Source organism: Pristiophorus japonicus, chromosome 22 (genome assembly GCF_044704955.1).
Source record: "Pristiophorus japonicus isolate sPriJap1 chromosome 22, sPriJap1.hap1, whole genome shotgun sequence".
Lineage (NCBI taxonomy): Eukaryota > Metazoa > Chordata > Chondrichthyes > Pristiophoridae > Pristiophorus > Pristiophorus japonicus.
In genome coordinates this window covers 55,181,111-55,469,468 of record NC_091998.1, presented here as the reverse complement: position 1 = coordinate 55,469,468, position 288,358 = coordinate 55,181,111, and the positions used below count along the sequence as shown (strand labels likewise).

Sequence of the window (288,358 nt, the reverse complement as noted above, 5' to 3'; positions counted from 1 at the left end):
TTCTTCACCCAGAGGGTGGTGGGGGTCTGGAACTCACTGCCTGAAAGGATGGTAGAGACAGAAACGCTCACCACATTTAGGGCCCAAGTTTCCACATGATTTGCGCCTGATTTTTAGGAGCAACTGGTGGAGAACGGACTATCTTAGAAATCGCAATTCTCCACATTTTTTTTTCTGCAGTTCTAGTCAGGTAGAACAGTTCTACTTTGGAACAGAATTGTTTCTTCAAAAGGGGGCGTGTCCGGCCACTGACGCCTGATTTCAAAGTTTCCACAGTGAAACCGTACTCCAAACTAACTTAGAATGGAGCAAGTGAAGATTTTTGTAGAACTGAAAAAACCTGTTCTACACATTAAAAAAATCAGGCGCAGGTTACAAATTAGGCGTCCAGAACGAGGTGGGGGGGGGGAGGGAAGGGAAGTCATTAAATTCTACAATAAATCCTTATTTATACTTCTACAAATATTATACAAATAAATCCAACCTGAATAAACATTTATAAGCCAAGAAAAGATTACCTGTGTGAAAGTGCTTCAGCCAGCCTCACAAGTTCGTTCGTTCCCAACGGCAGGGGGGGGAGGAGGAAGCCGTTCCCGATGGCGGGCGGGCGGGAGGGAGGGAGTGCGGGACCGACCGACCGCCCGAACGCAGCGGTGGGGGGAGGAAGACATTCCCGACGGCGGGCGGGAAGGAGACAGTGAGAAGGCTGCAGGAAGCCTCAGTGCTGATGTGCTGATGGCAATGTGCTTTTATTAAAAAATGTTCAAAAATTAAACAGCTGCAAAGAACTACAAAAATGGCCGAGTGCCAATGTTTCCTTCACACTGCGCGTGCGCGAACGCTCCGACGCGTACGTGCAGGGTTGCCGGCAGGAAATAAACTAATTTAAATAGTACCCGCCCCCTCCCACTTACAAAATCGGCGCGAGTGTCGGCTCCGCCAAACGGACAAGGAGCTGCAGGGCGCTCCAGAATCGCGGTTTTTTTTTCCGGCGCCGTTTTAGGCGCGAAAAACGGGCGCCCTTCCGATTTTTATCGTGTGGAAACGTGGGCCCTTAAAAAGTACTTGGATGTGCACTTGAAGTGCCGTAACCTACAGGGTTACGGGACCCAGTGCGGGAAGGTGGGATTAGGCTGGGTAGCTCTTTTTCGACCGGCACGGACACGATGAACCGAAATGGCCGCCTTCAATGTCGTAATTTTTCTATGATTCTGCCCCAACTCATCATCATAGGCAGTCACTCATTTCGAGGATGACTTGTTTCCACGCGAAAAAGGGATGAGTTCACAGGTGTTTCAATGAAGGACCTAATATTCCAGTTCCCGAACTACATCCCGAAGGGTGGAAGATGCCTGTGCATGGATTTTTTTAACGTGTGGTGGCCGTTGCACACCAGCCACCACACGGGCTTGACAGAGCTAGGTCTTGGTCCAGTGGCAAGGATGAACCGAGACCAACGGCAGGCGCATGGTAACACCACCACCTCCACGTTCCCCTCCAAGTCATTCACACCATCCCGACTTGGAAATATATCGGCCGTTCCTTCACCGTCGCTGGGCCACCATCCTGGAACTCCCTCCCTAACAGCACTGTGGGAGCACCTTCACCACACGGACTGCAGCGGTTCAAGAAGGCGGCTCACCACCACCTTCTCGAGGGGCAATTGGGGATGGGCAATAAATGCCGGCCTTGCCAGCAACGCCCACATCCTGTGAATGAATTTTTTTAAAAACAAAGGACCTCCCATTGGCCCCAGTGAGCTGCTTTCCATTCCTCGCCAGCAGACCCACCTCCCTGAGTGAGATTTGAAAGTTTAATGCTGAATGTAGGGGAGCTTTGTGCTGAGGATATACTCTCACCAGAAGACTCGTTTTAAGTAAGTCCCTTCCGGTCATATTCTGCAGCGAAAGTCACCCAAGGGCACCTTCCGTTGCAGCTTGCTCACTGTTCTTTTCTTTTCCTGTTTGATTGCTGAAGGATGGTTTGATTCAACAGTGTGGAGAGACCATGAAGGAGACAATCAGCTCAAAAACCGTCTGTGGCTTCTATGCAGCAGCTGGAACCTACGGACTGGACTCAGTAAATCAAAAGTAAGTGCGGGAATGAATCCTGTGGCCACACAGCGTGACTCACCCCTCCTCGACGCTCTGACTCTTTCGTTTATTGGTGTGCTCGTCAAGCCAGTGCCAGGGGGAAGGAAGTCTTCCCATTGCAGGCATCCCTCGATCTGCTCCGATCGTTCCATTGGAGCGGACCCCCAGAGCAAGGGGGGGGGGGGGGGAGGGGGAGGGAGTCTGGCTGATGGTCCAGATGTGGGGAGTGCTTATCGTATGGTAGGTGGGCTCCCCAGCTCTCTGCCGGAAAGTCCAGATGTAGTGGGGCGGGGGGGCAGAGTTTTGCTGAAGCCTCGGTTACCGTCTCGAGTACCCCTGGGTCAGTTCCAGCATAGATGGGCCCGGAACTGAGCTCCCATGATTCTGCCCCTCCAACCTATCGGAGCCCCAGCCTCAGAAGAGCACTCTTGCTGCACCAATGTGACATCCGTTTTATAAGAATTAGGAGCAGGAGTCGGCTATTCGGCCCCTCAAGCCTGCCCCGCCATTCAATGACATCATGGCTGATCTTCTACCTCATATCCCTTGATTTTCTTATATCCAAAAATCTTTCAATCTCTGTCATAAATATATTAGGTCCTTCATTGAAACACCTGTGAACTCATCCTTTTTTTGGCATGGAAGCAAGTCATCCTCGTTTTGAGGGACTGCCTATGATGATGAAATATACTCAACGACTAAGCCTCCACAGCCCTGTGGGGTAGAGAATTCAAAAGATTCACCACCTTCTGAGTGAAGAAGCTTCTCATCTTAGTCCTAAATGGCTGACCCCTTATTCTGAGACTGTTCTAGACTCCCCAGCCCGGGGAAACATCCTCCCTGCATCTACCCTGTGAATCCCTGTAAGAATTTTGTATGTTTCAATGAGTCGCCTCAACTCTAGAAAATATAGGCCTACTCTACTCAATCTCTCCTCATAGGTATTCCTCCCATCCCAGGAATCAGTCTGGTGAACCTTCGTTGCACTCCCTCTATGGCAAGTATATCCTTCCTTAGGTAAGGAGACCAAAACTGTACACAGTACTCCAGGTGTGGTCTCACCAGGGCTATATATAATCGCTGTACGATGTCTTCAATCTTATATTTAAATCCTCTTGTAATAAAGGCCAACATATCATTTGCTTTCTTAATTACTTGCTGTACCTGCATGTTAACTTTCAGTGATTGGTGTACAAGGACGCCCAGGTCCCCTGAACACCAACATTTCCCAATCTCACACCATTTAAAAAAATATTCTGCATTTCTACTTTTCCCACCAAAGTGGATAATTTCACTTTTCTCCACATTATATTGCATTTTCCATGCCCCTCATCCTGTGGTCTCTTAAATACCAATTGAATGCCAGGTTAGGGACAGTTTTATGTTGCAGGTCCATGTCCACTAGGAACTGTTCAAACACTTTGCACAGGATCCCTTACACCCAGCAGACAGCTGGGCACTTTCATCCCGTGAGACCTGGCAGGATTTGAGGCCAGTGTCTCACTCACTGAGCCACCCAATTCCTCCAGGACTACATCTTGGTCCAACCAGGCTAATCTGCACGCTACAGGAGGGTGTCCCTCACCCATCCAAGAGACGATCATTTTGGTGAGGGTTTTCATTCCAAAAACCCAAGTGGAAATCCTTGAAGGCTTCTCCTGTTGCCACGTTCTGACGTCGGGTGCATGAGGGCGGAGATTGACGTTTGCGATATGAGTTCCTGATCTTGGTTAGAACCTGAGACAGGATGGAAAGAAACTCGTGGAGTGAGTGTAGCCTGTCCTGTTCTCACAATCCCTTTACAGCCAGTAAACAGGTAGAAATCCTGATTACAAAACACAAAGGCACAGCAGTCCAAAGCCTAATATTTATTTAATATCGGGCCAAAAATCGCGGTCTCTAGGGGCGCGTACGATGTGCGCACGCACCTGTGGTGTGCGATGAGCATGCGCTGAAATCCAGCACTTGCGAACTGTCAAAATGTCCTTTGAAACGATCAAACGCAGCCCCAGGGAGAAGGGCCTTCGCGGGCGGAGCAATGGGTTACTTGCCCAACTCCTGCCCAGCGAATGTCCTTCAAACTCATATGCCTGGTAAAAGCTGGCATTAGGCCTGCTCTTACCAGTGTAAGAGTTTTAATTGATAGAAAAAATAAATGTTATTACCTATTTTAATATTATAAACGCTGTCTATGAATAAGTTTATTTTTAACACTATTAAAAAAAAAATTTTTTAATTTTCAATAAATTTTTCTCTAAAAACATTTCATTGAATGCAATTTCTATTCATTTAAAAATAGTGAGTGTTTTTTTTATTTTTGTGTGTGTTTTTGATTCCCCATTGATGGTAATGGGAGCTCGGAGCTCGGCGCTCCCATTACTATGAATGAGAATACTACATTGTGATTGTGGTCCAGGCCCACGTGATCCCAGGATACGCACACGCTCCCGGGATACGTGGGCCCCTACACTGGACTGTGCCTTGGAGTGCAGGTCTACGTTCCTCCGGGGCCAACAGGTATTTTTGCTAAAACCATTTTTGGTCGGAGGCATCCGCCCGCAGGAAGTCTCCGACCACAATTTTCGGCCATTGTTTATTATTGATTGTACTTTATAAATTGCAGGTGCCTTGAGTGGCTTTTAAACAACCTGATGACACACCAAAGTGTCGACCTCCTGAAAGAACTGAGGTAATTCATAATCATTTCAAACTTTCTTGTGCTCACTGTTTGGGAAAAATGAGCGAAATGCTGCTTGTTATTGCAGAGTTCAGTGCAGTAACAACCTCTTTAAAAAGCTCCGTAAAATATATTCACAATGAGGGAAGTTATTAATCCCATCCCGCTCATCCTACAGCGTGGAATGGTCTGTTAAATGACCCTTGCTTCCACTAGCTTAATAATTACTATTTGTGTAAAAACATGCTTCCTGGCAATCCTGAACTTGCTCGACACCAATTTAGAAAAGAAAAAAAAAGGCGTGCATTTAAATTGCACCTTGCAGCATTGTGTCAGCTGTGGTTCAGTGTGCAGCACAACTCGTCTCTGAGTCAGAAGGTCATGGGTTCAAGTACCACTCCAGGGACTTGAGCGCATAAAGCTAGGCTGACACTCCCGGTACAGTGCTGAGGGAGTGCTGCACTGTCAGAGGTGCCGTCTTTTGGATGAGACGTTAAACCGAGGCCCCGTCTTCTGTCTCAGGTGGACGCAAAAGATCCCATGGCACCATTTCGAAGAAGAGCAGGGGAGTTATTCCCCAGTGTCCTGGGGCCAATATTTATCCCTCAATCAACATGAAAACATTATCTGGTCATTGTCACGTTGCTGTTTGTGGGAGCTTGCTGTGCGCAAATTGGCTGCCGCATTTCCCACATTACAACAGTGACTACATTCTGAAAGTACTTCATTGGCTGTAAAGCGCTTTGCGATGTCCAGTGGTCGTGAAAGGTGCTATACAAATGCAAGTCTTTCTTTCATGACCTCAGGACGTCCCAATGTGCTTTACAGCCAATCAAGTACTTTTTGAAGTGTACCCACTGTAGCATATTTGGCCACTTTAGGAAGGATGTCAAGGCCTTGAAGAGGGTACGAGAATGGCACCAGGGATCAGGAACTTCAGTTGCATGGAGAGACTGGAAAAGTGGGATTCGGCTCCTTAGAGCTGAGAAGCTTAAGAGGAGATTTAACAGAAGTGTTTAAAATCATGAAGGGTTTTGATAGAGAAAATAAGGAGAAATTATCGCCACTGGCCGGAGGGTCGGTAACCAAGGGATACAGATTTAAGGAAATTGGGTAAAGAACCAGAGGGGAGATGAGGAGACATTTTGTTTACGCAGCGAGTTGTTATGATGTGGAATGCGCTGCCTGAAAGGCCGGTAGAAGCAGATTTAGTAATAACTTTCAAAAGGGAATTGAATAAATGTTTGAAAAGGAAAATTTTGCAGGGCTATGGGGAATGAGCAGGGGGAGTGGGACTGATTGGATCGCTCTGACAGAGAGCCGGCACAGGCTCGAAGGGCCGAATGGGCTGCTTTTGTGCGGAACAATTTACATTCAAAGTCTGATGTATAGTTCAGCATTATCGCCAGACGGACTAAAAAGTCCCCCCTGTGCCCGCCAGCAAATGCAACCGTGAAGCGCCCCCTGCAGACATTGCAATCGTGACATGCTGACTGCTGTTACCATAGTGCCAGGGTGCTCCTCAGTCCTGCCCATTAATACTAGCGGCTGCTGTTGAACCGGGGCTTCATGTCTTGCTGTGGGCTGTCACAGTTGCCACAAGAGCTAAATCCTCCTCCCGCTTGTACCTCCAGCTGCCCCCCGCCCCCCCGGGAGACCGTGTTCAGTCAGTACAGCCTTTTGTCCAATTGAGCACGCTGTCCGCATCGTGCTGCAGTTGCTGTGTGCCCGCGCAATACCAGGAGGCTCTGTTATTGATGATGACGTTGGTGTGCTCCTCAGCTCGGATAATGATGTCTTTGTTTTCTCCTTGCCCTCCCCCTACTCGTACAGCATAGGTCTGATGGAGAAGCTGATCAGCTCTCCAGACTTGTTTGTGATGCAGGTGGAGATGGACGTGTACACAGCACTGAAGAAGGTACTTGTACAACAACAACTTGCATTTATACAGTGCCTTCAACATAGTAAAAAGCCCCACGGCGCTTCACAGGAACGGTACCAATCAAAATTTGACACCAAGCGAGCCACATAAGGAGATATTAGGACAGGTGATCAAAAAATCTGGTCAAAGAGGTAGGTTTTAAGGAGCGTCTTAAAGGAGGAGAGAGAGGGTAGAGAGGTGGCGAGGTTTAGGGAGGGAGTTCCAGAGCTTGGGGCCCAAGCAGTTGTAGGCACGGCCACCAATGGTGGAGCGATTAAAATCGTGAATGAGCAAGATGTCAGAATTGGAGGAGTGCAGAGGTCGCGGTGAGTTCTCGGGCTGGAGGTTGTTTTGAGATCGGGAAACCCGGAATAACAGTTTCCCTCAGGTCCTGCCGAATTTAACGGCCGGACCTGATCAGTGTTTCTTTGTCTCCGTTTCCCAGCCAGCCAGATGGACAGGCTGTCGGGCAGGTGGTCCGTCGGCAGCAAGCTACCCTCGGGGAGCGGAGAGGGGGGAGGGAGGGATTGGACGCCTCGGGGGGGGGGGGATCAGAAGAGTTTTGGGGGGTTAAAATTTCCCCCATTAATTCTAGAAACGTCCTGAAATTATTAACAGGGCGCTAAGGCCCCACTCCCCCTTACAAGTATTGACACACACCCCGTGGATTGTGTGGAAGAGCACACACTGTTTCACCAGAGTGACTTGTTTCCATTCTCATGATTGGGCCGGGGGGCGGGTCCCATGAAGACTAAATGGGCATCGCAGAGAAAAGGGGGCGCCCATTTAAGACGGAGATGAGGAGAAATTATTTTCTCTCTGAGGGTTGTGAATCTGTGGAATTCTCTGCTCCGGAGATCATTGGAGGCTGGGTCATTGAATATATTTAAGGTGGAGATAGACAGATTTTTCAAGGATAAGGGAGTCGAGGGTTCTAGGGAATGGGCGGGGAAGTGGAGCTGAGACCATGATCAGATCAGCCATGATCTTTCTGAATGGCGGAGCAGGCTCGAGGGGCCGAATGGCCGACCCCTGCTCCTATTTCTTATGTTCTTATGTCGCCAGTCGCTGCAGTCGACAATGGGGCAGAATATTACACGTTTAATTGTGGAAGGAAATGCAGATATCTGTCAAGTTTCTCTTGTTTATTGTCTTGTGCTGCATCTCATTGCAGTAGTCATGTGAGCTTTTACTTGGCCATCCAGTGCTTTCAAACAGCTTTTGCCAAAGTGTAAACCATTTTCAGCATTCAGCATCAACTGTGCTGCACAATGCACATTTTGCCGTTGCAGAGACACAGTGTGGCTGGCAGAGTGAGTGTGCAGACACAGTCAGCGCGCGGAGCGAAGCTGCAGTGTTCGTCCCCCTGCTTCTCGGACTCCCGTCTGAATTGAATGCTTAATTTCTTTCAGTGGATGTTCCTTCAGCTGGTGCCCTCCTGGAACGGTTCCCTGAAGCAGTTGCTCACCGATGCGGACGCCTGGTTTTCCAAGAGCAGGAAAGGTGAGTGGAGTCTGGCGGGGTTGTTGCTCTGGATATCCGACGCCGATCACTGCCGATGTGTTCATGCAGTTCGCTGACCGTGGTGGAGTGTGAAATGCACGCTGATCCGAGAATGGATTTCTTGTATAGAGTGGATCGGAAGGACCTGTTTCACTTAGCAGAGAGGTCAATAACCAGGGGGCATAGATTTAAAGTAGTTGGTCGAAGGATTAGTGTGATATCTTTATACAGCTACTCAAGCACTCAGCTTACAAGATGGCTCCTTAACAGTGACCTCGCCACATGACTGTTTCTTATTGATACATCAACAGTTGCATTACATCAGTAGTCCACTAGGTGGAGCTCTATAACAATTAACGGGGAGATGAGGAAACATTTCTTAACCCAGAGGGTGGTGGGGGTCTGGAACTCACTGCCTGAAAGGGTGGTAGAGGCAGAAACCCTCATCATATTTAAAAAGTACTTGGATATGCACTTAAAGAGCCGAGACCTACAGGGCTACGGACCAAGAGTCAGAAGGTGGGATTAGGCTTGGTAGCTCTTTGTCGGCTGGCATGGACACAATGGGCCGAATGGCCTCCTTCTGTGCCGTAAATCTCTATGATTCGATGCAATGCACACATTTTGTTCAGGAAAATGAAGCCAAAACCATGTTGTCTGTAAAAGGTTATAATAGTGTCGGGCTCTCTATTTTGGGCCTGCCTGTCCCCATTGAGGATAAGCAGACACCTGAGGTTAACCAGCACACTGTAAAGTTTCCGCTGACTTGCCAGAATCTCAAATATCTCCTCGGGATATTTCTTTAAGAGGCCAGCACCAGCCATTACAATTACTTAATGCTGTGCGGAACCCCTTTAAACCTGACCTTCTGACAGCTGAAGCTCTCACTTACCCATCGTGTAATAAATAGAATATATCAAGCTGTAGGAGTCAGTATTGTGCAGTCAATTCACGTTGCCTGTCTTCACACACATGTAAATTGGTAATATCTGTGCCCCTGACTGCTCCATTTATTCGACTGTTTCCCTTCACCTAAAAGCCCACTAGGTTTGATTAGCTATCTTATTCCTTTTTCATCGCCTTCCAGCAAAGGCGCAGAGGGTTGTGTCAGAATATACCCATGGACGGAGGTTAAGGGCAGTTCAGCTTCATAAGAATCCAATTGAAACTTCACTTATTTGTCAGCTGTGGCTCAGTGGGCAGACTCTCTCTCTCACCTCTGAGTCAGAAGATTGTGGGTTCAAGTCCCACTCCAGAGACTTGAGCACAATAATCTAGGCTGACACTCCAGTGCAGTACTGAGGGAGCGCCACACTGTTGGGGGGGGGGGGGTAGTACTGAGGGAGCGCCGCACTGTCGGAGAGGCAGTACTGAGGGAGCGCGCACTATCGGACGGGCAGTACTGAGGGAGCGCCGCACTGTTGGGGGGGGGGGGGTAGTACTGAGGGGAGCGCTGCACTATCCGAGGGGCAGTACTGAGGGAGCACTGCACTGTCGGAGGGGCAGTACTGAAGGAGCACCTCATAGAAATACAAGTCTTTATTTTTTTATTTTAAAAATGTGTCACATAGCAGCATTAAGCAACAACCTTTTTATCCGTGGTAGACGGTCTTTGTGAATCCGTCGGTTTGTGTGGGTTAGAAGCAGCCCATCACAGTCTCGTCTGAGGGTCGAAGAGAACATAACATAAGAAATAGGAGCAGGAGTCGCCGATTTGGCCCCTCGAGCCTGCAATGCCATTCTATAAGATCATGGCTGATCTGTTCATGGACTCGGCTTCACTTCCCTGCTCCCCAGAACCCTTCACTCCCATATCTTTCAAAAATCTGTCTATCTCCGCCTTAAATATATTCAATGACCCAACCTCCACAGCTCTCCGGGGCAGGGAATTCCACAGATTTACGACCCTCTGAGAGAGGAAATTCCTCCTCATCTTAGTTCTAAATGAGTGACCCCCTTATTCTTAAACTATGTCCCCCTAGTTATGGGCTGGATTCAGTACCTGCTGTGATGTGCGGAGGATTCAGTGTGAGCCCGGACATATCAGAAGGTCGCTAGTTCTGGGCAGATCCTGCTTCGTGGTTTGTCTCTATAGTTGTCTTGTCAGCATCTTTTCTTCGCAGTTTTGCGGCATTCAGTGCCTTTCCCGCTCGTGGAAACTCAATTTGTTCAGTCTGATTAAAAGCAGGGACCTTCCCCAGCATTTATCTGGTTGCAGGAAGGGATGTCCGTTGCACCTTGCTATTGGATTGACGGGGTAGATGCTGAGAGGTTGTTTCCCCTGGCTGGAGAGTGAAGAACCAGGGGTCATAGTCTCAGGATAAGTGGTCGGCCATTTAAGACTGAGATGAGGAGGAATTTCTTCACCCAGGGGTCGTGAATCTTTGGAATTCTCTACTCCAAAGGGCTGTGGAGGCTCAGTCTTTGAGTATATTCAAGGCGGAAATGGATAGATTTTTAGGAACTAAGTGAATTAAAGGATATAGGGATCAGGTGGGAAAGTGGAGTTGAGGTCGAAGATCAACCATGATCTCATTGAGTGGTGGAGCAGGCTCAAGGGGTCGTAGGGCTGTTCCTGCTCCGATGTCATATGTTCTTATGATTGTTGTCTACGGTTATGAAGCTGTGTAGCAGCCGTTACCAATGCAATAATTTGCCTTTGTTCACAGCTGTTGCTGGATCGGATGCCCTGAGTAATTTGGTGGTGCATTTTGTCAATTCAGTAGCAATCACTTATAACCAAGTCACTTTTAAAGACTTGAGGTTATTATCATGCACAATCATCCTTGTGTTTCTACCAGGAAAAAAAACCGAATTGAAACATGTCAGGGTGAAATATCGCTCATAAACACCAATTGATATGCCCCTGGGCGCTTTCAAGGCCAATGTGATGAACATTGCGACTCTGACATGGTTGAAGAGACACTGGAGCCGCCCGTTTAAAGCGTGGCGAACTGTATCTGTTTAACCGAATGAATGATAACTGCCATGCTTTCGCCCCAGTGTGCACCTTGACATAGCCAGCATCTCGGTGAGTGCAGCGAGCCCAGGGGTTGGAACAGACAGCCTTGTCACGATGTTCAGGTCACTGGATATATTGCCTTCCCCCACTGGGTCCCTCGATTTCGGAAAGTAGCCAAACAACAGGTTTGACCATGGCCTAGGTTGTAAACTACCAAACCGCTTTATTGATAGTAAGCAGGAGCAAAGATCAAAGCAGATTTAAAGAACATTACTGTCACTCTTCAGAATATAAAAAATAAACAGTCACATCTCCTATGCTAACACTGGACGTGTAGCATGGTTCCTGACCCTTACACGGGATTTGCTGCTCATTGTCCAGAGTCCCTTCTTACTCTCTGCCTCTCTCTCTCTTACTGTCTGTCTGTCTCACTCTTTCTGTCTCTTTCTCTCACTCTGTCTTTATCTCAGTCTCTCCCTCGTTCTGTCAATCTCTCTCACTGTCTCTCTATCACTCTGTCTCTCTCGGTCTCTTCCTCTTTCTGTCTGTCTCTCTTTTTCTCTTACACTGCCTCTCTCTCTTGGTCTCTCCATCTTTCTGTCTGTCTATCTCTCTCACTCTGGGCTCAATTTTCCCCGGTCATTTGCGCCGTTTTTTTTAGCGTAAGTTTTTAAATTAAAGTTTCCCCAAGGAATCTGCGCCAGCGTAACTGAGTGAGTTACGATTTTATTAGGTTTGGTTTTTTTTTTACGTCATGAGCGCGTTATCTCATGTCTGCGCCAGTTTTTATCATTTTTCAAAGTTTGTCCCCAAAAGAGTTCTCCGAGGTCGGTGTATCTGGCCACTCCCGTAAAACCTTTCGGTGAGTTAAGAGAAAGCAATGCACATTGAGAAATCGGTGCTGAAAGACGCCATTGTTTTTCATCGAAAGTTTGGAGGGCGATAAGAACACTTTAAATATGTGTGATAAAGATTACTTTTTTTTACCTTATAACGGAGTAGATGGAAGTTTGATGGAATTCTGAACTTTGGATTTTTTTTGACTCACGCCACCACCGAACGTCTTCAAACAGGGCTGGAGGGTCGGAGCGTCGACCGGCAGAATCAGCCCCGCACCCGGACACAAGGGCTCGGGGATTCTGCAAAACAAGCCCGGGGTGGGGGGGGAGGTGATGATCGGAAGACTGCACGAGGCATCAAATGAGTTTGGGGGATCGGGGTGGAAGGTGTTGTTGAACGCGATCGGAAGAAATCACAAGACTGCAATGAACTTGGTTGGGGGGGAGGGGTTCCCAATCACTGCGATTGCTCAGACCTGAGTGTGGTCCATACAGACCTTAGGGAGAGAGAACAAAGTCCTGTCTTCCTGGCGTTTTGAGCTTCTTGCAAAAAGTAACATTTAAGCATTGGGGCAATACTAACTATGCAATACCTTGTGCGAGCCTTCTGCATCATGGTGCTGTGGAGGAGACAATTGATTCAACGCCATCGCTTGAGAAACCTCAGAGCCCGTAGGGTGCTGGGCAGGAGTCCTTACCCACCTCAAGGCAGGCATTCGTACCTGCAGCTGAGTGATGCAGACTGTGTCAGAAGGCTGTGTTACCGCAAAGAAGTTGTAACTGAGATCTGTGAGTTGGTGAAAGCAGACCTGTAACCTAGAAGCATCAGGAGGACTGCTTTGTCAGTTGAAGTGAAGGTTACAGCTGCACTTTCATTCTATGTATCCGGATCCTTCCAAGCTTCAACTGGGGATGTGTGCGGCATTTCTCAACATGCAACACATGTCTGCATTCGGCAGGTGACTGCTGCACTATATGCCCGGAGAAATGACTACCACTGCACTGACTACCAGGCAATGTGTGACAGGGCTGTGGGCTTCTCCAGGATTGCCAGCTTCCCAAAGGTACAGGGCTGCATTGATTGTACTCACATTGCCTTGCGAGCACCTTTGGAGGATTCCGAGATGTACAGGAACAGAAAAGGCTTCCACTCCATTAATGTACAGCTCATGTGTGACAACATGCATCGCATCATGTCATTTGATGCAAGATACCCTGGGAGCATCCTACGTGAGAGCGTTATATCTGACATGTTTCAGCAGCAGCCAGAAGGGCAGAGCTGGCTACTGGGAGACAAGGGATACGGCCTCACCACCTGGCTCATGACGCCCCTACGCGTAACCCGGACAGAGCTGACCGGGAATACAACATGTCGCACATTGCGACGTGCAGCATAATAGAGAGGATCATTGGCGTCTTGAAACAGCATTTCCGATGCCTGGACTATTCTGGAGGCTACTTGCTATACTCCTCTGAGATTGTCGGTCAGTTCACTGTTGTGTGCTGTATGCTGCATTACTTAGCCATCATGAGGCAGCAGCAGCTGGTAGTAGAAGACCCACTTGCTGTGAGAGTGGCTGATGGTAATGAGAGGAAGATGCAGATGACGAGCAGGAGGAGGACAAGGAAGCCATGCAAGTACCTGACCCCGGAGCAGACGGCGGAGGAGGGCAGGCCGTCGTGCCCCTTGAACGATTGCTCGAGCCTTGCGCCAGCAGATCATCCGTGAACGCTTTGCTGCCTGAAGGCTCAAGCGGCAACTATTCCACATGGACCATGTTTACTGTTTGGACCTGTTCTGTAATGTTGTGTTAAGTAATGGAACAAATGATGGAAATGATTCTTGTTTACTTCAAAAGTTGTGTTAATAATGGAACAAATAATGTAAATGATTCAGTTATAATTTAAAATATATTTAATTCAAAAGTTTTAACAAACATTTGTACTTAACTTAAATAAAAATATTCTTGTATCAAACTTTAAAGTTTTCAGTTATGATCACTTACAAACTGTAAACATAAATTTACATAACTTACAAAAAATGTTTAATTTGAGAACAACAGTAACAACAACAGCAACAAAGAAAGGCTGCACCCATCTCTCCTCCACATTATTCGAAGTCCGCCTGCCGTGCTTGGTCTTGGTGACTCCACCACCCCTGCCCGCAGGCGGTGGCCCAGTGTTTCTGGGGTTGGTACAAAGCTTATTCTTTCTAAGATTGCGGGTAGTGCGCACCTGTTGAGAGGTGGGGGGGCAGGCGGTAACGTGGAGGGCCCGGCTTGGGGCTCTTCAGAGGCTAGTCTGGGGATTGGAGTGGGAGAGTGGCAGTTGATTCTGTCAATGGGCGCGGGGTCTGGGCGTGTTCCCTTACTGCATCAGCTAACTCCAACATGCCGTCCCTCATGTGCCCTGACAGTGTCTCAATGACCTCGTAACATTCCCTCCCTCATGTTCACTGAGAGTGTTTGAACTATCTGTGAAATTCCCTCCGTCATGGTCACTGACATGGTTTCATCTGACTGAGATAGTCCGGACATCATTCCATTTCTCGTGAGAGTGTTGTTACTTCTCCCGACAATCCCAATACCTCATCACCCACCTCACTAATGGTGTCCAGGAGTGATAGCATAAGGTCAATGCTCTCCACACTCATTACCATCATGTGAACCACATCTGTTAGATCCTGCACCCCAGAGAGCATGGTCGAGCTCTCCTTCCCCTCCTCACCCTGGGTGTAGCTCGCTGCATCCCACTGGGACCCGCAGCCTCTGACGGTGGGGCCCTGGGTGTGCCTCGCTGCACCCCAGCACTGGGACCCACAGCCTGGGACGGTGGGAAACCATGGAATGTCCCACCAACACTCAAACCACTAGTCAGGGAAGGGGCGAGCAACTTAATGGGCGGCACCTGCTCCTCCTTCAAAGAGATGGGGCTTCATCCATCCTCTCCACCTCCCCCTCACCCCCATTCTCTTGGACTGGAAGGTAGGATTGGCAGATGTTCTCTTCAGGCTTGTCCTCATCTAAATATTCTTCTGCATCATCAGGGCTGGCCTCAAGTTTTGCAAAATATAACAGAACAGACAAATGGTTAGCAGCAGAGGAGTGGGCAGGGTGGGTGGCATGAGTAGGCTCACACAGCGCAGGCAGCAGGCTGGTTTGAAGGACCATGATGAATGATAGCACATTGCATCAACCGAAGTGTAGCTGATGGAGACATCCCCATGAACCGAAGCATGGCTAGCCCGCGCAGTACTTAGCATTTAGCAAAGTCAGACTGGAATTTGCAGGACTTGCCCTCTCTCTCAAGTATGGGTCCAGCTTGTGCAGTGGTGGTTGCTTTTCTCCAGGCAGGACCCATCAAAGCAGCGACCCTCTCTTCCAAGGGTGTCAGTGGGGGAAGATTTACCGGGCCTCCTCCTGTTCGAGTTCTTTCCCTTTTGTTATGTGCCACCTTCCTCTGCAAAGATGAAAATGCAACTTTTTAGAGAGAGTATCTTTCTGCTAGGTGGGACATATACAGCTGGTCACATTTACATTACAATTGCAATTGAATTAAATAAATGAAAATATAACTTACACCAACTACTTGACTAAGGTCCTGCCACTTCTTTTTGCACTGGCCTCCAGACTTGGGGTGATCACCATTGCACAGTAATCTTGTGCAAGTTGGTTCCAGCGTTTCTTCATTTCTTTGGGTGGAACTTTTATGTGACCTCTGCTGGTGTCCAGCTCCTGCCATCTGGCCTCAATTATAGTAACTAGTGCCTCCACTTCATTCTGTAAGAAATTCTTGGTCCTGGTGCTGCATTGCATCTTGTATTGCAGCTTCAAGTTTTCCAGTGTTCTCATACAGCACTCCAAGTTCTCACACACACAACTGGCTCTTTAAAAATGGTCGATTGCAGACTGGGAGCTATACTGCACATGCGCGCCCATAGGAATAATGCCAGTAGGAATAATATTTCCCCGTGCATGCGCAGAAGGTGCAGCATCGGTTTTTTCGGCACAGACAGGCTTCACCCACCGAGGCGACGACTGGACAGGCTGCACGGCGCCAATTTTGAAAAATACAGCGGGGAAACTTGGCACAAATATTTTTGGAGTATTTCTGGCCTCGAAAAATTGGTGTAACTCTGGCTATACGCCAAAAAATGGCTTTGGGCAAAATTGAGCCCTCTCGCTCTCTTTGTCTCTCTCACTCTGTCATTCTCTCTCTCTCTTTCTCTCACTCTGTCACTCTCCCCTTCTCGCTCACTCTAATGGTTTCAGAAGGACTGCGGATTGCAGAAAGCCTGTCTGAGACATACTTTTTATCTGAAGTTCAACTGATGCAACCGCCAAAGCCAAATCAATCTCACTGGCTGACTGGGTGACAGCCTGGTCCGTTCAGGGAAGTGATGGATTGTGCCTGAGCTTCCGAGAAACTGTCTCCAAAATGACAACTCGGGAGTCTGCTCAGTTCAGTGCAGCTAATGGGAAGTGTAAGCAAACACAGTTAATCAGGTCGGAGCACTGCTCTTCCCGTCATCGACTGTTTCCTGGGCTGTTCTGTGTCAAACAGGCTGCGTTCTTTGAGGGAACATGTTTTTTTAACCCTAAAGGTACCATATCGAAAGGACAGATCAAACAACACAACAACACTGCATGTTGTCGCACTCCAGATACAGGAGGGCAACAGCTATCAAATAATGAAAAATATCGTAAACCTGATTGAACAAAACTCGCACCTAAAATAACGGAGCCTGTACAGACTGCGACTTCAATAAAAGCCCTTTACACTGCGCCACGAAAAGATTTTATTTTTCTGCCGCCAATTTTTTTGCATGTCTCTCCTGGTTCCCCTAATACAGTCCATCATTCAGCAGCTGAAAGGCTTGCTTTGTATCTCTGACGATGAATGCACTTGGTAAAGTAGCTCCTGACACACAAGCAAACCAAACTGAAGCAGGCTTAGGTTACATTCATATTTGCCTCTGACATTCCCACTATTCTGTCTGGGCAGTGGAAACATTTCAAGGACACCCTCAAAGCCTCCCTGATAAAGTGCAACATCCCCGCTGACACCTGGGAGTCCCTGGCCAAAGACCGCCCTAAGTGGAGGAAGTGCATCCGGGAGGGCGCTGAGCACCTCGAATCTCGTCGCCGAGAGCGTGCAGAAAACGAGCGCAGGCAGCGGAAGGAGCGTGCGGCAAACCAGTCCCACCCACCCTTATCTTCAACCACTGTCTGTCCCACCTGCGACAGAGACTGTAATTCCTGTATTGGACTGTGCAGTCGCCTAAGAACTCACTTTTAGAGTGGAAGCAAGTCTCTGTGATGATGATCTGGCTGCCAGTGTTTTCCTGTGGCCCAGAGCAGCTTAATGCATTCATCTGAAAACTCTTTGAGGGAGAAATTCATTATAGCTCAGGAATGGGCAGTAACTTTAGAAAAGTTTGGAAAGGTGCTAATGAATCATGCTGCATGCAAAATTAAGTCTCAAAGAAAGGATTGTAGCGGTAAATCAAGCCCTAATGGTCTAGCTCAATGGCGTTACACACAGTGCTAAACAATAAAAGGTGCAATGTAATCGCAAGTCATCAGAGCCACAGGTTCTTTCCAGTTCTTAAAGGGGAGGTTCATTAATGCTGCAGAACCTCATTCTCGTGTAGCACTTTGATATGTTGTGAGACGAAAAATGGCACTATTTTTTAGGAGCCACAACACTCTGGAGACTAAAAAAACCTTTAAATGACTGTGCAACAGTTGAATTCAATGTCAATCTGACCAGGAAGCACTGAAACAGCACTAACCTGACAGCTGCGACTCAATCCTTGTGATCCCTTCAAGTAGCGCCCCTGGAGCTGGCATCCGCCTGCTTGACGCCTCCTCTCCCTCTCGCTGTCGGTCTGAGGCACTAAGGCAGGGGGCGACAATGCATTTTGCAGATCGGGCGCCCAGTGAGCGTTGAACGCTCATTGACGTCACGATCTGCCTAGCGCTGAATCCCCGCCGCTAACTCGTGGCGCAGATGCTACGGGGACGGCGGGGCGCGGATTTGGCGTGCATCACTGGATTGGCCTCGCCGCGGGGCTGCTGCCTCCACGCCTCGTGAGCACTCCCACCAGGTGCTAACTGGAGGCGCTAAGGTACCGAACATTTCCCCCCTAGTCTTCTTTTGCGGTCAGCTGTGGCTCAGTGGACAGCACTCTCAATTCTGAGTCAGAAGGTTGTGGGTTCAAGTCCCCACTCCAGAGACTCGAGCACAAAAATCTAGGCTGACACTCCCAGCGCAGTACTGAGGGAGTGCTGCACTGTCGGAGGAACAGTACTGAGGGCCTCCGCTGCACTGTCGGAAGTGCCGAATTTCGGATGAGACGTTAAACCGAGGCCCCATTTGCTCTCTCAGGTGGACATAACAGATCCCATGGCACTATGACGAGGAAGAGCAGAGGACTTATCCCCGGTGTCCTGGCCAATTTCACAAAATCAACATCACAAAAACAGATTATCAGCTTGCTGTGTGCTAATTGGCTGCCGCATTTCCCACGTTACAACAGCGACTACACTTCAAATGTACTTCATTGGCTGTAAAGCGCTTTGGGAGGTCTGGTGGTTGTGAAAGGCGCTATATAAATGCAAGCCTGTCTTTTAATGCAAGAAACGTCTTGTATGATAATATTGCATAGGGTAATCTCTGGGTTTACGTTCTGAAGTTATCTGTGTGCTGATCAAGGTGTAATGGCATTGGTTGAATCAGAAGCAGCAATGAAGACCAATACCATTGATAGATTTGTTGGTTCTTTCACACAGAGACCTGCAGTTGCAGCAACTTCCTCGATACAGAACAAGGGCAGAAGTTTGCTGTCGTCTTTGGTCACATCCGACTGCAGTACGTCATCAATGACCTGACATCAGCCAAGATCATTGAGCGGGACATGATTATCTCTTCAGGTGAGTGAGCTTTCAGTCCCTCTGGATTAGACAGCGCCTTCAGTCGGATTCTCTTTCAATTGTTGGCGACGTGCGGTGACACCACGAGTCCCGGCCAGAATGGAGATGATTGTGTAATTCCCCCGCCAATCACTCCTGCAGACCGCACTGCTGTCAGTGGCTGAGATCGATTTTATGCACATGATTTATATTGTGTAACTATCCTTCATTCACTGGAGAAATAATCCTGCTGCAGCAGGGAGACTTTACTGTACTTTCGGTCATGAGTTCTGTTTACTATCGTTACTGGAGACTCTTTTTTTTAAACAGATTCTGTTTGCAGATTAAACAGACTCTGTTTGCTGATTCCCTTAATATTCAAAAATCTATCGATCTCTGTCTCAAATATACTCAAAGACTGAGCCTCCACAGCCCTCTGGGACAGAGAATTCCAAAGACTCACCACGCTCTGAGTGAAGAAGCTTCTCCTCATCTCAGCCCTAAATGGCCGACCCCTTATTCTAAGACTGTGACCCCTGGTTCTAGATTTCCCAGCGCGGGGGAAACATCCTCCCTGCATCTACCCTGTCAATCCCTGTAAGAATTTTGTACGTTTCAATCTCCCATCAATTGATTTGAAGCCCGTCTGCAAGCTGTTCCAATAGTTTTATCCTTTTTTATAAAAAGTAATGATTGTTAGTGATCGGGGGGGTTTAGTGGAAGTAGCCGAGCTCATAATAACTTGGCACGATGCAGCGAGAGCAGCCAATGTTCCATTGTGTGGCTTGTGAGTAGCCATGGGGATTTTTTAATTTAAACTTAAGGAGGGCTGCGTGCTTCAGGAATTGTCGGCACTTGCCCGTTGGCCCAAGCAGTGTCTTTTGAAGGTCAGCGTGTCACCAGCCCTCGGGGAGCGAGCTTTCAGCTCAGGGAAAGTCGGATCCTTGCAGTACAGCGGGACCTGGGGGTACTTGTTAAATGTACGCCCCTATTTAACAAAGGAGGCAGACAAAAAGCAGGAAACTGTAGACCAGTTAGCCTAACATCTGTAGTTGAGAACATGTTGGAGTCCATTATTAAAGAAGCAGTAGCAGGCCAATTGGAAAAGCAAAATTTGGTCAGGCAGTGTCAGCATAGATTTTTGAAGGGGAAGTCATGTTTGACAAAAATGCTGGAGTTCTTCGAGGATGTAACGAACAGGGTGGATAAAGGGGAACCAGTGGATGTGGTGTATTTGGACTTCCAGAAGTCATTTGACAAGGTGCCACATAAAAGGTTACTGCACAAGATAAAAGTTCATGGGGTTGGGGGTAATATATTAGCATGGATAGAGGATTGGCTAACTAACAGAGAACAGAGAGTCGGGATAAATGGTTCATTCTCTGGTTGGCAACCAGTAACTAGTGGGGTGCCGCAGGGATCAGTGCTGGGACACCAACTATTTACAATCTATATTAACAACTTGGAAGAAGGGACTGAGTATAACGTAGCCAAGTTTGCTGACAATACAAAGATGGGAGGAAAAGCAATGTGTGAGGAGGACACAAAAAATCTGCAAAAGGACATAGACAGGCTAAGTGAATGGGCAAAAAAATTGGCAGATGGAATATAATGTTGGAAAGTGTGAGGTCATGCACTTGGGCAAAAAAAAATCACAAAGAGCAAGTTATTATTTAAATGGAGAAAGATTGCAAAGTGCTGCAGTACAGCGGGACCTGGGGGTATTTGTGCATGAAACGCAAAGGGATAGTATGCAGGTACAGCAAGTGATCAGGAAGGCTAATGCTATCTTGGCCTTTATTGCAAAGGGGATGGAGTATAAAAGCAGGGGAAGTCTTGCTACAGCTATATAAGGTATTGGTGAGGCCACACCTGGAGTACTGCGTGTAGTTTTGGTTTCCACATTTACGAAAGGATGTACTTGCTTTGGAGGCAGTTCAGAGAAGGTTCACAAGGTTGATTCTGGGGATGAGGGGGTTAACTTATGAGGAAAGGTTGAGTAGGTTGGACCTCTACTCATTGGAATTCAGAAGAATGAGAGATGATCTTATCGAAACGTATAAGATTATGAGGGGGCTTGACAAGGTGGATGCAGAGAGGATGTTTCCACTGATGGGGGAGACTAGAACTAGAGGGCATGATCTTAGAGTAAGGGGCCGCCCATTTAAAACAGATGAGGAGAAATTTCTTCTCTGAGGGTTGTAAATCTGGAATTCGCTGCCTCAGAGAGCTGTGGAAGCTGGGACATTGAATAAATTTAAGACAGAAATCGACAGTTTCTTAAACGAAATGGGATAAGGGGTTTTGGTGAGCGGGCGGGGAAGTGGAGCTGAGTCCATGATCAGATCAGCCATGATCTTATTGAATGGCGGAGCAGGCTCGAGGGGCCATATGGCCTACTCCTGTTCCTATTTCTTATGTTCTTATGTAAATCATCTGTGGGCTGAAATATTATCGGCAAACGGCTTAACGCCTTCGTACAAAATTCGCCTCTCTTTCATAAAAGCCTTTACCCCTCTAAAATAAACTACCGCCCTCGTTAAAATAGTGGACAAGGGGAATTTATTTGTTAGCAATGTCATACCTCGTGATTTCAGGTTTCTGGTAATTGATTCTACCTGTTATATTCTGAATAGCATCTGTATGAGTCTATAGGTTAATTCCTGAACAGCAACATATTGCCACATCAACTAACATTGATATAACGCCTTCAACATAAAAGAAAATAGCCCATAAATTTGCCAACATGGGACTGGTTTCAAATTGACAATCGATATAATTTCTAAGAAAGAAAGACGAGCATTTATAGAGTGCCTTTCACGACCACCAGACATCTCAAGGCGCTTTACAGCCAATTAAATATTTTTGGAGTGTAGTCACTGTTGTAATGTGGGAAATGTGGCAGCCAACTTGGGCACAGCAAGCTCCCACAAACAGCAATGTGTGATAATGACCAGATAATCTGTTTATACTGTTATGTTGACTGAGGGAGAAATATTGGCCAGGACACTGGGGAGAACTCTCCTGCTCTTGGAAATCGTGCATGGGATCTTTTACACCCACCTGAGAGGACAGATGGGGCCTCGGTTTAATGTCTCATCCGAAAGATGTCGCCTCCGACAGTGCAGCGCTCCTCAGTACTGCCCCTCCGACAGTGCAGCACTCCCTCAGTACTGCCCCTCCGACAGTGCAGCGCTCCCTCAGTACTGCCCCTCCGACAGTGCAGCGCTCCTCAGTACTGCCCCTCCCACAGTGCAGCACTCCCTCAGCACTGCCCCTCCGACAGTGCAGCGCTCCCTCAGTACTGCACAGGAGTGTCAGCCTAGATTTAGAAACATAGAAACATAGAAAATAGGAGCAGTAGTCGGCCATTCGGCCCTTCGAGTCTGCACAGCCATTCAATATGATCATGGCTGATCCTCTATCTCAACACCATATTCCCGCTTTTTCCCCATACCCCTTGATACCTTTTGTTTCTAGAAATCTATCTATCTCCCTCTTAAATATATTCAGTGACTTGGTCTCCACAGCCTTCTGTGGTAGAGAATTCCACAGGTTCACCACCCTCTGAGTGAAAACATTTCTCCTCATCTCGGTCCTAAATTTCCTACCCCGTATCCTGAGACTGTGACCCCTTGTTCTAGACTTCCCAGCCCCCGGGGAAACATCCTCCCCGCATCCAGTCTGTCCAACCCCGTCAGAATTTTATATGTTTCAATGAGACTCCCTCTCATTTTTCTAAACTCTAGTAAATACAGGCCTAGTCGATCCAATCTCTCCTCATACGACAGTCCTGCCATCCCAGGAATCAGTCTGGTGCACCTTCGCTACACTCCCTCTTTGGCAAGTATATCCTTTCTTAGGCAAGGAGATCAAAACTGCACACAATACTCCAGGTATGGTCTCACCAAAGCCCTGTAAACTGTAGATAGACATCCTTGTTCCTCTTGCAATGAAGGCCAACATATCATTTGCCTTCCTAACTGCTTGCTGCACCTCAGTGTTTGTTTTCAATGACTGGTGCACAAGGACACCCAGGTCCCTCTGTACATCGACTCTTCCCAAGCCTCTGTACATCCTTATGTTTTTCCTACTAAAGTGGATAACTTCACATTTATCCACGTTATACTTACACTGCATCTGCCATGTGTTTGCCCACTCACTCAACCTTTCTAAATCGCCTTGCAGCGTCTTTGCATCCTCCTCACTACTCACAATCTCACCTAGTTTTGTGTTGTCAGCAAACTTGGAAATATTACATTTGATTCCCTCATCCAAATCCTTTATGTATAGAAACATAGAAATTTATAGTGCAGAAGGAGGCCATTTCGGCCCATCGTTTCCACGCTGGCCGACAAAGAGCCGCACGGCCCTTGGTCAGCAGCCCTAAAGGTTACATATAAACCTATGAACAATGATAGAAAGGCAAAGAGCACCCAGCCCAACCAGCCTGCCTCACACAACTGCGACATCCCTTATACTGAAACATTCTACACTCCACCCCAACCGGAGCCATGTGATCTCCTGGGAGAGGCAAAAACCCAGGCCAATTTCGGGAGAAAAAAATCTGGGAAAACTCCTCTCCGACCCATCCAGGCGATCGAAACTAGTCCAGGAGATCACCCTGGCCATGTTCTATTCCCTGCAGTACTTATCATTATATCTGCGCCGTCCAACAAAAGATCATCCAGTCTAATCCCAATTACCAGCTCTAGGTCTGTAACTCTGCAGGTTACGGCACTTTAAGTGCCCATCCAACCATCTCTTAAAAGTGGTGAGGGTTTCTGCATCCACCACTCTTCCGGGCAGTGAGTTCCAGATCCCCACAACCCTCTGCGTAAAGAAGCCCCCCCTCAAATCCCCTCTCAACCTTCCACCAACCATCTTAAAACTATGTCCCTCGTAATAGACCCTTTCACCAATGGAAATAGACCCTTACTATCCACTATGTCCAGCCCCTTCAATATTTTGTACACCTCAATGAGGTCTCCTCTCAACCTCCTCTGTTCCAATGAGAACAAACCCAGCCAATCCAATCTGTCCTCATAACTAAGATTCTCCATTCCAGGCAGCATCCTAGTAAATCTCCTCTGCACCCTCTCTAGTGCAATCACGTCCTTCCTATTATACGGCGATCAGAACTGCATGCAGTACTCCAGCTGTGGCCCAACCAAAATATTTATACGATTTAAGCATAACCTCCCTGTTCTTGTATTCTATGCCTCAGCCAATAAAGGCAAGCATTCCGTATGCCTTCTTATCCACCTGGCCTGCTACTTTCAGGGATCTGTCCCTTTGTTCATCTACACTATTAAGTGGCCTACTGTTTAATGTGTATACCCTTTCCTTATTAGCCCTCCCAACATGCATCACCTCACACTTCTCTGAATTAAATTCCATTTGCCACTGCTCTGCCCACCTGACCAGTAGATTAATATCCTCCTGCGGCCCATGACTTTCCTCTTCATTATTAACCACACAGCCAATTTTAGTGTCGTCTGCAAACTTCTTAATCATACTCCCTAGATTCAAATCTAAATCGTTGATATATACCACAAAAAGCAAGGGACCCAGTACTGAGTCCTGCGGAACCCCACTGGAAACATCCTTCCAGTCACAAAAACATCCATCAATCATTACCCTTTGCTTCCTACCTCCAAGCTAATTTTGGATCCAACTTGCCACTTTGCCCTGGATCCCATGGGCTTTAACCTTCATGACCAGTCTACCATGTGGGACCTTATCAAAAGCCTTGCTTAAGTCCATATATACAACATCGTACGTACTACCCTCATCGACCCTCTTGGTTATCTCAAAAAATTCAATCAGGTTAATCAAACACGATCTTCCCTTAACAAATCCGTGCTGACTGTCCCTAATTAATCCTTGCCTTTCCAAATGTGGATTTATCCTGTCTTTCAGGATTTTTTTCCAATCATTTCCCCATCACTGAGGTTAGGCTAACAGGCCTGTAATTACTCGGCCTATCCCTTTCTCCCTTCTTAAACAAGGGTAATACATTAGCAGTCCTTCAGTCCTCCATTACCATGCCCAGATCCAAAGAAGACTGGAAAATGATGGTCAAGGCCTCTGCTATTTCCTCTTTTACTTCACTCAACAGCCTGGGCTGCATTTCATCCGGGCCTGGGAACTTACCTACTTTCAAAGCTGCTAAACCCCTTAATACTTCCTCTCTCACTATATTTATTTCATCCAGAATATCACACTCCTCCTCAATAGCAGTATCTGCATTGCCCCTTTCCTTTGTGAAAACAGATGCAAAGTATTCGTTAAGAACCCTACCAACATCTTCTGCCTCCACACAAAGATTACCCTCATGGTCTCGAATAGGCCCTACCCTTTCTTTAGTTACCCTTTATTCTTAATATATTTATAGAACATCTTAGGGTTTTCCTTAATTTTGCTGGCCAAGAATATCTCGTGCTCTCTCTTAGCATTCTTACTATCTTTTTAAATTTTGCCTCTTAACTTTCCTCTTTATATATAAATTGTGAATAGCTGGGGCGAGGCACTGATCTCTGTGGTACCCCACGAGTCACTGCCCACCACCCCGAAAAAGACCCGTTTATTCCTACACTCTGTTTCCTGTCAATTAAACAATTTCCAATCCTATGTGCTTTAATTTTGCACACTAAGCTCTTATGTGGGACTTTATCAAAGGTCTTCTCAAAATCCAAATACACTACATCCACTGGCTCTCCCTTATCTATTCTATCACAAAAAACTCCAGTAGGTTTGTCAAACATGATTTTCCTTTCATAAATCCATGTTGACTTTGTTTAATCCCATTGATATTATCTCAGTGTGCCATTATCACATCCTTTATAATAGACTCCAGCATTTTCCCTACTACTGATGTTGGGCTAATTCCCGTTTTCTCTCCCTCCTTTTTTAAATAGTGGGGTTACATTTGCCACCCTCCAATCTGCAGGAACTGTTCCATAATCTATAGAATTTTGGAAGATGACAACCAATGCATCTACTATATCCATGGCTATCTTTTTTAGTACTCTGGGATGCAGATCATCAGGCCCTGGGAATTTATCGGCTTTCTGTCCCGTTAGTTTCTCCAGCACTATTTTCTCACTAATAATCATTTCCTTTAATTCCTCTTGCTCACTAGACCCTTGGTTCCCTAGAATTTCTGGGACATTATTTGTGTCTTCTTCCATGAAGACAGAACCGAAGTATTTATTTAATTGTTCTGCCATTTCCTTGTTCCCCATTACAAATTCTCCCGTTTCAGTCTGTAAAGGACCTACATTTGTCTTCACTAATCTATTTCTTTTTACGTACTTGTAAAAAGTTTTGCAGTCGATTTTTATGTTCCTTGCAAGTTTACTCTCATACTCTATCTTTCCCCTCTTAATCGATCTCTTGGTCCTTTTTTGCTGAACTCTAAATTGCTCCCAATCCTCAGGCTTGTTACTTTTTCTGGCAACTTTGTATAACTCCTCTTTGGATCTAATACTATCCTTAATTTCTTTTGTTAGCCATGGTTGGGCCATTTTTCCTTTTGTGTTTTTGCGCCAGACAGGAATGTATAACTGTTGCAATTCATGCATTCGTTCCTTAAATATTAGCCATTGCCTATCCACCGTCATGCCTTTTAATGAATCTTCCCAATCTATCATAGCCAATTCATTCCTCATACCTTCGTAGTTTCCTTTGTTTAGATTTAGGACCCTAGTTTTGGATTGGCCTACTTCACTTTCCATCTTAATAAAGAATTCAATCATGTTATGGTCACTCTTCCCTAAAGGACCCCGCAAGACTATTAATTAACCCCTTCTCATTACACAATACCTAATTTAGGATAGCCTGTTCCCTAGTACGCTCCTCAACATACTGGTCTTAAAAAAGCATATCGTACACACTCCAGGAATTCAACTGCCACAGTATTGTTACTAATTTGGTTTGGCCAGTCTATATGTAGATTAAAGTCACCTACGATTACTGTAGTACCCTTGCTACATGCATCTCTAATTTCCTGTTTGATGCCATACCTTACACTATCACTACTGTTTGGAGGCCTGTAGACAACTCCCACCAATGTTTTCTGCCCCTTGGTGCTCCTTAGCTCCGCCCAGACTGATTCTACATCTTGATTTTCTGAGCCAATATTTGTTTTTGTGCTCAAGTCTCTGGAGTGGGCCTTGAACCCACAACCTTGTGACTCAGCGGTGAAAGTGGTGCTGCCCACTGAGCCACGACAGACACTGAAGTTTAATTCTGAACAGCAACGTACTGCCACATCAAATAGCATTTATATAACGCCTGTAACATAAAATAAAATGGCCCATAAAATAACATGGGACTGGTTTCAAATTGACAGTTGATATCATTTTGAAGGAGCCAAAAGTACACCCTGTACCAGGAGCCCTGGCTCCTGGCTGCGTGCGTTCGGCAGTGCCAGCAAAGCAGCCGCCCGTGACAGAAGGGAATTGTCGACGCAACATTTGTTTTTTGGCGTTTGAAAAAATTCCATTCTTGCCATTTTAGTAGCTGCTGCAGTGAGGCACATTCAGGTCCCACCCAAAACTCAGGCGTGTCCCCAGGGAAAGCAATAACATTCTGACTTTGCAGATTGTTCCAACTTCAACTGATTTTTTAAAATGTTGAAATTGATAATGCAACTTCACATGGCGTTAGACTGGCTGAGAGAGTAGCAGGAGTGACCTTCTGTGATGAGCTGTCGGTCGCACCACGCGTTGGCCGACTGCGCCGCGTTACCTCCGCAGAGCAAGAGTCGATTTTAACGGCTGCTAAAGATGTCTCGGGGAGTTGTGTGGGACACCCGTTGCCCCACGGTTCCATCTTTATCGCCCTCGGCGAGTTGGGAAGTCTGACCCTCAATCTAACGGCGAGCTCTGTTTCCCCAGGCTGTCTGGCCGCCGTGTACAAGCAGCAGTGGTTTGCGATGCTGAGGACTGAGCAGGATAACGATCTGGGGTAGGTGCCCTGACTTTTATTTCTTGGTGAGGGTTTTTTGTTTTCAAACCCTCTTACGATGGATACGATGACATGGATTTTTCACTTGCTTAGCCTGGCTTTAGCGAGGCGGTAACGCCCTCAGAACAGGGTGGGTAGTACTGTTTCCTGTGTTCTGTGCATCCTGTTTATTTTAATGCGCGGTCCCTTTAAATTTCTGCGCATGCGCGTTATTTACTGAGGGAGAGCTGCACTGTCGGAGGGGCAGTACTGAGGGAGAGCTGCACTGTCGGAGGGGCAGTACTTTCGGATGAGACGTTAAACCGAGGCCCCATCTGCTCTCTCAGGTGGACGTAAACTGGCAGCTGGGCTCCTAGTTACGCTGTAGGATGGCGATTTCCGTACTTAAAAGAGGCCAAATGCCTGAAACAGGCTGACGCTTGGCACGGCAGGCCTGCGCGGGAGCTTTCCCATTACTGCGCGGCCGCACCACACACCTTAGAGGGAACATCACCATTTCATCCGAACGACACTGCCACTGTCTCCATCTTGAAAGCCTGTCGGACCAAGCGTCAGCCTGCTTCAGGCACTTGGCCTCTTTTGAATACGGAAATCGCCATTCTACAGCGTAGCTAGGAGCCCGGCTGCCAGTTTATGTCCACCTGAGAGAGCAGCTGGGGCCTCGGTTTAACGTCTCATCCGAAAGAACTGCCCCTCCGACAGTGCAGCTCTCCCTCAGTACTGCCCCTCCGACAGTGCAGCTCTCCCTCACTGCTGCCCTTCCGACAGTACGGCACGCTCCCTCAGCATTGCCCCTCTAACAGTGCGGCGCTCCCTCAGTACTGCCCCTCCGACAGTGCGGCGCTCCCTCAGTACTGCCCCTCCGACAGTGCGGCGCTCCCTCAGTACTGCCCCTCCAACAGTGCGGCACTCCCTCATTATTGCCCCTCTGACAGTGTGGCACTCCCTCAGTACGCACTGGGAGTGTCAGCCTGGATTTTTGTGCTTAAATGTGCGGACTAATGTTCAGCAAGTTGAACTGGATTTAAATGGGATTTAATTCGGTCTTTCTAGGCCGAAGGAAATCAACAAGGAAGAGTTTGAACTACACAGCATGCGCTGTGGAAGAAAGCTGGCAAAGGATGGCGATGTAAGTAGGGTGGGGAAAGGAAAAGAGTAACTCTTTATAATGAGGCTTGTTTACAATTTACAGCTGATACCAACAAATATCTAAGTACATAAAATACACATTACAGAAACAGACCATTCAGCCCAACCAGTCCATTTATGCTCCACTCGAGCCTCCTCCCATCTTTCCTCATCTAAATCTATCAGCATAACCCTCTATTCCCTTCTCCCTCATGTGTTTATCGAGCCTCCCCTTAAGTGCATCGATACTATTCGCTTCAACCACTCCGTGTGGCAGCGAGTTCCACATTCTCACCACTCTCTGTGTAGAGAGGTTTCTTCTGAATTCCCTATTGGATTTCTTGTGGACTATCTTATACTGATGGCCTCTAGTTTTGCACAGGTTTTAAATCCCTTGCATTTATACATACCAGGGTGTTATATTTCTTTGAAGGGGGAAGGATGAGAATGAGCTGCAGAGAATTCATTTTTAAATGCAGTGTTAAAATCTTTGTGTAGTTGCAGCCCTGCCATTAAAGGCTGGTGCAGTGTTAGATCACCAAGCTTCGTTTGTGGTAAAACCTGGGACTGCAACTGGCAGATTATTGCGTTCTTTTTTTGATGATCTGATTGTTCTTCAACTGTGAGAAGCTGATCAAGTAGATCCATACTCCTAACCCGTTTTATGTAAGAACTATAGAATTTACTGTAATACACGGACTCTCGTGTCCGTAGCACTCACGGTAAACTCATAAATGACACAGCCAGCACGGATTTATTAAAGGCAAATCGTGTTTGACTGACTTGATCTTTGACGAAGTAACAGAGAGTACAGCTGATGTTGTTTGACACTCGATAAAGTACCACATAATACACTTGTTGGCAAAATTGAATCCCATGGTATTAAAAGGACAGAGGCTGCTTGGATACGGAATTGGCCGAGGGACAGAAAGCAGAGAGTATTGGTGAACAGTTGTTTTTCAGACGAGGGAAGTATACAGAGGTGATCGCCACAGGTCGGTATTAGGACCACTGCTGTTTTTGACATACTGTATGTTAATGACCTGAACTTGGGTGTACAGGGCATAATTTCAAAGATTGCAGATGACATGAAACTCAAAAATGTAGTAAACAGTGAGGGGGTTAGTGACAAACTTCAGGAGGACAAAGATAGACAGAGTGGTGAAATGGGTGGACACGTGGCAGATGAAATTTAACACAGAGGTGTGTGTGAAATGATTCATTTTGGTCGGAGGAATGAGGAGAGGCAGTAATAAACTAAAGGATACAATTGTATCTGCAGGGACAGAGAGACCTGGGGGTGTATGTACACAAGTCTTTGAAGGTGGCAGGACAGGTTGAGAAAACTGTTTTTTAAAAAAAAGCATATAGATCCTTGGCTTTATTACTAGAGGCATTGAGTACAAAAGCAATGAAGTTACATAGAAACATAGAAAATAGGTGCAGAAGTAGGCCATTCAGCCCTTTGAGCCTGCACCACCATTCAATATGATCATGGCTGATCATGCAACTTCAATACCCCATTCCTGCTTTCTCTCCATACCCTTTGATCCCTTTAGCCGTAAGGGCCACATCTAACTCCCTTTTCAATATATCTAACGAACTGGCCTCAACAACTTTCTGTGGTAGAGAATTCCACAGGTTCACAACTCTCTGAGTGAAGAAGTTTCTCCTCATCTCAGTCCTAAATGGCTTACCCCTTATCCTTCGACTGTGACCCCTGGTTCTGGACTTCCCCAACGTCAGGAACATTCTTCCTGCATCTAACCTGTCCAATCCCATCAGAATTTTATATGTTCCCTCTCATTCTTCTAAATCCCAGTGAATATAAGCCTAGTCGATCCAGTCTTTCTTCATATGTCAGTTCTGCCATCCCGGGAATCAGTCTGGTGAACCTTCGCCGCACTCCCTCAATAGCAAGAACGTCCTTCCTCAGATTAGGAGACCAAAGCTGTTACACAATATTCAAGGTGAGGCCTCACCAAGGCCCTGTACAACTGCAATAAGACCTCCCTGCTCCTATACTCAAATCCTCTCGCTATGAAGTCCAACATGCCATTTGCCTTCTTCACCGCCTGCTGTACCTGCATGTCAACTAAATCACCGGTTGGGCCCCAGCTGGAGTTTTGTGTCCAATTCTGGGCACCGCAGTATAGGAAGGATGTCAAGGCCTTGGAGAGGGTACAGAGGAGATTTACTAGAATGGTACTCGTGCTGAAAAACACCAGTTTTGTGGAGAAACTCGAGAAACTGGGGTTGTTCTGCTTGGAGCAAAGACGGTTAAGGGAGATTTGATAGAGGTGTTCAAATTCATGAACGTTTTTGAGAGAGTAAATGAAGGGAAACCCTTTGCAGTGACAGTGACAGGAGGGTCGGTAACCAAATGACACAGGTTGCGGAGAGCGGGGGAAGTACTTTATCAGGAATATTTTTTGTCACAATTTATTTCTTTGCCGGGAAGCTTCCCTTAGGGCGCTCCGAAGCCGGCTCTTTAGCAACGGATTTTCAGTTGTTCACCCGGCCGAGCGCCCTGAGAGAAGTGTGGAACACCTCCCTTCGCGCTCCGCCCCACCGTCAAATGTCTCGGATGCCGTCGCAAACCTTTTTCTGCCGTGGAATTAACCGCCGCACCGCCATTAGCGCCCTGAGAAGCCTCTAACCGAAAAATGCAGCCCTTTGGGTTTGAGCCAGCAATGCACTGATGTTATTTGTAAGCCGCTGAGGTCTTTATTTCATGTTTAAACCTCACCAAAGCTGGGAGGTGAACTCTCTCTATCCAACTGGCTGCCAGCTACACGTTTCCAACCCCAGCTCCCAGTTGGAAAGACGAGTTTGAATCCCAGCCCTGAATGCCACTCATTACCGGATTTTATTTCCCCGAAAACTATTTTTAACACGGCCCACTAATCAGTTTGGGAAAACTCCCGCCTGTATTATTTTCACACAGCCTCTTTGCTCAGTGGCAGACTTGGCCTGCGGGTGACCAATACAGAACTCGCCCTCGTATTTGAAGGGAAATGTTGCCCCAAACTGTGTGGTCTTTGTTTTTAATCAGTTCATAGCTAGCTGGGGGTCCCTCTGAATTGGCACTCTTAAATTCCCCTTGGTTAGAGCTGTCTGAGAATGTTCGTTTCTTGCAGTATTGAGAAGCAGTCGAACCGGGGAGGTTTGAACACCACTGACAGGACACTCGTTTCCTGAAACATAAGCCGTTGTTTGTTGTACAGGTACAACGCCTGAAATACGGCAACGTCGGGACCGACACCGTGCCAGTTTACGGATTTTGCCGCAGTTCGGACCTCGCTGCTGGCGCTCCTTGTCCCCCACCGATTCTCGCGCCATTTTTTTACCATTTTATACCGGTTTCCTCGTCCCTCGCCGCCTAATGTCGCCATCTTGGTGCCTCAAAAATGTCCAGTTTTCAGACAATTCCAATTCTCGACAGCCGATTTGGGACGTTGTGCCTGTAATAATGTATTTGTCAAAAGAAAAAAAGAAAGACTTTCATTTATATAGCGCCTTTCACGAACACCGGACGTCCCAAAGCACTTTACAGCCAATGATGTACTTTTTGAAGTGTAGTCACTGTTGTAATATGGCAGCCAAATTGCCCACAGCAAGCTCCCACAAATAGCAATGCGATAATGACCAAGTAATTTTCGTGATGTTGGTTGAGAGATAAATATTGGGCAGGACAACGGGGAGAACTCCCCTGTTCTTATTCGAAATAGTGCCATGGGATCTTTTACGTCCTCCTGAGAGGGAGCAGACGGGGCCTCGGTTTAACGTCTCATCTGAAAGACGGGCAGATTTATATAGGGTGATCTCCTGTATCAAAGGAAGAACATCCTTATATCCCAGAGAGCCTCCCGCAATCTTCACTCGTCTGTCCAGAATCTTGTCAATAATCAGCCAGACTAGTTTATGTAGTGTGCGAGTTTGGTTGTCGTAGTGTACTGCTCCTTTTAGTTCTGTGTGGTTTTTATTGCTATATAATTGAGCCTGCTCTCGGGTGGCCTAAGGATGTGTTATGTTATGGTCTCTGAAGTGACAGGGGAATAGGGCGGGTCGCCCAGGTGTTCTCTGGTAAGCGATTTATCACAATTCCGGGTTAATTATTAACACTGGACTCCGCTAACTCATGCACTGAGAATAAAGACACAGGTTGCGGTTCAGAATTGGAACTCACTGTACTCGGGGAAACTGTAGTCCAGCCACAAGCACGAGAGAGTGTTTCAAACTATCAGAACATACAAACATGAAAATGAGGGGCAGGAATTATGTTGAGCATCTTGACTAGAAATATAGAGCCCAAGTTTCCACATGATTCGCGCCTGATTTTTAGGAGCAACTGGTGGAGAACGGACTATTTTAGAAATCGCAATTCTCCACATTTTTTTTTCTGCAGTTCTAGTCAGGTAGAACAGTTCTAGTTTAGAACAGAATTTTTTCTTCAAAAGGGGGCGTGTCCGGCCACTGACGCCTGATTTGAAAGTTTCCACAGTGAAAATGTACTCCAAACTAAAGTAGAATGGCGCCAGTGAAGATTTTTGTGGAACTGAAAAAACCTGTTCTACACATTAAAAAATCAGGCGCAGGTTACAAATTAGGCGTCCAGAACGAGGTGGGGGGGAAGGGAACTCATTAAATTCGACAATAAATCCTTATTTATACTTCTACAAATATTATACAAATAAATCCAACCTGAATAAACATTTATGAGCCAAGAAAAGATTAAATAAACCATCTTCCTACCTGTGTGAAAGTGCTTCATCCAGGGAGAATTCTGCAGCTGTTCGTGCCGCTGAGCGAGAGAGGGAGGGAAAGAGAAAGAGGGAGGGAGGGAGGAAGAGAGAGAAGGGGAGAGAGAGAGAGGGGGAGGAGAGAGGGAGGGGAGGGGGAGGGGAGAGGGAGGGGAGGGGAGAGGGAGGGGAGAGGGTGTCGGGTCGGGGGGGGGGAGCGGGTGTCGCGTCGGGGGGGGAGCGGGTGTCGGGGGGGGGAGCGGGTGTCGCGTCGGGGGGGGAGCGGGTGTCGGGTCAGGGGGGGGGAGCGGGTGTCGGGTCGGGGGGGGGGGGAGCGGGAGCGGGTGTCGGGTCAGGGGAGGGAGCGGGTGTCGGGTCAGGGGAGGGAGCGGGTGTCGGGTCAGGGGGGGGGAGCGGGTGTCGGGTCGGGGGGGGGAGCGGGTGTCGGGTCAGGGGGGGGAGCGGGTGTCGGGTCGGGGGGAGGGAGCGGGTGTCGGGTCGGGGGGGGAGCGGGTGTCGGGTCAGGGGGGGGGAGCGGGTGTCGGGTCGGGGGGGGGGGGAGCGGGAGCGGGTGTCGGGTCGGGGAGGGGGGAAGCGGGCCTCGGGTCGGGGCGGGGAGCGGGACTCGGGTCGGGGTGGGGGGGGTGGGGGGGAGAGCGGGTCTCGGTCGGGGCGGGGGGGGGAGCGGGTCTCGGGTCGGGGGGGGGAGCGGGTGTCGGGGCGGGGGGGGGGGGGGAGCAGGAGCTGGCCGTGGGAGGAGCTTTATTCACGCAGCCCCAGTGAGGCCATTCAGCCAGGGCTAGGGGCTGCGTGCTTCGAGCCCCTCCCACACAGTTCGGCGCCTGGAGCTACTGCACTTGCGTGCCGACTGTAGCGCGCATGTGCAGAGGTCCCGGCACTGTTTTCAGCGCAGGGACCTGGCTTCGCCCCCCCCACAGCTCGTGCCGGCTGCGCCGATTGCCACAGGACCTGTAAGTCGGTGGAGAATACCGAGGATTTTTTTAGGCGCCGTTTTAGGTGCGAAAAACGGGCGCCCAGCTCGGAGGGGCGCCCGTTTTTTTTCTTGTGGAAACTTGGGCCCATAGAAACATAGAAAATAGGTGCAGGAGTAGGCCATTCGGCCCTTCGAGCCTGCACCACCATTCAATAAGATCATGGCTGATCATTCACCTCAGTACCCCTTTCCTGCTTTGTCTCCATACCCCTTGATCCCTTTAGCCGTAAGGGCCATATCTAACTCCGTTTTGAATATATTTAACGAACTGGTCTCAACAACTTTTTACGGTAGAGAATTCCACAGGTTAACAACTCTCCGAGTGAAGAAGTTTCTCCTCATCTCGGTCCTAAATGGCTTACCCCTTATCCTTCGACTGTGACCCCTGGTTCTGGACTTCACCAGTATCTTCCTGCTTCTAACCTGTCCAATCCCGTCAGAATTTTATATGTTTCTGAGAGATTCCCTCTCATTCTTCTAAACTCCAGTGAATACAGGCCCAGTCGATCCAGTCTCTCCTCATATGTCAGTCCTGCCATCCCGGGAATCAGTCTGGTGAATCTTCGCTGCACTCCCTCAATAGCAAGAACGTCCTTCCTCATGGCAACGTGGAGGCCCCGACCTGCGTGAGAACACCAGCAGCAGGTCGGGGCCATGAAAGGAGCGGTGAGCGGCGGCCCAGGAGCGGCGTGGAGGCTTCAGTGAGCAGGTGCAGGAGGGCAATGGCAGTGAAGAGTGACATCATCAAGGTCCAGGTCGGTTATTGGAGCGTGGGCAGATACAGCAGGAGCGGCGAGAGATTATGGAGGGATGTAATCAAGGCCCAGGAGAGGCTTGAGTTTGGGGCCCTGGGGCAGCACGGGCCAGCCCACACTGCGATATGTGCGCGCACTAGGCCCGTGCAGCAGAGCAGGTCTCCAGTTGTCTTGGAAAACCCTTGCCACTGGACCAAGACCTAGCTCTGTCAAGCCCGTGTGGTGGCTGGTGTGCAACGGTCACCACACGTTAAAAAAATCCACGCACAGGCATCTTCCACCCTTCAGGATGTAGTTCAGGATCTGGGAATATTAGGTCCATCATTGAAACACCTGTGAACTCATCCCTTTTTGGCGTGGAAGCAAGTCATCCTCGTTTCGAGGGACTGCCTATGATGATGATGATGGCTGATCCTCTCAACACCATAATCCCGCTTTCTCCCCATACCCCTTGATGCCTTTTGCGTCATGAAATCTATCTATCTCCTTCTTAAATATATTCAGTTACTTGGCCTCCACACGTTCTGTGGCAGAGAATTCCACAGGTTCACCATCCTCTGAGTGAAGAAATTTCTCTTCATCTCGGTCCTAAATTTCCTACCCCGTATCCTGAGACTGTGACCCCTTGTTCTAGACTTTAAGTTAGGAACCATTCTTGTATCTCTCCTCTGGACCTTTTCCAAGGCCACTATATCACCCACCATGTGGGGGACCAAAAATGGGCATCGTACTCCAAATGTGGTCTCATCAGCCAGCTGATCAAAATAATGTCCCTTTGATTTATATTGAATGATTCGATTTTAAAATTCTCATCCTTGTTTTCAAATCCCTCCAAGGCCTCTCCCCCTCCCTATCTCTGTAATCTCCTCCAGCCCCACAACCCACCGAGATATCAACGCTTCTCCAATTCTGGCCTTTTTAGCATCCCTGATTTTAATCGCTCCCCCATTGACGGCCGTGCCCAAGCTCTGGAATTCCCTCCCTAAACCGCCTCTCTTTCCTCCTTCAAGACGCTCCTTAAAACCGCCCTCTTTTCCACATTACAACAGTGATACACTCCAAAAGTATTTCATTGGCTGTAAAGCATTTTGAAACGTCCGGTAGTTGTGAAAGGTGCTATATAAATCCAATTCTTTTTTCCTTCTCTTTGACCAGCCATCTGCCCTAATTTCTCCTTATGCGGTTTGGTGTTAAATTTTTGTTTTATGACACTCCTGCGAAGCGCCTTGGGACATTTTACTACATTAAAGGCGCGATATAAATACACGTTGTTCTATTAATACAATCCAATACCCTGTCAGCTTTAGAAAGAACACCTCTCCCTCCAAACTCACCCCTATTAAGATAACAGCCCGTGTTACTGTTTATTCAGTCTTTACCAATCGGCAGACAATGAAGAACTTTTTTTGATGCAGTACTGTTTGCACCTATGAACATGCTCCCAGGTGCAACAAAATAGTTGTAGAGCTGTTGAAGTCCTCCCTCTATTTATTGGGGACTTGGCCTGGAGGGTGTTGCACGGAGCAGTCCTGTGCAATAAGTTTTTAAGTCGGCGCACGGGCTCCCAGGCCGCCTGCAATTTCTGCGGTCTAGAGGAGTCCATGTTCCATGTGTATGTGGAATGTGCGATTTTTGAATGGGCTACTCCTCAAATTCTGGTTGCACTTCAGTCCCACACTCCTGATCTTTGGGCACCCTGTGCGGAGGGGAGCGGGCAGGTCGGAAGGCCTCCTCGTAGGACTGCTCCTGGGCATGGTCAAGGGGGTCATAAGCCGGTCCAGGCAGCGGGCGGTCGAGGGGGTCGTTCAGCCTTACTGCCTGCCTCTCTTCCGCGGTTACATCCGAGCCAGGGTGTCCCTGGAGATGGAGCACGCGGTGTCCACCAGTACGCTCGCGGCCTTCCGTGAGAGGTGGGTGCCGGAGGCACTGGAGTGCATCATCACCCCCGGCAAACAAATTTTAATTTGACCCACATGTCTAAAGTTTCATTTGTTTAATTTTGTCAGTTTTAGTGCCCCGCCCCCCCCCCCCCCACACCTTTTAGCCAGGGGGCACTTGTATAATTTGTGTTTTTGGTGTCCTCAAAAAAAAAAAAAGAACAAAAAACAAGGGGGCACTTGATTGAAAGTTTTTGGAGTGTGACCCCCCCCCGGCCCTTTAACCAGGGGGCACTTGATTATTGTTTGCAACAAAATAGTTGTAGAGCTGTTGAGTTGTGAGTGGCTTAGCCAGTCACATGATGTTCACAAGACTCAGTAAAACCCCAGCCAGTTGGGTTCGGGGGATCCACGATGAGGCAGGTGGTTGTGAGCCTGGTGGATGAACTGGTAATGTGTCGTGTGATTGTTAAACCTTTTACTAATAAACCAACTCGTTCTTAATAGCAATGTGTTGCCATGAATTCTTAAGCAATGAACCCATGAAGCAAATTCACAGGTACCATAAAGACGCACTGATCCACTTGTTTGTCACCCCCTCCCCCCAGTACTGTTGGCGATGGACCGGTTTCAGCTTTGGCTTCGACCTGCTGGTCACCTACACGAACCGATTTATCATCTTCAAGAGGAACACCCTGAGCCAGCCCTGCAACGGAGCCGTGAGTCTGCTGGCTCGCAGGAACATCGCCTTCAGGTAAGGGTTCGGTAACTGCGGCGTTTTTTGTATGCAGGCCACGTGGCGGGCGATTTGGGCTTCCCCTCTCTTGAGTCTGTTATCGCAGGAAGCACAAAATACGCGCGCCCTTTCACAAATAACATTAAATGTCTGAAGTGATTTAAAGAAAGACTTGCATTTATATAGCGCCTTTCACGACCACAGGACCTCTCAAAGCGCTTTGGAGTGTAGTCACTGTTGTAATGTGGGAAATGGGGCAGCCAATTTACGCACAGCAAGCTCCCACACATAGCAATGTGATAACCAAGGCCAAGGGCAGGTACCCATACCAATAAACTATGGGCTGGTACATTCACATAATTGGAAGCAGAATTTTGCCGTATTTAACAGCAATGACTTGCATACAGCACTTTTAATGTAACATAATGTTCCAAGCCACTTGACAAGAGCGTTATCAATAAAAGAAAATTGACACCGAGCCGCAGAAGGAGATATCAGGACAGGGGACCAAAAGCTTGGTCAAAGCAGTAGGTTTTAAGGAGCGTCTTAAAGGAGGAAAAAGAGAGGCGAGAGTTTTAGGCAGGGAGTTTCGGAGCTTGGAGCCTATGCAACAAAAGGCACGGCCACCAATGGTGGAGCGATGGAAATTGGGGATGCACAAGAGGCCAGAATTGGAGGAGCACAGAGATCTTGGAGAGGTTGTGGGGCTGGAGGAGGTTACAGAGAGAGGGAGGGGCGAGGTCACGGAGGTGTAGTGATCACTCCAGCAATAATCCAGGGGTCGCAGGCTGAAACTCCCCCTCCTTTCCAGAGAAATCTTCCACGTCATTTTGCTCTGTCCTAAAAATGTCTGCTCCAAATAATACTGTTGCCGCCTAACACGTCAGCTACAGGCTCTTCTTGGTCCTTATTTTGATAAATTCTTTCAATTCTGAGACTGTAAATGACTTCCACTCTTTTACCTGATGTATAGGAACATTATAGAGTAGCTGTAATTAAAAAGCTTGATTAAATGTCTCTGAAGGAGGTGAAGAAGGACGAGCGATTGCACTGTGGAATAGATTTTTAATTATAAAGTACATTCAAATGTATGCGCAGTAGGAAGTTAGGTTCATGTGATTCTTCATAGAGTTTGTGCCTCTAATTCCCACAAATCACAGTTAATTGAGGGTAGGAAAACCCATTGTGTACCAATACGCTGTCCCAAATCTACCCAGGGCTTGACGGGGTAGATCGAGAGAGGATGTTTCCTCCTGGCTGGAGAGTCTAGAGCCAGTAACAAAGGCACAGATGAGGGTTTCATCAGCGGATAGGCCCACACCAGCCTCAGAATAAGGGGTCGACCATTTAGGACTGAGATTAGGAGAAATTTCTTCACTCAGAGAGCGGTGAATCTTTGCAGTTCTCTGCCCCAGAGGGCTGTGGAGGCTCAGTCGTTGAGTATATTCAAGACTGAGATCGATAGATTTTTGGACTCTAAGGGAATCAAGGGATATGGGGATAGTGCAGGAAGGTGGAGTTGAGATAGAAGATCAGCCATGATCTCATTGAATGGCGGAGCAGGCTCGAGGGGCCGAATGGCCGACTCCTGCTCCTATTTCCTGTGTCCAAATACTGTCGGATCACTGCTTCACAGGTCGTGATCACCACATGGAAAATTCACATAGCTTCACAGTTGAGAGGTGTGTACCTGAAGTGCAGCTCGTGGCTGCCCACTGCCCTGCATGTAGCACAGTGCCACGAGGCTCAGGGGTTGCTAAGAAGGGATGAAATGTGCAGGGCGACTAAAATCCAGTGAGGGCCATCTCAAAGACCCCGAGACTGTAGAAAATTAATTTCAGCCTGAGCGCTCAACAACTCAGTCTCGACGTGTCTTGCTGACTCAGCCTTTCGAAAGTCTACGCACAGGGTCCTTATTAGATCCTGGTTTTAGTAACTACTTCAAAGTGCATACACTCAAAGAATAATCAGCACAAAAAATGCCTTGAAGTGCTGTTCTGTTACTGGGTGTCAGTCACTGTGTGTGCTCGGAGTCATGGTGTTTGAGTGGATGATTTAATGGATAATCATGTAAGGTTGCCTGAGTGTCAGTCACAGACACCATGGCACATCCGCAGAGAAAATGAATTTACAAAACATTCATCATGTATTTCCACACTGATAGTTGTGGTTCTCTACATGATGCAGGCACCCCACTCCTCCCCCCACAGCAGCTACGAGTTAATGTCAAGTTGACAGCACCAACTTCTGCTCCGATAAAATCGCATTGCCACTGACGACGTAAAAATTGCTTTTGCTGAATGTATTTGGGGTATTGAAATCTATCCATTTTTTTTTAAAAAGGCAAATGAAAGTTTAAAATGATCTCTTTAATTTTAAATCCCTCGCCCTTCCCTATCTCTGTAACCTCCTCCGGCCCTCTTACCCTACGAGATCTCTGCGCTCCTCCAATTCTGGCTTCTTGCACACCCCCCCGATTTCAATCTCCGCCATTGTCGGCTGTGCCTTCAGCTACCTAGGCCTTAAGCTCTGGAATTCCCTCCCTATACCTCTCTCCTCTGTTAAGACGTTCTTTAAAACCTATCTCTTTGACAGCCTTTGGTCACCTGTCCTTTTTATGTGGCTCGGTGTCACATTTTGTCTGATTACAAGATTACACGTCTGTGAAGTGCCTTGGGTCGTTTTACTACACTAAAGGCGCTATATAAATGCAGGCTGTTGTTGTTGAGCTGTGGTGGCCTGGTTACTCGCTGTGTGAGTCAGGGATTGCCTTAGCATTAACATCGCAGGATGAGAATAGTGATCTGCTCCCAGAGTACAGAAACAGGAGGAGACCATCTAGTCCCCCGAACCTGTTCCGCCATTCTGGAAGCTCATAGCTGATCTGTTTTGATGAAATATGTGCGTGCGCTAGGTCCGTGCAGCAGAGCTGGTCTCCAGTCGTCTTGGTTAATCCTTGCCACTGGACCAAGACCTAGCTCTGTCAAGCCCGTGTGGTGGCTGGTGTGCAACGGCCACCCCACGTTAAAAAAATCCACCCACAGGCATCTTCCACCCTTCAACATGTAGTTCAGGACCTGGAATATCAGGTCCTTCATTGAAACACCTGTGAAACTCATCCTTTTTTGGTGGAAGCAAGTCATCCTCGATACGAGGGACTGCCTAAGAAGGAGAAGAAGGTTGATCTGATTCTTCACCTTGGCTCCAATTCCTTTTGTACCCTTGACTATTGATCGCACATTTAAAACTGTTGATCATGTGGTTTGCTGGCTTCCTCCCAAACGAGAAGTGTTTGAATTGCTATTAATCAAGGGCCTCACTTGCCCCATTTCTCAAACCCTTCTTCCTTCTTCTTAGGCAGTCCCTCAGCGCCGAGGATGACTTGCTTCCACATTAAATACGAGTTCTCAGGTGACTGATGAGCCCAATGCGGGACCTACAGTCTCTGTCACAGGTGGGGCAGACGGTGGTTGGAGGGACGGGTGGGTGGGGAGCTTGGGTTGCCATACGCTCCTTCCGCTGTTTGTACTTGGCTTCAGTTTGCTCCCGGTGAAGAGACTCGAAGTGTTCAGCGCCTTCCCAGATGCTTCTCCTCCATTTTGAGCGGTCTTTGGCCAGGGATTCCCAGGTGTCGGTGGGGATGTTGCACTTTTTCAAGGAGGCTTTGAGGGTGTCCTTGAAGCGTTTCCTCTGCCCACCTGGGACTCGCTTGCCGTGTCGGAGTTCTGAGTAGAGCACTTGTTTTGGGAGTCTCGTGTCAGGCATGCGGACAATGTGGCCCGTCCATCAGAGCTGATCGAGCGTGGTCAATGCTTAGATGCTGGAGATGTTGGCCTGAGAGAGAACACTGACGTTGGTGCGCCTATACTGCCAATCGATTTGCAGGATTTTGCGGAGGCAGCGCTGATGGTACTTCTGCAGTGCTGTCTTACGTCGGATATACGGCACAGGAACAGGCCATTCGGCCCAACCAGACCATGCCGGCGTTTATGATCACTCGAGCCTCCTCCCGTCTTTCCTCATCGAAAACTATCAGCATAACCCTCTATTCCCTTCTCATATGCTTGTCTAGCCTCCCCTTAAATGCATCGATACTATTCGCCTGAACCACTCCCTGTGGCAGAGAGTTCCACATTCTCACCACTCTCTGGTTAAAAAAGTTTCTTCTGAATTCCCTATTGGATTTCTTGGGGCTATCTTATATTGATGGCCTCTAGTTATGTTCTTCCCCACAAGTTGAAACATTCTCTGTATCCACTCTATCAAAACCTTTCATCATTTTAGAGACCTCTATTAGGTCACCCCTCAGCCGCCTTTTTTCAAGAGAAAAGAGACCCAGCCTGTTCATCCTTTCCTGATATGTATACCCTCGCATTTCTGGTATCATCTGTAAATTCCTGTCCCCTCAGTACAGATTCACACGAGGCATGTAGTGAAGTCAAGGTCACTCTGGACCTGCACCTTTATTTCACAGCTCTGGAATGCTGCACTTGCCTGAGACCTGTCCTTATATACCTGTCTCTTGCAAGTGCACCCCTGATGGTAAGGTATGCTGGTGGTTACAGGTCATATCTTATTACAGTCATGTATAGCATGTTAGGATACAGTTATAGATAATAATGTAAGATACATGACATCATCCTTGTAAATCTTCTCTGCACCCTCTCCAGTGCCTCTATATCCTTTTTATAAGGGGTGTCTTACGAGGAGAGATTGAGTAGAATGGGCCTATACTCTCTGGAGTTTAGAAGAATGAGAGGTGATCTCATTGAAAAACACAATATTCTGAGAGGGATTGGCAAGGTGAATGTTTCCCCAGGCTGGAGAGTCTAGAACTAGGGGGCACAGTCTCAGGATAAGAGGTCAGCCATTTAAGAGAGATGAGGAGGAATTTCTTCACTCGGGGTTGTGACTCTTTGGAATTCTCTGCCCCAGAGAGCCGTGGATGCTGAGTCTCTGAATATATTCAAGACTGAGAGATAGATTTTTGGAGTCTAGGGGAATCAAGGGATATGGGGATCGGGCAGGAAAGTGGAGTTGAGGTCAATGATCAGCCATGACGGAGCAGGCTCGAGGGGTAGTAGGGCTTACTCCTGCTCCTATTTCTTAGGTTCTTATAATATGGTGACCAGAACTGTACGCAGTGCTCCAAGTGTGGTCGAACCAAGGATCGATACAGGTGTTTGCGCTAAAGTGGTGCCTGTCCCGGAGTGAGTGCAGAAACTCGGTGATTGATTGCAGCGTCTGCTGTTTCAGAGGCTTCCAAAAAGGCTGCATTACACAGTAAACTGCAGCTCCGCACAAGCTGTTGGGTGTCTGTTGTCTTCAGTGCAACCTTTATCATAAATGTCACATGGGGATTATTGACGCTGATTGAGGCGAGGGATGAGGCAGGAGAGTCGATTATTTTAGCGCCTGACACTTAGCGATGGTCTTGAGAATGTGTCGCTTCTTCAGGTTTTATACAATGCTGGGCACTTATTCTTCAATAATTATGGTTGCACCAGTTTGCAGAATGACATTGACACACAACATTCGCACTGATACAATTGCTCTTATGCCCACCCAGACACTTTTTTTCCCCCTTCGGGCATTCTTTTGCGGCGGGAGGGGGGAGAGAATGAGGGAGGATTAATGATCAGGACTGGCATCGTAAATTGATGCTGAATCCCATGGAACGTGAAAAGTTTCCGAGTGATTACAATGTTTGCTGGCATTTTGATTATATTTGGCTTCAGAAAGCGTTAATGTCAAACTCGGCTATTTTAATAGATGCTTATTTCAAATGGGTTAAAGGCTCCATTAAAATAGTGGTCAGGAGAACTTCAAAGGGTAGAAATTGCAGCACAGAATGAGGCCAGTATGCCCACTGTCGCGATGCTAGCTCCTTAGCCTGAGTGTTCTGCCCAAACCCCATTTCCCTTGATCCTTCCATATTCTTCCTTTTCAAATTCCCACCCCTGCCTCAATAGCCACTTGTGCGGTGTACTAATAATCACAACCCTCTGTGTGAAAACATGACTTCTATTCTCTCCTTCATTCTTGATAATCCTCCGTCTATATCCCCCTGTCGCCAAGTAATGGAGACAACAATCTTTCACAATTATCTCCCTCAAGTCCTTTCATAGGTTTAAAAACCTAACCTTCTGTCTTCCAATTAAAAATGCCCCAATTTTTCAAGCCTTTTTCACAACTATAAATTTTATTTTGCATGGATCTGATATATTTCCTAGCATGGCCTAACCGATGTCTTATCCAAATTTAACATTTCTTCCGTGCTTTTGTTGAATTTATTTCAAACGCTAAGAATTCATACGATAATATTGCTGTGTAACTTGAGGCTTTTTAAAAAAACTTAATAGTGTCTTTAATTCTTGGTGCGTAATATTGATTAAACATGCTTACTCTTGGCAGTCTGTATTGCAGCTTCATAGAATCATAGAATAGTACAGCACCAAAGGAGACCGCTCGGCCCATCAAGTCTGTGCCGGCTCTTTTGAAGAGCAATCCAGTTAGTCCTGCTCCCCGCTCTTTCCCCAGATCCCTGCAATATTTCCAACTCGCACCAAGTCCCACTCACCCATCACCCCCTGTGCTCGCTGACCCGTATCCTAACTCACACCGTGTCCCACTCACCCATCACCCCCTGTGCTCGCTGACCCGTGTCCTAACTCGCACCAAGTCCCACTCACCCATCACCCCCTGTGCTCGCTGACCCGTGTCCTAACTCGCACCAAGTCCCACTCACCCATCACCCCCTGTGCTCGCTGACCCGTGTCCTAACTCGCACCAAGTCCCGCTCACCCATCACCCCCTGTGCTCGCTGACCTACATTGGCTCCCGGTTAAGCAACGCCTCGATTTCAAAATTCTCATCCTTGTTTACAAATCCCTCCATGGCCTCGCCCCTCCCTATCTCTGTAATCTCCTCCAGCCCTACAACCCCCCGAGATGTCTGCGCTCCTCTAATTCTGCCCTCTTGTGCATCCCTGATTATAATCGGTGGCCGTGCCTTCTGTTGCCTGGGCCCCAAGCTCTGGAACTCCCTCTCTAAACCTCTCCGCCTCTCTACCTCTCTTTCCTCCTTCAAAACGCTCCTTAAAACCTACCTCTTTCACCTGCGCTAATTTCTACTTATGCAGCTCAGTGTGAAATTTAGCTCACATAATACTCCGGTGAAGTGCCTTGGGGCATGACACTACGTTAAAAGTGCTATAGAAAAACAAGTTGTTGAGTAAAATGAGACCTCAGGCATTCCAAACTAGGTTCTGCCAGAGCAGAAGACTACCTCTTGGATTGCCGTAGTTGTGGTCTCACTCTGTATAACTCCTGTCCATTGCAGATTGAGACTGGCATCCTTTGACAGCAATGGGAAAGTGATCTGCAATCGGTCGGCTGGATACCAGGTTCTGTCCCTGGAGAAAGATCAGGTATGTTCAAGTGAAGGCGCTGACTGTTGCGTAAAAAGGAAATGTGAATGCTGCACTCCGCGTACACGTCCCTTCTGACTGTTATTAAAAAAGCACCTGCTTTATAAAGGGGCAACATGCCAGAGGCAGGCTGTGTTAACGCTGGGAATGTTGGCGGTAACCTGCGTTATTACCAAGCTGCCCAACTCAAACCCCGAAACTCCTGCGATGTTGTTGGGCCCACTGCTCCCTATTTGCTGGTGTAGTCCAGGCCCACAACTCTTACAGGAAGTGTGATTCCAGCTCTGTCTACTCTAAACAACGTGGTTCGGCCCTCGTCAACCTTGAACAGCGCTGAGGCTGCGAAACACGCACGAGGCACAGCGATCAGGGTTTGGATTTCGTACCATTACGTTTTTGCAAGTGTTCGTCGACAGTGGTTTGACCAGCAGCTCACTGAAAGGTACCCCGATGAATCTTGTTTTGAGTTTCAGTCCCGCAAATTACACTTTAGCCACATATATTTTGCCACGGGATTAAACTTCGTACCAGGGCCAACCTGAAGCCTGAGGGGACCACTTGACAATTCCAACCTCTGCTTTGACAACCAAGTAGTGGGCTGGCAGTTCTAAATGGGATTATTAGCGCCTGAAAGGAAATTGATTGGATCTTCAAAAGCAGTTATGGCATTGATTGTTCAATTGATCATTCGCTTGATGAGATTTAAAACACTTTAAAGGGAAAGAATTTTGGCAGGTGTCTGAATGGTAACTTGTTTGATCTCTGGATGTGGAAACCAATTAAACCTTGCAGATAATATTCCTGTCGAAGATTGAGACGAGTGAAAGGTCCATTCTATTGAGAATCATTTCAGTGTTAACTCCCACACACAGGCTGAATCGCTCTTCAATATAGGATCATAATAGATTGCCGACCAGTACTCCGAAAACCACAGACTCCCATCCCTCCATCACCATCCCTAATTCCTGCATAATGGTGTCCGAGGCGAGCTCCCCTGAGCTTCTTCGAATAGTGCCGTGGAATCTTTTACGTCCACTTAATAGGGTCGACAGGGTCCCAATTCAACATCTCATCCGAAGGACGGCACCTCCGGCAGTGCAGCACTGCCTCAGTCCTGCACTGGAGCGACAGCGTAGATTTATGCACTCAGGTCCCTCGAGTGGGACTTGAACCCACAACCTTTGAGGCGGGTATGCTGCCCACTGAGCCACAGCTGGCACTCTAAATGGTACTTTGCACTCAGAGAACAGACAGGTATTGAACAGAAGGTCACAGGCTGGAGTGCAGTCTAGGCATCCCTAATGGGGAGGCAGATACAAGCCACGCGTGGCATAGTCATTTAACAAGAGTCATTTATCAGCTTCATAAACAGATAGGAATCTAACTTCTGCCCACACACTACAGTAAAGCAGAGCGGTCAGATTATACAATCTATATCAGTCTCAGCCTGGATTTTGTGTTCATGTTTCTGAAGTGGGACTTGAGCCCACAATCTTCTAACTCAGAGGCGAGAGTGAATGCTGCCCACTGAGCCACGGCTGACACCTTGACGAGGCCACTGGAAGGTACGATGTGTTTACCTACCTACCCCCAGGTAACCCATCTGATGCTTGTTAGTGGTTCGGAAGTAGGGTAAGTTGGCCTGTCTCAGTAAATGCTCATGTACATTCAGTGCTACTGCAGCAGGTCCTGGAGTTTCGTGCGAGCAGTGGAGTAGAACCTCATACAAGATTAGGGCTCATGGGTTTGGAAGTAATGTGGATTGAGGGTTGGTTAACGGGTAGAAAGAAAACAGAGAGTAGGAATCATTTTTGGCATGACAGGGTGTAACTAGTGGGGTGCTACAAGGATCAGTGCTTGAGCCTTAGTTATTTACAATCTATGTCAATGACTTCGATGAGGGGACCGAGTGTGATATATCCAAGTTTGCTGACGATACAAAGCTAGGTGGGAAAGGAAACTGTGGGGAGGATGCAATTAAGCTGCAAAAGGATATAGTTAAGTGACTGGGCATGAAGGGGTCAGATGGAGTATAATGTGGGGAAATGTAAAATTATCCACTTTAGTAGGAAGAATAGAAAAGCAGAATTTTTTTTTTTCAAGTGAGAGACTGGTTAATAGACTAGAGATATGGAGAAATTTTTTCACTTAAAGGGTTGTGAATCTTTGGAATTCTCCACCTAGAGAGCTGTAGAAGCTAAGTCCTTGAGTATAATCAAGACTGATTACGGCACTGACATTTGACAGCTTGTCAGAAAATTTATATCTGGCATTGTGGAGCCATGAGCATCCAGCTTTTAAAACTGACCGAAGTCGGGTTTTCAGTCTGAATTCTCGGTGGCTGTCCGATGGGCAGGTTGTACAATTATTGGTAGATAGGAAGCACAACAGTCCTTTTGAGAAGGGGCTTGACAGGTTCCTGATGGACGATGTATTGGTGTGTATCAGGGAGGGATGGTAGGTAACGTGGACCATGATGCATCGTGGATGACCCTCGTCACCTGGAGATTGTACCTTACAGAGGTGGGAGGAATTTCTCGGAATATTAAAATTGGTCTCAGAATCATTTTGCTTCTGCCGGCAGTCAGCTTGGCTGGTGTTAGGGAAGGCACTGCACTAAATTACTCTGTAAATAATGAGTATGGTGGACATCGGACTCATCCCAACCCATCCCAAATCCCAACCCATCCCAAATCCCAACCCATCCCAAAACCCTAACCCATCCCAACTCATCCAATACCCCCAACCAACCCATCCCAAACACCAACTCATCCCAAACCTCCAACCAACCCATCCCAAACCCCCAACCAACTCATCCCAAACCCTCAACCAACTCATCCCAAACCCCCAACCAACTCATCCCAAACCCCCAACCAACTCATCCCAAACCCCCCCAACCAACTCATCCCAAACCCCCAACCAACTCATCCCAAACCCCCCAACCAACTCATCCCAAACCCCCCAACCAACTCATCCCAAACCCCCCAACCAACTCATCCCAAACCCCCCAACCAACTCATCCCAAACCCCCCCAACCAACTCATCCCAACCCCCCCCAACCAACTCATCCCAAACCCCCCAACCAACTCATCCCAAACCCCAACTCATCCCAAACCCCCCCAACCAACTCATCCCAAACCCCCCCAACCAACTCATCCCAAACCCCCAACCAACTCATCCCAAACCCCCCCAACCAACTCATCCCAAACCCCCCCAACCAACTCATCCCAAACCCCCAACCAACTCATCCCAAACGCCCCCAACCAACTCATCCCAAACCCCAACCAACTCATCCCAAACCCCCCCAACCAACTCATCCCAAACCCCCCCAACCAACTCATCCCAAACCCCCCCAACCAACTCATCCCAAACCCCCAACCAAACCCCCCCAACCAACTCATCCCAAACCCCCAACCAACTCATCCCAAACCCCCAACCAACTCATCGCAAACCCCCCCAACCAACTCATCGCAAACCCCCCCAACCAACTCTTCCCAAACCCCCCCAACCAACTCATCCCAAACCCCCCCAACCAACTCATCCCAAACCCCCCCAACCAACTCATCCCAAACCCCCCCAACCAACTCATCCCAAACCCCCCCAACCAACTCATCCCAAACCCCCCCAACCAACTCATCCCAAACCCCCCCCAACCAACTCATCCCAAACCCCCCCAACCAACTCATCCCAAACCCCCCCCAACCAACTCATCCCAAACCCCTCAATCCGTCCGAAACCCCAACTCATCCCAAACCCCAACCCGTCCCAAACCCAATCCCATCCCAAACCCCAACCCATCCCAACTACCAGAGAGACCAAGCAGTTTATATTTTAGATGACCTCAAAAAGTGGATATTTTGGAATGAAAGTCAGTTTGGGGATTAGCCCCTGTGCCTTTATCCAGCTTGCTCCCCGGTCTGTTCCTTACACCAGTTTGTGTTTGGCCCCACAGGAGCAGATCGTGCTGAACCTGGACAGCCGGCTCCTGATGTTCCCACTCTACATCTGCTGCAATTTCCTTTACACATCACCAGAGACCAAACCCGAGGCTGAGGAGCAGCCGGTGCCCAGCGAGAACTGAGGGAGGGGGTCGTTCTGGAATCTCCGTCTGGATTCTTGCACTGCTCCGGGACGAGGTCTAGGGTCATTTTCACCCATCCTGGAGAGAACTGTGATGCCCGTTCGTTCCACCGGTCTGAAGAACTGCTTGTAATTAAAAAAAAAACGTGAATTGTTTCAGAAACTCCAGAAATTGTGGATGGAAAGGAGCAACAGCATCTCTCGGTTCCTCTTTGTACAGCTTACTCCAGATTTTTTTTTAACAATTGTGTCCTGGCACAAATCAAATGTAAACTGGAGCCTTGCAGTCAAGAGTTTGTCCACTGGCAGGAGCAGGGCGTGCGTCCAAACTAACTCGCCCTTGCCTCTCTGTCTCCAGTGTCTATTGAAACGCCAACGAAGCTCGTGGCCACACCAACATGTGCTAGTCTTCAGGTACTGCCTTGCGTATACACCAACCATCAACGGTAATGGGAACTTGATCAATTGGTGCCTTCCCTCCCCCCTCCCCCCAAAGTTTGCCTACTTCTCCTCAAAATCACTGCCCACTCCCTCCCCCCCATTCCGAGCATGGTCACGACTCAGCCCTCCACTTCCCCGCCCAAGTTTCCCAAAACAAGTCAACGGTGAGGGTTCGTCAGACGACAAGAGGAGGGCAGCCATAACTGGCCAGGCTATCCCCATTTACGCACTGACGAGCAGAGGCTTCCGTTGGTCAAACCAGGAGCTGAATGGCAGCTGACTGTCATCTCGCCCCCCCCCCCCCCCCGGTGATCCCAGGGCCATTGAGCGCGGCTGTGACCCCGGGATCTGCATGTGGCTCAGACGCATCGAGGGGCGACGGAGGGGGAGCAAACCAGAGTCACTCTCATCGGTCATTTCAAAAGACGGACCAGAGAAGCAGAGCCAGACACTATCTTGATCACCCTTCCCCTCCCAAAGAAAATGGGTCGGCAATGACAGCTGTAGCCTTGCGTGCACCATTTTACACAGCACTTAATGCCTGAGAGGCCTACAACAACACTGCCCTCAGCAGCTAGAAGATTGTAAATACACGTGTTTATTTTTTTAAAGCTATCTATCGCAACGCTGCACAGTCCTACTATTAGTAAATGTCAATTTTGTTCGATTAATCTCGCCGCGTTTAAGGTCGGATCACAGTTTTTCCTGTTTGGAAGGTGTTTTTCCCTGCGTCTCCCCCCGGATGGGACACGGCAGAGCGGGGAGATGATGGAGGAGGGGTCCCATTCTTTGGTGCTATTTTTAGATTTTGTTTTGCAGTGTTGAAATGCAAGACTTGCTTTGTGTGTGAACGACACACTGTATTCTGTAATCATTAAACGCCTCGCCGCTATTGATCCCTTGTTATTTTTCCTAATGAGGCTCGCTAGGAGGAAATGTAGTCACGTGCCCAGAGGGGCAGAGAGTACAAATTCAGCTTCAGGGTGAAGCAGGTTTGGCCATTTCTAAAAAAAACACCCCCCACCCCAGCACTTGGAAGAACAAACGGTTCCTTTGAAGCGTGGAGCAAGACTGATGATTCCTGACCATTGGATATGGTAGCGTGGTGATAATGTTACTGGACCAGTAATCCCGAGGTCTGGACTAATGACCCAGAGGCATGAGTTCAAATCCCACCATGGCAGCTGGGGATTTTAAATTCCGTTAATTAAATAAATCTGGAATTAAAAAGCTGGTATCAGTAATTACCGGATTGTCGGATAAACCCATCTGGTTCACTAATGTTCTTTAGGGAAGGAAATCTGCCGCCCTTACCCGGTCTGGGCCTATAGGTTACTCCAGACCCACAGCAATGTGGTTGACTCTTAACTGCCCACTGAAATTAGAGATGGGCAATAAATGTCAGCCTTGCCAGTGCTGCCCACATCCCATGAATCCCCCCACCACCCCAAAAAATTAAGGTTGATAGCAAGACAGTAATAAGAATTAGGAACAGGAAATGGCAGACCAATTGAACAAAACTTTAGTTCTGTCTTCACTAAGGAAGACAGGAATAACCTCCCGAAAAGACGAGGGGACCGAGGGTTTAGCGGGAAGGAGGAACTGAGGGAAATCCTTATTAGTCAGGAAATAGTGTAAGGGAAAATGATTGGACTGAAGGCCGATAAATCCCCAGGGTCTGATAGTCTGCATCCCAGAGTACTGAAGGAGGTGACCCTAGAAATAGTGGATGCATTGGTGGTCATTTTCCAAAATTCCATGGACTCTGGATCAGTTCCTATGGATTGGAGGGTAGCTAATGTAACCCCACTTTTTAAAAAAGGAGGGAGAGAGAAAATGGGGAATTATAGACCGGTTCGCCTGACATCAGTAGTAGGGAAAATGCTGGAATCAATTATTAAAGATGTAATAGCAGCGCATCTGGAAAGCAGTGACAGGATCAGTCCAAGTCAGCATGGATTTAAGAAAGGGAAATCATGCTTGACAAATCTTCTAGAGTTTTTTTGATGATGTAGCTAGTAGAGTGGACAAGGGAAAACCAGTGTATATGGACTTTCAAAAGGTTTTTGACAAGGTCCCACACAAGAGATTAGTGTGCAAAATTAAGGCACATGGAATTTGGGGTAATGTATTGACGTGGATAGAGAACTGGTTGGCAGACAGGAAGCAAAGAGTGGGAATAAACAGGTCCTTTTCAGAATGTCAGGCAGTGACTAGTGGGGTGCCGCAAGGTTCAGTGCTGGGACCCCAGCTATTTATAATATACATTAATGATTTAGACAAAGGAATTGGATGTAATATCTCCAAGTTTGCAGATGACAAAAAGCTGGGTGACGGTGTGAGCTGTGAGGAGGATGCTAAGAAGCTGCAGGGTGACTTGGACAGTTTAGGTGAGTGGGCAAATGCATGGCAGATGCAGTATAATGTAGATAAATGTGAGGTTATTCACTTTGGTGGCAAAAACAGCAAGGCAGATTATTATCTGAATGGTGACAAATTAGTAAAAGGGGAGGTGCAACGAGACCTGGGTATCATGGTACATCAGTCACTGAAGGCAGGCATGCAGGTGCAGCAGGCAATAAAGAAAGTAAATGGCATGCTGGCCTTCATAGCGAGGGGATTTGAGTATAGGAGCAGGGAGGTCTTACTGCAGTTGTACAGGGCCTTGGTGAGGCCACACCTTGAATATTGTGTGCAGTCTTGGTCTCCTAATCTGAGGAAGGACGTGCTTGCTATTGAGTGAGTGCAGTGAAGGTTCACCAGACTGATTCCCGGAATGGCAGGACTGACATATGAAGAAAGACTGGATCGACTAGGCTTATACTCACTGCAATTTAGAAGAATGAGAGGGGATCTCATAAAAACATATAAAATTCTGACTGGACTGGACAGGTTCGATGCAGGAAGAATGTTCCCGATGTTGGGGAAGTCGAGAACCAGGGGTCACAGTCTAAGGATAAGCCATATAAGACCGAGATGAGGAGAAACTTTTTCACCCAGAGAATGGTGAACCTGTGGAATTCTCTGCCACAGAAAGTTGTTGAGGCCAGTTCTATGGATATATTCAAGAGGGAGTTAGATGTGGCCCTTACGGCTAAAGGGATCAGGGGGTATGGAGAGAAGGCGGGAATGGGGTACTGAAGTTGCATGATCAGCTATTGAATGGTGGTGCAGTTTCGAAGGGCCGAATGGCCTGCTCCTGCACCTAGTTTCTATGTTTCTATACAGCCCCCTGAGCCTAATCTGCCATTCAATAAGATCATGGCTGATCTTCTACCTCAACTCCACTTGCCAGCAGTGTCCCCTTATCCCCTGATTCCCTTAATGTCCCAAAAATCTATCGATCCCTGTCTTGAATATACTCACTGACCGACTGAGCATCCACAGCTCTCTGGGGTAGAGAATTCCAAAGATTCACCAGCCTCTGAGTAAATTTCTCCTTATCTCTGTCTTAAATGGCCGACCTCTTTTCCTGAGACTGTGACCCCTGGTTCTGGACTCCCCAGCCCGGGGGGAAACATCCTCTCAGCAGCTACTCGCTCAAGCCCTCTCAGAGTCTTACATGTTTCAATGAGATCGTCTCTCATTCCTCTAAGAATAGAGTTGAGGGCCATTCTACTCAGTCAAATTTAATTGAACAGTCCAAATGTCTCCAAGAAAGATCAAGCGGTTCATGAACACTGAGAGAAAGAAGAAAGGCTTACATTTATATAGCACTTATCAGGTGCTCATAAATATCTCAAAGTACTTCACATACAATGAACGTTTCTGGAGTGCAGTGACTTATACAGACAGCCCTTTTGTGTAAAAAGCAATGGGTAGTTGCACAGTTTTTGGTGGTGGTGATTGAGAGAGGAATATTGGCCAGGATATTGGGAGAACTCCCTACTTTTCTTTGAATTGTGGTGTGAGGAGATTTAGGGGCCCTCTGAAATAGCCCAGCGAGACACTCGGTTGGTTAAGGCGGCTCACCACCACCTTCTCAGGGGCAATTAGGGAAGGGCAATAAATATCGGCCTCGCCAGCGACACCCACATCCCAGGAACTAATTTTTTTAAACTCTTGACGGCTGCAATGCTGGAACCCGACATACCGAACTCGCTTCTCAGTAAATCTTACTCTCAAGACTCGCAATTACTTGCGGCTGCTTTTAATTGGCTTCTCACAGATGAATTATGGCTCCGATTTGACAGCAGGGCCACCAGACGTCACAAAGCGCTTTACAGCCAATGAAGTACTGAGGAGATATTAGGACAGGTGACCAAAAGCTTGGTCAAAGAGGTCGGTTTTAAGGAGCGTCTTGAAGGAGGAGAGGGAGGTGGAGAGGTTGAGGGAGGGAATTCCAGAGCTTGGGGCAGCTGAAGGCGCGGCCTCTAATGATGGAGCGATAGAAATCGGGGACAAGCAAGAGGCCAGAATTGAAGGAGCGCAGTGATCCAATGTTAATTCAGCAAGTTTCAGGCTGTGGTACAGGAATCAAAATGATTTCCTGATGAAAATCAGCTTGTTTGTATTCTGTAACTCCAGTTATTCCAAGGACTCGGTCAGTTCAGTACAGAGAGCCATGTAAACTTTGGATAGTGTTTGGCGATTGGTTGATAATCTGCATGCTTGCTTTGACCCATCAGGCTTGTGTTGACACACTGCAGGAGTAATCCAAGCTAATCCCACTGCCACGCTGTCTCCTCAAAACCCCTGTACCGTTCTCTGTCCTAATGTTTCTTCAACTCCCAAAGAAGATGTCCCGGACAATGTTTATCCCTCAACCAACATCACTAAAAAGAAAGTTTATCTAGTCATTTATTTCATAAGAAACACAAGAATTAGGAGCAGGAGTAGGCCATTCGGCCCCTTGAGCCTGCTCCGCCATTCAATAAGATCATGGCTGATCTACCTCAACTCGTTTCGTTCACTATCCCCATATCCCTGGATTCCCCCTAGAGTCCAAAAATCTATCGATCTCAGCGTTGAATACATCCAAAGACTGAGCCTCCACAGCCCTCTCGGGGAGAGAATGCCAAAGATTCACCGCCCTCTGAGTGAAGAAGTTTCTCCTCATCTCAGTCCCTAATGGCCGACCCCCTTATCCTGAGACTGTGACCCCTGGTGCTAGACTCCTCAGCCCGGGGGAAACATCCTCCCTACACCTACCCGATCAAGCTCTCTAAGAAATGTATACGTTTCAATGAGATCGCCTCTCATTCTTCTAAACGCCAGAGAATATGGGCCTCAATCTCTGCTCATAGGACAGCCCTCTCGGCCCAGAAATCAATCTAGTGAACCTTTGTTGTACCCCTTTCTGAGGCAAGTATACCCTTCCTTGGGTAAGGAGCCCAAAACTGTGCACAGTACTCAAGGTGCGATCCCACCAAGGCCCTGTACAATTGCAGCAAGACTTCTTTACTCTTGGAAGTCAAACCCCCTTGCAACAAAGGACAACTTGCCTGTTGCCTTCCTCATTGCTTGCTGTACCTGCCTGTTAACTTTCTGTGATTGGTGTACCAGGGACACTCACTGCTGTTTGCAAGTTTAATATTTTTCTTCCTCCTTGAGGCAGCTGGTGAGACGCTGTCGAGCTTTGATGCTGTGACCCAGGCCCTGGAGCACTCGAATGAGGGACAGTGCAGCATCGAGACAAAATCATCCAATTCGATCCAATCAATCGCAACAGCTGCTACACACGGGTTTGATTTAAACCCACTCAACTCCAGGTTAGGAAATGAAATGCTTCCTTCAAAACAAGCAAATGGTAATTGTTTATAATTGGGTATAATTACAGAAAATCCACTCATTTCTCAGAATCAATGAATGCTAGAGGGGGGGTGGAATTGATTCACAGCTGTTGCATTTACTGATTCCCAACCAGCTTTTGGCAAGTTTATTTCGTTTCACCTTTAACCCTCCCTTGTTCTGCCAAGGAAGTGGAGCAATTAACTTACTGGCCAGGCCGTTCAGCCACGGGGTGCTGTGTGGCAATGTTGCCTTTGCGCAGTGACTCTCCTTGGGGTGGCCAGGCAGGTTAGAACATAAGAATTAGGAGCAGGAGTCGGCCATTCGGCCCCTCAAGCCTGCTCTGCCATTCAATAAGATCATGGCTGATCTTCCACTTTCCTGCACTGTCCCCATATCCCTGATTCCCTTAATATACAGAAATCTGTCGATCTCTGTCTTGAATATAGTCAACGACTGAGCCTCCACAGTCCTCTCGGGTAGAGAATTCCAAAGATTCACCACCTTCTGATTGAAGAAATTTATCCTCATCTCAGCCCTAAATGGCCGACCCCTTATTCTGAGACTGTGACCCCTGATTCTAGACTCCCCAGCCCGGGGGAAACATCCTCCCTGCATCTACCCTCTCAAGCCCTGTAAGAATTTTATACGTTTCAATGAGATCGCCTCTCTTCTAAACTCTAAAGAATATAGGGCTGGTCTACTCAATCTCTCCTCATGGGACAATCCCCCCATCCCAGCAATCAGTCTGGTAAACCTACGCTGCACTCCCTCTATGGCAAGTAAACACAGAAACATAGAAAATAGGAGCAGGAGCAGGCCATTCGGCCCTTCGAGGCTGCACCACCATTCAATATGATCATGGCTGATCATGTAACTTCAGTACCCCATTCCTGCTTTCTCTCCATACCCCTTGGTCCCTTTAGCCGTAAGAGCCACTCCTTTCTTAGGTAAATTCTGGGAACCTGTTGTTTCCTGGACTTTGCCTGCGTAGGTTGGCGTCCTGCTCATTTTTGAGGCATACTTTGCAGCTGTGAGGAGAGTTTGGAAAAGTTCTCCTTGGAGTAGAGACGGTTAAGAGGTGACGCAGTGGAGGATTTCAAGATGATGAGTGGTTTTGATCAGAGTAAACTGGGGGAAACATATTCCCTCTGGCGAGTGGGTCAATAACCGGAGGTCGGAGGTTCAAAATCATTGGCAAAAGATCTGGCGGGGAGACGAGGAGAATTGTTTTTCACTCAGAGTTGTGGGGATTTGGAATGCTCTCCCTGAAAAGGTGGTGGAAGCTGATTCCATTAGTAATTATAGAAAGGGAGTTGGGCAGGTACTGGAGAGTGAGGAGCAGGCACATACCGGTAATGGCTTCCTTCTGTGCTGCAAGTGTCTGGTTCTGGTGAGTCAGTAATATAGACTGTAGGACCACAATGTCCCTGCAGGTGGTGGTGTTGAGCTACCCGAAACACCACCAGAGGAATCGGGTCGCGTTATAAAAATATATCTGTGCATTGCCTGAGGGCAGGGCTGGCCAGGATTTTGGTCTTCAAGGGTTGCAAAGACACACATCATGAGGCCTCAGGGGAGGCTACCGGTCTGGTAATCGTTCAATTTCTCATCCTTCTGTTCAAATCCCTCCACGGCCTCGCCCCACCCTAGCTCTGTTACCTCCTCCAGCCCTACAAACCTCCGCGACCACTGCGCTCCTCCAATTCTGGCCTCTTGCTCATCCCTGATTTTAATCGCTCCACCATTGGTGGCCGTGCCTTCAGCTGCTTGGGCCCCGAGCTCTGGGATTCCCGACTTAAACCGCCCCGGCTCTGTCTCTTCCTTTAAGACAGCCTTTAAAACTGACCTCTTTGCTTTTGGTCACCTGTCCGAATATCTCCTTCTGTGATTCGGTGTCAAATTTTGTTGAATAACGCTCCTGTGAAGCGCCGTGGGGAATTTAAAGGCACTATATAAATGCAAGTTGTTCCGACAATGCCACTAGATTAGGGTGGAATCTGCAAGCTTTCTCAGAGGGTTAGAAAGACGGGTGAAAATCGGATCATTGTGAGACACTCTCTGGGAATTATCACCAGCCAAAGGGAAAGCAACATCAACAAAGGCTCAGAAAAAATCACCTTGTCAACAGAGTCTAACTATCTCATCTCTTTGTCAGCTGTGGCTCAGTGGGCAGCACTTGCGCCTCTGATTCATAAGGTTGTGGGTTCAAGACCTACTCCAGCGACTTGAGCACATAAATCTAGGCTGACACTGTAGTGCCAGAACTGAGGGAGTGCTGCACTGTCCGAGATGTCTTTCGGATGAGACGTCTTTCGGATGAGACGTAAACCGAGACCCTGTCTGCTCTCTCGGTTGGACGTAAAAGATTCCACGGCACTATTTCAAAGAAGAGCAGGGGAGTTATCCCCAGTGTCCTGGGGCCAATATTTATCCCTCAATCAACATCACTAAAACAGATTATCCGGTCATTATCACATTGCTGTGTGTGGGAGCTTGCTGTGCGTAAATTGGCTGCCGCGTTTCCCACATTACAACCATGACTACACTCCAAAAATATTTCATTGCTGTAAAGCGCTTGGGGATGTCTGCGCAAATTTCTACTTATGAGGCTCGGTGTAAATTTTTTCAATTTCACTACGTTAAAGGCGCTATATAAATACAAGTTGTTGTTGTTTTATTCCTCCCGTGTCTCTTCACGTAGTGTGCCCAGAATGGCCAGTGTTGAACCGCTCCGCATGAAGCTGGTTTAACATCAGAGACTGTGATGATTTCTCAGAACAACTCAGATTGCAGACGGCGACAGGATCGATGCCGAACGATTTTCTGGGCCTGGTTTGGTGGGAACGATCCTGGTCTCATGCAACCTTCCATTATTGATTTAGTTGTGTCTCATTGCAAGGACAGATGCACCCCCTCCCCCCCCCCCCCCCCACCCCATCCCATCCCCCGACAATCAATCAGTCTTGGAAACGGCCAATTTCGAACAACGGAAAGGTTTCCTGTAGCCAGAGCTTCTGTATCGTGAAACGATCAATTTCACAATAGGCTGCCTCTTTTATTACTGCTGAAATATAATAAAATCAATCAAATAAAACTCCTGTAAATACACTGGCAGGGCCATTGGCAGCTATAACGAGCAAGGGCAAGTTAATGTTTCATGCGATGATGATCTCTTCTCTCATTTGTACATGAGGAACAGGAGGAGGCCATTCAGCCCCTCGAGCCTGCTCCGCCATTCAGTCAGATTGTGGCATCTCAACTCCAATTACCCGCCTAGGCTCCAGATCCCTTGATACCTCACCCAACAAAAATCTGTCAATCTCGGTCTTTAAAACTCCCAACTGACGCCCAACACCCACAACCTTTTTGGGGGAGAGAGTTCCAGATTTCCAATCCCCTTTGTGTGAAGAAGTGCTTCCTGACATCACCCATGAACGGCCTAGCTCTAATTTTAAGGTTATGCCCTCTTGTTCTGGGCTCGCCCCACCAGGAAAAAATAGTTTTTATCCACCCCATCGACTCCTTTAATCATCTTAATCATCATCATCGGCAGTCCCTCGGAATCGAGGAAGACTTGCTTCCACTCTAAAAATGAGATCTTAGGTGACTGTACAGTCCAATACGGGAATTACAGTCCCTGTCACAGGTGGGACAGACAGTGGTTGAAGGAAAGGGTGGGTGGGGAGTCTGGTTTGCCGCACGCTCCTTCCGCTGCCTGCGCTTGCTTTCTGCATGCTCTCGGCGATGAGACTCGAGGTGCTCAGCGCCCTCCCGGATGCACTCCCTCCACTTAGGGCGGTCTTTGGCCAGGGACTACCAGGTGTCAGTGAGGATGTTGCATTTTATCAAGGAGGCTTTCAAGGTACCCCTGTAACGTTTCCTTTGCCCACCTTGGGCTCGCTTGCCGTGAAGGAGTTCCAAGGAGAGCACTTGCTTTGGGAGTCTTGTGTCAGGCATGAGAACAATGTGGCCTGCTCAGCGGAGCTGGTCGAGTGTGGTCAGTGCTTCGATGCCGGGGAGGTTGGCCTGGTCGAGGACGCTAACGTTGGTGCGCCTGTCCTCCCAGGGGATTTGCAGGATCTTGCGGAGACATCGTTGGTGGTATTTCTCCAATGACTTGAGGTGTCTACTGTACATGGTCCATGTCTCTGAGCCATACAGGAGGGCGGGTATCACTACAGCCCTGTAGACCATGAGCTTGGTGGCAGAGTTGAGGGCCTAATCTTCAAACACTCTTTTCCTCAGGCGGCCGAAGGCTTAAACACCTCAATTAAGTCACCCTTCTGTACTCAAGGAAATACAAGCCAAGTTTATGCGACCTGTCCTCATAATTTAACCCTTTTAGCCCGGGCATCATTCTGGTGTTGCTCCCCCTCCAAGGCCAATATATCCTCCCTGAGGTGCAGGGCCAAGAACCAAACGCAGTACACGTACTCGCGATGGGGCCCTACCAAGGCTCTGTACAACTGATGCTCTGGATTCATTACAAAGGGCAGGAAGGGGACACAGGAGGTATCCAGAGAGGGATGTTCTAGATGGGCCGATTGTCTGTCCTCATCTGTACTGATCTTTCCTGCTGTACATCTGTAGCAATTTCTCTATCAATTCCCGATTTCCAGGGGGGGTCTTATTTATTTTAATTTCCCCTCTGAAGGGGGACGCGGAGAGGAAAGATCGAGAAGTGTCAAGGAACTATTTCGTACCAAATGAAAATACAGTTACACAGGATTACACGGGATATACGGCACAGAAACAGGCCGTTCGGCCCAACCAGTCCATGCCGGCATTTATGCTCCACTCGAGCCTCCTCCCGTCTTTCCTTATCTACATCTATCAGCATAACCCTCTATTCCCTTCTCCCCCATATACGTGTCGAGCCTCCCCTTAAATACATCGATACTATTCGTCTCAACTCCTCCCTGTGGCAGCGAGTTCCACATTCTCACCCCTCTCTGGATAAAGAAGTTTCTTCTGAATTCCCCCATTGGATTTCTTGGTGACTGTCTTATATTGATGGCCTCGAGTTCTGCTCTTCCCCACAAGTGGAAACACTCTCTCTGTATCCACTCTATCAAAACCTTTCATAATGTTAAAGACCTTTCTTAGGTCACCCCTCAACTTTCTCTTTTCAAGAGAAAAGAGGCCCAGCCTGTTCATCCTTTCCTGATGGGATAACCGCAATCATAAAAACTCTCTCAGGATACTAACTCCGAGACCTTGTGCACACCACAGGAAAATCATCATCATTTGCGGGGTTTCGATAAAGTACATCGGGGGGAATTGTTTCCTCGGACATATTATAAAAAAAAGATACGGAGGCACTGGAGAAGGTGCAATAAATATTTACTAAAAATATATCAGAACTGAGAGGTTATTCCCATCAGGACCGATTGAACAGGCTGGGTCTCTTTTCTCTAAAAAAAAAAGTGACAGCTGAGGGGTGACCAGTTGGGCTGAATGGCCTGTTTCTAATAGGAACATAAGAAATAGGAGCAGGAGAAGGCCATATGGCCCCTCGAGTCTGCTCCGCCAGTTAATACGATCATGGACTCAGCTCCACTTCCCTGCCCGCTCCTCATAACCTCTTATCATTTAAGAAACTCTCTATCTCTGTCTTAAATTTATTCAATGTCCCAGCTTCTACAGCTCTCTGAGGCAGAGAATTCCACAGATTTACAACCCTCTGAGAGAAGAAATTTCTCCTCATCTCTCTTTTAAATAGGCGGCCCATTATTCTAAGATCATGCCCTCTAGTTCTAGTCTCCCCCACCAGTGGAAACATCCTCTCTGCATCCACCTTGTCAAGCCCCCTCATAATCTTATACATTTCAATAAGATCACCTCTCATTCTTCTGAATTCCAATGAGCAGAGGCCTCGTAAGTCAAGCACCTCATCTCTGGAATCAACCTTGTGAACCTTCTCTGAACTCCAAAGCAAGTATATTCTTTGGTAAATATGGAAACCAATACTGCACGCAGTATTCCAAGTGTGGCCTCACCAATACCCTGTATAACTGTGACAAGACTTCCCTGCTTTTATACTCCATCCCCTTTACAATAAAGGCCAAGATTCCATTGGCCTTCCTGATCACTTGCTGTACCTGCATACTAACCTTTTGGCCTGCTGTACTGCAGCACTTTGCAATTTTTCTCCATTTAAATAATAACTTGCTCTTTGATTTTTTTTCTGCCAAAGTGCATGACCTCACACTTCCCAACATTATACTCCATCTGCCAATTTTTTGCTCACTCACATGTCCTTTTGCAGATTTTTTGTGTCCTCCTCACACATTGCTTTTCCTCCCATCTTTGTATCGTCAGCAAACTTGGCTACGTTACACTCAGTCCCTTCTTCCAAGTCGTTCATATAGATTGTAAATAATTGGGGTCCCAGCACTGATCCCTGTGGCACCCCACTAGTTACTGGTTGCCAACCCGAGAATGAACCATTTATCCCGAGTCTCTGTTTTCTGTTAGTTAGCCAATCCTCTATCCATGCTAATATATTACCCCCAACCCCGCGAACTTTTATCTTGTGCAGTAACCTTTTATGTAGCACCTTGTCAAATGCCTTCTGGAAGTCTGTGCTGTAAATACTTGGTAAAATTACAGCTCATGATATCTGCAGACAAACATTTAGCCTCTTCAAACAAAATTTCCCCCTTCCATGTGCTATTTAAACACACGTCCTTAGCCTGTTTATTTTAAACAGATTCATCAACCAATAGTCCTTCCTCGGCTGCATTTATTTTTAACCCTTAAACTTCGGAAACTCTTCGAAAGCACCCCACAGGTAACTAGTGGCGTGACATTTAGCGAGCCAGTCACTGCCTTTAACATTGCTCGTGCTTTGTTACAAGCAATTCGATTCGCGACCTGTGCTAAACCTCCATCTGGGGGCGCCAGCGAGACGGACCCTACCTGTACAAAGTTCCACAGGTAGATTGCAAGAAATTTGTTCTTCAGCATAGAGTGTCATGTGACGGGATTACACCTCAGGAATTTGGTGAGGGTGCATGACAAGGTTTTCCTTTTCGTTTATAAAGCGTGCCGAACCTGCTGGAGAGCTTGGCATCTTTGACGGTGGCAGGGCAAGTTAAGAAGGCGGTTGAGAAAGCGTATAAAGAAAAGAAAGACTTGCATTTCTATAGCGCCTTTCACGACCACCGGACATCCCAAAGCACTTTACAGCCAATTAAGTACTTTTGAAGTGTAGTCACTGTTGTAATGTGGGAAACGCGGCAGCCAATTTGCGCACAGCAAGCTCCCACAAACAGTAATGAGATAATGACCAGATAATCTGTTCTGTTATGTTGATTGAGGGATAAATATTGGCCCCAGGACTTCTTCGAAATAATGCCACAGGACCTTTTACGCCCTGAGAGAGCAGGCGGGGCCTCGGTTTAACATCTCATCCGAAAGACAGTACCTCCGACAGTATGGAATACTTGGCTTTGTAAATAGGGACACTGAGTGCAAAAACAAAGGAGGTTATGCTAAACATTTACAAATCTCTGGCTGGGCCTCAGCTGGAATATTGTGTCCAATTCTGGCCACCGCGCTTTAGGAAGCCTGTCAAGGCCTTGGAGAAGGTGCGGAGGAGATTTACCAGGAAGATTCCAGGGAGAGACTGGAGAAGCAAGGGATTTTCTCCTCGGAGCTAAGAAGATTAAGGGGAGATTTAATAGATGTGTTCAAAATTGTGATGAGTTTTGATTGAGCGAGTGGGGAGAAACAGTTTCCTCTGGGTCGGTAACCCGAGGTTACAGATTTAAAATATTTGGCAAAAGAACTGGAGGGGAAACAAGGAAACTGTTTTCTGAGGGTTATGATCTGTAACGCACTGCCTGAAAGGGTGGTGTAAGCAGATTCCACGGGAACTTTTGGAAGGAAATTGAACATGTGCTTGAAGAGAAGTAAAAGCTGGGGTGTGGTACTAAATTGAACAGCTCCATCAAAGAGCCGGAACAGACATGATGGGCCGAATGGCCCCCTTCTACGCTGTAATTCAATGTGTTCCTTCGGCATTAAGCTCTGAGTCAGGAGAGTGAATCTGTGCTAAAATTGTTAGCTACACCTGAGCCTGGTCAGAATCAATGAAATGGATTGTCCCTGAAACCTCTCAGTCTCTCTGCCTCCATCTTCTCCTGAAAAGCCACCTCTTTGACCAAGCTTCTCGTCACTCCCTTCTATTATCTGCTTCTTTGGAAGGGTAGCGGAAATCTGCAACTCCAAAGGGTTGTGGATGCGGCCAGCCGGTTGAAATTTCCAAGACTGAGATCGCGAGATTTTTCTTGGGTAAGAGCATCTGTAATGTATGCACCTGTGCCCATGCTCACAGGCTAATGGAGCTGTTGCCCCCCCCCTCCCCCCTTTTATAGGGGGCACTTGTAAAAATCATGATTTTAGTGCCCAAAAAAAAAACTACCAAAAAATACACAAAAAAACCAACAAAAAAAACACAAAAAAGGGCCTGAAGAATGTTTGGCTTGTCCCCCAGATCGGGGTGTATTTGATTTAATGTTTATGTTTGCCCCAAAAAGAGTTGTGGAGCTGTTGCCAAGGTGTCCATTAACTGGTCCAGGCAGTGGGCGGTCGAGAGGGTCCTTTGGCCTGACTGCCTGCCTCTCTTCCATGGTTACCTTTGCGCCAGGGTGTCCCTGGAGATAGAGCACGCGGTGTCCACCGGTACGCTCGCGGCCTTCCGCGAGAGATGGGCGCCGGAGGGACTGGAGTACATCATCACCCCAGGCAACCAAATTTTAATTTGATTTAAGCTTCCGTTAAAGTTTTATTTGGAAATTTGTGGGTTCCAGTGCCCTTGCCAAAAGGGGGCGCTTGATTTAATGTTCGCCTTTAAAATAGTTGTGGAGCTGTTGCATTGTGAGTGGCTGAGCCAGTCATGTGATGTTCACAAGACTCAATAAAACCCCAGCAAGTTGAGTTCAGGTTCTCCACAATGAAGCCTACAATTGTGAACCTGTGGGTGAACTGGTCGGGTTCACTTTGGTTGTTAAACCCTTGCTAATAAACCCTTGCTAGGTCCTTACAGCAAATGTGTAGTCGTGAATTCTTAAACAAACCCGTGAAGCAAATACACTACATGCAACGAGGGAGATGGAGCAGAGGCCGGATAAATGGGGTTAAGAAAGAGCCACGATCTAATTAAATGGCGGAACTGGCTCGAGGGGCTGAATGGCCTCCTCCTGTTCCTGGATCCAGTGTCAGGCGCACTAACCAGCCAATGACTGCTCTCCCCGTGTTTCTGAATTTTTGGTTTTGTTCATACCTATCACGTTTCAGCACCAATCACTCCCGGGGCAGTGAAAATATAGGAAGATGCAGAGTAAATGTCACTTTGTCACATCTTCAGACAGTTCCAAAACACTTCACATTCAACAAGTTACTTTCAACGTGTAGACATTGTTGCCATGTGAGGAAACATGGCAGCCAGCTTGCACACAGCAAGATCCCACAAACTGTTGGTTGATAGAGGAATGTCAGCCATGACACCCACTTTCCTTTCCAAATTGGGCCTCGGTTTAACATCTCATCCGAAAGACGGCACATCCGACGATGCCGCACTCCCTCGGTACTGCACTGCGAGTGTCAGCCTGGACGATGTGCTCAAGTCTCTGTGGAGTAGGCATTTGATTCCATGACCTTCTGACTCAGCCGTGCGAGCTACCCACTGAACCACGGCTGTTAGCTGTAAGGGTCCTGAATGAGTTTGGAAAGCCTCAATCCAGTTGAGCATGGGACACAATTTGGCACTAACCACCAGCCTGACTCAGAGACACCGCTGGATGGGACGGCGGCTGTGGGAAATGGAAGAAGATGCCACATTGGCGCAGTATGGGGTGCTCTTCCATGGCTTGGCTGAGGCACCTCTCCGGGGTGGCAGGGTGTGGTGGGAGCTTTGCTCTGCACCTGTAGAGTTCCACCTCATCTGGGGCTTCTCCCACCTGACACCTGCACTGACATTGGCTGCCTTAAATTATCACCACACCTTTCCCTGGCACCAACATTCCCTCACCCTGAGGGGCACAAAGTGGGCAGCACTCTTGCCTCTGGGTCAGAAGATCGTGGGTTCACACCCAGGTCCTTGAGCAAAAAAATCTAGGCTGACACTCCAGTGTAGTACTGAGGGAGCGCCGAACTGTCGGAGGGGCAGTGCTGAGGGAGCGCCGCACTGACGGAGGGGCAGTGCTGAGGGAGCACCGAACTGTCGGAGAGGCAGTACTGAGGGAGCGCCGCACTGTCGGAGGGGCAGTGCTGTGGGAGCGCCGCACTGACGGAGAGGCACTGCTGTGGGAGCGCCGCACTGTCGGAGGGGCAGTGCTGAGGGAGCGCCGCACTGTCGGAGGGGCAGTGCTGAGGGAGCGCCGCACTGTTGGAGGGGCAGTACTGAGGGAGTGCCGCACTGTCAGAGGGGCAGTGCTGAGAGAGCGCCGCACTTTAGGAGGGGCACTACTGAGGGAGCGCCGCATTGTCGGAGGGGCAGTACTGAGGGAGCGCCGCACTGTCGGAGGGGCAGTATTGAGGGAGCGCCGCACTGTCGGAGGGGCAGTACTGAGGGAGCCGTGTACTATCGGAGGGGCAGTGCTGAGGGAGCGCCGCACTGTCGGAGGGGCAGTACTGAGGGAGCGCCGCACTGTCAGAGGGGCAGTACTGAGGGAGCCGTGTACTGTCGGAGGGGCAGTGCTGATGGAGCGCCGCACTGTCGGAGAGGCAGTACTGAGGGAGCCGTGTACTGTCGGAGGGGCAGTGCTGAGGGAGCGCCGCACTGTCGGAGAGGCAGTACTGAGGGAGCCGTGTACTGTCGGAGGGGCAGTGCTGAGGGAGCGCCGCACTGTCGGAGGGGCAGTACTGAGGGAGCCGTGTACTGTCGGAGGGGCAGTGCTGAGGGAGTGCCATACTATCGAGGGTACTGTCTTTTGGATGAGACATTAAAACCGAAGCCCGTCTACTCAGGTGGATATAAAAGATCCCGTAGCACTATTCAGAAGAACAGCAGGGGGTGTTATCCCTGTTGTTCTGAGCAAAGTTTATCCCTCAACCAACATCACTAAAAACAAATACAAAAGCAAAATACCGCGGATGCTGGAATCTGAAATAAAAACAGAAAATGCTGGAAATCTCAGCGGGTCAGGCAGCACTGCTGACCCGAAACGTTAACTCTGTTCCTCTCCACAGAACCGCTTTGGGACGGAGTGGGCTTGTGAAAGGTGCTGGGGAAAATATATTTCACATAAAAATGACTGAAACTAGCATCTTGAGAACTGGGCATATATCTAAATCACCTTTTGAATAAATGCTGCGAAGGGACGCTTGCAAAGAATGTCGCTATATTGTACATGTAGCTTGCGGTTAGCCGACATTAAATCGGAATGTATGAAAACCCCGACTGTTTTAAAGAGACGCCTTCGACATGCGCAGTGTTTGCCTCGCCAAGCACAGGACAGCTTTAAGAGTTGGTTGTAAAGGTTTCCTCTCTTTTGCCTGGAAGGTCACTCTGTCTGTCTCTCTCCCTGAGTACAGCCCAACCCTCTCTCTCACATTGCAATCCACAGTGTGTACAGGCAACCCAGTAATAGAACAATGTTCAGTTCCTGTGGGGAAGTTATTCTAATATTTTCAGGTAAGAAACGAACACTTTTTTCTCTTCCGCCCCCCCCCCCCTCCTCCATTTAAGTAGAGAAATGTTTCATGTTGACTAACTGGAGAGCTTGAAATCCTTCAAGGTGCTTTAATTCAGACCCCTTGTGCTATTTCCAGTGGTTTTAAGAAGACGAGTCCTTGCTTGTACGTGTCAGAATGTGTTGTTTGATTTTTGAGTCTGATTTGTCCCGAAGACAGAAGTCTAGACTTCCCATTTCAGTCCAGTCCCTGTTCACAGTCGACATTCAGTCAATCTCAATCTCAATCCTAGAACCCTGGCACAGTACAGCGCGGAAGGGGGCCATTCAGCCCATCGAATATGCGCTGGCTCTTTCCAAGAGCAATCCGGTTAGCCCTGCTCGTTCCCCATATCCCTGCAATTTTTGCCAAGTATTTATCCAATTCCCTTGGCTGCGATTGAATCTGTTTCCACCGCCCGAACAGGCAGTGCATTCCAGATCCGAACTATTCGGTGAGGGAAAGAGGCACCGAGTCTGGGGCGAGAAGGGAGTGGGTAATTCAGCCACTAATTGGCCAGTAATTTGAGTTAAGTAACCTAAATAGCACAGCAAAGTGGGAGTTGACTGCTTAAAAAAAAAGACTGGAATTGCCAGATCGTTGGAATTGAGCAACTTTGACTGAAAAGGTGGGTTGGGATTGTAGCCCATTGTGACACAGGACAGCTCACCAATGTGACACAAAAGCCAGATTTATCCTGTACCGCCATCGAGCAACTTGTCTCCTGGGTTTTGCCCAGTCTTTGCCTGAAACAAGGTTTAAAGTTGATTGCTTGTGACAGAGCTGCCTGCTCCCTGTGCGACAGTGTTCCACACTCTGCAACCCTGCAGCACAAAGGAGCCCCAGTTAATGTCGCTCGTTCATTGATCTTACCATTAAAAACAAATCCTCGGACCAAGCTGCTGGCATTGTCGTTAATCGATTGCTGCAGCGTTCAATGCTCCAGTAATCAGTTTCCAGAATTAGGGCCCTTTGTGGCTTCAAGAGCAACAAATCCAGTTTGAATTTGACTGACTGTCCGACGTTTTGACAAAGAGGACAAATGGTACCTCATCCCGCAACTCCGTTAAATCCGGAAAGCTACTTCACACTGACATAAAGTCACTTGAGCCCAAAAATCCAGGCTGACGCTCCAGTGCAGTGCTGAGGGAGCGCCGCACTGTCGGAGGAGCAGTGCTGAGGGAGCGCCGCACTGTCGGAGGGGCAGTACTGAGGGAGTGCTGCACTGTCGGAGGGGCCGTCTTTCAGATGAGACGTTAAACTGAGGCCCCATCTGCCCCCTCAGGTGGATGTAGAAGGTCCTGTGGCACTATTCAGAAGATGAGCAGGGGAAGTTATCTGACCATTATCACATTGCTGTTTGTGGGAGCTTGCTGTGAGCAAATTGGCTGCCGCGTTTCCCACATTACAACAGTGACTGCGCTTCAAAAAAAAGTACTTGTTGAGCAGACGGAGTGACAATGCTAGCGATTCGGACTAATTCTAAGTGCGATTCATCACAACAACAACTTGCATTTATAGAGTGCCTTTAATGTAGTAAAACATCCCAAATCGCTGCAGAGGAAAGACCAAACGCAAGACAAGCCAAAGTGATTTGCTTCTCTTTCATTATAAGCCAGTATCCATCGGAAAAACAATTAACCTCGACTCCAACACGCCGAGAGCTCCAGTGGAGCACGGAAATTAAGTGGATTTTTAATAAAACTCTTTCAAATTATGAAAGGTTTTGAGCAGGTGACGAGGGAAATGAAGTACAAGAAGTTGCATTTATATAGTGCTTTTAACGTCGTAAAAAGTCCCAAGACACTTCACAGGAGGGTTATCAAACACAATTTGACACCGAGCCACACAAGGAGATATCGGTGACCAAAAGCTCGGTCAAACGGGTCGGTTTTAAGGAGCGTCTTAAAGGAGGAGAGAGAGAGAGGTTTAGGCAGGGGACTCCAGTTGAGGTATCCAGAGAGCCAATTACTTATCTTCCTAAATCCATACTTGAAGGAATTTATTTAAAGCTGTGTTTAAATAGTACAGTATTCCACAATGACATCCCCTGTAACCGGCTTCCAACGTCGTGTAGTAATCCAAATTACCTGCTCCGCCATTCAATAAGATCATGGCTCATCTTCTACCATAACTCCATAAAGCAATGTAGGGCTTTGGTGAGGCCACACCTGGAGTACTGTGTACAGTATTAGTGTCATTTCATAAGGAAGGATATACTTACCTTGGAGGTGGTGCAACGCAGGTTCACTAGATTGATCCCTGAGTTGAGAGGGCTGTCCTATGAGGAGAGAGTGAGTAGATTGGGCCAAACTCTCTGGAGTTTAGAAAAATGAGATGTGATCTCATTGAAATGTGCAAAATTCTTACAGGGCATGACAGGGTAGATGCAGGGAGGATGTTTCCCCCGGACTGGGAAGTCTAGAACCAGGGGTCACAATCTCAGGATAAGGGGTCGGCCATTTAGGACTGAGATGAGGAGATATTTCTTCACTCAGAGGGTGGTGAATCCTTGGAATTCTCTGCCCCAGAGGGCCGTGGAGGCTCAGTCTTTGGGTATATTCAAGACACAGATCGATAGATTTTTGGATAGCAAGGGAATCAAGGGATATAGGGATCGGGCGGGAAAGTGGGGTTGGGATAGATCAGCCATAATCTTATTGAATGGTGGAGCAGGCTCGAGGAGCCATATGGCCTACTCCTGCTCCTACTTCTTATGTTCTTATATAGAAGTTAAGTGTGTTTATCGATATCACTTGGTCTGTGCAATATCCTGAACTCCTTTATTTTTAAGGAAGGATATACTTGTATTTGAGGCAATTCAGAGAAGGTTCACGAGGTTGATTCCTGAGATGAAGGAGTTGTCTTATGAAGAAAGGTTGGGCCTGTACTCATTGGAGTTTAGAAGAATGAGAGGTGACCTTATCGAAAGGTATAAGATTCTGAGGGGGCTTGACAGGGTAGATGCAGAGAGGATACTTCCCCTTTGTGGGGGAATCTAGAACTAGGGGTCACCCATTTAAAACGGAGATGAGGAGGAATTTCTTCTCCTGAGGGTTGTGAATCTTTGGAATTCTCTTCCCCAGAGAGCTGTGGAGTTTGAATAAATTTAAGGTGGAGATAGACAGATTTGTGAATGATGGAGTCAATGGTTATGGGGAGCAGACAAGGTTCACATGGCTCCGATTGGGGTGGAGTGTGAAATGTTTCAGTGTAAGGGGTGTAGCAGTTGTGTGGGGCGGACTGGTCGGGTCGGGTGCTCTTTATCTTTCCGCCATAGTTCATAGGTTTATATGTAACCTTCGGGGCTGCTGACCGAGGACCGTGCGGCTTTTTGTCGGCGCGGACACAATTGGCCGAAATGACGTCCTCCTGCGCTATAAATTTCTATGTTTCTAGATGGAGTTGAAGTCAGGATCAGATCAGCCATGATCTCAGGCTCGAGGGGCTGAATCCTGCTCCTATTTCTTGTGTTCTTATGGACTGGTTTCGAATCGCTGAGGGGGTCGGAGAATAATTTTTCCAGAGTACTTTTCCCTGTTGTTCCTGGGTTTTTCCCTTTGGTGTTGGTTGCTTCTCCCAGGGGATTGGCTGCGGGGGAGGGTGGGCGAGATGGAAGTGTCCAATCACAATGGTCCAGCCAAGGCTTTTCCTGCCCGTCAGTTTTGTCTGTTCGTAACTCCCACAATGATTTCTTTTCATTTGTTCCTGGGATGTGGGCGTCGCTGGCAAGGCCAACATTTATTGCCCATCCCTAATCGCCCTTGAGAAGGTGGTGGTGAGCCGCCTTCTTGAACCGCTGCAGTCCGTGTGGTACAGGTGCTCCCACAGTGCTGTTAGGGAGGGAGTTCCAGAGTTTTGTCCCAGTCACGATGAAGGAACGGCCGATATATATGACGTTAAACATATTTAACAAACGCAGTAAAAGAAAAGAGGTCAAATTATTTGCATAATTGGGCGAAAATGGCTCCTGAACTTCAAAGCCAATAGCAACTATGGAGCTCATATCAAGCCTGAACTCTGCTTGTGTTGTCATTGCGTGGAATCTTATTCAAGTTCTGTCCTTTTATTTGAAATCATTTCATGTCTTCACACCCAGCGGGCCGAGTGCTGGTGTCACGTATTGACGGACGTTTAATTTCAACATGTTTTCGGAGCAGGCAAATCGGAATTATGCGGGTCGGACGGGATAGTGATAGTCGTTTCCCCAGCTTTGTTGAGATGTTTGGGATATATATATAAATAACATGAAAGCAGAATTAGAATGTGATTGAGGATGGCGACTTTGATCAGTGTCAAGGCTGCTGCCTCATGGGAATTGAAGCTTTTATCTCATTAAATGCGAGAGAAGCTGGGTTTGTGCAGAGTGTAGTATCAGCACTGTGATGTGCACTGACTGTATTCCTGTCATATTGGGTTATATCTCTGCCCCCGCACACGCGCTGTCAACACCGGATTACACTCTGACCTCAGTGTTAACCCCTCGATTGACGCTCCCTTAGGCAACATGATTTTCCCTACTCCAAAACAAACAGCGATGACCTGATAATCTGCTTTCAATGATGTTGGTTGAAGGATAAATATTAACTCGGGGCACCGCGGCGAATGAAAGAAAGACTTGCATTTATATATCGCCTTTCACGAACATCGGACGTCTCAAAGCGTTTTACAGCCAATGAAGTACTTTCGGAGTGTAGTCACTGTTGTAATGTGGGAAATGCGGCAGCCAATTTGCGCACAGCAAGCTCCCACAAACAGCAATGTGATAATGACCAGATAATCTGTTTTAGTGATGTTGGTTGAGGGACAAATATTGGCCAGAACACCAGGGAGAACTCCCCTGCTCTTCTTCAAATTATGCCGTGGGACCTTTTACACCCACCTGAGAGAGCCGACATCTCGGTTTAATATCTCATCTAAAAGACGGCCCCCGCGACAGTGCGGCGCTCCCTCTGTACTGCCCCCGCGACAGTGCGGCGCTCCCTCTGTACTGCCCCCGCGACAGTGCGGCGCTCCCTCTGTACTGCCCCCGCGACAGTGCGGCGCTCCCTCTGTACTGCCCCCGCGACAGTGCGGCGCTCCCTCTGTACTGCCCCCGCGACAGTGCGGCGCTCCCTCTGTACTGCCCCCGCGACAGTGCGGCGCTCCCTCTGTACTGCCCCCGCGACAGTGCGGCGCTCCCTCTGTACTGCCCCCGCGACAGTGCGGCGCTCCCTCTGTACTGCCCCCGCGACAGTGCGGCGCTCCCTCTGTACTGCCCCCGCGACAGTGCGGCGCTCCCTCTGTACTGCCCCCGCGACAGTGCGGCGCTCCCTCTGTACTGCCCCCGCGACAGTGCGGCGCTCCCTCTGTACTGCCCCCGCGACAGTGCGGCGCTCCCTCTGTACTGCCCCCGCGACAGTGCGGCGCTCCCTCTGTACTGCCCCCGCGACAGTGCGGCGCTCCCTCTGTACTGCCCCCCCGACAGTGCGGCGCTCCCTCTGTACTGCCCCCCCGACAGTGCGGCGCTCCCTCTGTACTGCCCCTCCGACAGTGCGGCGCTCCCTCTGCACTGCCCCCCGCGACAGTGCGGCGCTCCCTCTGTACTGTCCCCGCGACAGTGCGGCGCTCCCTCTGTACTGCCCCCGCGACAGTGCGGCGCTCCCTCTGTACTGCCCCCCCGACAGTGCGGCGCTCCCTCTGTACTGCCCCCCCGACAGTGCGGCGCTCCCTCTGTACTGCCCCTCCGACAGTGCGGCGCTCCCTCTGCACTGCCCCCCGCGACAGTGCGGCGCTCCCTCTGTACTGTCCTCGCGACAGTGCGGCGCTCCCTCTGCACTGCCCCCCGCGACAGTGCGGCGCTCCCTCTGTACTGCCCCCCGCGACAGTGCGGCGCTCCCTCTGCACTGCCCCCGCGACAGTGCGGCGCTCCCTCTGTACTGCCCCTCCGACAGTGCGTCGCTCCCTCTGTACTGCCCCTCCGACAGTGCGGCGCTCCCTCTGTACTGCACTGGAGTGTCAGCCTGGATTTTGTGCGGACTTGAACTAACGACCTTCTGACTCGAGGCGAGAGTGCTACCCACTGAGCCTTGTATTCGCGAATCAGCTGCCGGGACAGGATTGGGTGGGGTGGTGCCTGTGATGGCAGCCTGAGTTTGGGCTTATTTCTCAGACAATACCTTGATCAGCATTATTTTGTTTGACGTCTTTTGACATTAGGACCAGGTTTTTTGCCCTTCCTGTTTGCTGTATTGGAGTTTGTGCAGAAATTGAAAGATTGAGACCTGCATTAATGGAACTTGCTGTTCCTAACCGTGCCCGCTCCCGACCGAGGGAGAACTTTGGCCCGTCGGAAGCAGGATCAATCGAACCGCCAACCCAACCGGCAGGAAAGGGGATAAAAGTCTTGAACATCGCAATGCCGCCTCCCCCATTCCTGAGCTCCGTAATATTCACAGCGGGGATGAGGCTGGGAACTATTTAAGGTTCAGAACTCTCGGCCGGATGCTATCGTTGGCACGATGGAAGCCCCACGCTGTCTGTTGCCACGGTGACACTAACGCGGTGGGAGCAGCCGACCGGCCAGAACAGGCCCAGGTCTTTGAACTCCTTGTGGGCCAGGAGGAGCACCTTTCCCCCTCCCTGCCCCCACCCCAATGGGCTTGTTTCTGTGCTGTAAATTCTATGTAACAGCGCCCCCCCCACCCCTCCTGAAAGTGATGAATTCCGAGCCTCCCCACCCACTGTGGTGTCAGCCGTGGCTCAGTGAGCAGCACTCTCACCTCTGAGTCAGAAGGTTGTGGGTTCAAGGCCCACGCCAGAGACTTGAGCACATAAATCTAGGCTGACACTCCCAGTGCAGTGCCGAGGGAGCGCTGCACTGTCGGAGGTGCCATCTTTTGGATGAGACGTTAAACCGAGGCCCCGTCTGCCCTCTCAGTTGGACGTAAAAGATCCCATGGCACTATTTCTAAGAAGAGCAGGGTGTCCTGGGGCCAATATTTATCTTTCAATCAACATCACTAAAAACAGATTATCTGGGTCATTATCGCATTGCTGTTTGTGGGAGCTTGCTGTGCGCAAATTGGCCGCCGCATTTCCCAATTTACAACAGTGACTACAATCCAAAAGTAAAGCACTTTAAGACATCCGGTGGTCGTGAAAGGCGCTATAGAAATGCAAGTCTTTTCGTTTTTTTCACTGACCGTTCCCATCGGTCTCCGTCTGCAGCTGAATGCCCACTCCCGTCCTAACCGGTGGGTTCTTTGCCTGCTGTCTGACTCTCCCCGCACCCTTCCTACCCGCCTCCCCCCCCCCCCCTTTAAATCGAGGCCACTGAGCCAAGATTAGGTCATTTTTGGACCCTAGAATTAGGGGGTAGCTCATCGAGTCACCTGGTCACCCCCCCCCCCCCCCCCCCACGTCAGACAGAAGCCCCCTGGCAGCAGCCCGTTGCCCCCTGGTGCCAATTGGGGAATGGTGTCGGGGTGTGAAGCAAGGCCTAAAGAGGAAGGAGGGAAGCAATCCTGGCCACCTTTCCTCTCACCCCTCCCAGAAATCGGTGCTGATTCGCTCCGCTCCCAAACAGCGGGTTCGGAGGCCAAGTTAGGCACCAATGGACACACGAGCGTTCCGGACCCCCCTGTCTCACTTCAATAACCTTTCAAATAAACAAGAGATTTCATTTTGCTCGAGAAATCTGTGGCTTAGCTCCCCTGCTAATCTCCCTTAATCTCCACCAATGTTAGTGAATCCCGGGGGATGCCAGAAGATTGGCTTTAGCCGTGCGAGACAGAAATTCATGTCGTCCTTACGGTTTATCCTGTCCCCATTTCTGTTTCTAACGCTTCCCGATCTCGTATCAACCCCGCTTTGAAAGTGGCTTCACTTCAGAGACTTATAACATTATCAGAAATTTGTTATAACTGAATATAACAATTATTCTGTTACTGAATAACATACCGAATTCTCGCACACTCTCACTCTCTCACTCGCACTCTCACACACATATATATTGCAGCCGTGACTATACATAGTGCTTGGCGAAAAGAGGTGATCAGTTTGTCAATCCCTTGATGTTCCCAGTGTCTGTGCAATGACTTTGTTCCTGCTCACTCCGGATGTTGCCTGTATCTGGTACCCCGCCGGGATAGAAAGGTTCATCCTGACATTCCCACAAACCTTCAGGTGTCGGCCATGTCGCACTCCCGCCTCTGAGTCAGAAGGTCGACTGGCTTAAATTCCACTCCAGGGACTTGAACACCTCGATAAACCGAGGCCCCATCTGCCCCCTCGGGTGGTATAACAGATCCCCTGGCCACTATTGAAAGAAGAATGGGGGGGGGGGGTTCTCCCCGGTATCCTGGAAAATAGTTATCCCTCAACCAACAACATTTAAAAACATTTCTGGTCATTTATCTTTGTGGGAGCTTGCTGTGAGAAAATTGGCTCCCATATTCACTTCAAAAAGTACTTCATTGGCTGCAAAGCACTTTGGGACATCCTGAGATCATGAAAGGTGCTATAGAAATGCAAGTCTTTCCTTTCATGACCAACCTATGACTGTGCTCTGATGTATTGAGTATTGAACGGTTGTGCTGTGGTCAGGGGCCACTGGCCAGCAGATCAATCTCTTCATAAGGAGACCTCAGTGGAAGTTGGAAGCATAGCTTTGGCGGGAGGAAGTCAAGCAGGTAGCACAGACTGAGCAGGGTAGCCAGAGACCTGGGTAGCAGCTTGTGGCTTCCTCCCTGAAAGCACCCTTCCGTACGTTGAAAAGAAAATAAGAACATAAGAAATAGGAGCAGGAGTAGGCCATACGACCCCTTGAGCCTGCTCCGCCATTTAATACGATCATGGCTGATCTGATCATAGACTCAGGTCCACTTCCCTGCCCGCTCCCCATAACCCCTTAATCCCTTCTCGATTAAGAAACTGTCTATCTCTAAAATTTATTCAATGTCCCGGCTTCCACAGCTCTCTGAGGCAGCGAATTCCACAGATTTGCAACCCTCTGAGAGAAGAAATTCCTCCTAATCTCAGTTTTAAATGAGCGGGCCCTTATTCTCAGATCGTGCCCCCTAGTTCTAGTCTCCCCCCATCAGTGGAAACATCCTCTCTGCATCCACCCTGTCAAGCCCCCTCATAATCTTATATGTTTTGATAAGATCACCTCTCATTCTTCTGAATTCCACTGAGTTGAGGCCCAACCTCCTCAACCTTTCCTCATAAGTCAATCCTCTCATCTCCGGAAAAAGTATTTGAATTTCTACAGCGCCTTTCACAACCTCGGGAATTCCCAAAGCGCTTTACAGCCAATGAAGTACTTTTGGAGTGCAGCCACTGTTGTAATGTGGGAAACATGGCAGCCAATTTGCGCACAGCAAGCTCCCATACACAGCAATTGTGATAATGATCGGATAATCTGTTCTTAGTGAAATAAAAACAGAAAATGCTGGAAACACTCAGCGGGTCAGGCAGCATCTGTGGAGAGAGAAACAGCGTTAATGTTTCAGGTCGATGACCCTTCATCAGAGCTGGCCACAACCTGAAACATTAACTCTCTTTCTCTCTCTCTCCACATATGCTGCCTGACCTGCTGAGCGTTTCAGATTTCCAGCATCCGCAGTACTTTGCTTTTATACCTGTTTTAATGGTTGAGGGATAAATATTGGTCAGGACACCAGGGACTTAAAGCAGATCCTTAACTTTATAAATAGAGTATAAAAGGAAGGACGTTATTCTAAACCTTTTTATAAATCTGGTTAGGCCTCTTTGGTGTATTGTGTCCAATTCTGGGCACCACACCTTAAGAAGGATGTCAAGGCATTGGAGAGGGTGCAAAGGAGATTTACCAGAATGATATCCGAGATTAGGGACTTAGGGACTGGATTTGTTCTCCTTAGAACAGAGAAGATTAAGGAGAGATTTGATAGAGGTGTTCGGGATTATGAGAAATTCTTTCCATTGGCAGGTGGTCAGTAAACAGAGATCAACATAATTAAGATAAGCGGCAAAAGAACCAGGGACAGATGATGGAGCATTTTTGTTTTCACACGGCGAGTTGTGATCTGGAACGCGCTGCCTGAAAGGACGGTGGGAGCAGATCAATAGTAACTTTCAAATGAGATTTGGATAAGTACTGGAAAAGGAAAAATTTGCAGGGCTATGGGGAAAGGGCAGGGGAGGAGTCGGCTTGACTGTACAGCTCTACCACAGAGAGCTGGCACAGGCACGATGAGCTGAATGGCCTCCTCCTGTGCTTTAAGATTCTACGAATTCTTGTCGCAAAACATTTCGGACAGTCTGTAATTATTAAATTGTCTTGGTCCAAAGCGTATTTGAAGTATGTTTAACTTTCACTGTCACTATATGTGTCACTGAAGTAACGCTCAGTATATTAAAGGGATGTGTCAGATCCACATGTTCCTTTCCGTAGCGAGCACTGATCACTGTAGTTTACTCGTGTTTTCTTCCATTAACAGGTGTCGTGTTATTTGTCTGCAATGCTCTGGAAAACTCAACCTCAACACTGACCGGTGAGTGACCGCTTACCACTGGTAACTTGATTTGCCGTCTCTCTCTTTTTTTAAATTTTAATCCTCCAGGGTCACTTTTCAGAGGACGATCTTCTCAGTAGAATCAAAGGAACAAGAGTCGGCCATTCGGCCCCTCGAGCCAGCTCCGCACTTTATTTAGCTCGTGTCAGGTCTGTACCTCAACTTCATGTACCCGCCTTGGCTCCCCGTCCCTCGATACCCTTACCCAACAACAATCTACCGATCTCCATCTTGTAAGCTCCAACTGACCCCCAGCACCCACAGTCTTTTGGGGGACAGCGTTCCAGGTTCTCAGTCCCCTTTGTGTGAAAGAAGCGCTCCCTGACATCACCCCGAACGCTCTAATTTTAAGTGTCAGCCATGGCTCAGGGGCAGCACACTCTCCTCTGAGTCAGAAGGTTGTGGGTTCAAGTCCCGCTCCAGGGACTTGAGCACAAAAATCTAGGTTGACGCTCCCAGTGCAGTACTGAGGGAGCGCCGCACTGTTGGAGGGGCAGTACTGAGGGAGTGCTGCACTGTTGGAGGGGCAGTACTGAGGGAGTGCTGCACTGTTGGAGGGGCAGTACTGAGGGAGTGCTGCACTGTTGGAGGGGCAGTACTGAGGGAGTGCCGCTCTGTCGGAAGGGCAGTAGTGAGGGAGTGCCACACTATCGGAGGTGCCGTCTTTCGGATGAGATGTTAAACCGAGGCCCCGTCTGCTCTCTCAGGTGGATGGAAAAGATCCCACGGCACTATTTCGAAGAAGAGCAAGGGAGTTCTCCCCGTTGTCCTGGGGCCAATATTTATCCCTCAATCAACATAATAAGCAACATTATCTGGTCATTATCACATTGCTATCAGTTTAAGTTCATGTCTTGTTGGGAGCTTGCTGTGCACAAATTGGCTGCTGCGTTTCCCACATTACAACAGTGAGTCATTTCAGGACAAGTAAGTTACATTTCTACAATGCCTTTTATGATCTCAGGACGTCCCAAAGCACTTTGCAGCCAATTAACTACATTTTTATTGAAGTGCAGTCACTGTTGTAATATGGGAAATGTAGGAGCCAATTTGCGCATAGCAAGCTCCCACAAACAGCAATGTGATAATGACCAGATAATCTGTTTTTAGTGATGTTGGTTGAGGGATAAATATTGACCAGGACACCGGGGAGAACTCCCCTGCTCTTCCAGTAGTGTCATGGGATCTTTTATGTCCACCTGACAGAGCAGACGGGGCCTCGGTTTAACACCTTACCAGTAAGTCCTCTGACAGTGCAGCACTCCCTCAGCACTGCACTGGGTGTGTCAGCCTGGATTATGAGCTCAAGTGTCTGGAGCGGGACTTGAACTTACAACCTTCTGACTCAGAGGCGAGGGTGCTGCCCACTGAGCCACAGCTGACACCTTCAATGACATCACTCTTGAGGAGCCAATGAGCTCATAAGCAATTGTCTGCCATTCTTGGAGGTCACTGAAAGGCTTGTCTTTGGACATAATGAGAATGCACATACTTTCCCCGAAACGTTGCCTTAGCTTCAGCTGCTGTTGACTGTGAGTTCACCAGGCAAGCAGTGCTGAGCGTAACACTGGTGACACACACAGATATTGCTGATCACAGTCTCAGCCGTCCCAAAGCATTTCGCAACCAAACAAGCTACTTCTGAAATGCCGTCAATGTGGTCGGGCAGATAAACAAAGCAGCCAGTTTGCGCACGGCAAGCTCCCAGTTAATCTGGGGTGGTTTTTGGTGTTTGAGGCAAGAATGTTAGTGAGGACAACAGAACTCCCTGATCTTCCTTGAATAGTGCCGGGGAGCTTTTACATCCGCCCCAACAGGGCTTTGATCCCATCCAATAGATGGCACCTCCGGCACTCCTTCAGCTTCGCACCACGCTGTCAGCATAGATTGCCCGGTCAGTCTTTGGAGTGGGGCTTGAACCTTCGAACTCAGAAAGAAAGACTTGCATTTATATAGCGCCTTTCACGGACTCTGGTCGTCTCAAAGCACTTTACAACCAATGAAGTACTTTTGGAGTGTGGTCACTGTTGTTGTGTGGGAAACGAGGCAGCCAATTTGCTGCTGTCCGGGCCGCGCAACTGTATCTGATACCTGCGTCGATTTTGTTAACTGCCCAGAAAGGTTTTCCACAGCGGTCACATACGCAGGCGAAGAAATATTGGAGTAAATCGGAGCTGATCAAACTTGGCCAGAATTGGTGCAGGTTACACCCCCAATGACGCAAAAGAAAAACCTAAAAAAAATCATAACTGAGTTACGCTGGCGCACAATCTTTGGGGAAACTTGGATATTTTAATTTAGGCCAAAAAATCGCCGCAGATAACTGGGGAAAATTGAGACCAGACAGCCTGTTGCGGTAATGGATCAATCTGCCCAATTATAGCAACAGCATGAAATCCCCACCTTTGGCAACTGCAATTCACCAAGCCTCTTTAAGATGAGCTGTAAATAATCATAGAATGATTTCAGCACAGAAGGAGGCCATTCGGCCCAATGTGCCTGTTATATAAACCTGTAAATACCTTGTGTAACCACCAGAGGGCTCATCCTCTGGAGTCCCAAGGGATCCCACAATCCCTTGGGAGCACCAGTACATAAGGAGGCCTCACAGGTTGGAGAGGCACTCTGGAGACCTGCAATAAAAGACTGCGGTCACACTTTACTTTGAGCTCACAGTATTTGGTCAGACTCTTTATTCATACATAATCGTGTCTGTGTTGGCTCTTTGAACGAGTGATCCAATTAGTCCCACTCCCCCTGTTCTTTCCCCATATTCCCCCAATTGTTTTACAATAATAATAATAACTTGTATTTATATAGCGCCTTTTAAAGTAGTAAAACGTCCCAAGGCGTTTCACAGCGGTGTTACAGACAAACAGATAAATTTGACACTGAGCTACAGAAGAAATTAGGGCAGGTGACCAAAAGCAAATTCAAAGAGGTAGGTTTTAAGGAGCGTCTTAAAGGAGGAAAGAGAGGCGGAGAGGTTTAGGGGGGGGGGGGAGTTCCAGAGCTTGGGGCCCAGGCAGCTGAAGACACGTCCGCCGATGGTTGAGCAGTTATAATGAGGGATGTTCAAGAGGGCAGAAGTTGAGGATTTAATGCACTGAGATCTGACAGCACAATGGTTGTGGCATTGTTCCACAAAGGTCGCACATTCAGTCGCAAACCAGATGGGCAGGATTCAACTGGGACTCGTTTATTTTATAACCTACTCCGAAGCAGGTGGCCCCACCTGCATTATATCTGTCCCCGTTTACAGTTTCCTGCATTGCAAGCTTTCCGAATATGAGGCACTTTACAAGATCTCAGGTTTCTCACAGGCTGCGCAGGAATTCCCATTCGAAACATGATCCGTGCTTCTCGAGCTGCAAAGATTTATATTCCTGGATTTTTCTTTCATGGGGAAACTTCTGAATACACTTCGGTGACTTATCTCCCAGGGCAGCAGGGACATACTGCAGATGGACAGGAGGCTAGAAATCATGTGGGCGGAAATCCTGTATGATCAAAGTGTTCAAAATGGTGAAAATGATCGGACAAGGCAGAGAGGCAGGATGTTAAAATTCTCATCCTTGTTTTCAAATCCCTCCGTGGCCCTCGCCCCTCCCGATCTCTGTAATCCCTTCCAGCCCCACAAACCCCCCCCGATCTCTGCGCTCCTCAAATTCAGCCCTCTTGCGCATCCTCGATTTTAATCACTCCACTATCGGTGGCCGTGCCTTCTGTTGCCTGGGCCCAAAGCTCTGGAATTTCTTCCCTAAACCTCTCCACCTCTCTACCTCTCGCCTCCTTTTAAGGCACTCATTGAAACCTCTTTGACGAAGCTTTTGGTCACCTGTCCGAAAATCTCCTGATGTGGCTCGATGTCCGATTTTGTTTGCTAATCGCTCCTGTGACGCGCCGGGACGTTTACTATGTTAAAGCCAGTGGCTCAGTGGGTGGCACTCTCTCGCCTCTGAGTCAGAAGGTTGTGGGTTCAGGTTGTGAGCACACAAAAATCTAGGCTGACACTCCAGTGCAGTGCTGAGGGAGTGCCGCACTGTCGGAGGGGCAGTGCTGAGGGAGTGCCGCACTGTCGGAGGGGCAGTGCTGAGGGAGTGCCGCACTGTCGGAGGGGCAGTGCTGAGGGAATGCCGCACTGTCAGAGGGGCAGTACCGAGGGAGTGCCGCACAGTCGGAGGGGCCGTCTTTGTGATGAGACGTTAAACCAAGGCCCTGTCCTCCCTCGCTCTTTCCCTCTTTTCTCTCTTTCCCCCCCGCGACTTTCTTTCCTGAGTCTTCAAATTTTCTAATTCTTTAGCCAGTCTATCCCATGGCACTATTTCGAAGAAGAGCAAGGGAGTTCTCCTCGGTGTCCTGGGGCCAATATTTATCCCTCAATCAACATGTAGATTATCTGGTCATTATCACGTTGCTGTGTGTCCCTGGGGGGCATGGCTCCCTACTGGGAGCTCAGGATTGGGTGTTCAACCCTATAGGCTTCGCATCAAAGCCGCTCTGTAACTGGTTCGGGTACACTGGGCCGAAATGGCCTCCTTCTGTGCTGTAAATGCGACGAGGAAAACCGCCTGAAGTCTTTATTCCTCCAGAAGTCGGGAGCTCACCTCCCACCTGCTGCCTTAGCGAGCTCACTTGGCAGCAAATATCGTGCGAGAATGTCAGCCTGATGACCATACAGTGAGTGGTTTTCCTTGTCTCACTCGATCAACTCCGCTGGGCGGGCCACATTGTCCGCATGTCAGACACATGACTCCCAAAGCAAGCGCTCTACTCGGAACTCCTTCACGGCAAACGAGCCAAAGGTGGGCAGAGGAAACATTACAAGGACATCCTCAAAGCCTCCCTGATAAAGTGCGACATCCCCACTGACACCTGGGAGTCCTTGGCCAAAGGCCACCCTGAGTGGAGGAAGTGCATCCGGGAGGGCGCTGAGCACCTCGAGTCTCGTCGCCGAGAGCATGCAGAAATTAAGCGCAGGCAGCGGAAGGAGCGTGCGGCAAACCAGACTCCCCACCCACCCTTTCCCTCAACCACTGTCTGTCCCACCTGTGACAGGGTCTGTGGTTCTCTTAGTGGACTGTTCAGCCACCTGAGAACTCATTTTTAGAGTGGAAGCAAGTCTTCCTCGATTCCGAGGGACTGCCTATGACGATGATGATTTTCCGTGTTAAGTCGTGTGACAGAAAGAACTTGCATTTATATAGCACCTTTCACAACCTCAGGATGACCCAAAGCACTTTACAGCCAAATAAATACTTTTTGAAACCGAAACCGAAAATGCTGGAAACACTCAGCAGGTCGGGCAGCATCTTTTTGAGAGAGAAACCGAATTAACGTTTCAGGTCGATGACCTTCACCAGCATTTTAGAATTGTTGTCACTGTTGCAATGTAGGAAACGCAGCAGCCAGTTTGTGAAAACCATCTCTCACACACAGCAATGTGATAATGACCAGATCATCTGTTTTTTGTGATGGGTTGATTGAGGGATAAATATTGGCCCCAGGACACTGGGGATAACTCCCCTGCTCTTATCCCAATAGCGCTGGTGGGATGAACCTGTGGAATGGATTGTCTGGGGGAGCAGATCATGCAGAACATCTTGTGGAAGATTGGGACAGAGTGGGGGAAGGAGAATGATTAGCTTTTGACATTGCCAAGTCTTCTCTAGCCCCGCTCTCACTTGTGTTCTAAACATAGAAACATAGAACATAGAAAATAGGTGCAGGAGTAGGCCATTCGGCCCTTCTAGCCTGCACCGCCATTCAATGAGTTCATGGCTGAACATGCAACTTCAGTACCCCATTCCTGCTTTCTCGCCATACCCCTTGATCCCCCTCGTAGTAAGGACTTCATCTAACTCCGTTTTGAATATATTTAGTGAATTGGCCTCAACAACTTTCTGTGGTAGAGAATTCCACAGGTTCACCACTCTCTGGGTGAAGATGTTTCTCCTCATCTCAGTCCTAAATGGCTTACCCCTTATCCTTAGACTGTGACCCCTGGTTCTGGACTTCCCCAACATTGGGAACATTCTTCCTGCATCTAACCTGTCTAAACCCGTCAGAATTTTAAACGTTTCTATGAGGTCCCCTCTCATTCTTCTGAACTCCAGTGAATATAAGCCCAGTTGATCCAGTCTTTCTTGATAGGTCAGTCCCACCATCCCAGGAATCAGTCTGGTGAACCTTCGCTGCACTCCCTCAATAACAAGAATGTCCTTCCTCAAGTTAGGAGACCAAAACTGTACACAATACTCCAGGTGTGGCCTCACCAAGGCCCTGTACAACTGTAGCAACACCTCCTTGCCCCTGTACTCAAATCCCCTCGCTATGAAGGCCAACATGCCATTTGCTTTCTTAACCGCCTGCTGTACCTGCATGCCAACCTTCAATGACTGATGTACCATGACACCCAGGTCTCGTTGCACCTCCCTTTTTCCTAATCTGTCACCATTCAGGTCTGTCTCTCTGTTTTTACCACCAAAGTGGATAACCTCACATTTATCCACATTATACTTCATCTACCATGCATTTGCCCACTCACCTAACCTATCCCAGTCGCTCTGCAGCCTCATAGCATCCCCCTCGCAGCTCACACTGCCACCCAACTTAGTGTCATCCGCAAATTTGGAGATACTACATTTAATCCTCTCGTCTAAATCATTAATGTACAGTGTAAACAGCTGGGGCCCCAGCACAGAACCTTGCGGTACCCCACTAATCACTGCCTGCCATTCTGAAAAGTCCCCATTTACTCCTACTCTTTGCTTCCTGTCTGACAACCAGTTCTCAATCCAAGTCAGCACACTACCCCCAATCCCATGTGCTTTAACTTTGCACATTAATCTCTTGTGTGGGACCTTGTCGAAAGCCTTCTGAAAGTCCAAATATACCACATCAACTGGTTCTCCCTTGTCCACTCTACTGGAAACATCCTCAAAACATTCTGATCATGCAATAGGAAGTTGCTGCATTTGGGAAATGAATCTGTTGTTTAAATGCTTCTATTTGTGCAATTAATTTTATCACAATATTAAATGTGCTTTTTTCATTAGAGCCACCCATTTAATCCCACTCCTGGCCACACTCCCCTGCGCCGCCCCCCCACCCCCACCCCCCGGTCTTTCCCATAGGTGTGCAACTTTTTTTCCTTTTTCAGTATTTATCCAATTCCATTTTGAACGTTATTATTGAATCTGCTTCCGCCGCCTTTTCAGGCAGTGCGTTCCTGATCGCAACAAGTCGACGTGTTTGAAAATGTCTTCTCTGCCCTTACAAATTATTTTATATTGTTAAACAGTTGCTTGTTTATACAGGAGATGGCCTTGGGTTCAAGTCCCACTCCACAGACTTGAGCACTAAAATTTAGCCTGATATTCCTGATGTCGGTACTGAGGGAGCGCCGCACTGTGGGAGGGGCGGTACTGAGGGAGCGCCGCACTGTGGGAGGGGCAGTACTGAGGGAGCGCCGCACTGTGGGAGGGGCAGTACTGAGGGAGCGCCGCACTGTGGGAGGGGCAGTACTGAGGGAGCGCCGCACTGTGGGAGGGGAAGTACTAAGGGAGCGCCGCACTGTGGGAGGGGCAGTACTGAGGGAGCGCCGCACTGTGGGAGGAGCAGTACTGAGGGAGCGCCGCACTCTGGGAGAGGCGGTACTGAGGGAGCGCCGCACTGTGGGAGGGGCGGTACTGAGGGAGCGCCGCACTGTGGGAGGGGCAGTACTGAGGGAGCGCCGCACTGTGGGAGGGGCGGTACTGAGGGAGCGCCGCACTGTCGGGGGGGCGGTACTGAGGGAGTGCTGCACTGTCGGATGTTAAATTGAGTACCCGTCTGCCCTCAGGGGAATGTAAAAGATCGCATGGCCCTAATTCAGAGAGCAGAGGAGTTCTCCTTGGTGTCCTGGCCAATATTTATCCCTCAACCAACATCAATAAAAAGCAGATTATCTGGTCATTCTCTCAACACTGTTTGTGGGAGCTTGCTGTGCGCAAATTGACTGCCCAGTTTCCTACATTACAACAGTGACTGCACCTCAAAAAGCACTGCATTGGCTGTAAAGTGCTTTACGACATCCCGTGGTTGTGAAAGACTTCCTTTCTCTCCAATGGAGGAGAGCCAGGAGCAAAGATGCCTGACCTCGATCAGTGTCATGTTGTGAGTGAGAGGAAGCCCACCATACGAAGTTGTGTGTGGCCGTGCGTTCCGTGTCCTTGGAGAGGCCGATCTATGACTGACTGCTGATTCCGTTTCTGTTAATCACCTGGCAACTTGTAAACTTTGGCACCGATCGAGCTTCACCATGGGCGGAACTCCGATGGGTATTTCGAGAATGTCCCGAGTTATTCCCGTCGATGCTGGAATGTGGCAGAGAACCTGAAATCGAGGCTAGCAGCTAGCAAGGTTCTGTCTCCGCCCTCCCCCCTCATCACCGATCCTCTGGAATTGAGTTGAGGAAGATTCTCTGCAAAATACAAGCCACATTCTTGCTGCCTAGTTTGAGGCTTTTATGGATAACGGGCAGCCTACAGTACTCAAGTGATTCCAGGCTGGAAATTATTTTAATACTCAAAAAAAAATCATAGAATCACGCACACAGAAATATTCAGCTCTTCAAGGCCAGTCCACTCTTTGTCCCCACAGGAACCACCCAGTCTAATCCCGCTCACTCCCCATACCCTTTAATATCCCACCCAGCCCAATCCCACTCTCCTCCCTCACTCCCCGTACCCTTCCAATCCCCCTCACTCCCCATACCCTTTAATATCCCACCCAGTCCAATCCCGCTCTCCTCCCTCACTCTCCGCACCCTTCAATATCCCACCCAGTCTAATCCCACTCTCCCGCTCACTCCCTGCACCCTTCCAATCCCACTCTCCCCCTCACTCCCTATACCCTTTAATATCCCACCCAGTCCAATCCCACTCTCCCCCTCACTCCCCGTACCCTTCCAATCCCCCTCACTCCCCATACCCTTTAATATCCCACCCAGTCCAATCCCGCTCTCCTCCCTCACTCCCCGCACCCTTCAATATCCCACCCAGTCTAATCCCACTCTCCCGCTCACTCCCTGCACCCTTCCAATCCCACTCTCCCCCTCACTCCCCATACCCTTTAATATCCCACCCAGCCCAATCCCACTCTCCTCCCTCACTCCCCGTACCCTTCCAATCCCCCTCACTCCCCATACCCTTTAATATCCCACTCTCCCTCTCACTCCCCGCACCCTTTAATACTCCTTCCTTTCACAGAAAACTATCGAGTTTCCCATTAGAAGAATTTTATGGCCACAAAGTCTGTGTTCCAACCACCACCTGCCTAATGACATTACCCTTCCCTCCCTTTTTAATTACTGTGTGCTCTCTCATTGTCTCACCGACCGTTGCAAACAACCTCTCACTATTTATCGGCTTGAAGGGCCGCATGGCCTACTCCTGTTCCTATTTCTTATGTTCTTATAATCCTGAAGACCGCAATCAGCTTTCAGTCTCCTGCAGAATAAACCTCTTCCCTGGTGATACCCGAGTGTCTGGTTACTGCTGTCCAGTGAGTTCCCTCGCCCCACTGGGTACCAACATTGAACACTGTTAGATTTTAAATTAAATAGTGTGACCAAAATCCACTCCCCCCGATGGCATTGACCAGAAGAGGAGACAGAGAGAAACTGTTCCCATTGGTGGAAGGGACAGATTTAAGGTGATTGGCAGAAGAACCAAATAAGAAAAAGCTTTTTCACGCAGCGAGTGGTTAGGATCTGGAATGCGCTGCCTGAGAGGGTGGAGAAGACAGACTCAATCGTGGCTTTCAAAAGGGAGTTGGATAAGTACCTGAAGGAAAAAGAATACGCAGCATTACGGGGGAAGGGCGGGGGAGTGGGACTGGCTGAGGTGCTCTTGCAGAGAGCCGGCACGGGCTCGACGGGCCGAATGACCTCTCTCCATGCTGTAACCGTTCTGTGTGTGAAATTAGTACAAAACATGAAAATCCCTGTCCCATTAAGCAAAAGGCAGATTTGGAGAATGTGACAAATGGAAAGCTTATTTTCACCAGAGATTTCCTTATTCCCCCCCCCACCGCTAACGGGAACATCGGTCACATGCCACCTCCCACCAAACACCTGGCCTTGGGTCAGCTGACTCCTCACTGACCAATGGTTGGACCCGCAATCTCTCAGCTGCTGGGCAGGTTGAGCCTGTGCTGTTCAACCACAGCAACGGAATGTCCTTATCTATTCATAGTCTCGTATTACAACACCCAAAATTACAATATGTAAATGATGAAATACCAAGAAAGAGTTTGAAGGCAGCAGCTGTGCTGAGGAGTCCCGGTGTCCCACGGCGACAGATCTTCTGACCCGACGGCAGTCTTGTTGGGGATTGTCTCAGATCCAGGTGCACATGTAGAAAGACTTGCATTTATATAGCACCTTTCACCACCTCCGGAAGTCTCAAAGCGCTTTACAGCCAATTAAGTATTTTGAGTGTAGTCACTGTTGTAATATGGGGGAACGCAGCTGCCAATTTGCGCACAGCAAGCTCCCACAAACAGCAATGTGATAATGAGCCAAATCATTGGGTTTAGTGATGTTGGTTGAGAGATAAATATTGTCCCCAGGACACCAGAGATAACTCCCCTGCTCTTCGAAATAGTGCCACCAGAGGGGGCAGAAGGAGCCTCGGTTTAACGTCTCATCTGAAAGACAGCACCTCCGACAGTGCAGCGCTCCCTTAGCACCGCCCCTCCGACGGTGCAGCGCTCCCTCAGCACCGCCCCTCCGACAGTGCGGCGCTCCCTCAGCACCGCCCCTCCGACAGTGCGGTGCTCCCTCAGCACCGCCCCTCTGACAGTGCGGCGCTCTCTCAGCACTGCACTGGGAGTGTCGACCTTGATTTATTCACTTTGTCTCAGCAGTTGGCGAACTTTAATGCAGTTAAGACTGGTGATAGCCTGAAGTTGCTCAGGAACAGGGGGTGACACATCGATACCTAACCTGCGAGGTATTAGCGGCAAGTAACAGCTTGTGCCCACACATCAAAGACGTCCGAAAGAATGGAAGGCCAAATTGGGGCCACTCCTTCTGAAAGGCTTTGCATAACTCTCACTGACGGACACTCCCTCGCCCAGTTACATTACTAAAGAAGGTGTGTAGCACTGAGTTAAATCTCCGGGGAGGAACGAGGATCTTAGGGGGGCCGTCTGGTCAAACACCATTAATATTTTAACAATCGTGATTCACTCCCCTGACAGCTTGACTTCCACGCACAGATTCCCATGGATCTAATATTGCGCCTGGAAGCCACAGCCTGGGAGATGTCACACACGAGGGCCGTCCTGTTCTCTCTCTGCTACCCCGCAGGGAACTCTGCCCTTCTCGGACCAACAGGCCCGTGTCCCCCCACAACACTCAGCACTACGCACAGAAAACAACCCAGGAAATAGTTATTAAACACCGGGTGGTTTTGAGCACCAGGAAATGCCTTCGACATGCGAAGTTTCAGCCCGAACTCACTCTTGTACCGGGAAATTCCCGCTCGTTCGCGAGGGAGCCAGGATTGCAGATGGGGGGAACTTGAAAGAACTTGCATTTATATAGCACCTTTCACAACCTCGGGACGTCCCAGAGTGCTTCACAACAAATGAAGCACTTTTTGGAGTGTGGTCACGGTTGTAATTTGGGAAACGCAGCAGCCAATTTGCGCACAGCTAGCTCCCACAAACAGCAGTGTGATAAATGACTCGGGTAATGTGTTTTTAGTGCTGTTGTTTGAGGGATAAGTATTGGCCCCAGGACACTGGGGAGAACTGCCCCTGCTCCTCTTCCCCACAGGATCTTTTCCCTCCACTGGGGAGGGCAGGCGCGGGGCCTTGGCTCAGGAAAGCTGCCATCCTCACCGGGTCAGGGCCTATACTCCAGTCCCAGACCTCCGTGGGTGACTTTGAACTGCCCTGTGAAGTGGCCAAGCAAAACACTCTGTTGTATCAAACCTGCTTCAGGGGATCTGGAGAAGCTCACGTCCCCGAGAATGAATATTAAAGCAATACAACCGTGCCCGGGATTTTCTGTTTCATCGCTCCTGAAGAAAGACAGGCTTGCATTTCTATAGCGCTTTTCACAACCACCAGGTGTCTCAGAGCGCTCTGCAGCCAGTGCAACGCTTTTGGAGTGTGGTCACTGTTGTAATGTGGGAAACGGTGGGAGCGTGAAACGGGAAATCCTGCAAACCCTGCCCGCGATCTTCTGACCGTTCGTTTCCACGGTACCCGCTGTCACTTGGAAACCTCAGGAGCGTTGCCCGCCAATAGTGGACAATGTGCGCCCCCCTCTCGCCAAGTTGCACCCCCGATTTCCCCCTGCCTGCCGCCGCCCCAGTCACACTGACCCACGCTGCGATTGTCTGGGCTGCACGGCAAGCTCGTAGAATCACTCATTAGGTTCACCAGACTGATTCCTGGGATGGGGGGATTGTCCTATGAGGAGAGGTTGAGTAGACCAGGCCTATATTCTCTGGAGTTTAGAAGAATGAGAGGTGATCTCATTGAAACATACACAATTCTTACAGGGCTCAACAGGGTAGATGCAGGGAGGATGTTTCCCCCGGGCTGGGGAGTCTAGAACCAGGGGTCACAGTCTCAGAATAAGGACTCGGCCATTTAGGACACAGATGAGAAGAAATTTCTTCACTCGGAGGGTGGTGAATCTTTGGAATTCTCTGCCCCAGAGGGCTCAGTCTTTGAGTATATTCAAGACTGCGATCGATCGATTTTTGAATATTAAGGGTATCATGGGATATGGGGATAGTACAGGGAAGTGGAGTTGAGGTCGAAGATCAGCCATGACCTTATTGAAAGGCGGAGCAGGCTCGAGGGGCCAAATGGCCAACTCCTGCTCCTAATTATTATGTTCTTATGACCCTTCCCCCACTCCTGGGGTTTTGCTCGCAGCAGTGTCCTGGAAATTAATCTTCGATTCCCGGAGACCCCAGGCAAATGCAGGAGGGTTGGTGAGCCGATACAGGATCACGAGTCGCTCGACTCAGGGGGCTGGAGGTTAATTGGAGCGCAGCATAAAATCCAGCCTCCTGTCATCCAGAGCACTTAAAAATAACAAAGAAAGACTTACATTTATATAGCGCCTTTCACGACCACTGGACGTCTCGAAGCACTTTACAGCCAATGAAGTACTTTTTGAAGTGTGGTCGCTGTTATATTGTGGGAAACACGGCAGCCAAATTGCGCACAGCAAGCTCCCATAAACAGCAATACGATAATGACCAGATAATCTGTTTTTGTGAAATTGATTGAGGGATAAATATTTTCCAGGACACCAGGGGATAACTCGCCTGCTCTTCTTTGAAATAGTGCCATGGAATCTTCTACGTCCACCTGAGAGAGCAGACAGGGCCTCGGTTTAACGTCTCATCCGAAAGACAGTATCTCTGGCAGTGCGGCGCTCCCTCGGTGCTGCCCCTCCGGCTGTGCGGCGCTCCCTCGGTACTGCCCCTCCGGCTGTGCGGCACTCCCTCAGTGCTGTCCCTCCGACAGTGCGGTGCTCCCTCAGTACTGCCCCTCCGGCTGTGCGGCGCTCCCTCAGTACTGCCCCGGGAGTGTCAGCCTGGATTTTCTTTGAGCCCAAGTCCCTGGAGTGGGACTTGAACCCACAACCTTCTGACTCCGAGGTGAATGTGGTGCCCACTGAGCCACAGCTGACACTTCTCAATCCTTAATTGTCGGAAGCTTTCCGCATCTGACTGTTTGGGGATTTGACAAACTTCACCCGCTGAAGGCTAAAAGTTCGAGATTCCACGACCATATCTGCATTTCCCATTTTTTCAGTGGTTTGTAATTATCCCAGGAAACGAGAAGCACTTTGCGTTCTGAGCATTCCTGCGGCTGCATTGTTTGACCATTCAGAGAGACACAGTTACAGAAAGTAATCTTCTCAGATGCTGCACATCTTAATTAAGGCTAAGTTAATTAAAGAAGCGAGGCTGGTCACAGATTAAACAAGCAGAACCGGTTTATTTTTTATTAACCGTCCGGTAACACTGCAGTTTTATTCAATTGACTTAAAGAGATCTCGTGGTTTGTAGACAAACTCTCCTTCAGTTTTCGTAGGTTCGAACTAAAGGCTAGTTAAAGAAATGCCGTGAATTCATGCTCGCGGAATGTCATATTTGCATGATCCAGCCTGGACTGTACTCTGCGAATGCAAATGGTGACAATTGGCACAAATGTTTGTGAGAAGGTCAGTGCCTGAACAAGCACAAGTGGTCGGACACTCTCTCCTTTATATTACCATGCCCTGAGGTGGACACCTGCCAAACTTATTCGCCCTTAGCAACCCTTCAGTTCCTAGCAACCCAATCTGCTCCCACACTGGTGTCCCTGGACTCCCCACATGTCCGTGATTAAGTGAAGTCCGACTATTCCATATTCAGCTTCTGCCAACCTCCCCAAGCCCCCGTCAGAAACAGGAGCGGCCCGTAACACGTGCAGAGTTCAAGTCACTGGGCGGTGGTGGCTCAGGAGGAAGGGTGCTGAGCCAAGCTGGCTAGTGACCGTTCCACCTACCGAACTGAACCCTGTTCAAAACGACACCGCGACCTTTACTTCATGAATGACAGATACTTACAACAGGAGGAAAAGGTCATTCGACCCAACCGCTTCACACGGGCCTCCTCCCACCCTATTTCATCTCTTTTCCCCCCCCCCCCCCCTCCCCATATCCCTCTCTTCCCTTCTCCCTCATGATCCTGCCCCTTAAATGCATCGATACTATTCGCCTCAACCCCTCCCTGTGGCAGCGAGTTCCACATTCTCACCACTCTCTGGGTAAAGAAGTTTCTCCTGAATTCCTTATCAGATTTATTGGTGATTATCTTATAGTTATGGTGTTAGAAGAGTGCTTTTAGCTCGCTAGCGTTTGCGTGAGATCTGCGCTCGTTTCTAATCCTCTGGAGCTGACTGACAGAACATAACAATTAGAGCAGGAGTAGGCCATTCGGCCCCTCGAGAGTAAGATCATGGCTGATCTACCTCAACTCTACTTTCCTGCACTGTCCCCATATTCCTCGATTCCCTCAATATCCAAATGATCATCATAGGCAGTCCCTCGGAATCGAGGAAGACTTGCTTCCACTCTGAAAATGAGTCCTTAGGTGGCTGAACAGTCCAATACGAGAACCACAGTCCCTGACACAGGTGGGACAGATAGTAGGTGAGGGAAGGGGTGGGTGGGACTGGTTTGCCGCACGCTCTTTCCGTTGCCTGCGCTTGGTTTCTGCATGCTCGATGAGACTCGAGGTGCTCAGCGCTCTCCCAGTTGTACTTCCTCCACTTAGGGCAGTCTTTGGCCAAGGACTCCCAGGTGTCGGTGGGGATGTTGCATTTTATCAGGGAGGCTTTGAGGGTGTCCTTGTAACGGTTTCCTCTGCCCACCTTTGGCTCGTTTGCCGTGAAGGAGTTCCGAGTAGTTCGCTTGCTTTGGGAGTCTCGTGTCGGGCATGCGAACAATGTGGCCCGCCCAGCGGAGCTGATCGAGTGTGGTCAGTGCTTCAATGCTGGGAATGTTGGCCTGGTCGAGGACGCTAACGAAGGTGCGTCTGTCCTCCCAGGGGCTTTGCGGGATCATGCGGAGGGATCGTGCGGAGACATCGTTGTGCTGAATCACCAGCGTGATGGCAGGAAACCGTTAAATGGTTCAACACAGCCAGCGAGGAAAGAGAATCCAGAGACAGCTGGAGAGCAGAGCGGCTGAGATTAGAGTTGTTTTTGTCTTTTTGTACCAGAGTCGGGCTGAATAATTGCAGGCGGTAACTCGAGAATTCTGCGCCGTTACCTCTGGGAATCGGGGGAACAACTCCAAAGGCTTTGATCTCGGAGGTTTGTTCACCTGCAGGTATTCGCAACCCTCCCGAGAGTTAGTAAGGCGGGAGGGAGCGGCCCGTCACTGTGCAGTTGTTGGTAGGAGCAAGGTTGCTGGATCGAGTGGCCTGTTCTCCTCCTTCCGCCCCCTTTTCTCCTGCCCTCTTGTGGATGCTGGTCTCTGGTCCGACCGCAGTTTGTTCTCCCACTTCCCCACCGTGCTGCGGGGTGGTCGCCCCCCCCCCAGGGGGCCGATTTGTACACGTCTCGGAACTCCCCCCACCTGATTTCCCCCCCCCTCCCCAAACCCCAGTAAAAGGAAAAGGGTTTCCGATTGCCTCAGTGCGACCCGCCACAGAGTCTGGTGACCTCGCCCCTTGGCAAAGTCAAGGAAACAACTGTCCCGGGGAAATAAACCATGTTTGTACCTCCGAGCCCCATCGCAGCTTGCCGTCTTTTCAGCACAACGGGGCAATTAACGCTGAAAGGATGGTGCACAGAGTGTCGGCAATAAGCATTGTTCAGAGAAGGTTCACCAGGTTGATTACTAGGGTGAAGGGGTTGTCTTATGGAGAAAGGTTGGGCCTGTACTTATTGGCATTTAGAAGAATGAGAGGTGATCTTCTTAAAACGCGTAAGATTCTGAGGGGGCTTGACAGGGTAGATGCAGAGAGGATGTTTCCCCTCGTGGAGGAACTTAGAACTAGGAGGCATAGTTTCAGAATAAGGGGTGTCTCATTTAGAACTAAGATGAGGAGGAATTTCTTCTCGGAGGGTTGTAAATCTATGGAATTCTCTGCCCCAGAGAGCTGTGGGGGCTGGGTCATTGAATATATTTAAGGTGGAGATAGACAGATTTTTGAACGATAAGGGAGTTGAGGGTTATGGGGAGCGGGCGGGGAAGTGGAGTTGAGGCCAAGATCAGATCAGCCATGATCTTATTGAATGGCGAAGCAGGCTGAACTCCAGTGAATACAAGCCCAGTTGATCCAGTCTTTCTTGATATGTCAGTCCCGCCATCACAGGAATCAGTCTGGTGAACCTTCGCTGCACTCCTTCAATAGCAAGAACATCCTTCCTCAAGTTAGGAGACCAAAACTGTACACAATACTCCAGCTGTGGCCTCACCAAGGCCCTGTACAACTGTAGCAATATCTCCCTGCCCCTGTACTCAAATGTAATCGTACAACAACTTGCATTTATATAGCGTCTTTAGCATCACGGAGGTCATTTAGCCCATCGTGCCTGACCAGCATCAGCTCTTCAACTGAACGATCAAATTCCATTTGCCTGCCCTTTCCCGTATCCCTTCATCCTCTACCAATTGCCTTTTATATGATGCTCAAGGTCGAGATCATGGTTGGTACGGATCACACTTTGCAAAAAGACCTCGCGCAATCTCAGAGCTGCAATCTCAGAGACGGATTTCGACCTCGATCGGAGGAGATTGCGATGCACTGACCAGCTCATCGCGCTACAGATTGCGGCTCATAACATAAGAAATATGAGAGGGGATCTCGTAGAAACGTTTAAAATTCTGACGGGTTTAGACAGGTTAGATGCAGGAAGAATGTTCCCAATGTTGGGGAAGTCCAGAACCAGGGGTCACAGTCTAAGGATAAGGGGTAAGCCATTTAGCACTGAGATGAGGAGAAACTTCTTCACCCAGATCTGTGGAATTCTCTACCACAGAAAGTTGTTGAGGCCAATTCACTAAATATATTCAAAAAGGAGTTAGATATAGTCCTTACTACTAGGGGGATCAAGGGGTATGGCGAGAAAGCAGGAATGGGGTACTGAAGTTGCATGTTCAGCCATGAACTCATTGAATGGCGGTGCAGGCTTGAAGGGCCGAATGGCCTACTCCTGCACCTATTTTCTATGTTTCTATACATGAATTGGTCTAGTCGGGTTTCTTTCTTGTTGATGGTATGTATCTTCTCAGTTTTGGCATCATCCTTGTAAATCCTTCTTTCACTTTCTCCAGTGCTTCAATATCCCTCTTGAAATATGTGGAACATAAGAATTAAGAGCAGGACTGGTCCACTCGGCCCCTCGAGCCTGCTCTGCCATTCAACAAGATCACGGCTGATCTTCTACCTCAACTCCACTCCCCACGCCCCCCGCCCGATCCCCAAATCTCTCAATTCCCCAAGAGTCCAAAAATCTACTGATCGCGGCCTTGAGACTAGAACTGTGCACCGTGGATGAACTGTTCAGACTAGGGACACTCTATAGATAGATGGATAAACAGCTGCGTGTATAAATAGATACAGAGGTTCATAGGTAAAGAGGTGGTGGTATTTATGTCCTCGCACTCTTCCCTTGGAGTGCGAGCTTTCTGAATCATTCTCTCAACTGCAGCAATTTAGATTCCGTGCAGTGTCCTGAATTTGCTCCATTTTCAAGCTCCACACATTATTAAAATTCATATAATACCAGTCACTGGGGGAGGGTCCAGGTACGTAGATCATTAAAATGTCAGGAACAGGTACAGAAAATACTCAAAAAGGCGAATGGAATGCTGACCTTTTAGAGGACTAGAATACGAGGAGGTAGAAGTTATGCTGTACAAAGCCCTGGTCAGACCACACCTGGAGCACTGAGAGCCGTTCTGGGCTCCACACCTTAGGGAGGGTATATTGGCCTTGGAGAGAGTGCAGCGTAGGTTTACCAGAATGATACACGGACTCCAGAGGTTAAGTTACGAGGCGAGATTACACAAATTAGGGTTGTATTCCCTGGAATTTAGACGGTTAAGGGGTGATTTGATCAAAGTTTTCAGGATATTGAGGGAACGGATGGGGTTAGGGATAGAGAGAAGCTATTCCCACTAGTTGGGGATAGGACGAGGGGACATAGTCTAAAAATTGAAATTAGGAAACACTTCTACACACAAAGGGCAGTAGAAGTTTGGAACTCTCTTCCGCAAACGGCAATTGATGCTGAGGATTAATTGTTAATTTTAAATCGGAGATTGATAGATTTCTGTTAACCAAAGTATTGAGGGATACGGGTCAAAGGCGGGTATACGGAGTGAGGTCGCAGATCATCCATGATCTCATTGAATGGCGGAGCAGGCTCGAGGGGCTGAATGCTCAACTCCTGCTCCTGTGAAACTTTTAAGGAGAGTTTTTGAGACTGGCCGTGAACCTGAATGTGATGAACAATCCTGATCACTGTGGCCAGAATCTGTCTGACTCTGTCTGTGTGTCTCTGTCTGTCTGTGTGTCTGTCTGACTGTGCGAGCCTCTGCTCTCACGGCACCATGCCATCCCAAGTCAGACAGTTCCGGGTTAGTTTCCGGCTGGAGACCGGGGGTCCGTGCTCGCAATTCTGGGATGGGATTGGCGCGGCTGGTGGGTGTGGGAGACCACTGTTCCCGTTGGGCTTTGTGCCGCGCTGGAGGTGCCGCGAGAGACACTCACCGGCTTTTCGATGGGAATAACCGCAGGCGCGCGTAGATTTGAAGGGCCCACACACACACAAACAGAAATTACAGGGAACATCGGTGGTGACACCCCTCTCATCGAATGCACCGTGGAGCCCATATACCCTCCCGCCGTGTGGGACCAACCCCACCCATCGACGGGGATAAAGATGCTTACGGCCTTTGAAGAAGCATTCGTGTCACAGCGTGTCAGACTGCTCATAAACCTGTGAATCCCCCCACTGCTTCATACTCTTCTCTCCAAGGGAAGAGTGTAAAGATATCAAATCTCTACCTACTTACCTTTGTATGCACCTGTCTGTCTATCTATCTATCTATCTATCTACAGACCCTCCCTGATCTGAACAGCTCTGCATACTGTGCACATAAGAACATAAGAAATAGGAGCAGGAGTCGGCCATTCGGCCCCTCGAGCCTGCTCCGCCATTCAATAAGATCATGGCTGATCTGATCATGGACTCAACTCCACTTCCCTGCCTTCTCCCTTATCGCTCAAAAATCTGTATCTCCGCCTTAAATATATTCAATGACCCAGTCTCCACAGCTCTCTGGGGCAGAGAATTCCACAGATTTACAACCCTCTGAGAGAAGAAATTTCTCCTCATTTCAGTGTTAAATTCTGAAACTATGCCTCCTCGTTCTAGATTCCCCCATGAGGGGAAACATCCTCTCTGCATCTACCCTGTCAAGCCCCCTTATTATCTTATAAGTTTCAATAAGATCCCCTCTCATTCTTCTGAACTCCAATAAGTAGAGGCCCAACCTACTCAACCTCATAAGTCAACCCCCTTATCTCCAGAATCAACCTAGTGAACCTTCTCTGAACAGCCTCCAATGCAAGTATATCCTTTCCTTAAATACGGAGACCAAAACTTACGCAGTACTCCAGGTGTGGCCTCGCAATACCCTGTACATTTGTAGCAGGACTTCTCTGCTTTTATACTCCATCCCCCTTGCAATAAAGACCAACATTCCATTTGCCTTCCTGATTACTTGCTGTACCTGCATACTAATTTTTTGTGTTTCATGCACAAGGACCCCAGGTTTCTCTGTACTGCAGCACTTTGCAATTTTTCTCCATTTAAATTATAATTTGCTTTTCTATTATTTCTGTCAAAGTGGATAACCTCACACTTTCCCACATTATACTCCATCTGTCAAATTTTTGCCCACTCACTTAGCCTGTCTATATCCCTTTGCAGATTGTTTGTGTCCTCCTCACAATTTGCTTTCCCACCCATCCTTGTATTATCAGCAAACTTGGCTACATTACACTCTGTCCCTTCATCCAAGTCATTAATATAGACTATAAATAGTTGGGGCCCCAGCACTGATCCCTGCGGCACCCCACTAGTCACTGTTTGTCAACCAGAAAATGACCCATTTATACCGACTCTCTGTTTTCTTAGTTAGCCAATCCTCTATCCACGCTAATATATGATCCCCAACCCCATGAGCTTTTATCTTGTGCAGTAACCTCTTATGTGTGGCACCTTATCGAATGCCTTCTGGAAATCCAAATACACCACATCCACTGGTTCTCCCTTATCCACCCTGATTGTTACATCCTCAAATCACAGTTCTGGTCTCCCTATTTTTTAAAAAAAAGGATATAGAGGCACTGGATATAATGTGAGTATGCTCACAGGTTTGTAGAGCTATTGCATTGTGAGTGGCTTAGCCAGTCACGTGATGTTCACAAGACTCAATAAAACCCCAGTCAGTTGGGTCTCGGTCATCTACGATGAGGTATGCAGTTGTGAGCCTAGTGAATGAACTGGTAATGTGTAGTGTGATTGTTAAATCTTTGTTAAACATAGAAACATAGAAAATAGGTGCAGGAGCAGGTCATTTGGCCCTTCGAGCCTGCACCGCCATTCAATATGATCATGGCTGATCATTCAACCTCAGTACCCCACTCCTGCCTTCTCTCCATACCCCCGATCCCTTTAGCCATAAGGGCCACATCTAACTCCCTTTTTGAATATTTCCAACGAACTCGACTCAACAACTTTCTGTGGCAGAAAATTCCACAGCTTAACAACTCTCTGGGTGAAAAAGTTTCTCCTCATCTCGGTTCTAAATGGCTTACCCCTTATCCTTAGACTGTGACCCCCTGGTTCTGGACTTCCCCAACATCGGGAACATTCTTCCTGCATCTAACCTTCGCTGCACTCCTTCAATAGCAAGCACATCCTTCCTCAGATTAGGAGACCAAAACTGCACACAATATTCAAGGTGTGGCCTCACCGAGGCCCTGTACAACTGCAGTAAGACCTCCCTGCTCCTATAATCAAATCCCCTCGCTATGAAGGCCAGTTAATAAACCAACTAGTTCTTAAAAGCAATGTGTTGCTATGAATTCTTAAGCAAAGAACCCTTGAAGCAAATACATTGCAGTGGAGAATCACACAGTTTTACCCTCATAGTTCTGGTATGAACCATCAGGAAAGACTGAGCTGACTGGGACTCGTTCCTCTGGAAACGAGCAGACTGAGATGCATCTGATGGAGGTGCTTAAAACTATGAAGGTGTTTTCACTTGTGGGGGGAGTTCAAAACTAGAAGTCATAAATACAAGCTAGTCACTGAATAGGGAATTCAGGAGAAACCTCTTTACCCCAGAGAGTGGTGAGAATGTAGAACTCGCTGCCACAGGGAGGGGTTGAAACAAATAGATGCATTTAAGAGGAGGCTGGATAAACACACGAGGGAGAAAGGAATAGAAGGATATGGTGATGGGGTGAGATGGAGAGGGGTGGGAGGCTGGTGTGGAGCATAAACCCCGGCACGGGTCCGTCGGGCCAAATGGCCTGTTTCTGTGCCGTACACTCGATGTAATTCCTTTTTGCTGAAACTCAGCTATTGATCTAATGCTCTGATGGACTTAGAACTTTTCTGTCAAACTGGACCTCCTTATGACAAACACCAAATATTGAACGAGTTCAACGGTTTAACTCCCTGTCTCTCGAAAAGAGCTTTGAAAAGAAAAAGCACGGGTGTAACGTGAGTGAGGCATAAACTGGTTGAAGGTGGGGGGGAACCGATGTGGGTTTGTGACATTAGTTGTCAAACAGCATGAAGGAAGTATTCTGCTGGTGGGAAGAATTAGTAGGAAAATCGTAACTGGATGCAAACATAATCCTTTGAGTCACTGGACATGATATCCTTCTGTGCACCATCAACAGTATTGTTTCTGAATATTCCGTCTCTTATCGTGTTCTTGCTTCCATTGTGCAAGATTCTCCTGAGGCGAACTGGAAGACAAAGCCGTTTATCTGATTGACGCAATCTCAGACTGGGAACCAATCCAGTCGTTTTTTTCCCCCTGTTTGTCTGCGTCTCTTGAACCAGATGGTAAAACATTTCTCCAGTTGAAATCGCTTCCCCGCCTCCCCCCCCCCTCCACAAAGCCCTCGTGACAAACAACAGCGCAGTTAGAAAGAAATGCAGCGGGCGGGCTTCTAAACTCCGGGGATCAGCTCGATATGAAACCTTGGAGGGGACACAGCGCAGATTCCCCAGACTGATCCGGGGGCTCGGCGGTGGGGGGTTAAATTATGAGGACAGGTCGCATAAACCTGGCTAGTAATCCCTTGAGTATAGAGGTTTCAGGGCTGATCTAATCGAGGAGTTTAAATTGTTAAAAGGATGCGATTGGGTAGATACGGAAAAAACAATTTCCTCTGGTGGGGGAATCGGGAACAAGGTGGTATGATCTTAAGAATTAGAGCCAGACCGTTCAGGGGTGATGTCAGGAAGCACTTTTTCCCCACGCAGAGCAGTGGGAATCTGGTACTCTCTTTTCCCCCGCCTCCACCCCCCCAGCCAAAATGGCTGTGCATGCTGGGGGTCAGTTGGAGCTCACAAGACTGAGAGCGATATATTTTTGTTGGGTACGGGTATCGAGGAATATGGAACAAAGGTGGGAAATTGGAGATTTTTCATGGGATGTGGGCGTCGCTGGCAAGGCCGGCATTTATTGCCCATCCCTAATTGCCCCTTGAGAAGGTGGTGGTGAGCCGCCGCATTGAACCGCTGCAGTCCGTGTGGTGAAGGTACTCGTTTGCAGCAGTTTGGTTCGGAGTGTGTCGCTGGGCCAGGTCAGAGGGCAGTTAAGAGTGGACCACATTGCTGTGGGTCTGGAGTCACATATCGGCCAGACCGGGTAAGGGCGGCAGATTTCCTTCCCTGAAGGACATTAGTGCACCAGATGGGGTTTTTCACATCAATCCAGTAGTTTCATGGTCACCATTACTGACACGAGCTTTTTTTAATTCCAGATTTATTTAATTAACTGAATTTAAATTCCCCAGCTGCCGTGGTGGGAGTTGAACTCTCTGATATCCGGAGGTACAGATCAGCCATGAAAGGTGTGTAAGGGTTTCTGACACTAGTTCCCCGTTACACACAGTTCTTTGACTTCAGGATTTATAAGAACAAAATACACATGGCACAGGGTTTTGGCTCAACCCAGAATCGTTCGTTTATTGAACATACACACAATTACCTCCCCAGGATCAATCTCTACGATTTATATTGGACCAACAAACCCCAAAATACAAACCCCTGCCAAAGGGTAATTTGCATCGGCACAATTTGAAAGTTACTCGCACTCAAACACGAAAAGCCCTTCTATGATTTGACTGGAACAACAGACAATCACCAATTCCCCAGCTGTCCTCCCCCCGCCCCCCCCCCCCCCCCCGGATCTTAGCTGCAGCTTCGCGTCCCGAAGACATATCACTGTCGCTGTGCTCTGTGTCTTTTCCTTCAAAAATGGTTCCTCTTTGTACAAAACCAACTTGCAATATCTTGGAAACGATTTCCTGTTCCCTCCTGTGAACACGACGGCCACGGCGAATGTGTTTAGCAGAGAACTCTAGGTGGTCAGTTGTCCCTGGTATCAGGGCCATTGACACGATTACCTTGGCCACCGCCTGTCTGTAGGGCAAGGTCCTTTCTGACAATGCAACCTTCCCAAGGTGACTGCATATGCTAATTGTTGGTTTCTGGTAGCATTCGTATTGAGATGGTTCAGGGTCCGATCCATTGTTCGCGTCGTCACTGAACCAGCCTTTCTGGATCCATGGACCAAGGCACACTTCTTTAACAATGTCATCATCATCATAGGCAGTCCCTCGAAACCGAGGAAGACTTGCTTCCACTCCATGGGCTCAAATTTCCCCAGGAGTTGCCCTGCTTTTTTTGGAGCAAGTAGCTTTTTTTGGAGTAACTTAAAAATTGCATATTTGCCCATTTAACTAAGTCAGTTAGTTAGGTTTTTTAGTTTAGTTTGTTCTCTCCAAAAGGGGGCATGACAGGCCACTTGCACCTCTTGTGGCCATAGAGGCAAATGTGGCCAGTTGAAAGTTACTCCAAACTAACTTAGGCCAGTGTATGTGGCGACTTTTATCGGCACAGAAAAACCTTAACTACATTTAAGGAATCAGCGCAGGTAGCCAGAGATGGGGAGGGTGGGGGGGGGGAGGTGAGTTAGAGGATTCCAAAGCTCTAAAGACCTTCACAACATCAGCACAACATCACAATATCTTCAGCACAACATCTGCACAAAATCACCACAAATAAATGAAAGATAAATCAGCGACAGATAATAGAGCAGTCCTGCCTTTCTGACTGCAGAACGCACCAGCTAGCCCTCCCACCAGGGCTAGGGGCGGCAGGCTCGCATGACTTTAGGGGTGATGGATTTTTACTTTTTACAGTTGACCCTAAATGTTGCATGGTCCTAATGGAGGATGATTCAGTTTTGATGCAAAATATCTTTTATTGTAAATTTTACAGTGCACTTCAACGATAACAACAGCAAAGAAAGGCTGCACCCATCCCTCACCCACATCTCGAGGAAAGCGCACTTCCTCATAGGGTCGGTGATGGTGGTGCGGGGGGTGGGTTGGGGGCCCGGTTTGGGTCTGACCGGTGGCTGGTGCATGAAGTGAAGTGGGAGTATCCGGCCTTTGTGCCCTTATTACAGAAGCCAGCTCCCTCATGGCATCGGCCATCGTCTTCACATCCTCTGAAATGCCCGCCCTCACTTTCCGTCTTAGTGCAGAGATTTCAGCCGCTAGTGTGGCGACCTCATCACGCACCCCAGTGACGGCCTCCACAAGTGATCTTGTGAGGGCATTGGTCTCCTCACCCAATGACACAACCTGATTAACTTCTGCTCAGGGCTGCCTCTCAGGAGAGACTGGTCGGCTTCTCCTTCCCCTCGCCGTGGGTCTGGCTAGTGGCACCCCTCCAGTGCGAGGCGCGGGCTGGGACGGTGGGAAACTGGGTGTCCCAAGATGCATTTCCCAACCGCCACTCGGACCCGCGACCTCGGAAGGTGTGACCATAATATGGTGGAATTCTGCATTAGGATGGAGAATGAAACAGTTAATTCAGAGACCATGGTCCAGAACTTAAAGAAGGGTAACTTTGAAGGTATGAGGCATGAATTGGCTAAGATAGATTGGCTAATGATACTTAAGGGGTTGACTGTGGATGGGCAATGGCAGACATTTAGAGATCGCATGGATGAATTACAACAATTGTACATTCCTGTCTGGCGTAAAAATGAAAAAGGGAAGGTGGCTCAACCGTGGTTATCTAGGGAAATCAGGGATAGTATTAAAGCCAAGGAAATGGCATACAAATTGGCCAGAAATAGCAGCGAACCTGGGGACTGGGAGAAATTTAGAACTCAGCAGAGGAGGACAAAGGGTTTGATTAGGGCAGGGAAAATGGAGTACGAGAAGAAGCTTGCAGGGAACATTAAGGCGGATTGCAAAAGTTTCTATAGGTATGTAAAGAGAAAAAGGTTAGTAAAGACAAACGTAGGTCCCCTGCAATCAGAATCAGGGGAAGTCATAACGGGGAACAAAGAAATGGCAGACCAATTGAACAAGTACTTTGGTTCAGTATTCACTAAGGAGGACACAAACAACCTTCCGGATATAAAAGTGGTCAGAGGGTCTATTAAGGAGGAGGAACTGAGGGAAATCTTTATTAGTCGGGAAATTGTGTTGGGGAAATTGATGGGATTGAAGGCCGATAAATCCCCAGGGCCTGATGGACTGCATCCCAGAGTACTTAAGGAAGTGGCCTTGGAAATAGCGGATGCATTGACAGTCATTTTCCAACATTCCATTGACTCTGGATCAGTTCCTATCGAGTGGAGGGTAGCCAATGTAACCCCACTTTTTAAAAAAGGAGGGAGAGAGAAAGCAGGAAATTATAGACCGGTCAGCCTGACCTCAGTAGTGGGTAAAATGATGGAATCAATTATTAAGGATGTCATAGCAGCGCATTTGGAAAATGGTGACATGATAGGTCCAAGTCAGCATGGATTTGTGAAAGGGAGATCATGCTTGACAAATCTTCTGGAATTTTTTGAGGATGTTTCCAATAAAGTGGACAAAGGAGTACCAGTTGATGTGGTATATTTGGACTTTCAGAAGGCTTTCGACAAGGTCCCACACAGGAGATTAATGTGCAAAGTTAAAGCACATGGGATTGGGGGTAGTGTGCTGACGTGGATTGAGAACTGGTTGTCAGACAGGAAGCAAAGAGTAGGAGTAAATAGGTACTTTTCGGAATGGCAGGCAGTGACTAGTGGGGTACCGCAGGGTTCTGTGCTGGGGCCCCAGCTGTTTACATTGTACATTAATGATTTAGACGAGGGGATTAAATGTAGTATCTCCAAATTTGCGGATGACACTAAGTTGGGTGGCAGTGTGAGTTGCGAGGAGGATGCTATTAGGCTACAGAGTGACTTGGATAGGTTAGGTGAGTGGGCAAATGCGTGGCAGATGAAGTATAATGTGGATAAATGTGAGGTTATCCACTTTGGTGGTAAAAACAGAGAGACAGACTATTATCTGAATGGTGAAGATTAGGAAAAGGGAAGGTGCAACGAGACCTGGGTGTCATGGTACATCAGTCATTGAAGGTTGGCATGCAGGTACAGCAGGCGGTTAAGAAAGCAAATGGCATGTTGGCCTTCATAGCGAGGGGATTTGAGTACAGGGGCAAGGAGGTGTTGCTACAGTTGTACAGGGCCTTGGTGAGGCCACACCTGGAAACATAGAAACATAGAAAATAGGTGCAGGAGCAGGCCATTCAGCCCTTCTAGCCTGCACCGCCATTCAATGAGTTCATGGCTGAACATGAAACTTCAGTACCCCCTTCCTGCTTTCTCGCCATAACCCTTGATCCCCCGAGTAGTAAGGACTTCATCTAACTCCCTTTTGAATATATTTAGTGAATTGGCCTCAACTACTTTCTGTGGTAGAGAATTCCACAGGTTCACCACTCTCTGGGTGAAGAAGTTTCTCCTCATCTCGGTCCTAAATGGCTTACCCCTTATCCTCAGACTGTGACCCCTGGTTCTGGACTTCCCCAACATTGGGAACATTCTTTCTGCATCTAACCTGTCTAAACCCGTCAGAATTTTAAACGTTTCTATGAGGTCCCCTCTCATTCTTCTGAACTCCAGTGAATACAAGCCCAATTGATCCAATCTTTCTTGATAGGTCAGTCCCGCCATCCCGGGAATCAGTCTGGTGAACCTTCGCTGCACTCCCTCAATAGCAAGAATGTCCTTCCTCAAGTTAGGAGACCAAAACTGTACACAATACTCCAGGTGTGGCCTCACCAAGGCCCTGTACAACTGTAGCAACACCTCCCTGCCCCTGTATTCAAATCCCCTCGCTATGAAGGCCAACATGCCATTTGCTTTCTTAACCGCCTGCTGTACCTGCATGCCAACCTTCAATGACTGATGTACCATGACACCCAGGTCTCGTTGCACCTTCCCTTTTCCTAATCTGTCACCATTCAGATAATAGTCTGTCTCTCTGTTTTTACCACCAAAGTGGATAACCTCACATTTATCCACATTATACTTCATCTGCCATGCATTTGCCCACTCACCTAACCTATCCAAGTCACTCTGCAGCCTAATAGCATCCTCCTCGCAGCTCACACTGCCACCCAACTTAGTATCATCCGCAAATTTGGAGATACTGCATTTAATCCCCTCGTCTAAATCATTAATGTACAATGTAAACAGCTGGGGCCCCAGCACAGAACCTTGCGGCACTCCACTAGTCACTGCCTGCCATTCTGAAAAGTACCCGTTTACTCCTACTCTTTGCTTCCTGTCTGACAACCAGTTCTCAATCCACGTCAGCACACTACCCCCAATCCCATGTGCTTTAACTTTGCACATTAATCTCTTGTGTGGGACCTTGTCGAAAGCCTTCTGAAAGTCCAAATATACCACATCAACTGGTTCTCCTTTGTCCACTTTACTGGAAACATCCTCAAAAAATTCCAGAAGATTTGTCAAGCATGATTTCCCTTTCACAAATCCATGCTGACTTGGACCTATCATGTCACCATTTTCCAGATGCACTGCTATGACATCCTTAATAATTGATTCCATCATTTTACCCACTACTGAGGTCAGGCTGACCGGTCTATAATTCCCTGTTTTCTCTCTCCCTCCTTTTTTAAAAAGTGGGGTTACATTGGCTACCCTCCACTCCATAGGAACTGATCCAGAGTCAATGGAATGTTGGAAAATGACTGTCAATGCATCCGCTATTTCCAAGGCCACCTCCTTAAGTACTCTAGGATGCAGGCCATCAGGCCCTGGGGATTTATCTGCCTTCAATCCCATCAATTTCCCCAACACAATTTCCCGACTAATAAAGATTTCCCTCAGTTCCTCTTCCTTACTAGACCCTCTGACCCCTTTTATATCCGGAAGGTTGTTTGTATCCTCCTTAGTGAATACCGAACCAAAGTACTTGTTCAATTGATCCGCCATTTCTTTGTTCCCCGTTATGACTTCCCCTGATTCTGACTGCAGGGGACCTACGTTTGTCTTCACCAACCTTTTTCTCTTTACATACCTATAGAAACTTTTGCAATCCGCCTTAATGTTCCCTGCAAGCTTCTTCTCGTACTCCATTTTCCCTGTCCTAATCAAACCCTTTGTCCTCCTCTGCTGAGTTCTAAATTTCTCCCAGTCCCCAGGTTCGCTGCTATTTCTGGCCAATTTGTATGCCACTTCCTTGGCTTTAATACTATCCCTGATTTCCCTAGATAGCCACGGTTGAGCCACCTTCCCCTTTTTATTTTTACGCCAGACAGGAATGTACAATTGTTGTACTTCATCCATGCGGTCTCTAAATGTCTGCCATTGCCCATCCACAGTCAACCCCCTAAGTATCATTCGCCAATCTATCCTAGCCAATTCTCGCCTCATACCTTCAAAGTTACCCTTCTTTAAGTTCTGGACCATGGTCTCTGAATTTACTGTTTCATTCTCCATCCTAATGCAGAATTCCACCATATTATGGTCACTCTTCCCCAAGGGGCCTCGCACAATGAGATTGCTAATTAATCCTCTCTCATTACACAACACCCAGTCCAAGATGGCCTCCCCCCTAGTTGGTTCCTCAACATATTGGTCTAGAAAACCATCCCTTATGCACTCCAGGAAATCCTCCTCCACCGTATTGCTTCCAGTTTGGCTAGCCCAATCTATGTGCATATTAAAGTCACCCATTATAACTGCTACACCTTTATTGCATGCAACCCTAATTTCCTGTTTGATGCCCTCCCCAACATCCCTATTACTTTTTGGAGGTCTGTACAGTTTTGGTCTCCTAACTTGAGGAAGGACATTCTTGCTATTGAGGGAGTGCAGTGAAGATTCACCAGACTAATTCCCGGGATGGTGGGACTAACCTATCAAGAAAGACTGGATCAACTGGGCTTGTATTCACTGGAGTTCAGAAGAGTGAGAGGGGACCTCATAGAAACGTTTAAAATTCTGACGGGTTTGGACAGGTTGGATGCAGGAAGAATGTTCCCAATGTTGGGGAAGTCCAGAACCAGGGGTCACAGTCTAAGGATAAGGGGTAAGCCATTTAGGACCGAAATAAGGAGAAACTTCTTCACCCAGAGAGTGGTGAACCTGTGGAATTCTCTACCACAGGAAGTAGTTGAGGCCAATTCACTAAATATATTCAAAAGGGAGTTAGATGAAGTCCTTGCTACTCGGGGGATCAAGGGGTATGGCGTGAAAGCAGGAAGTGGGTACTGAAGTTTCATGTTCAGCCATGACCTCATTGAATGGCGGTGCAGGCTAGAAGGGCTGAATGGCCTGCTCCTGCACCTATTTTCTATGTTTCTATGTTTCTATGAACCCATGGAATGTTGCCGAGGAGCTAATGGAGCGTTCTGGCTGTGTGATGCCCAGTGCTATGTCCTGATCCATATCGCGGTCAGCATTCTCCCGAGCACACATTTCCATGGACCCCTACTCCCCCCACCCGCCTTTGGTCTGGAGCACATGCATCTGGATTCTCAGGATCTTGGGGTGTCGTCGTCTTCTGCAAAAGACAACACAACAGTCAAATGGTTAGTATCACAGGAGGGGGTAGGATGGGTGGCATGAGTAGTTTCACACATAGCAGGCCAATCAGCAGGTTGATTTAAATGGTCACTATGCATTTTAATGACTCACCCTCACCCTCGCGTGTGGGTCCAGCTTGTGCAGAGCTGATTCTTTTTCTGCCGGTGCGACTCAGCCAGGCAGCAACCCTCTGTTCCAGCGGTGTCAGTTGGTGCAGATTTGGCGGACCTCCTCCTGTTCTAGTTCTCTCCCTTTTGTTGTGGGCCAATTTCTTCCGCAAAGATGAAAATATTAATTGTCAGACATGGTGCGCTTCCGATGGGTGGGACACATACAGATGCTCACATTTTCCACTGCAATTCAATTTAAAGATGAAAATATTACTTACAATCACTACTTGACCAATGTCCGGCCATTTCTTCTTGCACTGGTTTCCAGATCTTGCGGTGTTGACCCCAGCGGAGAATTCTTCGGCAACGAAGTTCCAACTTTTTCTTATTCCCTTGGGGGAGACCTTTGACGGACCACTCTTGCTGATATCCAGCTCCAGCCATTTCTCCTCAGTAACTGTTACTAATTTCTCCACTTCCTCATGGAGGAAATTCTTAGTTCTTCTTGCACGCTCTTGCGCCATTCGTCTATTGGACTCAAACGCAGGTAACGTTCAAAGATCACACTTGCACCTCTCTTACACCTATCCAGCACCCCTTTCCACTCCCTCAGCCACACACAAATCAATATTCAGACCTCACCTTTATATTTGCTCCATAACCAATGATTCTGAAGATGCTCCCCCTTTAATTGGTCGATTGCCAAGCTTCCTGTTGCACTGCGCATGCGCGCAGACTAAACTGCCTTTTGTGCATGCGCGCACACTCAAACGGTCACGCGTCCTCTTGCCAGCACTACACGACACCCTGGGCCCAAGACCCGCCCCCCCCCCCCCCCCCCCGCTGGCCGTGCTGAGCAAGTGCGGCCGAAGCTCCGCACCCCCGAGACTCTGCTGTGCGACACCGATCGATCCGGATGACGAGGGAACAGCCAAATTCAAATGTAGATTTTTGGTGCTTTTCTTCCCTCCAGGAAGTCAGCGCACCACATCGAAATACGCCGGTCTAAGCGGCTGGGGAAATTTGGGGCCTAAAAGTGAGTTCTGAGGTGACTGAACAGTCCAATACGGGAATTACAGTCCCTGTCACAGGTGGGACAGACAGTGGATGGGGAGTCTGGTTTGCCGCACGCTCCTTCCGCTGCCTGCGCGTGATTTCTGCATGCTCTCGGCAACGAGACTCGAGGTGCTCAGCGCCCTCCCGGATGCTCTTCCTCCACTTAGGGCGGTCTTTGGCCAGGGACTCCCAGGTGTCGGTGGGGACGTTGCACTTTATCAGGGAGGCTTTGAGGGGAACAATGTAACCCCTGAAGGTCAATGAATATGTGAATGTTCCTCTATCTGTTCAGACAGAAACCATTGGTATCGCAACCTGTGCCATTGTCCTGTGGGTTCATGGTCCCCGGCTGCAATAGCTGAATTAACCCTTTCTTGCCCAGCTCTTATGCGGGCTGTGATGCAGTTCTGCGTTTTTGTATTTAATAGTCCAATTTTTACCATTTGGGTGGTGGGGGGGGTGGGGGTGTGCAGGTAGGAGGAACGGATCCTACAGGCGGAGCAGGCTCGATGGGCTGAATTGCCTCCTCCTGTTCCTAAGGTTGTTATATGCTTATGAAATTATTGACGTGGAGGAACAAAGAGGTGTGTACTTTAAATCAACCGAGCCTAGGGAAAAACAAGATAATGAGGCTGGGGGAATGGCTTCCAAAACAAATGTTTAGTAATCACTGCATCAGTTCATGGTTAGATAGGGACTCGCGTCAGATCTTCCACCAACAGCCATCACCAACACCTCGGAGTGTAACCGATGAGGTGTAAAACCGGGTGGTGTGTAAAACAGGTGTCTGACTCCAACCTGCTCCAATCACATTGGGTGGCTTGGAATAGAATTTGCTCCCTCCTTCCTAATGTTGTTTCTGTACTGAAGATGCACATCCTTTAGGAGCACTGCACTGTCGGAGGGGCAGTTCTGAGGGAGCGCCGCACTGTTGGAGGGCCAGTTCTGAGGGAGCGCCACACTGTCGGAGGGCCAGTTCTGAGGGAGCGCCACACTGTCGGAGGGGCAGTGCTGAGGGAGCGTTGCACTGTCTTTCAGATGAGACGTTAAACCGAAGCTCCATCTGTCCTCCCAGGTAGACTTAAAAGATCCCATGGCCACTATCGGAAGAGGAGCAGGGGAGTTCTCCCCGGTGTCCTGCGACCAATATTTAACCCTCAACCAACATCATTAAAACCAGATTATCTGGTCATTATGACATCGCTGTATGTGGGAGCTTGCTATGCACAAATGGGCTGCTGCGTTTCCCACATTACAACAGTGACCTCACTTCAAAAAAGTACTTCATTGGCTGTAAAGCGCTTTGAGATGTCCTGAGGTCCTGAAAGGCGCTATAGAAATGCAAGCCTTTTTGTTCGGGAGCAGGAGATTGAGGCCCTGATAAAAGGGCACAGAGCTCGGGAGGAGGAGCAGCAGTTTGGGAGATTGAGGCTGAAGGTAAAATGAAGAAGTAAAAAGAAATCTAAGTGTGACGTCACAGTCAAGCGGGTAAGTGATTGGCTGGTGGATTGGTGAGTGTTTTATCGTTTTTCTTTTTCTTTTCTTATCAGTAAGAAACCTTTGGCATTGTTGCAAAATTAAGTTAATTTAAGGGTGAAGTCATGGAAGGAGAGCCCAGACCCGTGTCATGCTCCTCCTGTGCTATGTGGGAAATCAGGGACACTTCCAGTGTCCCTAACTACTATGTGTGCAGGAAGTGTATCCAGCTGCAGCTCCTGTCAGCTCCTGCATTGCGGCACTGGAGTTGCGCATGGATTCACTCTGGAGCATTAAAGTTGTTGAGGCCAGTTCGTTGGATATATTCAAAAGGGAGTTAGATGTGGCCCTTACGGCTAAAGGGATCAAGGGGTATGGAGAGAAAGCAGGAATGGGGTACTGAAGTTGCATGATCAACCATGATCTTATTGAATGGTGGTGCAGGCTCGAAGGGCCGAATGGCCTGCTCCTGCACCTATTTTCTATGTTTATCGTACCGAGGAGACGAGAGGAAATCTGACACTCAGACCCGACTGTCATGCGGTGGTTTAGCTCTGCGCCGAGCAGCAGGTGCGGTGGGTGTGGTCTGGGGGGAGCGGGGCATGGGATTGGTGCGTCTCGTGCCGTTCATAATCAATCCCCTGTGCTGCACGCGCACAAGCTCTTTGCATGAGGCTGTGATGCAGGCAGTGAAAACTCTGTGAAACGTGAAGGCTTTGCGGCTTTGGGGAATCTGCAGCGGCTGTTGGTGCGGAGCCAGAGACTGACTGATCAAAGAGCCCGGGATCAGAGCCCAGGCACTCAGGAGATGCATCATCAGAGCACACACCTACCCCAGCAGCTGTTGCCAGGCAGTATGTCTTATTTATGATGAGAAAGCTTGCCTCTTCACCAAACAAAATGATACCTCTGTACGTCGCTGTACAGCAGTATCTTTTTGCGCAGTTCAAAAGGCATGTAAGCAAGTGTCAGATCTCCTTGGGTATCAGCACCTCTGTGATACATAGAAACATAGAAAATAGGTGCAGGAGCAGGCCATTCGGCCCTTCGAGCCTGCACCACCATTCAATATGATCTTTGCTGATCATGCAACTTCCTGCTTTCCTGCAACTTCTCCAGTCTATCCACGTAACTGAAGTCCCTCATCCCTGGAACCATTCTTGTAAATCTTTTCTGCAGCCTCTCGAAGGCCTTCACATCCTTCCTAAAGTGCGGTGCCCAGAATTGGACACAATGCTCCAGTTGGGGCCGAACCCGTGCTTTAAACAGGTTTGTCATAATTTCCACGCTTTTGTACTCTATGCCTCTGTTTATGAAGCCCAGGATCCCGTAAGCCGGCACGGGCTCGATGGACCGAATGGCCTCCTTCTGTGCTGTAACCGTTCTCTGATTCTCACATCTCACTGCACCTGGAGCTGGCTGACCAAGATAGGAGTGATGTACAAGAGAGCACATTATAACGTTGGAAAGGAATGGTACTGATACATCTTCGCAGCAAAGGCAGCTTCTGATTTGGGGCAGCTCGAATATAAAATCATTGCATTGATGTGGCAGCTTATTCTATCCCCTGTCCCAGAGCACTTCATAGGTGTCAGCCGTGGTTCAGTGGGCAGCACGCTCACCTCTGAGTTGGAAGATTGTGGGTTCAAGTCCCACTCCAGAGACTTGAGCACAAAAATCTAGGCTGACACTCCAGTGCAATGCTGAGGGAGCGCCGCACTGTTGAAGGGACAGTACTGAGGGAGCGCCGCACTGTCGGAGGGGCAGTACTGAGGGAGCGCCGCACTGTCGGAGGGGCAGTACTGAGGGAGCGCCGCACTGTCGGAGGGGCAGTACTGAGGGAGCGCCGCACTGTCGGAGGGGCAGTACTGAGGGAGCGCCGCAGTGTTGGAGGGGCAGTACTGAGGGAGCGCCGCACTGTCGGAGGGGCAGTACTGAGGGAGCGCCGCACTGTCGGAGGGGCAGTACTGAGGGAGCGCCGCACTGTCGGAGGGGCAGTACTGAGGGAGCGCCGCACTGTCGGAGGGGCAGTACTGAGGAAGTGCCTCACTGTCGGAGGGGCAGTACTGAGGGAGCGCCGCACTGTCAGAGGTGCCGTCTTTCGGATGAGACGTTAAACCGAGGCACCGTCTACCTGGATGTAAAAGATCCCATGGCATTATTCAGAGAGCAGGGGAGTTACCCCTGGTGTCCTGGCCAATATTTATCCCTCAACCCACATCTAAAACCAATGATCTGGTCAATTATTTTGTACGGAGTACGGTACCATACTGGTTGTATTACTGGACTGGTAATCCAGAAGCCTGGATTAATGATCCAGAGACGTGAGTTTGAATTCTACCGCGGAAGCTGGGGAATTTAAATTCATTTAATTAAATAAAACCGGAATGAAAAAGCAAGTGTAAGTACTGATGACCACGAACTAATGGATTGTTGTAAAAACCCAGCTGGTTCACAAATGTCCTTTCGGGAAGGAAATCTGCTGCCCTTACCCAGTCTGGACAGCAATGTGGTTGAGGTTTAACCGCCCCTCTGAAATGACTCAGCAAGCCACTCAGTTGTACCCAAACCACTAAAGAGAAGATACACTGCAGAGGTTCAAACAGGCAGCTCACCACCACCTTCTCTAGGGACGGCCAATAAATGCCGGCCTTGCCAGCAACGCCCACATCCTGTGCATGAATAAAATGAAAAATGTCCTTGCTGAGTTTGGGAGCTTATCCAGAAGTCTGCTCTTCCGCCAATAAAGTCTCCCTTAACACTGCGTCAGAGAGTGGGCCTGGATTCCGTGCTCGGGGCCTGGAGTGGGGCTTAACCCTCTGACTCCGAGAGCCAACAATTGAGCCAAGCTGACGCCTCTCCAACCGAGGTGCACTGACGGAACCAAAGGTTGAGTAAGTCATCATCAGAGGCAGTCCCTCGAAATCGAGGAACTTGCTTCCACTCTAAAAGTGAGCTCTCGGGTGACTGTACAGTCTAATACGGAAATTACAGTCCCGGTCACAGGTGGGGCAGACAGCCATTGAAGGAATGGGTGGGTGGGGAGCCTGGTTTGCCACACGCTCTTTGCGCTGCCTGCACTTGGTTTCTGCACGCTCTCGGCTATGAGACTCGAGTTGCTCAGCCCCCTCCCGGATGCACCTCCTCCACCTAGGGCGGTCTTTGGCCAGGGACTCCCAGGTGTCAGTGGGGATGTTGCATTTTATCAAGGAGGCTTTGAGGGTGTCCTTGAAACGTTTCTTCTGCCCACCTTGGGCTCGCTTGCCGTGTAGGAGTTCCGAGTAGGGCGCTTGCTTTGGGAGTCTCCTGTCAGGAATAAGTAATGGGGAATTGAAGAATGGTACAAAAAAATTAAGCTTTCTCATAGCTTCGGAGTGCAAAACTAGTTGCTGAAATGGTCTCTGTCTCTCTCTCTCTCTCTCCAGGACCCCCGGTTGCTGCTGCTGTGCGATCACACTTTGACGACTGCTCGGAACGTCACAGTCAGTTCTGTTTCCATGGAACGTGCCGGTTCCTGGTGCAAGAGTCTGTGGCAGCGTGCATGTAAGTTACTCCGTTCAGGCCAATGCTTTGATAAACGTACCCGCCTATCTTTGAAGTGTTACGAGAGTTCAAGATGAAGACCTTCCACTCTCTGAATGACTGGATTGCGTCGATCTACTGATCTTCTTAAGAACTTAAGAATTAGGAGCAGGAGTCGGCCATTCAGCCCCTCGAGCCCGCTCCGCCATTCAATGAGATCATGGCTGATCTTTGACTTTTAACTCCACTTTCCCGCCCGATTCCCATATCCCTTGATTCCCTCAGAGTCCAAAAATATATCGATCTCTGTCTTGAATATATAGAAACATAGAAAATAGGTGCCGGAGTAGGCCATTCGGCCCTTCGAGGCTGCACCACCAGTCAATATGATCATGGCTGATCATTCCCTCAGTACCCCTTTCCTGCTTTCTCTCCATACCCCTTGATCCCTTTAGCCGTAAGGGCCATATCTAACTCCCTCTTGAATATATCCAATGAACTGGCATCAACAACTCTCTGCGGCAAGGAATTCCACAGGTTCACAACTCTCTGAGTGAAGAAGTTTCTCCTCATCTCAGTCCTAAATGGCCTACCCCTTATCCTAAGACTGTGTCTCCTGGCTCTGGACTTCCCCAACATCGGGAACATTCTACCCGCATCTAACCTGTCCAGTCCCATCAGAATCTTCTATGTTTCCATGAGATCCCCTCTCATCCGTCTAAACTCCAATGTATAAAGGCCCAGTTGATCAGGTCTCGCCTCATATGTCAGTCCTGCCATCCCGGAAATCAGTCTGGTGAACCTTTGCTGCACTTCCTCAATAGCAAGAACGTCCTTCCTCAGATTAGGAGACCAAAACTGAACACAATATTCCACGTGAGGCCTCCCCAAGGCTCTGTACAAATGCAGTAAGACCTCCCTGCTCTTATACTCAAATCCCCTAGCTATGAAGGCCAACATACCATTTGCCGCCTTCACCGTCTGCTGTACCTGTATGCCAACTTTCAATGACTGATGAACCATGACACCCAGGTCTCGTTGCACTTCCCCTTTTCCTAATCTGCCGCCATTCAGATAATATTCTGTCTTCCTGTTTTTGCACCCAAAGTGGATAACCTCACATTTATCCACATTATACAGCATCTGCCATGCATTTTCCCACTCACCTAACCTGTCCAAGTCACCCTGCAGCCTCCTAGCGTCCCCCTCACAGCTCACACTGCCACCCAGCTTAGTGTCATCTGCAAACTTGGAGATATTACACTCAATTCCTTCATCCAAATCACTGATGTATATTGTAAAGAGCTGGGGCCCCAGCACTGAGCCCTGCGGCACCCCACTAGTCACTGCCTGCCATTCTGAAAAGGACCCGTTTATCCCGACACTCTGCTTCCTGTCTGCCAACCAGTTCTCTATCCATGTCAGTATATTATCCCCAATACCATGTGCTTTGATTTTGCACACCAGTCTCTTGTGTGGGACCTTGTCAAAAACCTTTTGAAAGTCCAAATACACCACATCCACTGGTTCTCCCTTGTCCACTCTACTAGTTACATCCTCAAAAAAATTCCAGATTTGTCAAGCATGATTTCCCCTTCAGAAATCCATGCTGACTTGGACCGTTCCTGTCACTGCTTTCCAAATGCGCTGCAACTTCATGATAATTGATTCCAACATTTTCCACATTACTGATGTCAGGCTTAACCAGTCGATAATTACCCCCTTTCTCTCTCCCTTCCGTTTTAAAAAGTGGTGTTACATGAGCTACCCTCCAGTCCATAGAAACTGATCCAGAGTTGATAGACTGTTGGAAAATGATCACCAATGCATCCACCATTTCGAGGGCCACTTCCTTAAGTACTCTGGGATGCAGACTATCAGGCCCCGGGAATTTATCGACTTTCAATCTCATCAATTTCCTTAACACAATTTCCCGCCTAATAAGGATATCCTTCAGTTCCTCCTTCTCACGAGACCTTCGGTCCCTAGTACTTCCGGAGGTTATTTGTGTCTTCATTCGTGAAGACAGAACCAAAGTATTTGTTCAATTGGTCTGCCACTTCTTTGTTCCCCATTATAAATTCACCTGAATCCGACTGCAAGGGACCTACGTTTGTCTTCACTAATCTTTTTTTCTTCACATATCGATAGAAGCTTTTGCAGTTAGTTTTTATGTTCCCGGCAAGCTGCTTCTCATACTCTATTTTCCCCCTCTTAATTAAACCCTTTGTTCTCCTCTGCTGAATTCTAAATTTCTCCCAGTCCTCAGATTTGCTGCTTTTTCTGGCCAATTTATATGCCTCTTCCTTGGATTTAACACTATCCTCAATTTCCCTTATTAACCACGGTTGAGCCACCTTCACTGTTTTATTTTTACTCCAGACAGGAATGTACAATTGCTCAAGTTCATCCATGTGATCTTAAAATGTTTGCCATTGCCTATCCACCGTCAACCCTTTAAGTAACATTTGCCAGTCTATTCTAGCCAATTCACGCATCAAACCATCGAAGTTACCTTTCCTTAAGTTCAGGCCCCTAGTTTCTGAATTAACTGTGTCATTCTTCATCTTAATAAAGAATTCTACCAGGTTATGGTCACTCTTCCCCAAGGGGCCTCGTACAACAAGTTTGCTAATTAGTCCTTTCTCATTACACATCACCCAATCTAGGATGGCCAGCTCCCTAGTTGGTTCCTCGACATATTGGTCTAGAAAACCATCCCTAATACACTCCACCGCATTGCTATCAGTTTGGTTAGCCCAATCAATATGTAGATTAAAGTCCCCCATGATAACTGCTGTACCTTTATTGCATGCATCCCTAATTTCTTGTTTGATGCTGTCCCCAACCTTACTACTACTGTTTGGTGCTCTGTACACAACTTCCACTAGCGTTTTCTGTCCCTTGGTATTCCGTAGCCCGACCCATACCGATTCCACATTATCCAAGCTAATGTCCTTTCTTACTATTGCATAAATTTCCTCTTTAACCAGCAATACCACCGTTCCTCCTTTTCCTTTCTGTCTATCCTTCCTAAATGTTGAGTTCCCAGCCTTGGTCACCCTGGAGCCATGTCTCCATGATGCCAATTGCATCATATCCGTTAACTGCTATCTGCGCAGTTAATTCGTCCACCTTATTCCGAATATTCCTCGTATTGAGGCACAAGGCCTTCAGGCTTGTCTTTCTAACACACTTTGCCCCTTTAGAATTTTGGTGTAGTGTGGCCCTTTTTGCTTTTTGTCTTGGGTTTCTCTGCCCTCTACTTTTACTTTTCTTCTTTCCATCTTTTGTTTCTGCCCCCATTCTACTTCCCTCTGTCTCCCTGCATAGGTTCCCATCCACCTGCCATATTAGTTTAACTCCTCCCCAACAGCACTGGCAAACACTCCCCCTAGGACATTGGTTCCGGTCCTGCCCAGGTGCAGACCGTCTGGTTTGTACTGGTCCCGCCTCTCCCAGAACCGGTTCCAATGTCCCAGGAATTTGAATCCCTCCCTGCTGCACCACTCCTCAAGTCACGTATTCATCTGAGCTATCCTACAATTCCTACTCTGACTAGCATGTAGCACTGGTACCAATCCTGAGATTACTACTTTTGAGGTTCTACTTTTTAATTTAGCTCCTAGCTCCCTAAATTCGTCTTGGAGGACCTCATCCTGTTTTTCCCTATATCGTTGGTACTTATATGCACCACGACAACTGGCTGTTCACCTTCCCTTTTTAGAAAGCCCTGCACCCACTCCGAGACATCCTTGACCCTTGTACCAGGGAGGCAACATACCTTCCTGGAGTCTCGGTTGCGGCCGCAGAAACGCCTATCTATTCCCCTAACAATTGAATCCCCTATCACTATAGCTCTCCCACTCTTTTTCCTGCCCTCCTGTGCAGCAGAGCCACCCACAGTGCCATGAACTTGGCTGCTGCTGCCCTCCCCTGATGAATCATCCCCCTCAACAGTACCCAAAGCGGTGTATCTGTTTTGCAGCGGAATGGCCGCAGGGGACCCCTGCGCTACCTTCCTTGCACTGCTCTTCCTGTTGGTCATCCATCCCCTATTTGGCTTTGTACCCTTTACCTGCGGTAAGACCAATTCGCTAAAGTGCTATTCATGTCATTCTCAGCATCGTGGATGCTCCAGAGGTCATCCACCTGCAGCTCCAGTGCCACAATGCGGTCTATCAGGAGCTGCAGGCGGATGCACTTCCCGCACACCGGAAGCGTCCCTGACTTCCCACATAGTACAGGAGGAGCATAACACGTGTCCGAGCTGTCCTGCCATGACTTAATCCTTAGATACACTTAAATTGGCAACAACAATACTAAATGTTACTTACTGATATAGAAAAGAGAAAAAAAAACTACTTACCAATCACTTACCCCCTTGGTTGTGACGTCACCTTTCGGTTTCTTTCTACTTTTTTGCCTTCTCTCCCTGCTGCAGCTGCATCGGCTGGCCTCTCAGTGAACTCCCACCTCTCACGAATTCCCCGGACACCCGAATGCTGAGCCTTTATAGGCCGCTGCCTCTTGACGAACTCCCGCCTCTCACGAACTCAATGACTGAACATCCACAGCAGTCTGGGGCAGAGAATTACAAAAATTCACCATCCTCTGGGTGAAGTAATTTCTCCTCCTCTCAGTCCCATATGGCCGACCCTTTAAATCTATCCACCTCTGTCTTGAGTACTTCCTTCCTCTTGAAGCCCAACCCCTTGCAATAAAGGCTCACATCTTTTGCTTTCCCAGTTGATTGGAGCACTGCGTACAGCTCTGGTCGCCGTATTATAAAAAGGATTTAGAGGCACAGGGGAGGGTGCAGAGAGGATTTACAGGGATGGTACCAGAAATGCGAGGGTATACATATCAGGAAAGGATGAACAGGCTGGGTCTCTTTTCTCTTGAAAAAAGAAGGCTGAGGGGTGACCTAATAGAGGTCTTTAAAATGATGAAAGGTTTTGATAGAGTGGGTACAGAGAGAGTGTTTCCACTTGTGGGGAAGAGCATAACTAGAGGCTATCAATATAAGATAGTCACCAAGAAATCCAATCGGGAATTCAGAAGAAATGTCTTTACCCAGAGAGTGGTGAGAATGTGGAACTCGTTGCCACAGGGAATGGTTGAGGTGAATAATATCGATGCATTTAAGGGGAGGTTAGACAAGCATATGAGGGAGAAGGGAATAGAGGGTTATGCGGATAGATTTAGATGGGAGGAGGCTCGAGTGGAGTGGTTGGGCCGAATGGCCTGTTTCTATGCCGTATATCCGATGTAAACCTGTGGTGTTCCTGCATGTTAACTTCCTGTGATTCATGCACAAGGACACCCAAATCCCTCTGAACACCAATATTTACTTGTCTCTCACCCTTTAAAAATAGTTAGTATCGCAGTTTCACTTCCTATATTAAATTGCACAGCAGAGGAAGCATTCGTCGGATCAATTCCTGTGTCCGGTGGTGCCCACCAATTGATTTTTCTTTTCACGAGGAGTTAGGATATAGTTGGCTTAGTTGTGCTGTTGTGCCTGGGCCAGAGGTGATGGGTCACTCACTGAGGGTACAATTGGAGACACAGCCCTTCAGTCCGATCTGTTGGCTCTCTATCATGGGACATGCAGAACCTTCAGCAATTGATCCCAGCAAGTTATCCTCTTGCAGTAATTCAATGAGAAGAGACTCGTCAAGCTGGTGTATTGTGTCCAATTCTGGGCTCCGCACTTTAGGAAGAATGTGAAGGCCTTGAAGAGGGAGCAGAGGGGATTGACCAGACTGGTTTCAGGGATGAGGGACTTCAGTTACATGGAGAGACTGGAGAAGCTGGGGTTGTTCTCCTTAGAGCAGAGAAGGTTAAGGGGAGACTTGACAGGTGCTCAAAATTATGAAGGGATTTGATCGAGTAAATAAGGAGAAAGTGTTTCCACTGGCAGGAGGGTTGGTAACCAGAGGGACACAGATTTAAGATCATTGGCAAAAGAACTAGAGGAGATATGAGACATTTTATTGTGCAGCGAGTTGTTGTGATCGGGAACGCGCTGCCTGAAAGAGCGGTGGGAGCAGATTCAATCGTAACTTTCAAACGGGAATTGGATAAATACTTGAAAAGGAAAGGTTTGCAGAGCTGTGGGGAAAGAGCAGGGGGAGTGGGACTGATTGGATCGCTCGGGCACAGAGCCGGCACAGGGACGATGGGCCGAATGGCCTCCTTGTGTGCTGTATCATTCTGTGATTCTGAGAGTGTCTTTCTCAATGCAATGTTGTTTTTTGCAGCTGTCACCCTGGGTTTATCGGAATGCGATGTGAGCACGCTGACCTCCTCGCTGTGGTGGCCATCAAGCAGAAGCAGCAAGCGATTGCCACGTTAGTTGTAGTGTCTGTGATCGTCTCCGTCCTGCTGATTGCAGTTTGCGTCTTACTACAGTAAGTTCCATCTCTTGTAACGGGGTGGGTGGGTGGGGAGGTGGGTGGTGGGTGGGGGGGTGGGGTGGGGGCATGGGTTCGTGCTCAATTCTTTACCATGATTATTCAAAAACTGAGAGCGTTGGATAGTCTGATTTGAACACAAGCTGGCTTCACTAAACCTTTCAAAGAAAGAAGGAACTTGGATTTATATAGCGCCTTTCACGACCTCGGTGTCTCGAAGCGCTTTTCAGCCAATGAAGTACTTTTCAAGTGTAGTCACAATTGTAATGTAGGAAACGCGGCAGTCAGCCTTGGCTGTGAAGCACGGGACATACTGAGGTCGCGAAAGGTGTGCTATAAATGCAAGTCCTCTCTTCCTCTCTTTCTCTCCTTTTACTTTTTTCCTTTCTCTCTCTCTCTCTTTTTCTCTCACTCGTTCTCGCTCTCGCGCTCTCCCTATCGCGCGTGCTCACCCTTTCGCGCGCGCTCTCTTTCTCGCTCTCAGTCTGAGGAACTTGGCCCAGCGATGCAGTGGAGAGATGTTCGCAGGGAGAAGGTCTCCCATATTGAGACCACCCGGCCGACCATTTTCAATCTATTAAAGATCAGCGAGCGGATCAGGTGCCCATAACGTCCCAAGATGCACCTCCCCCGGGTGCGCTCATTGCAAGGGCCCCCAGAGCTCCGAATCACCCCAGAATAGGCCCTCTGTGCCACAGGTACCGAGCTGGTCAATCGGTCCTTCATAAACCTGTTGCAGAGTTTACCCCATGACCATCTCATTCTCCAGCTAACAACAACTTGCATTTATACAGCGCCTTTAACGTGGTTCAAACATCCGAAGGCACTTCACAGGAACGATTATAAGACACCGAGCCACAGAAGGAGAAATTTCGTGCAGGTGACCAAAAGTCAAAGTGGTTGGTTTTAAGGAGCGTCTTAAGGGAAGAGAGGCGGAGATGTTTAGGGAGGGAATTGTAGAGCTTAGGGCCCAGGCAGCTGAAGGCACGGCCGCCAGCACTAAATGCTTTAGGCAACGTTTCAAGTCCAATTAAAGAGGATAAGATTGACATTAAAGCAGTGGAGCGTTTGGCCACAGGCAGCCCAGCCCAAAGCAAGCTGTGATCCTGGGCGTCCGCGTCCACCAACGGTTCTGTCCACTGGGTTTTGGACTCGTTCTGAAATGGAGGCTTGTGCCTTTTACAAAACAGATCTGCTGCAGAGAGTGCTATGGCACAGAAGGAGGCCATTCGGCCCATCGTGCCTGTGCCGGCTCTGTGACACAGCGGTACAATCAGTCCTTCCCCACATCCCCGCAATTTGTTCCTTTTCTAGTATTTCCTTGGCTGTGAAGCGCTTTGTGACATCCGGTGGTCGTGAAAGGTGCTATATAAATGCACTTCTTTTTCTCTTTTTCTTTTATTTATCTAAATCCTTTTTGAAAGTTACGATTGAATTTGCTTCCACCGCCCTTTCAGCCAGATCACAACATCTCGCTGTGGAAAAAAGAATGTTTCCTCTACTCTCCCTCTGGTTCTTTTGTCATTTGCCTTCAATCTGACTCCTCTGGTTACCAACTCTCCTCCCAGTGGAAACCTATGTCCAGACCGACCGTCTCTATCAAAACCCCGTATCATTTTGAACAGCACTATTAAATCTCTCGTTAACCTTGTCTGCTCCAAGGAGAACAATCGCAGCGTCTCCAGTCCCACCACATAACCGAAGTCCCCTATCCCCGGTATTAATTAGTGTGGATTTGAGTTCAATGTTGCCAACGAAGACAGGAGCAACTCTAGGGACAGCCAGTTTGGAGTTGGAAAAGCAGAAAGTCAAACCTGCACGCCGAAACAGTTCACAGGAACAGGAGGAGGCCATTCAGCCCCTCGAGCCTGTTACACAGGAATGGGAGGCCATTCAGCCCCTCGAGCCTGTTACACAGGAACAGGAGGAGGCCATTCAGCCCCTCGAGCCTGTTACACAGGAACAGGAGGATCCCACTCAGCCACTCGATCCTGTTGCACAGGAACAGGAGGAGGCCCATTCAGCCCCTCGAGCCTGTTACATAGGAACAGGAGGCCATTCAGCCCCTCGAGCCAATTTCGCCATTCAATCAGATAACGGCTGATCTGTATCTCAGCTCCATCTACCCGCCTTGGCTCCATACCCTTGCCGAGCAAAAATCTACCACTCTCAGACTGGACATTATTCATTGAGCTCACATCTACTGCTTTTTATGGGAGAGAGTTCCAGACGTCTACCCATCTTTGCGTGAACAGTTGTTTCCCAACCTCTCTCCTGAATGGCCTGGCTCTGATTTTAATGTTATGTCCCCTTGTCCGAGTCTCCCCCCGCTGGGTTCTTTGCTTAAGAATTCATAGCAACACATTGCTATTAAGAACTGGTTGGTTTAGTAGCATGGGTTTAACAATCTCACTACACGTTACCATTTCATCCGCTAGGCTCACAACCACCTGCCCCATCGTTGATCCCCCGAACCCAACTGGCTGGGGTTTTATTCAGTTTTGTGAACATCACCATTCCCAGTGCAACAGCTCTACCAACCTGTGAGCATACTCCTGGGCATACATTACACCAACCAGCGGAAAAAGTTTTTCTCTCCCTACCTTATCAATACCTTACAAAATCCTAAAAAACCCTCAATCAAATCACCCCTTAACATAAGAACGTGAGAAATAGGAACAGGAGTAGGCTATCTGGTCCCTCGAGCCTGCTCCAACAGTATCGCCCTCTCTTCTCTCTTCGGCAGTCCCTCGGAGTCGAGGATGAGGGGTCCAATGTGGGACCTACAGTCTCTGTCACAGGTGGGGCAGACGGTGGTTGGAGGGACGGGTGGGTGGGGTGCCTGGTTTGCTGGGCGCTCGTTCCGCTGTCGACGCCTGGCTTCAGCTTGCTCTCAGCGAAGAGGCTCGAGGTGTTCAGCACCTTCCCGGATACTTCTCCTCCAGTTTGGGCAGTCTTGGGCCAGGGATTCCCAGGTGTCGGTGGGGCTGTTGCACGTTTTCAAGGAGGCTTTGAAACGTTTCCTCTGCCCACCTGGGGCTCGCTTGTCATGTCGGAGCTGTGTGTAGAGAAATTTAATAAAATCAAGATTGATCTGATCTTGGGCTCAGCTCCACTTCCCTTCCCTGCTCCCCATAACCCTTCACTCCCTTTATCGTTCAAAAATCTGTCGATCTCCACCTTAAATATATTCAATGACCCAGCCTCCACAGCTCTCTGGGGTAGAGAATTCCAAATATTCATGACCCTCTGAGAGAAGAAATTCCTCATCTCAGTTCTAAATAGGCGACCCGTTATTCTGAAACTATGCCCTCTAGTTCTAGATTCCCCCACGAGGGGAAACACCCTCTCTGCATCTACCCTGCCGAGCCTCCTCAGTATCGTATACGTTTCAATAAGATTACCTCTCATTCTTCTAAACTCCTAGGAGTATCGGCTCAACCTTTCTTCATAAGTCAACCACTTCATCTCCAGAATCAACCTAGTGAAACTTCTATGAACTGCCTCCAGTGCAAGTATATCCTTCTGTAAATACGGAGACCAAAACTGTGCGCAGTACTCCAGGTGTGGCCTCACCAATACCCTGTACAGTTGTAGCAGGACTTCTCTGCTTTTATACTCTGTCCCCCTTGCAATAAATGCTAACATTCCATTTGCCTTCCTCAATACTTGCTCTGCCTGCATACTAACTTTTTGTGTTTCATGCACAAAGACCCCCCGGTCCTCCTATGTCCCAATGTTACACAAGCCACTTGATATCCACGTTACTCCGGGTGTGACTAACCGGTCTCTCTGGTTTTCTCTCCCTGGCAGCTGCTGTCGGAAGCGGAGCAAGTGCGAGCTATGCCGACGGATGCTCACCCGACCTGAAGCCAGCCTGCTGAAGAGCGGACCCCCTGGCAGCCACGGAGACACAGGTAAGGGAAACCAGCCCCAAACGACCGCGCTCACTCACTCAGTTAACACACTTGCCGATTGCCGGCATTCAGTGCGCAGCTCTCTCGCCTCTGAGCCACAGCGTTGTGGGATCAAGTCCCAGTCCAGGGGCTCGAGCACAAAATCCAGGCCGACAATTAAGTGTCAGTACTGAGGGAGCGTTGCACTGTGGGAGGGGCAGTACTGAGGGAGCGTTGCACTGTGGGAGGGGCAGTACTGAGGGAGCGTTGCACTGTCGGAGGGGCAGTACTGAGGGAGCGTTGCACTGTCGGAGGGGCAGTACTGAGGGAGCGTTGCACTGTGGGAGGGGCAGTACTGAGGGAGCGTTGCGCTGTGGGAGGGGCAGTACTGAGGGAGCGTTGCACTGTGGGAGGGGCAGTACTGAGGGAGCGTTGCACTGTCGGAGGGGCAGTACTGAGGGAGCGTTGCACTGTGGGAGGGGCAGTACTGAGGGAGCGTTGCACTGTGGGAAGGGCAGTACTGAGGGAGCGTTGCACTGTGGGAGGGGCAGTACTGAGGGAGCGTTGCGCTGTGGGAGGGGCAGTACTGAGGGAGCGTTGCGCTGTGGGAGGGGCAGTAGTGAGGGAGCGTTGCACTGTGGGAGGGGCAGTACTGAGGGAGCGTTGCACTGTGGGAGGGGCAGTACTGAGGGAGCGTTGCACTGTGGGAGGGGCAGTACTGAGGGAGCGTTGCACTGTGGGAGGGGCAGTACTGAGGGAGTGCCGCACTGTCAGAGGGGCAGTACTGAGGGAGCGCTGCACTGTCAGAGATGCCGTCTTTCGGATGGGACCTTAAATAGAGGCCCCGTCTGCGCGCTCAGGTGGACGTAAAGATCCCACGGCACTATTTTGTAGTAATCAGTGGAGTTATCCCCGGTGTCTTGGCCATTATTTAACTCTCAACCTACATCACTTAAAAAAAGACAGATCTCTGAGGTGGTTATGAAAGATCCCATGGTTCTATTTAGAAGAGCAGGGGAGTTATCCCCAGTGACCTGGGTAATGTATATCCCTCAACCAACATCACTGAAACAGATTACCTGGTCATTCTCAAACTGCTGTTGCCGCGTTTCCCACATTACAACTGTGACTACATTCCAAAAGTATTTCATTGGCTGTAAAGCGCTCTAGGTTGTCTTGAGGTCATGAAGGGTCGTGGAGAAATGCAAGTCTTTTTAACGTAACGAGCTTGAACTTTAAGGTTGTGTTCCCAATGGCAATGTCTGTTCTAACATCTCTTCTCTTTGCCTTTCTGTTGCGGACAGGGGTGTGAGAGGTGGTGCGATGTGCCAAGTGCTGGCCACTTCTGACCTCCACCCATCTCTGCACTGCCACAGCACGGTAACGGGCACCCGACCTCTACATTCCTGCCACGCCCGCGGCAACCTCACCTCCAGGTAGAAGCACCACGTCTGCCGAGGGGACAACCGAAAATATTTTGTACTATGTGGGACTTCCATTTTGTTTTTTTTTTGTTTTTGTTTAACTTGTCGCTTAATTTATAGAGATGTTGGAGTTAACACGTGAAGAAGGCTATTTCCTCTTCAGAAATTACAGAATGTAAGCGAAAAATAGCCGTGGGATTGTTTGATTATTTAAGGACCAGAAAAGTACTCAAATTATATGTGAAACTATTTAAACTTCTTACACATGAAAATAAACCTTTTTTTTTAATATATGAATGTCTCTGTCACGTGGTGTCGAGTCAGGAAATGCAGATATTCAAAAGGGAATTGGACACACATTTACCATACAGCACAGAAAGAGGCCATTCGGCCCATCGTGCCTGTGCTGGCTCGTTGAAAGAGCAATCACTACCTCCATCACTGAAACAGATTATCTGGTCATTATCACATTGCTGTTTATGGGAGCTTGCTGTGCACAAATTGGCTGCTGCGGTTCCCACATTACAACAGTGCCTACACTTCAAAAAGTACTTCATTGAAAAGTAAGAGTTGCATTTATGTCGCGCCTTTCATGACCACCGGACGTCTCAAAGCGCTTTACAGCCAATGAAGTACTTTTGGAGTGTAGTCACTGTTGTAATGTGGGAAACGCGGCAGTCAATTGGCGCACAGCAAGCTCCCACAAACAGCAATGTGATCATGACGGATATAAAAGGGGTCAGAGGGTCTAGCAAGGAGGAGGAACTGAGGGAAATCCTTATTAGTCGGGAAATTGTGTTGGGGAAATTGAGGGGATTGAAGGCCGATAAATCCCCAGGGCCTGATGGACTGCATCCCAGAGTACTTAAGGAGGTGGCCTTGGAAATAGCGGATGCATTGACAGTCATTTTCCAACATTCCATTGACTCTGGATCAGTTCCTATGGAGTGGAGGGTAGCCAATGTAACCCCACTTTTTAAAAAAGGAGGGAGAGAGAAAACAGGGAATTATAGACCGGTCAGCCTGACATCGGTAGTGGGTAAAATTATTAAGGATGTCATAGCAGTGCATTTGGAAAGAGGTGACATGATAGGTCCAAGTCAACATGGATTTGTGAAAGGGAAATCATGCTTGACAAATTTTCTGGAATTTTTTGAGGATGTTTCCAGTAGAGTGGACAAGGGAGAACCAGTCGATGTGGTATATTTGGACTTTCAGAAGGCTTTCGACAAGGTCCCACACAAGAGATTAATGTGCAAAGTTAAAGCACATGGGATTGGGGGTAGTGTGCTGACTTGGATTGAGAACTGGTTGTCAGACAGGAAGCAAAGAGTAGGAGTAAATGGGGACTTTTCAGAATGGCAGGCAGTGACTAGTGGGGTACCGCAAGGTTCTGTGCTGGGGCCCCAGCTGTTTACACTGTACATTAATGATTTAGACGAGGGGATTAAATGTAGTATCTCCAAATTTGCGGATGACACTAAGTTGGGTGGCAGTGTGAGCTGCGAGAGGGATGCTATGAGGCTGCAGAGCGACTGGGATAGGTTAGGTGAGTGGGCAAATGCATGGCAGATGAAGTATAATGTGGATAAATGTGAGGTTATCCACTTTGGTGGTAAAAACAGAGAGACAGACTATTATCTGAATGGTGAAGATTAGGAAAAGGGGAGGTGCAACGAGACCTGGGTGTCATGGTACATCAGTCATTGAAGGTTGGCATGCAGGTTAAGAAAGCAAATGGCATGTTGGTCTTCATAGCGAGGGGATTTGAGTACAGGGGCAGGGAGGTGTTGCTACAGTTGTACAGGGCCTTGGTGAGGCCACACCTGGAGTATTGTGTACAGTTTTGGTCTCCTAACCTGAGGAAGGACATTCTTGCTATTGAGGGAGTGCAGCGAAGGTTCACCAGACTGATTCCCGAGATGGCGGGACTGACATATCAAGAAAGACTGGATCAACTGGGCTTGTATTCACTGGAGTTCAGAAGAATGAGAGGGGACCTCATAGAAACGTTTATAATTCTGACGGGGTTAGACAGGTTAGATGCAGGAAGAATGTTCCCAATGTTGGGGAAGTCCAGAACCAGGGGACACAGTCTAAGGATAAGTGGTAAGCCATTTAGGACCGAGATGAGGAGAAACAACTTCACCCAGAGAGTGGTGAACCTGTGGAATTCTCTACCACAGAAAGTTGTTGAGGCCAATTCACTAAATATATTCAAAAAGGAGTTAGATGAGGGGGATCAAGGGGTATGGCGAGAAAGCAGGAAGGGGGTACTGAAGTTGAATTTTCAGCCATGAACTCATTGAATGGCGGTGCAGGCTTGAAGGGCCGAATGGCCTACTCCTGCACCTATTTTCTATGTTTCTATGACCAGATAGTCTGTTTTGTTGAGTGAGGGATAAATATTGGCCCCAGGACACCGGGGATAACTTCCCCCCTGCTCTTCGAAATAGTGCCGTGGGATCCATTACCTCCTGAGGGGGCAGATGGGGCCTCGGTTTAACATCTCATCTGAAAGACGACATCTCCGACAGTGCGGCACTCCCTCAGCACTGCACTGGGAGTTTTCAGCCTCGATTTTCGTACTCAAGTCCCTGGAGTGGGATTTGAACCCTCAACCTTCTGACTCCGAGGCAAGTGTGCTGCCCACTGAGCCACAGCTGACACTGAGGGACACTCTGGAGCGACCTGAGGTTGTGAAAGGTACTGTGCCAATACAAGTCTTTCTTTTTGTTTTATTGGGCCCAAGTTTTTAGAGCTACAACTATTTTAGTTGAAACCATAAACCATAAATAATTAAAGGGGGCACTAAAACCGACAAAGAAACAAATTAAGTTTTTAATCGTAAACTTAAATCAAATTAAAATTCTGTTCCCGGGGTGGTGATGCACTCCAGTCCCTCCGGCGCCCACCTCACGCGGAAGGCCGCGAGCGTACCGGTGGACACCGTGTGCTCCATCTCCAGGGACGCCCTGGCTCGGATGTACCCGCGGAAGAGAAGCAGGCAGTCGAGCTGAACGACCCCCTCAACCGCCCGCTGCCTGGAATTTGACAGCTACATCACCAGGCAAGAAGCTCTCTCTCTCATTGGCTGCTTACACCAACACCACTTCCTGTCTGGGAATGTTAGTCACATGACTAGTCACCTGCTCACAGAGGAAGTTAGGTAATTGCTTCAGGAAGAGGTATCATTTTACATCTGTTGAAAGGGCTCGAGAGGGAGAAGAGAGCGGAGGAATTCAGGTCTCCAACAACAACAACTTCCATTTATACAGCGCCTTTAACATAGTAAAACATCCCCAGGTGCTTCACAGAAGCAATTATTAAACAAAATTTGACACTGAGCCACATAAGGAGATATAAGGACAGGTGACCAAAAGCTTGGTCAAAGAGGTAGATTTTAAGGAGCGTCTTAAAGGAGAAAAGAGAGGCGGAGAGATTTGGGCAGGGAGTTCCAGAGCTTGGGGCCCAGGCAGCTGAAGGCACAGCCACCAATGGTGGAGTGATGGAAATCATGGGATGTACAAGAGGGCAGAATTGGAGGATCGTGGAGATCTCGGCGGTTTGTCGGGCTGAAAGTGATTCAATCGTCTGTTAGAAGTTGTCATAAATGATAATTCCCATATTATACTGAACTATTTTCACCCAATTACTAAAAATAGTTAAAATGTGGTGATTTTCTCCTCTTAAAAGATAAGTTTAAAAAAAAAACTTTCTGGTTTGACTAGATTTATTTGACTAATACTCTGAATTATTTATATCTGATTAAAATGAGGCGTTATAAGGTTATCTGATGCTCAATAACGTGAATAAATCAGATCAAACCCCACGGCAGATTAATGAAAATGTCAATTCTATTCATTTAAACCCATTTTGAAAATAATTCACTGTGAGTACGTTTGTGAAGGGCAAATATACATTTATGATGAAGTTAGTGGATAGATTACATTGCTCTCCGTTTAATTTTATACAGTAGAGAAAATATATCTTGTATTTGATTTCCAATTCAGGCTTTGTTGCTGATTCTGGCTGATCTTTCTTATCAAATGTTAGACATTGCCTGTCCTAAATGTCCGAACTTGCACCCAGTCCCGCTCACCCATCACCCCTGTGCTCGCTGACCTACATTGGCTCCCGGTTAAGCAACGCCTCGATTTCACAATTCTCATCCTTGTTTACAAATCCCTCCATAACCTCGCCCCTCCCTATCTCTGTCATCTCCTCCAGCACCACAACCCCTCCCCCCCCCCCCCGAGATATCTGTGCTCCTCAAATTCTGAAATTCTGCCCTCTTGAGCATCCCTGATTATAATCGCACGACCATTGGTGGCTGTGCCTTCGGCTGCCTGGGCCCCAAGCTCTGGAACTCCCTCCCTAAACCTCTCCACCTCTCTACCTCTCTCCTCCTTTTAAGACCCTCCTTAAAAACTGCCTCTTTGACCTAGCTTTTGGTTGCCTGCGCTAATTTCTACTTATGCAGCTCAGTGTATTTACAAATACAAGTTGCTGTTGCACCAATTAAACCCATGCTGCACATCTTGATGTCCTTCCCCTGTCTGATGCCATTCTGCCACAAACCTGGTATATCCTTTTGCAACTAGTGAACAAACTGCAGCTTGCTGGGGAGGGTTTAAACTAATATGGCAGGGGGATGGGAATCTACGCAGGGAGGCAGAGGGAAGTAAAAAGGGGGCAGAAGCAATTGGTAGGAAGGAGAAAAATAAGACTGGAGTGCAGAGAAATCAATAGCAAAAATCAAAAAGGGCCACACTACAACATAATTCTAAAAGGACAAAGCGTGTTTAAAAAAACAAGCCTGAAGGCTCTGAGTCTCAATGTGAGGAGCATTCGTAATAAGGTGGGTGAATTAACTGCGCAGATAGCTGTTAACGGATATGATGTAATTGGGATTATGGAGACATGGTTCCAGGGTGACCAAGGCTGGAACTCAACATCCAGGGGTATTCAATATTCAGGAAGGCTAGACAGGAAGGAAAAGGAGGTGGGGTAGTGTTACTGGTCGAAGAGGAGATTAACGCAATAGTAAGGAAGGATATTAGCTTGGGTGATGTGGAATCTATATGGGTAGAGCTGCGAAACACCAAAGGGCAGAAAACACTAGTGGGAGATATGTGCAGGCCACCAAACAGTAGTAGTGAGGTTGGGGATGGCATCAAACAGGAAATTAGGGATGCGTGCAATAAAGGTACAGCAGTTATCATGGGTGACTTTAATCTACATATTGGGCCCAAGTTTCCACATGATTTGCGCCTGATTTTTAGGAGCAACTGGTGGAGAGCGGACTATCTTAGAAGTCGCAATTGTCCACATTTTTTTTTCTGCAGTCCTAGTCAGGTAGAACAGTTCCACTTTGGAACAGAATTTTTTCTTCAAAAGGGGGCGTGTCCGGCCACTGACGCCTGATTTCAAAGTTTCCACAGTGAAAACGTACTCCAAACTAACTTAGAATGGAGCAAGTGAAGATTTTTGTAGAACTGAAAAAACCTTGTCTACACATTAAAAAATCAGGCGCAGGTTACAAATTAGGCGTCCAGAACGAGGTGGGGGGGGGGCGGGAAGGGAAGGGAAGTCATTAAACTCTATAATAAATCCTTATTTATACTTCTACAAATATTATACAAATAAATCCAACCTGAATAAACATTTATAAGCAAAGAAAAGATTAAATAAACCATCTTCCTACCTGTGTGAAAGTGCTTCAGCCAGGGAGAATTCTGCAGGCGTTCGTTCCCACAGGGGGTGGGGGAGGAGATAGCCGTTCGTTCCCGCGGGGGGGGGGAGGAGAAAGCCATTCATTCCTGCGGGGGTGGGGGGAGGAGATAGCCGTTTGTTCCCGCGGGGGTGGGGGGAGGGGGAGGGAAACGGCTGCCTCAACTTTCTGAGGCTTCCTGCAGCCTTCTCCGTGCTGATGTGCTGATGGCAATGTGCTTTTATTAAAAAATGTTCAACAATTAAACAGCTACAAAGAACTACAAAAATGGCCGAGTGCCAATGTTTCCTTCACACTGCGCGTGCGCGAACGCTCCAACGCGTACGTGCAGTGTTGCTGGCAGGAAAAAAACTCATTTAAATGGTACCCGCCCCCTCCCACTTACAAAATCGGCACGAGTGTAGGCTCCGCCCCCCTGGGCGCCGCGCCAAACAGACAAGGAGCTGCAGGGCGCTCCAGAATCACGCGGTTTTTTTCCGGCGCCGTTTTAGGCACGAAAAACAGGCGCCCAGCTTGGAGGGGCGCCCGTTTTTTATCGTGTGGAAACTTGGGCCCTTAGATTGGGCTAACCAAACTGGTAGCAGTACTGTGGAGGAGGATTTCCTGGATGTATAAGAAATGGTTTTCTGGACCAATATGTCAAGGAACCAACTACAGAGCAGGCCATCCTCAACTGGGTGATGTGTAATGAGAGAGGATTAATTAGCAATCTGGTCATGTGACCTTGGGGAAGAGTGACCATATATGGTAGAATTCTTCATTAAGATGGAGAGTGACACAGTTAATTCAGAGACTAGGGTCCTGAACTTAAAGAGAGGTAACTTCAATGGTATAAGATGTGAATTGGCTAGGATAGACTGGCGAATGATACCTAAATCATCATCATCATCATAGGCAGTCCCTCGGGATTGAGGAAGACTTGCTTCCACCCCTGAAGTGAGTTTTTTGGTGGCTCAGCCACAGACTCTGTCACAGGTGGGACAGATAGTCCTTGAGGGGAGGGGTGGGTGGGACAGGTTTACCGCACGCTCCTTCCGCTGCCTGCGCTTGATTTCTCCATGCTCTCGGCATTGAGACTCGAGGTGCTCAGCGCCCTCTTGGATGCACTTCCTCCACTTAGGGCAGTCTTGGGCCAGGGACTCCCAGGTGTCAGTGGGGATGTCGCACTTTATTAGAGAGGCTTCGAGGGTGATCTTGTAGCATTTCCGCTGCCCACCTTTGGCTCGTTTGCCGTGAAGGAGCTCCGAGTAGAGCACTTGCTTTGGGAGTCTCGTGTCTGGCATGCAGATTATGTGGCCTGCCCAACAGAGCTGATCGAGTGTGGTCAGTGTTTCAACGAGGACGCTGATGTTGGTGCGCCTGTCCTCCCAGGGGATTTATAGGATCTTGCGGAGACATCGTTGTTGAGGTGTCAACTGTACATGGTCCATATCTCTGAGCCATATAGGAGGGCAGGTATTACTATAGCCCTGTAGACCATGAGCTTGTTGGCAGTTTTCAGGGCCTGGTCTTCAAATACTCTTTTCCTCAAGTGGCTGAAGGCTGCACTGGCACACAGGAGGCGGTGTTGGATCTCGTTGTCGATGCCTGCTCTTGTTGATAGGAGGCTCCCAAGATATGGGAAGTGGTCCACAGTGCACTTAAAGGGCTGACCGTGGATAGGCAATGGCAGACATTTAAAGATCACATGAATGAACTACAAGAATTGTACATCCCTGTCTGGTGTAAAAATAAAAAGGGAAAGGTGGCTCAACCGTGGCTAACGAGGGAAATTAGGGATAGTGTTAAATTCAAGGAAGAGGCATATAAATTGGCCAGAAAAAGCAGCAAACCTGAGGACTGGGAGAAATTTAGAATCCAGCAGAGGAGGATTAAGGGTTTAATTAGGAGGGGGATAATAGAGTATGAGAGTAAGCTTGTAGGGAACATAAAAACTGACTGCAAAAGCTTCTATAGATATGTAAAGAGAAAAAGTTTAGTGAAGACTAACGTAGGTCCCTTGCAGTCAGAATCAGGTGAACTCATAATGGGGAACAAGGAAATGGCAGACCAATTGAACAAATATTTTGGTTCTGTCTTCACTAAGAAAGACACGAATAACCTCCCGAAAATAATAGGGGACCAAGGGTCTAGTGAGAAGGAGGAAATTGTGTTCGGGAAATTGATGGGATTGAAGGCCAATAAATCCCCAGGGCCAGATAGTCTGCATACCAGAGTATTTAAGGAAGTGGCCCTAGAAATAGTGGATGCATTGGTGGTCATTTTCCAACATTCTAAAGACTCTGGTTCAGTTCCTATGGATTAGAGGGTAGCTAATGTAACCCCACTTTTTAAAAAAGGAGAGAGAAAACGGGGAATTATAGACCGGTTTGCCTGATATCAGTAGTGGGGAAAATGTTGGAATCAATTATTAAAGAAGTAATAGCAGCGCATTTGGAAAGCAGTGACAAGATCGGTCCAAGTCAGCATGGATTTATGAAGGGGAAATCATTCTTGACAAATCTTCTAGAATTTTTTGAGGATGTAACTAGTAGAGTGGACAAGGGAGAACCAGTGGATGTAGTGTATTTGGACTTTCAAAAGGCTTTTGACAAGGTCCCATACAAGAGATTAATGTGCAAAATTATAGCACATGGTATTGGGGGTAATGTATTGACGTGGATAGAGAACTGATTGACAGATAGGAAACAAAGAGTAGGAATAAACGGGTCCTTTTCAGAATGGCAGGCAGTGACTAGTGGGGTACCGCAAGGTTCAGTGCTGGGACCCCAGCTATTTACAATATACATTAATGATTTAGACGAAGGAACTGAATGTAATATCTCCAAGTTTGCAGATGACACTAAGCTGGGTGGCAGTGTGAGCTGTGAGGAGGATGCTAAGAGGCTGCAGGGTGACTTGGACAGGTTAGGTTTGTGGGAGATGCAGTATAATGTAGATAAATGTGAGATTATCCACTTTGGTGACAAAAACAGGAAGGCAGAATATTATCTGACTGGTGACAGATTAGGAAAAGGGGAGGTGCAACGAGACCTGGGTGTCATGGTACATCAGTCATTGAAAGTTGGCATGCAGGTACAGCAGGTGGTGAAGAAGGCAAATGGCATGTTGGCCTTCAGAGCGAGAGGATTTGAGTATCGGAGCAGAGAGGTCTTACTGCAGTTGTACAGAGCCTTGGTGAGGCCACACTTTGAATATTGTGTACAGTTTTGGTCCCTTAATCTGAGGAAGGACATTCTTGCTATTGTGAGAGTGCAACGAAGGTTCACCAGACTGATGCCCAGGATGGCAGGACTGACATATGAAGAAAGACTGGATCGACTAGGCTTATATTCACTGGAATTTAGAAGAATGAGAGGTGATCTCATAGAAATATATAAAATTCTGACAGGATTGGACAGGTTAGATGCAGGAAGAATGTTCCCAATGTTGGGGAAGTCCAGAACCAGGGGTCACAGTCTAAGGATAAGGAGTAAGCCATTTAGGACCGAGATGAGGAGAAACTTCTTCACCCAGAGAGTGGTGAACCTGTGGAATTCTCGACCACAGAAAGTTGTTGAGGCCAATTCACTAAATATATTCAAAAAGGAGTTAGTAGATGTAGTCCTTACTACTAGGGGGATCAAGGGGTATGGCGAGAAAGCAGGAATGGGCTACTGAAGTTGCATGTTCAGCCATGAACTCATTGAATGGCGGTGCAGGCTCGAAGGGCTGAATGGCCTACTCCTGCACCTATTTTCTTTGTTTCTATGACATGTTAAATGCAGGAAGTCCAGAACCAGGGGTCACAGTCTAAGGACAAGGGGTAAGTCATTTAGAACCGAGATGAGGAGAAACTTCTTCACTCAGAGAATTGTGAACCTGTGGAATTCTCTACCACAGAAAATTGTTGAGGCCAGTTCATTGGATATATTCAAAAGGGAGTTAGATGTGGCCCTTACAGCTAAAGGGATCAAGGGGTATGGAGAGAAAGTAGGAATGGGGCACTGAAGTTGCATGATCAGCCATGATCATATTGAATGGTGGTGCAGGCTCAAAGGGTCGAATGGCCTACTCCTGCACCTATTTTCTATGTTATGGCTCTCCCATCTTTGTGTTTTTAATTCTAATGGAATATGGGCATCGCTGGCAAGGCCAACATTTATTGCCCATCCCTAGTTGCCCCGCGAAGGTGGTGGTGAGCCGCCGCCTTCTTGAACCACTGGTAGTGGGTTTGATAAGAACATAAGAAATAGGAGCAGGAGTTGGCCATTTGACCCCTCGAGCCTGCTCCGCCATTAAATAAGTTCATGGCTGATCTGATTCTGGCCTCAACTCCACTTCCCTGCCCTCTCCCCATAACCCTTGACTCCCTTATCATTCAAAAATCTGTCTATCTCCACCTTAAATATATTAAATGACCCAGCTTCCACAGCTCTCTGGGGCAGAGAATTCCAAAGTTTCATGACCCTCAGAGAGAAGAAATTCCTCATCTCCATTTTGAATGGGTGACCCCTTATTCTGAAACTATGCCCCCTAGTTGTAGATTCCCCCACGAGGGGAAACATCCTCTCTGCATCTACCCTGTCAAGCCCCCTCAGAATCTCATATGTTTCAATAAGATCACCTCTCATTCTTCTAAACTCCAAAGAGTATCGGCCCAACCTGCTTAACCTTCCTTCATAAGACAACCCCTTCATCTCTGGAATCAACCTAGTGAACCTTCTCTGAACTGCCTCCAATGCAAGTATATCCCTCCTTAAATACGGAGACCAAAACTGTACGCAGTACTCAAGGTGTGGCCTCACCAATACCCTGTACAGTTGTAGCAGGACCGCTCTGCTCTTATACTCTATCCCCTTGCAATAAAGGCCAACATTCCCTTTGCCATCCTGATTACTTGCTGTACCTGTATACTAATTTTTTGTGTTTCATGCACAAGGAGTAGCTGGCTAGTTCACTTCAGAGGGCAGTTAAGAGTTAACCATGTCGTGTTGGGACTGGAGTCATCTGTCGGCCCAGACCGGGTAAGGACGGCAGGTTTTCTTCCCGAAAGGACATTAATGGACCAGTTGGGTTTTTACGGACAAACCGACTGCTTCGTGGTCACTTTTACTGACACCAGATTTTCTTTAAACAGAGTTCAAATTCTCAAAACTACCAGGGTGTAATCGGAACGGATGTTCTCTGGATTACTATGTAACCACTACACTACCACACCACTGGTGGGTGTTTGATGCAACTCACAGTGAATCAGCAACAATGACCAACCCACTCCTGATTTTCCAAACTGGACAACTCATTGCAACCTACTTTCCTACCACGAGCTGGAACCTTGTACTCGGTGGGGGTGCATGGCTCCAATCACACTCACTCCATGGCCAGTTTTTTTTTCCCCCGACAATAATTCCAGGGCAATAACTTACTGCTGAGCTCCCGGTCCCTCTGCTGATATTCTTCCGTGCTCCTCCAACGTTTGAGGAGCACGGAACTTTGCCTTATTTTGTCTGGCACGGTGCGGACACCATGCAGCCGATGAATTGCAGCCTATGAACGCAATTGTCGCAATTTGCACACAGCAAGATCCCATAAGTGAGGTGGGTTTTAGCAAGGGAGAAATTTTGGCCCGGACATTCATATCTGTCTGAATCGGCAAACGCCTCCAACAATGCGGCATTCTTTCAGTACTGATTGGCCTGTTAAAAAAAGCATACAGAATCCTTGGTTCTATAAATAGAGGCATTAAGTACAAAAGCAAGGAAGTTATGCTAAACCTTTATAAATCGCTGGTTAGGTCTCAATTGGAGTATTGTGTCCAATTCTGGGCACAGCACTTTCGAAAGGATGTCAAGGTCACGGAGAGGGTGTGGAGGAGATTTAATACAATGGTGCCAAGGATGAGACACTGGAGAAGCTGGGCTTGTTCTCCTTCGAGCAGAGAAGGTCAAGGAGAGATTTGACCGAGGTGTTCACAATTAGGAGGGGATTTGGCCGAGTAGCTAGGGAGAAACTGTTTCCAGTGGCAGGAGGGTCGGTAACCAGAGGACACGGATTTAAGGTAATTGGGAAAAGAACCAGAGGAGGAGATGAGGGGAAATTGTTTAATGCGCCCAGTTCATATAATCGGGGGTGCACTGTCTGAAAGGCCGGTGGGAGCAGAACCAACAGTAACTTTCAAAAGGGAATTGGATAAATACATGAAGGGAGAAATTTTGCAAAGCTACGGGGGAAAGATGGGGGACTAATTGATAGCTCTTTCAAAAAAACAGCTCAGGTATGATAACATAAGAAATAGGAGCAGGAGTCGGCCATTCGGCCCCTCAAGGCTACTCCGTTATTCAATGAGATCCTGGCTGATCATCAACCTTAACTCCACTTTCCCGCCCGATCCCCATATCCCTTGATTCCCTTAATATCTAAAAATCTATCGATCTCGGCCCTGAATATATTCCAGAGACTCCGCCTCCATAGCCCTCTGGGGCAGAGAATTCCAAAGATTCACCACCCTTTGAGTGAAGAAATTCCTCCTCATCTCTGTCCTAAATGGTCGACCCCTTAGCCTGAGACTGTGACCTCTGGTTCTAGACTCTCCAGCCCGGGGGAAACATCCTCCCTGCATCTACCCTGTCAATCCCCTTCAGAATCTTCAGAATGTTTCAATGAGATCACCTCTCATTCTTCTAAACTCCAGAGAGTATAGACCCAATCTAGACAATGGGCCAAATGGCCTTTTGTGCTTTGTGTTTCCGCTGCACTGAAGTGTGAGCCAAGATTAAGTGTCCCAGACTTGCAGTAGAGCTTGGACTCATGTGGAGAGCATTCCATCACACTCCTGATGTGTGCCTTGTCGATGGTGGAGAGGCTTTGGGTAATTCGGAGGTGAGTCACTCGCCACAGAATACCCAGCCTCTGACCTGCTCTCTGGGCTACGCCATTTATGTGGCTGGTCCAGTTGAGTATCTGGATGTTGATGGTGGAGAATTCAGCGATGGTAATGCCATTGATAGAACATAGCCTTTCATTTATCAAAAATTGAATTTTAATATTAGGGGAATCGTGGGGTGTGAGCACCAGAATTTCCGATAAGTATCTGGAGTTCAGTCGCAACTCAGCCCTGATCTCATTGAATGGTGGCTGAATGGCCTCCTGTTCCTGTGTAACAGGCTCGAGGGGCTGAATGGCCTCCTGTTCCTGTGTAACAGGCTCGAGGGGCTGAATGGCCTCCTCCTGTTCCTATGTAACAAGCTCAGGGGGCTGAATGGCCTCCTCCTGTTCCTGTGTAACAGGCTCGAGGGGCTGAATGGCCTCCTCCTGTTCCTGTGCAACAGGCTCGAGAGGCTTAATGGCCTCCTCCTGTTCCTGTGTAACAGGCTCGAGGGGCTGAATGGTCTACTCCTGTTCCTATGTAACAGGCTCGAGGGGCTGAATGGCCTCCTCCTGTTCCTGTGTAACAGGCTCGAGGGGCTGAATGGCCTCCTCCTGTTCCTGTGTAACAGGCTCGAGGGGCTGAATAGCCTCCTCCTGTTCCTGTGTAACAGGCTCGAGGGGCTGAATGGCCTCCTCCTGTTCCTGTGTAACAGTTCAAGGGGCTGAATGGCCTCCTCCTGTTCCTGAGTAACAGGCTCGAGGGGCTGAATGGCCTCCTCCTGTTCCTGTGTAACAATTCGAGGGGCTGAATGGCCTCCTCCTGTTCCTGTGTAACAGGCTTGAGGGGCTGAATGGCCTCCTCCTGTTCCTGTGTAATAAGCTCGAGGGGCTGAATGAGCTCCTCCTGTTCCTGTGTAACAGGCTCGAGGGGCTGAATGCCTTCCTTCCAGCTACTGCTCTCCTTCCAGCAAGTAAAGCTCCATGTCGGCACCACAAACTCACAAGCAAAAGGATCTGAGGAAAGACCAAATGCAAGGCAAGCTGAAGTGATTTGCTGCTCTTTCATTATAAGCCAGTATCGATCGGAAAAACAATTACCCTTAATTCTAACGCACAGGTGCTTCACCGGAGCGATTATCAAACAAAATTTGACACTGAGCCGCATGAGGAGAAATTTGGGCAGGTATCCAACAGCTTGGGCAAAGGTTTTAAGGACGTCTTAAAGGAGGAAAGGGAGGTAAAGAGGCTTAGGGAGGTGTCATGTATGTAGACCATGAATACGAACTGTATAGTCACATAAGGTGTGCCACCAGAGGGCACTGCGGTGGGAGAGCTGAGGGTCACCTGCATAGGTGTGCAGGGCCCAGTATCAAAGACTGCCCACCATGCTTGTGCCTCACTCTGGAGTTACAATAAATAGGACCAAGGTCACAACAGCTCAAGTACAATACTAGATCTCGTGGAGTCATTCATAAGAATACTAAAGACATAACAACTGGCGACGAGATTGCGAACTTTCAAGCAAAAATGACTAACGTTGGTGCATTAGAAAAGTTCTCAGAGGGTGAAGATTGGGGAGCCCTTGTGGAGCGGCTCGACCAATATTTCGTAGCAAACGACCTGATAAGCGATGATCCGGCCACGCTGGCAGATAAGTGCAGAGCTATCCTGTTGACCAGTTGTGGACCTGCGGTCTGCGGCCTCATCAGGGACTTGCTTGCACCAGAGAAAACAACGACCAAGTCATATGAGGAGCTGAAAGTGCTAATTCGGGACCAACTCAAACCGAAGGAGAGCATCCTCACGGCCAGGCATCGGTTTTATACACACCGCCACCCTGAAGGTCAGGAAATTGCGAAGTACGTTGCCGACCTCAGGAGGCTGGCAGGACCGTGTGAATTCTGTACATCCCTCGCCGATGCGTTGCGGGACGCCTTCATAATTGGCATTGGTCATGAGGCCCTTCTTCACAGGCTACTGTCTGCCGTAAACACCGTCACTCTGCAGAAGGCCATCAGCACCAGCCAGGCGTTCATGACCTCAAGCTGCAGCTCCAAGCAGATGATGACTCACTCTCAGGAGTCAAACCTGTCAAGTACTGTAAATAGAATGGTTCCTTTCACAGGCAGAACTGTTGAATGTGAAGCTGCCCAGGGCAGAGCGTACAGGCCCCCGAGTTCCTTAACTCAGAGTCCGCTGAGCGGTGCAAACGTAAGTCGAGTAGCACCATGCTGGCGTTGCGGAGGTAATCACAGGGCTCATCAGTGTCGGTTCACAGACTATGGCTCAAGTTTCGGCCTGAGTGGCTCCTATTTTTTTGGAGCAACTAGTTTAGAATGGAGTATCTTAGAAATTGCAATTCTCGGCATTTAGTTTGCTCCAATTCCAGTGAGTTAGAATAGTTTCGTTTTAGAAGTTTTTTTTTTCAAAAGGGGACGTTACCAGCCACTTACACCTGTTTTGCAAGTTTAGGCAGCGAAAACTTACTCCAAACTAACTTAGAATGGAGTAAGTGTAGATTTTTTACGCTCAGAAAAACCTTGCCTGCACTTAGAAATCAGGCGTAGGGAACGAGAGATGGTGGGGGGTGGGGGAGTGGGGAGGGAAGTTTACAAACATTAAACACTTCACTTTTACAAATAAAGAATCATCATCAATAATAAATGATCAATAAATCAACCAATAAATCAATCCAAAAAAAATTAAAAAATTAAAAATAATAAATAATCAATCAATAAATAAAAAATTAAATTTCATAAGAACATAAGAACATAAGAATTAGGAACAGGAGTAGGCCATCTAGCCCCTCGAGCCTGCTCCGCCATTCAAAAAGATCATGGCTGATCTGGCCGTGGACTCAGCTCCACTTACCCACCCGCTCCCCGTAACCCTTAATTCCCTTATTGTTTAAAAATCTATCTATCTGTGACTTGAATACATTCAATGAGCTAGCCTCAACTGCTTCCTTGGGCAGATAATTCCACAGATTCATAACCCTCTGGGAGAAGAAATTCCTTCTCAACTCGGTTTTAAATTGGCTCCCCCGTATTTTGAGGCTGTGCCCCCTAGTTCTAGTCTCCCCGACCAGTGGAAACAACCTCTCTGCCTCTATGTTGTCTATCCCTTTCATTATTTTAAATGTTTCTATAAGATCACCCCTCATCCTTCTGAACTCCAACAAGTAAAGACCCAGTCTACTCAATCTACCATCATAAGGTAACCCCCTCATCTCCGGAATCAGCCCAGTGAATCGTCTCTGTACCTCCTCCAAGGCTAGTAGATCCTTCCTTAAGTAAGGTGACCAAAACTGCACGCAGTACTCCAAGTGCGGCCTCACCAATACCCTGTACAGTTGCAGCCAGACCTCCCTGCTTTTGTACTCCATCCCTCTCGCAATGAAGGCCAACATTCCATTCGCCTTCCTGATTACCTGCTGTACCTGCAAACTAACTTTTTGGGATTCATGCACAAGGACCCCCAGGTCCCTCTGCACCGCAGCATGTTGTAATTTCTGCCCATTCAAATAATATTCCCTTTTACTGTTTTTTTTTCCAAGGTGGATGACCTCACATTTTCCGACATTGTATTCCATCTGCCAAACCTTAGCCCATTCGCTTAACCTATTTAAATCTCTTTGCAGCCTTTCTGTGTCCTCTACACAATCCGCTTTCCCACTAATCTTTGCGTCATCTACAAATTTTGTTACACTATACTCTGTCCCCTCTTCCAGGTCATCTATGTATATTATAAACAGTTGTGGTCCCAGCACCGATCCGTGTGGCACACCTACTCACCTACTGCAGCACCGGGAGCCCTCCAAAAGTGTGCTGGGATGTGCCCCTCCAGGAGATGCAGGTTGGGCGGGCCCCGCCACTGACGGCGAGGACTTCGGGCGGGTCCCGCCCCCAGCGAGATGCCGGCGGGCTGCCGTGGAAGAGGTAAGTACTGTCAGGCCACTTGTCCCGGGATAGGGGCAACGTCCCTTCGGCCAGGGATAGGGTCATCGCCCGTAGACAGGACGCGCTGGGAGGGCCAGGAGCTACTGCGCATGCGCGCAGCCTCCACTGCATGTGCGCAGCTGCCGGCACTGTTTTTGCGCAGGGCCATAGCGCCGCCCCCAGCATCTCCTGCTGTGCCGCGCCGAGCTGGAAACAGGCCTACAGATATCGGAGAATTGCGAGAAAGGCTGCAGCACAAAGGGCCACCTCCAGTGAATGTGCAAAAGAGCTGTGACTCACCACGTGGAAGAGGAGTCAGCAGATGGCTGTGAATCCAGCGCGGATTACGAGGAGATGGCTAGAGAGGCAGCTCAGTCCCAGGACGAAGTGTATGGAGTATATACCTGCACCACAGATTGTCCTCCAGTGATAATGGAAGTCGAGATAAATGGCGTTCCAGTCTACGTGGAAGTGGACACGAGGGCAAGTCAGTCAGTAATGAGCCAGGAAGCCTTTGAGAGACTATGGAACGACCAAGCTGGTCCCAATTCAGGCAAAGCTGTGGACCTACACCAAGGAACTGATATCAGTTGTTGGTAGTGCGGATGTAAGTGTATTCCATAATGGCGCGGTGCACAATTTACCATTGTGGACTGTTTCAAGTGATGGACCAACACTACTTGGAAGAAGATGGATGGGGAAGATTCATTGGGACTGGGAAGACTTCATCCCTCCAGCGATCGACGTCCCCCGTGCTCAGAGGCAGAGCAAGCCCCCACCTTCGGTTGAACCAGGCACAGGAGAGCAGATCCGCACAGCCCCCGAGGCACAGACCGCTCATCACGACTGCGTGACGATGATCCAGCGAGATGACCTGAACACGCCTTCCCAGCTTCAGTTTCAGAATCCCTGGGAAAGAAGATCGCGGCAGTTGACATCATGGACAGGGAAAAGATGGTGTCCAAACCACGAGGTGCAGCGCTAATGGAGCAACGACACGTGGTTCCACGCAAGGAAGACGATTGGGGTAAAAGTAGTAAGGCCATTTTAAAGGAGGCCAGCAACTCGCCATTTTTGAATGAACTGCTTGAAATTGGTAACCAATGTAAAAGTCCAGCTGTAACGAGCAAAATGTTGTTGAGCAAATTGCAATCAGCCAATGTAGCGGACGAACACCTAACGGTCGTATACAGGTCCAGCGGGCTACCCAATGCTGTAGCCTGCGTCCCCGGGACCAGAACGATGTATCATGACGTGACCCCACAGCTGACAGAAGTAGACAAGCCGCAGAGTAAACGTTGCCCGGAGAGCAGAGGCACCGGTCGTGATACCCTGCCTCAGATCGGTTTAACATTGCAGGCACCCGATGGCATAAACTGCCACGGGCCAGAAACAGTAAACTCCGCCTATGCTCGCAGTTAGCTACCGTCGCCCACCACCGGGTGGAAAAGGCGCAGCCCACAAGCCCACTCGCCACCACGGCAATGCCCAAGAACGAAGGGTCACCTGCAACGGCTCCTCCGAACGGGACCTGGACCAGCCAGGATCCCAAACTAGAGAGTGCTCACAACGGTGCCCTCAAAGAAAGTGAGTCAGCAGTCCCCTGCGAACTGCTAGACAAGACGAGGCAGCCCCATTGTCGCTTAGACGAAACGCTCACTCGCTCAGACCGCTTCCCGGGGAGCAGCAGTGACACTGTGCAAAGGACAGGAAGGTCACAGACATATCAGCTGTCTTTGGGCCTGCCCGACACTAGGAGTAACGGCAAGAGCCCCAAGCTCTGGCAACTCGAGCAAAATGAGCTCACCTTGCCCAAAGACCCACTAACATGGGGCGCTGTGCCCCCACCAGACGACCCAGATCTCATCCGGCCGTGCTGGAACGAGACTGTCCTTGTGTACGTACTGATATATCTGTAAAGAAACGCAACTATAATCCACCCAACAAATGTACCAAGATGTAAATGTAAAACCCATGTGATGAACTTGAATGCAACTTGCATGTAATGGGCCATTAGCATGATCTCTGTGTGGGGGGTAGAATGGAGTAGTCATGGACTCACAACCAGAAACCAATGGGGCCTCCACTGGCAATAAATCTCACTACCAACCCACCCAAGCTAGAAGCAACCCTCCAATGTTCAACCAGGAAGAGCAAAGCCCAGGTCACCGTCAATGTACGAGTCAATTTGCATTAAAGACTTGGGGGGAAGTGATGTCATGCATGTAGATCATGTATACTAACTGTATAGTCACATAAGGTGTGCCACCAGAGGGCACTGCGGTGGGAGACCTGAGGGTCGCCTGCATACGTGTGCAGGGCCCAATATAAAAGGCTGCCCACCATGCCTCACTCTGGAGTTACAATAAATGGGACTAAGGTCACAACAGCTCAAGTACAATACTAGACCTCGTGGAGTCATTCATAAGAGTATTGAAGACATAACAGGAGGGAGTTCCAGAGCTTAGAGCTTACAGCTCAGGCAACAGAAGGCACGGCCGCCAATTGTTGAGCGATTATAATGGCATTAATGGATTTATATCACATTTTTAGAACATCCCTAAAACAAAATTTGATTTCAAGCCACATTAGGAGATATTAGGACAGGTGATCAAATGCTTAGTCAAACAGGTACGTTTTAAGGGGTGACTTAAAGGAGGAGAGGTTTAGGGAGGGAATTACCGAACTTGGGGCCCAGGCAGCTGAAGGCACGGCCACCAATGGTGGAGCGATTATAATCAAGAAGACAGAATTGCAGGAGCGCAGAGATCTCAGAGTGCTTTGGGCTGGTTGAGGTTACAGCGATCAGGAGGGCCGAGGAGGCCGTGGAGGGATTCGAACACCAGGATGAGAATTTTTAATTTGACACTCTTCAGTTTCACATCGACATGCTGCCCCTCGGTGTCATCATTCGACATCAACATGGAGGAAGTGAAATGCACCAAGCTCGACCAGATTGCATCAGACTCTGGGGGAATTCTTTAAACTTTTGTATGACACAGACAGCAACAACTAATATTTGCATAATGCTGACCAATAACTTGGTAGATTTTAAGGACCGTCTTAAAGGAGGAGAGAGAAGCAGAGGGGTTTAGGGAGGGGATTCCAGAGCTTGGGGCCCAGGCAGCTGAAGGCACAGCCGCCAATGATGGAGTGATGGAAATCGGGTGGGGGGCATGCTCAAGAGGCCAGAATTGGAGGAACGCAGAGATCTCGGGGATTATAGGGCCGGAGGAGGTTGCTAAGATAGGGAGGGGAGATGGCCATGGAGAGATTTGGAAAGACAAGGATTAGAATTTTAAAATCGAGGCGCTGCTTAACTGGGAGCCAATGTAGGTCAGCGAGATGGGTGAGCGGGACTTGGTGCGAGTTAGGACACGGGCAGCAGAGTTTTGGATGACCTCAAGTTTATGGAGGGTAGAACATGGGAGGTCGGCCAGGAGAGCGTTGGAATAATCAAGTTGAGAAGTAACAAAGGCACGGATGAGGGTTTCATCAGCCGATAAGCCCACACCAGTCTCAGAATAAGGGGTCGGCCATTTAGGACTGAGATGAGGAGAAACTTCTTCACTCAGAGGGCGGTGAATTTTTGGAATTCTCTGCCCCAGAGGGCTTTGGAGGCTCAGTCGTTGAATATATTCAAGACAGAGATCGATAGATTTTTGGATATTAAGGGAATCAAGGGATATGGGGATAGTGCAGGAAAGTGGAGTTGAGGTCGAAGATCAGCCATGATCTTATTGAATGGCGGAGCAGGCTCGAGGAGCCGAATGGTCGACTCCTGCTTCCAATTATTAAGTTCTTATGAGGCTGAGGTGGGGGCGGAGATGGGCGATGTTACTGAGGTGGGGGTGATGGAGCGGGTATGGAGTCGGATCAAACACGACAACAACATGCCTGATAAAATAGAAGGAAATACACATTGGTGCTTCTGTCAGTGCTGAGATACTGACTGAAGCATTCAGTGCGGTCTAGGATGATGAAACAGTGAGTTAATTAATTCCAGACTTGAAAATATGATCCACTGTACATAGCCTTGGGCCAGTGAAAGGTTTGGAAATTCCCATTAGTGATGTGACCTAGGTGGTGCTTTACAAATCTATTTATTGACTCTCCCCGTTAATGAAAGTGTATTCAAGTGAAGTTTGAGGCAAAAATGGAATCAATTCATTGTTATTTTACTGTTTAAGTTAGTTATTTTTTACCATTGATCATGAAACTTGTTGCATGGACTTGGCTTCAATTCCTTTTGAAGGAGTACAGAAGATTAAGGGATGCTATAATTGAGGTGTTTAAGATGATTAAAGGATTATTTAGGGTTGATGGAAAGGAATTCCTTGCTCCGGTGGGGGAAAATAATCTTTAAATTAGAGCTAGGCCGTTGAGAGGTGATGTCAGAAAGCACTTCTTCACACAAAGGGGAGTGGAAGTTTGAAATTCTTTTCCCTTAACTTATCTCCGTTCAGGACATCTCACAGCTAATTCTATTCAGTTTTTGGATTCCCGTCCTATCTCCAGACTATCTGGCCCGATGCCCATCACATTTCTCATCCCTTCCCATGAACTGTTAGTAAGTCACACCATGGCCTGACCTCATTCTGTGTGACCTCTGACAGACACTCCAGAATTAGTTTAGTATGTGCATGTTTTGCGTTGGTAAAATGCTTATTCCACCTGGTATACCTATTCTTACAGCGTGCTGCACTGGTGTACTTGTGGGAATGTTGGAAGAATAAACCTAATTGAGAATTCCCCAGTGGCTATGATTTTGGTTTATCAGTCTGCCTGGAATTACTGTACGTGGAATTACATCAAATCTACAGCACAGAAACAGGCCATTCGGCCCAACTGGTCTATGCTCCATACGAGCCTCGTCACACCCAACTTCAACTCACCCAATCACCCTAACCTTCTATTCCTTTCTCCCTCATGTGTTTATCCAGCTTCCCCATAAATGCATCGATACTATTCGCCTCAACCCCTCCCTGTGGCAGTGAGTTCCACATTCTCACCGCTCTCCGGGTAAATAAGTTTCTCCTGAATTCCCCATTGGATTTATTAATGACGATCTTATATTGATGGCCCCTAGTTCTGGTCTCCCCCACAAGTGGAAACATCTCTGCGTCTACCCTATCGAACCCTTTCATACTTTTAAAGACAATTGTTAGGTCTTTCATTTTATTTTTAATCTTACGAGTTCATCCTTCATTGTTCTTGCATTGGTGCAGATTGTATCTGGCCTTATTGTTCAACGCCCCATCCCTATTTGAATCACATTTACATCTCCAAATCCTTTAGCAATAATCATTTGCTCATCTTTGCTCAGCAAAGTATTGTCATTCCCGTACAAATTGGCTTGAAATGAATGCCGACTGTTAAGAGAAGCGAAAGAGGATCTGGCCATCACTTTCCAATCCTCTCTGGCTACAGGTGTGGAACTGGAGGACTGCTAACGTTGTACCCTTGTTTAAAAAGGGAGAAAGGGATAGACCGAGAAATTACAGACCAGTCAGCCTAACCTCAGTGATGGGAAAATTATTGGAAAAAATCCTGATACACGGGATAAATCTTCATTTGGAAAGACACGGATTAATCTAGGACAGTCAGCATGGATTTGTTCAGGAAAAGTCATGTCTGACTAACTTGATTGTATTTTTCGAGGAGGTAACCAGGAGGGTCAATGAGGGCAGTGCGTACGATATAGTGTATATGGATTTTAGCAAAGCTTTTGATAAGGTCCCACATTGCAGACTGGTCACAAAAGTAAAAGCCCATGGGATCCAGGGCAAGGTGGCAAGTTGGGTCCAAAATTGGGATTAGGCTGGATAGCTCTTGGTCAGCCGGCGTGGACACGATGGGCCGAAATGGCCTCCTTCCGTGCTGTAAATTTCTATGATACTATGATTCTCTGATGTGGCAACTGTTTCAGGATTGGCTCAGTGAAGAATATTATAATGGACTACTCTTGCTAAGTGTCTTAACAACGCTAATCTCAGCTGCTAAATTTAAACCAAAGATACCCTCAGGGCTCTGGGTGAGAATAGCAAGAGTGCAGAGTCGAATGTCATTCGAAATCGGTTTAAAATTACTGTTCTATTTTTACCTTGGGCACTCTTGGCTGATGCTCCACTTCTCCACCCGAAGCTCACAGGTAATCCTTTCCAATTGAGGACCATGGATTAAGGAGGTAACCTTCGCTTTCACCTTCCATGTCTTGTTGGATATTTACTGCTGCTGAGCTCTCTCACCTCGGAGTCAGAAGGTTGTGGGTTCAAGTCGCACTCCAGAGACTTGAGCACAAAAATCTAGGCTGACATGCCCGGTGCAGTACTGAGGGAGTGCCGCACTGTTGGAGGGACAGTACTGAGGGAGTGCCGCACTGTCGGAGAGGCAGTGCTGAGGAGTGCCGCACTGTTGGAGGGACAGTACTGAGGGAGCGCCGCACTGTGGGAGGGACAGTACTGAGGGAGCGCCGCACTGTCGGAGGGACAGTACTGAGGGAGTGCCACACTGTCGGAGGGACAGTACTGAAGGAGCGCCGCACTGTCGGAGGGACAGTACTGAGGGAGTGCTGCACTGTCAGAGGGACAGTACTGAGGGAGCGCCGCACTGTCGGAGGGGCAGTACTGAGGGTGCCCTGCACTGTCGGAGGGGCAGTACTGAGGGAGTGCTGCATTTCGGAGGGACAGTGCTGAGGGAGTGCTGCACTGTCGGAGGTGCAGTACTGAAGGAGTGCTGCATGGTCGGGGGAGCAGTACTGAGGGAGAGCTGCACTGTCAGAGGTGCTGTTTTTCAGATGAGAAGTTAAACCTGGGCCCCATCTGCTCTCTCAGGTGGATGTAAAATATCCCATGGCACTATTTTGAAGAAGAGCAGGGGCGTTCCCACCGGTGTCCTGGGGCCAATATTTATCCCTCAACCAACATCACTAAAACAGATTATCCGGATATTATCACATTGCTGTTTGTAGGAGCTTGCTGTGCGCAAATTGGCTGCTGTATTTCCCACATTACAATGGCGACTACATTCCAAAAGTACTTCATTGGCTGTGAAGCGCTTTGGGACGTCCGGTGTTCGTGAAAGGCGCTATATAAATGCAAGTGCTCTTTTGCTATCAATATCGGTCCAAGAAAAGGTTCTTACCATTTGAGGCATTTTTTTCCTTGGACATTAACTTTTCCAAATCACCAAAATCAGGGCCTCTGCTTTTCACTTTCCAGGGATAAATGATTAGTGAACTGAGGCCCTAAAAGGAACTGGCATCCCTTCAAAACCAAATGGAATTTGATCATCGAAACATAGAAAATAGGTGCAGGAGTAGGCCATTCGGCCCTTCGAGACTGCACCACCATTCAATATGATCATGGCTGATCATGCAACCTCAGTACCCCATTCCTGCTTTCTCTCCATGCCCCTTGATCCCTTTAGCCGTAAGGGCCACATCTAACTCCCTTTTGAATATATCTAACTGGTCTCAACAACTTTCTGTGGTAGAATTCCACATGCTCACAACTCTCTGAGTGAAGAAGTTTCTCCTCATCTCGGCCCTAAATGGCTTACCCCTTATCCTTAGACTGTGACCCTGGTTCTGGACTTCCCCAACATCGGGAACATTCTTCCTGCATCTAGCCTGCCCAATCCTGTCAGAATTTTATATGTTCCGATGAGAGCCCCTCTCATTTTTCTAAATTCCATTGAATATAAGCCGAGTCGATCCAGTCTTTCTTCATATGTCAGTCCTGTCATCCCGGGCATCAGTCTGGTGAACCTTTGCTGCACTCCCTCAATAGCAAGAATGTCCTTCCTCAGATTAGGAGACCAAAACTGCACACAATACTCAAGGTGTGGCCTCACCAAGGCCCTGTACAACTGCAGTAAGACCTCTCTGCTCCTATACTCAAATCCTCTCGCTATGAAGGCCAACATGCCATTTGCCTTCTTCACCGCCTGCTGTACCTGCATGCCAACTTTCAATGACTGATGTACCATGACACCCAGGTCTCGTTGCACCTCCCCTTTTACTAATCTGTCACCATTCAGATAATAATCTGCCTTCCTGTTTTTACCACCAAAGTGGATAACCTCACATTTATCGACATTATACTGCATCTGCCATGCATTTGCCCACTCACCTAACCTGTCCAAGTCACCCTGCAGCCTCTTAGCATCCTCCTCACAGATCACACTGCCACCCAGCTTAGTGTCATCTGTAAACTTGAAGATATTACATTCAGTTCCTTCGTCTAAATCATTAATGTATATTGTAAATAGCTGGGGTCCCAGCACTGAACCTTGCGGCACCCCACTAGTCACTGCCTGCCATTCTGAAAAGGACCCGTTTATTCCTACTCTTTGCTTCCTGTCTGCCAACCAGTTCTCTATCCACGTCAATACATTGCCCCCAATACGATCGATTCAGTTACTTTAATAAGTCTCCGAGTAAAATATGCACTCATGAAATATTTGTGGCAACTTTACTTTGCTTATTTGGTATTGGCAGCCTCCGTGTGGCATTGCCACCAGCACCCAGCAACATAAAGGGGCCAATCTCCCCCCTCTCCCCCTCCCTGCAACACCATCTGAGGTCCAAATTCCCGTGGGCCTTGACAGCCCTCATCCCAGGATGTACCTCCATTTCAATTATAACCAATCACTCCCACCTCCCAGCTTATTTCAACGCTCTCCCACCTTGCATCCTCTGTAAATTTGAAGCCTGCTGCCCCATGTCCTAACTCGCACCGAGTCCCGCTCACCCATCACCCACTGTGCTCGCTGCCCCATGTCCTAACTCGCCCCTAGTCTCGCTCACCCATCACCCCCTGTGCTTGCTGACCCGTGTCCTAACTCGCCCCCAGTCTCGCTCACCCATCACCCCCTGTGCTCGCTGACCCGTGTCCTAACTCGCACCGAGTCCCGCTCACCCATCACCCACTGTGCTCGCTGCCCCATGTCCTAACTCGCCCCCAGTCTCGCTCACCCATCACCCCCTGTGCTTGCTGACCCGTGTCCTAACTCGCCCCCAGTCTCGCTCACCCATCACCCCCTGTGCTCGCTGACCCGTGTCCTAACTCGCACCGAGTCCCGCTCACCCATCACCCCCTGTACTCGCTGCCCCGTGTCCTAACTCGCACCGAGTCCCGTTCACCCAGCACCCCATATGCTCACTGACCCGTGTCCTAACTCACACCAAGTCCCTCTCACCCATCACCCCCTGTGCTCGCTGACCGTATCCGAATTCACACCGAGTTCTGCTCACCCATCACCCCCTGTGCTCGCTGCCCCATGTCCTAACTCGCCCCTAGTCTCGCTCACCCATCACCCCCTGTGCTCGCTGACCCGTGTCCTAACTCGCACCAAGTCCCGCTCACCCATCACCCCCTATGCTCGATGTTATGTATGTAATCTTCATGTAACTGTAACCTTCATGTAACAACACTGTATACTGTATACACCTAAGAAATGCACACCTTGACCACAGCGACTGAATTTGTGGGAGACACTCCTCACCTGGTCATCCAGGTATATAATGGGAGGTCCCATACAGGGTCATCACTCCCTGGTCCTGTGAATAAAAGAACAGGTCACAGAGTGACCTTGTCTCCAGTATGTGCCTCGTGTTGATTTGCAGTAGAGTGTAAGGACATTACATTTGGTGACGAGAAACGGGAATCAACGACTCACGAGAATGGCCACCAGTAGTGTCATGTATTCAACCAGCATTGTAACCCATTATAAACTGACCTAAGTTGTACACTGTGAGAACACTGACCACTAGGTGGGAGACACTCCTAACCTGGACTTTCAGGTATAAAAGGGGAAGCTCCACCCACCTTCATCACTTGAGTGCTAAGGAATAAAGGACAGGTCACAGACTGACCTTCTCTCAAGCATGGGCCCCGTGTGCATTTATAATGTGTAGTAAGGACGTATCAATGGCGACAAGAAACTGGGATTTAAACCACGCGAGCATGGCCACTAGCAGAATAGACGAGAGGTACTGTGTTAAGGAATGGTTGGGACAGAGATTCAACATTGTTAAAGCAGCACACAGTTCTCCAGGCAGACAAGGGCAGTCAGGCATGCCCCAACATGTAGTCGAACCCAGAGGGGGAGTTCGACAGAGACAATGGCAAGCTGAACAGCGATTCACGCCATTGCAAGGGACAATGCGGCCAGTAATGGGGCCATCAACACCTGTTAATGGTGCACTCAAGGACAATAACAGGGGCAGTCAGGGACGATCGACTGGCAAGGGACCTTTTGTTTCAAACCGCAACTCATGCTGGAGACGTGAAGGCATACATTCAGTCGGAGTTTGCAGAGATGAGCAAAATACCTGCAGAAATTGCAGAAATGGACACTGGGGGAAATCGCTGGGAGCTGAAGTTCAGCGAGTTCATGTGGAGCACGTATACAGTTCCAATAATGATGAAAGTGCTCCTCAATGGCATCCCAGTATCAATGGAGTTAGACACGGGTGCCAGCCAGTCCCTGATGGGTATCAAACAGTTCGAAAAGTTGTGGGCATCCAAGGCCAGGTGGCCAAAATTATCGCCGATTGACGCACAGCTACGGACTTACACAAAGCAGATCATTCCGGTGCTAGGCAGCGCCACGGTAGTCGTGACCCACAAAGGTTCGGAGAACAGGTTGCCACTCTGGATTGTCCCAGGGGACGGTCCCACACTACTGGGGAGGAGTTGGTTTGCTGTCATGAACTGGAAATGGGGCGATGTCAATGCAATTTCCTCTGTGGAGCGAGTATCATGCTCACAGGTCCTGGACAAATTTGACTCATTATTTCAACCCGGCATTGGCACTTTCATGGGGGCCAAGGTAGTGATTCACATAAACCCGGACGCCAGACCAGTACACCACAAGGCCAGAGCGGTGCCGTACGTGATGCGGGAAAAGATAGAAGGCGAATTGGACCGTCTGTTGAGAGAAGGCATCATCTCGCCAGTCGAATTCAGTGACTGGGCGAGCCCGATTGTGCCGGTGCTCAAGGCGGATGGGTCGGTCAGGATATGTGGCGATTACAAGGCCACCATCAATCGGGTGTCACTCCAAGACCAGTACCCGCTACCGAGAGCGGAGGACCTCTTTGCGACGCTATCCGGTGGCAAACTTTTTTCAAAATTGGACCTGACATCAGCTTACATGACCCAGGAGCTGGCGAGTGAGTTGAAGAAGCTGACCACCATCACGACACACAAGGGGTTGTTTGAGTACAACAGATGTCCGTTCGGGATTCGCTCGGCCGCCGCGATCTTCCAACGAAATATGGAAAGCCTCCTTAAGTCGATTCCAGGTACGGTGGTTTTTCAGGACGACATCCTCATTACGGGTTACGATACTGAAGAACACCTCCACAACCTGGAGGAGGTGCTATGCAGACTGGACCGGGTAGGTCTGCGACTGAAAAAGGCGAAGTGCGTCTTCCTAGCTCCAGAGGTAGAATTCCTGGGGATGAGGGTAACAGCAGACGGGATCAGCCCTACTGAATCCAAGACGGAAGCGATCCAGAGAGCACCCAGATCCCGTAACACGACGGAGCTGCGTTCGTTCCTGGGGTTCCTGAACTATTTTGGTAACTTTCTTCCCAAATTGAGCACGCTGTTAGAGCCGCTACACGTGCTCCTACGCAAAGGTCGCGAATGGGTCTGGGGGGACAGCCAGGAAAGGGCTTTTAATAGAGCACGCAATTTGTTATGTTCCAACAATCTGTTAACGCTATATGACCCATGTAAGAAACTTGTGTTAACGTGCGATGCATCGTCCGATGGTGTTGGGTGTGTGTTGCAGCATGTCAATGCCAATGGTCAGTTACAGCCGGTAGCTTATGCCTCCAGGAGTCTGTCCCAGGCAGAAAGGGTCTACGGGATGGTAGAAAAGGAGGCGCTCGCATGTGTATATGCGGTAAAGAAAATGCACCAGTACCTGTTTGGCAGGAAATTTGAGCTGGAGACAGATCACAAACCCCTAACGGCCCTTTTGGCCGACAACAAGGCCATAAATGCAAACGCATCGGCCCACATACAGAGGTGGGCACTCACGTTAGCTGCCTATGACTACACAATTCGGCACAGACCGGGCACCAAAAACTGCGCCGATGCACTCAGCAGGCTCCCACTAGCCACCACTGAGGGGGCTACCGAGCATGCTGCTGAGATGGTCATGGCTGTTGAAGCTTTCGGAAGCGAAGGCTCACCCGTGACAGCCCGTCAGATTAAAGTCTGGAGAAATAGAGACCCGCTATTGTCTCTAGTCAAGAAATGTGTCCTGAATGGGGACTGGGCAGCCACGTACAGGGCATGCCCTGAGAAATTTAAACCATTTCACAGGCGCAAGGATGAACTCTCGATTCAGGCCGATTGCCTACTGTGGGGAAACCGCGTAGTCATGCCCCAGATGGGCAGAGAGGTGTTCATCAGAGAACTCCACAATGAGCACCCGGGCATTGTCACGATGAAGGCAATTGCCAGGTCACACGTTTGGTGGCCAGGGATAGATGCAGATCTGGAACTTTGTGTTTGCAGGTGCAACACGTGTGCCCAGCTGGGCCATGCGCCCAGGGAATCCCCCCTTAGCCAAGCCTTGGTCACGCATCCATGTGGACTACGCAGGTCCTTTCATGGGGAAAATGTTTTTGGTTGTAGTAGACGCCTACTCCAAATGGATCGAGTGTGACATTTTAAATTCAAGCACATTCTCTGCCACGGTAGAAAGTCTACGGGCAATGTTCGCCGCCCACGGTCTACCGGACATCTTGGTCAGCGACAATGGCCCGTGCTTCACAAGCACTGAATTCCAGGACTTCATGGCAGGCAATGGAATTAACCATGTTAGAACGGCACCGTTCAAGCCGGCCTCAAACGGCCAGGCAGAACGAGCAGTGCAGATAATCAAACAGGGGATGCTCAGATTCCAAGGGGGTTCTCTACAAACCCGCTTATCACGCCTCCTGTTGGCCTATAGATCCCGACCACACTCGCTCACAGGGGTTCCACCCGCAAAGCTACTAATGAAAAGGACGCTCAAAACCCGATTATCCCTTATACACCCCACCATGAAAGAAATTGTCGAGAGCAAGCGCCAGTCACAATATCACTAACATGACAGGAATGCGAGGGCGCGATGTATTGATGTAAATGTTTTTGTCCTCAACTACGCTGCAGGGCCCAAATGGCTCGCAGGCACTGTGGTTGTCAAAGAGGGAAATAGGATTCTGGTAATGAAACTTACCAATGGACAAATCTGCCGCAAACATGTGGATCAAACAAAAAGGAGGTTCAGCAATCCCATAGAAGAAGCAGAGGAAGAACACGATATAGAGTTCACTCCACCACAGGTGACCGAACACCGGAACCAAAGGGAGGAGAGCCCAGTCACTGTGGGCAGTCCGGACAGGCCTGAGGCACCGCAAACAGCAGACACTCAGGTCAGCGCCCAACAACCGGAGCCCCAACTCAGGCGCTCTACAAGGGAGCGTAAACCACCAGAGAGACTCAACCTGTGATCCCAATAAGACTTTGGGGGGGGGGAGGTGATGTCATGTATTCAACCAGCATTGTAACCCATGTATAAACTGACCTAAGTTGTACACTGTGAGAACACTGACCACTAGGTGGGAGACACTCCTAACCTGGACTTTCAGGTATAAAAGGGGAAGCTCCACCCACCTTCATCACTTGAGTGCTAAGGAATAAAGGACAGGTCACAGACTGACCTTCTCTCAAGCATGGGCCTCGTGTGCATTTATAATGTGTAGTAAGGATGTATCAAGTAGCACAGAGGAACGGTACTGTGTTGGTGAGGACTGGGACGATTTCGTTGAGAGGCTCCAGCAGAGCTTTGTCACGAAGGACTGGCTGGGAGCGGCAGCGGCTGACAAGCGAAGGGCGCATCTACTGACCAGCTGTGTACCTAAGACGTATGCACTGATGAAAGACCTGATCATGCCCGAGAAGCCGGTGGACAAGACCTTTGAGGAGCTTAACAAACTGAGTGGTGAGCACCTCAAACCGGCGAGCAGTATACACATGGCCCGACATCGTTTGTATACGCACCGATGTCGGGAAGGGCAGCGCATACCGGACTTTGTTGCGGACCTTCGGCGCTTGGCCAGCCTCTGTAAGTTCACAGACGCCTTCAGCGGGGAGATGTTGCGGAATTTCTTCATTGAGGGCATTGGTCATGCCGGGATTTTTAGGAAGCTAATTGAGACCAAGGACTTGACCTTGGAAGCAGCGGCGTTGATGGCTCAAACGTTCATGGCGGGGGAGGAGAAAACCAAGATCATATACGCGCGCAACTCTGCTTCCAACGTGGCGATGGAGCAGGGAGTTAACAAACGCAACTCAGGCAGGCAAGGGCAATTCGACACCAACCAGGCAAAAACAGACTCTCGGGTGGGTCCTCAACAGAGACAATGGCAGGTCGAACGGACAATTACACCATCACAAGGGACAATACATCCCGTGATGGGTCCATTGACACCCACTAACAGAGTGCTCAAGAGTAATCAAAGAGACAATCAGAGAGGAATGCCTGGTAACAGCTCTTTTGTTCACAACAATCTCAGCTCATGCTGGAGGTGCGGGGGCAGACCTGCTGCGAAAACCTGTAGGTTTCAACAATTTATCTGCAGAAATTGTAACTTCAGTGGACATTTAGCCAGAATGTGCAGGAAGCAAGGCTGGTTTACGAAGCGGATGAGCCACAAGAGGGATCTGCAAGGCAGGGTTATGCTTGGGACCTATAGGCCAGCAGGAGGCGCGATAGGCGGCATTGAAGGGAGGGTCCTTGAATTCGGAGCATGCCTTGTTTTATGATTTGGACCGCACGTTCCGCCTGGCCATTGGAAGCTGACTTGAACAGTGCTGTGCTGACATATTTGATGCCATTACCCGACATGAACTCCCGGAATTCATAGCTAGTGAAGCATGGGCCGTTGTCGCTAACCAGGATGTCTGGCAAGCCGTGGGTCGCAAAGACCGCACGCAGACTCTCCACTGTGGTGGATGTCGTGCACTAATTCAATATGATGCACTCGATCCATTTCGAGTACGCATCAACAACAATGAGGAACATTTTCCCCATGAACGGGCCCGCGTAGTCTACATGAATACGTGACCATGGCTTGGTGGGCCAGGGCCACGGGCTGAGTGGGGCCTCCCTGGGGGCATTACCCAGCTGGGCACACGTCATGCACCTGCGAACACAGTGTTCCAGGTCTGCATCAATTCCCGGCCACCATACATGTGACCGGGCAATGGCCTTCATTAGCACAATACCTGGGTGCTCGCTGTGGAGTTCCCTGATGAATGCTTCCCTTCCCTTCTGGGGCATGACTACCCGGCTGCCCCACAGCAGGCAGTCGGCTTGGATGGAGAGTATATCCGTCTGTGAAACGGCCTGACCTCTTCAGGGCATGCTCCGTGTGCGGGCACCCAATCCCCAGTCAGGACACATTTCTTGATCGAGGATAGGAGGGGATCTCTGTTTGTCCAGGATTTGATCTGGTGGGCTGTGATGGGGGAGCCTGCGCTGTCGAAAGCATCGACAGCCATGACCATCTCAGCACTTTGCTCTGCTGCCCCCTCAGTCGTGGCCAGTGGAAGCCTGCTGAGCGTGTCAGCACAATTTACGGCCGGTGCCGTATGGTGTAGTCATACGCAGCCAGCGTGCGAGCTGACGCATTAGCATTGACAGCTTTGCTGTCGGACAACAAGGATGTTAACGGCTTGTGGTCCGTTTCTAACTCGAACCTTCTGCCAAAAAGGTACTGGTGCATCTTTTTCACCCCGTAGACACATGCGAGTGCTTCCTTTTCAACCATCCCATATCCCCTTTCTGCTTGGGACACAGCAATGGACGCTGAAGTTCAGTGGCTTCAGGTGGCAAACATCCACAGCTCATACACAAAGACGCCACCTATGATGATGAGAGCACTGTTAAATGGCATCCTGGTATGCATGGAGCTGAACACAGGAGCCAGCCAGTCACTTATGAGTATCCAACAATTCGAGAAACTATGGCCACTCAGAGCTAGCAGACCCAAACTAGAATGCATTACTGACATACACCAAAGAGATCATCCCAGTGCTAGGCAGTGCAATGTTGGTGGTCACACATAATGGATCAGAGAACTGGCTGCCACTCTGGATTGTCCAGGGAAATGGTCCCGTGCTTTTGGGGAGGAGCGCTCTTGGCTAGCCGAGATGAACTGGAAATGGGGGGATGTGCACGCCATTTCATCTGTGGAGCGAAGTTCATGCTCACAGGTCCTACAAAAGTTTGAGTCACTATTTCAACCTGGTGTCAGTACTTTCAAAGGTACCAAAGTAGTGATACGCATCACCCCAGATGCCAGACCAGTGCACCACAAAGCCAAAGCTGTGCCGCATGTGATGCGGAAGAAAATTGAGAATGAGTTGAACAGGTTGCTAAGAGAGGGCATAATTTCGCCCGTTGAATTCAGCGACTGGGCAAGCCCCATCATCCCTGTCCTAAAAACGGATGGCTCGGTCAGGATCTGTGGCGACTGCAAGGCCACTACCAACCGAGTGTCACTACAAGATCAATACCCGCTTCCGAGAGCGGAAGATCTTTTTGCCACGCTGGCAGGCAGCAAGCTGTTCCCCAAGTTGGACCTCACTTCGGTCTACATAACCCAAGAACTGGCTCAAGAATCCAAGCTACTGACCACCATCACCACGCACAAAGGGCTGTTTGTTTACAACAGCTGTCCGTTTGGCATTCGTTCAGCAGCCGCTATCTTTCAAAGGAACATGGAAAGCCTGCTCAAATCCATCCCCGGAACAATCGTATTTCAGGACGACATCCTTATCACGGGTCGAGACACCGAGGAACACCTCCACAAACTGGAGGAGGTGCTACGCCGACTGGACCGGGTAGGCCTGCAACTAAAGAAGTCCAAGTGTGTGTTTTTGGTCTCAGAGGTCGAGTTTTTGGGCAGGAGGGTTGCCGCAGACAGGATCCGGCCTACCGAATCCAAAACGGAGGCGATCCGTCGCGCGCGCAGGCCCGGCAACACATCGGAGTTGCGTTCATTTATGGGACTATTGAACTATTTCGGGAACTTTCTGCTGAACTTAAGCACATTGTTGGAGCAGCTACACGTGCTCCTGCGTAAGGGTTGCGATTGGTTTTGGGGGGACTGTCAGGAACGGGCTTTCAATCGGGCACGGAATCTACTTTGTTCGAACAAGCTGTTGACTCTACAACCCCTGCAAGAAATTGGTTTTGACATGTGATGCATCATCCTTGGGGTTGGCTACTCATGAAACGTACACTTAAAACTCGGCTGTCTCTCATTCATCCAGTCCTGTCAGACATTGTTGAGGGCAAGAGCCAGTCCAAAAATGAGTGCCATGACCGTAACTCAAAGGGGAGATGCATAGAAATCGATGACCCTGTATTTGTTCTTAATCATGCTTTGGGGCCCAAGTGGCTTGAGGGTACTGTAATTGGTAAAGAGGGGAATAGGGTCATAGTGGTCAGACTTAACAATGGACAGATATGCCGCAAGCACCTGGACCAAGTAAAAAAAAAGGTTCATGAGATGCTGCCCACACCACTGCCAGTGAGCGAGCAACAAGAACCTTCAGCAGCATGCACAGTCCCTGCGGCCAGCCCGGACGAACCGGAAGCACCACAGGTGACAAAGACGCATGCCAAGGCTCAACAACCAGAGCCCCAACTGCGGCGCTCTACGAGAGAGTGTCGACCGCCACAAAGACTCAATCTTTGACCCAAGGGGGAGGTGATGTCATGTATGTAATCTTCATGTAACTGTAACCTTCATGTAACAACACTGTACACTGTATACACCTAAGAAATGCACACCTTGACCACAGGGGGTGAACTTGTGGGAGACACTCCTCACCTGGTCATCCAGGTTTATAAAGGGAGGTCCCACGCAAGGTCATCACTCCCTGGTCCTGTGAATAAAGATACAGGTCACAGAGTGACCTTGTCTCCAGTATGTGCCTCGTGTTGATTTGCTGTAGAGTGTAAGGACACAACATTCGCTGACCGTGTCCTAACTCGCACCGAGTCCCACTCACCCATCACCCCTTGTGCTCGCTGCCCATGTCCTAACTCGCACCGAGTCCCGCTCACCCATCACCCCCTGTGCTCGCTGACCGTGTCCTAACTCACACCGAGTCCCGCTCACCCATCACCCCCTGTGCTCGCTGCCCCGTGTCCGAACTCGCACCAAGTCCCACTCACCCATCACCCCTTGTGCTCGCTGACCTGCATTGACTCCCGGTTAAGTGACACCTCTATCTTAACATTCTCATCCTTATTTTCAACTCCCTCCACGGCCTCGCCCCTCCCTATCTTTGTAACCTACTCCAGCCCCACAACCCCCCGAGATCTCTGCGCTCCTTAAATTCTGGCCTCTTGAGCATCCCTGATTTCCTTCGCTCCACCATTGGTGGCCATGCCTTCAGCTGCCTGGTCCCCAAGTTCTTGAATTACCTTCCTAAACCTCTCCCCCATTCTCTCCTCCTTTAAGACTCTCTTTAAAACCGACCTCTTTGGCGAAGCTCCTGCCCGAATATCTCATGTGGCTCAGTGTCCGATTTTGTTTGATAACGCTCCTGTGAAGCGCCTTGGGACGTTTTACTATGTTAAGGGTGCTATATAAAGGCAAGTTGTTGTTGCTCTTGTGGGATGAAGGCCCAATGCCAGAACTTGAGCATATAAACTGAAATAAGAGCAAGGGGAGATCTCCTGGGATCCTGGCCAACACTCGTAACTCCACACACATCGCCAGAATGAGAGGGGATCTCATAGAAACATCTAAAATTCTGACGAGATTGGACAGGTTAGATGCAGGAAGAATGTTCCCGATGTTGGGGAAGTCCAGAACCAGGGGTCACAGTCTAAGGATAAGGGATAAGCCATTTAGGACCGAGATGAGGAGAAACTTCTTCACTGAGAGACTTGTGAACCTGTGGAATTCTCTACCCACAGAAAGTTGTTGGGGCCAGTTCGTTAGATATATTCAAAAGGGAGTTAGATGTGGCCCTTACGGCTAAAGGGATCAAGGGATATGGAGAGAAAGTAGGAATGGGGTACTGAAGTTGCATGATCAGCCATGATCATATTGAATGGTGGTGCAGGCTCGAAGGGCCGAATGGCCTACTCCTGCACCTATTTTCTATGTTTCTATGATGGCCCATTTGTCCCATTTGCTGGTTGTGGGAGCTTTCTGTGTGCAAAATTGCCCACAGAATGTCCCTCCAATAACAACAGTGACCGCACTTCAATGAACACCATTGTCTGTGAGACACACCTTGGAATGTTTCCGAAGGAGGACAAAGGGATTGATCTCCAATAGAGCAGAGAGGTTTCTAGAGGCGTTGAAAATAACGAAGGGTTTAGATGTAGTAAATAAGGAGACACTGTTCCCAGTGGCAGTTGGGTCGGTAACCAGAGGACACAGGTTTAAGGTGATTGGCAAAAAAAAAGGGGGAGATGAAAAGAAAGAAATACTTGCATTTCTAGAGCGCCTTTCACAACCACTGAACGTCTCAAAGCGCTTAACAGCCAATGTGGTACTTTTGGAGTGTAGTCACTGTTGTGAGGTGGCAGCCAATTTTCGCACAGCAAGGTTTCGGAGATTTGATAGAGGTTTTGGTAGAGTGGATAAGGAGAACCCCGTTTCCATTGGCAGGACTGAGGCAATGACCAGATAATCTGTTTTAGTGAGGTTGGTTGCCAGCATTGATATTGCAAAAACCTGAGTCATTGGCGAATGAATATCATCCACAGCATTGCCGGAGGCACCGTGATGCAACGGGGGTGATTTTGGATGAGTCACCCATGAAGCATGTGAGTTTGACTGCTCATCTTTCCTGGGTTGGCTGGTTTGTGGATTTGGGGAGGGTGGTGTCATTGGCTCGGAAGCTCTTGAATGGAAGCTGTGGGTGAAATGGGAGGGAACAGACAGGATGTGGGATGTCAAGGTCAACAAAGGGTCGAGTGGACTGCCACGTCCATGTGATTGGGTGTTGAGCCTAAAAGCCGGGCGGGAGAGACACGATTGTACAGAAGATGGGAATTGGATAAGCGTTGGGAATGGAATGTTATGAAAGAATAAGGACGGAGGGGCAGGGAAATGCGATTGGAGGAGCTACATCTAATAACAACTTGCATTTATACAGTGCCGTTAAGGTAATAAAAGTTCCCATAAGCTCTTCACGGGAGCATTATCAAACAACATTTGATACTGAGCCACATAAGAACATACGAAATAGGAGCAGGAGTCGGCCATTTGGCCCCTCGAGCCAGATCATGGCTGATCTGATCATGGACTCAACTCCACTTCTCTGCCCGCTCCCCAGAACCCTTCACTCCCTTATCGTTCAAAAATCTGTCTATCTCCACCTTAAATATATTCAGCGACCCCTAAGGAGATATTAGAACAGGTGACCAAAAACTTGGTCACGGAGGTAGGTTTTAAGGAGCGCCTTAAAGGAGGGGAGAGAGAGAGAGGGAGGTGGAGAGGTTTAGGGAGGGAATTCCAGAGCTTGGGGGCCCCAAACCACACCACCAAAATAGCTGCCCATCCACGGTTCGTGGGATCTTGCTGTGCACAAAGCGGCTGCCACACTTGCCCTACAAAACAGCAGTGATTCAACCTCCTGAGTGACCTCCATCAGTGCAAGTCCCTCCCTTCTTCAGCAAGACTTCCAATTAAGGACATTTCATCGGGAGGGCTTTGAAAGAATTCCCAATGAATCGGCTCCTGACTGGGTGTTGTCATGACGCAATGAACAGGTAGATTGGCTATTTGATAGGCCATTGTCTGTCGTTGGGAAACATTCGGCCTGTGGATACAAATTAGCTGGTGTGTCCTGGTACAGTCATCCCAGGCAGTCACGCTCAGGAAGTGACTCTCTCTCAGCAACTCCTCCAACCAGACACAGCCTTGTGAGGTCAATCGGCATCAAGCCTGACATCACTTCTCTCTAACTTTGGTTGTCTTTGGACAATAGATTAACAATGTTTCAAAATAAGCAACCAATAAGGGGGAAAGGCTCCCAAAATGATCTAAAGCAGATATTTATTTCTGAAGAGAGTCCAATGGATGGAGTTTATCATGACGTATTTGCAAAGATGAAGTTCCGAAACCAGATCCAGTTAGATTGAAGTTATTCCCGATATTGGAAAAAAAGCAGGAACATAGGAACATAAGTATTAGAAGCAGGAGTCGGCCATTCGGCCCCTCGAGCCTGCTCCACCATTCAATAAGATCATGGCTGATCTTCGACCTCAACACTTTCCTGCACTATCCCCATATCCCTCGATTCCCTTAATATCCAAAAATCCATCGATCTCAGCCTTGAATATACTCAACGACTGAGCCTCCACAGCCAGCCGGGGCAGAAAATTCCAAAGATTCACCACCCTCTGAGTGAAGAAATTTCTCCTCATCTCAGTCCTAAATGGCTGACCCCATATTCTGAGACTGTGGCCCCTGGTTCTAGACTCCCCAGCCCGGGGGAAACATCCTCCCTGCATCTACTCTGTCAAGCCCTGGAAGAGTTTTGTAAGTTTCAATGCATCACCTCTCATTCTTCTAAACTCTAGAGAATATAGGCCTAGTCTACTCAAACTCTCCTCTTAGGATAATCCCCCCATCCCAAGAATCAGTCTGGTGAACCTTCGTGGCACTCCCTCTACGGCAAGTATATCCTTCCTTAGGTAAGGAGACCAACACTGTACACACTACCCCAGGTGTGGTCTCACCAGGGCCCTGTATAATTGCAGTAAGACAGTAACCAGCCTACAAATCCTCCCACTGCTTCACACGATTCCCTCCAAGGGAAGAGTGCGGAGATATAAAAACAGCATCTATTCATTCATTTGAAAACTAAGCAGCAGAGAGCACTTTTCAGTGAGTGAGAGATCCATCGCTGGAACAGGCTAACTAGGGAGACGGTGAAAGCTGTTGGTAATGATTCATGCTTCAATCAATGGCCATGGCCGTGGATGGAGTGTTCACTGTTAAGCTATATTAGACGGCTAAACAGTTCGCCGATCCTCTCACCGCTTCACTCCTTTGTACAAGGGAAGAGAGTGAAGATACTAATGTAGAAAACGTTCCACCAAAAGGGTCAATTGGCCTCCTCCAGCCCTGGCGACCTGTCTGGCCACTTTAGTCAGCCGTGGCTCAGTGCGCAGCACACACGCCTCTGAGTCAGAAGGATGTGGGTTCGAGTCCCACTCCAGGGACTTGAGCGCAAAAATCTAGACTGACGATCCAGTGCAGTGCTGAGGGAGTGCCGCACTGTCGGAGGGGCAGTAATGAGGGAGTGCTGCACTGTTAGAGGGGCAGTGTTGAGGGAGCGCCGCACTGTCGGAGGGGCAGTACTGAGGGAGTGCCACACTGTCAGAGGGGCGGTACTGAGGGAGCGCCGCACTGTCAGAGGGGCAGTACTGAGGGAGCGTTGTATTGTCAGAGGGGTGGTACTGAGGGAGTGCCGCACTGTCAGAGGGGCGGTACTGAGGGAGCACCGCACTGTCAAAGGAGCAGTACTGAGGGAGTGCTGCACTGTTGAAGGGGCAGTACTGAGGGAGTGTTGCACTGTTGGAGGGGCAGTAGTGAAGGAGCGCTGCACTGTCGGAGGTGCCGTCTTTTGGATGAGACGATAAATCGAGGTCCGCGTCTGCCCTCTATTGGAAGAAGAGCAGGGGAGTTATCCCCGGTGTCCTGGTCAATATTTATCCCTCAATCAACACAACAAAAACAGATGAACTGGTCATTACCACATTGCTGGTTGTGAGAGCTTGCTGTGCACAAATTGGCTGCTGCGTTTCCCACATTACAACAGCGACTACACTTCAAAAAGTACTTAATTGGCTGTAAAGCGCTTTGAGACGTCGGGTGGTTGTGCAAGGCGCTATAGAAATGCAAGGTTTTTAGCATAGTGTATTCCTGTGTCCTTACACTGTGATTGGTAGAGGGCAAAGTGATAAAAATAATCTTGTGCGTCTTTCGCTCCTGTTGTGAGATGAATTGACCCGTACCACCTGTAGGGGCATTCACATTGCAGACATTCCATTGGCTGACTGCCTGCAGTATTTAAAAAAACAATTCCAATGAATATAACAATGTGTTCATTCAGTTGACAAATAGCTGCAGAGGGTGCAGTAAGAACTGTATGCCCTTGGTAAGTGTATGCGGGTCGCTCACAAGACTCTCACAGGCATGATGTTTCACAGAGGGAGAGGTATTCGCAGTCTGGAAATCTCCCCGGCCCTCCCCACTGTAATGTATTTGTTTCATGGGTGCTCTGCTTAAGAATTCATAGCAACGCATTGCTATTAAGAACTAGTTGGTTTATTAGCAAAAGGTTTAAAGATCACACGACAAAAGTGCTCTACGCGGAGCTCCGACACGGCAAGCGAGCCCCAGATGGACAGAGGAAATGATTCAAGGACACCTTCAAAGCCTCCTTGAGAACATGCACCATCCCCACCGACACCTGGGAATCCTTGGCCCAAGACCGCTCAAAGTGGAGGAAGAGCATCCAGGAAGGCACCGAACACTTCGAGTCTCTTTGCCGGGAGCACGCGGAAGCCAGGCGTCGACAGCGAAAGGAGCGCACGACAACCCAAGCGCCCCACCCACCCGTCCCTCCAACCACCGTCTGCCCCGCCTGTGACAGAGACTGTAGGCCCTGCATTGGACTCATCAGTCAGCTGAGAACTCATTAGTGTGGCAGCAAGTCATCCTCAACTCCGAGGGACTGCCTAAAAAGAGGAAGACATTACCAGTTCATCCACCAGGCTCTCAACCACCTGCCTCATTGTGGATCCCCCGAACCCAACTGGCTGGGGTTTTATTGAGTCTTGCGAACATCACGTGACTGGCGAAGCCATTCCTAACTCAACAGCTCGACAACTATTTTTGTAAAACATAAACTCAGGTGTCCCCTTATAAAAGGGGCACTAGAATCGATAAATTAACAAATGAAACTTTAGAATATTAAAGCAATCCAAATTAGAATTTGGTTGCCGGGGGTGATGATGCACTCCAGTCCCTCCAGCGCCCACCTCTCGCGGAAGGCCGCGAGCGTACCGGTGGACACCGCGTGCTCCATCTCCAAGGTCACCCTGGCGTCAACAGCTCCACAAACCTGTGATCATCCTCCTAGGTGCATACATTGTACCCAACCCTGTCCACTCGTGGCTCTGCATGGACTGTGGGTCCAGTGTCCGGGTCGGTTTGTGTAGCGGTGTAAACATCAGAGATGAAGAGGACTAAAGATTGAGCCCCAGAAAGGAGGCCAGAAATTAAGCCTCGGGCCTTGTCTACATGCCAGCCCTTTTCAAAGCCCCTGATTTCAGGCCAGCAGCAGCCCTGGGGATAAATGCCATGGGGAGCGGGGTGGGGGATGGGGTGGGGGAGGAGATGGTGTGCTGTGGAACCGGGAGGGGCACACTTCCTTCCTCCAGCCCACGGGACGGTCTTAAACTTACCTTCAGTTGATGGCCTCTGCTTAGTTTTCAAATCCCTCCCGATCTCTGTCCCCTCCTCCAGCCCCACAACCCCCCGAAATCTCTGCACTCCTCCAATTCTGGCCTCTTGCGCATCCCCCGATTTCCGTTGCTCCTCCATTGGCGGCCGTGCCTTCAGCTGCCTGGGGCCCCAAGCTCTGGAATCCCCTCCCTAAACCTCTTCGTCTCTCTTTCCTCCTCTAAGTTGCTCCTTAAAACCGAGTCGCTGAATATATTTAAGGCTAAGTCACTGAATATATTTAAGAAGGAGATAGATAGATTTCTCGACTCAAAAGGCATTAAAGGGTCTGGGGAGAAAGCGGGAATATGGTGTTGAGATAGAGGATCAGCCATGATCATATTGAATGGCGGTGCAGGCCCGAAGGGCCGAATGGCCTACTACTATCCTATTTTCTATGTTTCTACCTCTTTGACGAAGCTTTTGGTCACTTGCCCTAATATCTCGTGTTGTGGCTCAGTGTAAAATTCTGTCTGATCACGCTCCTGTGAAGCTCCTTGGGACATTAAAGGCACTATATAAATACAAGTTGTGGTTTTTGATGTCATCCAATTTGTACTTCAAGATCTGTCAACTTTGAAACACAGCACTACGGGTGGGGTGGGGAGGAGGGGGGTGATTTTACGGATTTGAAGTCGAGGTGTTGGGATCTTGCAGGGCGCCGATTAGCTGCTCTTGGTCCAAGATTGAGTTGCAATGCTGATTGTCCGGCCATTCCTCCCATCAAGCATGCTGGGATGCAGGAACCATAGATCTGCCTTTCGGTTCAACAAAAACAATCTATATTTATATAGCGCTTTTAATGCAGTAAAACGTGCCAAGGCACTTCATAGCAGCGTTATCAGACAAATTTTGACCCCGAGCCACATAAGGAGATATTAGGGCAGGTGACCAAAGGCTTGGTCAAAGAGGTAGGTTTTGGAAGGAGGAGAGAAAGGTGGAGAGGTTTAGGGAGGGAGTTCCAGAGCTTAGGGCCCAGGCAGCTGAAGGCACGGCCGCCAATGGTGGAGCGATGGAAATTGGGGGGATCCGCAAGAGGGCAGAATTGGAGGAGCGCAGAGATCGTGGAGGGTTACAAGGCTGGAGGAGGTCCCTACATTAATTTGATTCCCACATTACAACAGTGACTACACTCCAAAAGTACTTCATTGGCTGTAAAGCGCTTTGAGACATCTGGTGGTCGTGAAAGGCGCTATATAAATCCAAGTCTTTCTTTTTTAGATCCCTGGTCTATGCTGAGTTGGCTGGTTTGGGCAAAGGAAGCTTTGGCAGAGAGAACCAGAGGGAAAGAATAAAACCTTCGTTCTATTAATGTCACGATGGGGGGTGCAAGGGAGAGGAAAAATAAACTTGATCTTATGCATTAGAAAAAAAATCAATGTTTGCATTAAGAATTTCTTGAAGAGCCTCGGGCAGAGAAGCAAGTCTTTTTACCTCCGAGATCTGAGTTGCCTTGATTCTTGAGCTGCCCCGAGGAATAAGCTGGCTAAGCACATTAAAACATGTTTCCACGCCAATGCACGGATAATTTAAGCTTCTTAATCTCTCCGGAAAGACGGAGAGCAAGCATTAACTCCCAGTAGGAACCAGAGTGTTTGGCCTTCAATAGAAGCGACTGAAAACTGGAGTTTGATGAGATGCCTACAAGGCAGCATTTGAAATATATCTGATATTTTACCCACCGTTTGCAAACCAGACTCGCTTTGAAATGTTAATCGCATTCACCTATTTAATCCTCGGAGTCAAGTGAGAACCTTCAGTCTACATTGTTGCTAGGTGTGGATCTCAATGTGACAATAATGCACTTTCTCTGTCACTGGCTGATCACTGCCACATCGACACGTGTCATATCTCATTGAGGCGCAAGTTATCTTCCTCCGACTGCTCTTCTGCGTGAACCCGCCCCTACTTTCTCTACACCATTGGTGACTGTGTCTTCAGCAGTGTTGGACATAAACTCAGGAATTCTCTCCCTAAACCCCTTCTCCCACTCCACCTCCTCAAAGGCCAACTCTTAGACCAAGCATCAGCCATGGCTCAGTGGGCAGCACACTCACCTCTGTGTCAGAAGGTTGTGGGTTCGAGTCTCACTCCAGGGGAGTGCTGCACTGTCGAAGGTGCCGTCTTTTGGATGAAATATGAAGCTGAGGTCCCATCTGCCCTCTCAAGTGGACAGAAAGGATCCCATGGCACTACTTTGAAGAAGAGCAGAAGAGTTACTTCCTGGGCCAATATTTATTCTACAACCAACATCACTAAAACAGATTGTCTGATCATTTATCACATCGTTGTTTGTGGGAGCTTGCTGTGCGCAAAATGGCTGCTACATTTCAACAGTGACTGCACTTCAAAAGTATGTCAAAAGCGCTTTGGGAAGTCCTGAGGTTGTGAAAGGTGTTAATTTAAGGAACAATGAGGTTAAGATCGGGTAGCGAGATGAACCGAGCCCCAGAGTGGGAAGACGTGTCGGGCCAGAAAAGCTCACAGATGTCAAGTGCTAAACGGAGCAATTTGTAAACAAGGACACGGATTCCCAATTCAGGGAATTGGAACCAAAGCAGGTCGGCGACCATTACAGACCAGCCGGGGGTGGGAGGGCAGGAAGGACTGTCCGGGTTCGTCACCCCACATGCCCTTCCAGTGTGACCCGGGGTGCCAACTCTCCCAGGTTGGCCGGCAGTCCGCAGGAGTTAAAGATTAATCATAGGGGGCATTAAATAGAAACATAGAAACATAGAAAATAGGTGCAGGAGTAGGCCATTCGGCCCTTCTAGCCTGCACCGCCATTCAATGAGTTCATGGCTGAACATTCAACTTCAGTACCCCATTCCTGCTTTCTCGCCATACCCCTTGATCCCCCTAGTAGTAAGGACCTCATCTAACTCCTTTTTGAATATATTTAGTGAATTGGCCTCAACAACTTTCTGTGGTAGAGAATTCCACAGGTTCACCACTCTCTGGGTGAAGAAGTTCCTCCGCATCTCGGTCCTAAATGGCTTACCCCTTATCCTTAGACTGTGACCTCTGGTTCTGGACTTCCCCAACATCGGGAACATTCTTCCTGCATCGAACCTGTCTAACCCTGTCAGAATTTTAAATGTTTCTATGAGGTCCCCTCTCATTCTTCTGAACTCCAGTGAATACAAGCCCAGTTGATCCAGTCTTTCTTGATAGGTCAGTCCCGCCATCCCGGGAATCAGTCTGGTGAACCTTCGCTGCACTCCCTCAATAGCAAGAATGTCCTTCCTCAGGTTAGGAGACCAAAACTGTACACAATACTCCAGGTGTGGCCTCACCAATGCCCTGTACAACTGTAGCAACACCTCCCTGCCCCTGTACTCAAATCCCCTTGCTATGAAGGCCAACATGCCATTTGCTTTCTTAACCGCCTGCTGCACCTGCATGCCAACCTTCAATGACTGATGTACCATGACACCCAGGTCTCTTTGCACCTCCCCTTTTCCTAATCTGTCACCATTCAGATAATAGTCTGTCTCTCTGTTTTTACCACCAAAGTGGATAACCTCACATTTATCCACATTATACTTCATCTGCCATGCATTTGCCCATTCACCTAACCTATCCAAGTCGCTCTGCAGCCTCACAGCATCCTCCTCGCAGCTCACACTGCCACACAACTTAGTGTCATCTGCAAATTTGGAGATACTACATTTAATCTCCTCATCTAAATCATTAATGTACAGTGTAAACAGCTGGGGCCCCAGCACAGAACCTTGCGGTACCCCACTAGTCACTGCCTGCCATTCTGAAAAGTACCCATTTACTCCTACTCTTTGCTTCCTGTCTGACAACCAGTTCTCAATCCATGTCAGTACACTACCCCCAATCCCATGTGCTCTAACTTTGCACATCAATCTCTTGTGTGGGACCTTGTCGAAAGCCTTCTGAAAGTCCAAATATACCACATCAACTGGTTCTCCCTTATCCACTCTACTGGAAACATCCTCAAAAAATTCCAGAAGATTTGTCAAGCATGATTTCCTTTTCACAAATCCATGCTGACTTGGACCTATCATGTCACCTCTTTCCAAATGCACTGCTATGACATCCTTAATAATTGATTCCATCATTTTACCCACTACCGATGTCAGGCTGACCGGTCTATAATTCCCTGTTTTCTCTCTCCCTCCTTTTTTAAAAAGTGGGGTTACATTGGCTACCCTCCACTCCATAGGAACTGATCCAGAGTCAATGGAATGTTGGAAAATGACTGTCAACGCATCCACTATTTCCAAGGCCACCTCCTTAAGTACTCTGGGATGCAGTCCATCAGGCCCTGGGGATTTATCGGCCTTCAATCCCATCAAATAAATGGTGCATTTGTTTTTCATTATCTTTGAATGCTTTTTGTTTATTCGTTATAAAAATATCGAATTGGGAATAAAAGGCTGGTCGACCGGGCGTGGTGATTGGAGGGAGAAAAGTCAGGTGATAAAAGCTCCAAGAATAGATCCCACCAGCGTTGGCAATCCTAAGTGTAACTTCCTGAAAGAAAGACTTTCATTTATATAGTACCTTTCACGGCCCACCGGATGTCTCAAAGTGCTTTATAGCCAATGAAGTACTTTTGGAGTGTAGTTACTGATGTAATGTGGGAAATGCAGCAGTCAATTTGCACACAGCAAGCTCCCACACACAGCAATGTGATAATGACCAGATAATCTGTTGATTGAGGGATAAATATTGGCCAGGGCACTGGGGATAACTCCCCTGCTCATCTTTGAAATAGTGCCATGGGATCTGAGAGAGCAGGTGAGGCCTCGGTTTAATGTCTCATCTGAAAAACGGCACCTCCGACAGTGCAGTACTCTCTTTGTACTGCCCCTCTGACAGTGCAGCGCTCCCTCAGTACTGCCCCTCTGACAGTGCAGCGCTCCCTCAACACTGCCCCTCCGACAGTGTAGCACTCCCTCAGTACTGCACTGGGAGCGTCAGCCTAGATTTTTGTGCTCAAGTCCCTGGAGTGGGACTTGAACCCACAACCTTCTGACTCAGAGGCAAGGGTGCTGCCCACTGAGCCACAGCTGACATTGCTGCTGGTATTGCAAGTGAGTGAATTTGCCCTCACTAGAAACCAGTGCTGGAGGTGACGGATTGGAGCTGATCCTGTAAATCTGGTGCTCGCCCTCGAGCCCAACTGTGACCCAACTGAAACGACAACAGCTGTCAACCACATCTGTGCATTCTGAGCCAGCAGCAGCCCGTATCCTAACTCGCGCCAAGTCCCACTCACCCGTGTCCTAACTCACACCAAGTCCCATTCACCCATCACCCCCTATGCTCACTGCCCTGTGTCCGAACTCGCACCAAGTCCCGCTCACCCATCACCCCCTGTGCTCACTGACCCGTGTCCTAACTCGCATCAAGTCCCGCTCACCCATCACTTCCTGTGCTCGCTGACCCGTGTCATAACTCGCACCAAGTCCCACTCACCCATCACTCCCTGTGCTCACTGACCCGTATCCTAACTCGCACCAAGTCCCACTCACGTATCACCCCATGTGCTCACTGACCCCCGTGTCCTAACTCGCACCAAGTCCTGCTCACCCATCACTCCCTGTGCTCGCTGACCCGTTTCCTAACTCGCACCAAGTCCCGCTCACCCATCACCCACTGTGCTCGCTGACCTACATTGGCTTCCGGTTAAGCAACACCTCAATTTCAAAATTCTCATCCTTATTTTCAAATCCCTCTATGGCCCTCGCCCTTCCCTATCTCTGTAATCTCCTCCAGCCCACAACCTCGAGATCTCTGCGCTCCTCTAATTCTGCCCTCTTGAGCATCCCTGATTATAATTACTCAACCATTTATGGCCGTACCTTCTGTTGCCTGGGTCCCAAGCTCTGGAACTCCCTCCCTAAACCTCTCCACCTCTCTTTCCTCCTTCACGATGCTCCTTAAAACCTAACTCTTTGACCAAGCTTTTGGTCACCTGCGCTAATTTCTTCTTATGTAGCTCAGTGTCAAATTTATTTTCTCATAATACTCCTGTAAAGCGCCTTGGGATGGTTCACCATATTAAAGGCGCTATATAAATGCAAGTTATTGTTGTGATATTTGCACAACGTCCCAGTCTTCAGTTGCCAACAAGTCCAGGACTGCCCTGGAGTCTCCAGGACTTGAAGATTAATTTCCAGGACACTGCCGTGGGCAAAATCCTGGGAGAAAAAACATCGGGGACATTAAATAAATTGTGTGTTTTTAATTTTCTTTGTATTAATTATAAAAATATTGGAGATGGGGATGGTGTAAACAATGAGCATTTGAGTGATTGACGAAGTGATATTTGACACTCAGTTAAGAATCATCCAATTGGGTAATGAAGAGCCTGTTGAGCTGTGCAATTGGCTGGGGGAGGCGGGGCCCCGTGAGGATGGACGTGTCTGTTGACCAATGGCAGCAGTGCGGGGGCAGGGTACTTGGAGATAGGGGGTCATGTGATGAAACCTCCAGGAAGATGTCCAACCAGAGTTGGCCAATCCAAAAGCTTGTGGAATTTTCCCAGCAGGCCATCTGTGCATTGCCAAGAGTTGAAGGGTTAAAGGGTTGAAGGGCGTGACCCCCTCATCCTGTGAGGATATGAGAATTTCTTGGCTTTTTTTGCTCCCCAAAAGTGTTTGAAACAAACCAGAGGTTGAATTTCCAAAGATTTATTTCAAGTAGGTTTTGTTTGGATTATGTGGCGCGTTGAGGTGGACAAGAGCTGTGATCAACACACCTGTGGCTTCAATCGTAAGGTGGACAATTTAGGTAAGAGATCTTTCTGTATTTTTGGAGTTAAAGGAAATTTTCTTTTAAAACCAAAGAAATGGTGTAAACAATGAGCTTTTGAGTGGTTGACGGTGATATTTGTTTCTTGGTGGAGATTATTGAAGACTCATAAATGAGTGCATTGTCTGCATTCCTCTAATTCTGCCCTCTTGAGCATCACTGATTATAATCGCTCAATTATCGGTGGCCATGCTTTCTGTTGCCTGGGCCCCAAGCTCTGGAACTCCCTCCCTAAACCTCTCCACCTCTCTTTCCTCCTTCAAGATGCTCCTTAAAATGTACCTCTTTGACCAAGCTTTTGGTCACCTGGACTAATTTTGACTTTGCGGAATGGTGTCAAATTTTTATTACATAACACTCCTGTGAAGCGCCTTGAGACGTTTCACTATGTTAAAGGCGCTATATAAATACAAGTTGTTGTTTTGTATATTAAGGCAAATCATCATCATAGGTAATCCCTCGGAATCGAGGAAGACTTGCTTTCATTCTTAAAATGAGTCCTTAGGTGGCTGAACAGTCCAATACGAGAGCCACAGTCCCTGTCACAGGTGGGACAGACAGTCGCTGAGGGAAAGGGAGGGTGGGACAGGTTTGCCGCACGCTCTTTCCGCTGCCTGCGCTTGATTTCTGCATGCTCTTGACGATGAGACTCGAGGTGCTCAGCGCCCTCTCAGATGCACTTCCTCCACTTAGAGTGGTCTTTGGCCAGGGACTCCCAGGTGTCAGTGGGGATGTTGCACTTTTTCAGCGAGACTTTGAGGGTGTCCTTGTAACGTTTCCTCTGCCCACCTTTGGCCTGTTTGCTGTGAAGGAGTTCCGAGTAGAGCGCTTGCTTTGGGCATCTCGTGTCTGGCATGCGAACGATGTGACCTGCCCAGCGGAGCTGATCAAATGTGGTCAGTGCTTCAATGCTGGGGATGTTGGCCTGGTCGAGGACGCTAACGTTGGTGCGTCTGTCCTCCCAGGGGATTTGCAGGATCTTCCGGAGACATCGTTGGTGGTATTTCTCCAGCGACTTGAGGTGTCTACTGTACATGGTCCATGTCTCTGAGCCATTCAGGAGGGCGGGTATTACTACAGCCCTGTCGATCATGAGTTTTGAGGGCCTGGTCTTCAAACACTCTTTTCCTCAGGCAGCCGAAGGCTGCGCTGGCGCACTGGAGGCGATGTTGGATCTCATCGTCAATGTCTGCTCTTGTTGATGAGAGGCTCCCGAGGTATGGGAAATGGTCCACGTTGTCCAGGGCCGCGCCGTGGATCTGGGGGGGCGGGGGGGGGGTGCAGTGCTGTGCGGCGAGGACAGGCTGGTGGAGGACCTTTGTCTTACGGATGTTTAGTGTAAGGTCCATGCTTTCGTATGCCTCAGTAAAAAGCAGAGGTGACTGACCGTGTGATGAGCAGGTCAGGGGTCTCAGCTGGTGTGAAGGGGTGACCGGGGAGCAGGGCAGAAGCTGATGGGACAGGACTTAACTGGTCTGGGCTTGCTGGGCTGAAGGTGACTCAAGTCAGTTCAGGGCCTTTCTCCCCCCCCCCCCCCCCACACTGCTGGTCCCTGCCCCCTCCCCCAAATACTGCCAAAACCCTGCAACTCCCAAATTGTGTCAGATGCTGTTTCCACTGCCCCCGCCCCCCTCACCCCCCCTCGCCTGCCCATTGCCAGGTTTCTTGAACCATATTCCCAGTGCTCCCTGAGATCCCGGACACTATTCCATCCATGTTCCCAGTGATCTGAAGACTTTCCCAATGCTAAGGCAGATGGTTGGAGTTAAGATACAGATCAGCCATGATTCCTTGAATGGTGGAACAGGCTCAAGGGGCTGAACGTCCTTATCCTCTTCCTGTCATGTCGACATCGTGGGCCAGGGTGATAGAATGAAGGAACGTGAATTTATACGACGCCTTTCACGACCACAGGATATCCCAAAGTGCTCCACAGCCAATGAAGTACTTTTTGAAGTGTAGTTACTTGTAATGTAGGTAACATGGATGCCACTATGCGCACAGCAAGCTCCCACAATGAGATGAATGACTAGAGAATCTGTTGGTTGACGGATAAACATCGGACAGGACACCAGGGAGAACTTTTTTTGGAACAGCTATGGGGATCTTTTATGTCTCATCCAGAAGACGGCACCTCCGACAGTGCGGCGCTCCCTCTGCACTGCACTGGGAGTGTCAGCCTAGATTTATATGCACAAGTCTCTGGAGTGGGACTTGAAGCCACAACCTTCTGACTCCGAGGCGAGAAAGTTCCCAATGAGCCACGGTTGGGATAAGCCAAGGTGTCCGGTTCCCATATGGGAACAAGAACCTTTCTCGGGATAATTCTGCAGCCGGGGCAGGGTTTCGAGTAAGAGAATTGGGGCTCTGCCATTCTAACTCGATCTCCAACCGAGAATAGGCACTGTTTACAAATACTGCCAGCAAAGTTGAACTGGAAGTCACAGGCCTCTGGGGAACGTGGATAGTCCCCGCGCACCAACCATGGCTTCACATCTACATCCGAAATTAAATCAGCTATAAACCACATCCTTTTGACGTAGCGGAAACTAAATGAAGCACACAGCAGAATGAAATAACCTTAGTTTGTGTGAGTGGAAACGATGGCTATTCCAACCTCACCAAAACCATTCCTAAGCAACCGTGCTTCACTGAACCTACATTGGCTCCCGGTCCTCAAAGTTCTCATCCTTCTTTACAAATCCCTCCATGTCCTCGCCCCCTCCCTATCTCTATAATCTCCTCCAGCCCCACAACCCCCTGAGATCTCTGCGCTCCTCCAATTTTCTGGCCTCTGACCAATTTCTATCGCTCCACCACTGGCGGCCGTGCCTTCAGCTGCCTGGGCCCTAAGCTCTGTAATTCCCTCCCTAAACCTCTCCCTCCGCCTCCTCCTCCTTTTTAAGAAGCTCCTTAAAACCTACTTGCCTGTCCTTCTATTCCCGTACGTGGCTCAGTGTCAAACTTTACTCGATGATACTTCTGTGAAGCGCCTTGGGACGTTTAAGTACGACAAAAGGCGCTATATAAATGCAAGTTGTTGTTATGGTTGAAAAGCAACGATTTATTGTGGGTGATTGTGTTTATTGAACGGCAGAGAGAGGCTTTGGCCAAGGTCACCAAATTGTGATTGTCAGCAATGCTTGGGAGAGCCAAAGTCTTTGCGCCAAAATGTTCTGGGCCTAGAAATTGGGTCTCGCCCCGTTTGTGGGGAGGACTGTACTCGGGAGGTGCGCGACTTTGCGTCAGGCTCCATAGTCTGGCCCCTCGCGATAACTTGGGGTTCCTGCCCCCAGAAGGCGGTGAAGAGCTAAATCAAGCACTCCACTTCCTTCCGATGGTGGGAGCGCTGAACACTGGGCCGCGCAGCGCTGCCGTGTCCGAGGGTCTCTTTCCTCAATCAAAGGGAGGGGCCCACACTGTCAACTCTGCGTATTGGGAACCCACCTACCTGGACCACACAGCAAAGCACCGCGCTGAGCGATCGCGGCACCAACCCTGCGACCAAAGCATCATCATCATCATAGACAGTCCTAAAGTGAGTCCTTTGGTGGCTGAACAGTCTAATACAAGAGCCATAGACCCTGTCACAGGTGGGACAGACATTCATTGGGGGAAGGGGGGGGGGGGGCGCAGGGGGGTGGGACTGATTTGCCGCACGCTCCTTCCGCTACCTGCACCTGACCTCTTCATGCTCGCGGCGTTGGGATTCGAAGAGCTCAGCGCCCTCCCGGATGCACTTTCTCCACCTCGGGTGGTCTTCGGCCAGAGACTCCCAGGTGTCAGTGGTGATGTCGCACTTTACCAGGGAGACTTTGAGGGTGTCCCTGTAACATTTTTGCTGCCCACCTTTGGCTCGTTTGCTGTGAAGGAGCCAAAGCACGACCGGAACGGCAACGGAACGGCCAATTTGTTCCCCCAAGCAGCCCCCCCTTTAACCTTTGCCCTGCTTGCGGCCAGACACCCGGAATGTGCCTCTGAAGCTGTCACTGTCATCGCCCAGTGCCGCTTCAGGGGGTGAAACTCAATTGAGGGGCCGGGCCGATGATTTCACGATCTCCGGGTGCATTTCACGGGAGTCATTAGTGCCCCCATTGATAGATTTTTGGATATTAAGGGAATTAAGGGATTGGGCGGGAAAGTGGAGTTGAGGTAGCCATGATCTTATTGAGTGATGGAACAGGTTCGAGGGGCTGAATGGCCTACTCCTGCTCCTTATTCTTATATTCTTATGAGGGGGTTGACTTATGAGGAAAGGTTGAGTAGGTTTGGCCTCTACTCATTGGAATTCAGAAGAATGAGAGGTGATCTTATTGAAACGTATAAGGTTACGAGGGGGATGCAGAGAGGATGTTTCCACTGATGGGGGAGAATAGAACTAGGGGGCATAATCTTAGAATAAGGGGCCGCCCATTTAAAACTGAGATGGGGAGAAATTTCTTCTGAGGGTTGCAAATCTGTGGAATTCGCTTCCTCAGAGAGCTGTGGAAGCTGGGTCATTGAATAAATTTAAGACACAGATAGACAGTTTCTTAACCGAAGTGGACCTGAGTCCATGATCAGATCAGTCATGATCATATTGAGTGACGGAGCAGGCTCGAGGGGCCGTATGGCCTACTCCTGCTCCTATTTCTTATGTTTTTTTGTTCGATTTCTCATCTCTGGGCTTTGAGACCTGATTCTGCAATTCAGGCATTCCTTTTCATTCTCAGCCTCCGTTTATCAGATAGCGGGTGTGTTTGAGCAAGCGAGTGCCCGCAGTTAAATCTACGGCGCTTTAATTCATGGAGGAGTGGGGCTTCCTCTGGGAGATTGCTCTTGTCACTCAGTGTCGGCAGGAGGAGCACTTCACGGCTTCCATCCGTCGGGTTTTGAAGCCAGCAGGAGATGGTGGCTTGGAAATGGCTTGTGCGCGTCCATTGCCTGTTGGCGATGGGGTGTAAGTGGTTTAGCAACGTGGTGGTTTCGAATCACCCCTCTTACAACAGTTCCAGACCCCGAGAATTATAGTAGTGAACAGTAATATACAGTCAAAGACAGATTTTTCGGTCTCAACGGTCACAATGCCTTTATTCAAGTTAAAGCACACACCTGTACTCAGTAAAACACACCCTGATGGTGTAAAACAAACAAACAACCAGTAAAACTTACACCCTGGCCCATCTAAACAGGCCCCTAACGCGAAGTACCCACATCTAAAACACCCCTGCTCAGATTCAAAATTGCACCACCGAATCTGTCCAACAGAATGTGCGTACGCCTACGACCCTTGCAGAAAACCTCCCCACTAAAGCCCTAAGGCTTGGTTGGGACACGCAACACCCTTTCACACTATGTGGTGGGCTTAAAGATGTGTAGGCTGGGATAAAGGCTCACCAATTACCCCACTGTCTTACTCGCTGCTTCTCCCGATGAGGTGTATCTTCTTGGGTCTGTACCAATCTGTGGTGTTCGTCCAGTCTCAAGGTCAGCTTCCCAGTCGAAATAGCTCGTAGATGGTGTTTCTTCTCCCCTCCCCAGATAGAGTGCTCGGTCCTTGTGCATTGAATGAAGCAAGCAGGCGTAGAAGAGGGGAGAGAGAGAGATGGCTGCAAGTGCCGTCTCTTATACTTGCAAAAATGCTTCTTCTTGCACCAAAAGTTCAACTGTCCGTTCGCCTGAGGCAGTCCAACTGAAAAGCAAGACACATCTCCAACCTATCTCTTTGTTGCTGGGCCTCTTCCTGTGGATCTGGCTCTGAGAAGTCTGGGTGGCCACATCGTTTCCTTTTTCTTTCGATGGCTTGAACACCGACCACTTTATATAATGTCTCACTGATGGGTTCCCACTGCGTGACAAAAGGCGCCCATCAACCATGATGTTCCTGCTTTCAGCCATTGACCCATCCCCGCCCAGCTGATGTGTATTCCTGTGGGACATGCTTGGACCTGTCTCACTTCAGCTGTCTGCTCTTCTGCAGTAACAGGAAATATGTCCAAGCAAAGTCCAAAACTTCCAAGAAGTTTTTTTTCAGCGAATTCTTACAGCGGGGGCAGGGGGGGGGGGGCGGGAAATGGAAGCAGTGCAATCTCCGAGCTCGACCCAAGGACGGGAACGCAAGTTGGCGGAGCGAGCCCGCGCCGTGCCCGAAGCTGGGGTCGGGACATCACGGACCGCTGTTCAGGTTTGGGCTAAAGGGTTGCCAACCCTCCAGGAATGCCCTGGAGTCTCCAGGAATTACAGATTGATCTCCTGGGGATTGCTCCCAACAACTCTGAAGAAAAGAAAGGCTTGCATTTATATAACACCTTCCACAACCACTGGACGTTTCAAAGTGCTTTACAGCCAATGAAGTACTTTTGAAGTGTAGGCACTGTTGTAAATACATAGTATATACACAGCACAGAGACAGGCCATTCGGCCCAACTGGTTCGTACCGGGTTTTATGCTCCACACGAGCCTCCTCCCACCCCTCTTCATCTCACCCCATCAGCATAACACATAGCAGTGATGTGGGAAACACGGCAGCCAATTTGTGCACAGCAAGCTCCCACAAACAGCAATGTGATAATGACCAGATAATCTGTTAAAGTGATGTTGATTGAGGGATAAATATTGGCTCCAGGACACCGGGGATAACTCCCCTGTTCTTCTTCGAAATAGTGCCATGGGATCGTTTACATCCGCCTGAGAGCGCAAACGGGGCCTCGGTTTAACGTTTTGTCCGAAAGACGGCCCCTCCGACAGCGCGGCGCTCCCTCAATACTGCCCCTCCGACAGCGCGGCGCTCCCTCAGTACTGCCCCTCCGACAGCACGGCGCTCCCTCAGTACTGCCCCTCCGACAGCGCGGCGCTCCCTCAGTACTGCCCCTCCGACAGCGCGGCGCTCCCTCAGTACTGCCCCTCCGACAGCGCGGCGCTCCCTAAGTACTGCCCCTCCTACAGCGCGGCGCTCCCTCAGTACTGCCCCTCCGACAGCGCGGCGCTCCCTCAGTACTGCCCCTCCGACAGCGCGGCGCTCCCTCAGTACTGCCCCTTCGACAGCGCGGCGCTCCCTCAGTACTGCCCCTCCGACAGCGCGGCGCTCCCTCAGTACTGCCCCTCCAACAGCGCGGCGCTCCCTCAGTACTGCCCCTCCGACAGCGCGGCGCTCCCTCAGTACTGCCCCTCCGACAGCGCGGCACTCCTCAGTACTGCCCCTCCGACAGCGCGGCGCTCCCTCAGTACTGCCCCTCCAACAGTGCGCGCTCCCTCTTAAGAACATAAGAAATACGAGCGGGAAAGGCCATTCGGTCCCTCGAGCCTGCTCCGCCATTCAATGAGATCATGGCTGATCTGATCATGGACTCAGTTCCACTTCCCCTCCTGCTCCCCATAACCCTTTACTCCCTTATTGCTCAAAAATCTCCGCCTTAAATATATTCAATGACTCAGACTCCACAACTCTCTGGAGCACAGAATTCCACAGATTTACAACCCTCTGAGAAGAAATTCCTCCTCACCTGTCTTAAATGGACGACCCCTTATTCTAAAACTATTCCTCCTAGTTCTAGATTCTTCCATGTGTGGAAATATCCTCTCTGCATCTACCTTGTCGAGCCCCCTTATTATCTTATATGTCTCAATAAGATCACCTCTCATTCTTCCAAACTCCAATGATTGGATAGGCTGGGTTTGTTCTCATTGGAACAGAGGAGGTTGAGAGGAAACTTCATTGAGGTGTACAAAATATTGAGCGGCCTGGACATTGTGGATAGTAAGGGGTCTATTACGAGGGGCCATAGTTTTAAAGTGGTTGGTAGAAGGTTTAGAGGGGATTTGAGGGGGGTTTTCTTTACGCAGAGGGTTGTGGGGATCTGGAACTCGTTGCCTGGAAGAGTGGTGGATGGAGAAACCCTCACCACTTTTAAGAGATGGTTGGATGGGTACTTAAAGTGCCGTAACCTGCAGGGTTACGGACCTAGAGCTGGTAATTGGGATTAGACTGGTTAACCTCTTGTTGGCCGGCGCAGATATGAAGGTATGTACTGCAGGGAATCGAATACGGCCAGGGTGATCTCCTGGACTAGTTTCGATTGCCTCGATGGGTCGGAGATGAATTTTCCCAGATTTTTTTTTCTCTAAATTGGCCTGGGTTTTTATCTGGTTTTTGCCTCTCCCAGGAGATCACCTGGCTCTGGTTGGGGTGGAGTGTAAAATGTTTCAGTGTAAAAGGTGTCGCAGTTGGGCTGCGTGCTCTTTGCCTTTCTTCATTGTTCATAGGTTTATATGTAACCAAGAGCCGTGCGGCTCTTTGTCAGCCGGCGTGGACACGATGGGCCGAAATGGCCTCCTTCTGCGCTGTAAATTTCTGTTTCTATGAGTACAGGCCCAACCTTTCTTGATAAGTCAACCCCTTCATCTCAGGAATCAACTGAGTGAACCTTCTCTGAACTGCCTACAATTCCTCCTTAAATATGGAGTCCAAATCTGTACGCAGTACTCTAGGTGTGGCATCACTAATACCCTCAGTACTACCCCTCCGACCGTGCGGCACTCCCTCAGTACTGCCCCACTGGCAGTGCGGCGCTCCCTCAGCACTGCCCCTCCGACCGCGCGGCGCTCCCTCAGCACTGCCCCTCCGACCGTGCGGCGCTCCCTCAGCACTGCACTGGGAGTGTCAGCCTGAATTTTTGTGCAAGTCTCTGGAGTGGGACTTGAACCCACAACCTTCTGACTCTGAGATGAGGGTGCTACCTACTGAGCCACGGCTGACATGAGGGAGAAAGGAATAGAAGGATATGGTGATGGAGTAGGGTGGGAGGAGGCTCGTGTGGAGCATAAACACCGGCACGGACCAGCTGGGCCGCATGGCCTGTTTCTGTGCTGAGACTCTCAGTTGTGAGTGTGCTATTCGGTCTCCACCAACTGGTTGTAGACACAATAACAGAAGCCGTCCACTCACGGAGCGGCAATGCTGATTGTAAGCGCGAGCTCTGTGCAAATTTGCAAAATGGTTCCTGAAATTCCGAAGCGGCCCTTGAGAAGTAAAATGGCCGATGATTAAGGTCGCCCCTTCAGTTCCATCACGATCCCCAGGCCTGCGACTGATGGTGAACTTGACCCTCACCGCTTTAATCTGACGAGGTTACACATCCCGACTATTTCCTGTACCTTTGTTTAAGCTTGTTTGATTATTCGCCCAAAATAATTTACCTGCCGCAATTAAAGAGGCCAATTTATCGCTCGAGCTCGGGGCCTGTGCCTTCGGGTATTTTTTCCGTGTGTCACTGCGATTGTCTTCGCCGGATGGAGGGAGGGAGGTCCGACTATTTGCAGTTCGATTGCTCATATAGTACCAGCGACGTGTCTGAGAGAGAGAGTGACTGAGTTCACTGCTCAACTCCTCTTCACTGTCACCCTGGCAACGTGTCTCCAGTGAATCCCTCCCTCACAGCATCAGCATTGGGGAAGCTACTTGACTTTTCCATTGCCTGCATACTCCATCCTCAAGACATCTTTCAGGTGCGACTTCTGGTGCCCTGGGATTGGCTGCTCAAACACAGTTCATTTAGACGAGCAGTGGGAGGAAGAGAGGGGGCGTAGCTGGGAGAAAGGGAGGGGGAGAGTAGGAGAGGGAGGGAGGGTAGGGGAAGATGAGGGAAGGAGAGGGGGAGAAGGAGGGGGAGAAGGAGGAGGAGGAGGAGAGTGGGATGATCATTTTTAAATCAAGGTGTTGACAGACTGGGAGCCAGTGTAAGTCAGCGAGTGATGGGTGAACGGGACTTGGTGCGAGTCAGGACACAGGGCAGCAAAGTTTTGGATGAGCTCAAGTTTACGGAGCGTGGAAGATGGGAGCCCGGCCAGGAGTGTGTTAGAATAGTCGAGTCTGCAGGTGAGGAAGGTTGAGGGTTTCCGCAGCAGGTGGGATGAGGCTGGGTGGAGACGGGTGATGTTACAGAGCTGGGGGAGGCAGGCATTTTATTGTGATGGGGAGGACATGGTGCAGAACACAGTGGGAGAAGTGACAGAGAGAGTGAGAGACAGAGACACTGAGATAGACAATAGCGGGAGCAAAGGGAGTTGTCTTTCCACTTTTCCTGGCTCAGAATCAAATCCAAATTGCTCACTGCCGTGGTATTTGTGAGCATATCAGTGAATTACATCACAGGACTCATTATGAAAATCACAACTAGATATTGCCTTGGAAAGTTTGACGAGGTGACGCAATAGAAAGCATTTACTTCAGTCAAGCACTGCAAAGTCTGAATAAGGAGAACATTTTCTCAGCAACATTCCTCAGCGAAAGAGGGGCTTCCCAGCTGTCAGGCCGGATTTGTCTCATTGAAGAAAGAAAGATTTGCATTCCTATAGCGCGTTTCACAACCACCAGATGTCCCAAATTGCTTTACAGCCAATGAAATTGTTATATATGCAGACTATAGATATACTCTCTGTGTAGTCACTGTATAGTTGCATAAGTTGGAGACTTGTTTATCTAATGTACAATCAATAAGGTTTTACGCTGTGTATATACTATGCTGGCACCACTAGAGGGTGCAACTGGTGGAGACTGGGGGTTCCTACCCTGGTGGCAGGGGCTGTATAAAAGGGGAGCCACCATGCGGCTGCCTCACTCTGGAGTTACGAGCAAAGGACCAAGGTCACTACAGTTGCCTCGGGGAGTCATTGATACGCACACTACAGACATAACAACTGGCAACGAGAATACGGACTTTCATGCGATTATGGCTACCTTTGGCACACTGAAAGACTTTGCAGAGGGTGATGATTGGGATGCTTTCACGGAAAGGCTCGAGCTATATTTCGTGGCAAACGACCTGGCAGGGGAGACGGACACATTGGCGGAAAAGCGCAAGGCAATTCTGCTGACGAGTTGTGGGCCCAAGGTCTACTGCCTCATCAGGGACTTGCTGGCAACCACGAAGGCCAAGGATAAGACAAATGAGGAGCTGACTGTACTAATTCTTGACTAATTGAAACCAAAAGAGAGCATCCTCATGGCCAGGCACAGATTCTACACTCACCGCAGACCTGAGGGCCAGGAGATTGCAAAATATGCCGCCGACCTCAGGAGACTTGCGGCACTGTGCGATTTTGGCACGCACCTCAACGAAGCATTGCGAGACATCTTTGTTATAGAAATTGGCCACGAGGGCCTCCTTCACAAGCTATTATCTGCCGACACCACAGTCAACCTGCAGAAGGCCATCGGCCATCAGCATCAGTCAGGCGTTCATGACCTCAACCTGCAGCACCAAGCAAATAATTCATCCTGTGGACTCACCCCCGGCAAGTACTGAACACAGGCAAGACTGTAGAACGTGGCTCTGCCCAGGGCAGAGAGCATAGACCTCAGGGTTCCAGAACTCTGAGTCCGCCGAGGGGTGCTAATCGAGTAGCACCATGCTGGCATTGTGGAGGAAACCATAGGGCTCACCATTGTCAGTTTGCTGGGTACGAATGCAAAGCCTGTAACACGAAGGGCCACCTCCAACGTTTTTGTAAAAGAAATACAACTCACTGTCTAGCAGAGGAGTCAGTTGATGACTTTGAACCCAGTGGGGAGTATGATGATTTGGCCAGAGAGGCAGCTCAGCCCCAAGGAGAAGTGTATGGAGTGTATACCTGCACCACCGATTGTCCTTCAGTGAAGATGGAAGTCAAGATAAATGGCGTTCCAGTCTTCATGGAAGTGGACACGGGAGCGAGCCAGTCAGTGATGAGCCAGGATGCCTTTGAGAGGCTATGGAATGAAAAGCGACCCGAGCTGGTTCCAGTACTGAAATAGTTGAGCACCTACACCAAGGAACTGATCCCAATCCTTGGTAGTGCGAAAGTAAGTGTAATCCATAATGGCGTGGTGCACAAGTTACCTCTGTGGATTGTTGCAGGTGATGGTCTAATGCTACTCGGAAGAAGATGGATGGGGAAGATCTGGTGGAAATGGGAAGACCTCTTCACTCCAGCAATCGATATCCTCCGTGCTCAGAGGCAGAGCAAAACCTCACCTTCGCATGGGCCAGGCACCAGAGAACAGACCAGCACAGCACCTGAGGCACAGACCGTCCATCATGACTGCGTGGCAATGATCCGACCGGAACAACCGAAAAACACCTGCCTGGCTCCAGTGGCAGGACTCCTGGGGAGGAAGATCGAATTCACAGGCACTCTTCCAGCTTTTGTGGCAGAATCGCGGGAGAAAAGGATCAAGGCAGTCGACCTCGAGGACCGAGGAAAGATGGAATCCCTGCTGCAGCGAGAGACAGCATGGCGTGGCAGGGTTCTCTTAAAGGAGACCTGCAACCAACTGGACTTTGATTGCCATGCATACAATGTAACTAACCAATTAAGAATGTAAAGAACAAAATGTTGCGAGATGTCGGGAATAGACTGACCCCAAAAGTAGTCAGGAGGGTGAAGGCACTGATCCTGATACCCTGCCCCAGGTCGATCCCACGCTGCAGGCACCCGATGGTACTATTCGCCACGAGCCTGGAAACGAAAACAGCGCCAATACGCACAGTCGGCCGCCGTTGCCCACCCCCCGGTGGAGACAGCGCAGCCCCCAGACCCAGTCAGTACATCGGCCATGTCCGTGAGCGAAAGGTCAGAACCAACTATTTCCCCAAACGGGACCTAGAACAGCCAGGTTCCCATCATCATTAGAGAGCAGGCAGAAGATTCTGCAACCCTCAACGGAGGACAGGGAGGCCACACACATCTGTGGCTCTGCCCACCACTAAGCAACGGCAAAGGCCCTGAGTCCTGGCAAGGTGAGCGAACCAAGCCCACCCCGCTAGCCGGGGGCGCAGCGCCGCCATCAGACGACTAGGACCCCGTCCGGTTGCTCTGGAATTAGCGTCCTCGCATACCTGTACTGCTACCTCAGTACTGAGCATGACGGAACTAATTATGCAATCTAGCCAATCCTGGCGCGCGACCGTAAAACGTAACGAATGTCAGTCACTGAACCAAGGTGTCATGATAGAAATTGTAAAAATTTTTTTTTTTCTTCCTTTCTTTGTACTTGCACTGTGTCTGATCGTGTATGTTAATGTAACAGGCCAGCTGCATGATCACGCTGTGTGGGGGGAGGGGAGGGGGTGGGGCGGGGAGCAATGGATGTATGTAGCCATGGACACACACATGGATCACACCCAGAACCCACTGGAACCTTCACTGCATCATCGAACAATCCAAACTGGTAACCACTACCCAACGTTGTGGCAAAAGGACTTAGGTGTTAACAGGGAGAGAGCCAAGCCAAAGCACAGCCAAGGTGCAAGGGCTATTGGCACTTAAGTCTGGGGAGAGCTAAGCCAGAGCGCATAGTGCAAAGGTAATTGGCACAAAGGACTTGGGGGAGAGTGATGTTATATATGCAGACTATAGATATACTCTCTGTGTAGTCACTGTATAGTTGCATAAGATGGAGACTGTTTACCTGATGTACTATCAATAAGGTTTACACTGTGTATATACTATGCTGGTACCACTAGAGGGTGCAACTGGTGGAGACCGGGATTTCCTGCCCTGGTGGCAGGGGCTGTATAAAAGGGGAGCCACCATGCTTGTGCCTCACTCTGGAATTACGAGTAAAGGACCAAGGTCACTACAGTTTGAGTACAACACATTGCCTCATGGAGTCATTCATAGGTACATTACAGACATAACAGCAATACTTTTGAAGTTTTCTCACTGTTGTAATGTAGGAAACATGGCAGCCATGTTGTGCACAGCAAGCTCCCATAAACAGCAATGTGAAAATGACAGGATAATCTGTTTTTGTGATGTTCATTGAGGGATAAGTATTGGCCTCAGAACACTGCGGCGCTCCCTCAGTACTGCCCCTCCGACGCTGCGGCGCTCCCTCAGTACTGCCCCTCCGACGCTGCGGTGCTCCCTCAGTACTGCCCCTCCGACGCTGCGGTGCTCCCTCAGTACTGCCCCTCCGACGCTGCGGTGCTCCCTCAGTACTGCCCCTCCGACGCTGCGGCGCTCCCTCAGTACTGACACTTGGAGTGTCAGCCTGGAGTGGGACTTGAACCCAGGTCCTTATGACTCGGAGGGAGTGCTGCCCAATGAGCCACAGCCGACACACTCACTGGGAGACCGCAGGAACAGTGATGTCAGTCACACCTGGGTGCTGGAACACGCACATCTGCAAGGCGCTGATTGAAATCCGAGATAAATTGCAATAGTTGTGAAATGTGACTTTATTTGCAAAGCATCTGCAGATCATAATTGCCACCTGCAAATGACCCAGACACGTGTATCGGGAGTAATTATGACCCATCCCGCACCCCTTCTCTCCTATAAAAACAAGAGTCTACTCAAAACACTGTCGCCTTGGGGATTGAGGGGCTGACTCACTTCCAATGTAGGTGTGAAAAACAACTTTTCAGGTTTACGTCTTTCCAGATGGAATCATCAACCACTTTTTGTTGTGTCCTTACACACTACAGCAAATCAACACGAGGCACATATTGGAGACAAGGTCACTCTGTGACCTGAACCTTTATTCACAGGACCAAGAAGTGATGACCCTGCGTGGGACCTCCCGTTATATACCTGGGTGACCAGGTGAGGAGTGTCTCCCACAAGTTCACGCCCTGTGGTCAAGATGTGCATTTCTCAGGTGCACACAGTGTACAGTGTTACATAAAGGTTACAGCTATGTGAAGGTTAGAAACATGACACTTTTCATCATCTTCAAACCGGCTAAATCATCGTCCCGCTTGACAGGCTATAAAGTATGCACACAGTGGGTATGCGCACACGTTTGTCGAGCTGTTGCATTGTGAGTGGCTTAGCCAATCACGTGATGTTCACAAGACTCAATAAAACCCCAGCCAGTTGGGTCTCGGACATCCACGATGAGGTATGCAGTTGTGAGCCTAGTGGATGAATTGGTAATGTGTCGTGTGATTGATAAACCTTTGTTACTAAACCAACTAGTTCTTAATAGCAATGTGTTGCTATGAATTCTTAAACAAAGAACCCATGAAGCAAATACAAATTCGAGGCCATTCAGCCCTTCGAGCCCGTTCCACCATTTAACAACACGACACAATCGAATCTCACTCCACCCTCAATTAGATAATAATCAACCGCACCCCCACCCCCCCTCCCCCCCCATTCAATTAGATTGTGAGTGCTCTGTCTCTCAACTCCATCTACCTGCTTTGGTTCCGCAATCTTTAATACCCCGCCGAACAAAAGTCTATAGATTTCTGCTATGCATTGAGGAAGCTCTTTGCCTTGGACCAGGATGTTAGCGCCTTGTGTGGGTTGCATTGGCCTAGTTAGCCTTGTTTTAGCAATGCGTGCTCAACAGCAACAACAACAGCTTGTATTTATACAGCATCTTTAACGTAGTAAAACGTCCCAAGGCGTGTCACAGGAGTGTTAAAAGGCAAAACAAATACATTTGACACTGAGCCACATAAAGAGAAATTAGTGCAGGTGACCAAAAGCTTGGTCAAAGAGGCAGGTTTTAAAGCGCGTCTTAAAGGAGGAAAGAGAGGCAGAGAGATTTTGAGAGGGAATTCCAGAACTTGGGGACCAGGCAGCTGAAGGCACGCCGCCAATGGTGGAGCGATTTAATTCGAGGATGCACAAGAGGCCAACATTGGAGGAGAGGAGAGATCTCGGAGAGTTGTCCCCCAGGTCAGCAGTTTGCGCAGGGCGGTTAGCTCTGTGCTGCCTTCACAGCTGAATCGTCAGTCAGACGACCATCCCGTTCAGGCAGAGAATGAAGATCCTGTGGAACTTTCTGCGGAGGAGGAGCGGAGTTCTCCCAGTGTCCTGGCCAACATTCCTGCCCCAACTAACGCCAGAAACCGACTAACTGCTCACTCGCCCACTGCCGCTTGTGGGTCCTTGCAATGTGCAAAATGCTGGCCACAGTTTCTCGGGTAAAGTGTGACTCATCACATGGTGACTCATGTATAGGGAGAGCTCTGGGGATGTTTGAGAGATTTAATGAGGCACTAGAGAACTTCAAGTTGTTACTCCACTTTGCTCTATGTTTTGCTTTTTAATTATAAGAAATTATCTAAAATCCAAGTGCATTACATAAAAATAAGGACCACCTCATTTTGAGTCCCTCCCAATGGAGTTGGATCACACCCTCGAACTCTGATTCATTTGGGTTGGAATTTCCTGAGGATGCAAGATCCATGCAAACGTCAGAGAAACCGGCTGAACTCCCTGCGCGCCATATCTAGTTACGGAGGATAACCAAGAGTATCCGCACAGAAATCAACCCCTTGGTCTTAATTCATTGTTGGAAGCGCCATGGGAGATCGACAAGTATAAGTATCATCCATGGCTCAGTGGGCAGCACTATCTCGCCTCTGAGTCAGAAGGTTATGGGTTCAAGTCCAACTCCAGAGACTCGAACAGAAAATAATCTAGTGCAGTGCTGAGGTGACGCCGCACTGTCGGAGGGGCAGTACTGAGGGAGCGCCGCACTGTCGGAGGGGCAGTACTGAGGGAGCGCCGCACTGTCGGAGGGGCAGTACTGAGGGAGCGCCGCACTGTCGGAGGAGCAGTACTGAGGGAGCGCCGCACTGTCGGAGGGGCAGTACTGAGGGAGCGCCGCACTGTCGGAGGGGCAGTACTGAGGGAGCGCCGTACTGTCGGAGGGACAGTACTGAAAGAGTACTGCACTGCCGTCTTTCAGATGAGATGTTAAACTGATGTCTCGCCTGCTCTCTCAAGTGAACGTAAAAGATCCCAAGGCCACTATTTCAAAGAAGAGCAGAGGAGTTATTCCCAGTTTCTTACATTACAACAGTGACGACACACCAAATAAAGTACTTTATTGGCTGTAAAGCGCTTTGCGATGTCCGGTGGCCATGAAAGGCGCTATATAAATGTAAGTCTTTCTTCTTCTCTTCTTGAACTGCTGCAGTCCATGTGGTGAAGGTGCTCCCACAGTGCTGTTAGGGAGGGAGTTCCAGTGTTTTTGACCCAGCGACGATGAAGGAACAACCGATATATGTCTAAGCCGGGATGTGTGTGTGGCTCGGAGGGAAACTTGGAGGTGATGGTGTCCCCACATGCCTGCTGCCCTTGTCCCTCTAGGCGGTAGAAATCACGGGTTTGGGAGGTGCTGTCGAAGATGTCTTGGCGAGTTAACTGGTCATTTGTCTCATTGCTGTTTGTGGGAGATGCTATATGCAAATTGGCTGCTGCGTTTTCCTACATTATAACATTATAACAGCGACTGCACTCCAAAAAGTACTTCAGTGGCTGTGAAATGCTTTGGCTCTGTGTATAACTGAAATTTATTTGTTTACCTCTTATAATTACATGAGCATCTGTTGTTTGACTGTGCAATATGTTGCATGGAAAAAAAATCAATAAATTCTTTATAATGTTTTGCTACCTGTTAAATAAATACATAATACCATCTAAATATAGCTGGGACGCTATCTGCATGCCCGTAACAGTGAGATTGAACCAAGATTTATACCTCAGCCAATGTCACTAAAAAACAGTTGATCACATTGCTGTTTGTGGGAGCTTGCTGTGTGCACATTGGCTGCTGTGTTTCCGACATTGCAGCAGTGACTACACTCCAAAAAGTACTACTTTGGATGTAAAGCGCTTTTGGCGGGGGGGGGGGAGGGGGGCAGTCCTGAGGCTAAGTGAGCGGGGGAAAAAACTGGCATATGGAGTATAATGTGGGAAAGTGTGAGGTTATCCACTTTTTGGTAGGAAAAATAAAAAAACAAATTATTTAAATGGAGAGAAATTACAAAATGCTGCAGTACAGAGTGACCTGAGTGAAACATAAAATGTGAGTATGCAGGTCCAGCAAGTGATCAGGAAGGCAAATGGAATGTTGGCCTTTATTGCAAGGGAGGTGGAGTATAAAAGTCGGGAAGTCCTGCTACAACTGTACAGGATATTGGTGAGGCCACACCTGGAGTACTGCATACAGTTTTGCTCTCCTTATTTCAGGAAGGATATACTTGCATTGGAGGCAGTTCAGATAAAGTTCACGAGGTTGATTCCTGAGATGGAGGGGTTGTCTTATGAAGACAGATTGGGCCTGTACTCATTGGAGTTTAGAAGAATGAGAGGTGATCGTATTGAAACATATAAGATACTGAGGGAGCGCGACAAGGAAGATGCAGAGTGGATATTTCCCCTCGTGGGGGAACCTAGAATGAGGGGGCGTAGTTTCAGAATAAGGGCTCGCCCATTTAGAACTGAGATGAGGAGGAATTTCTTCTGACGGTCGAAAGTATATGGAATTCTCTACCCCAGAGAGCTGTGGAAGCTGGGGCATTGAATATACTTGACGTGGAGATAGACAAATTTTAGAATGATGAGGGAGTCGAGGGTTATGGGGAGCAGACGGGGAAGTGCAGTTGGCCGAGATCAGATCAGCCATGATCTTATTGAATGGCGCAACAGGCTCGAGGGGCCGAATGGCCGACACCTGCTCCTGTTCCTTATGAAAGGGGCTGTAGAAATGCAAATTCTTTCCTTCTTTAGCTATAGCCCACAAACCTCTTCCCTGATCTTCTCCCACCACATCAGACATTTGCGATCCAGCCCCGGGTTGGATGGAGGCCGGGGGGTGGGGTGGGATGAGGGCTGTGTTAGTAAGTCCTCGGTGAAGCCCTTCTCTCAGCTTTCAAAGCGCTTGCTGTCCAGTCATGTTTAATCATTTTCCATTGAGAAGGTTCCAAGACAAATTAAAGAAATTCTTCCTCGTTCCTGCACCCTTGTCACTCCTACTTTCATGCTGAGGAAAAGCAAATTCGACATCCCGTGCATTTCTTTGGCAAAGATGCGAATTAAATAACTCTGCTGCCATCTGCTGGATTCACACCCGTCTCTCCGGCACTCTACGTTTATCACTGCTCAGTAACACATGACTGGCAGCATCCATCGCATTGCTTTTTTTAAGCCACTTGAGAGTTTCATGAGAGTTTGATCACATTTAATGGTACGTTGGTCGACTATTTATAAAGTGTGTATCGATTTAGAAGAATGAGGGGTGATCTCATTGAAACATACAAAATTCTTACAGGGCTTGACAGGGGAGATGCAGGGAGGATCTTTCCTTTGGCTGCCGAGTCTAGAACCAGGGGGTCTCTGTCTCAGAATATTTTGGCCATTTAGGACTGAGTTGAGAAAGAGGTGGTGAATCCAGGGAATTCTCTCCCCCAGAGGGCTGTGAAGGCTCAGTTGTTGAGTATACTCAAGATGGAGATTGTACATTTTTGTGATATTAAGGGAATCAAGGGATATGGGGATAGTGCAGGTAAGTGGAGTTGAGGTAGAAGATCAGCTGTGATCTCATTGACTGGCAGAGCAGGCTCGAGGGCCAAATGGCCGACTCCTGCTCCGAATTCTTATATTTGCCCGGGCCTCAGCCTGCTTCCCTGCCCCCTTGGGCATTAATGCATTTTTCTGCACAAGATTGTTTTCAGTAAAAATTCATTCTCAGGATGTGAGCATTGCTAGCAAGGCTGGCATTTATTGCCCATCCCTAATTGCCCCTTGAGAAGGTGTTGGTGAGCCGCCACCTTGAACCGTCCGTGTGGTGAAGGTGCTCCCACAGCGCTGTGAGGGAGTTCCAGGATTCTGACCCAGCGATAATGAAGGAACAGCCAATATATTTCCACGTCCGGATAGTGTGTGATGATGTTCCCATGCGCCTGCTGCCCTTGTCTTTCTAGGTGGTAGAGGTTGCGGGCTTGGGATGTGCTGCCGAAGAAGCCTTGGCGAGTTGCTGCAGTGCATCTTGTAGATGGTACACACTGCAGCCACGGTACGCCGGTGGTGGAGGGAGTGAGTGTTGAAGGTGGTGAATGGGGTGCCGATCAAGCTGGCTGCTTTGTCCTGGATGGTGTCGAGCTTCTAGAGTGTTGTTGGAACTGCACTCATCCAGGCAAGTGGAGAGTATTCCATCACACTCCTGACTTGTGCCTTGCAGATGGTGGAAAGGCTGTGGGGGAGTCAGGAGGTGAGACACTCGCTGCAGAATACCCAGCCTCTGATCAGCTCTAGTCGTCACAGCAGTTCTGTGGCTGGTCCAGTTATGTGGTGACCCCCAGGATGTTGATGGTGGTGGGGGCTCGGCGATGGTGATACCGTTGAATGCCAAATGGAGGTGGTCAGGCTTTCTCTTGTTGGTGGTGGGCATTGCCCAGCCCTTGTGAGCCGCGAATATTCCTCGGAGGAAAAGCGACTGAAAGCGTGAGGTGTGGCATCTTCCTCCGACGGATGTCAGAGGGTCAGTATCCGGAAAGCTCGCCGCAGAGCAGAGCCCGCCTGGAGACCTGGAGACTCGCAGACACGCACATCCCCATCGATAGAAATCATGGGGAGCCCACGCCCGGTTTGAGATCTGCTCGTGAGCGTTGGGGTCCCCAACCCCCCAAGTTGCCCTGGCGCCTCCAGGAATTGAGGATTCATCTCCAGGACACACTGCTGGCAGGCAACTCTCCGCAGAAAAATCATCGGGGCGTTAAAATGTTTTTGTGTCCGACAAAATATTTTCTTTGAGCACATTTGTTTCAGTTTTAAAAATATTGGGAGATGGGAAAGGCTGTTTGGATGAATCTTGACTCTTAGTCAATCGGGTATCAGAGTCTGCTCACTTTTCGATTGGCTGTGGGCAGGCGGGGCGCTGCGGGGATGGACATGTAGGACGACCAATGGTGGGGGAGTGGGGGGGGGGGGGGGGACACCGCGAAAATGGACACGGCAGGCAACCAATGGCGGGTGAGTTGGGGGCAGGGCCATGGGAGGCAGGTGGTCATGTGATGAAACCTCCAGGAATACATCCACCCAGAGTTGGCAACTCCAGCTATCATAACATTTACCCGAGCTACACCTTGATGAATTGTTTTGCCAGGCTTCTTTCTTAAGCATTAAAAAGCAAAGAACATTAAGATCGGGACAGAAAGCGAAACCAAGCAGTGAATAGCAGGTTGCAAGAAGTGCGCTTGATGCTCCCATTTTCGCGGTGTCCAGGATTTTGACCCAGCGACGATGAAGGAACGGTCGATATATTTCCAAGTCGGGATGGTGCATGACTCGGAGGGGAATGTAGAGGTGGTGGTGCTCCCATGCGGCTGCTGCCCTTGTTCTTCTAGATGCAGAGGTTGCGGGTTTGGGAGGTGCTCCCGCAATCCAATGGAGAAGGTTTGGGATTTCCCACCCCCCTGCCACACACCTCTCAGTCTCCCCGTCACTTTGAACAACTTGCTGGATTTGCACATTAACCACCCATTAAACTCACCGCAGAAAGTTAAATCTGGCAATTAATAGCCTAAGTACCTTTTTAACGATATGATTATTATTAATGAAATGCCAATCAACCTTCTGCTCAGAAAGGGGACAATTGAAACTGTGGGGTCTTATTCTTTCAGTTAGTTAATTGTTCTTGGAGATATTAAAAATGTCAATTTTTAAATTTTATCAATTGATTCTTATTTTTCCTTTTCCTTTCTCTCTCTCCAAATCCAATCTTTCTTTCCCTCTATTTCTCTTTCTGTACTTGTGTTGGCTCACATTCACTCAATTTCCTTCTCTGTCCTTCCTCTGTTTCTTAAATCTCATGGGTTAAGGATATGGACTGTTGGATCTGTCATTCACTGAGCGCCCCATTATCAGGTCCCGCTTCCAGCAAATTACGTCGTGCAAAAATGTTCAGCTGAAGGGTGCGAGGAAAAAGCCTAACCAACGGGGTAGCCTGGGAGATGCCCGCTGCTGAAACCATCATCCCTGCCTTTGTAACCTCTAGATTTGACCATTCCAACAGTCCTGGCTGGCCTCCCACATTCCACCCGATGTAAACTAGAGGTGATCCAAAACTCGTCTGCCCGTGTCCTAACTCACACCGAGTCCTGCTCACCTATCAGCCCTGTGCTCGCTGACCTACATTGGATTCCGGTTAAGCAACAGCTCGATTTCAAAATTCTCATCCTTGTTTTCCAATCCCTCCATGGCCTCACCCCTATCTCTGTAATCTCTTCCAGACCCCCAACCCCCCCCCCCCCCCGCGAGGTCTCTGCCCTCTTGAGCATCCCTGATTCTAAACGTTCAACCATTGGTGGTTGTGCCTTCTGCTGCCTTGGCCCCAAACTCTGAAGCTCCCTCCCTAAACCTCTCCGTCTCTCTTTCCTCCTTCAAGATGCTCCTTAAAATATACCTCTTTGACCAAGCTTTTGGTCGCCTGCGCTAATTTCTACTTATGATACTCGGTATCAAATTTTTTTTATCTCATAACACTCCTGTGAAGGGCCTTGGGATGTTTCACTACGTTAAAGGTTCTATATAAATACAAGTTGTTGTTGCTATCTGAATTTCCATTTGCTTTTTTATGGTATCGGCTCCAGCCTGTCTCCTGTTAACAATACTGTTGAAACTGAATCATAAACTTTTGCTTTATTGAGATCCAAACGATGTTCATAAATCAAACTGAAACATGAATAAAAATGGCCCTTTTGTCATGTTTAGGATCTTGAATATATGCAAAATCTGTTAGTTTGCACAGCGATTGTCCTAAAACCCTCCCCAACGGTCCCCAGTCGACTCCGTTTACTCATTATTGGTTTCTGATTCATTGTCTTCAGGATTTAACAGCACCGCCTCGTGCATACAGCGTGCCAGGTAGGCGATGTTCTCGCTGTTCACCCTGCTGATGTTGATTTGCCCGCTAGCCAAGAGGTAAATGTGCTTCATGTTCCTCAAGTAGTTAATCTGGGAATCTGTAGAAGTCACAAATGTTTCAGTTGAGTGCAGCCGGGGCCAGTTATGTATTTGAGAGTCAAAACAAAAAGACTTGCGCCTTCAGTATGTCTCAAAGCGCTTTACAGCCAATGAAGTACTTTTGGAGTGTAGTCACTGTTATAGAAACATAGAAACATAGAAAATAGGTGCAGGAGCAGGCCATTCAGCCCTTCTAGCCTGCACCGCCATTCAATGAGTTCATGGCTGAACATGAAACTTCAGTACCCCCTTCCTGCTTTCTCGCCATAACCCTTGATCCCCCGAGTAGTAAGGACTTCATCTAACTCCCTTTTGAATATATTTAGTGAATTGGCCTCAACTACTTTCTGTGGTAGAGAATTCCACAGGTTCACCACTCTCTGGGTGAAGAAGTTTCTCCTCATCTCGGTCCTAAATGGCTTACCCCTTATCCTCAGACTGTGACCCCTGGTTCTGGACTTCCCCAACATTGGGAACATTCTTTCTGCATCTAACCTGTCTAAACCCGTCAGAATTTTAAACGTTTCTATGAGGTCCCCTCTCATTCTTCTGAACTCCAGTGAATACAAGCCCAATTGATCCAATCTTTCTTGATAGGTCAGTCCCGCCATAATGTGGGCAACGCAGCAGCCAATTTGCACACAGCAAGCTCCCGCAAACAGCAATGTGATAATGACCAGATAATGAGAGGTGATCTTATCGAAATGTATAAGATTATGAGGGACTTGACCAGGTGGATGCAGAGATATTTCCACTGATAGGGGAGACTAGAATTAGGGGGCATAATCTTAGAATAAGGGGCTGCCCATTTAAAACTGAGATGAGGAGGAATTTCTTCTCTCAGAAGGTTGTAAATCTGTGGAATTCGTTGCCTCAGAGTTGTGGAAGCTGGGACATAGAATAAAGTTAAGACAGAGATAGATAGTTTCTTAACCGATAAGGGATTAAGGGGTTAATGGGAGCGGGCAGGGAAATGGACCTGAGTCCATGATCGGATCAGCCATGATCGTATTGAATGGCGGAGCAGGCTCAAGGGCCCGTATGGCCTACTCCTGCTCCTATTTCTTATGCTCTTATCTGTTTTGATGTTGGTTGAAGGATAAATATTGGCCTCAGGACACCGGGGATAACTCACCTGCTCTTCTAGTGCCATGGGATCGTTTACATCCACCCAAGAGGGCAGACAGAGCCTCGGTTTAACTTCATATCCGAAAGACGGCACCTCCGACAGTGCGGCGCTCCCTCAGTACTGCCCCTCCGACAGTGCAGTGCTCCCTCAGTACTCCCCTCTGACAGTGCGGCGCTCCCTCAGTACTGCACTGGGAGTGACAGCCTAGATTTAGAGCTCAAGTCTCTGGAGTGGGACTTGAACCCACAAGGTGAGAGTCCTAACACTAAAACACGGCGAACACAAAGGGAATTATTTAGCTATTGCAGGGTCAATGGGAGAATTGTTCCAAAATTCACCTTCTACGTCACACAGAGGTGGTAAAGACATAATTTCTCGGAGATTGGGGGCGGGGGCAGCATGCAGTGCTTAAACCATGCCTCGGACTTTTTAATCCCAGGAACGGTAGGGTTGATCCCGCCACATTCCAACTCCCTGTATCGATCCGAAACCGTTACATGGACTGGCGGCAATGCTTCAGACAGGCAGACTCCCTGCTGGAGGCCTCTTGCATGCAGAGGTTTAAGCTAAAGGGTGATACTATCCTGGTGTTCCCAGTGGGGAGAGTCCGGCCGGGACCACAGTGCGCGGCAACAGTTTTCTGACACGCCGCTCTACTGGGAGCACCGGATTGCAGAGTCACGTTAACTTGCTGAATCCAGATTGCTGGAGCTTGCGATAAGCTCTGGGGAACATTGTTTCAGAACATAAGAAATAGGAGCAGGAGTAGGCCACACAGCCCCACGAGCCTGCTCCACCATTTAATACGATCGTGGCTGATCCAATCGTAGACTTCGGTCCACTTCCCTCCCCGCTCCCCATAATCCCCTATCGGTTAAGAAGCTGTCTATCTGTGTTAAATGTATTCAATGTCCCGGCTTCCACAGCTCTCTGAGGCAGCAAATTCCACAGACTTACAACCCTCTGAGAGAAGAAATTCCTCATCTCAGTTTTAAATGGGTGGCCCCTTATTCTAAGATTATGTCCCCTAGTTCTAGTCTCCCCTATCAGTGGAAACATCCTCTCTGCATCCACCTTGTCAAGCCCCCTCACAATTTTATACATTTTGATTAAGATCACTTCTCATTCTTCTGAATTCCAATGAGTAGAGGCCCAACCTCCTCAACCTTTCCTCAATAAGGGGTCGCACATTTAAAATGGAGATGAGGAGGAATTTCTTTCTCAGAAGGTCGTGAATCTTTGGAATTCTCCACCCCAGAGAGCTGTGAAGGCTGGGTCATTGAGTATATTCAAGGTGGAGATGGACAGATTTTTGAATAAGGGAGTCAAGGGTTATGGAGAGTGGGCAGGGAAGTGGAGTTGAGGCCAAGATCAGATCAGCCATGATCTTATTGAATGGCGGAGCAGCTCGAGGGGCCAAATGGCCGACTCCCGCTCCTATTTCTTATGTTCTAAGCTGACTGGATTCTTTCCACCGTGACTGAGACATCTGTCCTTGTTACAGTTGCCCCAGCTCCCGCTTGTTCCTACTGCACGCTCAAACTGTTTTGCTCACTTACTGGTGAATCCTGGGTAAATGTACATGCCGGTCTGCTTGGTAATGTGCTCCCAAGGTCTCGACGTTCCCAGTGTCCGGAGCTCTTCCTTCAGCTTCTCCTTAATGAGCATCAGGCGCTCAGTCATTCTCTTCAGATTCTGCTGCCTACGGACCAAGAGCAAGGAGGTCCTTGAGAAAATGTTCTTGCCTATGGGGCTGCCCCTGGAATGATCTGGCCCGCTGCCCCTTTATACACAGGCTTCCTGAGCTTGTTGGGTCAACTGTGGGCGGTGAATTGATTGGATTGGATTGCAATGGAACGGATTGCAATGCAATGGAATGGAATGGATTGCAATGGAATGCAATTGAAAGTATTTTGATTGGACTGTCATGGATTGCAATAGATTGGAATGTAATGGAAAGGATTATCATTGAAAGGATTAGATTGGATTTCATGGAATGGAATGAATTGGATGGGAATAAAATAGATTGCCAAGGGAAGATTGGGGCATGATTGTTTCAACAAATTCAAGAGAGAGAGAGTTGAGTCAGTACCTGGGGAATATTTGTTGGTGTGAACAGTGTTGAGGCCTGCAACTAGGATTAGCGTAGGCACACCAACTGCTCTTTCCTGGTCCTGTACATCCCTACAATCTTTCATTGACACCATTTGCTCGTTCCCGAATTGGCTGCTAAATTTGACTTTGTTGCTGTTGACATGTCACCTAATTTCCTGCAAGATACGGTCTCGATGAACACTGAGATCATCATCATCATCCTCATAGGCAGTCCCTCGAGACTTGCTTCCACTCTAAAAGTGAGTTCTCAGGTGATTGTACAGTCTAATGCGAGAATTACAGTCTCTGTCACAGGTGAGACAGACAGTGGTTGAAGGGTGGGTGGGGAGACTGGTTCTGCCGTCTTTTTCCTCATCCTTTCTGGCATTCATGTGTATACATCTTAACATAGTGCAGCGCTCCTTCAGCACTGCATTGTCAGATGAGATGTTAAACTGAGGCCCCATCAACACGCTCGGGTGGACATAAAAGATCCCATGGCATTATTTCGAAGAAGAACAGGGGAGTTGTCCCTGGTGTTTTGGCTAATATATTTATCCTTCAATCGACCCTTAAAACAGATGATCTGGTCATTTATTTCATTGCTATTTGTGGGAGCTTTCTGTGCACAAATTGGTTGCTGCGTCTCCTACATTACAACAGTGACATCACTCTAAAATGTACTTAATTGGCTGTGAAGCGCTTGGGGATGTCCAGTGGTAGTTAAAGGGCCTATATAAATCCAAGTCTCTCGTTCTCTCTCTTTCCTTTCCAGACCCCAGTATCTGCTACTACTTGGTCTCTACTTCATGTAAGGCCCTCTGTATCCATTCCCACCTTTTGACCATCTTCTCCCACCCCCACAATCTGTCTCACTGTGAATCCTTTGTCTTCTCTGTCCACTTCCCCTCTTCCCTCACCTATCTGGGTTAAATGGTTCTTGATGGCTTCCTCCATGCTCTGGGAAAAATCTCTTTGTTCTCACTTGGTTTAGGTGCAGCTCATCTTTCTGCGCCCATCCTTATTGTCCTGAAGGTTCTAGCCCAAGATATTTCTCAAGGCGTTGTCCTGTCTCAATGCATCCCCTGCAACCATAGTAAATCCACCTTTAGTTCGGTTCAAAGGCATTTCAGACCAATAAATTTGTTTTGAACTGCAGTCATTTTTCTAAAGTAGGCAAACACGGCAGCCAATTTGTGCACAGCAAGTTCCCACAATGAGCAATGAGAAAAATGACCAGATAATCTGTTTTACTGATATTAGCTGAGGGATGAATATTGGCCCCAGGACATCAGAGGGAACTCCCCTCTGCTCTCTTCTCCGGAATAGTGCCTTGCGATCTTTTACATGCATCAAACAGACGGGGCCTCGGTTTATCGTCTCATCTGAAAGACGGCACCTCCGACAGTGCAGCAGTCCCTCAGTACTGCACTGGAGCGTCAGCCTAGATCTTTGCATTCAGGTCTCTGGAGTGGGACTGATTGTAATGTGGGAAAAGCAGCAGCCAACTTGCGCACAGCAAGCTCCCACAAACAGCAATGTGCTAATGACCGGATAATCTGTTTTTGTTATGTTGATTGAGGGATAAATAGTGGTCAGGATACTGAGGATAACTACCCCTGCTCTTCTTCGAAATAGTGCCCGTGGGATCTTGTACGTCCACCTGAGAAGGCAGATGGGGCCTCGGTTTAACGTCTCATCCGAAAGGTATAAGGTATAGTGCACTGCTAGCCCATTTACTGTAAACGGCTGAAGGAGCAATGGGAGAGGTAGAAATGACTATGTACCGAATCTTTCTGCTTCTCAATTCTCGTACGTCAACTTAAAAAAAGTCATCTTTATCCCAGTACACTTGAATTTCTCATCTCCCGTAAATAAGATGAATCCTCACCACTCAGTAAAAAAGGATGGGTTATTGAGCACCGTCGCTACGATCCGGGAACCGTGGCGTGGAGGATTTGACCATGTGCATCGAACAGTCAGCTCCATCTGAGATCGGATTCTGATCAGGGTGGAATTATCCCTCGACACTATTGTCAAGCTCCCAACCTTTTCATCTAGGAAGAAAATCAAGCAATCGTCACGACCACAGGCTGTCCCAAAGCGCTTTACAGCCAATAAAGTACGTTTTGAAGTGTAGTCACTGTTGTAATGTGGGAAACGTGGCAGTCAATTTTCTCACCGCAAGATCCCACAAACAGCAATGTGATAATGACCAGATAATCGGTTTTAGTGATGCTGATTGAGGGATCAATATTGGGCCAGGACACCCCGGATAACTCCCCTGTTCTCATTCGAAATAATGGCCTCGGTTTAACGTCCCATCTGAAAGACCGCAGCTCCATCAGTGCAGCGCTCCCTCAGTACCGCCCCTCCGATAGTGCAGCGCTCCCTCAGTGCCGTCCCTCCGACAGTGCAGCGCTCCCTCAGTACTGCATTGGAGTGTCCGCCTAGATCTTTGCGCTCAAGTCCCTGGAGTAGGGACTTGAACCCACAACCTTCTCTTGGCGAGTGTGCTGCCCACTGAGCCACGGCTGACCAGGGAGAAACTGATCAGATGAATGGGATGTACCAGTTTTATAAAGGATCACATCTCTCTACTGTATCCCCTTCCTAAAGATTACATGGGCTCAGCGCTGTCTGTACCAAGGGATACTCTGCGCAATTACGCTCTTGCTGACCTCCATCACCCATCACAAAAAGACAAAGGCTTGGATTTCTTTCTTCGAGTGTGCATGAATCTGCGGGAGTGGATCCCCTGCCTGTTATAGCACCAGACTCCAACACTCTCCTGGCCAGCCTCTCATCTTCCACCCTCCATAAACTTGAGCTTATCCAAAACTCTGCTGCCCGTATCCTAGCTCACACCAAGTCCCGTTCATCCATCACCCGCTGTGCTCGCTGACCTAAATTGGCTCAGAGTCCACCAACACCTCTATTTAAAAAAAAACATGTCCTCATCGTGCTCAAATCCATCCATAGCCCTCGCCCCCTTCCCTGTCTCTGTAATCTCCTCCAGCCCGACAACCCTCCGAGATCTCTGCGCTCCTCCAATTATGGCCTTTTGCACATTCCCCACTTCCTTCACTCCACCATTGGCAGCCGTGCCTTCAGCTGCCTGGGCCCTAAGCTCTGGAATTCCTTCCCTCAACCTCGCCGCCTCTCTCTCCTCCATCTAAGAGGGTTGTGGGGCTCGAGGATATTAGAGATAGGGAGGGGCGAGGCCATGGAGGAATTTGAAAATAAGGATGAGAATTTTGAAATTGAGGCGTTGCTTAACCGGGAGCCAATGTAGCTCAGCGAGCACAGGGGTGATGGGTAAACAGGACTCGGTGTGTGTTAGGACATGGGCAGCCGAGTTTTGGATCACCTTTAGTTTACATAGGGTAGAATGTGGGAGGCCAGCCAGGAGTGTGTTGGAATAGTCAAGTCAAAGGCATGGATGAGGGCTTCAGCAGCAGATGAGCTGAAGCAAGGGCGGAGACGGGAGATGTTATGGAGGTGGAAATAGGCAGTCTTAGTTATGCTGCAGATATGTGGTCGAAAACTCATTTCAGGATCAAATGTGAGACTGGGGTTGTGATGAGCCTGGTTCAGCCTCTGGGTTTTACGCCATCTGGGAGCAATTCCCATGGCGCTGTTAACCATAGCTCTTGATAGTAAACACGAATGGAAATATAATGTGGAGAAATGTGAAGTTATCCACTTGGGTAGGAAAAATAGAACAACAGAGTATTTTTTAAAGGGTGAGAGATTGGGAAATGCTAGTGTTCAAAGAGATCTAGGTGTCCTTGTACACGAATCACTGAAAGTTAACTTGCAGGTACAGCAAGCAATTAAGAAAGCAAATGGTATGTTGGCCTTTATTACAAGAACATTTGTGCAGAAGAGTAAAGAGATGCCTTACTGCAATTATATAAGGCCCTGGTGAGACCACATCTGGAGTATTGAGTACAGCTGTGGCCTTACCTAAGGAAGGATATACTTGCCATAGAGGGAGTGCAACAAAGGCTCACCAGACTGATTCCTGGGATGGGGGGATTGACCCATGAGGAGAGATTGAGTAGACTAGGCCTATATTCTCTCGAGTTTAGAAGAATGAGATGTGATCTCATTCATTCAAAACATACAGAATTCTTACAGGGCTTGACAGGGTAGATGCAGGGAGGATGTTTCCCCTTGTTGGGGAGTCTAGAACCAGGGGTCACAGTCTGAGAATAAGGGGTCGGCCATTTAGGACTGAGATGAGGAGAAATTTCTTCCCTCGGAGGGTGATGAATCTTTGGAATTCGCTACCCCAGAGGGGTGAGGAGGCTCAGTCGTTTAGTATATTCAAGGTAGAGATTGATATTAAGAGATATGGGGGCGGTACAGGAAAGTGGAGTTGAGATAGTAGAACAGCCATGATCTCATTGAATTGCGGAGGAGGTGCGAGAGGCCGTGCAGCCTATTCCAGCTCCTAGTTCTTATGTTCTTACGAAGGGACTGAGGTCAACCTACTGTACAAGCCAAAGGACTTGGAAAACGACTGAACACAAAACAGCTCAAAACGCTCGGTGACAAAGTATCTCACGGGCCAGGCGTCCCTGTTCAAGTCTCCTGTGGCAAGACCCTGAGAAGTCACGTAGAAGAAAGGAAAAAGCTTCTTTCTCTGAAATTAAAAAAGTGAAAATTAGTCAGAGTTTTAAATCTGAGGCAAATTTCTCTTCAATCTGATGGAAGATTAGGATCACAGGTCACACACAGATACCCAAAGGATCGTAGGAGTTATAAGGCATTTTATTATGGGAGCGATAGTTCAAATATAGTCAAACACAACACATAATCAGGATACACATAATAGACATACGACCGTGACAAGTAATTGGTATTAGTCCCGATCAGACAGACGGCTGGTGGAATGAACCGTTCTTATCTTCACCGTCTGCCCTGAAACGCCTTCCAGATTTTATTTTATTCTCTTTTTAGGGGTGGGTCTGGGTGTGGGATATGGACAGGACCATTTAACCTATATGTTGTGTTCTTTGTCTCAACTCTTGGGTGAAACCCTCCTCCAAGGTTGGAGTCAGACACGGCATTCTTGGCCTTCAGATGTTTTGGAGCTGCCCGTTATGTTATTTATGTTTGCGCTATTCAAGTCACGTTGGCTATTGGGCCATGGTATGAATCCTTCAATTCTAACACCAGTCCTTTACCCAACCACAGGACAAAATACAGGCAGAAATCAAACTTTTTTGGCGTCGGAAGAAGGATGATGAAGGAAAACGGAGGTGAGGAGGAATTTCTTCTCTGAGGGTCGTGAATCTTTGGAATTTTATGCCCCAGATAGCTGTATAGGAATATGTTTAAGGTGGAGAAAGACAGATTTGTGAACGATAAGGGAGTAAAGGGTTATGGGGAGCAGGCAGGGAAGTGGAGTTGAGACCAAGATCAGATCAGCCATGATCTTATTGAATGGCGCAGCAGGCTCGAGGGGCCAAAAGGCCGACTCCTGCTCCTACCTCTAATGTTCTTATTTCTTATGATCGATAATGCAAGTGTGTCTTCATTCGGAAAAGAAGTTGCTTATACATGGAGGTTTCATCGTGTGATCTCCAGCCCCCCCCACTCAAACACCTTTTATCCCCACCTCCACTACTTTTATTGCCTTTTACTGGTCACTTTTAAATAGCACTGCGCATTTTGGAAGGTAAAGAAAGAAATACTTGGATTTATATAGCACCTTTTACGACCACTGGACGTCTCAAAACGCTTCACAGCCAATTAAGTGCTTTTGGAATATAGTCACTGTTGTAAAGTGGGAAACGTGGCAGCCAATTTGCACTCAGCAAACTCTGACAAACAGCAATGTGATAATGGCCAGATCATCTGTTTTTTTTTGAGGGACAAATATTGGCCATAAATATAACTCCCCTGCTATGGAGCGGCGTCCTCCCTTTCGGCTGCCCCCAAAAGTTTGTCACCATCCTCCGCCTGCTCCACAACGAAATGCAAGCTGTGATCCTGACCAACTGATCAACCACACACCCAATTCACGTCCGGACCAGGGTCAAGCAGGACTCCGTCATCGCGCCAACGATCTTCCTTGCTGCAATGCTCCATCTCGCTCTCAACAAGCTCCCTGTTTGAGTGGAACTAAACTACAGAACCAATGGGAATCTGTTCAACCTTTGTTGCATCCAGGCTAGAGATCCAAGGTCGTCCCATCTGCTGTCATCCACAGACAGTACGTGGACGACGCTTGCGCCTGCGCATATTCAGAGGTTGAACTCCAAGCCATCGTCAACATCTTCACTGAGGGGTTCGAAAGCATAGGCCTTGCACTAAATATCTGTAAGTCAAAGGTCCTCCACTAACCTGACTGACCCTGCCACACAGCATTGCCCCCTGGTCATCAAAATCCACGGTGTGGACTTTGACAATGTGGACCATTTTCCATACCTCAGGAGCCTACTATTAGCAAGGGCAGACATGGATGACAAGGTCGAACACAGCCTTCAGTGTATCAGTGCAGCCTTCGGTCACCTGAGGAAGAGTGTGTCTGAAGACCAGGACCTCCAATCTGGTACCAAAATTATGGTCTACAGGGCCGTAGTGATACCCGCCCTCCTATATGGCTCAGAGACATGGACCATGAATAGTAGACACCTCAAAGCTCTGGAGACGTATCATCAGCGCTGCCTCCGCAAGATCCTGCAAATCCACTGGGAGGATAGATGCACCAACGTCCGTATTCTTGCTCAGGCCAACATCCCAAGCATCGAAGCACTGATCACACTCGACCAACTCCATTGGGCGGGCCGCGTTGTCCGCATGCCCGACACGAGACTCCCAAAGCAAGTGCTCTACTCTGAACTCCTACACTGCAAGCAAGCCCCAGGTGGGCAGAGGAAATGTTTCAAGGACACCCTCAAAGCCTCCTTGATAAAGTGCAACATCCCCACCGGCACCTGGAAATTTCTGGCATAAGTCCGCCAAAAGTGGAGAAAGAACATCTGGGAGGGTGTTGAGCACCTAAAGTCTTGTCACCGAGAGCATGCAGAAATCAAGCGCAGGCAGCGGCAGGAGCGTGAGGCAAACCCGACTCCCCACCCACCATTTCCTTCCTGTGACAGAGACTGTAATTCCCACATTGGACTGTACAGTCACCTGAGAACTCACTTTTGGACTTGAAGCAAGTCTTCCTCGATTTCGAGGGACTGCCTATGATGACAAACAGCAATGTGATAATGACCAGATAAACTGTTTTTTTTGTTATGTTGATTGAGGGATAAATATTGGCCAGGGCACCAGGGATAACTCCCTTGCTCTTTGAAATAGTGCCATGGGATCATTTACGTCCACTTGAGAGAGCAGATGGGACCTCGGTTTAACGTCTCACCCGAAAGACCGCACCTCCGACAATGCAGCGCTCCCTCAGCACTGGAGTGTCAGCCGAGATTTTTTTTTTGTGCTCAAGTCCCTGGAAGTGGGTTAGGGTTCAGAGGCAAGAGTGTTACCGACTGAGCCACAGCTGACACACTAGGAAGAACATCAGAGATTTAAAAAAAAATCAAATCTGTGAATTGCTAGAAATCAGAAATAAAAAGCCAGAAATACACAGTAGCATCGAAAGAGAGAGAATTTTTGGTGGGACCTTCTACAGAACTGCTGTGTATTTTGAGCATTTGTATTCAGGAGCAACTGTTGTTTTATAACTTAATTCTAGTTATGGAACAATAAACTGAGCCCATTTTAGTACCTGCTAATAGTGACGTCAAGTCATCATTCTGTGGTAACATTTAAAAGTCGACATTCATTTCTCAGATGTCGGCAACACAGGTTTTTCACGTGTTAAATGCAGTCGAAGTGTATAATTGAATTTATGTTTAAGTCTGTGACATATATATTTTTTTTAACCATCTTTTCCCCCAGTATTCTGCTGATTCATTCATAGGCAGTCCCTCGGAATCGAGGAGGACTTGCTTCCACTCCCAAAGTGAGTTCTTTGATGGTTGAACAGTCCGATACGAGACCCACAGACCCTGTTACAGGTGGGACAGACATTCGTCGAGGGAAGGGGTCGTTGGGGCTGGTTTGCCGCGCGCTCCTTCCGCTGTCTGCGCTTGGCCTCTTCATGCTCTTGGCGTTGAGCTCTTCAACGCCCTCCCGGATACACTTTCTCCACCTCGGGCGGTCTTCGGCCAGGGTCTCCCAGGTGTCAGTGGTGATGTCGCACTTTACCAGGGAGGCTTTGAGGTTGTCCTTATAACGTTTCCGCTGTCCTCCTTTGGCTCGTTTACAATGAAGGAGCTCCGCATAAAGCATTTTCTTAGAGTGTCTCTGGATCTAGCATGCGTACTATATGGCCTGCCCAGCGAAGCTGATCAACTGTGGTCAGTGCTTCAATACTGGGGATGTTAGCCTGGTCGAGGACACGGATGTTGGTGCGCCTGTCCTCCCAGGGGATTTGCAGGATCTTGCGGAGACACCGTTGGTGATATATCTCCAGCGACTTAAGGTGCCTTCTATACACCGCCCATGCCTCGGATCCATACAGGAGGGTGGGTATTACTACAGCCCTGTAGACCATGATTTTGGTGGTAGATTTGAAGGCCTGGTCTTCAAACACTCTTTTACTCAGACGGCTGAAGGCTGCACTGGCACACTGGAGGCGATGTTGAATCTCCTCATCAATGTCTGCCTTTGTTGATAAGAAGCTCCCAAGATATGGGAAATGGTCCACGTTGTCGAGGGCCGCGCCGTAGATCTTAATGATTGGAGGGCAGTGCTGTGCGGTGGTGACAGGCTGGTGGAGGACCTTTGTCTGAGGATGTTTAGCGTAATGCCCATGCTTTCATATGCCTTAGTGAATACATTGATTATATCCTGGAGTTCAGCCTCTGAATGTGCGCAGACGCGTCCTCATACTGCAGCTCAACGACAGAGATTGGGGTGATCTTGGACCTGGTCTGGAAGCGGCGTAGGTTAAACAGCTTCCCACTGGTTCTGTAGTTTCGTTCCATTCCAGCAAAGAGCTTGTTGAGTGTGAGGTGGAGCATGGCAGCGAGGAAGATTGAGAAGAGAGTTGGAGCGATGACGCAGCTCTGTTTGACCCCAGTCCGGACGTAAATTGGTCTGTAGGTGAGATGAACTAGGGTACGAGGAGGCTCGTGTGGAGCAGAAACACCGGCACAGAGAACAGTTGGGCAGAATGGCCTGTTTCTGTGCTGTACATTCTATGTAATCATAGACACATGCAGCACTGAAGGAGGCCATTTGGTAGAGCAATTCAATTAATCCCATGCCCCTGCTCTTTCCCCAGAGCCCTGCAATTTTTTTTTCCTCCAAGTATTTATCTAATTCTCTTTTTTTTTAAAGTTACTGTTGAATCTGCTTCCAATGCCCTTTCAGTCAGCGCATTCCAGATCACAACTCGTTCTGTTTTTAAAAAAAAAAAAATGTTTCCTCATCTCGCCTCTGGTTCTTTTGACAATCACCTTAAATCTGAGTCCTAACTCGCACCAAGTCCTGCTCACCCATCACCCCCTGTGCTCGCTGACCTACATTAACTCCCGGTTAAACAACGCCTCAATTTCAAAATTCTCATTCCTTTTTCAAATCCCTCCATGGCCTCGCCCCTCCCTATCTCTGTAATCTCCTCCAGCCCCACAACCCCCGAGATGTCTGTGCTCCTCTAATTCTGCCCTCTTGAGCATCTCTGATTTATAATCGCTCAACCATCGGTGGCCATGCCTTCTGTTGCCGAGGCCCCAAGCTCTGGAACTCCCTCCTTAAACCTCTCTGCCTCTCTACCCCTCTCTCCTCCTTCAAGACGCTCCTTAAAACCTACCTCTTTGACCAAGCTTTTGGTCACCTGCGCTAATTTCTAACTACGCGGCTCGGTGTCAAATTTTTTATCTCATAATAATCCTGTGATTCGCCATCGGACGTTTCACGACGTTAAAGGCGCTATATAAATAAACAAGTTACCGACCGCCCCCCCACCAGTGGAAACAGCTTCTCCTTATGTACTCCATGATTTTGAACATCTCTATTAAATCTCCTCTCAACCTTCTCTGCTCGAAGGAGAAGATCCTCAGCCTCTCCACGTAGCTGAAGTCTCTCAACCCACGTACCATTCTAAATCTCCTCTGCAGCCTCTCCAAGGCTTCGACATCCTTCCGAAAGTGTCCAGAATTGAACACAGTACTCCAGCTGAGAGAAATCCAGTGTTTTATAAAGGTTTAGCAATAACCGTTAGTACTCTCTGCCTCTATTAATAAAGCCAACGATGCTCTTTTTAAAACAGCCTTCTCAACTTGCCCTGCCACCTTCAAAGATTTGTGTACATACACGCCCAGGTCTCTATGTTCCTACACCCTCTTTAAAATTGTACCATTTAGTTCATATTGCCTCTCCTCATAATCTTTTATTACTAATAAACAAAAGTGTTCAAAGAAAATTAATAAACACACAATTTGTATTTAAATGCCCCTGTGGGCTGCCTGCAGCAATATCCAGGAGATTAATTATTATTTCCTGGAAACTCCAGGACAATCCTGGGGGACTTGGCAACTGTAAACAGGAAATCTCTTGGTCGAAGAAGGTTGTGCTGATTGGGTGAGATAAAGAGGGTGGGAGATGCACTGCAGAAACTCGCCAAGACTTCTTCGGCAGCATCTCCCAAACCCGCGACCTCTACCACCGAGAAGGACAAAGGCAGCAGGCTCATGGGAACACCACCACCTCCACGTTCCCCTCCAAGTTAGACACCATCCTGACTTTGGAATATATCGGCCGTTTCTTCAGCTCGCTGGGTCAAAATCTTGGAACTACCGCCCTAACAGCACTTCACCAGACGGATTGCGGCGGTTCAAGCAGCGGAGGCGCTTAGGTCAAGACCTCCCTGTACGTGGACGACGTGGCCATCTTTTGCTCGGATCCGCAGTCGGTCCGCAGATTGCTCACAATCTGCGACCAGTTTGAACTGGCCTCGGGAGCGAAGGTCAATCGCAGCAAAAGCGAGGCCATGTTCTTTGGCAACTGGGCCGACCGATCCTTTATTCCCTTCACTGTTAAGCCAGATTATCTGAAGGTGTTGGGAATATGGTTCGGAGCGGACAGGGCGTGCGCCAAAAACTGGGAAGAGCGTATCGCCAAAGTGAAGCAAAAACTGGGATGGTGGAAGCTGTGCTTCCTCTCCATGGCAGGAAAGAACCTGGTCATCAGGAGTGAGGTGTTCTCGGGGTTGCTGCATGAGGCACAGGTCTGGCCCATCTCTCGCTCCTGTGCCGCGGCAGTCACCCGGGCCGTCTTCCACTTTGTCTGGAGATCCAAAATGGACCGTGTCCGCAGAGACATAATGTACAAATCTCTGGACAGTGGAGGAAAGGATGTTCTGAACGTGGCCCTCATCCTGATGGCCACCTTTGTGTGCGGCTGCATCAAGCTGTGCACAGACCCCCAGTACGCAAACACCAAGTGTCACTACGTGCTGAGGTTCTACCTGTCCCCGGTATTGCGAAGGATGGGCCTGGCTATGCTGCCGCGAAATGGCCCCACCAGCTGGACCATGCCTGTCCACCTGTCCTTCGTGGAAAAGTTTTTCACAAAAAACCCCTTTGACCACAAGGCCATAAAACAGTGGTCAGCACGTAACGTCCTGGACGCCCTACGAAAGAAGGAGAGGGTGGACCCTGTCGGGTGGTTCCCTGAGCAGACTGTCAAACTCGTTTGGCAGAACGTCTCATCGCCAGAGCTTTCACACAAGCACCAAGACGTAGCTTGGTTGGCGGTGACGAGGGCCTTACCCGTCAGAGCGTTCATGCACAGCTGGCGTCTCAGCAGCACGGCACGCTGCCCCCAAGTCGGCTGCGGGGCGGATGAGACTGTTACCCATCTCCTTCAGGATTGTGCCTTCGCAAGGCAGGTTTGAAAAGAGATGCAGTGGTTGCTGTCGAGGTTCATCCCAAGCAGCTCCGTAACACAGGACTCTGTGTGCTCTACGGACTGTTCCCAGGGACACACCGAGACAGACATCACCTGCTGTTGGGGAGCCATCAACTCGGTTAAAGACGCTCTTTGGTCTTGCCAAAACTTGCTCGTCTTCCAGAGCAAGGAGATGTCTACGTCTGCGTGTTGCAGACTGGCGCAATCCAAGATCCAGGATTACGTGCTGAGGGACGCACTAAAAATTGGTGCAGTCGCCGCAAAGGCACGGTGGGGAAGGGCCACAGTTTAAAGCCCTTCTGCCACTGTAAACCCGGGGGCAGGAATGAGTACAAAACTCCCCTCGGGCTGTACTTGTAACTTCTTTTTTGTGTACATGGAACACTATGATCTGTAAACACCTATGTAGTGCCATGTACAATGCAAGGTCTGTTTCGTAATGCACGTTGAAAAGAAAAATGTAAATGTACTGTCACCCATTCTGTGTACTGTATAGTGACACATGTAATGTAATTTGTTGAATGTACTACAATGTATCCCGTATTGTACCGAATTGTACTTGAACTGAAAAGCAAGGAAATGTATCGAACAGAACTGCCGTCAGCACCCAAATGTAGTGTATGGGATTGCTGACCGCAGCTAAATGTACTGAACTGCTTTTGAATGTACTGTACAAATTTTTATATGAATAAAGTATATTTTGAAATAAAAAAGACGGACTGCAGCGGTTTAAGAAGGCAGCTCACCACAACCTTCTCAAAGGCAATTAGAGATGAACAATAAATGCCGGCCTTTGCAGCGACGCCCACATTCCAGGAACGAACAAATAAAAGGTTTGTGCGGAACATAAACACCAACATGGACCGGTTGGGCCGAGTGGCCCGTTTCTGTGCTGTAAATACCACGCAAGAGGTCCTCCTGTGTCTCCCCATCTCAGTGACTTACACACCTTCCCCAGGCATCTATCTTGGTCAGCTCCCCGCCTACCTAAACAAAGTCAGCCCTCACCCCTGCTGCCCCCTCCCACGCCCCTACCAGCACACAACGCTGTGGGGTGGGTGGTCTGGCCTCAGTGGAAAATTCTGGAAAAGAAAGACTTTCATTTCTAGAGCGCCTTCGGACGACCACCGGACGTCTCAAAGTGCTTTACAGCAAATGAAATACTTGTGGAGTGTACTCACTGTTGTAATGTGGGAAACGTGGCAGCCAATTTGAGCACAGCAAGCTTCCACAAACATCAATGTGGTAATGACCAGATAATCTGTTTTTTTTAAAAATGTTGATTTGAGGGAAAAATATTGGTCAGGACACCGGGAATAACTCCACTGCTCTTCTTCGAAATAGTGCTACAGGATCTTTTATGCCCACCTGAGAGGGCAGACAGGATCTCGGTTTAACGTCTCATCCGAAAGACAGCACCTCTGACAGTGAAGCGCTCCCTCAGCACCGCACTGGAGTGTCAGCCGAGATTTTTTTTGTGCTCAAGTTCCTGGGGGACTTGAGCCCACATCATCATCATAGGTAGTCCCTTGGAATCGAGGAAGACTTGCTTCCACTCCTGAAATGAGTTCTTTGGTGGCTGAACAGTCCAATGCGAGAGCCACAGACTCTGTCACAGGTGGGACAGACATTCGTCGAGGGAAGGAGTGGGTGGGACTGGTTTTCTGCACGCTCCTTCCGCTGCTTGAGCTTGACCGCTTCACACTCTTGGTGGTTGAGATTCGAAGAGCTCAACGCCCTCCCGGATGCACTTTCTCCACCGAGGGCGGTCTTCGGCCAGGGATTCCCACATGTCAGTGGTGATGTCACACTTTATCAGGGAGGCTTTGAGGGTGTCCTTGTAACGTTTCTACTGCCCACCTTTGGCTATTTTGCTGAGGGAGTCTCGTGTCTGGCATGCAAACTATGTGGCCTGTCCAGCGAAGCTGATCGAGTGTGGTCAGTGCTTCAATGCTGGGGATGTTATCCTGGATGAGGACACTGATGTTGGTGCGTCTGTCTTCCAAGGGGATTTGCAGGATCTTGCAGCGACATCGTTGGTGATATATCACAACCCTCTGACTCCGAGGTGGGAGTGATACCCACTGAGCCACAGCTGATATAAAGGGGAAGAGTGGTTATTGTCGGAATTTTCAACCCCTCCAGTTGTCATTTGAAAGGTCAATGTCACCACCTTGAAAATTCAAGTACAAAGAATTCCAACGAATGTTCACATTGTCCAGTGCTGATCAGTTGAAATGTTCCCACACTGGGAGCGAAGGGTTTGCTTAGAGTTACTGACCCTCAACTGTTTAGAATAAATTCTATTAGCACTGATGATTGAAGCTACTCTGCCCCGGGTTAATTCTTGAAACTCTACTGATAATTCTGTTTCCTCACATTGTTAAACTTCGTTTGATATAATCGGCCCCTTCGTGTAAATGCAATTATATATAGTTTGTAAACATTGTTTGCGCTCCCCACGGTGGCAGTGGCAACTTGTGTGATCTCATCCCAACACCCACTGGCTTCTGCTCCCTGATCTGCCAAGTGGCACTGGCTGGACACGGTTACAAACCATGGCACAGTTTCATTATTGGAACTGAAGGCTTCTCACCTGTTTTACAATGGGTTTAGCGATCTGTATCACCCCTGCCCACCATTACCCCCACAGTGGCAGCTCTGGTTCTCAGAGATGCCAACAATTGGAAGGTACTGACTGACTTACTGACTTACATACTAACTACACATTTCCCAGTGATTAGTTTCAGAACAGTTCGCTGGATTGGAAACTCTGTAATGTAAACAGTTGCAGCCTCTGACCAGTAGGTATTGCAATGGTCCGAGTCTCTCAATGCTATCATAGACGTTTACAGCACGGAAGGAGGCCATTTCGGCCCATCGTGTCCGCGCCGGCCGACAAAAGGCTATCCAGCCTAATCCCACTTTCCAGCTCGAGGTCCGTAGCCCTGCAGGTTACGGCACTTCAAGTGCACATCCAAATACTTTTTAAATGTGGTGAGGGTTTCTGCCCCAACCACCCTTTCAGGCAGTGAGTTCCAGACCCCCACAACCCTCTGCATGAAGAAATTTCCCCTCAAATCCCCTCTAAACCTTCTACCAATTAAATTTAAATTTATGACCCCTTGTTGCTGACCCCTCTGCTAAGGGAAGTAGACCAATTCTATCCACTCTATCTAGGCCCCTCATAATTTTATACACCTTAATGAGGTTTCCCCTCAACCTCCTCTGTTCCAAGGAAAACAAATCCAGCATATCCAATCTGTCCTCATAGCTAATATTCTCTACTCCTGGCAACATCCTCGTAAATCTCCTCTGTACCCTCTCTAGTGCAATCACTTCCTTCCTGTAATGCGGTGACCAGAACTGCACGCTGTGGCCTAACTGGTGTTTTATACAGTTCAAGCATAACCTCCCTGCTCTTGTATTCTATGCCTCGGCTAATGAAGGCAAGCATTCCGTATGCCTTCTTAACCACCTTATCTACCTGGCCGCCTACTTTCAGGGATCTGTGGACATGCACTCCAAGGTCCCTTTGTTCCTCTACACTTCTCAGTGTCCTACCATTTAATGTGTATTCCCTTTCTTTGTTGGCCCTCCCCAAATGCATTACCCCGCACTTCTCTGGATTAAATTCCATTTGCCAATGTTCTGCCCACCTGCCCAATTGATTGACATCTTCCAGTGCTGTCGCCATCTTGTCTAATAACAATTAGTTTTTTTTATCAGCTGCCTGTGGACAAGGCCACGGGTAATTACTGCTAATACATTAAAAGACTGGCATATATATAAACGCACACTTCCTGCAAGTGTCACACTTGGTTCCTGTAACACGTTTCCTGGTCACACACATCCCATGAGCAACATCACGGGGGATCTGCTAGTTGTTCAAAAAAAGAAATGCGGCAATAAAGGGAGGAGACGGAGAAGTAAATGAACAGCAACTCCCTTCGGATTGGGGAGGAACTATTTAGCGATTCAGCGGGATATACTTCAATAAAGAAAGTCGTGCATTTATATAGCGTCTTTCACGACCACCGGACATCCCAAAGTGCTTCACAGCCAATGAAGTACTTCTTTGAAGTGTAGTCGCTGTTGTAATGTAGGAAACACGCCCTTGAATAACACTGGTGCCTCTCACCTTCATGATCTCCGCAATCTGCCGCCATGCTGCAGGGGTTGGGTCCGTTGCTGTTGGGTGGTGGGCTGCAATATCTAACACCACAATGGAATGTTCCGGTGCATTCTGGTGAAGGAACAACAACAACTTGTATTTATATAGTGCCTTTTAATGTAATGAAACATTCCAAGAAGTATTATGAGATAAAACAATTTGGCATCGAGCCGCATAAATAGAAATTAGCGCAGGTGACAAAAAGCTTGGTCAAAGAGGTAGGTTTTAAGGAGCACCTTGAAGGACGAAAGAGAGGTAGAGAAGCGGAGAGGTTTAGGCAGGAAGTTCCAGAGCTTGGGACCTCGGCAACAGAAGGCACAGCCACCAATGTTTGAGCAAATTATAATCAGGGATGCTTCAGAAGGCAGAATTAGAGGAGTGCAGAGATCTGGGGGGGGGGGGCCGGGGAGTTTGTTGGGCTGGAGGAGTTTACAGAGATAGGGATGGGCGAGGCCATGGAGGGATTTGAAAACAAGGATGTGAATTTTGAAATTGAGACATTGCTTAATGGGGAGCCAATGTAGGTCAGCGAGCACAGGGGTGATGGGTGAGCGGGACTTGGTGCAAGTTAGGACACAGGTAACCGAGTTTTGGATCGCTTCTAGTTTATGCAGGGTGGAACGTGATGCGCAAGCAGGAATGAAACCCTTTTATCTCGAAGGAACGGCAAGTTTATTCTCCAATTAATTCTTCTACTGGTATAACCAAATTCTTCAAACCTTTTCATAGAAACATAGAAACATAGAAAATAGGTGCAGGAGTAGGCCATTCGGCCCTTCTAGCCTGCACCGCCATTCAATGAGTTCATGGCTGAACATTCAACTTCAGTACCCCATTCCTGCTTTCTCGCCATACCCCTTGATCCCCCTAGCAGTAAGGACCTCATCTAACTCCTTTTTGAATATATTTAGTGAATTGGCCTCAACAACTTTCTGTGGTAGAGAATTCCACAGGTTCACCACTCTCTGGGTGAAGAAGTTCCTCCGCATCTCGGTCCTAAATGGCTTACCCCTTATCCTTAGACTGTGACCCCTGGTTCTGGACTTCCCCAACATTGGGAACATTCTTCCTGCATCTAACCTGTCTAACCCCGTCAGAATTTTATATGTTTCTATGAGGTCCCCTCTCATTCTTCTGAACTCCAGTGAATACAAGCCCAGTTGATCCAGTCTTTCTTGATAGGTCAGTCCCGCCATCCCGGGAATCAGTCTGGTGAACCTTCGCTGCACTCCCTCAATAGCAAGAATGTCCTTCCTCAGGTTAGGAGACCAAAACTGTACACAATACTCCAGGTGTGTCCTCACCAATGCCCTGTACAACTGTAGCAACACCTCCCTGCCCCTGTACTCAAATCCCCTTGCTATGAAGGCCAACATGCCATTTGCTTTCTTAACCGCCTGCTGCACCTGCATGCCAACCTTCAATGACTGATGTACCATGACACCCAGGTCTCTTTGCACCTCCCCTTTTCCTAATCTGTCACCATTCAGATAATAGTCTGTCTCTCTGTTTTTACCACCAAAGTGGATAACCTCACATTTATCCACATTATACTTCATCTGCCATGCATTTGCCCACTCACCTAACCTATCCAAGTCGCTCTGCAGCCTCACAGCATCCTCCTCGCAGCTCACACTGCCACACAACTTAGTGTCATCCGCAAATTTGGAGATACTACATTTAATCCCCTCATCTAAATCATTAATGTACAGTGTAAACAGATGGGGCCCCAGCACAGAACCTTGCGGTACCCCACTAGTCACTGCCTGCCATTCTGAAAAGTACCCATTTACTCCTACTCTTTGCTTCCTGTCTGACAACCAGTTCTCAATCCATGTCAGTACACTACCCCCAATCCCATGTGCTCTAACTTTGCACATCAATCTCTTGTGTGGGACCTTGTCGAACGCCTTCTGAAAGTCCAAATATACCACATCAACTGGTTCTCCCTTATCCACTCTACTGGAAACATCCTCAAAAAATTCCAGAAGATTTGTCAAGCATGATTTCCCTTTCACAAATCCATGCTGACTTGGACCTATCATGTCACCTCTTTCCAAATGCACTGCTATGACATCCTTAATAATTGATTCCATCATTTTACCCACTACCGATGTCAGGCTGACCGGTCTATAATTCCCTGTTTTCTCTCTCCCTCCTTTTTTAAAAAGTGGGGTTACATTGGCTACCCTCCACTCCATAGGAACTGATCCAGAGTCAATGGAATGTTGGAAAATGACTGTCAACGCATCCACTATTTCCAAGGCCACCTCCTTAAGTACTCTGGGATGCAGTCCATCAGGCCCTGGGGATTTATCGGCCTTCAATCCCATCAATTTCCCCAACACAATTTCCCGGCTAATAAGGATTTCCCTCAGTTCCTCCTCCTTACTAGACCCCCCGACCCCTTTTATAACCGGAAGGTTGTTCGTGTCCTCCTTCGTGAATACCGAACCAAAGTACTTGTTCAATTGGTCCGCCATTTCTTTGTTCCCCGTTATGACTTCCCCTGATTCTGACTGCAGGGGACCTACATTTGTCTTTACTAACCTTTTTCTCTTTACATATCTATAGAAACTTTTGCAATCCGTCTTAATGTTCCCTGCAAGCTTCTTCTCATACTCCATTTTCCCTGCCCTAATCAAACCCTTTGTCCTCCTCTGCTGAGTTCTAAATTTCTCCCAGTCCCCAGGTTCGCTGCTATTTCTGGCCAATTTGTATGCCACTTCCTTGGCTTTAATACTATCCCTGATTTCCCTTGATAGCCACGGTTGAGCCACCTTCCCTTTTTTATTTCTATGCCAGACAGGAATGTACAATTGTTGTAGTTCATCCATGCGGTCTCTAAATGTCTGCCATTGCCCATCCACAGTCAACCCCTTAAGTATCATTCGCCAATCCATCTCAGCCAATTCACGCCTCATACCTTCAAAGTTAGCCTTCTTTAAGTTCTGGACCATGGTCTCTGAATTAACTGTTTCATTCTCCATGTCTGTCAAATTGACCTCGATATCTTATTCAAAGTATTGGGCCAAAATCGGATGGCAAAATAAGAGCGTTACGTGCACGCTGTTACTAGTGTGTAAAAATAAAACAGTAACTTGTTGCGGGGAAGAGATTTGCCATGAGTTGCGAATTGCCACAAGTCACTGGATGTCAACCTCGTGGAAATGGCTTCTTGCCCGCAACCTTCCCATGAGTCTCAAGAAATCGCGGGATTTCTGCCTTTATTACCCATTAAACCTGCCGCAGAAAGTTAGGGCCGGTACTTAACAGCGTAAGGACCTTTTAATAATGAGATTTATGTTCCTGCAATGCCACTCAGCTTCTCCAGCCTCGAAAGGGAACATTTGAAACTGTGGAGTCTCACTCCTGCAGGTAGTAAATTGTTCTGAGATCATTTTAACATTTGAAATTTTAAATTTGTTTTCTTACTTTTACTTTGTCTCTTTTCTTTCTCTCCAAATCCAATCTTTCTTTCTCGCTCTCTTTATACCCGATTGTACTTTAACTCACCCTAGTTCCTTTTCTTTCATCCCCCTGTTTATTTCTCAACTATTAAATCTCATTGGTTAGATTGACCACTGAGGTCCCAGATATCCGTTTGCCATTGGCGCACCATTATCAGTTCGATTTTCCATCAATTTGCGGCGCAAATATTTTTAGAGCTGAATTTAGTGGAGAAAAAAATCTAACCAACTGGGTTCGTCAAGAGTTGCCCCACTCCAGCAAATGCTGGGCCTTGATATCTGCATGCACAACTAGTCTACAAGATCTGACGTGGTTATGAAATACCACATCCTCAGACTCTGAGCAATGTCACGGGTGATCCACTGTAAAGAAACAAAATGGCCACTGCCATGTCTTTATTTCTGTACACAGCCCACCTTATAACGCTGTTACCCGGTTTTAATCACAGTCCAGGTTAATGTACCTCCAGGTCCTCCTGCCACTGCTGTATGGCCAAGCCCAGCTTAACATTGTCCCAGTAACGATAACCAAAGATGTCCGTAAATCCAACTTTGGCAAAGGCGGCCGCATGATTTTCTACAAAAGCAAATCAAACCAAGGTTATTCTCACTCAGAAATTTTTGAAACAGTTCCGAGAGGGTTTTTTCTATCAATAGTTAGCCAAATTTAGCGATGCCCAACCTCCCCCCGCGCCCGCCCTCCAGTCGTCACTCAACTGGAATGGCTTTGCCCAGAATCGAGAACGAGATCATTGCGACCACGTCAAAATGTTCCTCGTGCAGGAAACACAAAGTCAGCGTGCAGCAAGCAATTAGGAATGGCATGTTGGCCTTTATTGCAAGGGGGTGGGAGTACAAGAGTAAGGAAGTCATAGAAACATAGAAAATAGGTGCAGGAGTAGGCCATTCAGCCCTTCAAGCCTGCACCACCATTCAATAAGATCATGGCTGATCATTCACCTCATTACCCCTTTTCTGCTTTCTCTCCATACCCCTTGATCCTTTTAGCCATAAGGGCCACATCTAACTCCCTCTTGAATATATCCAATGAACTGGCATCAACAACTCTCTGCGGTAGGGAATTCCACAGGTTAACAACTCTCTGAGTGAAGAAGTTTCTCCTCATCTCAGTCCTAAATGGCCTACCCCTTATCCTTAGACTGTGTCCCCTGGTTCTGGACTTCCCCAACATCGGGAACATTCTTCCTGCATCTTCCAGTCCCGTCAGAATTTTATATGTTTCTATGAGATCCCCTCTCATCCTTCTAAACTCCAGTGAATAAAGGCCCAGTCAATCTAGTCTCTCCTCATATGTCAGTCCCCACTATTCCAGGTGAGGCCTCATCAAGGCCTGTACAACTGCAGTAAGACCTCCCTACTCCTATACTAAAAACCCCTAACTATGAAGGCCAACATGCCATTTGATTTCTTCACCGCCTGCTGTACCTGCATGCCAACTTTCAATGACTGACGTACCATGACACCCAGGTCTCGTTGCACCTCCCTTTTTCCTAATCTGCCGCCATTCAGATGAGAGGAAGCTTGCTGGGAACATAAAAACTGACTGCAAAAGCTTCTATAGATATGTGAACAGAAAAAGGTTAGTGAAAACAAACGTAGGTCCCTTGCAGTCAGATTCAGATGAATTTATAATGGGGAACAAAGAAATGGCGGACCAGTTAAACAAATACATTGGCTCTTTTTCACGAAGGAAGACACAAATAACCTTCCAGAAATACTAGGGGACTGAGGGTCTAGTGAGAAGGAGGAACTGAAGGAAATCCTTATTAGGTGGGAAATTGATGGGATTGAAGGCCGATAAATCCCTGGGGCCTGATAGTCTGCGCCCCAGAATATTTAAGGAAGTAGCCCTAGAAATAGTGGATGCATTGGTGATGATTTTCCAACAGTCTATCGACTCTGGATCGGTTCCTATGGACTGGAGCGTAGCTAATATAACACCACTTTTTAAGAAAGGAGGGAGAGAGAAAACGGGTAATTATAGACCGGTTAGCCTGACATCATTAGTGGGGAAAATGTGGGAATCAATTATTAAAGATGAAATTGCAGCACATTTGGAAAGCAGTGATGGGATTGGTCCAAGTCAGCATGGATTTATGAAAGGGAAATCCTGCTTGACAAATCTTCTAGAATTTTTTGAGGATGTAACTAGTAGAGTGGACAAGGGAGAACCATTGGATGTGGTGTATTTGGACTTTCAAAAGGCTTTTGACAAAGTCGCACACAAGAGATTAGTGTGTAAAATTAAAGCAGATGGTATTGGGGGTAATGTACTGACGTGGATAGAGAATTGGTTGCCAGACAGGAAGCAGAGAATCGGGATAAACGGGTCCTTTTCAGAATGGCAGGCAGTGACTAGTGGAGTACCGCAGGGCTCAGTGCTGGGACCTCAGCTATTTACAATATACATTAACGATTTGGATGAGGGAATTGAGTGTAATATCTCCAAGTTTGCAGATGTGAGCTGTGAGGAGGACGCTAAAAGGCTGCAGGGTGACTTGAACAGGTTAGGTGAGTGGGCAAACGCGTGGCAGATGCAGTATAATGTGGATAAATGTGAGGTTATCCACTTTGGTGGCAAAAACACAAAGGCAGAATATTATCTGAATGGTGGCAGATTAGGAAAAGGGGAGGTGCAACGAGACCTGGGTGTCATGGTACATCAGGCATTGAAAGTTGGCATGTAGGTACAGCAGGCGGTGAAGAAGGCAAATGGTATGTTGGCCTTCATAGCTAAGGGATTTGAGTATAGAAGCAGAGACGTCTTGCTGCAGTTGTACAGGGCCTTAGTGAGGTCTCACCTGGAATATTGTGTTCAGTTTTAGTCTCCTAATCTGAGGAAGGACATTCTTGCTATTGAGGGAGTGCAGCGAAAGTTCACCAGACTGATTCCCGGGATGGCAGGACTGACATACGAGGAGAGACTGGATCGACTGGGCCTGTATTCACTGGAGTTTAGAAGGATGAGAGGGGATCTCAAAGAAACATATAAAATTCTGACGGGACTGGACAGGTTAGATGTAGGAAGAATGTTCCCAATGTTGGGGAAGTCCAGAACAAGGGGACATAGTCTAAGGATAAGGGGTAAGCCATTTAGGACTGAGATGAGGAGAAACTTCTTCACTCAGAGTTGTTAACCTGTGGAATTCCCTACCGCAGAGAGTTGTTGATGCTAGTTCATTGGATATATTCAAGAGGGAGTTAGATATGGCCCTTATGGCTAAAGGGATCAAGGGGTATGGAGCAAAAGCAGGAAAGAGGTACGGAGGAGAATGATCAGCCATGATCTTATTGAATGGTGGTGCAGGCTCGAAGGGCAGAATGGCCTCCTCCTGCACCTATTTTCTATGTTTCTATGTCTATATTTTGCCTTCATGTTTTTGCCCCCAAAGTGGATAACCTCCATTTATGCACATTACACTGCATCTGCCATGCATTTGCCCACTCACCGAACCTGTCCAAGTCACCCTGCAGCCTCTTCGTGTCCTCCTCACAGCTCACACCACCACCCAGTTTAGTGTCATCTGCAAACTTGGGAGATATTACACTCAATGCCTTCAATTTCCCACCCAATAAGGATATCCTTCAGTTCCTCTTTCTCACTAGACCCTCGGTCCTTTAGTATTTCCGGGAGGTTATTTGTGTCTGTCTTCGTGAAGCCAGAACCAAAGTATTTGTTCAACTGGTCTACCATTTCTTTGTTCCCCATTATAAATTCACCTGAATCTGACTGCAAGGGACCTACGTTTGTCTTCACTAATCTTTTTCTCTTCACATATCTATAGAAGCTTTTGCAGTCAGTTTTTATGTTCCCGGCAAGCTTCCTCTCATACTCTATTTTCCCCCTCTTAATTAAACCCTTTGTTCTCCTCTGCTGAATTCTAAATTTCTCCCAGTCCTCAGATTTGCTGCTTTTTCTGGCCAATTTATATGCCTCTTCCTTGGATTTAACACTATCCTTAATTTCCCTTATTAGCCACGGTTGAGCCACCTTCCCCATTTTATTTTTACTCCAGACAGGGATGTACAATTGTTGAAGTTCATCTATGTGATCTTGAAATGTTTGCCATTGCCTATCCACCTTCAACCCTTTAAGTATCATTTGCCAGTCTATCCTAGCCAATTCACGTCTCATACCATTGAAGTTACCTTTCCTTAAGTTCAGGACCCTAATCTCTGAATTAACTGTGTCACTCTCCATCTTAATAAAGAATTCTACCATATTATGGTCACTCTTCCCCAAGGGGCTTTGCACAACAAGATTGCTAATTAGTCTTTTCTCATTACACATCACCCAATCTAGCATGGCCAGCCCTCTAGTTGGTTCCTCGACATATTGGTCTAGAAAACCATCCCTAATACACTTCAGGAAATCTTCCTCCACCGTATTGCTACCAGTTTGGTAGCCCAATCTATATGTAGATTAAAGTCACCCACGATTGTACAGAGCTTTTGGTGAGACCACACCTGGAGTGCTGTGTACAGTTTTGGTCTCCTTATTTGAGGAAAGACATACTTGCCTGAGAGGCGGTGCAATGAAGGTTCGTTAGATTGATCCCTGGGATATGAGAGTTGTCCGAGGAAGAGAAATTGAGCAAATTGGGTAGTCACTCTCTGGAGTTTAGAAGAATGAGATGTGATCGCATTGAAACATATAAAATACTGAGGGGGATTGACAGGGTAGATGCTGAGAGGTTGTTTCTCCTGGCTGGAGAGTCTAGAACTAGGGGTCAGTCTCAGAATAAAAGGTCAGCCATTTAAGACTGAGATAAGGAGGAATTTCTTCACTCGGGGAGTTGTGAATCTTTGGAATTCTCAACCCCAAAGGGCTGTGGAAGCTGATATATTCAAGGCTGAGATCAATAGATTTTTGGACTCTCGGGAATCAAGGGATATGGGGATTGGGCAGGAAAGTAGAGGTAGGAGATCAGCCATGATCCTACTCAGTGGTGGGGCAGGCTCGAAGGGGCCATATGGCCTACTCCTGCTCCTATTTCTTGTGTTCTTATGTTCCGTGTGTATCTCAAATCGGCCATCCTCTGATCCTTGCTCCCATCCAATGACTGACTGGCCAGACTCTTGCATCCTTTACCCTTACACAACTGCACAAGAGCGATACGTTTTTATATACTTACGTGAAATTAGAGAGACAAACCTTGAAACAAACAAGCAGAAAATTTTTTTTTCTAAAGGTAAAGAAAGAAGCGGCATTTTAAGAAAAAAATTTACATATCAAGTTGTTGTGATCTGGAACACACTGCCTGAAAAGGCAATGGAAGCAGATTCAATCGTAACTTTCAAATGGGAATTGGATAAATACTTGAAGGGGGAAAATTTGTAGGGCTATGGAGAATGGAAAGTGGGAGTGGGATTAATGAGACAGCTCTTTCAAAGAGCTAGCACAGGCACGATAGGCCGAATGCCACTTTCTGTGCTGTATCGTTCTATGATTCTTTCATAACCTCGCTTACATTTGAAGTGTAGTCACTCTTGTAATGTAGGAAGCACAACAGGGTCCCAACAATAGCAATGAGATAATGACCAGATAACCTGTTTTAGTGATGTTGATTTGAGGTTGATGAATATTGTTTGATAAATATTGGGCAGGACACATGGGAAAATTTCCCTGCACTATTTCTTCCAAATAGTATTGTGGGATCTTTTTACATCTATCTGACAAAGCGGATGGGTCCTTGGTCTTATCTAAAAGACGGCACCCCTGACAGTGCAGCACTCCCTCAGCACTGGGGCTGTCAGCCTGGATCATGTGCTCAAGTCTCTGGAGTGGGATTTGAATGCACAACCTTCTGACTCCGAGGTGAGAGTGCTCCCCACTGAGCCACGGTTGACACGTGTGATGATGTCACGAAGAGCAAGCTTTCCAAAGATCTTTCGCAACTTCAAATGGTTCGAGAAGGGCAAAATAGAAGTTATTTGAAAGTGTGATGCTTACAAATATGGATGAATAAAACACTTCACACTGTGAAGAATCTACACTGCAAATGATTAAGGCACAATAACTGTTCAGTGCAAATTCCATTCTCAAATGACAGAAGGACTTACCCCAGGCAGGGAGGGACACATAGACTGTTGCTGTCTTAGGATGAGTTATGGTGTACCACTGTTTGAGAAATTGTGCTCCCATGAAAAAAGCAGCATCACTTCCAGGTACCTGCACACTGTCAGCCTGGGAGAGGGCAGCAGTTGATAAGAACATGGTTAGAATTCTCAGAATTACCTTCTTTTCTAAACACTAGTTAGGCCATAGCTAGAGAACTGCATGCGGTTTTGGTCATCACATTACAGAAAATATGTAATTGCTATAGAGGGGGGTACAGAAGAGATTTATGAGGGTATTGCCAGGACTGGAGAATTTTACTTATCAGGACAGATTAAATAGGCTGGGGTTGTTTTTTTTTGAAACAGAGGAGGCTGAGGGGTGATTTAATTCAGGTGCATCAAATTATAAGGGGCCTGGATAGGGTGAATCCACTCTATTTCTCTTTGCAGAGAGGTCAATAACCAGGGGGCATTTATATAAAGTAATTGGTCGAAGGATTAGAGAGAAGTTGAGAACTTTTTACACCAGAGGGTGGTGGGGGTCTGGAATTCACTGCCTGAAAGGGTGGTAGAGGCAGAAACCCTAATCATATTTAAAAAGTACTTAGATGTGCACTTGAAGTGCCGTTACCTACAGGGCTACAGACTAAAAGCTGGAAAGTGGGATGAGGCTGGATAGCTCTGTTTTAGAAACATAGAAAATAGGTGCAGGAGTAGGCCATTCGGCCCTTCGAGCCTGCACCACCATTCAATAAGATCATGGCTGATCATTCCCTCAGTACCCCTTTCCTGCTTTCTCTCCATACCCCTTGATCTCTTTAGCCGTAAGGGCCATATCTAACTCCCCCTTGAATATATCCAATGAACTGGCATCAACAACTCTCTGCGGTAGGGAATTCCACAGGTTAACAACTCTCTGAGTGAAGAAGTTTCTCCTCATCTCAGTCCTAAATGGCCTACCCCTTATCCTAAGACTGTGTCCCCTGGTTCTGGACTTCCCCATCATTGGGAACATTCTCTCCGCATCTAACCTGTCCAGTCCCGTCAGAATCTTATAAGTTTTTATGAGATCCCTTCTCATCCTTCTAAACTCCAGTATATAAAGGCCCAGTTGATCCAGTCTCTCCTCATATGTCAGTCCCACCATCCCGGGAATCAGTCTGGTGAACCTTCGCTGCACTCCCTCAATAGCAAGAATGTCCTTCCTCAGATTAGGAGACCAAAACTGAACACAATATTACAGGTGAGGCCTCACCAAGGCCCTGTACAACTGCAGTAAGACCTCCCTGCTCCTATATTCAAATCTCCTAGCTATGAAGGCCAACATACCATTTGCCGCCTTCACCGCCTGCTGTACCTGCATGCCAACTTTCAATGACTGATGAACTATGACACCCAGGTCTCGTTACACCTCCCCCTTTCCTAATCTGCTGCCATTCAGATAATATTCTGCTTTCGTGTTTTTGACCCCAAAGTGGATAACCTCACATTTATCCACATTATACTGCATCTCATGCACTGGCCCACTCACCTAACCTGTCCAAGTCACCCGGCAGCCTTTTAGCGTCCTCCTCACAGCTCACACCACCACCCAGTTTAGTGTCATCTGCAAACTTGGAGATATTACACTCAATTCCTTCATCCAAATCATCGATGTATATTGTAAAGAGCTGGGGTCCCAGCACTGAGCCCTGCGGCACTCCACTAGTCACTTCCTGCCATTCTGAAAAGGACGCGTTTATTCCGACTCTCTGCTTCCTGTCTACCAACCAGTTCTCCATTCACGTCAGTACATTACCCCCAATACCATGTGCTTTGATTTTGCACACCAATCTCTTGTGTGGGATCTTGTCAAAATCCTTTTGAAAGTCCAAATACACCACATCCACTGGTTCTCCCTTGTCCATTCTGCTAGTTACATTCTCAAAAAATTCCAGAAGATTTGTCAAGCATAATTTCCCTTTCATAAATCCATGCTGACTTGGACCGATCCTGTCACTGCTTTCCAAATGCGCTGCTATTTCATCTTTAATAATTGATTCCAACATTTTCCCCATTACGATGTCAGGCTAACCGGTCTATAATTACCCGTTTTCTCTCTCCCTCCTTTTTTAAACAGTGGTGTTACATTAGCTATCCTCCAGTCCATGGGAACTGATCCAGAGTCGATAGACCGTTGGAAAATGATCACCAATGCATCCACTATTTCCATGGCCACTTCCTTACGTACTCTGGGATGCAGACTATCAGGCCCCAGGGATTTATCGGTCTTCAATCCCATCAATTTTCCTAACACAATTTCCTGCTTTATAAGGATATCCTTCAGTTCCTCCTTTTCACTAGACCCTCGGTCCCCTATTTCTGGAAGGTCATTTGTGTCTTCCTTGTTTAACTGGTCCGCCATTTCTTTGTTCCCCATTATAAATTCACCTGAATCTGACTGCAAGGGACCTATATTTTGGGCCAACATGGACACAATGGGCTGAATGGCCCTCTTCTGTGCTGATTCTACAACCTTTACCCTCTTCTAGGCAGCACTTGTGATGCGTTATTCACCAGCCAACAAGATCATCAGATGACCCAATCCCTCAGCCTCTGCCAATGGTGCTTTTTCACCCAGCAGTTGGAAGCGTCATGCACCCTCCGACCTTCCCCTCCTTTCCTTTAGTTTGACTTCGTTCAGCTATTGTCCTGCGACAAGATAGAGATAATCAGCGGTGCGCAGCCAACTCGTGCGCTATATCAACCACTTGCATTGATATTGCACCTTTAAGCATCCTGAGGCCCTTCACAGTGGCGTAATCGGGCAAAAAATGGACACTTTGAGGCAAAGGAGACATTCGGAAAGAGTAACCAAAAAGCTTGGTCAAAGCGGGCAGTTTTAAGGAGGCTCTTAAAGGAGGACAGGGAGATGGAGAGGGTTCGGGTGGGAATTCCAGAGCCTGGAGCCACAGCTGAAGGCACGGCCGCCAATATAGCAATTCATGGCCCACCACTCAACGCTGGTCATTCTCTACTTGGGTGGCGATTTTCTTGAAAGGATATCAAAAAAGAATTTCCATTCCTTACAGAGAGAAACGCAAAGAAAAGCACTTCGATAAGTAAAAATATGGGCTCAATTTTTTTGGGGGTTCTCCCGATCGGTGTTACTCTGAGATTTCTGACGATCTTCAGAAGTTACAGTAGAACCCAGGAGAACCAATATTACAAAAAGGATAAAGAGGCATTGGAGAGGGAACAATCCAGATTTACGAGGATGATACCAGAGCAGGTTATAACTACTGGGAAAGACTGAACAAGCTGAGGCACCTTTCTCTTGAAAAGAAAAGATTGAGGGGATACCTGATAGAAGTCTTTACTTTCTTTAACATTCATAATTTTAAAGACTTGCATATAGCGCCTTTCATGACCTCTGGACATCTCAAAGCACTTTACAGCCAATATGAAGTACTTTCCGAATGTAGTCACTGTTGTAATGTAGGAAGCACGGCAGACAATTTGTGCACAGCAAGCTCCCACAAACAGCAATGTGGTAATGACCAGATAATGTTTTTGTGAAGTTAATTGAGGGATAAATATTGGCCAGGCCACCGGGGATAACTCCCACTGCTCTTAACATAGAAACATAGAAAATAGGTGCAGGAGTAGGCCATTCGGCCCTTCGAGCCTGCATCACCATTCAATATGATCATAGCTGATCATGCAACTTCAGTACCCCATTCCTGCTTTCTCTCCATACCCCTTGATCCCTTTAGCCGTAAGGGATACATCTAACTCCCTTTTGAATATATCTAACGAACTGGCCTCAACAACTTTCTATAATAGAGAATTCCACAGGTTTGGTAGCGAATTCCACTCTTCTTTGAAATAGTTCCGTGAGATCTTTTATGTCCACCTAAGAGAGCAGACAGGACCTCAGTTTAACGTCTCATCCGAAAGACAGCACCTCCAACAGTGCAGCGCTCCCTGAGCACTGCGCTGGAGTGTCATCCCAGATTTTTGTGCTCAAGTCTCGGAGTGGGACTTGAACTCACGACCTTCTGACTCAGACAAGGGTGCTGCCCACTGAGCCACAGCTGACACTATTCTGTTCGATAGGATAGATGTAGAGAAAATGTTTCCACTTGTGGCGGAGACCAGAACTAGGGGCCATAAATATAAGATAGTCACTAATAAGCCCAATAGGGAATTCATGATGTAGGTTAGAATGTGGAACTTGCCACTAAAGTTCCCTTTAATATTTTTTGGCTGTGTGGCCCATTTTAATTTCCACGCATGCGCGGTTTTTCCATGTCAAAAGCCGGTGAGCCGGCTGAGTGGAAGCTCCAGTCTGCCGCGCAGTACCATCCTTAAATCTTCTCCAGTGCCTCTATATCCTTTTTTAGTAATACGGAGACCATTTAATAGAAAGATATTCTAACAGGACAGCAGTCAATTAAAATAAAGCATGAGGTGACAGATGAGAAAGAAAGACTTGCGTTTATATAGCGCCTTTCACGACCACCATATACCATGGGCCCCGGTGTTTAAACGTTGGGAGGCTGCATGGGACAGCCGGCTAGAAACGGGATTCCTATATAGTTAAATTTAACGGGCCGGTAGTGCCAACAAACGCAGTTACCTACTTTTACGCTCAGTTTGTTATCTCTGCTGTCCGCCGCTTCAGCTTCCGCCCATGTTGAAAATTTCAGAGTCTGGTGCTGCAGATACCACTGTAAACTGGATTGGACTTCATCAGGGTCCAGTTCACTGATTGGAGAGTGGGCAGGTACAGCAGGAGCGGCGAGGTTGGGGCGCAGGAGCTGCGAGTGATCGTGGAGCGACGTGATTGGGGCCCAGGAGATGCGTGAATCTGGGGCCCAGAAGAGGTGAGGGCCCAGGGGCAGAACAGGTCAGCCCACACTGCAATGTGTGCACGCGCTCGGTCTGTGAAGCAGAGTTGGCCCTTGCTACTGGACCAAGACCTAGCTCTGTCAAGCCCGTGTGGTGGCTGATGTGCAATGGCCACCATACGTTAAAACAAATCCACACACAAGCATCTTCCACCCTTCAGGATGTAGTTCGGGATCTGGAATATTAGGTCCTTCATTGAAACACCTGTGAACTCATCCCTTTTTGGCATGGAAGCGAGTCATCCTCGATACGAGGGACCGCCTATAATGATAATGATACAACATATTGTTTTGATTGAGGGATAACTATTTGCAAGGACACCGGGGATAACTCCCCTGCTCTTCTTTGAAATAGTGCCACGGGATCTTTTATGTCCACCTGAGAGTGCAGACGGGGCCTCAGTTTAACATCTCATCTGAAAGACGACAACTCTGACAGTGCAGCACTCCCTCAGCACTGCACTGGGAGTGTCAGCCTAGATTTATGTGCTCAAGTTCCTGGAGTGGGGACGTGACCCCACATCATCATCATCATAGGTAGTCCCTCAGAGTCGAGGATGACGTGCTTCCACACTAAAAATGAGTTCTCAGGTGACTGAAGAGTCCAATGTGGGACCTACAGTCTCTGTCACAGGTAGGGTTGGAGAAACGGGAGGTTGGGGTGCCTGGGTTGCTGCACGCTCCTTCCGTTGTCGACGCTTGGCTTCAGCTTGCTCTTGCCGAAGAGACTCGGTGTTCAGAGCCTTCCCAGATGCTTTTCCTCCACTTTGGGCGGTCTTGGGCCAGGGATTCCCAGGTGTCAATGGGAATGTTGCACTTTTTCAAGGAGGCTTTGAGCATGTCCTTGAAGCATTTCCTCTGCCCACTTAGAGCTCGCTTGCCGTGTCGCAGCTCCGAGTAGAGCGCTTGTTTTGAAAGTCTTGTGTCAGGCATGCGGACGACGTGGCCCGTCCAACAGAGCTGATCGAGCGTGATCAATGCTTTGATGCTGGGGATATTGGCCTGAGCGAGATCACTGACGTTGGTGCACCAATCCTGCCAGTGGATTTTCAGGATCTTGAGGAGGCAAAGTTGGTACTTCAGTGTTACGAGGTGCCTGCTGAACATGGTCCATGTCTCTGAGCCATATAGGAGGGCGAGTATCACCACTGCTCTGAAGACCATGAGCTTGGTGCCGGGTTTGAGGTCCTGGTCTTCAAACATTCTTGTGACTCAGAGGCGAGTGTGCTACTCACTGAGCCACAACTGACACTGTGACTGTGAAAGAAGTGACTATGCTGGCGCTCAAACCAGGAACGCTTCCCCTGGGCAAGCAACTTGACAGCAGCTGGTTTAACGACAATTAGTGTACCTGCTGAAACTCCCCGAAAGACTTACCCTCTTTTCCACTATCGCGATGCTGTCTTTGCCTAATATTAGGGCAGTTACCGCCCTGTTGAATTCCGGGAGTCCCAGTACAGGTAGATAGTCGTGGTTCAATGTCTGATCGTTAGCCATTCGCTGCTTAACCTTCTTCACCACCGGGAGCATGCTTGATTGTCCGTCATCCACACAGTACTCTGCAAACACCAACAATCCCATTTAGTCAACAGCCCCTTGTGTATCCTCTCTGCCCTTCAGTCCATCATTGGTGGTCATACCTTCAGATACCTAGGTTCCATTTCCTGCAATTCCCTACCCAGACCATTCCGTCTCCCTCCGCTTCTTGAAATGGCTTCTTATTTTCAACTGCTGAAGCAGATTTATTGAAACATTGGAAAAGAAAAAGATTGGATTTATATAGCGTCTTTCATGGCCACCGGATGTCTCAAAGCGCTTTACAACAATGAAATATTTTTGGAGTGTAGTCACTATTATAATGTAGGAAACGTGGCAACCAACTTGCACACAGCAAACTCCCACAAACAGCAACGTGATAAAGACCAGATAATCTGTTTTTATTGTGTTGATTGAGGGACACATTTTGGCCCGGACACCGGGGATAACTCCCCTGCTCTTCTAAATAGTGCCATGGGACCTTTTACGTCCGCCTGAGAGCAGATGGCCTCGGTTTAATGTCTCATCCGAAAGATGGCACCTCCGACAGTGCAGCACTCCCTCAGCACTGCAGTGGAGTGTCAGCCTGGATTTATGTACTCAAGTCTCTGGAGTGGGAACTTGAACCCACAACCTTCTGACTCGGAGGCGAGTGTGCTACCCATTCTGCCAAAACTCTGCGGTGTGTAGCCTAACCCACACGCCCATCCTTGTGAACTTGCGCTGGCTCCCAGACCTCCGAATCCTCAAATTTAAAAGCCATCTCCAAGAGCTTGAATCCCTACGTGGCCTCCCACCCTCCCTATCTTTGCAGCTTCCACCAGCCCTACAACCCCATGCCCCTCCCAAACTCTCCCTTCCTCTCACTCTGGCCTGTTATGCATCCGCATTTGCCCCGCCATTTGACAGCCATATCTTCAGCCATCTCGGTCCAACTTTGTAGACTTACTGACCAACCCCTTTCCATCTTTAAGCCCCCCCCACCCCCACCTTAAAATCCAACTTTTGACCTTCGTTTTTAGTTGTTTTCCCTGCGAAGAAGCGCGAATGTTGACTAAGGGAAGGGATCTCTTCTCTGGCCTGTTCTCTCATTGTCCAGATGTCCAGAAATAGACCAGCCGGAAATCTGATCCCGCCCTCGTTTAAAAAAAAAAAATCTAATTTGCCGAAAGGCCGCGCATACAACACTCAGTTTTTATTACTTGTTTTAAAAACTATGCAGTCTATGTGCTTGACAATACAGTAGTCGCAAATGAGAGATTATTGATGTTCCTCAAATTCGCCGCGACATTGGGAAGACCAAACCCAGATTGGGTGATCACTTTGCTTAACACCTCCTCCGTTCAGTCCACAAGCGTGACCCCAAGCTTCCGGTCGCCTGTCACTTTAATTCCCCGCCCCACTCTCACTCTGGCCTCTTGGTCCTCGGCCTCCAACACTGTTCTAATGAAGCTCAACATAAGCTCGAGTAACAGCTTTCGATGCGGCACTTTGCAACCTTCTGGACTCAACATCGAGTTCAACGATTTCAGATCATAACCTTTGCCCCCATCAGTTATTGCTGATGATTCTGCCATTCCCATTTACACCTCCTCTAGACCCATCTTTTTTTTATAAAAGGGGTCAGAGGGTCTAGTAAGGAGGAGGAGCTGAGGGAAATCCTTATTAGTCAGGAAATTGTGTTGGGGAAATTGATGGGATTGAAGGCCGATAAATCCCCAGGGCCTGATGGACTGCATCCCAGAGTACTTAAGGAGGTGGCCTTGGAAATAGCGGATGCATTGACAGTCATTTTCCAACATTCCATTGACTCTGGATCAGTTCCTATCGAGTGGAGGGTAGCCAATGTAACCCCACTTTTTAAAAAAGGAGGGAGAGAGAAAACAGCGAATTATAGACCGGTCAGCCTGACATCAGTAGTGGGTAAAATGATGGAATCAATTATTAAGGATGTCATAGCAGCGCTTTTGGAAAGAGGTGACATGATAGGTCCAAGTCAGCATGGATTTGTGAAAGGGAAATCATGCTTGACAAATCTTCTGGAATTCTTTGAGGATGTTTCCAGTAGAGTGGACAAGGGAGAACCAGTTGATGTGGTATATTTGGACTTTCAGAAGGCTTTCGACAAGGTCCCACACAAGAGATTAATGTGCAAAGTTAAAGCACATGGGATTGGGGGTAGTGTGCTGACATGGATTGAAAACTGGTTGTCAGACAGGAAGCAAAGAGTAGGAGTAAATGGGGACTTTTCAGAATGGCAGGCAGTGACTAATGGGGTTCTGTGTGGGGCCCCAGCTGTTTACACTGTACATTAATGATTTAGACGAGGGGATTAAATGTAGTATCTCCAAATTTGCGGATGACACTAAGTTGGGTGGCAGTGTGAGCTGCGAGTGGGATGCTATGAGGCTGCAGAGCGACTTGGATAGGTTAGGTGAGTGGGCAAATGCATGGCAGATGAAGTATAATGTGGATAAATGTGAGGTTATCCACTTTGGTGGTAAAAACAGAGAGACAGACTATTATCTGAATGGTGACAGATTAGGAAAAGGGGATGTGCAAAGAGACCTGGGTGTCATGGTACATCAGTCATTGAAGGTTGGCATGCAGGTACAGCAGGCGGTTAAGAAAGCAAATGGCATGTTGGCCTTCATAGCGAGGGGATTTGAGTACAGGGGCAGGGAGGTATTGCTACAGGTGTACAGGGCCTTGGTGAGGCCACACCTGGAGTATTGTGTACAGTATTGGTCTCCTAACCTGAGGAAGGACATTCTTGCTATTGAGGGAGTGCAGCGAAGGTTCACCAGACTAATTCCCGGGATGGCGGGACTGACCTATCAAGAAAGACTGGATCAACTGGGCTTGTATTCACTGGAGTTCAGAAGAATGAGAGGGGACCTCATAGAAACGTTTAAAATTCTGATGGGTTTAGACAGGTTAGATGCAGGAAGAATGTTCCCAATGTTGGGGGAAGTCCAGAACCAGGGGTCACAGTCTAAGGATAAGGGGTAAGCCATTTAGGACCGAGATGAGGAGAAACTTCTTCACCCAGAGTGGTGAACCTGTGGAATTCTCTACCACAGAAAGTTGTTGAGGCCAATTCACTAAATATATTCAAAACGGAGTTAGATGAAGTTCTTACTACCAGGGGGATCAAGGGGTATGGCGAGAAAGCAGGAATGGGGTACTGAAGTTGCATGTTCAGCCATGAACTCATTGAATGGCGGTGCACGCTAGAATGGCCGAATGGCCTACTCCTGCACCTATTTTCTATGTTTCTTTATTTGTTCCATTACCATCTCCTTTCACCTTGCACGATCATCCCTTTTGTCATTTAATCTCTCCTGCCTTCCACCCTACCACAGACCTCCCATACCCCCTTTCCCTGCCTCTGTACTTGCTTAAAACCTGTTGCATCTCTAACTTTTTGCAGTTCTGACGAAAGGTCATTGACCTGAAACATTGACTCTCCACTGATGTTGCCTGGCCTGCTGAGAATTTTCAGCATTTTCTTTGTTTAAATTTCAGATTTCCAGCATCCGTAATATTTTGTCCTCAAATTCTATTCCTCATGATGATCAAGATGGGGGTAAAAATAGAACTGTTGGTCATGTTACAGCATTTCAAATATTCAATTAATCGATTTAACATTTGTGTTTGTTGTGTTTTGTTCTCCAATATCTTCAACGCCTCGGCCTGACTCAAAAACCTTGGCTGGAAATTTTTGCTTCAGTAAAATCCCACAAAGCTTCCAATTACACCCGTGCATTCTAAGCAGGTGCAATGTGTAGAATTTCCCAGCATGCAGTCTACGGTCTGTAGAATTTTCCAGCATGTAGTCGACAGTTTGTAGAATTTCCCAGCATGCAATCTAGTGTGTAGAATTTCCCAGTATGCAACCTGAACCGGGGGTTCAGGGTTGTAGAGCGTGACCCCCTCATCCTGTAAAGATTTGAGAATTTCTTGGCTCCCTACCTGAGCCCAAAAGACTTTGAAACAAACCAGAGATTGAACTCCCAAAGATTTATTTCTGGTAGATCTCATTTAAAAAATTAACAACTTCTCTATTAAGTGTTGGGTCACGTACACACCTGCACTTTGTCAAAGATTGTTCATCGAGAATTCGAGAACAGACAAAAAGTTGACAGAGTGAAAGGATTTGGTTCTTCTAAAAGCCAGGAATTTTTAAATGTTTTGTGAGGTGACTTTCTGTTTGCTTGTAGGAATTTATGTTTGTTTAAAGTCTGCAGAAGGCAAACTCTCAAATGGTTGCTTTCAGACTGAATGCAAAGTCAGCATCAGAATGATGGTGGTGAGGGGTGGGAAGGCGGCCAGGTAGGGCAAAATGGTCTTCCGATATAGACAAAGGAGGGAGGCTGATCGATGGGGAGAGGAGGGGAGCAGGGACTGTTTGGGATCCATTCTCCTTGCCACTTTCCCACAAAGCTGTTGGACCCAGCTCCCCTCCTAATATTGCTATGCTCAAACAATTCTGCCACCAATTCTGACAGACTCTTGGTCTCCACTCCTCTTCCTCCTTCCTCTTCTCCCCCCCCCCCTTTTCTCTCTCCTCACCCCCCCTTTTCTCTCTCTTCCCCCCCCTTTCTCTCCCCCCCCTTTCTCTCTCCCCCCCCCTTTCTCTCTCCCCCCCCCCTTTCTCTCTCCCCCCCCCTTTCTCTCTCCCCCCCCCCTTTCTCTCTCCCCCCCCCCTTTCTCTCTCCCCCCCCCCTTTCTCTCTCCCCCCCCTTTCTCTCTCCCCCCTTTCTCTCTCCCCCCCTTCTCTCTCCCCCCCCTTTCTCTCTCTCCCCCCCTTTCTCTCTCTCTCCCCCCCCTTTCTCTCTCTCTCTCCCCCTTTCTCTCTCTCCTCCCCCCTTTCTCTCTCTCCTCCTCTCTCCCCCCCCTTTCTCTCTCCCCCCCTTCTCTCTCCCCCCCCTTTCTCTCTCTCCCCCCCCTTTCTCTCTCTCTCTCCCCCTTTCTCTCTCTCTCTCCCCCTTTCTCTCTCTCCTCCCCCCTTTCTCTCTCTCCTCCCCCCTTTCTCTCTCTCCTCCCCCCTTTCTCTCTCCCCCCCTTCTCTCTCCCCCCCTTCTCTCTCCCCCCCTTTTTCTCTCTCTCCCCCCCCTTTCTCTCTCTCTCCCCCCCTTTCTCTCTCTCTCTCCCCCTTTCTCTCTCTCCTCCCCCCTTTCTCTCTCTCCTCCCCCCTTTCTCTCTCTCCTCCCCCTTTCTCTCTCCTCCCCCCTTTCTCTCTCTCCTCCCCCCCTTCTCTCTCTCTTCCCCCCACCTTTCTTTCTCTCTTTCACCCCTGCCCCTTCCTCTCTCCCCCCTGCCCGTTCCTCTCTCCCCCCTGCCCGTTCCTCTCTCCCCCCTGCCCCTGCCCCCCCTGCCCCTTCCTCTCTCCCCCCTGCCCCTTCCTCTCTCCCCCTCGCCCCTTCCTCTCTCCCCCTCACCCCTTCCTCTCTCCCCCTCGCCCGTTCCTCTCTCCTCTCTCTTTCCCTCTCCCTCCCCACCCTCTTTTTCGGAATTTTGAAATTGCGGCATTGCTTCACTCTAAGCCAATGTAGGTCAGAGAGCAGCAACTTTCAAAAGGGAATTGAAGAGAAGTTTCTTTACACAGAGAGTGGTGAGCATGTGGAACTCGCTACCACAGGGAGTGATTGAGGCCAATAGCATAGATGCACTTAAGGGGAAGCTGGATAGGAACGTGAAGGAAAAAGGAATAGAAGGATATATTGATAGGGTGAGATGAAATGGGGTGAGTGGAGACTGGTGTAGCATAAACCTGGCATGGATGAGTTGGGCCGAATGGCCTGTTTCTGTAATGTTAAGGTGATTCCAAGTCACTGGGTAGATCTTTCAAAGAGCTGGCGCAGGCAATGGCCTCCCTCTGTGATGTACGATTTTATGAAGTTTTCTATTTGAAGTAACCAGTGTGGGTGCACTGAATCTTGGTTGCCCAACTGCCCACATTTTAAGGGGCGCTTGGGCCAAAATCCAAAATCCAATTGCCACCCTAGTCTTGATCTTCGTGGGTCCTGGCCACAATTGGGCCAGGGGGATGGGGGGGGCCTCCCCACTTCCAACTTCGGACAGGTGACTTGGACTGGCCGGAGTGCAACTTTTCCTCCCTTGCTTCTGGGGTCCATGGCCGAGATTTTCAGATCGGTGGTTTTTAAAAATCAGTTTAAAATTAACAGCAAGCAGGAATTCTAGGCTTGTGAGTACAGGCCGTGAATCTCAATCCTATTTTTTAAGGACCTGCTCCTCTCTTGCTTGAGTCAGAAGGTCGTGGATTAAATCCAGGCCGACACTCCAGAGCAGCACGGAGGGAGCGCTGCACTGAGGCAATCATCATAATAGGCAGTCCCTCGGAGTCGAGGATGACTTGCTTCCACACTAAAAATGAGTTCTCAGGTGACTGAAGGGTCCAATGCGGGACCGACAGTCTTTTGTCACAGGTTGGGCAGACAGTGGTTGAAGGAACAGGTGGGTGGGGTGCCTGGGTTGGTGCGCGCTCCTTCCGCTATTGACGTTTCGCTTCAGCTTGCTCTTGCCGAAGAGACTGGAGGTTTCTCAGGTGTCGGTGGCGATGTTAAAATTTTTTCAAGGAGGCTTTGAGGGACTCCTTGAAGCATTTCCTCTGCCCACCTGGGGCTCGCTTGCTGTGTTGGAGCTCCGAGGAGAGCGCTTGTTTTGGGTGTCTCTTGTCAGGCATGTGGACGATGTGGCCTGTCCAGCAGAGCTGAACAAGCGTGGTCAATGCTTCGATGCTGGGGATATTGGCCTGAGCGAGAACACTGACGTTGGTGCACCTATCCTGCCAGTGGATTTGCAGGATCTTGCAGAGGCAGCGCTGGTGGTACTTCTCCAGCGTTTTGAGGTGCCTGTTGTACATGGTCCATGTCTCTGAACCATATAGGAGGGGCAGGTATCACCACTGCTCTGCAGACCATGAGTTTGGTGCCGGGTTTGAGGTCCTGGTCTTCAAACACTCTCTTCCTCAGGCGCACTGAAGGCGGTGTTGGTCCTCGTCAGCGATGTCTGCCCGAGTTGACAGTAGGCTCCCGAGGTATGGAAAATGGTCCACGTTGTCCAAGGCCTTGTCGTGGATTTTGATAACCATGGGGTGTTGTGGCGGGGTCAGGTTGGCAGAGATCCTTTGTGTTACGGATGTTTAATGTAAGGCCTATGCTCTCGTATGCTTCGGTGACGGTGTTGACGATAGCTTGGAGTTCGGCCTCTGAGTGTGTGCAGTCGCAAGCGTCGTCTGCATACTGTTATTCGATGACGGAGGATGGGTCGACCTTGGCGCTGGCCTGGCAGCGACGGAGGTTGAACAGATTCCCGTGTGGGAGGGAGTGCTGCACTGTCGGAGGGGCAGTGCTGAAGGAGTGCCGCACTGTCGGAGGCTCCACCATTCGGATGTGACGTTAAACCAACTGTCTGCTCTCTTGGGTGGATGTAAAAGATTCCATGGGGCTATATTCAAAGAAGAGCAGGGGAGTTATCCCTGGTGTCGTGGGGCCAATGTTTATCCCTCAACCAAAATCACAAAAACCAATTAGGCGGGCCATTGTCACAATGCTGTGTGTGGGATCTTGCTGGGCGGCTGCGTTTCCCACATTACAACAGTGATGGTTAACTGCATTATTGCTCCACACTGACGGGCCCAGCAGCTCGCCCCCGGTCCCCTCTCGTCGCTCTGGCCTACCTTTGGTGCCCAGGAACATTTTGTACGGGCTGGGGTCGCGGTCGAAGGCGGCCTGCAGGACCTGGCTCTCGGTGAAGGGCGACAGCGGCGTCTCGTGGAACAGGGAGAGCGCTGTCATGGCGGGCCCGCCACCCGATTCCCCCTGGCAACTGGCGCGGGCCCGAGACCGTCCCCGTGGCAACCGGCTGGCCCAACACCGTCCGCATTGCAACCTGCGCGGGCCCGCCACCGTCCCCCTGGCAACCGGCTGGCCCGGCACCGTCCGCATTGCAACCTGCGCGGACCCGGCACCGTCCGCATTGCAACCTGCGCGGGCCCGCCACCGTCCCCCTGGCAACTGGCGGCAGCAGGCCCGAGACCCAGACATCCGTGAGTCCCCTGCTCCACATCGAAAGCCCGAAACCTAAAATTTTTGCCTGACATTGATCCCCCGCTGCCGCCGCCACACCCAGAAAGTAAGTCTCCTGCATGTTGTTCAAATTCTGTGAACGTTGGTTTGAGGGAGAAAAGAAGGTTTTTGTTCAAGATTTAAATTTGCCACCTGCTGTCGCATCAGCGAATGGACACACTGCCAGCCCACTGAACCAGCCTGTGTTTTCCACATTACAACGGTGATGATTAACTGCATTATTGCTCTGTTCAGAGGAATGAGAATATAAGAAATAGGAGCAGGAATCAGCTGGCTGGCCCCTCGAGCCTGCTCCGCCATTCAATAAGATCACGGACTCAGCTCCACTTCACCGCCCACTCCCATACCCTTGACTCCCTTATCGCTCAAATGTCAGTCTATCTCCGCCTTAAGTATATTCAATGGCCCGGCCTCCACAGCTCTCTGGGGCAGAGAATTCAACAGATTTACAACCCTCTGAGATGAAATTCCTCCTCATCGCCGTCTTAAATGGGCGACCCCTTATTCTGAGACTATGTTCTCTCGGCATTTTACTATGTTCAGATAGTTCCTGATTATTTGGAATCGGCAGATTTTTTAAGAAGTTTTCTTCTTGAAAGTCTACTTCTGTTTGTTAAATTATTGACTCAGAGGCTGTTTTTTTTATATTGCGAGTTAACAAACCCCTGGAAGATGCATTGTTTCTGCCCAGTAGTGTATTTCCTTCACATGCTGAGCTTGGCTGGATGCTCCAGCCCCTTGTGTCCTTCCTCCATATATTAATTGAGTTTATTGGGCAGAGTTAACACTGGAATGGACACTGTCATGTATGCAACCTTCATACAACTGTAACCTTCATGCAACCACACTGTATATATGTCCTGAAAATGCACACCTTGACCACAAGAGGTGAGCTTGTGGGAGTCACTCCTCACCTGGGCACTCAGGTATTGAAAGGGAGGTCCCACGCAGGGACATCACTTCTTGGTCCTGGGAATAAAGGTGAAGGTCATGTAGTGACGTGTCTGCAGTACATGCCTCATGTGATTTAGTAGCACGATGCAGGAACACCACATTTGGCGACGAGAAACGGAAATCACCGAACCACGAGGATGGCCACCGGTAGCACAGAGGAACGTTACTGTGTGGGTGAGGACTGGGACGACTTCGTTGAGAGACTCCAGCAGAGCTTTGTCACGAAGGACTGGCTGGGAGCGGCAGCGGCTGACAAGCGGAGGGCGCATCTACTGACCAGCTGCGGTCCAAAGACGTATACGCTGATGAAAGACCTGCTCGCACCCGAGAAGCCGGCGGACAAGTCCTTTGAAGAGCTCAGCCAGCTGATCAGTGAGCATCTCAAACCGGCGTGTAGCGTACACGGCCCGGCACCGGTTCTACACACACCGGCGTCGGGAGGGACAAAACATCTCTGACTTCGTTGTGGACCTGCGGTGCTTGGCCAGCCTCTAAGTTCACAGATGCCTGCAGGGGGGAGATGTTAAGTGATTTCTTCATTGAGGGCATTAGTCATGCTGGGATTTTCAGGAAGCTCATTGAGACCAAGGACTTGACTTTAGAAAGGGTGGCGTTGATGGCTCAGACCTTCATGGGAGGGGAAAAGGAGACCAAGCTAATTTACGCGCGCAGCTCTGGGTTCCAACATGGCGATGGACCAGGTAGTTCACATTGTGAATGCGGCTCAAGACCACGCAGGCAGGCAGCAACAGATTCTAGGGTGGGCCCGTAACAAGGACAATGGAAAGGGGATCGGCAATTCACGCCATCTCGAGGAACAATGTGTCCCATGATGGGGCCATTGACATCCACCATCAGAGCGCTTAGAAATAACCAAAGGGACAATCAGAGAGGAATGCCTGGCAACAGTCCTTTTGTTAACAACAACCTCAGCTCATGCTGGAGGTGTGGGGTAGACATACTGTGAAAAGCTGCAGGTTCCAGCAATTTATCTGTAGGAATTGCAACATCAGTGGACACTTGGCCAGAATGTGCAGAAAGGCTGTAGCAAGGCTAATTTACGAGACAGAGGAACCAGACGAGGCGTCTGCAATGCAGAATGATGCTTGGGGCAAAGCCATGGATGCTGAAGTTCAGCAGGTTCATGTGGCTGATGTCCACAGCTCATCTACCAAAACGCCACCCATGATGATGAAAGTTTTATTGAATGGTATCCCGGTGCACATGGAGCTGGACACAGGAGCCAGCCAGTCCCTTATGAGCGCCCAACAATTTAAGAGACTATGGCCACACAGCTAGCAGGCCAAAACTGGAACGCATTGACACACGGCTACGGACGTACACCAAAAAGATCATCCCAGTGCTAGGCAGTGCAAACTTGGTGGTAACACACAATGGATCAGAGAACCGGCTGCCACTCTGGATTGCCCCGGGAAATGGCCCCGTGCTTTTGGGGAGGAGCTGGCTAGCCGAGATGAACTGGAAATGGGGGGATGTGCACGCCATTTCATCTGTGGAGCGAAGCTCATGCTCACAGGTCCTACAGAAATTCGGGGCACTGTTTCAACCCGGTGTCGGGACTTTCAAGGGCACCAAAGTAGTGATACACATCACCCCGGACGCCAAACCAGTGCACCACAAAGCCAGAGCGGTGCCGTATGTGATGCGTGACAAAATTGAAAGTGAATTGGACAGGCTGCTCAGAGAGGGCATAATTTCGGCCGTTGAATTCAGTGACGAGGCAAGCCCCATCGTTCCTGTTCTCAAAGCGGATAGCTCGGTCAGGATTTGTGGCGACTACAAGGCCACCATCAACCGAGTGACACTGCAGGACCAATACCCGCTCCCGAGAGCGAAGGACCTTTTTGTCATGCTGGCAGGTGGCAAGCTGTTCACCAAGTTGGACCTCACTTCAGCCTACATGACTCAGGAACTGGCTGAAGAATCCAAGCTTCTGACCACCATCACAACGCACAAGGGGCTATTTGTCTACAACAGGTGTCTGTTTGGCATTCGTTCGGCGGCCGCTATCTTTCAGAGGAACATGGAAAGCTTGCTTAAATCCATTTCTGGAACAATCGTATTCCAAGACAACATCCTAAGAACAGGTCGAGACACCGAGGAACACCATCAAAACCTGGGGGAGGTGCTACGCCGACTGGACCGGGTAGGCTTGCGGTTGAAAAAGCCCAAGTGTGTGTTTTTGGCCCCAGAGGTCGAGTTTTTGGGCAGGAGGGTTGCCGCATATGGGATCCGGCCCACCGAAGCTAAAACGGAGGCGATCCGCCGGGCGGCCAGGCCCGGCAACACATCGGAGTTGCGATCATTCCTGGGACTTTTGAACTATTTCGAGAACTTTCTGCCGAACTTAAGCACATTGTTGGAGGCGTTACACGTGCTCTTGCGTAAAGTGTGTGTGGTTTTGGGGGGACGGTCAAGAACGGGCTTTCAATAGGGCGCGGAACCTGCTTTGTTCTAACAAGCTGTTGACCTTGTACGACCCCTGTAAAAAAAAAACTGGTTTTAACGTGTGATGCATCATCCTATGGGGTTGGGTGCATGTTGCAGCAGAATAATGATGACGGCCGACTCCAACCGGTGGCTTATGCCTCCTCTCCCAGGCAGAGCGTGGATACGGCATGGTCGAAAAGGAAGCACTCGCTTGTGTTTACGGGGTGAAAAAGATGCAGCAGTACCTTTTTTCGGTAGGCGGTTCAAGTTAGCAACGGACCACAAGCCGTTAGCCTTGCTGCCGGACAACAGGGATGTTGTCAATGCCAATGCGTCAGCTCGCATACAGCGATGGGCTCTCACGCTGGCGCCGTACCAGGCACCGAGAATTGCACTAGCCACCACTGAAGGGGCGTCGGAGCAAAGCGCTGTGATGGTCATGGCCGTTGAGGCTTTTGACACCGCAGGCTCCCCTATTACAGCCCGTCAGATCAAAATCTGGACCAACAGAGACCCCCTCCTGTCCATGATAAAGAAATGTGTTCTGACTGGGGATTGGGCGCCCGCACACGGGGCGTGCCCCGAGGAGGTCAGACCGTTTCATAGACGGATGGATGAGCTCACCATCCAAGCCGACTGGGGCAGCTGGGTAGTCATGCCCCAGAAGGGAAGGGAAGCATTCATCAGGGAACTCCACAGCGAGCACCCTGGCATCGTGCTAATGAAGGCCATTGCCTGGTCACATGTATGGTAGCCGGGAATTGACTCAGACCTGGAACACTGTGTTCGCAGGTGCACGACGTGTGCCCAGCTGGGCAATGCTCCCATAGTGGCCCCACTCAGTCCGTGGCCCTAGCCCACCAGGCCACGGTCATGTGTTAACCAATAAGGGAATTAAGGGTTATGGGGAGCGGGCGGGTAAGTGGAGCTGAGTCCACGGCCAGATCAGCCATGATCTTGTTGAATGGCGGAGCAGGCTCGAGGGGCTAGATGGCCGACTCCTGTTCCTAATTCTTATGTTCTTATATGTTCTTATGTTCACGTAGACTACGTGGGCCCGTTGATGGGAAAAATATTCCTGATTGTTGTCGATGCATACTCGAAATGAATTGAGTGCATCATATTAAACTCGTGCACGACATCCATCACAGTGGAGAGTATGCGTACAGTTTTCGCGACCCACGGCTTGCCGAACATTCTGGTCAGCGACAATGGTCGTGCTTCACCAGCCATGAATTCCAGGAGTTTATGTTGGGTAATGGCATCAAACACATCCGGACAGCGCCATTCAAGCCGGCTTCCAATGGCCAGGCGGAACGTGCAGTCCAAGTCATAAAACAAGGCATGCTCCGTATCGAAGGACCCTCCCTTCAGTACCACCTATCGCGCCTCCTGCGGCCTACAGGTCCCGCTCGCACTCGCTCACGGGAGTTCATGTGGAACTACTCATGAAACGCACGCTTAAAACGCGGCTGTCCCTCATTCATCCAGCCCTGGCAGACATTGTTGAGGGCAAGCGCCAGTCCCAAACCGAGTGCCATGATCGTAACGAAAGGGGGAGGTGTATAGAAATTGATGACCTGCTATTTATTCTTAACCATGCTTTGGGACCCAAGTGGCTTGAGGGCACCGTAATTGGCAGAGAGGGGAATAGGGTCATAGTGGTCAGACTCAACAATGGGCAGATATGCCGCAAACACTTGAACCAAGTAAAGAAAAGGTTCAGCATAGACACTGAGGAACCTGAGGAAGAGCATGAGATGTTACCCACACCACTGCCAGTGGACGATCAACAAGGACATTCACCAACATGCACAGTCCCTGCGGCCAGCCCGGACAGGCCGGAATCACCTCAGGTGACAGAGATGCATGCCAAGGCTCAGCCACCAGAGCCCCAACTGCGGCGCTTCACGAGAGAGCGTCGACTACCTGAAAGACTTAACCTTTGACACAAAAAGACGTGAGGGGGAGGTGATGTCATGTATGCAACCTTAATACAACTGTAACCTTCATGCAACAACACTATACACTATATATGTCCTGGAAATACACACCTTGACCACAGGGGATGAACTTGTGGGAGATACTCCTCACCTGCGCACTCAGGTATTTAAAGGGAGGTCCCACACAGGGTCATCACTTCTTGGTCCTGGGAATAAAGGTGAAGGTCACGTAGTGACCGTGTCTGCAGTACATGCCTCGTGTGATTCAGTAGCAGGGTGCAGGGACACCACAGACACGATCCGAGTTTAGGAAGTCTTCCCAAGTTCAGAGCTGGGAATTCTGCCTTTCCCCACTGGAAGGTATTTGCTTCATGGGTTCTTTGCTTAAGAATTCATAGCAACACGTTGCTATTAAGAACGAGTTGGTTTATTAGCAAAAGGTTTAACAATCACACGACACATTACCAGTTCATTCATCGGGCTCACAACCACATGCCCCGTCGTGGATCCCAAACCCACCGGGCTGGGGTTTTATTGAGTCTTGTGAACATCATGTGATTGGCTAAGCCACTCCCAACTCAACAGCTCTACAACTATTTTAAAGTAAACTTTAAATCAAGTGTCCCCTTGTTAAAGAGGCACTAAAACCGACAAATAATCAAATTATACTTTTGAAAAACTATGGTCAAATTAACATTTGGTTGCCGGGGGTGATGCTGCACTCCAGTCCCTCTGGCGCCCACCTCTCGTGGAAGGCCGCAAGCGTACCAGGGACACCCTGGCTCGAATGTATCCACGGAAGAGAGACAGGCAGTGGGGCTGAACGACCACCCGTTGCCTGGACCGGTAAATGGCCTCCTTGGCCATGTCCAGGAGCAGTCCCACGAGGAGCCCTTCCGACCTGTTCGCTCCCTTCCGCACAGGGTGCCCAAAGATCAGGAGCGTGGGATTGAAGTGCATCAACAGCTCGACAAACCTGTGAGCATACTCACAGGAGCATACATTCTTCTTAGGCGATTCCTTGAATTGAGGATGGTTTGCTTCCATGCCAAAAAGGAATGAGTTCACAGATGTTTCAATGAAGGACCTAATATTCCAGGTCCTGAACTGTGGAAGATGCTGTGCGTGGATCTTTTTTAGTGACTGTTACACACCAGCCACCACACGGGTTTGACAGAGCTAGGCCTTGGTCCAGTGGCAAAGATTAACCAAGACGACTGGAGACCAGCTCTGCTGCATGGACCTAATGCGCACACATATTGCAGTGTGGGCTGGCCCGTGCTGCCCCTGGGCCTTCGTCTCTTCTGGGCCCCGATCACATCACTCTGCTCCTTCGCCCCGACCTCGCCGCTCCTGCTGTACCTGCCCACGCTCCAATCACCGACCTGGATTATGGTTATGGTGACGTCCAATCCAGTCGCCCTCTTCACAACCGTCGCCCTCCCGGACCAGCTCACCGCACGCCACTCCTTTTATGGCTCCGACCTGCCACTGATGGTTTCTCTCAGGTCGAGGCTGTCACGCTGCTCCGTTTAACATTTCACCTGAAAGATGTGCATACATTACATTTCTCTTGTCCTCTCTTCCCTCATCCTTGTGAGGTTTGTAAGCAGCAATGCATAATCGAATAACTGATAACACAATCCCATCAATCTAAAATATTTATTGAATTTCATCCATGGCTGAAGCCTCCGGATTAAACAGTCACATCACTGCTTCACACTGGTGCAGGTGTACTATTTCACCTTGGTGCTTGTTGTCAAAACAACCTTCCTGATGGTCACAGGCACTCAACAGTGGAGCCTGAAAAAAAAACTCCAAACTCCAAACTCTCAGTCAGCAATTCTGTTGAAGGAAGAAAGACTTGCATTTATATAGTGCCTTTCATGACCACTGTACATCCGAAAGTGCTTTAGAACCAATGAAGTACTTTTGAAGTGTAATCACTGTTGTAATTTAAGGAACACAGCAGCCAATTTGTGCAGAGCAAGCTCCCACAAATAGCAATGTGATAATAGAAACATAGAAAATAGGTGCAGGAGTAGGCCATTCGACCCTTCGAGTCTGCACCACCATTCAATAAAATCATGGCTGATCATTCACCTCAGTACCCCTTTCCTGCTTTCTCTCCATACCCCTTGATCCCTTTAGCCGTAAGGGCCATATCTAACTCCCTTTTGAATATATCTAACAAACTGGCCTCAACAACTTTCTGTGGCAGAGAATTCCACAGGTTCACAATTCTCTGAGTGAAGAAGTTTCTCCTCATCTCGGTCCTAAATGGCTTACACCTTATCCTTAGACTGTGACCCGTGGTTCTGGACTTCCCCAGTGTCAGGAACATTCTTCCTGCCTCTCACCTGTCCCATCCCGTCAGAATTTTATATATTTCTATGGGATCCCCTCTCATTCATCTAAACTCCAGTGAATAGAGGCCCAGTCGATCCAGTCTCTCTTCATATGTCAATCCTGCCATCTAGGGAATCAGTCTGGTGAACCTTCGCTGCACTCCCTCAATAGCAAGAACGTCCTTCCTCAGATGAGGAGACCAAAACTGAACACACTATTCCAGGTGAGGCCTCACCAAGGCCCTGTACAACTGCAGTAAGACCTTTCTGCTCCTACACTCAAATCCCCAAGCTATGAAGGCCAACATGCCATTTGCCTTCTTCACCGCCTGCTGTACCTGCATGCCAACTTTCAATGACTGATGTACCATGACATCCAGATCTCGTTGCACCTCCCCTTTTCATAATCTATTGCCATTGAGATAATAATCTGCCCTCCTGTTTTTGCCACAAAAGTGGATAACCTCACATTTATCCACATTATATTACATCTGCCATGCATTTGCCCACTCACCTAACCTGTCCAAGTCACCCTGCAGCCTCTTAGCATCCTCCTCACAGCTCACACCGCCGCCCAGCTTAGTGTCATCTGCAAACTTGAAGATATTACACTCAATTCCTTTATCTAAATCATTAATATAAATTATAAATAGCTGGGGTCCCACCACTGAACCCTGCAGCATCCCACTAGTCACTGCCTACCATTCTGAAAAAGACCAGTTTATCCCGACTCTCTGTTTCCTGTCTGCCAACCAGTTCTCTATCCAGATCAATACATTACCCCCAATACCATGTGCTTCAATTTTGCACACTAATCTCTTGTGTGGGACCTTGTCAAAAGCCTTTTGAAAGTCCAAATACACCACATCCACTGGTTCTCCCTTGTCCACTCTAATAGTTACATCCTCACAAAATTCTAGAAGTTTTGTCAAGCAGGATTTCCCTTTCATAAATCCATGCTGACTTGGGCTGATCCTGTCACTGCTTTCCAAATGCGCACTATTTCATCTTTAATAATTGATTCCAACATTTTCCCCACTACCGATGTCCGGCTAACCGGTGTCTAATTCCCCATTTTCTCTCTCCTTTTTTAAAAAGTGGTGTTACATTAGTTACCCTCAGTCCATAGGAACTGATCCAGAGTTGATAGACTGTTGGAAATTGATCACCAATGCATCCACTATTTCCAGGGCCACTTCCTTAAGTACTCTGGGATGCAGCCTATCAGGCCCTAGGGATTTATCGGCCTTCAATCCCATCAATTTCCTGAAACACAATTTCCTGACTAATAAGGATTTCCTTCAGTTCCTCCTTCTTGCGAGACCCTCGGTCCCCTAGTATTTCTGGAAGGTTATTTGTGTCTTCCTTCGTGAAGACAGAACCGAAGTATTTGTTCAATTGGTCTGCCATTTCTTTGATCCCCATTATAAATTCACCTGACTCTGACTGCAAGGGACCTACATTAGTCTTCACTAATCTTTTTCTCTTCACATATTTATAGAAGCTTTTGCAGTCAGTTTTTATGTTCACAGCAAGCTTCCTCTCATACTCTATTTTCCCCCTCCTAATTAAACCCTTTGTCCTCCTCTGCTGAATTCTAAATTTCTCCTAGTCCTCAGGTTTGCTGTTTTTTTGGCCCATTTATATACTTCTTCCTTGGATTTAACACTATCCCTAGTTTCCCTTATTAGCCATGGTTGAGCCCACTTCCCCGTTTTATTTTTACTCCAGACAGGGATGTACAATTGTTCAAGTTCATCCATGTGATCTTTAAATGTCTGCCATTACCCATCCACCGTCAACCCTTTTAAGTATCATTCGCCAATCTATTCTAGCCAATTCACGTCTCATACCATCGAAGTTACCTTTCCTTAAGTTCAGGACCCCAGTCTCTGAATTAATTCTGAATAATGACCAGATAATCTGTTTAGTGATGTTGGTTGAGGGATAAATATTGACCAGGATACTGGGGAGAACTCCCTGCTCTTCTTAGAAATAGCACCTTTTAAGTGCATCCGAAAGACGGCACCTCTGACAGTGCAGCGCTCCTTTAGTACTGCACTGGTGTGCCAGCTGAAATTTTTTTTGTGGTCAAGTCGCTGGAGTGGGACTTGAACCCACAACTGTCTGACTCAGAGGCAAGGGTGACGGTGAAGAAAGTGGAAGAACATAAGAACATAAGAATTAGGAACAGGAGTAGGCCATCTAGCCCCTCGAGCCTGCTCCGCCATTCAAAAAGATCATGGCTGATCTGGCTGTGGACTCAGCTCCACTTACCCGCCCGCTCCCCGTAACCCTTAATTCCCTTATTGGTTAAAAAAGGATAGGCAACGAAAATCCTGCTTGGAACAAGCGGCATGAAAGTCACCGACATCTTCGCCTTGCAGGACCTCCCGAAACTTGCTGGTCTTCCAGCGCAAGGAGATGTCCACGTCTGCGTGTTGCAGACTGGCGCAATCCAAGATTCAGGATTACGTGCTGAGGGACGCACTTAAAATTGGTGCAGTCGCCGCAAAGGCACGGTGGGGAAGGGCCACAGTTTAAAGCCCTTGTGCCACGGTAAACCTGGGGGCAGGAATCAGTACAAAACTCCCCTCGGGCCGTACTTGTAACTTCTTTCTTGTGTACATGGAGCACCATGATCTGTAAACACCTATGTAGTGCCATGTACAATGCAAGGTTTGTTTTGCGATGTACGTTGGAAAGGAAAAATGTACATGTACCGTCACCCATTCCGTGTACTGTATAGTGACACGTGTAATGTAATTTGTTGAATGTACTACAATGTATCCCGTATTGTATCGAATTATACTTGAACTGAAAAGCAAGGAAATGTATCGAACGGAACTGCCGTCAGCACCCAAATGTAGTGTATGGGATTGCTGACCGCAGCTAAATGTACTGAACTGCTTTTGAATGTACTGTACAAATTTTTATATGAATAAAGTATATTTTGAAATTAAAAAAAGAGGCAAAGGTGCTACCCACTCAACCAACAGCGGACACTATATATTAATAGCATCTGCTATCATAGAATCAAATAAATTTACAGCACGGAAGGAGGCCATTTCGGCCGATTGTGTCTGTGCCAGCTGAACAAGAACTATGCAGCCGAATCCGACTTTCAAGCTCTTAGTTCGTAGCCCTGTAGGTTACGCCACTTCATGTGCACATCCAAGTACTTTTTAAATGGGGTGAGGGTTTCTGCCTCTACCACCCTTTCAGGCAGTGAGTTCCAGACCCCCACTCCCCTCTGGGTGAAACAATTTCCCCTCAAATCCCCTCTAAACCTACCAATTACTTTAAATCTGTGACCCTGGTTGTTGACCCCTCTGCGAAGGGAAATAGGTCCATCCTATTCATTCTACCTCGGCCCCTCATAATTTTATACACTTCAGTAGGTCTCTCCTCAGCCTCCTCTGTTCCAAAGAAAACAGCCTATCCAATCATAGCTAAAATTCTCCAGTTCAGGCAACATTCTTGTAAATCTCCTCTGCACCCTTTCCAGTACAATCACATCTTTCCTGTAATGTGGTGACCAGAACTGCACGCAGTACACATTAGCTGTGTCCTAACGAGTGTTTTATACAGTTCAAGCTTAACCTCCCTTCTCTTGTATTCTGTGCCTCGGCTAATAAAGGCAAGTATTCTGTATGCCTTCTTAACTACCTTATCTAGCTGGCCTGCTACCTTCAAGGATTTGTGGACATGCACTCCAAGGTCCCTTTGTTCCTCTACACTTCTCAGTGTCCTACCATTTATTGTGTATTCCCTTGCCTTGATAGCCCTCTCCAAATGCATTACCTCACACTTCTCTGGATTGAATTCCATTTGCCACTGTTCTGCCCACCTGACCAGTTCATTGATATCTTCCTCCAGTCTACAGCTTTCTTCTTCATTATTAACCACACAGTCGATTTTGGTATCATCTGCAAACTTCTTAATTATCTACATTCAAGTGTAAATCATTGATATATACCACAAAAAGCAAGGATGCTAGTACTGAGCCCTGTGGAACCTCACTGGAAACAGCCTTCCAGTCACAGAAACATCAACTATTACCCTTTGCTTCCTGCCTCTGGGCTAATTTTGGATCCATCTTGTCACTTTGGATGCCATGGGCTTTTACTTTTGTGACCAGTTTGCCACGTGGTACCTTATCAGAAGTTTTGCTAAAATCCATATACGCGACATCAACCGTACTACCCTCATCGACCCTCCTTGTTACCCCCCTCAAAAAATTCAAATGAGTTAGTCGGGCATAAGAACATAAGAAATAGGAGCAGGAGTACGCCATAGGGCCCCTCGAGCCTGCTCCGCCATTTAATAAGATCATGGCTGATCCGATCATGGACTTGGATCCACTTCCCTGCCCGCTCCACATAACCCCTTATTCCCTTATCGGTTAAGAAACTGTCTCTCTTTGTTTTAAATTTATTCAATTACCCGGCTTCCACGGTTCTCTGAGGCAGCAAATTCCACAGATTTACAACCCTCTATGAGAGAAGAGACATGACCTTCCCTGAACAAATCCATGCTGACTGTGGTCTAACCAAGGTTCGATACAGGTGTTATGTCTTCAGATGCTCTGATAATGACACCACAAAACAATGTGTTGCACTAGAACTGTAGTGACCCGAGTCCATTTAATGTAACTCCAGAGTGAGGATCACACATGGTGGCCTGCCTTTTATACTAGGCCTGGCACACCTGTATAGGTAACCTACAAGTCTCCCACTGCAGTGCCCTCTGGTGGCACATCTTGTAATAGTGCAAGCAGTAACCATGTAGCATACATGACATCACTCTCCCCCAAGTCCTTCGTGCAAATTGCCTTTGCATTGACTGTGCTATGGGCTTAGCTCTATCTGGTTGACCCTAGGAGGGTCGTTTCCATCTTGGATGAGTAATTGGTGGTTCGTTGGCAGTCGAGGTGCTGGTGGTTTCTGTTTGTGCGTCCATAATCACTCTATTCTCTCCCCACCCCACATACAGGTTGTGCCGGTGGCTCATTACATTCGTATACATTCAAGTCCAGAAAAAAAAATAGCATTTACAGCATTACATTTGTGGTACCGTTGTGAGGCAAATACATTTGACTGGTGAGGTACATATTTGATAGAAACTTGGAGTCAGCACCGGTGCAAGAGGACAGGGAGGTCACAGTGCCAGAACTGCTGGATGGTGTCCAGGTAGTCTGGTGGCAGCGCGGTGCCCTGTGCTGGCAGTGGGAACCCGGTTGGCTCAAGTTGCCTGCTCTCGGGGCTTTTGCCATTGCTCCTAGTGTCGGGCAGGTTCACAGATGCCTGTGACCTCCCTGTCCTCTCCTTCACTGCTGTTCCCTGAGGAGCAGTTGTCTAGCAGTGCACAGGGAACTGCTGGCTCGCTTGCCTGGACGTTATTTGGTTTGGGATCCTGACTGGCCCCGGTCCCATTTGGGAGAACCGTTGTGAGTGACCCTTGGTTCCAGGGTATGGCCTGGTGGTAATAGGGTCTGGGGGCTGCGCCTTAGCGCGGTTTGCTTTTTCAGGCTCATGGTGGTTGGTGCCTGAGAGGTGGAGCCGATCAGGGGCAGTGTATCGATACTGGTGCCATTGTCCTCCTGGGATCGCTTGCTCTGCAGCTTGTATATATTAGCTGCTTGTGGCCACACTCTGTGGTGCATCACTCTGGTCCCAGGGATACAGGCTACAGCATTGGGTAGCTCGCTGGACCTGTGTGCTCCCGATGGGTGTTTGCCCACTGCATTGAGTGAATGCAGTTGAAATCCTGCATTGCACAACGTTTCATTTCTCATTGTAAATATCCTGCAGCTCCGATTGCAACCGAGCAACTTTTCTTTGCTTATTGCATATACACAACTCTGATCATCAATTACACATTTTACATCTAACTCACAGTTGCTATTACATTGATTGAGAATGTGGAACTGTCCCTTTAAGTGTGGTGGGTTGCAAGCCTCCTTTAAGGGAGCCTTGCTATCTTTACCCCAATCCTCTTCTTCGCTTGGTGGCACATATTACTCCATCAGCGCTGCACCTTGTGGTCTGGCCACCGCCATCTTTTTCTTCAGCGCCTCACCTTGTGATTTGGGCACCATCTTTCTTCCATTCACGATGTCGACTGCTGTGATCCTCTTCTCCCTGGGTTCTACCACCGAGGTTGGGAAGTCGCCTTTGGATCCGATTTTCTTCCTCCGGTGTCCTGCCACTGGAGCCTGGAAGGTGCGTTCGGGTCATCTCAGCTGGATCACCATCTCCACGCAGTCGTGCTGAGCGGTCTGTACCTCGGGTGCCATGCTGGTCTGCTCTCTGCTGCCAGATCCAACCTCAGGTGAGGGCTTGCTTAGCCTCTGAGCGTGGAGAATGTCGATCGCTGGAGGGATGAAATCTTCCCTGCTCCACAGGATCTTCTCCATCCACCTTCTTCTGAGTAGCGTTGGTCCATCACCTGCAACAATCCACAGGGGTAATTTGTGCACCGCGCCATCAAGGAGTACCTTTACATTCGCACAACCAACGACTGGGATAAGTTCATTGATGTAGGTGCACAGCTTTGCCTGAACTGGGACCAGCTTGGGTCGTTCAGCCTGATTGTCCCATAGCCTCTCATTACTGACTGGCTCGCCCCCATGTCCACTTCCATGAAGACTGGAATGCCATTTATCTCGATTTCCATCCTCCATGGGGAACATTCGGTGGTGCAGGTAAACATGCTATATACTCATCGTGGGGCTGAGCTGTCTCTCTGACTATCGCTTCATTATCCACGCTGGATTCATAGCCATCTGCAGACTCTTCATCAACACAGTGAGTCATATTTCTTTTACACATTCGCTAGAGGTGGCCCTTTGTGCTGCAGCCTTTACACATATAGTCTTTAAAACGGCACTGGTGAGCCCTGTAATTCCCTCCGCAATGCCAGCATGGTAACTACTCGATTAGCTCCCCTCAGCGGACTCTTGAGTTCAGGAACTCGGGGGGGCCTGTTCTCTCTCCCCTGAGAAGATTCACGTTCTACCTCAAAAAGGCGCCACTCTGTGAACGGTACTTGCCGTGTTTGAGTCCTGAGAATGAGTCATCCGTCTAGAGCTGCAGGTCGAGGTCATGAATGCCTGGCCCACGGTGATGGTCTTCTGCAGTGTGACTGTGGTATTCGCAGATAGCAGTTTATGAAGAAGGTCCTCGTGGCCGATTCCGATGACAAAGATATCCCGAGCGCTTCGGTGAGGTGCTCGCCGAAATCACACGGTGCTGCCAGCCTCCTGAAATCTGCTGCATATTTCACGAATTCCTGGCCTTTGGACCGTCGGAGTGCATAAAACCGGTGTCTGGCTGTGAGGATGCTCTCTTTGGGCTTGAGTTGTTCTTGAATCAGCATTACAAGCTCCTCGTACGTCTTGGTCATTGTCTTCACTGGTGCCAGCAAGTCCCTGACGAGGCCATAGACGGTGGGTCCACAACTGGTTAGCAGGATAGCTCTGCGCTTATCAGCCAGTGTGGCCGGATTGTCAGCTGCCAGGTCGTTTGCTGTGAAGAAACAGATGAGCCTCTCCACAAAGGCCTCCCAATCATCACCATCGGCGAACTGCTGCAACGTACCAAAGTTAGCCATTTTTGCGTGAAGGTCTGTAATCTCGTCGCCAATTGTAATGTCTTCAGATGCTCTGATAATGAATCCACAAGACAATGTGTTGGACTAGAACTTAGTCCATTTAATGTAACTCCATAGTGAGGACCACACGTGGTGGCCTGCCTTTTATACTAGGCCTGGCACACCTGGACAGATAACCTACAAGTCTCCCACTGCAGTGCCCTCTGGTGGCACACCTTGTAATAGTGCAAGCAATAACCATGTAGAATACAGGACAACAGGTTTAGCATAACCTCCCTACATTTAAATTCTACAACTCTAGAAAGAAACCCTAGTGCCTGGTTTGCTTTTTTATGGCCTTGTTAGCCTGTGTCGCAACTTTTAGTGATTTGTGTATTTGTACTCCGAGGTCCCTTTGTCCTCTATCTTGACTCGCACCCTCCAAGTAATGTGACCTCCCTATTCTTCCTACCAAAATGTAGTACCTCACATTTATCTGTATTGAAATTAATTTGTCCATGTTTTAAAATTCTGCAAGTTTATGAATGTCCTCCTGTAATTTATTGCAGTCTTCCTCAGTATTGACTCTCCCTCCTAATTTGGTGTTGTCTGCAAATTTAGAAATTGTGTTTGAGTTCAAATCGTTAATATAGAAACATAGGGCCCAAGTTTCGGGCTGCGCCTAGAATGGCGCAGCCCTGACCTGGACGCCCATTTTTCGCGCTCGAAAGTGCGCCTAAAAAATACTTACAGATTGTCCAGCTCCCTGCAGGTCCTCTGGAGCTGGGCGCAGCGCAGCACGAGCTGTGGGGGGCGGAGCCAGGTCCCTGCGCTGAAAACAGTGCCGGCACCTCTGCACAGGCGCGCGACAGTGGGCGTGCATGTGCAGTAGCTCCAGGCGCCCAAAACTGCGTGGGAGGGGCTCGAAGCATGTAGCCCCTAGCCCTGGACGAATGAGCTCACTGGGGCTGCGTGGATTAGGCTGCACCTCCCACGCCCAGTTTCTGCTTCCTCCCTTCAGCTGGCTCTCTCAAACCCCTCCCTCCAGCTCCCGACCTGACTCCCCCCTCCGGACCCAACTCACTCTCAACCCCCTGGACCCGACCCGCGCTCTCGCCCCCCCCTCCTCCCCCCCCAGGACCCGACCCGACCCCCATCTCCCTCCCCCTAGGACCCGACCCGACCCCCGGCCACCCACCTTTAACTCCGGTGCTGGGGGCGGACCCCACCCGAAGCCTTGGGTCCAGCCGGGCCTGTTCAGCCTCCCTCTCTCCTCTCTCCTCTCTCCTCTCTGCACTCACTTCTCCCCCTCCCTCTCTCCCTCCCTCTCTCCCTCCCCCTCCTTTCTCCCTCTCCCCCCCTTCTCCCCCTCCCTCTCCCTATCCCCCTCCCTCTCTCCCTCCCCCCTTCTCCCCCTCCCCCCTCCCCCTTGCCCCCCCTTCTCTCCCTCCCTCCCTTCTCTCCCTCCCTCCCTTCTCTCCCTCTTTCCTCCCCCCCACTCCACTCCCTCCCCCACTCCACCTCCTCCCCTCCCCTAGAAAATGTTTTATTTATTGATTTTTTAATTTTTTTTATTTTTTATTAATTTTTTTTGATTTATTGGTTGATTTATTGATGTATTTATTATTGATGATGGCTCATTATTTGTAAAACTGAAGTGTTTAATGTTTGTAAACTTTCCTTTAAACCCCACCCCGCCCCATTCCCTACGCCTGATTTGTAACCTACGCCTGATTTTCTAAGTGTAGACAAGGTTTTTCTGAGCGTACAAAAATCTACACTTACTCCATTCTAAGTTAGTTTGAAGTAAGTTTTCACTGCCTAAACTTTCAAAATGGGCGTAAGTGGCCGGACACGCCCCCTTTTGGAAAAAAAATCTGTTCCAAATTGAAACTGTTCTAACTGACTAGAACTGGAGCAAACTAAATGCCGAGAATTGCAATTTCTAAGATACTCCATTCTAAACCAGTTGCTCCAAAAAAACAGGAGCAACTCGGGCCGAAACTTGGCCCCATTGAAACATAGAAATTAGGTGTAGGAGTAGGCCATTCGGCCCTTCGAGCCTGCACCGCCATTCAATAAGATCATGGCTGATCATTCTCCCTCAGTACCCTTTTCCTGCTTTCTCTCCATACCCCTTGATCCCTTTGGCCGTAAGGTCCACATCTAACTCCCTTTTGAATATATCCAACGAACTGGCCTCAACAACTTTCTGCGGTAGAGATTGTGAACAACAGTGGTCCCAGCACTGATCCTTGCGGAACATCACTACCCACCTTCTACCACATTTTACCCTTGCTCTCTGCTTTTTGTCTCGGTGCCAGTTAGCTATTCATTCCACTACTTGTCCCCTGACTCTGCATTCTCTGACCTTGTTCATCAGTCTATTATGGAGTACCTTATCGAAGGCCTTTTGAAAATCTAGATAAATTACATCTACTGTATTACCATTTTCTACTCTCTCTTACCTCATCAAAAAATCAAATAAGGTTGGTTATGCAAGACTTTCCCCTTTGAAATCCATGCTGTCTATTCATTATATTTTTGGTTTCTAGATGTTCTTTTATTTTCTCCTTTAGTAGAGATTATATTATTTTTCCTACCACCGATGTTAAGTTGACTGGTCTATAATTCCCTGGACATGATAAGAACATAACCTAAGAAATAGCAGGAGTAGGCCCTACGGCCCCTCAAGCCTGCTCCACTATTCAATAAGATTATGGCTGATCATCGACCTCAACTCCACTTTCCCGCCCAATCTCCATATCCCTTGATTCCCCTCGACTCCAAAAATCCATCGATCTCAGCCTTGAATATATTCAGCATCCACAGCCCTCTGGGGCAGAGAATTTCAAAGATTCCTCATCTTTGTCTTAAATGGCCTACCCCTTATCCTGAGACAATACCTCCTCGTTCTCGACTCTCCAGCCAGGGGAAACAATCTCTCCGCATCTACCCTTCTTAAATATAGGTATTACGTTAGTTATCCGACAGTCCTCTGGCACTACACCTTTTTCTAATAAATTATTAAATATATGTTGTAATGCCTCTGCTATATCTTCCCTAGATTCTTTAAAAATGCGTGGATGCAATCCATCCAGACCAAGGGTTTTATTTTCTTTGAGTTTAAATAATTAATATCCCCTTTTTTATTTTAAATGCACTTCTCATTACTAACCTCATCATCCAATGTCATGTCCACCATTCTATTTCCTTGGTAAATACTGAAGTGAAATAATTAATATTTCTGCCATTTCTCTATCGTTATCTGTGGTATTGTCTAGCTCTATTCCCATCCCAATCTTCCTTTTTTTTTATTGATGTGCCTGTAAAATATTTTACTATTTTGTTTTATGTTCCTTGCTAATTTAATTTCATAGTTCCTCTTTGCCTTCCTAATTGTTTTTTGACTTCTCTCCTAATCTCTTCATATTCTGTCTTACCTTTATACTGAATGTATGCATCTTCCTTTACACTTAATTCTTCCCTTATGGCTTTATTCATCCATAGGGTCTCATTAGTGTTTAGTTTGTTCTTTTTAGAGGATTATATTCCTGCACACCCCATTGAACACCGTTTTAAATGTTTCCGACTGCTGTTCTACATTGTTTTTTGCCAATATTGTTGTCCATTTTATTTTCCCATGTTCTATTCTCAGTCCCTAAAAAAATCAGCTTTCTCCAATATATTACCCTGATTTGAAAGAATTGTGTCCTTCTCAATTACCATCTTAAAGCGTATGATATTATGGTCAATATTGCTGAGATGTTCCCCTACTTTTACATCTCTAATCTGCTCTGGTTCATTCCCCATTACTGGATCCAACAATGAATCTCCCTTGTTAGGTTTTTTACATATTGGGTTTGAAAGGAGTCCTGTGCTCATTATAGGATCTCCATTCACTTATCCCCTTTACCTACCTCTTCTAGCTAAATTATAATTGCAAGTTGTGGGCTGTCACTAACTTTGACTAAACAATCCTTCAACCACTCATCTACCCATTGCATCATGAAACATGTAAAATGTCACTAATGAACAAGATAATCAATACATTTATTGTGGTATTGGAAACAAAATACATGTTGACATTTTCTCAAACATTCTTGGTTTTCCTTCAGCTTTGCTGAAGAAAGAAAAAACATGTTTGTTATCATGTCAATGGGATGGACAGATGAAATTTGGTGCCCAGCATAAACCCCAGAAATATCTGACATCCTGGGTATCAAAGGAGCGCCTGCCCTGGGGAGGACAGAGAATCTCTGTACTAAAGACAGAGTTCATAAGAAATAGGAGCAGGAGTAGGCCATAAGGCCCCTCAAGCCTGCTCCGCCATTTAATACGATCATGGCTTCCCCTAAAATCTTCCCTACATATCTAATTCTGAAAATAAAGCGCAGGTCAGGCAGCAGCTGTGGAGAAAGAAAACGTTCGTTTCAGCTCAATGGAATGGACAGATGAAAATTGCTGCACCGACATCGACCAAAAATATCTGGCATCCCGGGTACCAAAGAGGTCTCCGCAGATCTGGCAGCATCTGTGGAAACAGAGAGAGAAAGTTAGCATTTGTGACCCTTCACAATAGGAAAATGTTAGATGTAACAGTATTTAAGTGAGCCTGTTGCGTCTTTAACACTGTTACATCTTTAACTGATGCATTCTCCTCAACCCTTTAAGTAAGCCTGTTCCATTCATGAGCAGCATTCTCCTCAATGGCCTCATGTCAGTATCTGTTAGATCTCTTAATTTTAATGAAATACGAACTCCGATGGTAGTTTTAACTTTTTAATCTTGGCAGAGAGTAACAAGCTGCTGGCTGATTGCCAGTTTCTTTGTCTTACTGAGACACATGGTCAAAATGGCTGTATTTTATACCTGGATCAATTTACAGAAAAGAACTCGCCTTCTTTGACCTTATTGGCTCACTACCCAAGGTCCGAAAATGTCAAGTTGATTGATGGGTTAATGCAACATGTCGAACTGCATGTAGCAGCCTTGACTTGGGGGTCTGTGAATTTTCACAGTCTGTCTAAATGAGCCTGTTTGAATATTCTATCAATCCCCCCTTTGATTCTTTCACAAACTGAATCATAAAACTTCAGGTATCACTGGTTAAACATTCTACAAAATAATTTCATACATGTTAATAGAGTTTCCTTCTAAAATTTGTTGATGTGTTTCGCCACATGTCCGGACTAGCAGCTTCGACACAAATTTACACCAACCCGAGTTCCATCATGGCCACAATGGAAGTCTGGTTTTAGTAGGTTAATTAACCTTATTCCAATTTAATCCAAATCAATATCTTAATTCAACCAGTAAACAACCTTTCCTTAAGCATAACATACCTCTGTGCCACGTACAGACGGTCTGCTGGGACCTGCAAGGTGTCTCACCTGCGGGACAGCAGCTACAGCCGCCTGGTCGCAACAACATTTAATCAACATAAACAAACAATATAAAAGTAAAAGGTATTTACATGTAATTCCCTTGCTACCCTACTATTTCCCTTTGGTGCAGAGGGTCGGCTAGTAAGAAGTAGGCCTATGCCTAGAATACCTACAATCAATACTACAGTAAATTTATACATTTTCGCAAAAAGTAATTGTCCTTATTAGATTTCAGCTTCAGTTACGGGTGCTCGTTTAACGTGTGAAGCGTGGATCCAGGCTTTCTTTCCTTGGACTTTAACAGCTGCCTGGGTGGCCAATAACACTTGATAAGGCCCCTCCCACTTGGCACCCAAAGGTTCTTTATGCAACTTTTTCACATACACCCAGACTCCCGGGATGATGTCGTGTCCTCCTTCGGGTGGATTACCCCAAGCTGCCGATACCTGTCGGGAAACAGAACTAATAGCATTGGTTAGGTTCTGACAGTATAATAACAAAGTGTCACTCATTAAGTGAACATCAGCTTTCCGTAAATCGATAGTTCCTGGCAGCGAAATGGGTCTTCCTGTTATAATTTCAAATGGGCTTAGACCTGTAGTTCTGTTCGGGGTTGCCCTAATGCTGCATAGCACTATTGGTAGTGCCTGGGGCCATGGTGTTCCTTCTTGGTGATATTTGGCAAGCCGTTGTTTCAAAGTTCGATTCATTCGCTCTTCTTGTCCTGATAATTGTGGATGATAAGGACAGTGTAAATCCTACGTAATGTTCAGTAACCTACAGACTTCTTGGCAGACAGCACCTGTGAAGTGTGTTCCCTGATCTGAGTCAATGCTACTCGGGACTCCCCATCGGGGAATGTAATCCTTACACAAGACCTTTGCAGTGTGATTGGCTGTGGCTCTTTTAGTTGGGACAGCTTCTACCCATCTAGAGAATCTGTCGACCATGACAAGAATGTTAGTGTATCCTTGGCATGAAGGAAGAGATATATAATCAACCTGCAGATGCTGGAATTGTTTGAAGGTCTCGTGTCAGAGTCCTGAGTGCTTTCAATCTGCACATCTGTGTTGGTTCTTCTGGAGGAACGCCCTGTGAGGCGGCATCTTTAGCTGCCTGGTCGGCTAGGGTATTTCCCTGTGCTTCTGTGGTATTTTCCTTGGTATGGGCCTTACACTTCAGGATGGACACTTCCTGAGGTAATTGTATGGCCTCCAGTAAGTCTTGGACTTCTTTTCCATTTCGGATAGGTGTACCAGCAACAGTGAGGAATCCTCTTTTCCGCCATAACATACCAAAGTCGTGAGCGACTCTAAAAGCATAACGCGAATCTGTGTAGACATTAGCTGTCTGTCCTTCTGCTATTCGACATGCTTCTGACAGGGCCCGTAACTCGGCCTGTTCCGCTGACGTTCCTGAGGGTAAACGTCCTTTTGCCACTACCTCATATAAGGTTGTAACTGCCCATCCTGCTTTTCTGGTACCATTGTCAACAAAGGAGGAACCATCTGTAAACAGGATGAGGTCTAGGTTGTGCAGAGGCTCCTCTGGTGCTAAGGCTGCTTCTTCTGTTTCTTTTAAAATCTCCACGCAGTCATGCTCTTCACATTCTGCCCCCTCTTGCTCCCTCGATTCTGACATCGGGAGCATAGTTGCGGGATTAACCGGGCTGGCCCGGACGATATGGAGATTAGGAGCTTCCAAAACTGCTGTCCAGCAGGTCCATCTTGCTGCCGTCACCTGAGACATTCTATTCATAGACAGCAAAGCATGTATGGTGTGGGGACACTTGACAATCAGCTTTTGGTCGAGGACTCGACCCGCAGTGGTCATTACCGTTCGACATGTAGCTTCCATGGCCCTTAGGCAACTTCCCCATCCGAGGGCTACCGCATCCAGTTTTGCCGAATAATAGCCAATAGGTCTTTGCCGATCCCCATGTTCTTGTGTCAGTATAGCTGTCATATATCCTTCTTTCTCATGGACAAACAGGGTAAATGGCTTACCACTGTCGGGGATTCCCAGAGCCGGTGCTGAACACAAAGCCTTTTTCAAACTCAGGAAGCCTCTTGCTGTTCCTTAGTGAGGGTGATGGCTTCTTTAGAGGCACGTTTCCCCTTTAAAATATAATTCAGTGGCTGAGCAAGCTGTGTGAAGGAGTCAATCCAATTTCTGTTAAAGTTACACAATCCCAAAAAAGACCTTAGTTCCTGAATAGTGGTGGATTTTTTAGCAGCCCGAATGGCTGCAGTTCTATCCTGGGTAAGTTCTCTCTTTCCTTGTGAAATCTTTTGTCCCAGGTATACAACCTTTTCTTGGGATATTTGTGCTTTGTCGACGCTGGCTTTATGTCCTTTCAGCTGAAGGTGGTCCAGCAAAGCTCGTAAATCTTGTTCATGCTGTTCTTCCATGTTTGAAGCAAGCAGGATATCGTCTACATATTGGATGACTGTGGATGACAGGGGAGGTAATTCTCGCAAATGGCTTTGTAAAGCCATGTGGAATACCGTAGGGCTGTTGTGGAAACCCTGCGGTAACCGGGTCCAAGTATACTGTTGTCCTTGGACAGTGAAAGCAAACCACTGTCGAACCTCCAGTGCCAGAGGCACCGACCAAAATCCGTTGGCCATATCTATAACCGAGAAATATTTATGTTCCGGTTTGAGGGCATTAAAAATGGTGGAGGGATCTGCGACCAAAGGAACTTTTTGATCAATACACTGGTTAGCTTTCCTATAATCGACAGTCAAAAGTCTCATTAGATTTCTGTACCGGCCACATGGGGCTATTGGAGGAGCCATGCGTTTTAATAAGCACCCCTTGTTTCTCCAATTGCTGAATAACCGGTAAGATTCTCGCGATGACAGTTGGACTGATGGGATACTGTTTAGTGCATGGAGGCTTGGTCCCTGTAAATGACGCAGGCTCCATCTGGAGTAGGCCACAATCGTTCTTATCTTTAGCCCATATCGGGTGTTCCTTCAATTCTTCTTTCTTCAAAGTTCTAATTGACCATGTCACCCGACCATCCTCGAAATGCAACGATGAATCTATTTGGATTAGAACGTCCATTCCCAAAAGGGGTTGATCTACTGGGCCTATCCAGACCGGCGTGGTTAGTTCATGTGGACCCAGCCCTATAAGTACCGGTGTTGTCCTTTTAATTTCCATTTTATGGCCCCCAACTCCATAGCCTACCATCCAACGGCAAAAAGTCTCCATATTGTAGGGGTAAGCATGTTAATTCCACCCCTGTGTCTAAAAGACAGTCCACATCCTTATCGCCCACCCTCACAGTTATATATAGCCCATCTCCCCTTTGTTGTATTAGTGCGAGGAGGGGGGCCAGGGTGGGCTCTAATCGTTTTTTGCTATCCCAAGTAACTCCTTCTGTTGTTGTATTGTCAGTCGCTTAAATGCTTCTTGTGACAAGCCTGGCTTGTTGGCTGAATTGTATCCCTGGCTGCGTCCTCTTCCCCAGCCACGACCTTGCTGTTTTGCCCTGCACGTCTTGGCCCAGTGACCTTCTTTCCCACAATAATGACATTTTCCGGGTAATTTTCCTAATAACTGTTTATCGGAATCCTGGGATTTCCATCCCATAGCCTTTACAGCTTGGACTTTAGCTCCCATATCCCGATCTAATTGGTTACATCGATCCACCAATGCTACAAAAGGTAGTTCCTCTACCTTCCCAGTCCGGTAACACTACCTTAAGCATTTTGGACAGTTCTGGCTTTAGACCTGCCACGAAAGCTGCTTTCAGGGGTCCAAACGCTTGTTTATCCATTTCCTCATCCGTATTATTCCTACCCGAATGTTCTAGCCACATGCATCTATACCGCTCGTCATACTCCAAGACCTCCTCTGTTCCTTTCTGTTGGCAGGCTGCAATTTTTCCCCAGTCAGTCTTAGCTGGACTGAAAGCTTGCAGCCAGTGTTTAATCGCCTCCCATCCTGTGTCTAATTCTTGCTCATTCTGCCCCAAAGCTTCATCTACCTTGTCGTGCAATTTTCTTCCCTGTGTTTTTGGCACCATTATGGTCAAAATTTGCACTCCATCCCAGGGATGAAGTTGATATATATTTCTTAAGCGGTCCAATTGGTCCCACGTTTTTACTCCCCCTTTCTTTGGATTGGGCAACTCCTTGGACCATTTATCAATTTTCTCTGGGTCTGCCGGAGCATGAACTAAGTATTCTGCATACACCATTCTCTTTGTTTTTTTGGTTCCACCCTCATCCGCAGTCTCTTCTGGTTTGACTACAACTCGTCTTTTTTTAAATGGGGCAAAGCGCACCCCTAAATCTTCATCATCCTCCGACACTGTATTGTCGGAGGATTCAGAAACCGTATCTATTCCTTGGTCGTGTCTTCGGGTTTGCGCTTTTACTTTATCCAAACATGGGTACCCTGGGAATTGATCAATACATTTTCCTTTTCCTATTACTGTCTCTTGACCTAATGATTTTTTCCATTCTTTAATTTCACCTTTAAGATCTTTAACTTCCGCTTCCAGCTTTTCAAGTTCAAGCTTTTTCTGTCGCAGCTGTGCACAAACAGCTTGCAATTGATCCTTTGTACTGGTCAGTTCTCAATCATGTTGGGAACGCATTATAATTTCATTCCGGTTTCGAATCTGGCCCATAACCGCTAGGGACCATCTAGTTCGCTCTTTATTTTTCATACAGGTCGTTTTTCACCAGACCCTTTTAATCTCGTCCAAGGACCATTGTCCTTTGGAGGTTCCGTACTTTTGTTCGATCTTAATACAGGTTTTAGATAAGTTGAATTGTTGCTCTATGTATTCTTTCAACTGTTCGAGAATTAAATCTAGCGAAACTTCAGGTGGTGCCTGCCCACCTTTAACAGTTGTAGGCAATTCTTTGTTCTTATCTCCTGCTGCCATTTCTTTACTGGGGTCTCGAGTCGTAGGCTTTTAGCCGATCAATAGGTCGGTGATTAATCAACTAACACACCGCCGAAGTTTAGATGTCTATGGGACCTCGAGCCGACTACCAACCGGAGGGTTCGCAAACCGGAGGCTTTCGGAATCGCGTAGAAGGAGAGGCAAATTTAGACTTTTGACCGAGGACTTTTTTTTAAAAAAGAGGAGTCCTTACCTCAATATGTAGGTCCGATGTCCAAAATTCAGTTTCTTTCCTCAGCGATCCTGTTCGCAGCGCCAAAATTGTTAGATCTCTTCATTTTAATGAAATACGAACTCCGATGGTAGTTTTAACTTTTTAATCTTGGCAGAGAGTAACAAACTGCTGGCTGATTGCCAGTTTCTTTGTCTTACTGAGACACATGGTCAAAATGGCTGTATTTTATACCTGGATCAATTTACAGAAAAGAACTCGCCTTCTTTGACCTTATTGGCTCACTACCCAAGGTCCGAAAATGTCAAGTTGATTGATGAGTTAATGCAACATGCCGAACTGCATGTAGCAGCCTTGACTTGGGGGTCTGTGAATTTTCACAGTCTGTCTAAATGAGCCTGTTTGAATACTCTATCAGTATCTGTGGAGAGATCAGAGTTAGCGTGACAAATGTTTAAGTAAACCTGTTACATCTACAACTGACGCCAAATACTGTGGAAAGTTCACCTCGTGTTTGCGAAACCCTAAATGAAATCTTGCGTGCGCTCCCTTCCCACGAGATGTTTTTGGCCCAAGGAGTTTTTGGAGCCCCTGAGAGGCAAAAACTGCTCAACCTGTCGGGTACTGACTGAGGGAGGGACAGTGGTTGACTCTGCTTGAGCAGAGTTCCACTTTCACGTCCCCTTTCGCCATCCCAGTGGTGCAGCAACAATCCACCAGCGATTTGAGTTGGACTCTTCCACCCTCTCGCAATGGTGGAGAGTGCGCGCCACGCCAGTCAGTGCCCGAATAAGTGCCATGGGATCTTTTACGTCCATGAAAGAGAGAGCAGACCGGGCCTCGGTTTAACATCTCATCCATAAGACGGCACCTCCGGCAGTGCTGCGCTCCCTGCACTGGGAGGTGCGGCAAGTGTTTTGTGGTGGAGGAGCGCGAGAGATCATAAATAGAAGTGTGGCAAATGAGTGTTTGGGGCCCAGAAGAGCAGAGGGCCCAGGGGCAGCACGGGCCAACCCACACTGTGATACGTGTGTGCACTAAGTCCGTGCAGGCTTCCAGTCGTCCTGGCAACCCTTGCCACTAAAGGCCTAGCTCTGTCAAGCCCGTGTGGTGGCTGATGTGCATGAGCCACTGCACATTTTTTTTTAAATCCATGCACAGGCATCTTCCACCCTTTCAACTGGAGTTCAGGACTGGAATATCATGATCTTCATTGAGGAGGAGGGCTAAAAAAAAAAGAAAAGTCATCCTCGTTCAAGAGACCCCGCGTCTGATGATGAAGTTGCTGATGCTCCTCCAACAGTCTCCTTGTCAACGATGACCCCCCCCCCCCAGCCGGGGTTGTTCATCTGTGTCCGGCTGAGCAGATCTTGGAGAGGGTCGTGGCCCCCCCCAGCTGAAGCGCGAGTATTTGCATGGCTACATGCCTGCAGGTCCGTTGATGTTGCGCCCTCAGCAGGAACGAGTTCCTCTGAGGAATTGTGCTCACATGCATGAAGCCCTGGAAAAGAAAAAGATGGTTCACTCATTAAACTGTTTGAGTTAATCGAGGCAGATTCTGTCGAGGTTAGTCAAGGTTATCTGCGAGTCCCTCAATCGATAATTGTATTTGTGAGCAGCACTGTTTGTGGCAGCGTGAGCGATGAATGCCGCACATTCGGTGACGCATGTGCTCCTGCTCTGCTCCTCAGCCTCCTCCTGCTGCTCTGCTCCTCATCCCCCTCCTGCTGCACCGCTCCTTAGCCCCCTCCTGCTGCACCGCTCCTCAGCCCCCCTCAGTTGACTTCCAGGCCTCTCCCGGTCAACTGCAAGATCTGCAAAATGGGGAAGGTGGCTCAACCGTGGCTAACAAGGGAAATTATGGACAGTGTTAAATCCAAGGAAGAGGCATATAAATTGGCCAGAAAAAGCAGCAAACCTGAGGACTGGGAAAAATTTAGAATTCAGCAGAGGAGGACAAAGGATTTAATTAGGATGGGGGGAAATAGAGTATGCGAGGAAGCTTGCGGGGAACATAAAAACTGACTGCAAAAGCTTCTATAGATATGTGCAGAGAAAAAGATTAGTGAAGACTAATGCAGGTCCCTTGCAGTCAGAATCAGGTGAATTTATAATGGGGAACAAAGAAATGGCAGACCAATTGAACAAATAGTTCGGTTCTGTCTTCACTAAGGAAGACACAAATAACCTTCCGGAAATACTAGGGGACCAAGGGTCTAGCGAGAAGGAGGAACTGAAGGAAATCCTTATTCGTCAGGAAATTGTGTTTCAGGAAATTGATGGGATTGAAGGCCGATAAATCCCCAGGACCTGATAGTCTGCATTCCAGAGTACTTAAGGAAGTGGCCCTAGAAATAGTGGACGCGTTGGTGGTCATTTTCCAACATTTTATAGACTCTGGATCAGTTCTTATGGATTGGAGGGAAGCTAATGTAACCCCACTTTTTAAAAAAGGAGGGAGAGAAAAAACAGGGAATTATTATCCGGTTAGCCTGACATCGATCGTGGGGAAAATGTTGGAATCAATTATTAAAAATGTAATAGCAGCGCATTTGGAAAGCAGTGACAGGATCGGTCCAAGTCAGCATGGATTTATGAAAGGGAAATCATGCTTGACAAATCTGGAATTTTTTGAGGATGTAACTAGCAGAGTGGACAAGGAAGAACCAATGGATGTGGTGTATTTGGACTTTCAAAAGGCTTTTGACAAGGTCCCACACAAGAGATTAGTGTGCAAAATTAAAGCACATGGTATTGGGGGTAATGTATTGACATGGCTAGAGAACTGGTTGGCAGACAGAAAGCGAAGAGTAGGAATAAACGGGTCCTTTTCAGAATGGCAGGCAGTGACTAGTGGGGTACCACAAGGTTCAGTGCTGGGACCCCAACTATTTACAATATACATTAATGATTTAGACAAAGGAATTGAAGATAATATCTCCAAGTTTGCAGATGACTAAGCTGGGTGGCAGTGTGAGCTGTGAGGAGGATGCTAAGAGGCTGCAGGGTGACTTGGACAGGTTAGGTGAGTGGGCAAATGCATGGCAGATACAGTATAATGTAGATAAATGTGAGATTATCCACTTTGGTGGCAAAAACAGGAAGGCAGAATATTATCTGAATGGTGACAGATTAGGAAAAGGGGAGGTGCAACGAGACCTGGGTGTCATGGTACATCAATCATTGAAAGTTGGCATGCAGGTCCAGCAGGCGGTGAAGAAGGCAAATGGCATGTTGGCCTTCATAGCGAGAGGATTTGAGCAGGGAGGTCTCACTGCAGTTGCACAGGGCCTTGGTGAGGCCGCACATTGAATATTCTGTTCAGTTTTGGTCTCCTAATCTGAGGAAGGACATTCTTGCTATTGAGGGAGTGCAGCGAAGGTTCACCAGACTGATTCCCGGGATGGCAGGACTGACATATGAAGAAAGGCTGGATCGACTAGGCTTATATTCACTGGAATTTAGAAGAATGAGGCGGGATTTCATAGAAACATATAAAATTCTGAGGTTAGATGCAGGAAGAATATTCCCGATGTTAGGGAAGTCCAGAACCAGGGGTCACAGTCTAAGGATAAGGGGTAAGCCATTTAGGACCGAGATGAGGAGGAACTTCTTCACTCAGAGAATTGTGAACCTGTGGAATTCTCTACCACAGAAAGTTGTTGAGGCCAGTTCGTTAGATATATTCAAAAGGGAGTTAGATGTGGCCCTTACGGCTAAAGGGATCAAGGGGTATGGAGAGAAAGCAGGAAAGGGGTACTAAAGTTGCATGATCAGCCATGATCATATTGAATGGTGGTGCAGGCTCGAAGGGCTGAATGGCCTACTCCTGCACCTACCGTATATACTCGCGTATCCTGCGATCTCGCGTATCATGCGACCCCTAAATTTTCGTCCCCAAAACATGATTTTACCATATATCTCATGTATCATACGAGTCACATTTTTGAGATCGAATACAGACCTTAACATGAAACATCGAGTGGATTCTGCTCTCTCTCAGTGCTCTCTCCCCATACTCTCTCTCCGTGCTCTCTCTCCGTACTCTCTCTCCGTGCTCTCTCTCCGTACTCTCTCTCCGTGCTCTCTCTCCGTGCTCTCTCTCCGTACTCTCCCCCTCCGACCTCTGCGACTCTCTCTCCCCCCCCCGACCTCTGCGACTCTCTCTCCCCCCCGACCTCCGTGACTCTCTCCCCCCCCGACCTCCGCGACTCTCTCTCCCCCCCCGACCTCCGCGACTCTCTCTCCCCCCGACCTCCGCGACTCTCTCTCCCCCCCGACCTCCGCGACTCTCTCTCCCCCCCCGACCTCCGCGACTCTCTCTCCCCCCCCCCGACCTCCGCGACTCTCTCTCTCTCTCCCCCCCGACCTCCGCGACTCTCTCTCCCCCCCGACCTCCGCGACTCTCTCTCCCTCCCCCGACCTCCGCGACTCTCTCTCCCCCCCCGACCTCCGCGACTCTCTCTCCCCCCCCGACCTCCGCGACTCTCTCTCCCCCCCCCGACCTCCGCGACTCTCTCCCCCCCCCGACCTCCGCGACTCTCTCTCCCCCCCCGACCTCCGCGACTCTCTCTCCCCCCCGACCTCCGCGACTCTCTCCCCCCCCGACCTCCGCGACTCTCTCTCCCCCCCCGACCTCCGCGACTCTCTCTCCACCCCCGACCTCCGCGACTCTCTCTCCCCCCCCGACCTCCGCGACTCTCTCTCCACCCCCGACCTCCGCGACTCTCTCTCCCCCCCCGACCTCCGTGACTCTCTCCCCCCCCGACCTCCGCGACTCTCTCTCGCCCCCCCGACCTCCGCGACTCTCTCCCCCCCCCGACCTCTGCGACTCTCTCTCCCCCCCGACCTCCGCGACTCTCTCCCCCCCCCGACCTCCGCGACTCTCTCTCCCCCCCGACCTCCGCGACTCTCTCCCCCCCCGACCTCCGCGACTCTCTCTCCCCCCCGACCTCCGCGACTCTCTCTCCCCCCCCGACCTCCGCGACTCTCTCCCCCCCCGACCTCCGCGACTCTCTCTCCCCCCCCCGACCTCCGCGACTCTCTCCCCCCCCGACCTCCGCGACTCTCTCTCCCCCTGAAGAGAAGAATTTCAGCAGGAGTCAAATGGATTTTTTTTTGCATTGGGAGGATGTAGTTAGTGGTGTGCTGCAGGAACTTGGCTTGTTTTCCACATAAACTAATGATTTGGTCATGAGTATCGAGAAACTAATATCAACCAGGGATATTCGATTTACAACCATCATGGAGAGTGAGAGGAGAAACCAAGAGAAATGTCTTTACATAGAGGATTGTTGGAGCATGCTGAGATTCAGCGTGGATACGGTCTGCTTAACAGCCTAACAGCCTAATCTTGGCCAGCACTTCACACCCGCAAATTTTGTATCTCGCGTATCATGCGACCCCCCAAATTTAGGTTACAATTTAGGTCTTCAAAAGTCGCATGATACGCGAGTATATACGGTATTTTCTATGTTTCTATGCTCGGAAGTTGCCTTCATATAAATAGTGGGGCCTACAATCCCAATAAAGGCTTTCAATTCCAATAAAGGCTTTTGATCCCAAATAAGGCTTTCAATCCCAATAAAGCCTCAACGCCCAAATAAGGCTTTTAATCCCAAATAAGGCCGACAGTCCCAATAAGGCCTTAAACCCCAAATAAGGCCTTCAATCCCAAATAAAAATGCCATCTCTTAGTGCATTAAGATCTCCCAATTCTTCATCAAAGGGAACAGTATCCACCACACAGGCTCTGCTGGGACCAGTTGCCTGAGCCACAGCCTCTGTGATGGACTGCTGCCCTTTTAAAAGTTGATGCTTTGCCAAATTTGAAAAATAACCCTTCCATCAGTGTAAGTACAGGTCACGATTGCTGGGGCAATCTTTTCTTGCGCTAATAACCCGGTGAAATGATAAGAAGGGACTATCCTTTAACAGCCTCTGGGTTGGTCGCCTCACAAGCTCCAACGCCATCCTGGAATTGTGACATAATCAGGGGCAATATGTATGGCCAGCATTGGTGTCTGTCCATCACAGGGTGTTTCTGTCCCTTGATACCCTTTCCCAGCAAAAATCAATCTCAATCTTAAAAGCTTCAATTGACCCCCAGCATTTACAGCTTTTCGGGGGAGGGAGTCCCGATTTCCACTACCCTTTTGTCATGTATCTCACATTACTGTACACAACTGTATCTTACCATGCTATACATGACTCTAACCAGATATGACCTGTAACCACTGGCATACCTTACCACCAGGGGTGCACTTGCAGGAGACACTGCATACCTGTTCCTCACAGGTATATAAAGACAGGTCTCAGGCAAGTGTGGCATTCGAGAGCTGTGAAATAAAGGTGCAGGTCCTGAGTGACCTTGACTTCAGCATGTGCCTCGTGTGAGTCTGTACTGCAGGGACAGGACTTTACACCTTTGTGTGAAGAAGTGCTTCCTGACATCACACCTGAAAGGCCTGGCTCTAATTTTAAGGTTATGCCCCCTTGTTCTGGACTCCCTCCACCAGAGGAAATAGTTTTTACCTTACCGAATCCCTTTAATATTTTAAACACTCTGATCAGATCACCCCTTGAACCTTCTAAACTCAAGGGATAACAAGCCGGATCTATGCAACCTATCCTCGTATATTTTAGCCCCGATATGATTCTGGTGAGTTGGCGCTGCACCTCGTCGCAGGCCAATATATCCTTCCTGAGTGCAGTGCCCAGAACTGAACACAGTCACTCCAGATGGGCTATGTCCAAGACTCTGTACAGCTGCACTCCAATTCATAAGAACATAAGAAATAGGAGCAGGAGTCGGCCATTCGGCCCCTCGAGCCTGCTTTGCCATTCAATAAGATCATGGCTGATCTGATCATGGACTCAGCTCCACTTCCCTGCCCATAACTCTTGACTCCCTTATCGCTCAAAAATCTGTCTATCTCCACCTTAAATATATTCAATGACTCAGCCTCCACAGCTCTCTGGGGCAGAGAATTCCACAGATTTACAACCATCTGAGAGAAGAAATTCCTTCTCATCTCAGTTTTAAATGGGCGACCCCTTATTCTGAAACTATGCCCCCTAGTTGTAGATTCCCCCACGAGTGGAAACATCCTCTCTGCATCGACCTTGTCGAGCCCCCTCAGTATCTTGCATGTTTCAATAAGATCAGTTCTAATTCTTCTAAACTCTAATGAGTATAGACTCAACCAGTTCACAACATGTCAGCCTTGATGCACGCAATCTACGCCGACACTCCCAGTGCAGTACTGAGGGAGCGGCGCACTGTCGGAGGGGCAGTACTGAGGGAGCGATGCACTGTCGGAGGGGCAGCACTGAGGGAGCGGTGCACTGTCGGAGGGGCAGTACTGAAGGAGCGGCGCACTGTTGGAGGGGCAGTACTGAGGGAGTGCTGCACTGTCGGAGGGGCAGTACTGAGGGAGCGGTGCACTGTCGGAGGGGCAGCACTGAGGGAGCGGTGCACTGTCGGAGGGGCAGTACTGAGGGAGCGGCACACTGTTGGAGGGGCAGTACTGAGGGAGAGCTGCACTGTCGGAGGGGCAGTACAAAGGGAGCGCTGCACTGTCAGAGGGGCAGTACTGAGGGAGAGCTGCACTGTCAGAAGGGCAGTACTGAGGGAGTGCTGCGCTACTCGTTTCACACTAATCGTCCCTCTTCCCCCTCCCCGGGTGACCCACCTTTGGTGGTGCGGGCTGGGGTCGCGGGCGAAGGTGGCCTGCAGGGCCCGGCTCTTGGTGAAGGGAAACAGGGAGAACGCAGCCATGGCGGACCCAGCACCGTCCCCATGGCAACCGGCATGCCACTGTAGCCATGGCAACAGGACACTGAGCCCCTGCTCCACCTCCACACCCCTTCCCCCCCCACACCCCTCCCCCCCCACCTACACTCCATCTACACCCCTCGCCCTCTCCATCTACACCCCTCGCCCTCTCCATCTACACCCCTCAGCCTCTTCATCTACGCCCTCCCCCCTACCTCCACCTAAACCCTCTACCCCCACCTACTCGCCTCACCTAATCCCACCGACACCCCACAACTCTCCCACACCCCCACCTACATCCTACATCCCACAACCCTCACCCAGAAAGTCAGTTTCCTGCGTGTTGTTTAAACACTCTGAAAATTGGTTTGAAGGAGAAATACGTTTTTTTTCATGATTTAAATTTGCCACTCACTGTGCCTCCAACGAATGGGAAACAGCACTTTTCCAGACGACTAAACCAGCCTGTGTGTATGTTTACTGAGCATTTTACTATGTTCAGTTGGTTCCTGCTTATTTGGAATCTGCAGATTTTTAATGTTTCCTTCTTGCAAGTCTGTACTTCTGTTAAATTATTGACTCGAGTTTACAAGCCCTTGGCAGATGCGCTGTTTCTGCCCAGCTGTGTATTTCCTTTGCACGCTGAGCTTGGCTGGATGCTCCAGCCCCTTGTGTTCTTCCTCCAGATATTAATTGAGTTTATTGGGCTGAAAATTTTGGCCTTTCTCCCTTCTCTCTCCTCTCGTCCCTCATCCTTGTTAGGTTTGTAAGTGTCGATGCATAATAGCACAACTGGTAACTCAATTTAAAATATTTATTGAATTTCAACCTTGGCTGAAGTCTCCGGTATTAAACAGTCACATCACCACCTCACACTGGTGCAGGTGTACTATTGCACCTTGGTGTTTGTTGTCATAGAAACTGTTATGTATGCAACCCCATGTAACCAGTATTCTTCTGCCACCAGAGGGCGTATCTGTTGGAGTCCCGAAGGATCCCAGCATCCCTTAGGAGCACTGTATATAAGCAGGCCTCCCATGCTGTACCAACACTCTGGAGTTAGAATAAAGAAACGAAGGTCACACTTACTCACGTCTGCAGTACTCAGTTACATTACTTTATTTGAGATCTCAGCCTTCCTGATGGTCACAGGCACTCAACAATGGAGCCTGAAAAGAAACTCCAAACCCCCAAAATCTCAGCCAGCATTTCTGTTAAAGGAAGAAAGACATTCATCTATATCGCGCCTTTTGTGACCACTGGACGTTTCAAAGTGCTTTGCAGCCAATGCGCACAGCAAGCTCCCACAAACAGCAATGTGATAATGACCAGCCAATCTGTTTTTAGTGATATTGGTTGAGGGATAAATATTGGCCCCAGGATACTGGAGAGAACTCCCCTGCTCTTCTTCAAAATAGTGCCTTTTATGTCCACCTGAGAACAGACAGGGCCTCAGTTTAACATCTCATCCGAACAACGGCACCTCCGACAGTGCAGCACATCCTCAGCACTGCACTGGAAGTAACAGCCTAGATTTTTGTGCTCAAGTGTCTGGAGTGGGACTCGAACCCACAACTTTCTGACTCAGAAGCAAGGGTGCTACAAACTGAGCCACTGGCTGATAGCATCTGGTAGGAACAGACCATTGGATGTCACAGTTACTGGTTGTGCAGGCATCTGGAAAACTCCTGGTGAGTTTCCACAGACTTCTGACTTCATCTGTATTTGACCTGCAGATCAAAGCGAGGAGTGAAACTCGCCCCAGGAAGGGCCATGACAGCAGGACTGCGGCTGAGTGAACCTGTTGGAAATTCAGCAAGAGTACGGTAAGCAGTTTTAGTATTAAATGTTTCTGTTTGGGAGTATTCTGCTTCCTTTGAATGGTTTTCCAGTCCGACAACCCTCCGCGATCTTTGCGCTCCCCAAAATTCTTACCTCTTGTGCAATCCCCACTTCCTTCGTCCCACCATTGGTGCCCGTGCCTTCTGCAGCCTGGGCCCTAAGCTCTGGAATTCTCTCCCTAAACCTCTCCCACGTCTCTGTCTTCCTTTAAGACGCTTCTTAAAACCTACCTCTCCGACCGAGCTTTTGTTCACCTGTCCTAATATCTTCTCATGTGGCTCGATGCCAAATTTTTGTTTGAGAATCGCTCCTGTGAAGCACCTCGGGACGTCTTACTACATTAAAGCCGCTAATTAAATACAAGTTGTTGTAACCTGTCCTAAATTCTCGTGAGCAGTAAGCGAAGATTGAATATAAAATGATTGTGGATTTGCACACAAAAATATTTTAATCTCAATGTTACACTTGCACATTTTTGCCTCAAATTTAAAATCCCTGTTGACTTTCATAGAGTGCGATTGGGATATTTCTGTCACATGAGGCTGTTAACTTGCGAGTGAGTTTCTATCTCAGAAGAATGAGAGGTGATCTAATTGAAACATATAACATTCTTAAGGGGCTTGACAGGGTAGATGCAGGTAGGATGTTTCCCCTGGGAGTCTAGAACCAGAGGTCACAGTCTCAGAATAAGGGGTCGGCCATTTAGGACTGAGATGAGGAGAAATTTCTTCACTCGGAGGGTGGTAAATCTTTGCAATTCTCTACCTCAGAGGGCTGTGGAGGCTCAGTCATTGAGTATATTCAAGACAGAGATCGATAGATTTTTGGATATTAAAGGAAAAGGAGATAGTGAGGGAAGGTGGAGTTGAGGTAAAAGATCAGCCATGATCTTATTGAACGGAGCAGGCTCGAGGGGCCGAATGGCCTGCTCCAGCTCTATTTCTTATGTTAACATAGAAACATAGAAACTTAAAAAATAGATGCAGGAGTAGGCCATTCGGCCCTTCAAGCCTGCACCACCAGTCAATAAGATCATGGCTGAGCATTCCCTCAGTACCCCTTTCCTGCTTTCTCTCCATATCCCTTGATCCCTTTAGCCATAAGGGGCATATCTAACTCCCTCTTGAATATATCCAATGAACTGGCATCAACAACTCTCTGCAGTAGGGAATTCCACAGGTTAACAACTCTGAGTGACGAAGTTTCTCCTCATCTAGGTCCTTATTCTTAGATTATGTCCCCTGGTTCTGGACTTCCCCAACATCGGGAACATTCTTCCTGCATCTAACCTGTCCCGTACCGTCAGAATTTTATATGTTTCTATGAGATCCCCCCGTCATCCTTCTAAACTCCAGTGAATACAGGCCCAGTCGATCCTGTCTCTCCTCATATATGTCAGTCCTGCCATCTTGGGAATCAGTCTGGTGAACCTTCGCTGCACTCCCTCAATAGCAAGAACATCCTTCCTCAGATTAGGAGACCAAAACTGAACACAATATTCCAGGTGAGGCCTCACTAAGGCCCTGTACAACTGCAGTAAGATCTCACTGCTCCTATACTCAAATCGCCTAGCTATGAAGGCCAACATACCATTTGCCTTCTTCACCGCCTGCTGTACTTGCATGCCAACTTTCAATGACTGATGTACCATGACACCCAGGTCTCGTTACACCTCTCCTTTTCCTAATTTGCCGCCATTCAGATAATATTCTGTCTTCGTGAAAGTGGGTTAGGAATCTCCCATCGGAAGTGTAAAGTCCTTACACAATAACACAAATCCACACAAGGCACATTCTATGGACAAGGTCACTCTGTGACCTGTATCTTTATTCACAGGACCAAGAAGTGATGACCTTGCGTGGGACCTCCCTTTATATACCTGGATGACCAGGTGAGGAGTGTCTCCCACAAGTTCACCCCCTGTGGTCAATGTGTGCATTTCTCAAGTATATACAGTATTGCAGTGTTGTTACATGAAGGTTACATGCATGACAGGAAGGAATTTTAAGCAAGGTAATAAAGAGAATAAGATGAGGACGATAGAAAGTGTTGTGGTTTAGAGAGCGGTTGGAGGGATGGCAGGACTCTAGGAGTTACAGTGGGAGCACCAGTCCTTGGGGCGAAGTGAGCAAGCATTTAATTTAGTTACACGGGGCCTAGAACGGCGCAGCCCGGACCTGGACACCCGTTTTTCGTGCCACAAAGTGCGCCGAAAAAAAACTCACCTATTCTCCAGCTCCCTGCAGGTCCTCTGGAGCTGGGCGCGGCGCAGCAGGAGCTGTGGGGGGCGGAGCCAGTCCCTGCGCTGAAAACAGTGCCGGGACCTCTGCACATGTGCGCTACAATGGGCGCGCATGTGCAGTAGCTCCAGGTGCCCAAAACTGTGGGAGGGGCCCGAAGCATGCAGCCCCTAGCCCTGGCCGAATGGCCTCACTGGGGCTGTGTGGATAAGGCTCACCTCCCACGCCCAGCTCCCTCCCGACCGGACCCGACCCGACTTGACTCCAGCTCCCCCTGCCTCCCGGACTGGACCTGACCCCTGCTCCCCCGGACCCGACCCGACCCGACCTCCGCTCCCCGCCCCGCCCCCCGACAACCCGACCTCCGCTCCCCCACCCCGGCGACCCGACCTCCGCTCCCCCCACCCCCGCCCCCCCCCCCGACCTCCGCGACTCCCCCCCCCGACCTCCGCGACTCCCCCCTCCGCGACCCCCCCCCGACCTCCGCTCCCCCCACCCCCGCCCCCCCGACCTCCGCGACTCCCCCCCCCCGACCTCCGCGACTCCCCCCTCCGCGACCCCCCCCCCGATCTCCGCGAACCCCCCCCCCCCCCCCCGATCTCCGCGACCCGACGCCATCTACCTGTAAATCCAGCCCGAAGTCTTGGGCCCGGCCCGCTCGCTCTCTCTCTCTCTCTCTTTTCCTTCCCTCTCTCCTTCCCTCCCTCCCCTCCCTCCTCTCTCATTCCCCTCTCCTTCCCCCCCTTCTATTCCGCCTCCCCACCCACCCCTCTATCTCCCCCCACCCCCCTACTCCCCCTCCCCTCCACCCCCCTCCCCTCGCTGACAGACAGAGAGTGAGAGACACACAGACAGATAGACCGAGAGAGAGAGACACTGACAGAGACACACTGGGGGCGGGGGAGGGGGCGTCGTCCCAGCACGCTGTTGGAGGACTCCCAGTGCTGCAGTCGGTAAGTAGAAAATGTTTTATTTATTGATTTTTTAATTTTTTTAATTTTTTATTAATTTTTTTTGATTGATTTATTGGTTGATTTATTGATGTATTCATCATTTATTATTGATGATGGCTCTTTATTTTTAAAACTGAAGTCTTTCATGTTTGTAAACTTCCCTTTAAACCCCCGCCCCCCCCCCCCATTCCCTACGGCTGATTTGTAATCTACGCCTGATTTTCTAAGTGTAGGCAAGGTTTTTCTGAGCGTACAAAAATCTTCACTTACTCCATTCTAAGTTAGTTTGGAAAATGTTTTCACTGCCTAAACTTTCAAAACGGGCGTAAGTGGCTGGACACGTCCCCTTTTGAAAAAAAAAATCTATTCCAAACTGAAACTGTTCTAACTGACTAGAACTGGAGCAAACTAAATGCCGAGAATCACAATTTCTAAGATACGCCATTCTAAACCAGTTGCTCCAAAAAAAACAGGAGCAACTCAGGCCGAAACTTGGCCCCACGGATTCTTGTATCCCCAGAGTGTGTTGACTAGCAACAGCTGGTGTGTTTTATTTTAAAAGAGTAAATAAATCACAGGAAACGTATTTATTCTTTGCTATCACCCGTCCTTACCATTTTTAGCTCTTATGACGATTCTTTGCACTTCCGATCCCGGTGCCTGTACCACACTGCAATGTATTTGCTTCATGGGTTCATTGCTTAAGAATTCATAGCAACACATTGCTATTAAGAACTAGTTGGTTTATTAACACAGGTTTAACAATCACACGACACATTATCAGTTCATCCACTAGGCTCACAACTACATACCTCATCATGGATGACCTAGACCCAACGGGCTGGGCTTTTATTGAGTCTTTTGAACATCATGTGATTGGCTAAGCCAGTCCCAACTCAACAGCTCTACAACTCTTTTTCATTGCAAAACAATAAATAAACATTAAATCAGTGCCCCCTTATTAAAGGGGGGGACACTCCAAACACTTTTCAAGTGCCCCTTTTTTTTTGTGTTTTAAAAATTTTTTGGGGTGATTTTTTTTTTTTGGGGGCACTAAAAAACACCAAATTTTACAAATGCCCCCTGGCTAAAAGGGAGGGGACACTAAAACCCGGCAATAAAACAAATTAAACTTTAAAACATGTAAAATCAAATTAAAATTTGGTTGCCAGGGGTGATGATGCACACCAGTCCCTCCGGCGCCCACCTCTCGCGGAAGGCCGCGAGCGTACCGGTGGATACCGCGTGCTCCATCTCCAGGGACACCCTGACTTGGATGTAAGCTCGGAAGAGAGGCGGGCAGTCGGGCTGAATGGTCCCCTCGACCGCCCGCTGCCTGGACCGGCTGATGGCATCCTTGGCCGTACACCACCCTCTAGGGCAAGTCCCCAATAAATAGTGGGAGGACTCCCGCGTAGAGTGCACTCCATCGGGGACCCCTGCCTCCTCCGGACGGCAAGATAATGCGCCATGGCGTGTCCGGACGGCAGACGAGGATGGCAAGGTTGAGAGTGTGCAGGAGCAGCCCGTACAGGAAACCCCTCCGCGCAGAACTGAAAGGCACGGAGGGGATTTCCCAGCGGCGGCTCAAGCTGTGAGGCGCTGGCTCCCGAGGGAGGTTTCGGGGCTTGGCGCCGATGAGGAATTCCGTCCGGACGGGGGTCAGTTCAGACGGGATCTCCCCACGTGCTTGAGCCTCCTTGACACACCTAACGGAGTCAGGGCCCAGCGCTGTTTTTAGCGACTCGATGGCATCGGCCGTGTGGCGGACGTCTGGCGCCATCCAGCCCGCTCCTCTGCCATCGAGCAGGTCCCTGACCCTGGTCACCTCGCCAGCCACAGCCCTCTCATCCGCCTGCCACCTAAAACCGCAGTCGTGGAGGTACGGATTCCTGAGCAGCGGCTCCTGCAGGACAGCCGCCACTCCAGATGGTGGAGAGCTGCACTTGGTGGCGACTCTGTTCCAGACCCTGATGAGTTCCTTGTAAAAGACAGGCAGCCCCTACACGGCGGTCCTGACGCCCCCCAGGTTCACAAACAGGAGCTGCGTGTCATAATTGAGGCTGTACTGCTGGCGGAAGAAATACGTCGCCAGCGCACGCCACCTAGGAGGGGGCTCGACGTAAAGTTATCTCTGCAGGGTCTGAAGACGGAAAGTCGCTAGCTCAACAAACCTGTGAGCATGCTCACAGGTGCATACATTACACAGACCTAAATCTTTGCCGACAGAGAGGTTCAGGTGACCTGACCCCCATGCTACAGCGTTGTAACTCGCCACTTGCTGTGTGTAAGAGCGGACGAGGAACACAGGAACAGGAGGAGGCCATTCAGCCCCTCGAGCCTGTTGCACCATTCAATCAGATCATGTCTGTTTTGTACCTCAGCTCCATGCATCCGCATTTGCTCCCTATTCCCGGATATCCTTACCCCCCAAAAAATCTATCAATCTCTGCCTTGGAATATTTCAGTTGACCCCCAGTCTCACCAGGGATATACAGAGGTATAACTCAATAGTGGTTCTGTAATCCAGAGGTCTGGACTAATGATCCAGAGATGTGATTTCCTACACCACCACGGCAGCTGGGAAATTTAAATTCAGTTAATTAAATAAATCTGGAATAAATCATCATCATAAGCAGTCCCTCGAAGCGAGGATGACTTGCTTCCACGCCAAAAAGTGATGAGTTCACAGGTGTTTCAATGAAGGACCTAATATTCCAGATCCTGAACCACATCGTGAAGGGTGGAAGATGCCTGTGCTTGGATTTTTTTAATGTGTGGCGGCCGTTGCACACCAGCCACCACATGGGCTTGACAGAGGCAAGGGTTACCCAAGACTAATTGGAGACCAGCTCTGCTGCATAGACCGAGCGCATGTACACATTGCAATGTGGGCTGGCCTGTGCTGCCCCTGGGCCCTCACCTCTTCTGGGCCCCAGATTCACGTCTCTCCTGGGCCCCGGTCACTTCCCTCTACAAACTCTTGCCACTCCTTCGCCTCGACCTTGCCACTCCTGTTGTGCCTGGCCGCACTGCAATCAGCGACCTGGCTTCGCAGCCATCGCCCTCCTGCAGCAGCACGCGCTGCTCCCTGCAGTGGTATGCCACCGCACGCTGCTCCCTGCAGTGGCCCTGGCCTGCTGATGGCCTTACAGGCCGGGACCATGCCGATGGCCGGGCCACCATTGGAGGGAGCAGCGTGTGGCGGCCCGGCCCGGAAATCGGCGTGGTCCCGTCCTCCAAGACCATCAGCAGGCCGCGGCCATTGGATGGAGCAACATGCGGTGGAATAAAAAGCTAGTATCGGTAATGGTAACCATGAAACTTGTTGTAAAATAAAAACCCCATCTGGTTCACTAATGTCCTTTTCAGGAGGGAAATCTGCCGTCCTTACCCGGTCTGGCCGATATGTGATTCCAGACCCACAGCAATGTGGTTGACTCTTAACTGCCCTCTGATCTGGTGGCTCACCACCACCTTCTCAAAGGCCATTAGGGATGGACAATAAATGCTGTCCTTGCCAGCGATGCCCACATCCCATGAGTGAATTTTAAAAATACAGCTTTTAGGGGGAAAAGAGTTCCAGATTTCCCCTACCTTTTGTGTGAAAAAGTGCATCATTTTAAGGTAATGCTCCCTTGGTTCTGGACTCATCATCAAAGGGAATAGTTTCTCTCTGTGCACCCTATCGAATCCTTTAATCATCGTGAACACCTCAATTAGATCATCCCTTAATCTAAACTCGAGGGCATACAAGCCTAGTCTATTCAAACTGTCCTCATAATTTAACCCCCATTAAACATTCCTAGGCACCCTAACCCAACAAAAATCTATTTATCTCAACCGTGAACATTTCAATTCACCCCCCCCCCCCCATCCCCCCAGCCTTTTGGGGGAAAGAATGTCAGCATCCCACTGCCCTTGGTGTGAAGAAGCGCTTCCCGATTTCCTTTCTGAATAGCCTATCTCTCATTCTAAGAATGTGACCCCTTGTTCTGGATTCCTCCGCCTGAGGAAATAGTAAGCGAAGTGACACCATTGTGGAGTCCCGCTCGCCGATAGAGCAGATTTTGGCCTCATCACGAGGGAGGTCAAGGAGGAATCATCAGCCAGCTTCTTTCACTCCCACCCCCGCATTGTGTCCTCAAGATAATCTGTTGCAAAATCATTTCTGGGTTAATCTGTTGCAATTTGTGAAGTGAATTGTCTGACTGTGGCAGGTAGCCAGATGTTGTTACGTAACAGAACTTTGAGACAATGTTTTGGCTTGCTGAAGTTTGTACCCCAGCTGTCCACCAGGTGGTGCCATACACCAGCATGAAAGGAAAGAAAGACTTGTATTTACATAGCGCCTTTCACGACCACCGGACGTCCCAAAGCACTTTACAGCCAATTAAGTCTTTTTTGAAGTGTAGTCACTGTTGTAATGTAGGAAACCCGGCAGCCAATTTGCGCACAGCATGCTCCCACACACAGCAATGTGATAAATGATCCAGATCATCTGTTTTAGTGATGTTGATGGAGGGATAAATATTGGCCCCAGGACACCAGGGAGCACTCCCCTTCTCTTCTTCGAAATAGTGCCGTGGGATCTTTTACATCCACCTGAGAGAGCAGACGTGGCCTCGGTTTAACGTCTCATCCGAAAGACATTGCGGCACTCCCTCAGTACTGCCCCACAGATAGCGCGGCGCTCCCTCAGTACTGCCCCTCCGACAGCGTGGCGCTCCCTCAGTACTGCCCCTCCGACAGCGCGGCACTCCCTCAGTACTGCTCCTCCGACAGCGCGGCGCTCCCGCAGTACTGCCCCTCCGACAGTGCGGCACTCCCTCAGTACTGCACTGGAGTACCAGCCTAGATTTTTGTGAGCGAGCCACATCAAATAGGAACAGGAGAAGGCCATTCAGTCCCTTGAGCCTTTCCCGCTACTGAATTAGATCCTGGCTGATCTGTATCTTAATTCCATCTACCCACCTTGGTTCCGTATCCCTTAATACCCTTTGTTATGTCTTTCGATGCTCTAATAATGACTTCACGAGACAATGTGTTGTGCTTGAACTGTAGTGACATTAGTCTATTTAATGTAACTCCAGAGTGAGGATCACACCTGGTGGCCTGCCTTTTATACTAGGCCAGGCACACCTGTACAGGTAGCCTACAAGTCTCCCAATGCAGTGCCCTCTGGTGGCACACCTTGTAATAGTACAAGCAGTAACCATGTAGGATACGTGACACCCTTGCCAATCAAAAGTCGATCAATCTCAATTTGAAGTTATCAGTTGGCCACCAACCTCGACAGCTTTAGGGGCAGAGTGTTCAGATTTCCAATCCCCTTTGTGTGAAGAAGTGCTTCCTGACATCACCCTTGAATGGCCTGGCTCTAATTTTTAAGGCTAAACTCCCTTGTCCTGGTTTGGCAGTGAATCTTCAATACCTGACAGTCCGTAAAGCGGATGGTAGGGAGGACAGAGCCAACCTGTGAGGAACGAATCTAAAGGAGGATTCACTTCTGTGAAAAAATTATCAACACAAAGAGTGTTTCGGACTCTTAAGTTTCCACTAGCTGAGGAAAGGATGCAACTGCTGCCAACGAACCGGTAGCTGTGTAAAAGTGTTCTGCGTATGCACACTTGTGGTTCGTTACAAGAGCAGGCGAGTTCAAAAAAAGCCGGGAAGGGAGCGGGCTAGTTTCCATTCATTGGAGCTTTCAGAATAATACGCAGAACGTTTCTGTGCGACTTAAGACAGCAGTCTTAAGCTGCACAGTTGGCAGCAGTCACTGCAAAAAGAAAACAACCCACCACTCCAGAGACTTAGCGCAGAATCAAGGCTGACACTCCCAGTATGGTACTGAGGGAGTGGGAGGGGCAGTACTGAGGGAGCGCCGCACTGTCGGAGGGTCAGTACTGAGGGAGTGCTGCACTGTCGGAGGGGGCAGTACTGAGGGAGCGCCGCACTGTCGGAGGGACACCCTTGCCAATCAAAAGTCGATCAGTACTGAGGGAGCGCCGCACTGTCGGAGGGGCGGTACTGAGGGAGCACTGCACTATCGGAGGGGAGGTACGGAGGGAGCGCTGCATTGTCGGAGGTGCAGTACTGAGGGAGTGCTGCACTGTCGGAGGGAGAGTACTGAGCTGTCCTTCGGATGAGACCTTAAACCGAGGCTCCCGTCTGCTCTCTCAGGTGAACATAAAAAAATCCCATGGCACTATTTCAAATAAGAGCTGGGGAGTTCTCCCCGGTGTCCCAGCCAATATTTATCTCTTAACCAACATCTAAAAGAAGATTATCTGGTCATTAACACATTGCTGTTTGTGGGAGCTTGCTGTGCGCAAATCAACTTCTGCGTTTCCTACATTACAACAGTGACTACACTTCAAAAGTACTTTTTAGGCTGTGAAGCACTTTGGAACATCCTGAAGTCATGATAGGTACTTTAGAAATACGAGTCTTTCAAAATATAATGTAGTCAGTACTTTCAGTGCAATGATTGCGAAGCTCTGTATTGGAGCTGTGACTTCGTGTTTAACACAACTTTATGATCAGGTGTATTTTCAAGGAACATTCTGCTTCTATGTTGTGCTGGAGGGAAAAGTAACTACAAAAAAACCTCTCTGAATCAAATTAAACATAGTGGTTATGATCTGGAACGCGCCGCCTGAAAGTGCGGTGGAAGCAGATTCAATAGTGACTTTCAAAGGGAATTGGATATGTACTTGAAGATAAAAATTTTGAAGAGCTATGGGGAAAGAGCAGGGGGAAGTGGGATTATTGGATAGCTCTTTCAAAGAGACGTCACAAGCACGCTGGGCCGAATGGCCTCCTCCTGTGCTGTTCTGTGATTCTATGTTAGGGTAACATAGTGTCAGCCTTGGCTCAGTGGGTAACACACTCGCCTCTGAATCATAAGGTTTTTTTTAATTTCAAAATATACTTTATTCATATAAAAATTTGTACAGTACATTCAAAAGCAGTTCAGTACATTTGGCTGCGGTCAGCAATCCCATACACTACATTTGGGTGCTGACGGCAGTTCCGTTCGATACATTTCCTTGCTTTTCAGTTCAAGTATAATTCGATACAATACGGGATACATTGTAGTACATTCAACAAATTACATTACATGTGTCACTATACAGTACACGGAATGGGTGACGGTACATTTACATTTTTCTTTTCAACGTGCATCACGAAACAGACCTTGCATTGTACATGGCACTACATAGGTGTTTACAGATAATGGTGCTCCATGTACACAAAAAAAAGAAGTTACAAGTACGGCCCGAGGGGAGTTTTGTACTGATTCCTGCCCCCAGGTTTACAGTGGCAGAAGGGCTTTAAACTGTGGCCCTTCCCCACCGTGCCTTTGCGGCGACTGCACCAATTTTAAGTGCGTCCCTCAGCACGTAATCCTGGATCTTGGATTGCGCCAGTCTGCAACACGCAGACGTGGACATCTCCTTGCTCTGGAAGACCAGCAAGTTTCGGCTAGACCAAAGAGCGTCTTTGACCGAGTTGATGGCCCTCCAGCAGCAGGTGATGTCTGTCTCTGTGTGTGTGTCCCTGGGAACAGCCCGTGGAGAACACAGAGTCCTGTGTTACGGAGCTGATTGGGATGAACCTCGACAGCAACCACTGCATCTCCTTCCAGACCTGCCTTGCGAAGGCACAATCCTGAAGGAGGTGGGTGACAGTCTCGTCCGCCCCGCAGCCGACTCGGGGGCACCGTGCCATGCTGCTGAGACGTCGGCTGTGCATGAACGCTCTGACGGGTAAGGCCCTCGTCACCGCCAACCAAGCTATGTCTTGGTGCTTGTGTGAAAGCTCTGGCGATGAGACGTTCTGCCAAACGTAAATGAATCATAAGGTTGTGGGTTCAAATCCCACTCCAGAGACTTGAGCACCTAAATCCAGGCTGACACTCCAGTGCAGTGCTGAGGGAGCTCCGCTGCATGGTCAGAGGTGCCGTCTTTCGGATGAGACGTTAAACCGAGGCCCAGTCAGCTCTCTCAGGTGGATGTAAAAGATCCCATGGCACTATTTCGAAGAAGAACAGGGGAGTTATCCCCAGTGTCCTGGCCAATATTTATCCCTCAATCAACAAAACATAAACAGGTTATCTGGTCATTGTAGGAGCTTGCTGGGTGTAAGTTGGCTGCCACATTTCCTATATTACAACAGTGACCACACTCCAAAAGTAGTTAATTGGCTGTAAAGCGCTTTGAGCCGTCCGGTGGTTGTGAAAGGCGCTCGATAAATCCTCGCCGAGGCACTAAAGTATGATGGAGAAGCACTACTGGCACAAATGCATGACCTCATCTCTCTTATCTGGAAGGAGGAGAGCATGCCGGGAGATCTCACAGATGCCGTAATCATGACCATCTTCAAAAAAGGGGACAAGTCCGACTGCGGCAACGACAGCGGAATCTCCCTGTTGTCTGCCACTGGGAAAGTCATCACAAGAATCCTCCTCAACCGTCTTCTCCCTCTGGCTGAGGAGCTCCTCCCAGAGTCGCAATGCGGATTCTTCCCACAAAGGGGTACAACGGACATGATCTTCACCGCGCGACAACTACAAGAAAAATGTAGGGAACAGCACCAACCCTTGTACATGGCCTTCTGTCAACTGTGAGGGACTATGGCATGTCCTCTCTGTTTCAGCTGCCCCCAAAAGTTTGTCACCATCCTCTGCCTGCTTCACGACGACATGCAAGATGTGATCCTGACCAACGGATCCACCACAGACCCAATCCACATCCAGACCGGGTCAAGCAGGGTTGCGTCATCGCACCAACGCTCTTCTCGATCTTCCTCTCTGAAATGTTCCATTTCACTCCCCGCTGGAATGGAACTAAGGAACTAAACTATAGAACCGATGAGAACCTGTTCAACCTTCGTCGCTTCCAGGCTAGATGCAAGACCATCCCATCCTGTGTCATTGAACTAAAATACGCGGACGACGCTTGCGTCTGCGCACATTCAGAGGCCGAGCTCCAAGTCATTGTCAACATCTTCACCAAGGCGTACGAAAGCATGGGCCTTACACTAAACATCCATAAGACAAATGTCCTCCGCCAACCTG

At 48.5% G+C, this 288,358-nt stretch overlaps 3 protein-coding genes across 6 annotated transcripts in view; 2 read left to right on the top strand and 1 right to left on the bottom strand.

The window, feature by feature from the left end:
- The window catches only part of gmcl1 (germ cell-less, spermatogenesis associated), a 91,325-nt gene extending 40,369 nt beyond the window's left edge, over positions 1-50,956 (top strand). For both annotated transcript variants that reach the window (XM_070866162.1, XM_070866163.1), the window contains 10 exons: positions 1,978-2,090; positions 4,717-4,782; positions 6,604-6,688; positions 8,104-8,194; positions 18,790-18,930; positions 27,813-27,882; positions 28,936-29,011; positions 37,987-38,132; positions 45,456-45,543; positions 49,496-50,956. In XM_070866162.1, the coding sequence (XP_070722263.1) occupies positions 1,978-2,090; positions 4,717-4,782; positions 6,604-6,688; positions 8,104-8,194; positions 18,790-18,930; positions 27,813-27,882; positions 28,936-29,011; positions 37,987-38,132; positions 45,456-45,543; positions 49,496-49,624 (1,005 nt within the window). In that variant the 3' untranslated portion in view covers positions 49,625-50,956. The remainder of the gene's footprint in view (positions 1-1,977; positions 2,091-4,716; positions 4,783-6,603; positions 6,689-8,103; positions 8,195-18,789; positions 18,931-27,812; positions 27,883-28,935; positions 29,012-37,986; positions 38,133-45,455; positions 45,544-49,495) is intronic.
- Positions 50,957-67,323: 16,367 nt separating this feature from the next.
- On the top strand, positions 67,324-126,923 carry tgfa (transforming growth factor, alpha). The gene is made up of 6 exons (XM_070866161.1): positions 67,324-67,438; positions 77,940-77,993; positions 114,830-114,947; positions 121,193-121,342; positions 125,159-125,262; positions 126,546-126,923. The coding sequence occupies exons 1-6, from the start codon at positions 67,399-67,401 to the stop codon at positions 126,551-126,553; spliced, it is 474 nt and encodes a 157-aa protein (XP_070722262.1). The 5' UTR covers positions 67,324-67,398; the 3' UTR covers positions 126,554-126,923.
- LOC139235043 (aspartate aminotransferase, cytoplasmic-like) lies at positions 123,336-240,651 on the bottom strand. Of its 3 annotated transcripts, none has more exons than XM_070866159.1 (9): positions 240,278-240,651; positions 232,414-232,595; positions 226,148-226,271; positions 220,528-220,640; positions 216,561-216,665; positions 204,989-205,139; positions 202,380-202,545; positions 199,954-200,096; positions 123,336-124,403 (listed from the first exon to the last, which is right to left on the bottom strand). In XM_070866159.1, the coding sequence occupies exons 1-9, from the start codon at positions 240,642-240,644 to the stop codon at positions 124,393-124,395; spliced, it is 1,362 nt and encodes a 453-aa protein (XP_070722260.1). In that variant the 5' UTR covers positions 240,645-240,651; the 3' UTR covers positions 123,336-124,392. The 3 variants fall into 3 exon arrangements, with proteins under 3 accessions (XP_070722260.1, XP_070722259.1, XP_070722261.1); XM_070866158.1 differs by lacking the exon at positions 123,336-124,403 and adding an exon at positions 196,923-197,264; XM_070866160.1 differs by lacking the exons at positions 123,336-124,403; positions 199,954-200,096 and adding an exon at positions 201,406-201,573.
- Positions 240,652-288,358: the final 47,707 nt, after the last annotated feature.

What these genes read in the sequence shown, in the direction of transcription:
- tgfa (XM_070866161.1), top strand. Translation starts at nt 67,399, where the DNA reads ATGTTCAGTTCCTGTGGGGAAGTTATTCTAATATTTTCAG. An exon ending in CTCAACCTCAACACTGACCG is followed by an intron (nt 77,994 to 114,829) that starts GTGAGTGACCGC and finishes CTCTCTCTCCAG; the next exon opens with GACCCCCGGTTGCTGCTGCT. An exon ending in GAGTCTGTGGCAGCGTGCAT is followed by an intron (nt 114,948 to 121,192) that starts GTAAGTTACTCC and finishes TGTTTTTTGCAG; the next exon opens with CTGTCACCCTGGGTTTATCG.
- LOC139235043 (XM_070866158.1), bottom strand. Translation starts at nt 240,644, where the DNA reads ATGTCTGGGTCTCGGGCCTGCTGCCGCCAGTTGCCAGGGGGACGGTGG. An exon ending in CCATCCTTTTTTACTGAGTG is followed by an intron (nt 200,097 to 202,379) that starts GTGAGGATTCAT and finishes CTTGGTCCGTAG; the next exon opens with GCAGCAGAATCTGAAGAGAA. An exon ending in CATTTACCCAGGATTCACCA is followed by an intron (nt 197,265 to 199,953) that starts GTAAGTGAGCAA and finishes TGACTTCTACAG; the next exon opens with ATTCCCAGATTAACTACTTG.